This window comes from Capricornis sumatraensis, chromosome 2 (genome assembly GCF_032405125.1).
Source record: "Capricornis sumatraensis isolate serow.1 chromosome 2, serow.2, whole genome shotgun sequence".
Lineage (NCBI taxonomy): Eukaryota > Metazoa > Chordata > Mammalia > Artiodactyla > Bovidae > Capricornis > Capricornis sumatraensis.
The window spans coordinates 213938683-214225059 of NC_091070.1; the positions used below are offsets into that span (position 1 = coordinate 213938683).

General features: G+C 46.6%; 7 protein-coding genes and 7 pseudogenes across 9 annotated transcripts; 11 read left to right on the plus strand and 3 right to left on the minus strand.

Annotated features, from left to right (window-relative positions):
• The first annotated feature begins 718 nt into the window (after nucleotides 1-718).
• On the plus strand, nucleotides 719-142205 carry LOC138073027 (UDP-glucuronosyltransferase 1A1-like). Of its 3 annotated transcripts, none has more exons than XM_068964429.1 (5): nucleotides 719-1661; nucleotides 137330-137461; nucleotides 138305-138392; nucleotides 138682-138901; nucleotides 141174-142201. In XM_068964429.1, the coding sequence occupies exons 1-5, from the start codon at nucleotides 810-812 to the stop codon at nucleotides 141469-141471; spliced, it is 1590 nt and encodes a 529-aa protein (XP_068820530.1). In that variant the 5' UTR covers nucleotides 719-809; the 3' UTR covers nucleotides 141472-142201. The 3 variants fall into 3 exon arrangements, with proteins under 3 accessions (XP_068820530.1, XP_068820529.1, XP_068820528.1); XM_068964428.1 differs by lacking the exon at nucleotides 719-1661 and adding an exon at nucleotides 74046-74909 and having other exon boundaries at nucleotides 141174-142205; XM_068964427.1 differs by lacking the exon at nucleotides 719-1661 and adding an exon at nucleotides 128944-129855 and having other exon boundaries at nucleotides 141174-142202.
• On the plus strand, nucleotides 34960-36448 carry LOC138073652 (UDP-glucuronosyltransferase 1A3-like; annotated as a pseudogene).
• LOC138073655 (UDP-glucuronosyltransferase 1A3 pseudogene) lies at nucleotides 39634-40629 on the plus strand (annotated as a pseudogene).
• LOC138073662 (UDP-glucuronosyltransferase 1A3 pseudogene) lies at nucleotides 44145-45067 on the plus strand (annotated as a pseudogene).
• On the plus strand, nucleotides 47857-49577 carry LOC138073672 (UDP-glucuronosyltransferase 1A3 pseudogene; annotated as a pseudogene).
• On the plus strand, nucleotides 53111-64705 carry LOC138073678 (UDP-glucuronosyltransferase 1A3-like). The gene is made up of 3 exons (XM_068965527.1): nucleotides 53111-53974; nucleotides 55246-55331; nucleotides 64501-64705. The coding sequence occupies exons 1-3, from the start codon at nucleotides 53111-53113 to the stop codon at nucleotides 64703-64705; spliced, it is 1155 nt and encodes a 384-aa protein (XP_068821628.1).
• Nucleotides 79271-89087, plus strand: LOC138073680 (UDP-glucuronosyltransferase 1A3-like). Its single transcript, XM_068965529.1, has 3 exons — nucleotides 79271-80134; nucleotides 88450-88596; nucleotides 89073-89087. The coding sequence occupies exons 1-3, from the start codon at nucleotides 79271-79273 to the stop codon at nucleotides 89085-89087; spliced, it is 1026 nt and encodes a 341-aa protein (XP_068821630.1).
• On the plus strand, nucleotides 91761-93923 carry LOC138073685 (UDP-glucuronosyltransferase 1A3-like; annotated as a pseudogene).
• On the plus strand, nucleotides 97464-100753 carry LOC138073691 (UDP-glucuronosyltransferase 1A3-like; annotated as a pseudogene).
• Nucleotides 101954-104796, plus strand: LOC138073698 (UDP-glucuronosyltransferase 1-2-like). Its single transcript, XM_068965561.1, has 2 exons — nucleotides 101954-102817; nucleotides 104707-104796. The coding sequence occupies exons 1-2, from the start codon at nucleotides 101954-101956 to the stop codon at nucleotides 104794-104796; spliced, it is 954 nt and encodes a 317-aa protein (XP_068821662.1).
• Nucleotides 110315-113230, plus strand: LOC138073707 (UDP-glucuronosyltransferase 1A3-like; annotated as a pseudogene).
• LOC138074059 (dnaJ homolog subfamily B member 3-like) lies at nucleotides 123550-124290 on the minus strand. Its single transcript, XM_068966073.1, has one exon. The coding sequence runs from the start codon at nucleotides 124288-124290 to the stop codon at nucleotides 123550-123552; it is 741 nt and encodes a 246-aa protein (XP_068822174.1).
• A 7969-nt stretch (nucleotides 142206-150174) lies between the features above and the next one.
• MROH2A (maestro heat like repeat family member 2A) lies at nucleotides 150175-206917 on the minus strand. The gene is made up of 41 exons (XM_068961938.1): nucleotides 206791-206917; nucleotides 206383-206564; nucleotides 202318-202449; nucleotides 201964-202126; nucleotides 199076-199171; nucleotides 198315-198469; nucleotides 197616-197759; nucleotides 196213-196305; nucleotides 195198-195276; nucleotides 194946-195059; nucleotides 190309-190385; nucleotides 189210-189329; nucleotides 188824-188934; nucleotides 182873-183017; nucleotides 181370-181410; nucleotides 180668-180809; nucleotides 179901-179953; nucleotides 179469-179576; nucleotides 174831-174950; nucleotides 174543-174665; nucleotides 173307-173459; nucleotides 170735-170857; nucleotides 169470-169549; nucleotides 168097-168205; nucleotides 167231-167326; nucleotides 164970-165074; nucleotides 163303-163426; nucleotides 162628-162746; nucleotides 161776-161928; nucleotides 161210-161364; nucleotides 158789-158948; nucleotides 158524-158717; nucleotides 157650-157787; nucleotides 156919-157036; nucleotides 155245-155391; nucleotides 154968-155153; nucleotides 154281-154436; nucleotides 151933-152064; nucleotides 151081-151183; nucleotides 150761-150826; nucleotides 150175-150296 (listed from the first exon to the last, which is right to left on the minus strand). Exons 1-41 carry the CDS (start codon nucleotides 206915-206917, stop codon nucleotides 150175-150177), a joined length of 5064 nt encoding a protein of 1687 aa, XP_068818039.1.
• A 23475-nt stretch (nucleotides 206918-230392) lies between these two features.
• On the minus strand, nucleotides 230393-243964 carry HJURP (Holliday junction recognition protein). Its single transcript, XM_068961945.1, has 10 exons — nucleotides 243922-243964; nucleotides 242273-242465; nucleotides 241876-242005; nucleotides 241570-241636; nucleotides 238918-238973; nucleotides 234780-234872; nucleotides 234079-234148; nucleotides 231180-232421; nucleotides 230855-230961; nucleotides 230393-230428 (listed from the first exon to the last, which is right to left on the minus strand). The coding sequence occupies exons 1-10, from the start codon at nucleotides 243962-243964 to the stop codon at nucleotides 230393-230395; spliced, it is 2037 nt and encodes a 678-aa protein (XP_068818046.1).
• Nucleotides 243965-286377: the final 42413 nt, after the last annotated feature.

The window sequence follows — 286377 nt, forward strand, 5'->3', positions numbered from 1 at the left end:
TGTTCCACCAGCTTCTCATCATGGAGGTTTCTCTTATTGCAGAGTGTGTGCTCTGAAGGCTTCAGTAGTTGTGGGACGTGGGATCTTCCCGGGCTAGGGATCAAACCCCGGTCTCCTGCACGGGCAGGTGGACGCTTGACTCCGGAGCCACCGGGGAAGCTCCCTGTTGGGATTCCTTTTGTCTTCTGGTATAACAGAGAGCCCCCAGGCACAGTGGTGAGACCAGGAGAAGTGGGGTGGGAGGAAGGTCAGATTCCTCTCTGCCAGGGTAGCTTTCTTCATCCTCTCTTGAATCCAGCCGTCGCTGTGGTAACCAGGATTTGTTGTGTTGTTGTTCAGATGCCTGAACTTGCATCTGTTCCCCTTGCATTTGGGAATGAGAAAAGTTGACAAGTGGGGAAGCCCTGAGAGTTTTTTGTCCATGGACATGGTCACGGATGTTGCAGAATCCTGGGTGGGAACTGCTCAGGATGGAGGGCTGAAGCCAGCCCCCGGGACCCTCTGAGATGTCCCCCAGTGGGACTGGGACAGACCCATTGTTGGGGATGCAGAGAGAAACAAAAATAAATCGAGAGGTTCAGGTGAATGCCGGTAAGGGGCGTGGTTGTTGCAAGTTAGCCATGTGCTTGGAAGTGGTTAAACATTAATTTAGATTCCTTCATGTAATAGGGCAGTTCAGGGCAAGGAGAGGTAGGCTGGGTCTGTGAAGGGCAGGGATTCGTTGAGGGAAAAAAAAGAAATTCTCCCCGAGCTTGGCCATTTGGAGCCTGTAAATTATTCTTGCTGCTATCTGCCCATCCGCCTCCAGCATGGCTTGCCTTCTTCGCAGAGTTTCCGTGGCAGTTTTCTTCTTAGCACTTTGGGGCTTCGCCCTGGGGGACAGGCTGCTGGTGGTCCCTCAGGATGGAAGCCACTGGCTCAGCATGAAGGACATCGCTGAGCGTCTCAGTGAGAAAGGGCATGAGATCGTGGTGGTGGTGCCCGAAATCAACCTGCTCCTCCAAGAGTCCAGGCACTACACAAGGAGAATCCACCCAGTGCCCTACGACCAGGAGGAGCTGGAAGCCCGTTACCGTTCCTTCGGGAAACACCACTTTTCTCCACGCTGGTTGGTGACTGCCCCTGTGGTGGAGTATAGGAACAACATGATCGTCATCAATATGTACTTTCTCAACTGCCAGAGTCTCCTGAGGCACTCCGACACCCTGCGCTTCCTCCGGGAGAGCAAGTTCGACGCCCTGTTCACAGATCCGGCCTTACCTTGCGGGGTGATCCTGGCCGAGTACCTGAACCTGCCCTCTGTGTATCTCTTCAGGGGCTTCCCCTGTGCCCTGGAGAACACGTTCACCAGGACTCCAAGCCCCTTGTCCTATGTCCCCAGGTACTACACTCAGTTTTCAGACCAGATGACCTTCCTCCAAAGGGTGGCCAACTTCCTGGTGAGTTACCTGGAGAACATATTGCTCTACGCGCTGTATTCCAAGTACGAAGACCTGGCGGGGGAACTCCTTGGGAGACAGGTGCACTTGCCGGCCTTGTATCGGAAGGCCTCCATTTGGCTGTTAAGATACGACTTTGTGTTCGAGTATCCCAGACCAGTGATGCCCAACACGGTCTTCATCGGAGGGTCCAGCTGCAAGAAACAGGGCATCCTACCTCAGGTGAGTGGCTGGCTTTCTTTCGGGTGGCCCTGTGTCTTCCTGGGCAGATGTGGTTCTTTCCTGTTCTGTCTTCCCTGGAGCATGTGGCTCCGGGGAGGGCTGCCTGAGGAGGAGAGGAAAGGCTGAGGTTCTGAATGACGCTGTGGCCTGGAAGGAACGCAGAGGTGGCGCATGGCAACAGCGGGAGATAGCTTGAGTGAGGTTATCTGGGTGCTCTCAGAATCCTCAAATGAGCCTGAGAAATTTCCAGTCCAAATCCTCTGCTTGTCTATTGAGGAGACAGGTGAAGCTGAACCAAGAGGACACAGAGCTAAGAGGCTTGTTTGTTGCTATCGTTGTTTAGTTGGTAAGTCGTGTCTGACTCTTTGCCACCCTGTGGTCTGTAACCTGCCAGGCTCCTCTGTCCATGCTGGCCCAGGTCCAAATACCTTCTCCCTGTGGCTGAGTCCCTTTGCTGTCCACCTGAAACTGCCACAACATTATTAATTGGCTATACTGCAATTTAAAATAAAAAGTAAAAAAAAAAAAAAAAGTACATTCTCCCATCTCTGTGCACTGCCTTTTCCCTGGACCCTAAACCAGGAGTCAACACAAGATAGCTAGTGGACAGAATCTGCCCAGAGCTAAGAATGGTTTTACATTTTTTTTTGAAGGGATGTTATAAACCACAACAAAGACTGTGTGACAGCAATGTGTGGGGTGTGCTGAGCCTGCATATTTACTATCTGACTCTTTACAGAAAAGGTGTGCTGACCTAGGCAAGTATCGCTAGATGCCCTCTTGACATGTGTGGAAGAGGGCCCAGAGCTACTTTGGAAAATAAAAACTTGTGAGTTTCGTGAGATTGTTTGGTACTTTGAAAGACTTGTTCACACTGGAACTCTCTTTTAAAATGATTTTTTTTTCGTTAGAAAGAAACCCTGAAATAAATCCCAAAGGCCCTCACCACCCTTCTTGAACATCTGCTGATTACTTTAACACGCTAGACAGTTGGCAGCAGCTGTGGGAACAAGGCAGGGGCTGATGAGCTTAACTAGACTGGTTTCAGGAAGCACAGAGCAGGAACTAGAAATTCTGGGTTCTGAGAAATTTTAATTGACATTAATAAGCAAAAATGTACAAAGAAACATTTGGCATAAGAAGGGAAGAAAATAGTGTTTTTGTTACCTTGAGACCTATCATTTTATATTTGAAAAAAAAAAAGTTGTATTTAGTCATATTGAAAAACCAGATTATAGTGGCTGCACTGTCTGAGCCCCATGAATCTTTACCTGGTGCTTGACTTACATTTATGTGTGAATTGCAATCCCATTTAACAATAGAGAACATTCTGTACTACAATACATAATTATCAACTTACATTTGTAAATTATTAGGGTTCAGTTCAGTTCAGGTCAGTTCAGTCACTTAGTCGTGTCCAACTCTTTGGGACCCCATGGATTGCAGCACTCCAGGTCTCCCTGTCCATCACCAACTCCTGGAGTTTACTCAACTCATGTCCATTGAGTGGGTAATGCCATCCAACCATCTCATCCTCTGTTATCCCCTTCTCCTGCCTTCAATCTTTCCCAGCCAGAGTATTGGATTTTCAGCTTCAGCATCAGTGAAGCTGACTCATTCACCTTCCATGAATGAATCTATTCATTCATCTTCCAAGAATGAATCCATTCAGTCAACTTCCATGAATGATCCATTCATTCATTCACCTTCCAATGAATATTCAGGACTGATTTTCTTTAGGATGGACTGGTTGGATCTCCTTGTTGTCCAAGAGACTCTCAAGAGTCTTCTCCAACACCACAGTTCAAAAGCATCAATTCTTCCAAGCTCAGCTTTCTTTATAGTCCAACTCTCACATCCATACGTGACCACTGGAAAAACCATAGTTTTGACTAGACGGACCTTTGTTGGCAAAGTAGTGTCTCTGCTTTTTAATAAACTGTCTAGGTTGGTCATAACTTTTCTTCCAAGGGGCAAGTGTCTTTTCATTTCATGGCTGCAGTCACCATCTGCAATGATTTTGGAGCCAAAAAAAGTAAAGCCTGTCACTGTTTCCCCATCTTTTTGCCATGAAGTGATGGGACCAGATGCCATGATCTTCGTTTCCTGAATGTTGAGCTTTAAGCCAACATTTTCACTCTCCTCTTTCACTTTCATCAAGAGGCTCTTTAGTTCTTCTTTGCTTTCTGCCATAAGGGTAGTGTCATCTGCATATCTGAGGTTATTGATATTTCTCCCAGCAACCTTGATTCCAGCTTGTGCTTCCTCCAGCCCAGCGTTTCTCATGATGTACTCTGCATATAAATTAAATAAGCAGGGTGATGATATACAGCCTTGACGTATTCCTTGCCCTATTTGGAACCAGTCTGTTGTTCCATGTCCAGTTCTAACTATTGCTTCCTGACCTGCATACAGGTTTCTTAAGAGGCAGGTGAGATGGTCTGGTATTCCCATCTCCTACAGAATTTTCCACAGTTTGTTGTGGTCCACACAGTCAAAGATGTGAAGATGGGCTCAATAAAGGCCAGAAATGGTATGGACCTAACAGAGGCAGAACGTATTAAGAAGAGGTGGCAAGAATTCACAGAAGAACTGTACAAAAAAGATCTTTATGACCAAGATAATGACAATGGTGTGGTCACTCACCTAGAGCCAGACATTCTGGAATGTGAAGTCCAGTGGGCCTTGGGAAGCATCACTACGAACAAAGCTAGTGGAGGTGATGGAATTGCAGTTGAGCTATTTCAAATCACGAAAGATGATGCTGTGAAAGTGCTGCACTCAATATGCCAACAAATTTGGAAAACTCAGCAGTGGCCACAGGACTGGAAAAGGTCAGTTTTCATTCCAGTCCCAAAGAAAAGCAATGTCAAAAAATGCTCAAACTACCGCATAATTGCACTCATCTCACATGCTAGTAAAGTAATGCTCAAAATTCTCCAAGCCAGGCTTCAACATTATGTGAACTATGAATTTCCAGATGTTCAAGCTGGTTTTAGAAAAGACAGAGGAAACAGAGATCAAATTACCAACATCCGCAGGATAGTTGAAAAAGCAAGAGAGTTCCAGAAAAACATCTATTTCTGCTTTATTGACTATGCCAAAGCCTTTGACTGTGTGGGTCACAATAAACTGTGGAAAATTCTGAAAGAGGTAGGAATACCAGACCACCTGACCTGCCTCTTGAGAAACCTGTATGCAGGTCAGGAAGCAACAGTTAGAACTGGACATGGAACAACAGACTGGTTCCAAATAGGGAAAGGAGTACGTCAAGGCTGTATATCGTCACCCTGCTTATTTAACTTCTATGCAGAGTACATCATGAGAAACGCTGGGCTGGAAGAAGCACAAGCTGGAATCAAGATTGCCGGGAGAAATATCAGTAACCTCAGATATGCAGATGACACCACCCTTATGGCAGAAAGCGAAGAACTAAAGAGCCTTTTGATGAAAGTGAAAGAGGAGAGTGAAAAAGTTGGCTTAAAGCTCAACATTCAGAAAACGAAGATCATGGCATCTGGTCCCATCACTTCATGGGAAATAGATGGGGAAACAGTGGAAACAGTGGCTGACTTTATTTTTCTGGGCTCCAAAATCACTGCAGGTGGTGCTTGCAGCCATGAAATTAAAAGATGTTTACTCCTTGGAAGAAAAGTTATGACCAACCTAGACAGTTTATTAAAAAGCAGAGACACTACTTTGCCAACAAAGATCCATCTAGTCAAGGCTATGGTTTTTCCAGTGGTCACGTATGGATGTGAGAGTTGGACTATAAAGAAAGCTGAGCTTGGAAGAATTGATGCTTTTGAACTGTGGTGTTGGAGAAGACTCTTGAGAGTCCCTTGGTCCCATTCTAAAGAAGATCAGTCCCGGGTGTTCATTGGAAGGACTGATATTGAAGCTGAAACTCCAGTACTTTGGCCACCTGATGCGAAGAGCTGACTCATTGGAAAAGACCCTGATGCTGGGAAAGATTGAGGGCAGGAAGAGAAGGGGACAACAGAGGATGAGACGGTTGGATGGCATCACCGACTTGATGGACATGGGTTTGGGTGGACTCCGGGAGTTGGTGATGGACAGGGAGGCCTGCCGTGCTGCGGTTCACGGGGTCACAAATAGCTGGACGCGACTGAGCGACTGAACTGAACTGAACTGAACACAGTCAAAGGCTTTGGCATAGTCAATAAAGCAGAAGTAGATGTTTTTCTGGAACTCTCTTGCCTTTTGGATGATCCAACAGACGTTGGCAATTTAATCTCTGGTTCCTCTGCCTTTTCTAAAACCAGCTTGAATTATATTTGGAAGTTCAACATTCACGTACTGTTGAAGCCTGGCTCGGAGAATTTTGAGCATTACTTTACTAGTGTGTGAGATGAGTGCAATTGTGCAGCAGTTTAAACATTCTTTGACATTGCCTTTCTTTGGAACTGGAAAGAAAACTGACCTTTTCCAGTCCTGTGGCCACTGCTGAGTTTTCCAAATTTGCTGGCATACTGAGGGCAGCACTTTTGCAGCATCATCTTTCAGGATTTGAAATAGCTCAACTGGAATTCCATCACCTCCACTAGTTTTGTTTGTAGTGATGCTTCCTAAGGCCCACTGGACTTCACATTCCAGGATGTCTGGCTCCAGGTTGGTGATCACACTATTGTGATTATCTGGGTTGAGAAGATCTTTTTTGTACAATTCTTCAGTGTATTCCTGCCACTTCTTCTTAATATCTTCCGCTTCTGTTAGATCCATACCATTTCTGTCCTTTATTGTGCCCAGAAATAAAAATGGAGTTTCTTTTGACAAATAATCAAACCATTTCAACGCCATGGAAATATGTGCACTTTGGAGTGTTGTTTTGGAAGTCTGTAGCGCTAGTGGCCACACGACATTGTGAATGTACTTAATTGCAGAGAACTGTTTTCTTCAAATGCTTAGTTTTGTTAGGTGACTTCATGTAAATAAATTATTTTAAAAAGAAGGTACGTATAGACCAAAAAGAATAAAGGCCTGATTTATAGCTAGAAAGAAATTTAAAAACTCTAGGATTTTCCTGGTGGTCCTGTGGTTAAGAATCTGCCTTGCAATGCAGGGGACATGTGTTTGATCTCTGGTCAGGGAAGGTTCCAGATGCTGTGGGGCAACTAAGCCCGTGTGCCTCAACTATGGAACCAACCTACTGTACCCAGTGCCATGCACTGCAACAGGAGAGGTCATCGTGACAAGAAGCTCACGCATGGCAACTAACAAGTAGCCCCCAACTCTCCGCAACTAAAGAAAGCCTGCTCACAGAATTGAAGGCCCAGTACAGCCAGAAGTAATAAATAAATAAAAAAATATTAAAAACAAAAAAACCCAAGCTCTCCTTAGCAGGCGAGTAATGTGATCAGGCAATACAAAACTACCACACAAATGGCCAATAAAAGTTTGAGGACACACTTGACTTCAGAAATAATGCAAGAATTCAAATGAATAAATAACTACATTACACTTGCTTATCAAATCAGCAAGCATGTTTTATAGGTAACTGTTGGCCTAGCTGAAAATAAATACTCCCTGTACTGCTTTCAGAAATGGGCCAAGTCTTTTGCAAACCAGAGCCGGATGATCATTCCTTGCATAAAGCTATAATTCATGATCTAGGAAAGGGCTCAGGGTAACTGGGGGTCCCCAGCCTCGCCACATAGAGAGCAGGGGGTTCCCCTCCCCACTTGCCCACGTTGGTGTGACTCTGACCACCGCCCCTAGGGCCTCCTCTGCCCAAGGAGTGACTCAGGCACCTCCAAGGGCTTCCCTTTTTTTTCTGCCAAGATGCTTCAGAGAAGCCCGAGGTCATCTGGCAGGTGGTTCCCTTGGGGAAGCTCTCAGAGCCTGGGCCAGGGGGCAGCCCCACGTGTTGTGAAGCCATGTGTCCTGTCGCTGCCCAGGACAGCTCCACCCTCATGCACCTTGACACCTGGCCCCAGAGCAGTTCTGCTGCTGGAACGTTTCCTCGGGTGCCTTCCCCTCTGCCCGCAGGGGCTCTGATCCCAAGCACCTTCTGGAACACTCTCTCTGTTGTTCCTTCAGGCTTCTTAGCTGAGACCAGTCTATCCCATGGCTAACGTGTCTTCCTTTTGGGAGGCTCAGGTCAAATGTCTCCATCTTAGAGAAGACTTTAGCCTACATTTCATTATTAGAAGGGCCATGGGAGAGACTTCCCTTGGTGGTCCAGTAGGTAAGACTCTGCACTCCCGGTGTGATGCAGGGGTCATGGGTTCAATCCCTGGCCAGGGAACTAGATCCCACATGCATGCTGAAACTAAGATCCCGTGCAACCAAAATAAATAAAAGCCACTGACGTGTTTTCTTAGAACAAAGGAACCCGGAGAGCAATCCTAGTGTCTTCCACTTGCAATTCAGAGAGCTGCTGGGAGCTGGGAAAAGTGAAAGGTGCTCAGTCATGTCCGACTCTTTGCTACCTTATGGACTATACAGTCCATGGAATTCTCCAGGCCGGAATACTGGAGTGGGTAGCCTTTCCCTTCTCCAGGAAAGGACAGGAAAGGAGCTTGGAAAGGACAGGTTTCTATTCGTATTTGGTTGTACAGATCATGGAGGCAAGTCCTGGCCAGACCTCAGGCTCTGGGCCCAGCATGTTTTCTCTGCCCACCTTGGGGGAAGGAAGGAAGGAGTGCTTGGCCCTGGCCCATCATTAGGGAGGGGAGGGTCCAGTCTGCCCTGCTCCACTGGCGCCAAGCATTCCTCCCTAGTCCCCGTGACCTCAGTAGGGCAAGAGCTGTAAGGCTGGGATTTGAACAGGCTGTGTGGTAGAGGCAAATGGCTTATCTCTGGGTGTTCATTTCTCCATCTGTGAAATGGGAACAGTCAGGTAGCCATAGAGTTAAGTGGGTGAGACTCAGTTCATGGGACAATCTTGAAACCAGTCAGTGCAACTCAAATACGAGAGAGTGACTTTAGGCTGGGATAACAGGAAGGGGGCCAGAGACAGGAGGTCATCCAACTCGTAAAAAGGAAAATGGATGCTTCAAGAAGAGCTGAGGGAGCTGCCCGAGGCCATAGGCTGCAGCCGGAGGCAGAGGCGGGATGAAAACCCACTTCTTGGCTTCTCCCACCCTGAGGTCCAGCCCTCTTTTTTTCTAATTAGGCAAGAGTTGGAAAGGCTCAGCCTCATGGAGGAAAGAAAGGAACCAAAGGGCAAATCAGTGGATCTGGCCAGCTTTCTCCTGGTCTTGTGGCCATGAATTTTGGCTTCCCCAGCTGAAATGGGCCTGACCAGGCCTACCTCACCCCCTCACAGGGTTGTTTGAGGGTTGGTCGAATGGGCAGTACATTACAGCACTTTGTAGATCACCGAAGGAAACTATGGCCCCCATCCTTGCCTTCCCAGGACCTTAACTCAACGCAGGCTGAAAATTTCACTCTAACCAGGGACTGAACCTGTGCCTCCCTGGCAGTGAAAGTGCCAAGTCTTCATCACTGGACTGCCAGGGAAGTCCCTCTTGCCACATTCTTTGGAGAGCATTTCCCTCCCAAGAAAACCAGATTCCAATTTCTCCTGGACTAGCTTTTCTGTTTCCAAATTTTCTCCTCTTGTGTTCTGGAGTCATTTAGATAGTGGTTCTCAAACAGGGGTGATTTTGTCCCCAGGGAGCAATGTCTGCAGGCATTCTGTAGGCTCATAATTGGGGGATAATGTAGGCTTCCCTGATGGCTCAGTGGGTAAAGAATCCACCTATGGTGCCGGAGACACAGGAGATAGGGGTTCCATCCCTGGGTTGGGAAGATGCCCTGGAGAAGGAAATGGCAACCCGCTCCAGTATTCTTGCCTGAAGAATCCCAGGGACAGAGGAGCCTGCAGGCTACAGTCCATGGGGTCGCAGAGCTGGTCATGACTGAGTGACTAAACCACCGCCATTGTCATCTGCTAGGAAAAGGCCAGGGATGCTGTTAAAAATCCCACAAAGCACAAGAAGTATACCCATCCACCCTCTCCCAGCAAAGAATCACCTGACCCCAGAACAGTATAAGTGCTGAAGCTGAGAGACACTGATCTGAACAATTTCCAAGTGAGCATCAGTGACTTCTTCCCACAGGACCCCCAGCTAGGTGGTGAGGGGGTGGCAAAGGTGTTCTGCTCCCCTTCTGAACTCATCTTGTCTCCCGACAGTGGTCTCTACAAGCAATACTCACTCAGGCTTGCAGGTTGAACTGAGGATTAACTTTTAGGCAAGTCAAGGGAACAAAACCCCCAAAATGCCAAGTCATTCTTAACAGGCGATTTTAAAAATCTAAGACTTGAGCCAATGTCTACAGTGCTTTCAGCAGGTTGGTTCTCGTTCAAAATTCCATGTTTATCTTCATGACTAGTTGTCTTGGAGATTAACAGACATACAGTAATTTTGACATCACTGTTTATGTTAATAAGTAACTTCTAAGGAGTAGCTAAGTACTAGAATGAGTCGGGGTTAAAAAAGAAAGCATTCAATGGGAATGTCTGAAATATAAGCAACTTGGTTGGCTAGTAATTTAGATAATTCTAGGAGAAAGATAAAGTGGGTTTAAAAAAGAAATGTTACTGAGTTATAATTTATAAGCCATACAGTCACTCAGTTGTGTCCAACTCTTTGTGACCCCATGGACTATACAGTACTTGGAATTCTCCAGGCCAGATTACTGGGGTGGGTAGCCTTTCCCTTCTCCAGGGATCGAATCCAGGTCTCCCATATTATAGGTGGATTCTTTACCAGCTGAGCCACCAGGGAAGCCATAAGCCATACAAGTCCTCATTAAAATTTACAATTCGATGGATTTGGAGTACATTCATACATTTGTGCAACCATCAGCCCAACTAATCTTAGAATATTTTCAATCACCCTCAGAATAAAGTCTTATTGATTTTTTGGATGTGAGTCATTTTTAAAGTCTTTGTACAACTTGTTATGATGTTGTTTCTATCTTATGTTTGGGTTTTTTGGCTGCAAGACATATGGGATCTTAGCTTCTCAACCAGGAATGGAACCAGCTCCCCTCTGCATCGGAAGGTGAAGTCTTAACCAGTGGACCTCCAAGAAGTCCTCAGAATACTCTTTAGCATCAACAGCTATTCCTTAATCTCCCCTCTCCCTAGCCCCTGGCAACCCTCCTTTTCTGTCTCTATGGATTTGTTTATTCTGATCATTTAATACAAATGGAATATGTAATATGAATATGTGGTTGATTTTTTTTTCACACAGCACATCTTCCAGGTCCATCCATTCTTATTGCGGAATAATATTTTGTTCTGGGGCTTCTCTGATGGGTCAGATGGTAAAGAGTCTGTCTGCAATGCAGGAGGCTTGGGTTCAATCCTGATGTAGTATACTCTATGTGTGTACTTGTCAGACTTCTGCCTTATTTTACTTTTTGGCTCTTATGAATAATGTTGCAGTGAACATTTGATCACAAGCTTTGTGTGGACATATGCTTTCACCTCTCTTGGGTATATACGTAGGAGAAGAATTGCTGGGCTGTATGGTAACTATACGTTTCACCTTGCTTGTTCGCTGTTCCGTCTCTAAATAGCGTTTGACTCTGCGACTACATGGACTGTAGATCCCCAGGCTCCTCTGTCCATGGGATTCTCCAGATAAGAATACTGGAGTGGGTTGCCATGCCCTTCTCCAGGGAATCTTTCCCCCCAGGCATCAAATCCAGGTCTCTAGCACTGGCAGATGGATCCTTTACCACTGAGGCACATCTTTGCTGTGCTTAGTCACTCAGCTGCATCGACTCTTTGCAGCCCCATGGACTGTAGCCCTCCAGGCTCCTCTGTCCATGGGGATTCTCCAGGCAAGAATACTGGAGTGGGTTGCCATGCCCTTCTCCAGCGGATCTTCCCGACCCAGGCGTTGAACCCAGGTCTCCTGCATTGCAGGAGGATAATTTTACTGTCTGAGCCACCAAGGAAGCCCCAAAATACTGGAGTGGGTAGCCTATTCCTTCTGGTGAAATACACATATAGTAGAAACGACCATTTTAAAGGGTGTGGTTCAGCAGCACTTAGCACACCCTCAGTGTTGCACACCCTCAGTGTTGCACACCCTCACCACTATCTAGTTGCAGAATGTTGTCATCACCCCAAAGGGAAACCCTTTCCTCATTAAGCAGTCACTCCCCACACCCTCCTCCCCACAGCCTTTCAGTTCAGTCACTCAGTCATGTCCGATTCTTTGCCATCTCATGGACTGCAGCACGCCAGGCCTCCTTGTCCATCTCCAACTCCCAGAGTCTACCCAAACCCATGTCCTTTGAGTCGGTGATGCCATCAAACAATCTCATCCTCTGTCATTCCCTTCTCCTCCTGCCCTCAATCTTTCCCAGCATCAGGGTCTTTCCCAATGAGTCAGCTCTTCACATCAGGTGGCCAAAGTATTGGAGTTTCAGCTTCAATATCAGTCCTTCCAATGAATACTCAGGGCTGATCTTCTTTAGAATGGACTGGTTGGATCTCCTTGAAGTCCAAGGGACTCTCAAGAGTCTTCTCCAATACCACAGTTCAAAAGCATCAGTTCTTTGGTGCTCAGCTTTCTTTATAGTCCAACTCTCACATCCATATATGACTACTGGAAAAACCATAGCCTTGACTAGATGGACCTTTGTTGACAAAGTGATGTCTCTGCTTTTTAATATGCTGTCTAGGTTGGTCATAACTTTCCTTCCAAGGAGTAAGCGTCTTTTAATTTCTGGCTGAAACCACCACCTGCAGTGATTTTGGAGCCCATAAAAATAAAGTCAGCCACTGTTTCCACTGTTTTCCCAGCTATTTGCCATGAAGTGATGGGACCAGATGCCATGATCTTAGTTTCCTGAATGTTGAGCTTTAAGCCAACTTTTTCACTCTCCTCTTTCACTTTCATAAGAGGCTCTTTAGTTCTTCTTCGCTTTCTGCCATAAGGGTGGTGTCATCTGCATATCTGAGGTTATTGATATTTCTCCTGGCAATCTTGATTCCAGCTTGTGCTTCTTCCAGCCCAGCGTTTCTCATGATGTACTCTGCATATAAATTAAATAAGCAGGGTGACAACATACAGCCTTGACATACTCCTTTTCCTATTTGGAACCAGTTCCATGTCCAGATCTAACTGTTGGTTCCTGACCTGCATACAGGTTTCTCAAGAGGCAGGTCAGGTGGTCTGGAATTCCCAATCTCTTTCTTTGGGATTGGAATGAAAACTGACCTTTTCCAGTCCTGTGGCCACTGCTGAGTTTTCCAAATTTGCTGACATATTGAGTGCAGCACTTTCGCAACAACATCTTTCAGGATTTGAAATAGCTCAACAGGAATTCAGTCACCTCCACTAGCTTTGTTTGTAATGATGCTTCCTAAGGCCCACTTGACTTCACATTCCAGGATATCTGGCTCTAGGTTGGTGATCACACCATTGTGATTATCTGGGTCATGAAGATCTTTTTTGTATAGTTCTTCTATATATTCTTGCCACCTCTTCTTAATAGCTTCTGCTTCTTTTAGGTCCCCACCATTTCTGGTCTTTATTGAGCCCATCTTTGCATGAAATGTTCCCTTGGTATTTCTAATTTTCTTGAAGAGATCTCTAGTCTTTCCCATACTATTGTTTTCCTCTATTTCTTTGCATTGATCCCTGAGGAAGGCTTTCTTATCTCTTCTTGCTATTCTTTGAAACTCTGCATTCAGATGCTTATATCTTTCCTTTTCTCCTTTGCTTTTCGCCTCTCTTCTTTTCACGGCTATTTGTAAGGCCTCCCCAGACAGCCATTTTGCTTTTTTGCATTTCTTCTTCTTGGGGATGGTCTTGATCCCTGTCTCCTGTACAATGTCATGAACCTCCATCCATAGTTCATCAGGCACTCTGTCTATCAGATCTAGTCCCTTAAATCTATTTCTCACTTCCACTGTATAGTCATAAGGGATTTGCTTTAGGTCATACCTGAATGGTCTAGTGGTTTTCCCCACTTTCTTAAATTTAAGTCTGAATTTGACAATAAGGAGTTCATGATCTGAGCCACAGTCAGCTCCCGGTCTTGTTTTTTTCTGACTATATAGAACTTCTCCATCTTTGGCTGCAAAGAATATAATCAATCTGATTTCAGTATTGACCATCTGGTGATGTCCATGTGTCGAGTCTTCTCTGGTGTTGTTAGAAGAGGGTGTTTTCTATGACCACACCTTTGGCAACCACTAATCTACTATCTGTCTCTATGGATTTGCCTATTCTGAATATTTCATAGAAATGGAATTATGGAATAGGTGGCCTTTTTGTATCTGACTTCTTTACGTAGCTTAATGTTCCAAGGTTCATCCACATGAAATCAGTACATCTTTTTATGACTGAATCGCATTCCATTGTATGTGTGGACTACATTTTGCTTATCCATTCATCAGTTGATGGTTGCTTGGCTTTCCACGTTTCGCTATTGCAGACAGTGCTGCTATGAACATTTGTGTTCCAGTCTGAACATGCTATTTCAATTCTTTTGCGTATACACCCAGGAGTGTTGGATTAGACAGTAATTCTGTGTTTAACTTACTGAGAAACTGCCAAACTGTTTCCCACAGTGGAAGCACTATTTTATTTACCTCTAGCAATGTATGACTGTTCTGGAGATATACTAACTGTATAGCATGGTTAACTAGAGAGTTGATGACCCTGTATATATACTTGAAAGTTTCTGGGAATTCTTTGGTGGTCCAACGGTTAAAACTGTGCACTTCCACTGCAGGAGGCCTGGATTCAATCTCTGGTCAGGGAACTAAGATCCTAAAAGCTGTGCAGTGTGGCCAAAAAGAAAAGTTTCTAAGAGCATAGGCATTAAATATTCTCACCACCAAAAGAAATGGTAATTATGTGATGTGATGAAGGTGTCAGCTAACCCTACTGGGGTCACCATATTGTAATACGGACATCATGTATTAAATCATCATGTTGTATACCTTAAACTTACATATAAGTAGCTGAGATTTACCTGTTGAGTGCTCACTGCATGCCAAGAACAATCTGGTGCACTTTTCATGGATAGTCCTCGCTGCCTAGATCCTCCTGCTAGCAGTATTTTCCATTCACCACTTTGTGTAAGATCTCTCTCTGGTGGTTCACCTAGGTTTATTTCCCTCCTTATACCTGCACTGTGTGAGTAAGCTGCTGTTCACTTAGCCCTGTTCCTACTGATGAGCATTTAAGTTGTCCCTTTTCCTTTTCAAGATTAAAATATGTAGTTTAGAAATCTAATTAACTTATTTGACTGTGCTGGGTCTCTGTTGCTGTGTGGGCTTCCCCTAGTTGCAGTGCACAGGCTTTTCCTTGCAGCAGCTTCTCTCATCGCTGAGCACGGGCTCTGGAGCACTCAGGCTGCAGTAGTTGCCACACACAGATTCCTTAGTTGCGGCTCTGGGCTCTAGAGCAAGGCTCAGTAGTTGTGGCACATGAGCTTGTCCCGCGGCATGTGGGATCTTCCCGAACTAGGGACTGAATCCGTGTCTCCTGCCTTGACAGACAGATTCTTTACCACTGAGCCACCAGGGAAGCCCTAAAATGTGTTTTAAAGTTCCCCAAATCTGGGTCTCCCCCATAGTCTTGCCTTCTCTACCTCCCACAAATGTAATATGCAAGTTACTCCAAGATTCAGTCCACTCTTTCGGCTAGGAGATCTTGCCTCCCACGACAGACCCACGGAGAGGGCAGGACCCATGTTGCAGGACAGATGACCTGCCCATTCTCACTGGGCACGACCTCCCCAGGATAGTGACCCTGTCTTGGGCATCTTTGTACACTTAGTCAGTGCCTGGCATGGGGAAGGCAGTGAATACATTCTTGAGGCTAGAAAATAGAACACACAGAACAGTACATCAAATATATACGCACATGTTAGCAGAAAAATATAAAGTGAGTAGCCTGTAAGTTTCACTGCAGTCAAGAAATAGTAAAAGGAAGGCAGGGTAAAGAAACTGCTTGCCGTGCAGAAGACTCAGGTTGGACCCCTGGGTAGGGAAGATCCCCTGGAGGAGGAAATGGCAACCTACACTAGTATTCCTGCTGGAGAATCCCATGGAAAGAGGACCCTGGTGGGCTACAGTCCATGAGGTTGCAAGTCAGACATGACTCAGCAAGTAGACCACCACCACCAAGACATAGTGCCCTGCCGGTGTACAGACACCCACCCTGGGTACCTGCTCCCCATCATAGCTGTTCCATCCTTGTTCTGGCTTCTGTGACACTGATTTCTTTGCCTTTATTTATGGTTTTGTCATCCAACTGTGCATCACTAAGTAATATAGGTGAGTTTTACTTGCTTGAGTACTCTATACACACAGAAACATACTGGATTTTTTCTTGCTTCTTTTGCTCAACTTTATGTATGAGAGACTCATGTCACGTGTTCTTTCAAGCTGTAGTCTGTTCATCTTAAGTACTGAAGAGTGGTCCATTGTATGAACATACCACAATTCTGTTCTGATCCATTCTGCTGTTGGTGGACGTTGGGTTGTATCCAGCTTTTGACTATTGTGGACAGTGGTACAATGGACTTTCTTGAGCTCCAAAATCACTTTGGACAGTAACACAGGTTGTGTCTCAGAGCAGCTTGCAGAGCCTCTCCTGAAGTCCAGAGGAGTTTGCTGGGATGAGTCACTTCTTAATGACTTTCTACAGTGGACACAATGAAGATGTTTTCAGCTTGTTATAGATCTATTATCATGTAGAGATCTCTGTGCCCTAATCTGAGTTTCTTTCAAGAAAATATGAGTGAGCATTAAATAGGAATGTCCCCAGTTCAGTTCAGTTCAGTTGCTCAGTCCTGTCTGACTCTGCAACCCCATGGACTGCAGCATGCCAGGCCTCCCTGTCCATCACCAACTCCCAGAGTTTACTCAAACTCATGTCCATGGAGTCGGTAATGCCATCCCAACCATCTCATCCTCTGTCATCCCCTTCTCCTCCTGCCTTCAATCTTTCCCAGCATCAGGGTCTTTTCCAATGAGTCAGCTCTTCACATCAGGTGGCCAAAGTATTGGAGTTTCAGCTTCAACATCAGTCCTTCCAATCAATATTTAGGACTGATTTCCTTTAGGATGGATTGGTTGGATACCCTTGCAGTCCAAGGAATTCTCAAGAGTCTTCTCCAACACCACAGTTCAAAAGCATCAATTCTTTGGTGCTCAGCTTTCTTTATAGTCCAACTTTTACATCCATACACGACTACTGGAAAAACCATAGCTTTGACTAGACGGACCTTTGTTGGCAAAGTAATGTCTCTGCTTTATAATATGCTGTCTGGGTTGGTCATACTTTCCTTCCAAGGAGCAAGTGTCTTTTAATTTCTGGCTGCAATCACCATCTGCAAAGATTTTGGAGCCCAGAAAAATAAAGTCTGTCACTGTTTCCACTGTTTCCCCATCTATTTGCTATGAAGTGATGGGACCAGATGCCATGATCTTAGTTTTCTGAATATTGAGCTTTGATGCCGGGAGCCAGCGTGAGGAACTCCGCCCATGGCAAAAGTCATGAGGAAGGAGGCTTTAGCATACGCAAAGGCGGAATCAAGCCTCAGGAAACCCCTTGTTCCCGAGCATCTACCCCCAAAACCAGAGTCTGTTTTATGCTCTCACCTACACCTCTGACTTTCCTGGGGGCTGACCCCCCACCACCTCTCTCGGAGAAGGAGTTAAATTGCAGCTCCAGTTAATAAAAATTCCTGGGCGTGACAAGAGTGTTTCAACTTTCGAACTCCTCTGAAGTTTCTCTAGCCTGGCTGAACAGGTTCGTCCGGCCACATGTGATTGTTTACAGCCTCCCAACCGTGAGAGGCATGAGATGCTTTAAACTTTCCATATACAGATTCTTTTGAGAAGTTATAAAATTATTAGTATAGTATTAGTGGGTTGATTAGATTATATTGGTGAAGGGTTTTTCATTTGTTGAGCCAATATTTGCTGCTAAATCTCCATATTCCCTGCCCTTATAATGAATATAACTAGCATATAGGAGAAATAAGTATTAACCTTTAAGATTAATCATGTTAAACCTTAGGCTAAGAAAATTCCTTTCTTGATTGTAACCCACTACACCCTCACCCTATAGGAATGCAACTTTATTTGGAGGGTGGCACCTGGTTTAAGAAAAAATCACCCCTGGAAAAAACAAGTTTTCTGACTGACTGTTATCAGAAAGGGCCATAAAATGTCAGCAGGCCTCATGGCCAGAAGATGATGTAAAACCCATAATTTTATATGGGCTGGAGGAAGCACAAGCTGGAATCAAGATTGCCGGGAGAAATATAAATTTTATATGAAGCACCTGATAATTTTATATGAAGCACCTGATTTTGACAAGGGTCAGGTCTGCTGACCCTGAGTGACTGTATTCATCCCTATGTATAACAAAAAGTATATAAGCAAACCTGAAAATAAAGAAAACAGATCAGTTTCTGGAAAGACTGATTCCCCCATGTCGTTTCTTTCTTGTTCTCTGTTTTTCTGGCTGAATTCCCATCTGGAGTGTGGGTACTCACCAAGCCTGCTAATTTTGCCTGGGCTTCTAAGATTAGACCGGGGAGGCCTCAGTGCCTCCTCTCCTTCGGGAGAACGGAAAGACGCCTGTGGCCTATGTAGGTGGTGCAAGCTTCTTGTCTCGAAGCTTTATTGGTATCCCACATAAACCAAGTTATTCAGCCTCTTTTTCTCCACTAATTTTCCTACTACACTATCCTTTTCTAATCTCTCTTTATATCTGTAATTAAATAAGTTTTTTCCTAGGATGCCAATTCCGTCTCCCCTTCGAATTACCCTGGATCCACTGGGGCTGGACCCTGCACTTTAAGTCAACTTTTTTACTCTCCTCTTTCACTTTCATCAGGAGGCTTTTTAGTTCTTTTTCACTTTTTGCCATAAGGGTGGGGTCATCTGCATATCTGAGGTTCTTGATATTTCTCCCGGCAATCTTGATTCCAGCTTGTGCTTCCTCCAGCCCAGCATTTCTCATGATGTACTCTGCATAGAAATTAAATAAGCAGGGTGACAATATACAGCCTTGACATACTCCTTTTCTTATTTGGAACCAGTCTGTTGTTCCATGTCCAGTTCTAACTATTGCTTCCTGACGTGCATATAAGTTTCTCAAGAGGCAGGTCAGGTGGTTTGATATTTCCGTCTCCTTCAGAATTTTCCACGGTTTACTGTGATCCACAGAGTCAAAGGCTTTGGCATAGTCAATAAAGCAGAAATAGATGTTTTTCTGGAACTCTCTTGCTTTTTCAATGATCCAATGGTTGTTGGCAATTTGATCTCTGGCTCTTCTGCCTTTTCTAAATCCAGCTTGAACATCTGGAAGTTCACGGTTCATGTATTGTTGGAGCCTGGCTTGGAGAATTTTGAGCATTACTTTACTAGCGTGTGAGATGAGTGCAATTGTGCAGTACTTTAAACATTATTTAGCATTGCCTTTCTTTGGGATTGGAATGAAAACTGACCTTTTCCAGTCCTGTGGCCACCACTGAGTTTTCCAAATATGAATGTCCCCAGGAAAGGATAATCTGTCAGCTTTTAAGGTAATCATTTGGGGGCTTATAAGCATTTGGCTTTTAAAGTCTCTGACTTTCATTCTCCATTAGGGAATTTTTTTTCCCCCTCCTGTGATGCTCATAGATAGTTTTAAATTTAAACTTAAAATTAAAAATATTCACCAGCATCTGAAAGAAATACTATTAGCTATGGGGTCTTTTTCTGTTAATGTTTTCCATGGTAAATTTTGGTCTTCATCAGCTCAGGAAAGTTAAACACTTTTGCAATTGCATTATATCTTTTCAGTTTTTTAAAAACATTAATGCTCCTGAGGTATGATTGACATGCATCAGTGTAGCTTCGCGTGGAGTGGTGTGAGTGCTCAGTCTCTGCAACCCTGTGCAGAGACTGTCCTCTGCCCATGGGATTTTCCAGGCAAGAATACTAGAGTGGTTTGCCACTACTCCAGGGATTGAACCTGTGTCTCTTGCATCTCCTGCATTGGCAGGCGGATTCTTTACCACTGTGCCTCTTGGGAAGCCGTTGCTGTGGTAAAATGTACCATTTTACTTGTACATTTCTGAGTTATAATAATTGTGTATACCCATGTAGCTATCACCACAGTCAAGATACGGGACACTTTCATCATGAAAGAGTCAGTTCCTAGGTAGGTTGATAAGAAGTCCAGGGTCTCCGAGTTGGATAAAGGGGCCTGGAGTCCTTGAGAAGGAGAAAGGGGTCTGGGGCTCTCAAGGAGATAAGGACAAATGTTTTCCTCTACTTTGCTTTGGATTAGTCAACATAACAATGTATCTGGCTCCAGGACATGTTTCTCCTTAACAAGAACCTTCTGACTAATCCTGTCATCTTGAAATGTATATTATGGGAGTGGGTCTGGTTTCGTTCAGTTCAGTTCAGTCGCTCATGTCAGTCGTTCAGTCAGTTCATGTCCGACTCTTTGCGACCCCATGAATCACAGCATGCCAGGCCTCCCTGTCCATCACCAACTCCCAGAGTTCACTCAGACTCCCGGAGTTCACACAGACTCACGTCCATCGAGTCAGTGATGCCATCCAGCCATCTCATCCTCTGTCGTCCCCTTCTCCTCCTGCCCCCAATCCCTCCCGGCATCAGAGTCTTTTCCAATGAATCAACTCTTCGCATGAGGTGGCCAAAGTACTGGCGTTTCAGCTTTAGCATCATCCCTCCCAAAGAAATCCCAGGGCTGATCTCCTTCAGAATGGACTGGGTGGATCTCCTTGCAGTTCAAGGGACTCTCAAGAGTCTTCTCCAACACCACAGTTCAAAAGCATCAATTCTTCGGTGCTCAGCTTTCTTCACAGTTTAACTCTCACATCCATATATGACCACAGGAAAAACCATAGCCTTGACTAGATGGACCTTTTTTGGCAAAGTAATCTCTCCGCTTTTCAATATGCTATCTAGGTTGGTCATAATTTTTCTTCCAAGGAGTAAGCGTCTTTTAATTTCATGGCTGCAGTCACCATCTTCAGTGATTTTGGAGCCCAAAAAAGTCTGACACTGTTTCCACTGTTTCCCCATCTATTTGCCATGAAGTGATGGGACCAGAAGCCAAGATCTTCATTTTCTGAATGTTGAGTTTTAAGCCAACTTTTTCACTCTGCTCTTTCACTTTCATCAAGAGGCTTTTTAGTTCCTCTTCACTTTCTGCCATAAGGGTGGTGTCATCTGCATATCTGAGGTTATTGATATTTCTCCTGGCAATCTTGATTCCAGCTTGTGCTTCCTCCAGCCCAGCATTTCTCATGATGTACTCTGCATAGAAGTTAAATAAGCAGGGTGACAATATACAGCCTTGACGTACTCCTTTTCCTATTTGGAACCAGTCTGTTGTTCCATGTCCAGTTCTAACTGTTGCTTCCTGACCTGCATACAGGTTTCTGAAGAGGCAGGTCAGGTGGGTCTGGTAAGCACTTTCTATTGTTAGTTCTAATCTTGTTAATTTAAAATGTCTATTGTGGCAGTGGGCCTGAAAAAAGTATATAAGGCCTTGATAAGCCTAGCACTCTCTGTCCCCCTTCTGATGTCTATGTCAGAAGTTTTCTCTGTTCCATTTTATACTTTAATAAAACTCTGATACACAAAAGCTCTTGAGTGATCACGTCCCTGGTCCTGAAGCTAAATCTTCTTTGGAGCTCACAAATCCAATATTGTTCATTGAAAGCTATCAGTCACTTCAGTAACTGGCTTTGTCTTCTACCCCAGTCAACCGACATCTTCCCTAGGCCTTAGGCAACCACTGATCCTATATCTGTCACTGAGATTACAATGTACTTTCTAGAGTTTCATCTGAATGAAATTATACAAATATGAATGGAAAAAAGCTGCTGTGAATATTTGAGTATGTGTGTTTTTGTGAATAAATTGTATTGTGTTTCTTGGGTAAATACTTAGTAGGATTGCTAAGGCAATGGCACCCCACTCCAGTACTCTTGCCTGACGAATCCCATGGACTGAGGAGCCTGATAGGCTGCAGTCCATGGGGTCGCTAGGAGTTGGACACGACTGAGCGACTTCACTTTCACTCTTCCCTTTCATGCATTGGAGAAGGAAATGGCAACCCACTCCAGTGTTCTTGCCTGGAGAATCCCAGGGACGGCGGAGCCTGGTGGGCTGCCATCTCTGGGATCGCACAGAGTCGGACACGACTAAAGCGACTTAGCGGCAGCAGCAGCAGCATGTATAACTTTATGAGAAACAGCCAAACTATTTTGTAAAGCAGCTGTAAAATATAAAACTATTTTATATTCCTGCCCTCCACTCTTGGTGACACTTGCTATTGTCAGTTTTTTATATTTTAACCACTCTTGTGGGGATGTGGAATTTCATCCTGGTTTTAATTTGTATTTCCCTCTTTCCTTCTTTCCTTCCCCCCTCCCACCCTCTCTATTCCTTCCTGCTTGCCCTCCCTCCTTCATTCATTTCATCCTATTTTGGCCATGCTGCATGGGTTGTGGGATCTTAGTTCCCCAAACAGGGTTTGGATCTGGGCCACAGCGGTGAAGGCTACAATCCTAACAACTAGGCCGCCAGAGAACTCCTAATTTGCATTTCTTTATGACTGATAACATCTTTTCATGTGCTTTTTGATCACATGCGTACTTTTCTTCCACACAACTATCCCTTCACATTTGTGGGTCTGGACTCATCATCTGTGTTCTTCTGCTCACTTTTATTGGGGTGTTTGTCTTCTTCTTTCTGAGTTACAAGTGTTCTTTATCCGTTCTGTATACAAGTCCTTATCAGATACATATCTTGCTGATGCTTTCTCCTAGTGTCTGGTTTACACTTCTATATTTTTAAAAAGGTATCCTTCAAAGAGCAGAAGTTTTATGTTTTGATAAAGTCTGATGAGTCGAGTTTTAATAGTCTCTACTTTTGTGTCCTAAGAAATCTTTGCCTACTCTGAGGTGTGAAGATTTGGTCTTATGTTTCCTTCAAAAAAGTTGATGGTAAAGAATCCACCTGCAGTGCAGGAGACCTGGGTTTGATCCCTGTGTTGGGAAGAACCCCTAGAGGAGGGCATGGCAAGCCACTCCAGTGTTCTTGCCTGGAGAATCCCCATGGACAGAGGAGCCTGGTGGACTGTAGTCCTTGGGGCTGCAGAGAGTCAGACACAGCTGAGCGACTAAGCACAAGGTGTGAAGATTTGGTCCCATGTTTCCTTCAAAAAGTTTAATATGATAGTTTTAACTTTTATGTTTAGGTTTATGAGATTGGAAGTGGGGGAACACCCTCTCTCTCAGGGGTCATGCTCGAGAAATGTCCTTTTCTGTTTTTGGACTTTTTTGGAGTGACCTCACACACACCCCTGGCTTCAGTCTCCACCGTATACTGAGGGTTCCAAGTCCATCTGTGCAGTTCAGACCCTCCTCTGCTCCAGACCCAGGAAGCCAACCACCTTAGACATATCCTTCTGGTGTTTCATAGGCACCAGGAAGACATGCTCCTCCCTCCCCACAGCCCTGCTTTTGCCAAGCCCTGCCTCCATCTCTGGGAAGGTACCAGCATCCTCCATGGGTCCCGCTCTCCCCAGGGGCTCTGAGTTCAAGAAGTGCCAACAGAGATCAGATGACGCTAGTGTCTACACAAAAGGCCAGCGAGTTAATTTCGAATGGGGGTGGTGGTGGCAGCACTCAGCCGTGCCCTGCTCTTTTCAACTCCATGGACTGTAGTCCACCAGGCTCCTCTGGCCATGAGATTTCCCAGGCGAGAATACTGGAGTGGAGAGCCATTTCCTGCTCCAGGGAATCTTCCCAATCCAGGGATCAAAGCTGCAGTTTCTGCATTGGCAGCTGGGTTCTTTACCACTGCACCACCTAGAATGGGGGAGAGAGCCCTTAAATGGGACAAGACGTGCCTGCCCCCATCCTATACTCACAGTCCTTTTAATGGGTTTGGGGGACTAGTTCAGGGGCTGAAACATTTCACCCATAGCTAAGAAACCCCTTCTAGTGCCCTGTCTATGCACAGCTCCCAAATCCAAACCGTCCTTTTTTGGGCGATGCAGGATGCCCTCAGCAGCCCCGCCTCTGCCTTCTCTGGGCCCATCCTTTATGCACTGCATAGGAACCTGGAATGTTAGGTCCATGAATTAAGGTAAATTGGAAGAGGTCACACAGGAGATGGCAAGGGTCAACACTGACATTTTAGGAATCAGCGAACTAAAATGGACTGGAACGGGTGAATTTAACTCAGATGACCATTATATCTACTACTGTGGGCAAGAATCCCTTAGAAGAAATGGAGTAGCCATCATGGTCAACAAAAAAGTCTGAAATGCAGTACTTGGATGCGATCTCAAAAACGACAGAACGATCTCTGTTCGTTTCCAAGGCAAACTATTCAATATCACAGTAATCCAAGCCTATGCCCCGACCAGTACTGCTGAAGAAGCTGAAGTTGAATGGTTATACGAAGACCTACAAGACCTTCTAGAATGAACAGCCCCCAAAGATGTCCTTTACATTATAGGGGACTGGGATGCAAAACTAGGAAGTTAAGAAATACCTGGCGTAACAGGCAAATTTGGCCTTGGTGTACAGAATGAAATAGGGCAAAGGCTAATAGAATTTTGCCAAGAAAATGCATTGGTCATAGCAAACACCGTCTTCTAACAGCACAAGAGAAGACTCTACATATGGACATCATCAGATAGTCAATACTGAAATCAGATTGATTATATTCTTTGCAGTCAAAGATGGAGAAGCTCTATACAGTCAGAAAAAACAAGACCAGGAGCTGACTGTGGCTCAGATCATGAACTCCTTATTGCCAAATTCAGACTCAGATTGCAGGAAGTAGGGAAAACCACTAGACCATTCAAGTAAATTTGCTCAGTCGTGTCCGACTCTTTGTGACCCCATGGACTGTAGCCCACCAGGCTCCTCCATCCATGGAATTTTCTAGGCAAGAGCACTGGAGTGGGTTGCCATTTCCTTCTCCAGGGGATCTTCCCAACCCAGGGATTGAACCCAGGTCTCCTGCATTGTGGGCAGGTGCTTTACTGTCTGAGCCAACAGGGAATCCCTCTAGACCATTCAGGTATGACCTAAGTCAAATCCCTTATGATTGTACAGTGGAAGTGACAAATAGATCCAAGGGATTAGATCTGATAGAGTGCCTGAAGAACTACTGATGGAGGTTCGTGACATTGTACAAGAGGCAGGGGTCAAGACCATTCCCAAGAAAAATAAATGCAAAAGGCAAAATGGTTGTCTGAGGAGACCTTACAAATAGCTGAGAAAAGAAGAGAAGCAAAAAGCAAAGGAAAGATGTATCCATTTGAATCCAGCGTTCCAAAGAATAGCAAGGAGAGATAAGAAAGACTTCCTCAGTGATCAGTGCAAAGAAAGAGGAAAACAACAGAATGGGAAAGAACAGAGATCTCTTCAAGAAAATTAGAGATGTCAAGGGAACATTTCATGCAAAGATGGGCACAATAAAGGATAGAAATGGTATGGACCTAACAGAAATAGAAGATATTAAGAAGAGGTGGCAAGAATACACAGAACTATACAGAAAAGATCTTAATCACCCAGATGGCCACGATGGTGTGATCACCAGCCTAGAGCCAGACGTCCTGGAATGTGAAGTCAAGTGGGCCTTAGGAAGCATCACTACAAACAAAGCTAGTGGAAGCGATGGAATTCCAGTTGAGCTATTTCAAATCCTAAAAGTTGATGCTGTGAAAGTGCTGCACTCAATATGCCAGCAAATTTGGAAAACTCAGCAGTGGCCACAGGACTGGGAAAGGTGAGTTTTTATTCCAATCTCAAAGAAACGCAATGCCAAATAATCCTCAAACTACCACATAATTGCATTCATCTCACACGCTAGTAAAGTAATGCTCAAAATTTTCCAAGCCAGGCTTCAACAATACGTGAACCGTGAACTTCCAGATGTTCAAGCTGAATTTAGAAAAGTCAGAGGAACCAGAGTTTAAATTGCCAACATCTGTTGGATCATTGAAAAAGCAAGAGAGTTCCAGAAAAACATCTATTTCTGCTTTATTGACTATGCCAAAGCCTTTGAGTGTGTGGACCACAACAAACTGTCAGAAATTCTGAAAGAGATGGGAATACCAGACCACCTGACCTGCCTCTTGAGCAACCTGTATGCAGGTCAGGAAGCAACAGTTAGAACTGGACATGGAACAATGGACTGGTTCCAAATAGGGAAAGGAGTATGTCAAGGCTGTGTATTGTCACTCTGCTCATTTAACTTCTATGCAGAGTACATCATAGAAATGCTGGGCTGGAGGAAGTACAAGCTGGAATCAAGATTGCTGGGGATCTATCAATAACCTCAGATATGCAGATGACCCCACCCTTATGGCAGAAAGTGAAGAAGAACTAAAGAGCCTCTTGATGAAAGTAAAAGAGAAGAGTGAAAAAGTTGGCTTAAAACTCAACATTCAGAAAATGAAGATCATGGCATCTGGTCCTATCACTTCATGGCAAATAGATGGGAAATAGTGACAGGGTTTATTTTGGGGGGCTCCAAAATCACTGAACATGGTGACTGCAGCCATGAAATTAAAATATGCTTGCTCCTTGGAAGAAAAGCTATGACCAACCTAGAGAGCATAATAAAAAGCAGAGATATTACTTTGCCAAAAAAGTTCTGTCTAGTCAAAGCTATGGTTTTTTAAAGTAGTCATGTATGGTTGTAAGAGTTGGACTATAAAAAAAGCTGAGCGCCGAAGAATTGATGGTTTTAAACTGTGGTGTTGGAGAAGACTCTTGAGAGTCCCTTGGACTGCAAGGAGATCCAACCAGTCCATTCTAAGGGAGATCAATCCTGGTGTTCATTGGAAGGACTGATGTTGAAGCTGAGACTCCAATACTTTGGCCACCTGATGGGAAGAGCTGACACATTTGGAAAGACCCTGTTGCTGGGAAAGATTGCAGGCAGAAGGAGAAGGGGATGACAGAGGATGCGATGGCTGGATGGCATCACCGATTCAATGATGAGTTTCAGTAAACTCTGGGAGTCGGTGATGGACAGGGAGGCCTGGCATGCTGCAGTCCATGGGGTTGGAAAGAGTCAGAGAAGACTAAGCGACTGACCTGAACCGAACTGAACGTTTGCTGTGACCGCCCCCTGCTGGAAGAATTCCTGTACTGCCTCTCAATTGACTCAGTCCCCAATATGGTTTCAACTGGGATACAGGCCCTCACCTCACACAAACAGCCTGTGAGGAGGACCCCTGGGGTCCACGCTGACCCCTCTGAATTATTCCCCACTTGTCTGCAAAAGGCATTCTTAAAAAGCACATACTTGGCCACACCGACTTCAGTAGCTACCCCAGTCTTTGGATGAAGTTCAAGCCCCAGCCTGACTCACACGTCCCGTGGAGAGCTGGTGTTTGGTTATAGGTTGGATAGAGGCTACCTCAAAAAAGATATGTTGTGGGACTTCCCTGGCGGCGCCGTGGATAAGAGTCGGCCTGCCAATGCAGGGGACAAGGGTTTGATCCCTGGTCTGGGGAGATTCCGCATACTGTGGAGTCACTAAGTCCACGCGCCCCAACGGAACCTGTGCTGTCTTCTCGAGCCTCGGAACCACAGCCACTGACCCCATGGGCTGCAACAGCTGAAGCCCGTGAGCCTAGAGCTCCTGCTCCCGACGAGAGACGCCATCACGACGAGAGGCCCATGCGCCCGCAGTGAGGAGGAGGCCCCGCCCACCACAACTAGAGAAAGCCTGCACGTAGCAACTAAGACACAGGACAGTCAAAAATAAATAAATGAATAAGTTTTTACCCTTGGGTCAGGAAGATCCCCTGGAGAAGGAAATGGAACCCTCCCCAGTATTCTTGCCTGGGAAATCCCATGGATAGAGGAGTCTGGTGTGCTACAATCCAAAAATAAGTCCAGCATAGCCAAAAAAAAAAAAAAAAAAAAGATGATTCTAACACTCAACAGCTCTGCATGTGAGTATATTTGGACACTGTGTCTTGACAGAGATAGTCAAGTTAACTGGGCTATGACTTGCTGTTATTGTTGAGTCACTAAGTTGCGTCTGACTCATTTTTGACTCCATGGACTGAAGTCCCCCAGGCTCCTCTGTCCATGGAATGCTCCAGGCAGGAATACTGGAGTGAGTTGCCGTTTCATCCTCCAGGGGAATCTCCCCAGCTCAGCGATTGAACCCAGGTCTCCTGCATTGGCAGGCAGATTCTTTACCTCTGAGCCACCAGGAAAGTGCTCAGTGCAACTGGTGTCTTTATAAAAAGAGACTCAGTCACAGAAACAGGCATGCCCAGAAGGAAGACAGTGAAAAGACACACAGGGGGAAGAAGGGCACAGAGTGATGCATCTCCAGTCTACGGAGGACCAAAGTTGCAGGCGGACAGCGAAGTCGGAAGAGGCAAGGAGAGGGTCCCCTTCAGAGCCTTCGGACGGAGGGTGGCCCTGTGACACCTTGATTTGGACTGTGGGGCCGCCTCGATGGCTCAGCAGGTAAAGAATCTGCCTGCAATGCAGGAGCCACAGGAGACATGGGTTTGATCCCTCCAGAGGAAGAGCCTCTGGAGACAGAAAGGACAGCCCTCTCCAGTATCCTTGCCTGGGAAATCTTATGGACAGAGGAGCCTGGAGGCTACAGTTCATGGGGTCGAAAAGAGTCAAACATGACTGAGTGCAAACACCTCCAGAATCAGTTCAGCTCAGTCATTCAGTCATGTCCGACTCTTGTTGACCCCAAGAACTGCAGCATACCAGGCTTCCCTGTCCATCACCAACTCCCAGAGCTTGCTCAAACTCATGTCCATCGAGTCAGTGATGCCATCCAACCATCTCATTCTCTGCCATCCCCTTCTCCTCCTGTCTTCAATCTTTCCCAGCATCAGGGTCTTTTTCAATGAATCAGTTCTTCACATCAGGTGGCCAAAGTATTGGAGCTTCAACTTCAGCATCAGTCCTTCCAATGAATATTCAGGACTGATTTCCTTTAGGATGGACTGGTTGGATCTTCTTAATGTCCAAGGGACTCTTAAGAGTGTTCTCCAACACCACAGTTCAAAAGCATCAGTTCTTTGGTGCTCAGCTTTCTTTATTGTCCAGCTCTCACATCCGTACATGACTACTCAAAGAAACATAGCTTTGACTAGCTGGACCTTTGTCGGCAAAGTAATGTCTCTGCTTTTTAATATGCCGTCTAGGTTGGTCATGGCTTTCCTTCCAAGGAGCAAGCATCTTTTAATTTCATGGCTGCAGTCACCATCTGCAGTGATTTTGGAACCCAAGAAAATAAAGTCAGCCACTGTTTCCACTGTTTCTCCATCTATTTGCCATGAAGTGATGGGATCGGATGTCATGATCTTAGTTTTTTGAATGATGAGTTTTAAGCCAACCTTTTCACTCTCCTCTTTCATTTTCATCAAGAGGCTCTTTAGTTCCTCTTTGGTTTCTGCTGTAAGGGTGGTGTTATCTACAAACCTGAGGCTATTTGTATTTCTCCCGGCAATCTTGATTCCAGCTTGTGCTTCTTCCAGCCCAATGTTTCTCATGATGTACTCTGCATATAAGTTAAATAAGCATGGTGACAATATATAGCCTTGACGTACTCCTTTCCCTATTTGGAACCAGTCCATTGTTCCATGTCCAGTTCTAACTGTTGCTTCTTGACCTGCATACAGGTTTCTCAGGAGGCAGGTCAGGTCTGGTATTCCCATTTCTTTGAGAATTTTTGACAGTTTGTTGTCATCCACACACTCAAAGGCTTTGGCATAGTCAATAAAGCAGAAATACATGTTTTTCTGGAACTCTCTTGCTTTTTTGATGATCCAACAGATGTTGGGAATTTAATCTCTGGTTCCTCTGACTTTTCTAAATCCAGCTTGAACATCTGGAAGTTCTCAGTTGGCATATTGTTAAAGCCTGGCTTTGAGAATTTTGAGCATTTCTTTGCTAGTGTGTGAGATGAGTGCAATTGTGCGGTAGTTTGAGGATTATTTGGCATTTCCTTCTTTAGGGATTGGATTGAAAACTGACCTTTCCCAGTCCTGTGGCCACTGCTGAGTTTTCCAAATTTGCTGGCATATTGAGTGCAGCATTTTAACAGCATCAATTTTAGGATTTGAAATAGCTCACCTGGAATTCCATCACCTCCACTAGCTTTGTTTGTAGTGATGCTTCCTAAGGCCTACTTGACTTTGGACTCCATACAGTCTGGCTCTGGGTGAGTGATCATATCATTGTGGTTATCTGGGTCATGAAGATCCTTTTTGTATAGTTTTGTTTATGTTGCTACCTCTTCTTAATATCTTCTGCTTCTGTTAGGTCCATACCATTTCTGTCCTTTATTGTGCCCATCTTTGCATGAAGTGTTCCCTTGTTATCTCTAATTTTCTTGAAGAGATCTCTAGTCTTTCCCATTCTATTGTTTTCCTCTGTTTCTTTCCATTTATCACTGAGGAAGGCTTTTTTTTTTTTATCTCTCCTTGCTGTTCTTTGGAACTCTGCATTCACATGGGTATATCTTTCCTTTTCACCTTTGCCTTCCGCCTCTCTTCTTTTCTCAATTTAACTTGTAAGCCCTCTTCAGACAACCATTTTGCCTTTTTGCATTCCTTTTCCTTGGGTAGGTTTTGATCACTGCCTCCTGCACAATGTCACGAACCTCTGTCCATAGTTCTTCAGGCCCTCTGTCTATCAGATCTAATCCCTTGAATCTATTTGTCACTTCCACTGTATAATCGTAAGGGGTTTGATTTAAGTCATACCTGAGTAGTCTAGTGGTTTTCCCTACTTTCTTCAGTTTCAGTCTGAATTTGGCAGTAAGGAGTTCATGATCTGAGCCACAGTCAGCTCCCGGTCTTGTTTTTGCTGACTGTATAGAGCTTCTCCATCTTTGGCTGCCAAGAGTATAATCAACCTGATTTCAGTGTTGGCCAGCTGGTGATGTCCATGTGTGGAGTCTTCTCTGGTGTTGTTGGAAGAGGGTGTTTGCTATGACCAGTGCGTTCTATTGGCAAAACTCTGTTGGCCTTTCCCTCGCTTATTTTGTACTCCAAGGCCAAACTTGCCGGTTACTCCAGGTATCTCTTGACTTCCTACTTCTGCATTCCAGTCCCCTATAATGAAAAGGACATCTATTTTTGGTATTAGCTATAGAAGGTGTTGTAGGTCATCATAGAACCATTCAACTTCAGCTTCTTCAGCATTACTGGTCGGGGTATAGACTTGGATTACTGTAATATTGAATAGTTTGCCTTGGAAATGAACAGAGATAATTTTGTTGATTTTGAGATTTCATCAAAGTACTGCATTTCAGACTCTTTTGTTGATTATGAGGGCTACTCCATTTCTTCTAAGGGATTCTTGCCAACAATAGTAGATATAATGGTCATCTGAGTTAATTTCGCCCATTCCAGTCCATTTGAGTTCGCTGATTCCTAAAGTGTTGATGTTCACTCCTGCCATTTCCTGTTTGACCACTTCCAATTTATCTTAATTCATGGAGTTAACATTCCAGGTTCCTATGCAATGTTGCTGTTTTCAGCATTGAGCTTTGCTTCCATCACTAGTCACATACACAGCTGGGTGTTGTTTCACTTTGGCTCCATCTCTTCATTTTTCTGGAGTTATTTCTCTGATCTCTAGTAGCATATTGGGCACCTACAGACCTGGGGAGTTCATCTTTCGGTGTCCTACCTTTTTGCCTTTTCGTACTGTTCATGGGGTTCTGAAGGCAAGAATACTGAAGTGGTTTGTCATTCCCTTCTCCAGTGGACCGCATTCTGTCAGAACTCTCTACCATGACCTGTCCATCTTGGGTGGCTCTAGACGGCATGGCTCACAGTTTCATTGAGTTAGACAGGCTGTGGTCCATGTGATCAGTTTGGTTAGTTTTCTGTGAATGTGGTTTTCATTCTGTCTGCCCTCTGATGAATAAGGATGAGACTTATGGAAGCTTCCTAATGGGAGAGACTGATGGGGGAAACTGGGTCTTGTTCTGATGGGCAGGGCTAAGCTCAGTAAATCTTTAGTCAATATCTGTTGAAGGGTGGGGCTGTGTTCCCTCACTATTGTTTGGCCTGAGGCCAAACTGTCCACCCACGCCTCCACCGGACACTCCTGGAGACTCATAGGCAAGTCTGGCTCAGTTTCCCACTGGCCTCCAAAGTCAAATTCCCTGGAATTCTCAGTGCCTTTGCCAGATCCCCAGGTTGGGAATTCTGTTGTGGGTCCTAGAGCTTTCTCAACAGTGCGAGAATTTGTTTGATATCATTGTTCTGCAGCTCGTGGGTTGTCTGCTCGGTGGCTCTATGGTGGGGCTAATGGCAACTTCCTCCAAGAGGGCTGATGCCACACGCTGGGTGACCCAGGTTTGCTGCAGCCAGAGCCCCTGTCCCCATGGCAGGCCGCTGCTGGCTTGTGCCTCTGCACGAGATACTCAAACACTCAAAGGCAGGTCTGGCTCAGTCTCTGGGGGTCTCTGCACCCTGTTGCACACAAGATTTTGTTTGAGTCCACTGAGCATCTCTGGTGGGTATGGTGTTTGATTCTAAATGCGATTTCGCCCATCCTACATCTTATTGCAGCTTCCCATTTGCCCTTGGACATGGGGTATCCTTTTTTGGTGGGGTCCAACATTCTCCTGTCGATGGTTGTTCAGCAGTGAGTTGCAGTTTTGGAGTTGTCACAGGAGAAGATGAGCGCATGTCCTTTGACTCTGCTACCAGAGTGGGAGGCAACACATTTTTGTTGTTCCAAGTCACCCTGTTCCAGACACTTTGAGGTGAACACAGCCCTCTCCGTTTTCAGTCCCTTGCTACCTGCTCTTGCAAGTTCCATGAGATTCCCATGGTGTAGAGTTCTTTACTGTCAAGAACACTTCTTGCTTATTCATACCTCTGTTCAGGGGAAGGTGGGGCCCATCAAAGCACCAACTGTGGCTTGCCTTCATGTAAAAAATCATAAAACTTGGTGTGGGCAAGGCAGTCTCATGGAAGCAGTTTTATTTATTTATAAATTATTTAATTATTTATAAATACACAATAAAATATGTATTAAATTTATTTATTTATTTATTTTGGCTGTATCAGGTCTTAGCTGTGGCAGGCAGGATCTTCGCTGTGGCACACAAGGTTGGTTGCCCCATGGTACATGGATGTTAGTTTCTCAACCAGGGATTGAACCCATGTCCTTTGCATTAGAAGGCAGATTCTTAGCCACTGGACCACCAGGGAACTCCCATGCATGTAGTGTTTTGGCCCTCACTTGGCAGCATAAGAATGGGCCTTGGGCTTGGAACTCTTCCTCCATAGGAGCCACCCAGCCTGTGCTAGGCTTATCACCTAGTGTGAGAGTGTATTTACCTGTTTCATGCTCAGTGACTGCTCTTCTGTTTTTGAAGTGGCCAACCCTCCTGTTACACGGTCCTCCTCAGGGAGGGGGCAGGGTCTTTCTACTGGGCATAAGAGGGATGCATGTAGACAAATTGCTCTGTGTCAGCCATTAGGGGAGACTGGCTGATTGTGGGTACCAATGCCCACTGTTGGGGCTAATCATGCTCTGTGTGAGGAAAGTGTTCTTCCTTCCGGTGCTTGACTGTGCTCTTCCTGGTGATCCAGATACCAAGATGCAATGGGCAGACGTGTTTGGACTTCCACTCCTGGCGGCTGGCATAGTGATGACCTTGGCTATTCCCCATGGAGTTGGTGCCTGGCTCTGGTTTTGCTGACAAGTGCCTTGGAATCTGCTTGACAGATATGATAGGATTTAAGCTGGGAGTGGAGGTGAGAAAGTGAGCCTTGGGGAAAACATGCAGGAATATGGCTGGGACAGAAAGAGGATCCAGGAAAAGAGCTGAGATGCTGCTGTTGGAGATCCAGGATCTTGGACCACAGCCTCTAAGGATGGTTAAAGCAAACGCCCCCAGCACAGTGGCAGCCTATGTGATACAGGAGGCACACTGGCCTGCATGCATTTGCCCCGTGATGAAATCTGTTGTCAACGTGGTTCCCGAATGAGGGAAACCTTTCTCCCAAAGGAAAACGTCAGCCTGGCCGGACATGTGGATCATGGCAGGATGTCGCTATGGCAGAAGCCCTGGATGCAGAAGAGGGTGCTCAGTGAGAAAGCTGGGCAGCCCAGAAAGTCCTCCCGTCTTCCCCAGGGCAGATTAGACATGGAGAGGTCACATTCTGTTAAGCACACGTGGCCATCAGTCTCTGTAGTAGGGTCACCTCATGCATCTGAGACACAGTCATTGCACAGGCCCCACGTCAGAAGGGTCTCACAAATTCTGGAGCTACTCTGTTCTGAGGAATCTGTCCTTTTCAGAATTTGGTCTGTAACTGACCTTGGAGAAAAATCTGAACATAAACTATAAGATATAATAAAGGTCCAGATTAATTCACTTCAGTCCCTAACCAGAGTAGTGGAGGACTGGTACCTTCTGCATCAGAAGAGGATTCAGAGACCCTGCATGGAAGCATGGGGCCAGCTTCCTCCTGTCCAGGGTGACCAAGGTCTGGGACCTGGTGCCTTCTGAACCCCACTGTCATTACAAAGAGCTGCCTTGCCCACTGATGATTTAGATAACAGGAAGTTCTATTCCATGAGGTGACAAAGAATTCTCACGCAGCCCTTCTGCTGTTGTCCTCAAGGATCCTTCCAGATGTTTCCATATCAGGCAGCTGCTCCAACAGACTCTCTCCTGAGCAGTGCAAGAGGTGTCCAGCGTGGAACTGGAACAAACCAGAGAGCCACCATCCCCTTCCTGCTGAGAAACCAGCCCTGGCAATGTAATATGTTTCCCTGGATTGGCTCTGTTTTCACCTATGGATCAGGGTGAAAGAGTTTAAAGAGTTCTCAGATAAGGTCACATTCAGCAGAGGTTCTGGGTGGACTGGGGCAAAGGTGACTCCTCAGCGTTCAGTCCAGCCCCAGAGAACACAGTTAGCAGAGAGGTAGGAGGTGATCAAGGGAATGGGCAGGCACAGCCTTGCCTTGGGTCTTGGATGAAGAACAAGAGTGTGAACTAGAATATTCCCCAGAGGGAGCAGCAGAGTCAGAGGAGATTTTCCAAGGTAAGGGGGTGTGATCTTTCCCTGGGTGAAATCAGAGGTGATGAAACACAGGCATAGTCTTATCCTGTAATGATTAATGTTCGGAGGTCACGCTGCCTTTCAATAACATGCAATTTTGTTTAAGTGACTTAATGATAAGATAAGACAAGGGAACACATATAAGCGGCACAGCCCCACCAGGGAATCAGTTTCTTCTGGTTTGTGTGGAGATGGCCCTGGGACTGCAGCTTCGGCAGCAGGTGCTGGCTGGACTCCTGCTCTGTGTGTGTGTTGGGCGATGGGCTGAGGCTGGGAAGGTGCTGGTGGCTCCCATGGAGGGCAGCCACTGGCTCAGCATGCGGGAGGCCGTGCGGGAGCTCCACGCCAGAGGTCACCAAGCAGGGTTGTTGCTCTGAAGGTCAACGTGCGCGTCAAGGCAGAGGACTTTTTCACCGTTCCCCTACACATAGCTCACATTTGATTCCCTCATGAAGAGTCGTTTACCAGTGCTTTTTGAAAAAGTATAGTTTGTAACGATGTTTTTGGAAACTACGGCATCTTTGAAAAACGCATCTTTGCTCTTTGAAAGGTCTTGTGAGGGGCTGCTGTATAACAAGGATCTAATCAGGCACCTGAATGTCAGTTCCTTTAATGTGGTTTTAACAGACCCTGTTCACCCCTGCGGGGCAGTGCTGGCTAAATACCTGTCCATTCCTACTGTGTTTTTTTTTTGTTTTGTTTTGTTTTTGTTTTACGGCAAATTCCATGTGACTTAGATGCTGAGGCCACAGCATGCCCAAACCCTTTCTCATATGTTCCTAGGTTTTTAACAACAAATCCAGACCACATGACATTCTTCCAAAGGGTCAAGAACATGCTCTGCCCTCTGGCCCTGAAGTACATTTGCCTGGTTGCTTTCACTCCTTTTGCATGTATGGCCTCTGAGCTTCTTCAGAGAGAGGTGTCGCTGGTGGAGATTCTTGCCTCTGGATCCGTGTGGCTGTTCAGAGGAGACTTTGTGATGGACTACCCGCGGCTGATCATGCCCAACATGGTGTTCATTGGGGGCATCAACTGTGCCAACAGGAAACCGTTATCTCAGGTGTGTACTGCTGCTGTGGTTCAATCAGTGCTCCCAGTGGAGCACACTCTTTTAATTAAAAAATTTGTTAAAATGTTTTCATTTTTCATTTCATTCTTCAGTGAAATGATGGGTTCCAACCACTGGACAGACGGAATTCCCAAGTGGAACATATATTTAAAAGACAACCTAGTTCCACATGCTTACTAATCTACTGCTCTTTCTAAAGATTTCTACCTCGCATTCTCTTTTGAACAGTCTTTGGTGTGATACATTGTTAAAGTGCTCCAGGAGTGACCTGTAAGTTTCTGATGGACTGTGAGACGAATGAGAGGCAGGGGTGAAGGTCCACGTTAGGTGTGACAAAGAATGGGGTGATTTGACCGTGATTGCCCTTTCATACAACCTCTGTTGTAATGGTTGTGCAGTTTTCTGAATCTAGTAGGAGCCAAGAACTTGAGCTGTGAATCCATCCATCATGGGTTTTTTGCTTGAGGGTGTTCAACTGGAGGAGGAGAGAACTGGCAAATTGCATTTATTGCCCTGATACTTCTTTGTGGTTTTGTCTTGGAAAGGTATTGGGTGTGGTCACTGGAGAGCTCAACCCCAAAAGGAAGCAGAAGTTTCAGAGAGGCTGAATAAATAGAGTGAAAGGGAGAGAAAACTGGAGTGGAAGTTGGGCTCTCTGTGATCAGAGAGAGGAATAATTGAGCCAGGTTTCTTGAGATGGAGCTGCGCTGACCAGAAGCTGAGGCCTGGGATAAAATGGGGGGATGTACAGAGTTGAATGGCGTGTCAGGTCTTCAGCATGGGCCACTGAGGGCCTCAAAGGCTAGTGGTGGGGGCTGGAGAGGAGGTCAAAGTGAGCCATGAGCACAGTGAAGGTGGTGACAAGGATGCTGAGAACCGAGTCAAAGAGGAAGGGACTGAGCGCTTCATCACGCCTACCGCAGCCCAGTCACCAGCCCTGTGTTTCTATGGTGTGAGCTATGGCTTTCCTCATAGTTACAGAGTCTGCTTATATTAACCCTGAATTGTTGCTGTTGTTCAGTTGCCAAGTTGTGTCCAACTGTTTGTGGCCCCATGGACTGTGGCACACCAAGCTTCCCTGTCCTTCACTATCTCCTGGAGCTTGCGCAAACTCATGTCCATGGAGTCAGTGATGCCATTCAGGCAACTCATCCTCTGTCATCCCCTTCTCCTGCCCTCAATCTTTTCCAGCATCAGGGTCTTTTCCAACGAGTCAGTTCTTCTCATCAGGTGGCCAAAGTATTGGAGCTTCAGTTTTAGCATCAGTCTTTCCAGTGAATATTCAGGGTTGATTTCTTTTAAGATCAACTTGTTTCATTTCCTTGCTGTCCAGGGGACTCTCTGGACTCTTCTCCAGCACCTCAGTTTGAAAAGCATCAATTCTTCAGTGGTCAACCTTCTTTATGGTTCAACATTCACATCCATATATAACTACTGGAAAAACCATGGTTTTGATTATATCAACATTTGTTGACAAAGTGATATCTCTGCTTTTTAATACACTGTCTTGTTTTGTGATAGTTTTTCTTCCAAGGGGCGAGCATCTTTTAATTTTGTGGCTACAGTCACCATCCGCAGCGATTTTGGAGCCCAGGGAAATAAAATCTGCCAGTGTTTCCCCTTTTCCCCCATCTATTTGCCACGAAGTAATCTCACTGGATACCATGATCTTAATTTTTGAATGCTGAGTTTTAAGCCTGCTTTTTCACTCTCCTCTTTCACCCTCATTAAGAGACTCTTTCATTCTTCATTTTCTGCCATGAGAGTGGTATCATCTGCATATCTGAGGTTGTGGATATTTCCCCTGGCAATCTTGATTCCAGCTTGTGATTCATCCTGTGTGGCATTTCACATGATGTGTTCTGCATATAAATTAGGTAAGGAGGATGACAATCTACAGCTTTGACATAATCATTTCCCAATTTTGAACTAGTTTGTTGTTCCATGTCCAGTTGTGTTGCTTCTAGACCTGCTTACAGGTTTCTCAGGAGGCAGGTAAAGTGGTCTGGTATTCCCATCTCTTTAAGAATTTTCCACAATTAATTGTGATCCACACAATCGAAGGCTTTCAAGTAGTCATGAAGCAGAAGCAGATTTCTTCTGGAATTCACTTGCTTTTTCTATGATCCAGTAGATGTTGGCAATTTCATCTCTGGTTCCTCTGCCTTTTCTAAATCCAGCTGTACATCTGGAAGTTTTCGATTCACATATTGTTTGAAGGATTTTGAGTACTGCCTTGCTAACATGTGAAATAATGGAACCCCACTCCAGTACTCTTGCCTGGAGAATCCCAGGGATGGGGGAGCCTGGTGGGCTGCTGTCTATGGGGTCGCACAGACTTGGACATGACTGAAGTGACTTAGCAGCAGCAGCAACATGTGAAATGAGCACAGTTGTCCAGTAGTTTGAAGATTCTTTGGCATTGTCTTTCTTTGAGATTGGAATGTAAACTGAACTTTTCCAGTCCTGTGGCCCTTGCTGAGTTTTCCAAATTTGCTGGTCTATTGAGTGCAGCACTTTAGCAGCATCAGTTTTAGGATTTGCAATAGCTCACCTGGAATTCCATCACTTCCAATAGCTTTGTTTACAGTGATTCTTCTAAGGCCTGTTGGACTTCACACTGCAAGATATTTGGCTATAGATGAATGACCACAATTTTGTGGTTATCTGGTGATTAAGACCTTCTTTTTGTATAGTTTTGTGTAGGTTCCTCTGTGCATGGACTGTTCCAGGCAAGAAAACTAGAGTGGGTTACCATTTCCTACTCCAAGGGATCTTCCGACACCCATCCTAGGGATTGAATCCCTGTCTCTTGTGTCTCCTGCATTTGTAGGAGAATTCTTTACCACTGCACCATCTGGGAAGTCTTGAACATGAACTATAGATGTAATAAAGATCCAGAATAATGCGCACTTCAGTCCCCACACAGATCAGTGGAATTCTATGCGGTCTGCATCAGAAGAGGATTCAGAGAGCTTGCACGGAGGCATGGGGTCATCCTTCCTGTCCAAAGTGAAGCAGCCCTGGAGCCTGGCGTCCTCTGAACCCCACTGTCATTGCAAAGAGCTGCCTTGCCCACTGATGATTTAGATAACAGGAAGTTCTATTCCATGAGGCAGAGAAAGAATTCTAAGCAGCCCTTCTGAGGTTGTCCTCAAGGATCCTTCCAGATGTTTCCATATTGGGCAGCTGTTCAGACAGACTCTCCTGAGCAGTGCATGAGGTGTGCAGTGTGTAACAGGAACAAACCAGAAAGCCACCATCCCCTCCCTGCTGAGAGAGGGCTGTTCTCGTGATGTTATATGTTTCCCTGGATGTGCTCCGTGTTCACCCATGATGGGGGGAAATAGTTTGAAGAGTTCTCAGATAAGGTCACATGCAGCAGAGGTTCTGGATGGGGACTAGGGCAGAGGTGACTCCTCAGAGTTCAGTCCAGCCCCAGAGAACACGGTTAGCAGAGAGGTAGGAGGCAACCAAGGGAATGGACAGGCAAAGCCTTGCTTTGAGTCTTGGATGAAAAAGAAGAGAGTGAACTAGAATGCTCCCCAGAGGAAGCAGCAGGTCAGAAGAGTTTTTCCAAGATAAGGGGAGTGGGGTAACCATTCCCTGGGTGAAATCACAGGTGATGAAACCCAGGCATGGATTTATTCTGTAATGATTAATGTAAGGCGGCCACACTGCCTTCCAATGACATGCCATTTTGCTTAAGTGACTTGATGATAAAACAAAGATAAGGTAACAAATATAGGTGGCACAGCCCCACCAGAGACTCTAACTTCTGGTTTGTGCAGAGATGGCCCTGGGACTGCAGCTTCGGCGGCAGGTGTTAGCTGGACTCCTGCTCTGTCTTTGTGTCGGGCAATGGGCCGAGGCTGGGAAGGTGCTGGTGGTCCCCATGGAGGGCAGCCACTGGCTCAGCATGCGGGAGGTTGTGCAGGAGCTCCACACCAGGGGACACCAATCAGTGGTTATTGCTCCGGAGGTGAATATGCACATCAAGGCAGAGGACTTTTTCACCGTGAAAGCCTACGCCGTTCCCTACACACAGGACAAATTTGATTCCCTCGTTAAGACTCATGAACGATTGCTTTTTGAAAGAGTACATTTTATAACAATGTTTCTGAAAACTATGGCATCTTTGAAATCCGCGTCTTTGCTCTTTGCAAGATCTTGTGAAGCACTATTGCATAACAAGGACCTGATCAGAGACCTGAATGCCAGTTCCTTTGATGTGGTTTTAACGGACCCTGTTCACCCCTGCGGGGCAGTGCTGGCTAAGTACCTGTCCATTCCTGCTGTGTTTTTCTTACGTTTTATTCCCTGTGACTTAGATGTTGAGGCCACAGCATGCCCAAACCCTTTCTCATACATTCCTAGGTTATTAACAAAAAATCCAGACCGCATGACATTCTTCCAAAGGGTCAAGAACATGCTCTACCCTCTGGCCCTGAAGTACATTTGCCAGGTTGTTTTCACTCCTTATGCACATATGGCCTCTGAGCTTCTTCAGAGAGACATGTCGCTGGTGGAGATTCTTGCCTCTGGATCCGTGTGGCTGTTCAGAGGAGACTTTGTGATGGACTACCCACGGCCAATCATGCCCAACATGGTGTTCATTGGGGGCATCAACTGTGCCAACAGGAAACCGTTATCTCAGGTGTGTACTGCGGCTTTTATTCAGTCAGTGTTCCAAGTGGAACAAATTCTTTTAATTAAAGATATTTTAAAAACTTTTACACCACGCTGCAAATTAGGCCCTTGCAGTGAAATGGACGGTTCCAATCACTAGACCAACAGGGAATTACCAAGTGGAACATATTTTAAAACAACAGCCTACTTCCACATGCTTACTTATTTACTGCTCTTTCTAAAGATTTCTATCTCTCATTCTCCTTCACACACTCTTTGGCAAGATCCATAATTAAAGTGCTCCACGAGTGTAGGTTTGTGATGGACTTTGAGACAAATGAGAGGCAGGGGTGAAGGTCCATAGTAGGTTTGACAAGGAATGGGGTGATTTGCCCTTTCCAACAGCATCTGTTGTAATGGTTGTGCAGTTTTCTGAAGCTAGTAGGAGCCAAGAACTTGAGCTGTGAATGCATCCATCATGGGTTTTTTGCTTGAGGGTGTTCAATTGGAGGAGGAAAGAACTGGCAAACTGCATTTATTACCCTGATACTTCATTGAGGTTTTGTCTTGGAAAGGTATTAGGGGTGATCACTGGAGAGCTCAACCCCAAAAGGAAGCAGAAGTTTCAGAGAGGTTGAATAAATAGAGTGGAAGGGAGAGAAAACTGGAGTGAAAGTTGGGCTCTCTGTGATCAGAGAGAGGAATAATTGAGCCCAGGTTTCTTGAGATGGAGCTGCGCTGACCAGAAGCTGGGGCCTGGGGTAAAATGGGGGGATGTACAGAGTTGAATGGCATGTGAGATAGGTCTTCAGCATGGGCCACTGAGGGCCTCAAAGGCTAGTGGTTGGGGCTGGAGAGGAGGTCAAACTGAGCCATGAGCACAGTGAAGGTGGTGACAGTGATGCTGAGAACTGAGTCAAAGAGGAAGGGACTGAGCGCATCCCCACGCCTACCGCAGCCCAGTCACCAGCCCTGTGTTTCTATGGTGCGAGCTACAGCTTTCCTCATACTTTCAGAGTCTGATCCTATTAACCCTGAATTATTGTTGTTGTTGTTCATTTGCCAAGTTGTGTCCAACTGTTTGTGGCCCCATGGACTGTGGCACACCAAGCTTCCCTGTCCTTCACTATCTCCTGGAGCTTGCTCAAACTCACGTCCATGGAGTCAGTGATGTCATTCAACCATCTCATCCTCTGTATTCCCCTTCTCCTTCTTCCCTAAGTTTTCCCCAGCATCAGGTCCTTTTTCAATGAGTCAGTTCTTCTCATCAGGTGGCGAAAGTATTGGAGCTTCAGTTTTAGCATCAGTCTTTCCAGTGAATATTCAGGGTTGATTTCTCTTAGGATTGACTGGTTTGATTTCCCTGCTGTCCAGGGGACTCTGTGGAGTCTTCTCCAGCACCACAATTTGAAAAGCATCAGTTCTTCAGTGCTCAGCTATCTTTATGGTCCAACATTCACATCCAATATGGCTGCTTGAAAAACCATAGGTTTGACTATATCAACTTTTGTTGGCAAAGTGATGTCTCTGCTTTTTAATACACTGTCTAGTTTTGTGATAGCTTTTCTTCCAAGGAGCAAGCGTCTTTTAATTTTGTGGCTACAGTCACCATCCGCAGCGATTTCGGAGCCCAAGAAAATAAAATCTGCCAGTGTTTCCCCTTCTCCCCCATCTATTTGCCATGAAGTAATGGCACTGGATACCATGATCTTAATTTTTGAATGCTGAGTTTTAAGCCTGCTTTTTCACTCTCCTCTTTCACTCTCATTAAGAGACTCTTTCATTCTTCTTCATTTTCTGCCATGAGAGTGATATCGTCTGCATATCTGAGGTTGTTGATATTTCCCCTGGCAATCTTGATTCCAGCTTGTGATTCAAGCTGTGTGGCTTTTCAAATGATGTACTCTGTATATAAATTAAATAAGAAGGATGACAATCTACAGCTTTGACATAATTATTTCCCAATTTTGAACTAGTTTGTTGTTCCATGTTCAGTTCTAACTGTTGCTTCTAGACCCACATACAGGTTTCTCAGAAGGCAGGTAACGTGGTCTGGTATTCCCACCTCTTTAAGAATTTCCCACAGTTTGTTGTGATCAGCACAATCAAAGGCTTTCAAATAGTCATGAAGCAGAAGGATATTTTTTTTTCTGGAATTCCCTTGCTTTTTCTATGATGCAGTGGATGTTGGTAATTGATCTCTGGTTCCTCTGCCTTTTCTAACTCCAGCTTGTACATCTGGAAGTTTTTGATTCACATATTGTTTGAAGGATTTTGAGTATTGCCTTGCTAACATGTGAAATGAGCAAAGTTGTCCAGTAGTTTGAACATTCTTTGGCATTGTCTTTCTTTGAGTTTGGAGTGTAAACTGACCTTTTCCAATCCTGTGGCCCTTGGTGAGTTTTCCACATTTGCTGGTGTATTAGGTGTAGCACTTTGGCAGCATCAATTTTAGGATTTACAATAGCTCAGCTGGAATTCCGTCACCTCCAATAGCTTTGTTTACAGTGATTCTTCTAAGCCCTGCCTGACTTCACAGTGCAAGATGTTTTGCTCTCGCTGAGTGACCACACCATTGTGGTTATCTGATGATAAAGATTTTCTTGAATAGTTTTGTGTAGGCTCCTCTGTCTATGAGCTATACCAGCCAAGAAAATTGAGTGAGTTACCATTTCCTACTCCAAAGGATCTTCCGACATCCAACCTAGGGATTGAGCATTCGTAGGAGAATTCTTTAGCACTGCACCATCTGGGAAGTCCTTAACATAAACTATAGATGTAATAAAGATCCAGAATAATGTGCACTTCAGTCTCTACACAGATCAGTGGAAGCCTAGTGGGGTCTGCATCAGAGGAGGATTCAGAGAGCCTGCACGGAGGCATGGGGCCGACCCTCCTGTCCAAAGTGAAGCAGCCGTGGAGCCTGGCGTCCTCTGAACCCCACTGTCATTACAAAGAGCTGCCTTGCCCACTGATGATTTAGATGACAGGAAGTTCTATTCCACGAGGCAGATAAAGAATTCTCAAGCAGCCCTTCTGTGGTTGTCCTCAAGGATCCTTCCAGATGTTTCCATTTTGGGCAGCTGTTCAGACAGACTCTCTCTGGGGAGTGCAAGAGGTGTCCAGTGCGGAACAGGACCAAACCAGAGAGCCACCATCCCCTCCCTGCTGAGAGAAGGCTGTTCTCGTGATGTTATATGTTTCCCTGGATGTGCTTGGTATTCACCCATGATGAGGGGAAAGAGTTTGAAGAGTTCTCAGAGAAGGTCACATGCAGCAGAGGTTCTGGGTGGGGACTGGGGCAGAGGTGACTCCTAAGTGTTGAATCAAGCCCCAGAGAACATGGTTGGCAGAGAGTTAGGAGGTGACCAAGGGAATGGACAGGCACAGTCTTGCTTTGGCAATCAGATGAAGAACAAGAGAGTGAACTAGAATGCTCCCTAGAGGAAGCAGCTGGTCAGAGAGCTGTTCCAAGATAAGGGGGTAACCGTTCCCTGGGTGAAATCAGAGGTGATGAAACCCAGGCATGGACTTATCCTGTAATGATTAATATAAGGTGGGCACGCTGCCTTCCAATGACATGCCATTTTGCTTAAGTGACTTGATGATAAGATAAAGATATGGGAACAAATATAGGTGGCACAGCCCCACCAGAGACGGAGCACCTTCTGGTTTGTGTGGAGATGGCCCTGGGACTGCAGCTTCGGCGGCAGGTGCTGGCTGGACTCCTGCTCTGTGTGTGCGTTGGGCGATGGGCCGAGGCTGGGAAGGTGCTGGTGGTCCCCATGGAGGGCAGCCACTGGCTCAGCATGCGGGAGGCTGTGCGGGAGCTCCATGCCAGGGGTCACCAGGCAGTGGTCGTTGCTCCGGAGGTGAATATGCACATCAAGGCAGAGGACTTTTTCACCACGAAAACCTATGGTATTCCCTACACACAGGAGAAACTGGATTCCCTCATGAAGACTCATGTACATCTGCTCTTTGAAAAAGTACATTGGGTAACGCTGTTTTTGAAAAGTATGGCATCTTTGAAAAATGCGTCTTTGCTCTTTGAAAGGTCTTGTGAGGGGCTGCTGTATAACAAGGATCTTATCAGGCACCTGAATGCCACTTCCTTTGATGTGGTTTTAACAGACCCTGTTCACCCCTGCGGGGCAGTGCTGGCTAAGTACCTGTCCATCCCTGCTGTGTTTTTTTTGCGTTCTGTTCCCTGTGACTTAGATGTTGAGGGCACAGCATGCCCAAACCCTTTCTCATATGTTCCTCGGTTATTAACAATGAATCCAGATCACATGACATTCTTCCAAAGGGTCAAGAACATGCTCTACCCCCTGGCCCTGAAGTACATTTGCCAGGTTGTTTTCACTCCTTATGCACGTATGGCCTCTGAGCTTCTTCAGAGAGAGGTGTCACTGGTGGAGATTCTTGCCTCTGGATCCGTGTGGCTGTTCAGAGGAGACTTTGTGATGGACTACCCGCGGCCAATCATGCCCAACATGGTGTTCATTGGGGGCATCAACTGTGCCAACAGGAAACCATTATCTCAGGTCTGTACTGCTTTTGTTCAATCAGTGTTCCCAGTGGAGTACAATCTTTGAATTAAAAAATTAAAAAAATTTTTTCACCTCACTGCAACCTAAGACTCTTGCGAAAGGGACAGTTCCAATCATTAGACCATCAGGGAATTCCAAAGTGGAACATATTTAAAAAGAACAGCTTACTTCCACGTGCTTACTTATCTACTGATCTTTCTAAGATTTCTACCTCTCATTCTCCTTTGAACAGTCTTTGGTGAGATCCAGTATTAAAGTGCTCGAGAAGGGTAGTGTAGGTTTGTGATGGACCTTGGGACAAATGAGAGGCAGGGGTGAAGGTCCATATTAGGTTTGACAAGGAATGGGGTGATTTGACCATGACTGCCCTTTCCAACAGCATCTGTTATAATGGTCATGCAGTTTTCTGAATCTAGTAGGAGCCAAGAACTTGAGCTATGAATCCATCCATCATGGGTTTTTTGCTTGAGGGTGTTCAGTTGTGGAGGAGAGAACTGGCAAATTGCATTTATTGCCCTGATACTTCATCGAGGTTTTGTCTTGGAAAGGTATTGGGTGTGGTCACTGGAGACTTCAACCCCAAAAGGAAGTAGAAATTTCAGAGAGGTTGAATAAATAGAGTGGAAGGGAGACAAAACCAGAGATGGAAGTTGGGCTTTCTGTGATCAGAGAAAGGAACAACTGAGCCCAAGTTTCTTGAGATGGAGCTGTGCTGACCAGAAGCTGGGACCTGGGGTAAAATGGGGGGATATACAGAGTTGAATGGCATGTGAGATAGGTCATCAGCATGGGCCACTGAGGGCCTCAAAGGCTAGTGGTTGGGGCTGGAGAGGAGGTCAAACTGAGCCATGAGCACAGTGAAGGTGGCGACAGGGATGCTGAGAACTGAGTTAAAGAGGAAGGGACTGAGTGCATCACCATGCCTACAGCAGCCTAGTCACCACACCCTGCATTTCTATGGTGCGAGCTACGGCTTTCCTCATAGTTATAGAGTCTGCTTATATTAACCCTGAATTGTTGCTGTTGTTGTTCATTTTCCAAGTTGTGTCCAATTGTTTGTGGCCCCATGGACTGTGGCACACCAAGCTTCCCTGTCCTTCGCTATCTCCTGGAGTTTGCTCAGACTCACGTCCATGGAGTCAGTGATGCCATTCAACCATCTCATCCTCTGTCTTCCTCCTGCCCTCAGTCTTTCCCAGCATCAGGTCCTTTTCCAATGAGTCAGTTCTTCTCATCAGGTGGCGAAAGTATTGGAGCTTCAGTTTTAGCATCAGTCTTTCCAGTGAATATTCAGGGTTGATTTCTCTTAGGATTGACTGGTTTGATTTCCCTGCTGTCCAGGGGACTCTATGGAGTTCTCTCCAGCACCACAATTTGTAAGCATCACAATTTGAGGTTGGAGTGCTGAGCACCAAACAATTATGGTCCAACATTCATGTCCGTACATGGCTGCTGGAAAAAACGTAGCTTTGGTTATGTATACTTTTGTTGGCAAAGTGATGGCTCTGCTTTTTAATACGCTGTTTAGTTTTGAGATAGCTTTTCTTCCAAGGAGGAAGCGTCTTTTAATTTTGTGGCTACAGGCACCATCTGCAGTGATTTTGGAGCCCAAGAAAATAAAATCTGCCAGTGTTTCCCCATCTATTTGCCATGAATAATGGCACTGGATACCATGATCTTAATTTTTGAATGCTGATTTTTAAGCCTCCTTTTTCCCTCTTCTCTTTCACCCTCATTAAGCGCTTTCATTCTTCTTCATTTTCTTCCATGAGAGTGGTGTCATCTGGATATTTGAGGTTGTCCATTTTTCTCCGGGCAATCTTGCTTTCAGCTTGTGATTCAAGCTGTGTGGCATTGATGTACTCTGCATATAAATTAAGTAAGGAGGATGACAATATACAGATTTGACATAATCATTTCCCAATTTTGAACTAGTTTGTTGATCCTTGTCCAGTTCTAAGTGTTGCTTCTAGACCTGCATACAGGTTTCTCAGAAGGCAAGTAACGTGGTCTGGTATTCCCATCTCTTTAAGAATTTTCCACAATTTGTTCTTATCCACACAGTCAACGGCTTTAGAGTAATCATGTAGCAGAAGTCGTTTTTTTTTTTTTTCTGGAATTCCCTTGCTTTTTCTATGATCCACTGGATGTTGGTGATTTGATCTGGTTTCTGTGCCTTTTCTAAATCCAGCTTGTACATCTGGAAGTTTTTGATTCATATACTGTTCAAGCCTAGGTTGAAGGATATTGAGCATTACCCTGATCACATGTGAAATGAGCACAGTTGTCCAGTAGTTTGAACATTCTTTGGCATTGTCTTTCTTTGATGTTGGCGTGTAAACTGACCTTTTCTAGTCCCGTGGCCCTTGCTGAGTTTTCCAAATTTGCTGGTGCATTGAGTGCAGCACTTCAGTGGCATCAGTTTTAGGATTTGCAATAGCTCGGCTGGAATTCCATCACCTCCAATAGCTTTTTTACAGTGATTCTTCCTAAGGCCTGCTTGACTTCACAGTGCAAGATGTTTTGCTCTAGGTGAGTGACCACAGCTTTGTGGTTATCTGATGATTAAGACTTTTCTGGTATAGTTTTGTGTAGGCTCCTCTGTCTATGGACTATTCCAGGTAAGAAAAGTGGTGTGGGTTACCATTTCCTACTCCAGGGGATCTTCCGACACCCAACCTAGGGACTGAGTCCATGTCTCTTGTGTCCCCTGCATTCGTAGGAGAATTCTTTGCCCCTGCACCATCTGAGCAGTCCTGAACATGAACTATAAGATGTACTAAGGATCCAGAATAATGCGCACTTCAGTCCCCACACAGAGCCTGCACGGAGGCATGGGGCTGGTCTCTCCTGTCCAAAGTGAAGCGGGCCATGGAGCCTGGGGTCCTCTGAACCCCACTGTCATTACAAAGAGCTGCCTTGCCCACTGATGATTTAGATAACAGGAAGTTCTATTCCATGAGGCAGAGAAAGATTTCTCAAGCAGCCCTTCTGCAGTTGTCCGTAAGGATTCTTCCAGAAGTTTCCATATCAGGCAGCTGTTCGGACAGACTCTCTCCTGAGTAGTGCATGAGGCGTGCAGCGTGTAACAGGACCAAACCAGGGAGCCACCATCCCCTCCCTGCTGAGAGAAGGCTGTTCTCGTGATGTTATATGTTTCCCTGGATGTGCTTGGTATTCACCCATGATGAGGGGAAAGAGTTTGAAGAGTTCCCAGATAAGGTCACATGCAGCAGAGGTTCTGGCTGGGGACTGGGGCAGAGGTGACTCCTAAGTGTTGAATCAAGCCCCAGAGAACAGGGTTAGCAGAGAGGTAGGAGGTGACCAAGGGAATGGACAGGCACAGCCTTGCTTTGGCAAACGGATAAAGAACAAAAGAGTGAACTAGAATGCTCCCTATTGGGAGCAGCAGGTCAGAAGAGTTTTTCCAAGATAAGGGGTTAACCGTTCCCTGGGTGAGATCAGAGGTAATGAAACTGAGGCATGGACTTATCCTGTAATGATTAATGTAAGGCGGGCACGCTGCCTTCCAATGACATGCCATTTTGCTTAAGTGACTTGATGATGAGATAAAGCTATGGGAACAAATATAGGTGGCACAGTCTGACCAGAGACGGAGCACCTTTTGGTTTGTGCAGGGGTGGCCCCGGGACTGCAGCTTCGGCGGCAGGTGCTGGCTGGATTCCTGCTCTGTGTGTGTGTTGGGCGATGGGCCGAGGCTGGGAAGGTGCTGGTGGTCCCCATGGATGGCAGCCCCTGGCTCAGCATGCGGGAGGCCGTGCGGGAGCTCCACGCCAGGGGTCACCAAGCAGTGGTTGTTGCTCCGGAAGTGAATATGCACATCAAGGCAGAGGACTTTTTCACCATGAAAACCTATGGTATTCCCTACACACAGGAGAAACTGGATTCCCTCATGAAGACTCAAGTACATCTGGTTTTTGAAAAAGTACATTGGGTAACGATGTTTTTGAAAAGTATGGCATCTTTGAAAAATGCGTCTTTGCTCTTTGAAAGGTCTTGTGAGGGGCTGCTGTATAACAAGGATCTCATCAGGCACCTGAATGCCAGTTCCTTTGATGTGGTTTTAACAGACCCTGTTCACCCCTGCGGGGCAGTGCTGGCTAAGTACCTGTCCATTCCTGCTGTGTTTTTTTTGAGGCAATTTCCATGTGACTTAGATGTTGAGGGCACAGCATGCCCAAATCCTTTTTCTTATGTTCCTCGGTTATTAACAATGAATCCAGACCACATGACATTCTTCCAAAGGGTGAAGAACATGCTCTATGCTCCGGGCCTGAAGTACATTTGCCAGGTTGTTTTCACTCCTTATGCACGTATGGCCTCTGAGCTGCTTCAGAGAGAGGTGTCGCTGGGGGAGATTCTTGCCTCTGGATCCGTGTGGCTGTTCAGAGGAGACTTTGTGATGGACTACCCGCGGCCGATCATGCCCAACATGGTGTTCATTGGGGGCATCAACTGTGCCAACAGGAAACCGTTATCTCAGGTCTGTACTGCTTTTGTTCAATCAGTGCTCCCAGTGGAGCACAATCTTTGAATTAAAAAATTAAAAAAATTTTTTCACCTCACTGCAACCTAAGACTTGTGAAATGAATGGTTCCAGTCACTAGGCCATCAGGGAATTCCCAAGTGGAACATATTTAAAAAGGACAGCTTACTTCCACATGCTTACTTATCTACTGATCTTTCTAAGATTTCTACCTCTCATTCTCCTTTGAACAGTCTTTGGTGAGATCCAGTATTAAAGTGCTCGAGAAGGGTAGTGTAGGTTTGTGATGGACTTTGAGACAGATGAGAGGCAGGGGTGAAGGTCCATATTAGGTTTGACAAGGAATGGGGTGATTTGACCATGACTGCCCTTTCCATCAGCATCTGTTATAACGGTCGTGCAGTTTTCTGAATCTAGTAAGAGCCAAGAACTTGAGCTGTGAATGCATCCATCATGGGTTTTTTGCTTGAGGGTGTTCAATTGGCAGAGGCAAGAACTGGCAAATTGCATTTATTGCCCTGATACTTCATCGAGGTTTTGTCTTGGAAAGGTATTGGGTGTGGTCACTGGAGACTTCAACCCCAAAAGGAAGCAGAAGTTTCAGAGAGGTTGAATAAATAGAGTGGAAGGGAGAGAAAAGCAGAGATGGAAGTCGGGCTTTCTGTGATCAGAGAAAGGAACAATTGAGCCCAGGTTTCTTGAGATGGAGCTGTGCTGACCAGAAGCTGGCGCCTGGGGTAAAATGGGGGGATGTACAGAGTTGAATGGCATGTCAGATAGGTCTTCAGCATGGGCCACTGAGGGCCTCAAAGGCTAGTGGTTGGGGCTGGAGAGGAGGTCAAAGTGAGCCATGAGCACAGTGAAGGTGGTGTCAGGGATGCTGAGAACTGAGTCAAAGAGGAAGGGACTGAGCACATCACGACGCCTACCGCAGCCCAGTCACCAACCCTGCGTGTCTATGGTGTGAGCCATGGCTTTCCTCTTACTTTCAGTGTCTGCTAATATTAACCCTGAATTATTGTTGTTGTTGTTCATTTTCCAAGTTGTGTCCAATTGTTTGTGGCCCCATGGACTGTGGCACACCAAGCTTCCCTGTCCTTCGCTATCTCCTGGAGTTTGCTCAGACTCACGTCCATGGAGTCAGTGATGCCATTCAACCATCTCATCCTCTGTCTTCCTCCTGCCCTCAGTCTTTCCCAGCATCAGGTCCTTTTCCAATGAGTGGCGAAAGTATTGGAGCTTCAGTTTTAGCATCAGTCTTTCCAGTGAATATTCAGGGTTGATTTCTCTTAGGATTGACTGGTTTGATTTCCCTGCTGTCCAGGGGACTCTATGGAGTGTTCCCCAGCACCACAATTTAAAGCCTAAATTGTTTGGTGCTCAGCCTTCTTTATGGTCCAACAATCATGTCCGTACATGGCTGCTGGAAAAAACGTAGCTTTGGTTATGTATACTTTTGTTGGCAAAATGATATCTCTGCTTTTTTATATGCTGTCTAGTTTTGTGATAGCTTTTCTTCCAAGGAGGAAGCGTCTTTTAATTTTGTGGCTACAGGCACCATCTGCAGTGATTTTGGAGCCCAAGAAAATAAAATCTGCCAGTGTTTCCCCATCTATTTGCCATGAATAATGGCACTGGATACCATGATCTTAATTTTTGAATGCTGAGTTTTAAGCCTTTTTCCCTCTCCTCTTTCACCCTCATTAAGCGCTTTCATTCTTCTTCATTTTCTTCCATGAGAGTGGTGTCATCTGGATATTTGAGGTTGTCCATTTTTCTCTGGGCAATCTTGCTTTCACCTTGTGATTCAAGCTGTGTGGCATTGATGTACTCTGCATATAAATTAAGTAAGGAGGATGAGAATCTACAGCTTTGACATAATCATTTCCCAATTTTGAACTAGTTTGTTGATCCTTGTCCAGTTCTAAGTGTTGCTTCTAGGCCTGCATACAGGTTTCTCAGAAGGCAGGTAACGTGGTCTGGTATTCCCATCTCTTTAAGAATTTTCCACAATTTGTTCTTATCCACACAGTCAACGGCTTTAGAGTAATCATGTAGCAGAAGTCGTTTTTTTCTGGAATTCCCTTGCTTTTTCTATGATCCACTGGATGTTGGTGATTTGATCTGGTTTCTCTGCCTTTTCTAAATCCAGCTTGTACATCTGGAAGTTTTTGATTCATATACTGTTCAAGCCTAGGTTGAAGGATATTGAGCATTACCCTGATCACATGTGAAATGAGCACAGTTGTCCAGTAGTTTGAACATTCTTCGGCATTGTCTTTCTTTGAGGTTGGAGTGTAAACTGACTTTTTCTAGTCCCGTGGCCCTTGCTGAGTTTTCCAAATTTGCTGGTGCATTGAGTGCAGCACTTCAAGGCATCAGTTTTAGGATTTGCAATAGCTCGGCTGGAATTCCACCACCTCCAATAGCTTTGTTTACAGTGATTCTTCCTAAGGCCTGCTTGACTTCACAGTGCAAGATGTTTTGCTCTAGGTGAGTGACCACAGCTTTGTGGTTATCTGATGATTAAGACTTTTCTGGTATAGTTTTGTGTAGGCTCCTCTGTCTATGGGCTTCCAGGCAAGAAAAGTGGTGTGGGTTACCATTTCCCACTCCAGGGGATCTTCCGACACCCAACCTAGGGACTGAGTCCATGCCTCTTGTGTCTCCTGCATTCGTAGGAGAATTCTTTGCCCCTGCACCATCTGGGCAGTCCTGAACATGAACTATAAGATGTACTAAAGATCCAGAATAATGCTCACTTCAGTCCCCACACAGAGCCTGCACGGAGGCATGGGGCCGGTCTCCCTTTCCAAAGTGAAGCGGGCCATGGAGCCTGGGGTCCTCTGAACCCCACTGTCATTACAAAGAGCTGCCTTGCCCATTGATGATTTAGATAACAGGAAGTTCTATTCCATGAGGCAGAGAAAGATTTCTCAAGCAGCCCTTCTGCGGTTGTCCTTAAGGATTCTTCCAGAAGTTTCCATATCAGGCAGCTGTTCGGACAGACTCTCTCCTGAGCAGTGCATGAGGTGTCCAGTGTGGAACAGGACCAAACCAGGGAGCCACCATCCCCTCCCTGCTGAGAGAAGGCTGTTTTTGTGATGTTGTATGTTTCCCTGGATGTACTCCGTGTTTACCCATGATGGGGGAGAAGAGTTTGAAGAGTTCCCAGAGAAGGTCACATGCAGCAGCAGTTCTGGGTGGGGACTGGGGCAGAGGTGACTCCTCAGAGTTCAGTCCAGCCCCAGAGAACACGGTTAGCAGAGAGGTAGGTGGAGCCCAAGGGAATGGACAGGCACAGTCTTGCTTTGAGTCTTGGATGAACAAGAGAGTGAACTAGAATGGTCCCCAAACAGAGCAGTAAGTCTTACTTTTTCCCAGGAAAGGGGAGTGGTCTTCCTTGGGTGAATGCATGAATGATGAAACACAGGCACGGACTTATTCTATAAGGATTAAACAGGGCACATTGCCCTCCAATGACATGCCAGTGTTCGCAAGTGACTCGATGACAAGGCAAGGAAACAAATATAGGCCGCCCAGGCCCAGCAGAAAGTCAGTTGCTTCTGGTTTGTATGGAGATGGCCCTGGGACTGCAGCTTTGGTGGCAGGTGCTGGCTGGACTCCTGCTCTGTCTGTGCGTCGGGCGATGGGCTGAGGCTGGGAAGGTGCTGGTGGTCCCCATGGAGGGCAGCCACTGGCTCAGCATGCGGGAGGCCGTGCTGGAGCTCTATGCCAGGGGTCACCAAGCAGTGGTTGTTGCTCCGGAGGTGAACCTGCACATCAAGGCAGAGGACTTTTTTACCGTGAAAGTCTACGCTGTTCCCTACACACAGGATGAGTTTGATTCCATCATGAGGACTCATATTCATGTGTTTTTCCAAAGAGTACATTTTCTTACAATGTTTTGGGAAGCTATGGCAACTTTGAAAAATGTGTCTTTGCTCTTTGCAAGATCTTGTGAAGCACTATTGCATAACAAGGACTTGATCAGAGACCTGAATGCCAGTTCCTTTGATGTGGTTTTAACAGATCCTTTTAACCCCTGTGGGGCAGTGCTGGCTAAGTACCTGTCCATTCCTGCTGTGTTTTTTTTACGTTTTATTCCCTGTGACTTAGATGCTGAGGGCACAGCATGCCCGAACCCTTTCTCATATGTTCCTCGGTTGTTAACAGTTAATTCAGACCGCATGACATTCTTCCAAAGGGTCAAGAACATGTTCTACCTTCTGGGCCTGAAGCACATTTGCCAGGTTGCTTTCACTCCTTATGCACGTATGGCCTCCGAGCTTCTTCAGAGAGAGGTGTCATTGGGGGAGATTCTTTCCTCTGGATCCATGTGGCTGTTCAGAGGAGACTTTGTGATGGACTACCCGCGGCCGATCATGCCCAACATGGTGTTCATCGGGGGCATCAACTGTGCCAACAGGAAACCATTATCTCAGGTGTGTACTGCTGCTGTGGTTCAATCAGTGCTCCCAGGGGAGCACATGTTTTTTTAAAAAGCTTTATTCGATGTGCTTCTTTATATACTGATCTATCTAAAGATCTCCACCTCTCCTCCTCCCAGCAGTCTTTGGTGAGCTAAATTTGTTAAAGTGTACCAGTAGTGTAGTAAAGGTTTGTGATGACCTTTGAGAGGAGTGAAAGGTAAGGCTGAGGGTCTGTAATAGGATTGACAAGCCATGTGTGATTCAACTGTGACTGTCCTTTTGAAAAGCAACTGTTGTAAAGGTTGTTCAGTTTTCTTTTGCTGAGGGAGAACAGAGAACGTGAGCCCTGAATTCATCCATCAGGGGTTTTTGGTTGAGGGTGTTCAATAGGAGGAAGGAAGATCTGGCAGATTGCATTTGTTGCCCTGATAATACAGAGTAGTTTTATCCTGGAGGGGATTGATGTGTGGTCACAGACCTAAACCCCCCAAAATCAGAAGTTTTAGAGAAGTGGAATAAATTAATTGTACGTGAGACAATGCCAGGGAGTGAAGTTGGGTTTTCTGTGATTAGAGAGAGAAATAAGTGAGAACACTTCTTCAGAGATGGAGCTGTGCTGATCAGATGTCTTCTGGCCGGGAGTTGTGGTCTGGAGTAAAATGTAGGGCCATACAGAGTTGGATTCCCCAAAGAAAGGTCATCAAGGTGGGACATGGAGGTCATTAAAGGCTAGTTGTAGGGGCCGGGGAGGAGCTAAAACTGAGCCTATGAACATAGTGAAAGTCTGGACAGTGATGCTAAGAACTGAGTCTCAAAGAGGAAGCTTTTGTTATGAGGGCTGACCACACTCACAAAGCTCCCCCAGGTCACCACACCCCAAGTTTCCATGGTGGGAACTATTGCACTCCTAATGGTTTCAAAGTCTGTATATGTTAATCCTGAATATGTGACCTTAAGTGAAATAGGACTCTTGTGGGCGGGATTTGTTTTCTTATCCACTGAGTCAACCATCTTTTTTGCCTTCTTTTGTCACATGTACTGAATTTATATTAACTTCCCTGACTTTAGGCCTCTTATAGATTTTGTATTCTGATTTGTACATCTCTTTTCATTAATGTATTTATTTTTGCACAACTCTAACTTCATTTTTCTTTATTGCTCACACTGCAAAGTTTTATTCTACTTTATTTCCTCTTCAGGCAATGCATTTGTCCAATGATGAAACATGTATATATCTGTGAGATTTGTAAACAGTGAATGTGAGGAGGTGGTGTTCTTTTTAGTTTTTCTATGTGAGTGTATTTTCTAGAATTAACTGCATTGGTTCAAATCTTCACTCCCATTTTCCTAGCTGCATGACCTTGACTGGGTGAGTTAACCATGAAGAAAGGGAAAGTCGCTCAGTCATGTCCGACTCTTTCTAACCTCATGGACTGTACAGTCCATGGGATTCTCCAGGCCAGAGTACTGGTGAGTGGGTAGCTGTTCCCTTCTCCAGGGGATCTTCCCAACCCAGGGATTGTCTCCTGCATTGCAGGTGGATTCTTTACCAGCTGAGCCACAAAAGGGAAGCCCAGAGTTAACCATTCTGACCTTAATATTGTCACCGTGAGCACTCAAATATTGTCTATTATCATTATTTAAAATATGCTCAGCAGGAAAAGTTGTGTCATTTGGAGGCATTTAGGTATGTTTCTGCCAAATGAAAGATTACTTACCCTGAAATTCTCAAATGTTATACATGATAAGCACACTCTTACCATTTTTGTTCCAACTAAATTGATTTTACTTTGAGATTTCATCAGTCTTATTTATTTGGTATGTTTTATCCTTAGATGTGACTCCTTTAAATGTTTATGGAAATTTTTTCACAATAGGAAAAATAAAATTTGTAATATTTTTGTTCTTCTCCTTCATTAGTTTTATGATGGGTTGAAATATTTTATGGGTCCCCTCCAAGAAAGCACTTTTGGATTTGCTCATTCTTTTTACTATTTTTGTTTTCTATTACATTAATTGCAGCTTATTGTTTTTGTTGATGATATCATCTTGTTTCCTTTGTTTTACTTTATAGCTGTTTTTCTAATTTCTTATGTAAGCATTAAGTTCCTTTATGTTTTCTTAATAATGAAGAACTGAAGGTCATAGATAAAACATTCTCCCCATTCCTTAGATTTTGGTATAAATGGCTTTCATTTTCTTTTTTTTAACCTAAATGCATGTTTTTGATTTCTTTTTTAAGTCAGTGAGTTTTTTAAAAATGAGATTGTTTCCTAACTCCCATATTGTTAACATTTGTTGCAGCCATCTTTTTGTTATCTTTTGCAATTATTTTGAATTATAATCAGAGAATGTTTCTGTGGAGTTACTACTTTAAAAAAATGTTAATAGGTTCCTTTATAGTCTAGTACAGAATAGTCCAATAGAAATCTAATGCAAGTCCCACATGTAACTGAAAGCTTTTTAGTAGATATATTAAAAAAAAGCAAAAAGAGGGTTAAAATTAATTTTAATTATATATTTTCTGACTCAAATATATAAAAATACTAACCTTTAAACATATACTCAATATAAAAAATTTTCAGATACTCATTTGTTTTCGTTTCTTTCAGTTTTATTGAGATATAGTTGACAGGCTTCCCTGGAGGTTCAGATGGTAAAGACTCCTCCTGCCGTGCAGGAGACCCGAGTTCCCTCCGTGGGTCGGGAAAATGCCTTGGAGAAGGAAATGGCTACCCACTCCAGTATTCTTGCCTGGTGAATTCCATGCACAACGAACCCTGGTAGGCTACAGTCCATGGGGTTGCAAAGAGTCAGACATGACTGAACAACTCACAGTTTCGCTTGTCACTTTTCTGTAGAAGCTTATGGTGGACAGCAGAATGATTTGACTTACGTAGATCATGAGACATTTACTAAAACAAATTTAGTGATCACCCATTAGCTCACATAGACACAAAATTAAAGGAGTTAATGTTGTTAATGCTTTCTGGAGTTATTTCTCCACTGATCTCCAGTAACATATTGGGCACCTACCAACCTGGGGGGTTCATCTTTCAGTGTCCTATCTTTTTGCCTTTACTTACTGTTCATGGGGTTCTCAAGGCAAGAATTCTGAAGTGGTTTTCCATTCCCTTCTCCAGTGGACCACATTCTGTCAGACCTCTCCACCGTGACCTGTCCGTCTTGGGTGGCCCCATATGGCATGGCTTAGTTTCATTGAGTCAGACAAGGCTGTGGTCCACGTGATCCGATTGGCTAGTTGTCTGTGATTGTGGTTTCAGTCTGTCTGCCCTCTGATGCCGTCTCTCAGCGCCTACAGTCTTACTTGAGTTTCTCTTACCTTGGACTTGGGGTATCTCTTCATGGCTGCTCCAGCAAAGCACAGCTGCTGCCCCTGATTTGGATGCGGGGTAGCTCCTTGCAGCCGCTCCTGCGCCATTGCAGCCACCACTCCTGTGCTCAACATTCAGAAAACTAAGATCATGGCATCCTCCCATCACTTCATGGCAAACAGATGGGGAAACAGGGGAAACAGTGGCTTACTTTATTTTGGGGGGCTCCAAAATCACTGCAGATGGTGATTGCAGTCATGAAATTAAAAGACGCTTACTCCTTGGAAGGAAAGTTATGACCAACCTAGAGAGCATATTAAAAAGCAGAGACATTACTTTGTCAACAAAGGTCCATCTAGTCAAGGCTATGGTTTTTCCAGTAGTTACATATGGATGGGAGAGTTGGACTATAAAGAAAGCTGAGTGCCGAAGAATTGATGCTTTTGAACTGTGGTGTTGGAGAAGACTCTTGAGAGTCTCTTGGACTCCAAGGAGATCCAACCAGTCCATCCTAAAGGAGATGAGCCCTGGGTGTTCATTGGAAGGACTGATGTTGAAGCTGAAACTCTAATACTTTGGCCACCTGATGAGAACAGCTGACTCATTGGAAAAGACCCTGATTCTGGGAAAGATTGAAGGCAGGAGGAGAAGGGGACGACAGAGGATGAAATGGTTGGATGGCATCACCGACTCAATGGACATGGGCTTGGGTAGACTCCGGGAGTTGGTGATGGATAGGGAGGCCTGGCGTGCTGCGGTTCATGGGGTCACAAAGAGTCGGATACGACTGAGCGACTGAACTGATACTGAATGTTGTTAATTACATCCCTAATGTTTATTTCTCGTATAGCTCCACGTTTGTACCCTGAGACTGTCTGCACGCAATCCCCCTCCCTGCGTCTCCTGCTGCTGTAGCCACAAATCTGGTTTCTCTTTCTATGAGCTTGCTTGCTTGCTTTTGTAGCATGGTTGGCCTGCAGCACTGTGTTTCCTCCTGTTATGCAACTTAGTGTTTCAGTACTTTGATCCACTTCAAAATAATCACCACAATAAATCCAGCTGTGATATTCATCATAGAAATGTATTACATAACTATTGACTGTATTTCTCACACTCCCTTCATACCTGTGACATTTATTTTGCAGCTGAAAGTTTGTATTTTAATCCCCCTCAGCCTTTTCTCTCCTTCCCTCACTCTCCTGCTTTTTGTCAACTACCTGTTTGTTCTCTATGAGTCTGTTTCTGTTCATTTGCTTTGCCTTTTATTTTTCGTATATAAGTGAAATCATGCAGTATTTGTCTTTCCCTGACTTATTTCAGTAAGCCTGATACCCTCTGGGTCCATTCATGTTGTCACAAATGACAGGATTCCTTTCTTTCTTATGGCTGAGCAATACTCAGTAGCCAATATTCTCAACTGTAGTAAACAAGGCTGCAATGAACATAGGGGTGTATATATGTTTTCTAATTAATGTTTTTTTGGGGTACTGTTTTGAATAAATACCCAGGAGTAGAGTTGCTGGATGATATGACAGTTTTATTTTTAACTTTTTGAGAAACTCCATACTGTTTCTATAGTGACTGCAACAATTTACATTGTTCACAACAGTGCTCTAGAGTTCCCCTTTCTCTACATCCTCGCCAACCTTTGTTATTTACTGTCTTTTTGATAATAGCCATTCTGACAGGTGTGAGGTGATAGTTTCTTGTTTGATTTGCATTTCTCTGGTGATTAGTGATGTTGAGCATCTTTGCACGTGCCTATTGGCCTTTTGTATGTCTTCTCCGGAAAAATGTCTCTTTCAGTCTCAGTCCATTTTTAATGTTATTATTATTATTATTATTATTTTGGTTTATATTGGCTTGTATGATTTCTTTGTGTCTTTTGGATATTAACCTATTATCAGATATATTATTTGCAAATGTCTTCTTCCATTCCGAAAGTCACCTTTCCCTTTTGTTTGTAATTTTCTTTGCTGTTCAAAAGATTTTAGTTTGATAAAGTCCCATTTGTTTATTTTACTTTTCTCTCTCTTGTCTAAGGAATCATATCCCCCCAAAATGTAATAGTAATATTATTAATAATAATATTAAAAAAAGTTAAAAAGGTTACTGTCTTAGGTCTTCTACCCGAAGTTTTATGGCTTTAGGTATTTAATCTATTTTGAATTCATTTTTGTTCATAGTGTGAGAGAGCAATCCAGGTTGATTCTTTGGCGTGTGGCTGCCCAGTTTTCCCAATACCATTTACTGAAGAGGCTGTCTTTCTCCCATTGTATATTATCACCTCCTTTGTTGTAGACCAGCTGCAATATAGATCTGAAGTTACTTCTGCTCTATGTTCTGGTCCACTGATATATGTGTCTGTTTCTGTGTCAGTACCTCACTGCTTTGATCACTGTAGTTTTGTAGCATAGTTTTAAACCAGGAAGCATGATTCCTTCATTTTGACTCTTTTTAAAAAAACTGCAGTGTAATTAATTTACAAGGTTGTGTTACTTTCTGTCATACAGCAAAGTTGTTCATATATATATTCTTTTTCATTAGAGATTAATAGAAGGTATTGAATATAGGTCCCTTTGCTTTATGTAGGAACTTGCTATTTGTCTCTTGTATGTATAGTGATGTGTAGCTGTTAATCCCAAGCTCCTAATTTAACTCTCCCCTCTCCCTTTTGGTAACGAAGAATTTCTTTTCTATGTCAGTGAGTCTGTTTCTCTTGAACAATAAGTTCGTTTGTATCATTTTTTAGATTCCACGTATAAGTGATACCACGTGACATGTGTCTTTATCTGATTGTTTCACTTAGTATGATAATCTCTAAGCCCCATCCCTGTTGCTGCTCCGGTTCTGTTCTTTTTCCTCAAGATTATTTTGGTTACTCAGTCTTTTGTGCTTCCATAAAAATTTTAGAATTATTTTTTCTTGTTCTTTGAAAAATGCCATTGGTGTTTTGATAGATACTGTGCTGAATCTGTAGCTTGCCTTGGGTAGTATGGTCATTTTAATAATGTTAGTTCTTTCAATCCATGTATCCACAGTGTATCTTTCTATTTGTTTGTGTCAGCTTCAATTTCTTTCATCAGTGTCTTATAGTTTCTGGAGTATAGGTCTTTAACCTTCTTAGATTTATTCCTAGGTGTTACATTCTTTTTGATATGATTGAAAATAGGATGGTAATATTGTTAATAATTTCTTTTCCTGATGGCTCACTGTCAGTGTATAGAAATGCAGCAGATTTCTGTATAATAATTTTGTAGGCCTTAAGATTGCTGATTCACTGATGAGTTCAAGTAGTTTTTGTGGTGATTTTAGGATTTTCTATGCGTAGTAAGTATCGTGTAATCTGTGAAAAGTGACAATTTTATTTCGTCCTGTCAACACCAATCCCAAAGCTTGTGTCATCCTGCTGTGCCGGGGTCCAGCCCCGGTGGATCCAGGGTAATTTGAAGCGGGGATGGAGTCAGCGTCCTAGGAATTAATTGCTTAATTAAAGATATGGAGGGAGATTAGAAAGAAATAGTGTAGTAGGAAAATACTAGTGGAGAAAAAGAAGCTGAATAACTTGGTTTACGTGGAACACCAATAAAACTCCCAAGACAAGGAATTTGCACCATCTACATAGGCCACCAGCGCCCACTTGAATAGCGGAGGGTGCCCCGCCTTGGGCTCCCTCTCGCGTGGGTCTTAGAAGCCAGGGCAAGTAAGTAGACATGGCGAGCCTCCACACTCCAGATGGGGATTCAGCCAGAAAAAAGGAGAACGAGAAAAGACCACATGGGGGAAACCAGTCTTTCCAGGAACTGGTCCGTTGTCTTTATTTTTCAGGTTCACTTATATACTTTTTGTTATACATAGGGATGAATACAGAGTCACGTGGGGTCAGCAGACCTGATCTTTATCAAAATCAGGTGCTTCATATAAAAGTATACAAAGGTCTTAGGGGTTTTACATCATCTCCTGGCCATGAAGCCTGCTGACATTTTATGATCCTTTCTTTTCTGATAATGGTCAGTCAACCAGAAACTTATTTTCCAGGGGTGATTTTTCTTAAACCAGGCACCACCCTCTGAAGGTACCAGATAAAGTTGCATTCCTATAGGGTGAGGGTGTTGTGGGTTACAATTAAGAAAGGAATTTACTTAGCCTAAGGTTTAACATGATTAATCTTAAAGGTTAATACTTATTTCTCCTATATGCTAGTTATATTCATTATAAGGGCAGGGAATATGGAGATTTAGCAGCAAACATTGGCCCAATAAATGAAAAACCCTTCACCAACATGATTTTTATCTTTAAAAAAACCCAATGCTAACTAAGACTTTCAAAATACTCCAAACTCTCTGTGCTGTTTATAGTTGAGAGGTTATAAACAATCAAGTACATAGTAGCCAGAGTGTGGATAATCCTGTCACACAAGCTAGTCTGCCAGCAGAGAGGTTTGACCTGAGACACCATTGTCTCACCCAGGAATTTTTATTAACTGGAGCTGTAGGTTAACTCCTTCTCCGAGAGAGGTGGTGGGGGACGGCGCCCCGTAAAGTTGGAGGTGTAGGTGAGAGCATAAAGCAGTAAAGCAGGCAGACTCTGGTTTTGGGGGTAGATGCTCGGGAAGAGGGGGTTTCCTGAGGCTCGATCCCGCCTTTGCATATGCCGAAGCCTCCTTCCTCATGACCTTTGCCATGGGTGGAGTTCCTCACACTGGCTCCTGGCACTGCTGGAGGGTAGGTGAGGCTCAGGAGCACTGGTAGGCAATTCTAGGTCCCAGGAGGCTGAGAGCTCAGGGGATTCTAAGGTAGCTGGTCACTAGTGGATAGGTCTGCATCTCCACTCAACCAGCCCTTTTACATGAGGCATCCTTGTACTGGTGTTGACAGGGTGATGGGTAGGGCTGGGTCCTAATACTAATGATTTCAAAATGGCACTAGCCAGCACAGTGTCACTGTTAGAGCTGAGCTCCCCCAAAACAGTTGGTGCCCGTATTTATACCTCAGAATGATCTCCGTCTCCTGCCTCTCTGGGAGGCTGTTTAAGTTCAGTAGGTGGGTCTGACCAGGCTCCTTTCTGACTGCTGCTTCTTCCCTTGTCCCTAGAGTATGTGAGATTTTGTGTGCACACTTTGAGAGTGGAGTCTCTATATCCTACAGCCCCTGGCTCTCCTGAAATTAAGCCCCACTGGCCTTCCAAGCCCAACATTCTGGAAGCCCTTCTTCCCATTTCAGGATCCCCAGGCTAGGAAGCCCAATGTGGGCTCATATCCCTCACTCCTGAGGGAGAACCTCTGCAATAAAATTAACTCCCAATTGTGGATCATCCACCCTGGGGTGTGGGTCTTGATTATACCATGTCTTCAGTTCAGTTCAGTTGCTTAGTTGTGTCCGACTCTCTGTGACACCAGGGACTGCAGCACGCCAGGCCTCCCTGTCCATCACCAGCCCCTGGAGTTTACCCAAACTTGTGTCCATTGAGTCGGTGATGCCATTCAGCCATCTCATCCTCTGTCGTCCCCTTCTCCTCCTGCCTTCAATCTTGCCCAGAATCAGGGTCTTTTTCAATGAGTCAGCTCTTTGCATCAGGTGGCCAAAGTATTAGAGTTTCAGCTTCAACATCAGTCCTTCCAATGAATACCCAGGACTGATCTCCTTTAGGATGGATTGGTTGGATCTCCTTGCAGTCCAAGGGACTCTCAAGAGTCTTCTCCAACACCACAGTTCAAAAGCATCAATTCTTCGGCCCTCAGCTTTCTTTATAGTCCAACTCTTACCACCATACATGGCTACTGGAAAGACCATAGCCTTGACTAGATAGACCTTTGTTGACAAAGTAATGTTTCTGCTTTTTAATATGCTGTCTAGGTTGGTCATAACTTTCCTTCCGAGGAGTAAGCGTCTTTTAATTCCATGGCTGTAATCACCATCTGCAGTGATTTTGGAGCCCAGAAAAATAAAGTCAGCCACTGTTTCCCCATCTATTTGCCATGAAGTGAAAGTGAAAATCTCTCGGTTGTGTCCAACTCTTTGCATCCCCATGGACTCTACAGTCCATGGAATTCTCGAGCCCAGAATACTGAGTGGGTAGCCTTTCCCTTCTTCAGGGGATCTTCCCAACCCAGGGATCAAATCCAGGTCTCCTGCATTGCAGGCGGATTCTTTACCAGCTGAGCCACCAGGGAAGCCCAAGAATACTGGCGTGGGTAGCCTATCCCTTCTCCAGTGGATCTTCCGAACCCAGGAATCAAACCAGAGTCTCTACAAATCTTCTTGTGGTTCTTTCTTTATATAGTTAGTTGTGGAAGATCTTTTCAGCTAGTCTTTGGTGTTTCACATCAGTATTTGCTCTGTAAGTTGTAATATTGGTGAGCCTGTTAGAGCAAGTGAACCCAAGGTCTTCCCAGTCCAACATCTTGGCCAGTTTCCTCAATATAAAATTTTTCTGGGTGGGGACTGGGACAGAGGTGACGTCTGAGAGTTCAGTCCAGGCCTGTAGAGCGTGATTAGCAGAGAGGCAGAAGTTGATCAAAGGGAATGTGCCCACGCAGCCTTGCTTTGGGAATTGGATGACAAATATTTCAGTACCTAGAATGTTTCCTACCAGGAGCAGCAGAGTCAGAGGAGATTTTCCAAGATAAGGGAGGAAGGGACTTTCCCGGGGTGAAATCGGAGGTAATGAAACCCAGGCATGGACTTATCTTGTAATGATTAATGTAGAGATGGCAACTGCCCTCCAATGCCACGCCATTTTGCTTAAGTGACTTGATGATAAGATAAAGGAAACAAATATGGGTGGCATAGCTTGGCCAGAGACTCAGTAGGTTCTGGTTTGTGTGGAGGTGGCCCTGGGACTGCAGCTTCCGTGGCAGGTGCTGGCTGGACTCCTGCTCTGTCTGAGCATCAAGTGATGGACCGAGTCTGAGAATATGCTGGTGGTCCCCATGCAGGGCAGCCACTCGCTTAGCATGCAGGGAGGCCATTTAAGAGCTCCAGGCCCAAGGCCACCGAGCAGTGGCTGTTCCTCTGCAGGTGATATACGCACCCAGGCAGAGCGCTTTTTCACCAGGAAAATCTATGTGATTCCTGACACACAGGAAGAATATGATTCTATCATGAGGGGTCATATTCATCACATTTTTGAAAGGTGATGTTTGCTAGCACCGTTTCTGGGAGCTATGGTGTCTGTAACGACTGTTTGTTTCCTCTCTGTAAGGTCTTTTGAGGGACTGTTGTATTCCAAGGACCTGATCAGGCACGCGAATGCCAGGCTCTTTGATTCAGTTTTAAGGGACCTTACGTACCGCAGTGGGGCTGTCTTGCTGATCCAGTTCACAGCAACAACTGTTCCGCTGTATCCCACTTGCGCAATGTTTGTTGAACCCGTGGTAGGCAAGGCGCCAGCTAAGAGGCTGGAATAAGACTCAAGGAGCCGTGGAAACTGCAGACGCATTTCTTCTCTCCTGGCTGGCACAGCAGCCGTAGCAGCAGACACGCTATATTCTCTTCTCTCGTGGCTGACCCAACGGACACAGCCGTGAGGTAGTAGTAATGCCATAGCTCTTTAGGTGGAACTCAGTCAGGCACACTGCACAAAGTAGCCCGGGACCAAGCAAGTACCTCCTGAGGTGCATGAGCAGCGCTAGACAACGCGCTCAGCTGTTAGTTCAGTTCACTCGCTCAGCCATGTCTGACTCTTTGCGACCCCACAGACTGCAGCAGGCCAGGCCTCCCTGTCCATCACCAACTCCCGGAGCTTACTCAAACACCTGTCCATCAGGTCAGTGATGCCATCCAACCATCTCATCCTCTGTCACCCCCATCTCCTCCTGCCCTCAATCTTTCCCAGCATCAGGGTCTTTTTCAATGAATCAGTTCTTCACATCAGGTGGCCAAAGTATTGGAGTTTCAGCTTCAGTATCAGTCCTTCCTGCGCTGGTTGATTAGCTGTCTTCCTCACAGGGGCTGGCTAAGTACCCGTTGATTTCTGCTGTATTTATTTATTTATTGTGTTCCCTCTGTGTGACTTAGATTTTGAGGGCATGCTGCTCGGAGTTCCCAAGTGAAACCTACTTTTCATAAATGTCTTACTTCCAGGTGCTTAATATATATTGATCTTTCTAGAAGTTCCTACCTCGCATTCTCCTTCTAACAGCCTCTGTTGTGGTGGATCGTTTAAGTGCCTGCAGTAGTGTAGTAAAGGTCGTGATGGTCTTTGAGAGGAGTGACAGTCAGAGATGAGGGTCTGCAATAGGACTGATAAGCGATCCTGTTTGTTATTCAACTGTGATTGCCCTTTTGTGAAGGCACTGTTGTAACCATTGTCCGATTTTCTCCAGCTGAGTAGGAGCATGTTTGTTGAGCTGAGAATCCATCCATCAGGAGTGTTTGCCTGAGGGTGTTCCATAGAAGGAGGAAAGAATAGCAGATGGCATTTGTTGAACTGATAGTGGTTTTGTCTTGGAAAGGACTGTGGTTGCAGGAAACCTAAACACCATAAGGAATCTGAAATTTCAGAGAGGTAGAGTAAGTGGAAGTGAGATAATACCGGAGAGAGAAGTTGGGGTCTCCGTGACCAGAGAAAGAAATAATTGAGCCCAGCTTCTCAGAGATGGAGCTGTGCTGACCAGGACTTGGTGTCTGGAGTAAAATGGGGTGATGTACGGGGCTGGATTGGGTGTCATGTAGGTCTTCAAGGTGGGACACTGAGGTCATCAAAAGGTAGTGGTGGGGGCTGGAAGGAGGTAAACTGAGCCTATGAACGCAGTGAAGGTGGGAGCAGTGATGCTGAGAACTGAGTCTCAGAGTGGAAAGATTTGACCACATCACCAAATCTGCCCCAGCCCTGACCACTCCACCCCAAGTTTCCATGATGCGAACTATGGCTTTCCTCACAGTTTCACAGTGTTCTCATGCTAACTCTGGATATTTGGGTTTAATTGAAATAGGACTCTTGGGGTCAGGATTTGTTTCTTAATCCACGGAGTTAGCTGGGTTTTTTTTTTTTTTTGCTGACTTGCATCTCATGTACTTAATTTATATTAACTTCCATGATTTTAGGTCTTGTAGCTTTTGTATTCTTCAGTTGTGGGAGATCTTTCTATTGCTGATTCAATTTCATTACTGGTAATTTGTTGTTAATATTTTCTATTTCTTCCTGGTTCAGTCTTGGGATGTAGTCCTTTTCTAAGAATCTGTCCATGTCTTCTAATTGTTCATTTTATTGGCATATAACTGTTCACAGTAATCTCTTATGATCCTTTATATGTTTTGTGTGTTTGTTTGGACTTCATCTTTTTCATTTTGGCTTTTATTTACCTGGACTTCCTTTCTTCTTGATGACTCTGACTGAAAGTTTATCAATTTTATTTTTCTCAAAGAATTCTTTGTTTCATTGATCTTTTAAATTTCTGGCTTAAGCTTTATGACTTTTTTTCTTTATATTACTTCTGGATTTTGATTATTCTTTTTAGTTACTTTGGGTGTAATTTTAGGTTATTTCAGATTTTTCTTATTTCATGAGCTATGCTTGTATGGCTAAAAATGTTCCTTTTAGAACTACTTTTACTGTTTCCCATAGATTTTGGATTGTCATATTTTCATTTTTATTTGTCTTGAGGTATTTGTTTAATTTCTTCAATGACCCATTGACTGTAACACATTGTTTTGCCTCCATGTGTTTTTGCAGCTTTTTTTTGTAGTTCAGTTTTAGTCTCATAACATCATGGTTGGAAAATGTGTTTAATATGATTTCAGTATTCTTAAGTTTAGTAACACTTGATTTGTGTGATTTATCAAGACAGATATACCATGTACACTTGAAAAGAATGTGTATTTTGCTGCTTTTGGATGGAATGTTTTGTGTATATCTATTAAGCCTAGCTGGTCTAATGTGTTGTTTAGGACCAGTGTTTCCGTACTGGTTTTCTGTCTGAATGCTGTATCCATTGATGCATATGAGATTTTAAATCACCCCAATATTGCTGCTTACTGTCACCTTGTCTTTTTATGTCTGCGAATACTTGCTATTTGTATTTAAGTGCTCCTATGTTGGGGCCAGATATGTCTGCATATATATCTAATGGTGGTGCACTGGTAGGTTGATCTGGGTCCTGGAGTCCCTGTCTGTAGAGCCCAAGTTTCCTGGAGCCGGTGTCAGTCTGCTGGAGGGTGGGGTGAGGTCCAGAGGTGTCCTGGGCTCGTGCTGGTGCACTGGTAGGTAAGTCCAGCTCCTTGGCACTATGGTGCACAGGGCCTGGTCCTGGGCCTTCTGGTGGGTGGGGCCAGGTCCCAGGTGGGCTGTTCTCAGAGGGTTAAAGCAGCTGCCCTACTAGTGGATGACTCTGTGTCTCCACTCAACTAGGTACTTGACCTGGAGTATCCTAGTACTAGTGCTGACTAACTGATGGGTGAGGCTGCGTCCCAATGTTAATAATGTAGAGGGATGATCCAAACAGCACTTGCTGGCACAGTATCATTGTGGAAGAATGAAGCTCTCCAGAATTGCCGCTGCTCATGTTTATATCCCAAGATGATCTCTGTTTGTCTTTTGCCTTTCTGGAAGGTTCTTCAATATCAGCAGGTAGGTCTGACCCAGGTTCTTTTCAGATTACTTCTTCCCTACATCCTAAAGCGTGTGAGATTTTGTGTGCACCCTTTGAGAGTGGCGGAGAAAGAAATGGCAACCCACTCCAGTACTCTTGCCTGGAGAGTCCCATGGATGGAGGAGCCTGGTAGCCTGCAGTCCATGGGGTTGCAAAGGGTTGGACACAACTGAGCGACTTCACTTCACTCGCTTCACTCACTTCATATTTTATCACTGGAGAAGGAAATGGCAACCCACTCCAGTGTTCTTGCCTGGAGAGTCCCATGGAAGGAGGGGCCTGGCTGGCCGTGGTCCATGGGGTTGCAGAGAGTTGGACATGACTGAAGTGACTAAGCGTACATGCATTTGAGAGTGGAGACTCTATGCCCTATGGCTCCTGGCTCTCCTAAAAGGAAGCCCCGCTGACCTTCCCAACCCAACATTCTGGAAGCTCCTCTTCCTGGTTCTGGACCCCCATGCTGGGACCCCAATGTGGGGTCATATCCCTCACTTCTTAGGAAGAAGGTCTGCAGTTGTAATTATCCCACATTTGTGGACTGTTTGCCCAGGGGTATGGGTCTTGATTATACCATGTCTCCACCTCTCTTACACATCTTGTTGTCATTCCATCTTTACATATTTAGTTGTGAAAGATTCTTCAGCTAGTCGTCAGGTCTTTCTCATCAATGCTTATTCTGTAAATTGTAACATTGGTGTGCCTGAGGGAGGAAGTGATCTCAAGGTCTCCCCAGTCTGATATCTTGGCCACTTTTCTCAGTGTAAATTAATTAATGAGATACTTCACATTTTAAAATTTCATACAAAGTCTTCAGAATCTGGTGTATAGTTTAACTTACAGACATATCAATTTATACTCTACATATTTCAAGTGCTCAATAGTCACGTGTAGCTAGTGGCTACAATAATAGCATATGATCAACATTTGTAAACATTACGGAGATAAACCAAAAGATGTATATTTTCATTTTTTGTTAGAAAACCCAACATCCCTAATTCTGAAAATGATGTCTTAAAATATTTCTTAATTTAACTGAATTTTTTTCAATTTATGTTTAGAATTTTTTATAGTTTTTACTTTAAAAATATGGCTACTAGATTGGCACACAAAGTTTCGACTGTTGTGTTTTATTCATAAAGTTTGCCTGTCCAAAATGTTTAATTGTGGCACAATACCCCAGCATGATATACTATCTTGACCATTGTATGTGTACAGTTTAATAGTGTTACTTATACTCACATTACTGTGCAGCCAATTTCCAGAATGCTTCATTATGAACAACTGAAACTCTGTACCCCGTAAATATCTCCCCATTTCCCTCACTCTGTAGTTCTTGGGAACCACCATTTTACTTTCTGTTTCTATGAATTTGAGTACTCTAGGTTCCTCATATTAGTGGAATCATACACTATTCTTCTTTTCGATACTTAGGATTTCACTTAGCAGGCTGGCCTCTGGGTTTATTCATGTTGTGTATATGTTGTTCAAATTTCCTTTCTTTTTAAGATGGAATAATAATCCATAGTATAGACAGACCACAGTTTGCTTATCTGTTCATCTGCCAGTGAACATGGGTTGCTTTCATCTTCTGGGTATTGTGAATAATGCTGCTATGAACATGGCTGTACAAATACGTCTTTGAGACTCTGCTTTCATTCTTTTGGGTATATACCCACAAGTGCAATGGTTGGATCATCTGCTTTTTTTTTTTTTTTTTTTTCAATTTTTTGAGGAACTTTCATCCTGTTTTCCACAGCGGCTACACCATTTTATATTTTCAGCAACAGTACCTGAGGGGTTCAATTTCTTCACATCCTCTCCAAGGCTTGTTATCTTTCTTCTTTCTTTTATTTTTATGATAGCTATCCTAACGGGTGTGACCCGACATCTTGTTGAAGTTTTGATTTTCATTTCCCTAATGATTAATGCTATTGAGCATCTTTCATTGCTCATTGGTCATTTGCACATATGACCAATGTCTAAGTCCTTTGTCCATTTTTGAGTCAGGTCTTCTGTTGTTGAGTTATAGGCATTCTCTGTATGTTCTGGATATTAATCCCTTATCAGATATATTTTGTGTCCGACTCTTTGGGACCCCATAGACTATATAGTCCATGGAATTCTCCAGGCCAGAAGACTGGAGTGGGTAGTTTTTCCCTTCTCCAAGGGATCTTCCCAACCCAGGGATCAAACATAAATATTTCCTTCCATTCTATGGTTTGCCTTTTTACTCTGTTGATAATATCTTTTGATGCACACACTTAAAATTTTTTCATGAAGTCTAATTTGTTAATTTTTCATTAACTATGCTTTGGTGTAATTTTCAAGAAATCTTCGTGAAGTGCAAGAGGTTTATAGGTTTAGGTCTTACATTTATGTCTTTCATCCAAACTGAGCCGAACTTTTATATGGCATTTGTAAGAGTCCAAATTCATTGTCTACATTTGGACATTCAGTTTTCCCGGCACCATTTGCTGAAAGGACTGTCCCTTTTGAATATTCTTTGCACCCTTGCCAAAAATAACTTGACCATATATGTGAAGTCTATCTCTTTTAATTTGAAAAATTTATTTAAAAGTTGTGTGGCAAATATGTATGGGAATATTGATATGATAGGAGCTACTCCTATCAGAAACCAGAAATGCTTTTTGTTCTTGTTGTTTAGAGCTAAGTGTGTCTAAGTTGTGTCTACTCAAAGGACTGTAGCCCACCAGACTTCTCTGTCCATGGGATTTCCCAGGCAAGAATACTGGAGTGGGTAGCCATTCCCTTCTCCAGGGGATCTTCCTGACCCTAGGAACCTGAGTCTCTGCATTGCAGGTAGATTCTTTACCATTGGAGCTACCAGAGAAATGCTTTTAGGCGAATTAAAAATATATATATTTTTTTGTTCATAATACAAATCCTGGTGACATTTTGCTCGATCTGCCATTACATCTATAGCTTAATTTGGGGGCAAAATCAAGAATGTCAGAGTGTTAAATCTCCCTATGCATGAGGCTGTATGCATCTTCAGTTATTTTATTCTAGTCTAGATGTATATTTCTAACTGTAGCAGAGAAAACACCACACCCCTTGCCAATCCCGTAAGTGCACCGTGTACCCTCACTTGGTTCATAGTATCCATGTAGGTTGAGTGCCAAACAAGGGGCAGCTGATCACAGTGAGAGAAGCCAGAAAGTTGTCCCGTAACCTTTATGACATGCAGTTAAGAGCCAGACAATTAACAGGGGTCACTGAGTTCTTAGTGAGTCAGTTCTTATCAGGTGGCCAAAGTATTGGAGTTTCAGCTTCAACATCAGTCCTTCCAATGAACACCCAGGACTGATCTCCTTTAGGCTGGACTGGTTGGATCTCCTTGCAGACTCTCAAGAGTCTTCTCCAACATCAAGAGTTCAAAAGCATCAATTCTTCTGCGCTCAGCTTTCTTTATAGTCCAACTCTCACATCAATACGTGACAACTGGAAAAACCATAGCCTTGACTAGATGGACCTTGGTTGACAAAGTAATGTGTCTGCTTTTTAAAATGCTGTCTAGGTTGGTCATAATTTTCCTTCCTAGGAGTAAGTGTCTTTTAATTTCATGGCTGCAGTCACCATCTGCAGTGATTTTGGAGCCCCCCAAAATAAAGTCTCTCACTGTTTCCACTGTTTCCCCATCCATTTGCCATGAAGTGATGGGACCAGATGCCATGATCTTAGTTTTCTGAATGTTGAGCTTTAAAGCCAACTTTTTCACTCTCGTCTTTCACTTTCATCAACAGGCTCTTTAGTTCTTCACTTTCTGCTATAAGGGTGGTGTCATCTGCATATCTGAGGTTATTGATATTTCTCCCAGCAACCTAGATTCCAGCTTGTGCTTCCTCCAGTCCAGGTCTTGGTGGAGAGTTCTGACAAAATATCATCCACTGGAGAAGGGAATGCAAACCACTTCAGTATTCTTGCCTTGAGAACCCCATGAACAGTATGAAAAGGCAAAATGATAGGACGCTGAAATATGAACTCCACAGGTCAGTAGGCACCCAATATGCTACTGGAGATCAGTGGAGAAATAACTCCAGAAAGAATGAAGAGATGAAGCCAAAGCAAAAACAACACCCAGTTGTAGATGGGACTGGAGATAGAAACAAGGTCCAATGCTGTAAAGAGCAATATTGCATAGGAACCTGGAATGTTCAGTTCAGTTCAGTTCAGTTTAGTCACTCAGTCGTGTCCAAATCTTTGCAACCCCATGAAGTGCAGCACACCAGGCCTCCCTGTCCATCACCAACTCCCAGAGTCCACCCAAACCCATGTCCATTGAGTCAGTGATGCCATCCAACCATCTCATTCTCTGTCATCCCCTTCTCATCCTGCCTTCAAACTTTCCCAGCATCAGGGTTTTTTCCAGTGAGTCAGCTCTTCGCATCAGGTGGCCAAAGTATTGGAGTTTCAGCTTCAACATCAGTCCTTCAGTCCTACCAAAGAATACCCAGGACTGATCTCCTTTAGGATTGACTGGTTGGATCTCCTTGCAGTCCAAGGGACTCTCAAGAGTCTTCTCCAACACCACAGTTCAAAAGCATCAATTCAGGAAACCAGAATTGAAAGAGACACATGTACCCCAATGTTCATCGCAGCACTGTTTATAATAGCCAGGACATGGAAACAACCTAGATGTCCATCAGCAGATGAATGGATAAGAAAGCTGTGGTACATATACACAATGGAGTATTACTCAGCCATTAAAAAGAATACCTTTGAATCAGTTCTGTTGAGATGGATGAAACTGGAGCCGATTATACAGAGTGAAGTAAGCCAGAAAGAAAAACACCAATACGGTATACTAGCACATATATATGGAATTTAGAAAGATGGCAATGATGACCCTGTATGCAAGACAGCCAAAAAGACACAGATGTGTATAGTGGACTTTTGGACTCAGAGGGAGAGGGAGAGGGTGGGATGATTTGGGAGAATGGCATTGAAACATGTATACTATCATGTAAGAATTGATTCACCAGTCTATGTCTGATGCAGGATACAGCATGCTTGGGGCTGGTGCACGGGGATGACACAGAGGGATGTTGTGGAGAGGGAGGTTGGAGGGGGGTTCATGTTTGGGATATAAAGGGATGGTGTGTCCACCCACACACAAAAAAAAATAAATAAAGTGTAGTGTTGTGGAAAAAAAAAAGCATCAATTCTTGGGTGGCCTTACACGGCATAGCTTAGTTTTCATTGAGTTAGACAAGGCTGTGGTCCATGTGATTAGATTGGAGATAATCTCGAGAGGAGATTCTCCATGTCCCCCACCTCCAAGGTAAGGAGCAGCGGCTGGACTTTGCTGGAGCAGCCATGAAGAGACACCCCATGTCCAAGTTAAGAGATACCCCAATAAGATGGTAGGCACTGAGAGAGGGCATCAGCGGGCAGACAGACTGAAACCACAATCACAGGAACTAACCAATCTAATCACTGACACTTTAGATAACAGCAATTCTAATTCTATGAAGTGCAAATAAAATTAACCAACTCTTTAGCTCTCTTCCTCAAGGATCCCTCCAGATATTTGGATGTTTGACAGCTGTCCCAATAGACTTTTCCCTGAACATTGCAAGAGGTGTCTCAGTGTTGAACAGGAAAAAATGGACAGCGAGCGTCCCCTATCCACTAAGAGAAAGCTGTCATAGCAATGTCATGTTGGAGGTGCTCTGAGTTCACCCATGAATAGGGAGAACGAGTTTAAAGAGTTCTCAGATAAGGTCACATTCAGCAGAGGTTCTGGGTGGCGGCTGGGGCAGAGGTGACTCCTCAGCATTCAGTCCAGCCCCAGAGAACATGGTTAGCAGAGAAATAGGAGGTGATCAAGGGAATGCGCAGGCACAGCCTTTCTTTGGGTCTGGATGAAGAACAAGAGAGTGAACTAGAATGCTCCCCAGAGGAAGGAGCAGGTCAGAGGAGTTTTTCCAAGATAAGGGGGAGTGATCTTTCTTTGGGTGAAACCAGAGGTGATGAAACATGGGCATAGATTTATCTTGTAATGATTAATGTTCAGAGGGCTCAGCGCCTCCAATGACATGCTATTTTGCTCAAGTGACTTGATCATAAGGTAAACAAAACAAATATAGGAGGCAAAGCCTGATCAGAAAGTCAGTTTCTTCTGGTTTATGTAGAGATGGCCCTGGGACTGCAGCTTCGGCGGCAGGTGCTGGCTGGAGTCCTGCTCTGTCTGTGTGTCGGGCAATGGGCCGAGGCTGGGAAGGTGCTGGTGGTCCCAATGGAGGGCAGCCATTGGCTCAGCATGCGGGAGGCTGTGCAGGAGCTCCATGCCAGAGGTCACCAGGCAGTGGTCCTGTCTCCGGAGGTCAATGTTCACATCAAGGCAGAAGACTTTTTCACCATGAAAACCTATGCCATTCCATACACCCAGGATGATTTTAATTACTTCCTGATGGGCAGTTTTAATATGTTTTTTGAAAGAGTGCATTTTCTAACACTGTTTTGGAAAACTATGACAGCTACGAAAAATCTGTCTTTGGCTTTTGAAAGGTCTTGTGAGGCACTGTTGTATAACAAGGACCTGATTAGAGACCTGAATGCCAGTTCCTTCGATGTGGTTTTAACGGACCCTGTTTACCCATGTGGGGCAGTGCTGGCTAAGTACCTGTCCATTCCTGCTGTGTTTTTCTTGCGTTTCCTTCCCTGTGACTTAGATGCTGAGGGCACAGCGTGCCCAAACCCTTTCTCTTATGTTCCTACGTTGTTAACAAGGAATTCAGACCACATGACATTCTTCCAGAGGGTCAAGAACATGCTCTACCCTCTGGCCCTGAAGTACCTTTGCCATTTTTCTTTCACTCCTTATGCACGTATGGCCTCTGAGCTGCTTCAGAGAGACATGTCGCTGGGGGAGATTTTTGGCTCTGCATCTGTGTGGCTGTTCAGAGGAGACTTTGTGATGGACTACCCACGGCCGATCATGCCCAACATGGTATTCATTGGGGGTTTCAACTGTGGCAACAGGAAACCATTATCTCAGGTCTGTATTGCTGCTTTTGTTCAATCAGTGTTCCAAGTGGAACACATTATTTTCAACGAAAAAATTAAAGAAAATTGTATGCCATGCTTCACAGCTTATGGGATCCTAGTTCACCCACCAGAGATTTAACCAAGCCCTTGGCAGTAAACGCTTGGAGTCCTAACCACTGGACAACCAGGGAATTCCCAAGTGAAATATATTTTTAGGAAACAACTTACTTCCAGCTTCTTTCTTATCTACTGTTCTTTCTAAAGAGTCTAACCTTCAAATTCCTTCTAGTAGTCTTTGGTGACATAAATTGTTAAAATGCCTCCAGTAGTGTAGTAAAAGTTTGTGATGGTCTTTGAGAGGGTTTCCCTATTCAGCTGGTAAAGAATCCACCTGCAATGCAGGAGACTCCAGTTTGATTCCTGGGTCAGGAAGATCTGATGGAGAAGGGATAGGCTACCCACCCTAGTATTCTGGGGCTTCCCTGGTGGATCAGATGGTAAAGAATCTGCCTGCAATGTGGGAGACCTGGGTTTGATCCCTGGGTTGGGAATACCTTCTGGGGAAGGGAACAGCCACCCACTTCAGTATTCTGGCCTGGAGATGTCCAGGGACAGGCTACAGGCTACAGTCCTGACAGTCCTTGGGGTGCAAACAGTTGGACATGACCGAGCCAATTTCACTTTCCTCTCACTTTGAGAGGAATGAGCGGCAGAGATTATGTTCAGTAACAGGTTGACAAGAAATGGTGTGATTCAACCATAATTATCCCTTGTAAAGGTACTGTTGTAACTGTTGTGCAACTTTCTTCAGCTTAGTAGGAGCACAGAACTTGAGCTATGAATCCATCCATAAGGGATTTTACATTGAGGTGTTCAAATGAAGGATGAGAGAACTGGTGAAATATATTTACTGACCTGATAATTCTTAGTGGTTTGTCTTGGAAGGGATTGAAGTGTGATCACGGGAAACCTAACACCCAGAGGAAACAAGTTTCAGAGAGGTCAAATAAATTAAGTGGAAATGAAATAATACTGGACAGAGAAGTTGGGCTCTCTATGATCAGAGAAAGGAATAATAGATCCAGCTTTTCCGAGATGGAGCTGTGCTGACCGAAAGTCTTCTGACCAGGAGTTGGTGTCTGGAGAAAAATGTGGGGGTGTACAGAGCTAGATTGGGCTTTTTAGTGGCTCAGCTGGTAAAGAATCCACCTGCAATGTGGGAGACCTGGGTTTGATCCTAAGGTTGGGAAGATCCCTGGGAGAAGGGAAAGGCTACCCACTCCAGTTTTCTGGCCTGGGGAATTCCATGGACTGAGAAAAGAAGAGAAGCTAAAGGAAAAGGAGAAAAGGAAAGATATATCCATTTGAATGCAGAGTTTCAAAGAATAGCAAGGAGAGATAAGAAAGCCTTCCACAGTGATCAATGCAAAGAAATAGAGGAAAAGAATAGAATGGGAAAGACTAAAGATCTCTTCAAGAAAATTAGAGATACCAAGGGAACATTTCATGCAAAGATGGGCTCAATAAAGGACAGAAACGGTATGGACCTAACAGAAGCAGAAGATATTAAGAAAAGGTGGCAAGAATACACAGAAGAACTATACAAAAAAAGATCTTAATCACCCAGATAACCACGATGGTATGATCACTCACCTAGAGCCAGACATTCTGGAATGTGAAGTCAAGTGGGCCTTAGGAAGCATCACTACGAACAAAGCTAGTGGAAGCGATGGAATTCCAGTTGAGCTATTTCAAACCCTGAAAGATGATGCTGTGAAAGTGCTGCATTCAATATGACAACAAATTTGGAAAACTCAGCAGTGGCCACAGGACTGGAAAAGGTCAGTTTTCATTCCAATTCCAAAGAAAGGCAATGCCAAAGAATGCTCAAACTAACGCACAATTGCATTCATCTCACACGCTAGCAAAGTAATGCTTAAAATTCTCCAAGCCAGGCTTCAACATTACGTGAACCGTGAACTTCCAGATGTTCAAGCTGATTTTAGAAAAGGCAGAGGAACCAGAGATCAAATTGCCAACATCTGCTGGATCATTGAAAAAGCAAGAGAGTTCCAGAAAAACATCTATTTCTGCTTTATTGACTATGCCAAAGACTTTGACTGTGTGGATCACAATAAACTATGGAAAACTCTTCAAGAGATGGGAATACCAGACCACCTGACCTGCCTCTTGAGAAATCTGTATGCAGGTCAAGAAGCAATAGTTAGGACTGAACATGGGACAACAGACTGGTTCCAAATCGGGAAAGGAGTACGTCAAGGCTGTATATTGTCACCCTGCTCATTTAACTTAGGTGCAGAGTACATCATGAGAAATGCTGGGCTGGATGAAGCACAAGCTAGAATCAAGATTGCCGGGAGAAATATCAAGAACCTAAGATATGCAGATGACACCACCCTTATGATAGAAAACAGAGGAACTGAAGAGCCTCTTGATGAAAATGAAAGAAGAGAGTGAAAAAGTTGGCTTAAAGGTCAACATTCAGAAAACTAAGATCATGGCATCTAGCCCCATCACTTCATGGCAAATGGATGGGGAAACAGTGGAAACAGTGAGAAACTTTATTTTGGGGGGCTCCAAAATCACTGCAGACGGTGACTGCAGCCATGAAATTAAAAGACGCTTACTTCTTGGAAGAAAAGCTATGATCAACCTAGACAGCATATTAAAAAGCAGAGACATTACTTTGTCAACAAAGGTCTGTCTAGTCAAAGCTATGGTATTTGGACTAGTCATGTATGGATGAGAGAGTTGTACCATAAAGAAAACTGAGCACTGACGAATTGATGCTTCTCAACTGTGGTGTTGGAGAAGACTCTTGAGAGTCCCTTGGACAGCTAGGAGATCCAACCAGTCAATCCTAAAGAAAATCAGTCCTGAATATTCATTGGAAGGACTGATGCTGAATCTGAAACTCCAATACTTTGGCCACCTGATGCGAAGAGCTGACTCATTTGAAAAGACCCTGATGCTGGGAAAGACTGAAGGCACGAGAAGGTGATGACAGAGAATGAGATGGTTGGATGGCACCACCAACTCAATGGACATGGGTTTGGGTGGACTCCGGAGTTGGTAATGGACAGGGAGGCCTGGTGTGCTGTGGTTCATGGGGTCGCAAAGAGCTGGACACGACTGAGTGACTGAACTGATCTGAACTGACATATGCACAAGAGGGTGCTCAGTGAGAGAGAGCACTGGGCAGCGCAGGGAGCCCGCCCTGATCATCCCCAGGGTGGACAGGATAAGGAGATGTCCACGTGGGCATCAGTCTCTGTAGCAGGGCTACCTCATGGGCCCAAGATACAATCTGTTGCACAGGCCCCACCTGAGAAGGCTCCCACAAATTCAGGAGCCCCTCAGTGCTGAAGAATCTGTCCTTATTAGGACTTAGATCTGTAAATGACCTCGGAGGAAAATCTGAACTCAGAGTATACGGTGTACCAGGGGCCCAGATTCATGTACACTCCAGTTCCTAAGTAGAGTAGTGGAAGATTGGCACCATCCGCATCATAAGAGAAATCCAGAGAGCCTTCTTTGAGGCCAGGAGAGTGCTCGCTCCTGTCCTAGGGTGAGCTGACATTGGGGGCTGGCCCTCTCTGAATCCAGTGTGTCATTGCTAAGGGTTATTGTCATTGCTAAGCCCACTGATACTTTAGATTACAGTCACTCTTATTCCATGAAGTAGATACAGAATTGTCCAACAGCCATTCTACTGCAGATGTTTCTATATGTGACATCTGCTCCAATCAAAAGACTCTCCCCCGAACATTGCAGTAGGTGTCCCAGAGTGGACCAGGAGAAAAATTGACAGCCAGTGTCCCCTCCCTACTGAGAGAAAGCTGTCTTAGGAATATCATGTATTTCCCTGGATGTGCTCCAAATTCACCAGTGAATTGGGGTAAAAGAGTTTAAAGAGTTCTCAGATAAGGTCAAAATCAGCAGAGGATCTGGGTGGGGGTTGGGGCGCAGGTAACTGCTTAGAGTTCAGTCCAGCCCAACAGAACTTGATTAGCAGAGAGGTCGGAGGTGACCAAGGGATCCTGCTGACACAGCCTTGCTCTGGGTCTTGGATGAAGAGCGAGCGAGTGAACTAGAATGCCTCCCAGAGCAAGCAGCAGAGTCATCGGAGTTTTTCCAAGATAAGGCGGAGAGATCTTTCCCACAAGGTGTAAGCAGAGGTGATGAAAAAAAGGCATAGACTTACCTTATAATGATTAATGTATAGAGGGCACACTGCCTTCCAATGACATGGAATTTGCTTAAGTGACTTGATGATAAAATAAAGATAAGGGGACAAATATAGGCAGCACAGCCCTACCAGAGACTCAGTAGCTTCTGGTTTGTGCGGAGATGGCCCTGGGACTGCAGCTTTGGTGGCAGGTGCTGGCTGGACTCCTGCTCTGTGTGTGCGTCGGGCGATGGGCCGAGGCTGGGAAGGTGCTGGTGGCCCCCATGGAGGGCAGCCACTGGCTCAGCATGCGGGAGGCCGTGCGGGAGCTCCACGCCAGAGGTCATCAAGCAGTGGTCGTTGCTCCAGAGGTCAATGTGCGCGTCAAGGCAGAGGACTTTTTCATCAAGAAAACCTACGCCGTTCCTTACACCCAGGACGACTTTAATTACTTCATGATGGGCCGATTTACTCTGTTTTTTGAAAGAGTGAATTTTCTAACACTGTTTTGGAAAACTGCTGAAGCTACAAAAAATGCATCTGTGGTCTTTGCAAGGTCTTGTGAGGCACTGTTGCATAACAAGGACCTGATCAGAGACCTGAATGCCAGTTCCTTCGATGTGGTTTTAACGGACCCTGTTTACCCATGTGGGGCAGTGCTGGCTAAGTACCTGTCCATTCCTGCTGTGTTTTTCTTGCGTTTCCTTCCCTGTGACTTAGATACTGAGGGCACAGCGTGCCCAAACCCTTTCTCTTATGTTCCTACGTTGTTAACAAGGAATTCAGACCACATGACATTCTTCCAGAGGGTCAAGAACATGCTCTACCCTCTGGCCCTGAAGTACTTTTGCCATTTTTCTTTCACTCCTTATGCACGTATGGCCTCTGAGCTGCTTCAGAGAGACGTGTCACTGGGGGAGATTTTTGGCTCTGCATCCGTGTGGCTGTTCAGAGGAGACTTTGTGATGGACTACCCGCGGCCGATCATGCCCAACATGGTGTTCATTGGGGGCATCAACTGTGGCAACAGGAAACCGTTATCTCAGGTGTGTACTGCTGCCTTTATTCAATCAGTGTTTCAAGTGGAACATATTATTTTTAATGAAAGAATTAAGAAAAATTTTTATGCCTTGCCACGCATCTTGTGGGATTCTAGTTCACCCACCAGGGATTGAACTCAAGCCCTTGGCAGTGAATGCTTGGAATCCAAACCACTGGGCCACCAGAGAATTCCCTAGTGAAATATATATATTTTTAAAACAACTTACTTCCAGGTTCTTTCTTATCTACTGATCTTTCTAAAGATTTCTAACTTTCAAGCTCCTTCTAGCAGTCTTTGGTGAGAGAAGTTGTTAAAGTATGTCCAGTAGTGTAGTAAAAGTTTATAATAGTCTTTGAGAGGAATGAGAGGCAGAGGTAATGGCAATAATAGGTTGATAAGAAATGGTGTGGCTCAACCATGATTGTCCTTTGTAAAGGTACTGTTATAACTGTGTGAAATTTTATCCAGATGAGTAGAAGCAGAGAACTTGAGGTGTGAATCCACCCATCAGGGATTTTTCATTGAGGTGTTCAACTGAAGGGTGAGAGAACTGGCCACCTGCATTTATTGACTGATAATCCTTAGCAGTTTTGTCTTGGAAGAGATTGAGGTGTGATCACAGGAGACCTGACACCCAAAGGAAACAGAAGTTTCAGAGAGGTCAGATAAATTAAGTGGAAGTGGGACAATGCTAGATAGAGAATTTGGGCTCTCTGTGATCGGCGAAAGGAGTGATAGACTCAGCTTTTCAGAGATGGAGCTGTGCTGACCGGAAGTCTTCTGACTAGGTGTTGGTGTCTGGAGAAAAACGTGGTGTCATATAGTGTTGGATTGCATGTCATGTAGATCTTCAAATGGGACCCTGGGGTCCTCCAAGGCTAGTGGTGGGGGTGGAGGGGAGGTAAAGCTGAGCCTAAGAGCACAGTGATGGTGGCGACTTGATGCTGAGAACTGAGTCTCAAAGAGGAAGCATTCTGACCACATCATCAAACTTACCCCAGCCCAGTCCACCTGACCCCAAGCTTCCATTATGGGAATTACTGCTTTCCTCATAGTTTCAGAGTCTTCTTATGCTAACCCTGAATATTTGGGTTTAATTGAAATAAGACTCTTGGGGGCAGTTGCTTCTTAATCCACCGAGTTAATCATGATTTTGCTCATCTATGTCACATGCAGTGAATTTATATTAACTTTCACGACTTTTGGTCTCAATGTTTTTGTTGTTTTTCATTTTTTGTTGAATCTTTTTATACTAACTGAACTCCATTACAATAATTAGACTGTTGCTATTTTCTATTTCTTCCTGGTTCAGCTTTGGGAGATTGTGCATTTCTAGGAATCTGTCCATGTCTGCTACTTGTTCATTTTTTGGTTTATTGTTGTTCGCAATAAGATCTTATGATCCTTTACATTTTTGTGGTGTTGGTTGTGCCTTCTCTGTTTCATTTCTGATTTGATTTATTTTGACTGTCTCTCTTTTTCTCCAGATAAATCTGGATGAAGTTTCAGAAAATTTAGGTGTATCAATTTTCTCTATTTTTTTTTAAAAAAAAATAGTTCTTCATTTCATTTAGCTTTTATATTTCAGCTCTTATTTGTATTTTTTTCTGTATATTGTCTTGGATTTCATATATTCTTTTATTTACTTTTGGTATAAGGTTAGGTTATTTATTTGAGATTTCTCTTATTTCTGGATGTACACTTGTATTGCTATAACCCTCCATCTTAGAACTGCTTTTGTTGTTTCCCAGAGATTTTGGATTATTGAGTTTTCATTTTCATTTGTTTCCAAGTATTCTTAATTTCCTTTTTGATTTTTTCAGTGACCCATTGGTTGTTTGTTGTACATTGGTTAGCCTCCATGTGTTTGTGTTTTTGCAGTTTTTTCTTTGTAGTTAAATTTTGGTTTCATAACATCATGGCTGGAAAATGTGCTTGATATGATCTCAGTTTTCCTAAATTTGCTGTGACTTATTTTGTGGCCTTACATGCGATCTATCCTGGGGGACATTCCATGTTCCCTTGAAAAGAATGTGTATACTGCTGCTTTTGGATGGAATGGTCTATGTATATTGATTAAATCTAAGTGATCTAAAGTGTTGTTTAAGGCCAGTGTTCCCTTACTGATTTTCTATCTGAATGATGTGTCTATTTGGAGAAGGCAATGGCACCCCACTCCAGTACTCTTGCCTGGAAAATCCCATGGATGGAGGAGCCTGGTGGGCTGCAGTCCATGGGACCACAAAGAGTCGGACACGACTGAGCGACTTCACTTTCACTTTTCACTTTCATGCGTTGGAGAAGGAAATGGCAACCCACTCCAGTATTCTTGCCTGGAGAATCCCAGGGATGGGGGAGCCTGGTGGGCTGCTGCCTATGGGGTTGCACAGAGTCGGGCACGACTGAAGCGACTTAACAGCAGCAGCAGATGTGTCTATTAATGTATGTGGAATTTTAAAGTACACTAATGTGGTTGTTTTCTGTCAACTTCTCTTTTTATGTCTGTTAATACTTGCGTTTTGTATTCAGGTGCTCCTATGTTGTGGCTGTATCTGTCTATATATATATCTAATGGTGACACACTGGTTTCTGTGTCCCGGAGTGTCTTGCTATAGGCCTGGGGGCTGGACCCGGTATCAGCATGCTGGAGGGTGGACTGTGGCCCAGGGTTCCCTGGGCTGATGCTAGTGCACTAGTAGATGATTCCACACCCTGGGCCCCCTGGAGGACAGGGCCAGGTCCTGGGACTTCTGGTGATGAGTCCATGTCCCAGGTAGCTGGGATCTCAGCAAGTCTTAAGACAGTTATCCTGTTAGTGAATCAGTTTGTATCTCCACTCAACTATCTCCTATACTTGAGGCAACATAGTACTGGTATTGACAGGCTGATGGGTGGGGCTGGGTCCTAAGGCTAATATGCCATAGGTATGATTCAAAAGTGGCACTTGCCAGTGCAGTGTTTTGGGGTAAAATGTAGCTCCCCAAAAAGGCTGCAGTCAGTATCTATATCCCCAGGATGATCTCTATTTGCCTTCTGCCTCTCTGGGATGCTCTTCTAAATCAGCAGGTGGGTCTGATCCAGGCTCCTTTCAGAATATTGTTTATTCCCTGGGTCCTAGAGTGTGTGAGATTTTGTGTGCACCCTTTGAAAGTGGAGTCTCTGTATCTTATAGTTCCTTGGCTCTCCTGAAAGTAAAAGCAAGCCCCAGTGGCTTTCCACGCCCAGTGTTCTGGGCGCTCTTCTTCCTGGTTCTGGACCCCAAGCTGGGAGGCTCAGTGTGGGATCATAGGCTTCACTCCTCAGGGAGAGCCTCAGCAATTACAATTATCCTCTGTATGTGGATCATCTGCCCAGGTGTATTGGTTTTGATTATACTGTGCCTCCTCCACTCCCACACATCATGTTGTGGTTTCTTATTTATATATTTTGTTGTAGAAGACCTTTTCTGCCGGCCTTCAGGTCTTTCTTATCAAAATTTGCTCTATTAATTGTAATATTGGTGTGTCTATGGGAGGAAGTGAGTTCAAGGTCATCCCAGTCTGACATCTTAGACTCATTCTCCAAATAAAATTATTAATGAGGGATTTTACATTAAAAAAATCATAGTAACCTCTCAAAATTAATGTCTTTTATACATACAGTACCTATCACTTTGGACTATCCACATTTCAAGTGCTCAATAGTCAAGTGAAGTTAGTGGCTACTATGTCAGACAGCCTATGATCAACATTTGTAAATGTTCCATCCCTGGGAGGGAAGATGCTTTGGAGGAGGCCACAGCAACTCACCCCAGTATTCTTGCCTGAAGAATCCCGTGGACAGAGAAGCCTGGCAGGCTACAGTCTATGGGGTTGCAAAGAGTCAGACACAAGTGAAGCGACTTAGCGTGTGCATGCACACACACACACACACACACAGACACACACACAGACACACACAGATGTTTCATAGATAAGCCCAAAGATGTACATTTTCAATTTTTTTATTAAAGAAAGCTCAATGTACCCAATTTTGAAAATGATGTCTTAAAATACATCTTTATTTAACTGAATTTTGCTCTATTTGCTTTTGGAATTTTTAATAGTTTTTCCTTTAAACATATAGCTGCTAGATTGTTGCACAGAGGTTTATGACTGCTGTTTTCCTCATAAAATTTGCTTTTTAACAATGTTAAATTGTGATAAAATACCTCTAACATAAGATTTGCCATGTTAACCATTTCCAAGTGTACAGTTTAGTAGTATTAATTACAGTCATATTGTTGTACAACCAGTCTCCAGAACTCTTCATCTTGAAAAACTGGAACTGTATACCCCTTAAACAACATCTCTGCAGTTTCCCCCACTCCATAGTCCATAGTCCACCATTTTACTTCCTGTCCCTATAAATTTGACTACTCTAGGTACCTCATATTAGTGGAGTCATACAATATTTTCATTTTTGATACTGACATATTTCCGTTAGTATCTTGTCCTCTAGGTTCAATCATGCTGTCAGAATTTCCTTCCTTTTTAAGCCCAAATAATATTCCATTGTATAGCTAGACCAAATTTGTTATCCATTTATCTGCCAATGAAATGGGTTGCTTTCCCTTCTATAGTTGTGCATAATGCTGCTATGAATATGGATGTACAAATACCTTTTTGAGACTTTTTTCAATTTTTTTTTCTGTGTATACCTAGAAGTGGAATGGATGGATCACCTGGTATTTCTGTTTTTAATTTTTTGAGGAGCTGCCATACTATTTCCACAGTGGCTGCACCCTTTACATTCCCATCAACATTACACAGATGGGATGTACATTACATTGTGCATTACACATTGCATGTTACACTTGTACATCACACTGATGTACAAGTCCTACGCCATTTACATTCCCATCACCATAACTTTCCCAGTACATGAGGGTTATAATTTTTCCACATTTTCTTCAAGACCTGTTTTCTGTTTTTTTTTTAAATGATCTGTTTCCTAATGGTGTAAGGTGATATCTGATTTCCTTAATGATTAATGATATTGAGCATCTTTTCATTGCTCATTAGTCATTTGCACATATTCTCTCAAGAAATGTCTAAGTCCTTTGTCCATTTTTGAATCAAGTCTTTCTGTTATTGCTGAGTTATAGGAGTTCTCTATATATTTGGGATATATTAATCCCTTATCAGATATATGATTTGTAAATATTTTCTTCTATTCTATGGTTTGCCTTTGTACTCTGTTGATAATATCTTTTAATACATGCACTTAAAAATTTTCAAAGTCCAATGTGTTATTTTTTTATTAGCTATGCTTTGTTGTAATTTTAAAGAAAGCTTCACCAAATACAAGATGGTGAACTTTTGTCATATGTCTTTGTCTAAGAGTTTTATAGTGTTTGGTCTTACATTTATGTCTTTGATCCATTTTGAGTTCAACTTTTATATGTCATTTGTAAGTGTCCAAATTCATTGTTTACATTCAGACATCTAGTTTTCCAAGCACCATTTGTTGAAAAGACCTTCTCTATTGAATATTCTTTGCAATTTGCCAAAAATAACTTACCATATATATGAAGTCTATCTCTTTTAACTTGAAAAATTTATTCAAACATTGGATGACACATATGTTTGGTAGTATTGGTCTGATAGGAACTACTCCTATCAGAAGCCACACATGCTTCTAGGTGAGTTGAAAAAAAAATTTTTTTTTTAATATTACAAACCCCAGTGACATTGTACTTGGTCTGTCACTACATGTGTAGCTTAGTTCAGTTCAGTTCAGTCGGTCAGTCGTGTCCGACTCTTTGTGACCCCATGAATCACAGCACGCCAGGCTTCCCTGTCCATCACCACCTCCCGGAGTTCACTCAGACTCATGTCCATCGAGTCCGTGATGCCATCCAGCCATCTCATCCTCGGTCGTCCCCTTCTTCTCCTGCCCCCAATCCCTCCCAGCATCAGAGTCTTTTCCAATGAGTCAACTCTTCGCATGAGGTGGCCAAAGTACTGGAGCTTCAGCTTTAGCCTCATTCCTTCCAAAGAAATCCCAGGGTTGATCTCCTTCAGAATGGACTGGTTGGATCTCCTTGCAGTCCAAGGGACTCTCAAGAGCCTTCTCCAACACCACAGTTCAAAAGCATCAATTCTTCGGCACTCAGCCTTCTTCACAGTCCAGCTCTCACATCCATACATGACCACAGGAAAAACCATAGCCTTGACTAGACAGACCTTAGTTGGCAAAGTAATGTCTCTGCTTTTGAATATACTATCTAGGTTGGTCATAACTTTTCTTCCAAGGAGTAAGCGTCTTTTAATTTCATGGCTGCAATCACCATCTGCAGTGATTTTGGAGCCCCCGAAAATAAAGTCTGACACTGTTTCCACTGTTTTCCCATCTATTTCCCATGAAGTGATGGGACCGGATGCCATGGGGCAAAATCAAGAGTGTTAGAGTGTTAATCTTCCCATGCATGATGTTGCATACTTCTTCATTTATTTTATCCTAGTCTAGATTTATATCCCTACCTATAGCAGAGAAAACACCACCACCATTTCCAATCCCCTAAGTGAACTGTGGTATCTGTGTTAGGGCTTTCCTTGTGGCTGAGCTGGTAAAGAATCCACCTGCAATGCAGGAGACCTGGGTTCGATCCCTGGGTTGGGAAGATCCCCTGGAGAAGGGAAAGGCTAGCCACTCCAGTATTCTGGCCTAGAGAATTCCATGGATTGTATAGTCCATGGGGTCGCAAAGAGTCGGACACAACTGAGCGACTTTCACTCACTCACTCACTCATCCGTGTTAGGTTCAGTGGCAAACACAGGGCAGCTAATACAGTGAGGGAAGCCAGAACATTGATCAGATACTTGCAAACAGGTGTCCACTGCAATCAGAACCAGACGATTAACAGGGGCCAGTGAGTTCTTAGCAGAATGAAGGGGAACAGACTGGGCTATGCTGTTTCTGCTACCAGATAGGGAGCCACTAGATTCTCCGGTGAAAAGAAACTGAACCAGTAGCTTCTCTTGCTGATGACAGTGATAGTAGCTTCAGCAGCAACAAACGTGAAGTCCCACCTTTCCAGCTATCCTCCTTCCTTCTCTCACATGCCTTTCTACCTGAAGGTAGGACATGAGCAGCCTTGATCCTGCACTCTCAAGAAATGCTTCATGGCTGTTTATAGAAGTTAATGGGGGACAGAAATGATAGGAGTATACAGGGAATAGAGGACTGAAACTGAGCATAGTGTAAAACATACCATTATGTTACTGGGACAGAATGAAGATACAGAAAAAGAGAGCATAGATATTGATGTGGGAGATCCTGGAACCTGGACTCAAGGCCTCCAAAGATGGTTAAGGCAAACATCCCCGGCACAGTGGCAGCCTGTGTGATCCAGGAGGCATATTGGTGTGCATGCATTTTCTCAGTGGTGAAATGTGTTATCAACATGGATCCCAAGTGGGGGAAAACTTTCTTCCAAAAGAAAGTGTCAGCCTGGCAGGTCGTGTGGCTGAGGGCAGGATGTCACTTTTGCAGAAGCCATGGATACAGAAGAGGGTGCTCATTTCAAGGGAGAGCTGGGCAGCCCTGGAAGCCCTACCCCATCATCCCCAGGGTAGATGGGACACGGAGATGTCACATCCTGCTGAGTACACGTGGACATCTGTCTCCATAGCAGGGCAGGCCTCACTGGCCCAAGACATAAACAGTTCCACAGGCCCCACCTCAAACTGGTCCCGCAAATTCTGGAGAACCTCTGATCTGGGGGAATCTGTCCTTATCAGGACTTAGGTCTGTAACTGACCTTGGAGAAAAATCGGAACATAAACTATTAGTTCAGTTCAGTCACTCAGTCATGTCTGACTCTGCAACCCCATGGACTGCAGCATGCCAGGCTTCCCTGTCCATCACTCCCGGAGCTTACTCAAATTCATGTCCATCGTGTTGGTGGTGCCATCCAACCATCTCATCCTCTGTCATCCCCTTCTCCTCCCACCTTCAATCTTTCCCAGCATCAGGGTCTTTTCCAATGGGTCAGTTCTTCGCATCAGGTGGCCAAATGCAGTTTTAACGGACCCTGTTTACCCCTGCAGGGCAGTGCTGGCTAAGTACCTGTCCATTCCTGCTGTGTCCTTTTTGCGTTACATTCCCTGTGGCTTAGATGTTGAGGGCACAGCATGCCCAAACCCTTTCTCATATGTTCCCAGGTTGTTAACAAGGAATTCAGACCACATGACACTCTTCCAAAGAGTCAAGAACATGCTCTACCCTCTGGCCCAGAAGCACATTTGCCATGTTGCTTTCACTCCTTATGCACGTATGGCCTCTGAGCTTCTTCAGAGAGAGGTGTTGCTGGGGGAGGTTCTTGCCTCTGGAACCATGTGGCTGTTCAGAGGAGACTTTGTGGTGGACTACCCACGGCCAATCATGCCCAACACGGTGTTCACTGGGGGCATCAACTGTGCCAACAGGAAACCGTTATCTCAGGTGTGTACTGCTGCTTTTGTTCAATCAGTGTTCCCAGTGGAACACATGTTTTTAATTAAAAAAATAAAAAAATAATCTTTGGTCAAGTCACATTGTGTATTGGATCCTAGTTTCCTAACCAAGGATTGAACCTGGGCCCTTGGCAGTGATGGTGTGCAGTCCTGAATACCTGATTGCCAGAGTATTCCCAAGTAGAACATGTTTAAAAACAAACAAACTTATTTCTAGGTGCTTAATTACGTATTGACCTTTCTCAAGACTTCCACCTCTCATTCTCCTTCTAACAGTCTTTGGTGAGATAAATTGTTAAAGTACTTCCAGTCATGTAGAAAATGCTTGTAATGGTATTTGAGAGGCCTGAGAGGCAGAGGTAAGGGTCCGTAATAGGGTTGACAAGCAATGGTGTGATTCCACCATGGCTCTCCTCTTGCAAAGGTACTGTTGTAACAGTTGTATGACGCTCTCAATCTGAATAGGAACAGAGAACTTGAACTGTTCATCTGAGTGATTCAGGGAAGTGAGACCATGTCAGAGAGAGAAGTAAGGGTCTCTGATCAGAGAAAGAAGTAACTGCGTCCAAGTTTTCAAGATGGAGCTGTGCTGACAAGTCTTCTGACCGGGAGTTGGAGTCTGGAGAAAAATGTGGGGGCATACAGAATTGAATGGCATGTCAGACAGGTCCAGCTTGGGACACTGAGGTCATCAAAGGCTAGTGGTGGGAGCTGGAAGGAGGTAAAACTGAGCCTATGAATGCAGGGAAGGTGGGGGCAGTGATGCTGAGAACTGTGTCAAAGATGATGAATTTGACCACATCAACAAACACACATGTGTATATGTTCCATAGGTAGACCTTAAGATGTATATTTTCAATATTTATGTTAAAAAAAGCTCAGTGTGCCTAATTCTGAAAACGATTTCTGAAAATATTTTCCCATTTCACCAGATTTTTCTCAATTTGCATTTGGAATTTTTGTTTTCATTTTAGACATATACCTGCTAGATTGTTGCACACAGGTTTATGACTGCTGTGTTTTCTTCATAAAATTTACTTTTCAACATTGTTTAATTTTGGAAAAGTATCCCTAACATAGGATTTAACGTCTTAGCCACTTTAAGTATATAGTTTAATAGAGTGAATTACACTCACACTGTTAAGCAACCAGTCTCCTGAACTCTTCATCTTGAAAAACTGAAGCTATGTACCCCTTAAACAACATCTCCCCATTTTCCTCCATTCCATAGTGTCTAGCTGCCACCATTTTCCTTTTTGTTCTCTATGAGTTTGACTGCTCTGTGTACCTCGTATTAGTGAAGTCATACAGTTATTATCTTTTTGATATTGCCTTATTTCATTTAGCATCATACCATCTAGGTTCCCAGGTAGCTCAGCTGGTAAAGAATCTGCCTGCAGTGCAGGAGACTTCGGTTCGATTCCTGGGTAGGGAAGATCCCCTGGAGAAGGGATAGGCTACCCACTCCAGCACTCTTGGGCTTCCCTGGTGGCTCAGCTGGTAAAGAATCCACCTGCAATGCGGGAGACCTGGGTTTGATCCCTGGGTTGGGAAGATCCCCTGGAGAAGGGAAAGGCTACCCACTTCAGAATTCTGGCCTGGAGAATTCCATGGACTGTATAGTCCATGGGGTCCCAGAGAGTCAGACACTACTGAGCGACTTTTACTTTCCTTTCCTCTAGGTTCAACAAGGTAGTCAGAATTTCCTTCTTTTTAAAAACTGCATAGTATTCCATTTTACAGACAGAGCACATTTGGCTTGTCTATTCATCTGCCAATGAACATGGGTTGCTTTTACCTTCTGCTGTTGTGAATAATGCTGCTATGAACCTGGTTGTACAAATACCTCTTGAGACCATGCTTTCAATTCTTTTGGGTATATACCCAGAAGAGGAATGGCTGGATCATTTGGTATTTCTATTATTTATTTTTTGAGGGGCTGGATATATTTTCAACAGTGGCTGCACCATTTCACACTCCCACCAACAGTACGCCAGGGTTCCAATTTCTCCACATCCTCTTCAAGACTTGTTTTCTGGGTGTTGGCTTTTATTTTTATGATAGTCATCCTAATGGTGTGAGGTGACTTTTCACTGTAGTTTAAAAAATTTTTTATTTTATTTTTAATTGGAGGATAGTTGCTTTACAATATTGGGTGGTTTCTGCCATACCTCCACAGGAATCAGCCATTTGTTGCTCAGTTGTGACCAAATCTTTGGGACTCCATGGACAGCAGCACACCAGGCTCCCCTGTTCTTCACCACCTGCTGGAGTGTGCTCAAATTCATGTCCATTGAGGCGGTGATGCCATCCAACCATCTCATCCTCTGTCGCCCCCTTCTCCTCCTGCCCTCAACCTTTCCCAGCATCGGGGTCTTTTCCAATGAGTTGGCTTTTCAAGTGGACAAAGTATTGGAGCTTCAGCTTCAGCATTAGTCTTTCCAATGAACATTCAGAACTGATTTCCTCTAGGATTGACTGGTTTGATCTACTTGCAGTACAAGAAACTCTCACGAGCCTACTCCGACACCACTGTTGAAAAGCATCAATTCTCTGGTGCTCAGCCATCTTTATGGTCCAACTCTCACATCCATATATGACTACTGGAAAAACCATAGCTTTGACTAGATGGACCTTTGTCGACAAATTAATGCGTCTACTTTTGAATATGCTGTCTAGGTTTGTCATAACTTTTCTTCCAAGGACCAAGCGTCCTTAATTTCCTGGCTGCAGTCACCATCTGCAGTGATTTTGGAACACAAGAAAACAGGGCAGAGGTGACTGCTCAGCGTTCAGGCCAGTCCCAGGGAACGAGGTTAGCAGAGAGGTAGGAGGCAACCAAGGGAATGGGCAGGCGCAGTCTTGCTTTGGGTCTTCGATGAACAAGAGAGGGAACTAGAATGTTCTCCAGAGACAGCAACAGAGTCAGAGGAGATTTTCCAAGGTAAGGGGGTATAATCTTTCCCTGGGTGAAATCAGAGGTGATGAAACACAGGCATAGTCTTATCCTGTAATGATTAATGTTCAGAGGGCACACTGGCTTCCAATGACATGCCATTTTGCTTAAGTGATTTGATGATAAGATAAGATAAGGGAACAAATATAGGCTGCACAGCCCCACCAGAGACTCAGTAGCTTCTGGTTTGTGTGGAGATGGCCCTGGGACTGCAGCTTCGGCGGCAGGTGCTGGCTGGACTCCTGCTCTGTGTGTGCGTCGGGCGATGGGCCGAGGCTGGGAAGGTGCTGGTGGTCCCCAAAGAGGGCAGCCACTGGCTCAGCATGCGGGAGGCCGTGTGGGAGCTCCACGCCAGGGGTCACCAAGCAGTGGTCGTTGCTCCGGAGGTGAAATTGCACATCAAGGAAGAGGACATTTTCCACCACAAAAACCTACACCGTTCCCTACACACAGGACAAATTTGATTCCTTTGTGAAGACTCATGTGTGTCTACTTTTTAAAAAAGTACATTTTATAACAATGTTTCTGGAAACTATAGCATCTTTGAAAACTGTGTCTTTGCTCTTTGCAAGGTCTTGTGAGGCACTGTTGTATAACAAGGACCTGATCAGAGACCTGAATGCCAGTTCCTTTGATGTGGTTTTAACAGACCCTATTTACCCCTGTGGGGCAGTGCTGGCTAAGTACCTGTCCATTCTTGCGTTCTGTTCCCTGTGACTTAGATGCTGAAGGCACAGCATGCCCAAACCCTTTCTCATATGTTCCTTGGTTATTCACAGTGAATCCAGACCACATGACATTCTTCCAAAGGGTCAAGAACATGCTCTACCCTCTGGGCCTGAAGTACATTTGCCTGGTTTCTCTCACTCCTTATGAACGTATGGCCTCTGAGCTTCTTCAGAGAGAGGTGTCGCTGGGGGAGATTCTTGCCTCTGGATCCGTGTGGCTGTTCAGAGGATACTTTGTGATGGACTACCCGCGGCCGATCATGCCCAACATGGTGTTCATTGGGGGCATCAACTGTGCCAACAGGAAACCGTTATCTCAGGTGTGTACTGCTGCTGTGGTTCAATCAGTGCTCCCAGGGGAGCACAATCTTTTCACAAAAAAATTTAGAAAACTTTTTCACCATATTGCAACCTTAGGCCGTTGCAGTGAAATGGTGGGTCCTAATCACCAGACTGACATGGAATTGCCAAGTGGAACATACTTTTAAAAAACAGCCTACTTGCATGTGCTTACTTATCTACTGATCTTTCTAAAGATTTCTACCTCTCATTCTCCTTCAAACACTCTTTGGTGAGATAAATTGTTAAACTGCTCCAGGAGGGTAGTGTAAGTTTGTGATGATCTTTGAGAGGATTGAGAGGCAGGGTTGAGGGTCCATATTTGGCCTGAGAAAGAATTGTGTGGGTCAACTATGACTGCCTTTTTGTAAAGGCACTGTTGTGATGGTCATGCAGTTTTCTCAATCTAGTAGGAGCCAAGAGCTTGAGCTGTGAATCCATCCATCATGGGTTTTGCTTGAGGGTGTTCAATAGGAAAAGGAAAGAACTGGCAAACTGCATTTATTGTCCTGATAGTTTATCATGATTTTGTCTTGGAAAGATCTCAGGTGTGGTTGCTGGAAATCTAAACACTGAAAGGAAGCAGAAGTTTCAGAGAGGTTGAATAAATTAAGTGGAAGTGAGACAATACTGCAGACAGAAGTTGGGCTCTCTCTCATCAGAGAAAGAAATAATTGAGTCCAACTTTTCAGAGATGGAGCTGTGCTGACCAGAAATCTTCTGACCAGGAGTTGGGGTTTAGAGGGGAGGCGGGGAGGTACATAGTTAGATGCATGCCAGATGGATTATCAACTTGGGATACTGAGGTCATAAAAGGCTAGTGGTGGGAGCTGGAGAGGAGGAAAAACTGAGCCTATGAACACAGTGGCAGAGGGCACAGTAATGAAGAAAACTGAGTGTCAAAGAGGAAGGGTTTGACCTCATCACCACGCCTACCCCAGCCCAGTCATCACACCTCACATTTCCCTGGTGGGAGCTACTGCATTCCTTGTCGTTTCAGAGTCTTCTTATATTAATCCTGAATTGTTGCTATTGTTCCATTGCTAAGTTACTCCATGGACTTCAGCACAGCAGGCTTCCCTGCCCTTCACTATCCAATGGAGTTTGCTAAAATCATGTTCATTGACTTGGTGATGCCATCCAATCATCTTATCTTCTGTCGTCCCCTTCTCCTGCTTTCCATCTTGCCCAGCATCAGTAGTCTTTTCCGATGAGTCAGGTGTTCACCTCAGGTGGCTAAACTATTGGAGCTTCAGCTTCAGCTCAGTCCTTCCATTGAATTTTCAGGATTGATTTTCTTTAGGATCGATTGGTTTGATCTCCATGCAGTCCAATGGACTCTCAAGAGTCTTCTCCAGCACAATCAATTCTTCGGTGCTTAGTCTTCTTTATGCTCCAGCACTCACATCCGTACATGACTACTGGAAAAATTATAGCTTGACTCTGTTGAATTTTGTTGGCAAAGTAATGTCTCTGCTTTTTAATACTCTGTTTAGTTTTGTCATAGCTTTTCTTCCAGGGAACATGTGTCTTTTATTTTTGAAGCTGTAGTCAACGTCCACAATGGTTTTGGAATGCAAGAAAATAACACCTGTCACTGTTTCCAATTTTTCGCTGTTTATTTGCCATGAAGTGATGGGACTGGATGCCATGGTCTTAGTTGTATGAATGTTGAGTTTTAAGCCAGCTTTTTCATTGTCTTCTTTAACTCTCATCAAGAGGCTCTTTTGTATTCTTTGTTTTCTGCCATTAGAGTGGTATCATCTGCATATCTGAGGTTGTTGATATTGCTCCTGAAAATCTTGATTCTAGCTTGTGATTCATACAGCCTTTGCATTTTGCATGATGTGCTTTCATCTAAGTTAAATAAGCAGGGTGACATTATACTGCCTTGATGTATTCCTTTCCCAATTTGGAGCAGGTCTGTTGTTCCATGTCCAGTTCTAACTGTTGCTTCTTGAACTGCATACAGGTTTCTTGGGAGGCAGGTAACGTGGTTTAGTATTCCCATCTCTTTTAGAATTTTCCAGTTTGTTGTGATCCAGTCAAAGGCTTTCACATAGTCAATGAAGCAGAAATAGATGTTTTTCTGGAGTTCTCTTGCTTTCTCTATGATCCAACAGATGTTGGCAATTGGATTTCTTGTTCTTCTACCTTTTCTAAATTCAGCTTACACATCTGGAGTTTTTGGTTCACATAGTGTTGAAGCCTCAGTTCAGTTCAGTCGCTCAGTCATGTCCGACTCTTTGCGACCCCATGAACTGCAGCAAGCCAGACCTCCCTGTCCATCACCAACTCCTGGGGTTCACCCAAACTCATGTCCATTGAGTCGGTGATGCCATTCAACCATCTCATCCTCTCTTGTCCCCTTCTCCTGCCTTCAATCTTTCCCAGCATCAGGGTCTTTTCAAATGAGTCACCTCTTCGCATCAGGTGGCCAAAGTATTGGAATTTCAGCTTCAACATCAATCCTTCCAAAGAACACTCAGGGCTGATCTCCTTTAGGATGGACTGGTTGGATCTCCTTGCAGTCCAAGAGACTCTCAAGAGTCTTCTCCAGCATCACAGTTCAAAAGCATCAGTTCTTCAGTGCTCAGCTTTCTTTATAGTCCAACTCCCACATCCATACATGACCATTGGAAAAACCAGAGCCTTGACTAGATAGACCTTTGTTGGCAAAGTCTCTGCTTTTTAATATGCAGTCTAGGTTGGTCATAACTTTTCTCCCAAGGAGTAAGCATCTTTAATTTCATGGCTGCAGTCATCATCTGAAGTGATTTTGGAGCCCAAAAATAAAGTCTGCTACTATTTCCACTGTTTCTCCATCTATTTGCCATGAAGTGATGGGACCGGATGCCATGATCTTTGTTTTCTGAATGTTGAGTTTAAGTCAACTTTTTCACTCTCCTCTTTCACTTTCATCAAGAGTGTCTTTAGTTCTTCTTCACCTTCTGCCATAAGGGTGGTGTCATCTGCATATCTGAGGTTATTGATATTTCTCCCAGCAATTTTGATTCCAGCTTGTGCTTCTTCGAGTCCAGCATTTCTCATCATGTACTCTGCATATAAGTTAAATAAGCAGGGTGACAATATACAGCCTTGACATACTCCTTTTCCTATTTAGAACCAGTCTGTTGTTTCATGTCCAGTTCTAACTGCTGCTTCTTGAGCTACACACATTTCTCAGGAGGCAGGTCAGGTGATCTGGTATTCCCATCTCTTTCAGAATTTTCCACAGTTTATTGCGATCCACACAGTCAAAGGCTTTGGCATAGTCAATAAAGCAGAAATAGATGTTTTTCTGGAACTCTCTTGATTTTTTGATGATCCAGTGGATGTTGGAAACCTGATCTCTGGTTCCTCTGTCTTTTCTAAAACCAGTTTGAACATCTGGAAGTTCACGGTTCATGTATTGTTGAAACCTAGCTTGAAGAATTTTGAACATTACCTTGCTAGCACGTGAAGTGAGCCCAATTGTCCAGTAGTTGGAACATTCTTTGACATTGCCATTCTTTGAAATGAGAATGAAAACTGTCCTTTTCTAGTCCTGTTGCTACTGCTGAGTTTTCCAAATATGCTGGTGTATTGAGTACAGCACTTTAACAGCCTCAATTTTAGGATTTTAAATAGCTCAGCTGGAATTGTTTCACCTCCACTGGCTTTTTTTTTTTTTTTTTTTTGTAGTAATGCTTCCTAAGGCCCTCTTGACTTCACACTCAGTGATGTCTGGCTTTGGTGAGTGACCACACCTTCGTGGATATCTGGGTCATTAAGACCTTTATTGTACAGTTTGTGTAGACTCTTCTGTCTGTGGAATTTTCCAGGCAAGCATACTAGTATGGGTTACCATTTCCTACTCTAGGGGATCTTCCTATATCCAACCTAGGGATTGAATCCACATGTCTTGTGTTTCCTGCATTTGTAGGAGAATTCTTTACCACTGCACCATCTGGGAAGTCCTGAACATAAACTATAGATGTAATAAAGATCCAGAATAATGCTCACTTCATCCCTACACAGAGCAGCGGAAGCCTAGTGGGGTTTGCATCAGAGGAGGATTCAGAGAGCCTGCATGGAGGCATGGGTCTAGCCTGGCATCCTCTGAACCCCACTGTCATTACAAAGAGCTGCCTTGCCCACTGATGATTTAGATAACAGGAAGTTCTATTCCACGAGGCAGATAAAGAATTCTCAAGCAGCCCTTCTGCTGTTGTCCTCAAGGATCCTTCCAGATGTTTCCATATCAGGCAGCTGCTCCAACAGACCCTCTCTGGGGAGTGCAAGAGGTGTCCAGTATGGAACAGGAACAAACCAGGGAGCCACCATCCTGACTCAGCCTGTTGAGAGAGGGCTGTTCTTGTGATCTTATATGTTTCCCTGGATGTGCTCCGTATTCACCCATGATGGAGGGAAAGAGTTTAACGAGTTCTCAAATAAGGTCATATGCAGCAGAGGTTCTGGGTGGGAATGGGGCAGAGGTGACTCCTCAGAGTTCAGTCCAGCCCCAGAGAACAGGGTTAGCAGAGAGGTAGGAGGCAACCAAGGGAATGCGCAGGCAGTCTTGCTTTGGAAATTGGATGAAGAACAAGAGAGTGAACTAGAATGCTCCCCATTGGGAGCAGGTCAGAAGAGTTTTTCCAAGATAAGAAGGGTAACCATTCCCTGGGTGAAATCAGAGGTGATGAAACCCAGGCATGGACTTATCCTGTAATGATTAATGTAAGGAGGGCACACTGCCTTCCAATGACATGCCATTTTGCCTAAGTGACTTGGTGATAAGATAAAGGCAACAAATACAGATGGCACAGACCAGACAGTCTGGCTTGTGTGGAGATGGCCCTGGGACTGCAGCTTCAGCAGCAGGCACTGGCTGGACTCCTGCTCTGTCTGTGCGTTGGGTGATGGGCTGAGGCTGGGAAGGTGCTGGTGGTTCCCATGGAGGGCAGCCACTGGCTCAGCATGTGGGAGGCCATGTAAGAGCTCCATGCCAGAGGTCACCAAGCATTATCTCTGGAGGTCAATGTGCAAATCAAAGCAGAGGACTTTTTCATCACGAAAAGCTATACCATTCTGTATACCCAGAATGAATTTGATTTCCTCATGTAGGGCCATTTTATTCTGAGTTTTGAAGGAGTACATTTTGTAACGATGTTGTTGGAAACTATGGCAGCTTTGAAAATGTGTCTTTGCTCTTTTAAAGGTCTTGTAAAGGGCTGCTGTTTAACAAGGACCTGAATGCCAATTCCTTTCATGTGGTTTTAACAGACCCTATTTATCCCTGTTGGAGAAGGCAATGACAACCCACTCCAGTACTCTTGCCTGGCAAATCCCAAGGATGGAGGAGTCTGGTAGGCTGCAGTCATTGGGGTCGCTAGGAGTCAGACATGACTGAGCGACTTCACTTTCACTTTTCACTTTCATGCATTGGAGAAGGAAATGGCAACCCACTCCAGTGTTCTTGCCTGAAGAATCCCAGGGACGGCGGAGCCTATTCCTGTGGGGCAGTGCTGGCTAAGTACCTGTCCATTCCCGATGTGTATTTATTTTTGTGTCTGTTCCCTGCGGCTTAGATGTTGAGGGCACAGCATGCCCAAACCCTTTCTCATGTGTTGCTAGGATATTAACAACGAATCCAGACTGCATGACATTCTTCCAAGGGGTCAAGAACATGCTCTACCCTCTGGGCCTGAAGTATATCTGCCAGGTTGCTTTCACTCCTTATGCACGTATGGCCTCTGAGCTTCTTCAGAAAGAGGTGTTGCTAGGGGAGATTCTTGCCTCTGGATCCGTGTGGCTGCTCAGAGGAGACTTTGTGATGGATTATCCATGGCTGATCATGCCCAATATGGTGTTCACTGGGGACATCAACTGCGCTAACCGGAAGCCATTTTATCTGGTGTGTACTGCTGCCTTAAGCAATGTGTGTGCTAAGTCTCTTTGGTGTCCAACTCTGAGTGACCCTAAGGACTGTGGCCCCCACCAGGCTCCGTGGGATTCTCCAGGCAAGAATATTGGAGTGGGTCACCATGACCTCCTCCAGGTGATCTTCCCACCCCAGGGATGGAACCCCCATCTCTTTGGTCTCCGGCATTGTCAGGCGGGTTCTTTACCACTCATGCTACCCGGAACACATTAAAAAACAACAACAACAACTTAATTCCAGGTGCTTCAGGATGTACTGGTCTTTCTGATGATTTCCACCTCTCATTCTCCTCCTCACCGTCTGTGGTGAGACACATTGTTAAAGTGCCTCCAGGAGTGCAGTAAAGGCTTCCAGTGATCTCTGAGAGGAGTGAGAGGCAGGGTTGAGGGTGTGCAACAGGATTAACAGGCAGTGGTGGCCCTTTTGTAAGTCATCAGTGTAACTGTTGTGCAGTTTTCTCCAGCGGAGTAGGAGCAGGAACTTGAGCTGTGAATTTATCCTTCAGGGGTTTTGCCTGAGGGTGTTCACTAGAAGTGCAAGCAAAGTGGAGTCCGGTTGCTTGCAGCTCAAAAGACAATAAAGAAGCAAGACTGGTGGATGTGAAAGTTTGCTGGATGAATGTTCCCGGGATGGGGGTGCAGAGAGGTGAGTCCTGTCCAAACACTTCTTCCCTCCTTGGACAATCCGGGGCAAGAGCTTTTATTGACAGAGGGAAGGGCCTCTGTGTAGAAACAGCACAGTCAGCTCTGACAGTGGTCTTGAAGTTGGTCATCAGTGGTCTGACCACCATCATGTTGATTGTTTTGTGCTCAGTCGCTCAGTTGTGGCCAACTCTTTGTGACCCAATTGATGGTAGCCTGCCAGGTTCTTCTTTCCATGGTTGCTCATTTGCTTTGTCTTTTTTCCCACGTGTAAGTGAAATCATACAGTATTTGTCTTTCTCTGTTTTACTTCACTAGGTCCATCCATGGACCTAGACAAGATGACAAGATTTCTTTCTATCTTATGGCTGAGTAATATTCAATAGCCAATATGTCTTGGCTATTGTAAGCAGCAGTACAACAAACATATGGGTGTATATAGCTTTTCTAATTAGTGATTTCCATTTCTTTGTATGAATACCCAGCAGTAGAATTTCTGGATCATATGGTAGTCCTTTTTTCACCTTTTTGAGAATCTCTGTAGTGTTTTCCATAGTGGCTCTCCCAATTTACGTTGACACCAACAGTGCCCTAGCGTTCCCTGTTTTCTGCATCCTTGCCAGTACTTGTTATTGATCGTCTTTTTGATAATAGTCATTCTGACAGGTGTGAAGCAACAGTTCCTTATGATCTGATCTGCATCTCTCTGATGATTAGTGACGTGAAGCTTCTTTTTACGTACCTGTTTGCCTTCTGTATGTCTTCTCTGGAAAAATGTCTGTTTGAGTCTTCTGCCCATTTTTAATCATGTTTGTGGTGGTTGACTTGTATGAATTCTTCGTGTACTTTGGATATTAGCCTATTATTAGATATGTCATGTGCAAATATCTTCTTCCATTCGGTAAGTGGCTTTTCCCTTTTGCTTGTAATTTTCTTTGCTGATCAAAAGATTTTAGTTTGATAAAGTCCATTTGTTTATTTTACTTTTATTTCTCTTGTCTGAGGAGTCATATCCTCCCAAAATATGTATTACTAGTATCGAAGTTAAAGAGCATACTGCCTATGTTCTCTACTAGAAGTTTTATGGTTTTAGGTCTTACACTTAAGTCTTTACTCTATTTTGAATTTATTTTTGCTCATGGCATGAGAGATTAATCCAGCTCGATTCTTTTGCATGTAGCTGTCAATTATGCTTGAAGCATAATTAATTTGCAATCTTGTGTTAGTCTCTGTTGTAGAGTAAAGTGATTCAGATATATATTCTTTTTCAGATTCTTTTCCATTATAGATTCTTACAAGGCATTGAAACACTTCCCTGTGATATACAGTAGGAACTTGCTATTTTTCTATTTTATATATAGAGATGGACATCTGTTATCTACACATAAGCTATAAGATGTAATGAAGGCCCAGATTAATGTACACTTCAGTCCCTAAACAGTGTAGTGGAAGACTGGCACCTTCAGCATCAGAAGAGGAGTTCAGAGAGCCTGTTCTGAAGCCAGGGGAAACCCTCCTGGTCCCAGGGTGAGCAGACCTTGGGGGGCGGCGCCCTTTAACCCTGCTGTGTCGTTGCTAAGGTCTGCTTCCCCACTGATGCTTTGTTGCTGTTCTTCTTCTTCAGTCACCAAGTATTGTCCAACTCTTTGTGACCCCATGAACTGCAGCATGGCAGGCTTCTTTGTCCTTCACTATCTTCTGGAGTTTGCTCAAATGCATGTCCATTGAGTCAGTGAAGTCATCCAGCCATCTCATCCTTTGTCACCTCCTTCTCCTCTTGCCCTCAGTCCTTCCCAGAATCAGTGTCTTTTCCAGTGAGTCTGCTGTTCACATCAGCTGGCCAAAGTATTGGAGCTTCAGCTTCAGCATCAGTCCTTCCAACGAATATTCAGGGTTGATTTCCTTTAGGATGGACTGGTTTGATCTCCTTGCAGTCCAAGGGACCCTCCAGTTCTTCTCCAGCACCACAGTTAGAAAGCATCAACTCCTTGGTGCTCAGCCTTCTTTATGGTACACTCTCACATCTGAACATGACTACTGGAAAAACCAATGCTTTAGGTAACAGCAACATGTATTCCATGCAACAGATAAAGAATTCTTAACCAGTCCTTCTGCTGTCTCCATCAAGGATCTTTTCAGATGTTTCCATATCTGATGGCTGCTCCAATAAACTGTCTGCTGAACAGTACAAGAGGTGTCCATTGTGGAACAGGAACAAACCAGAGCGCCACCATCCCCTTTTCGCTGAGAGAAAGCTGTCTTAGCAATGTGATATGTTTCTCTGGATGTGTTCTGTGTTCACCCATGAATGGGGGGAAAGAGATTCAAGAGTTCTGAGATAAGGTCACATCCAGGAGAGGTTCTGGATGGGGACTGGGGCAGAGGTGACTCCTCAGTGTTCAGTCCAGCCCCAGAGAATACGGTTGGCAGAGAGTTAGGAGGTGACCAAGGAAATGGGCAGGCACAGTCTTGCTTTAGGTCTTGGATGAAGAACAAGAGAGTGAACTAGAATGCTCCCCAGAGGGAGCAGCAGAGTCAAAGGAGTTTTTCCAAGATAAGGGGGAGTGTTCTTTCCAGGTGAAAGCAGAGGTGATAAAACACAGGCATAGACGTATCCTGTAATATATGTGTAATCATCAATCTGCCTTCCAATGACATGCCATTTTGCTTAAGTGACTTGATGATAAAATAAAGATAAGGGAACACATATAGGTGGCACAGCCCGACCAGGGACTCAGTTCCTTCTGGGTTGTGCAGAGATGGCCCTGGGACTGCACCTTCGGCGGCAGGTGCTGGCTGGACTCCTACTCTGTCTGTGCGTTGTGAGATGGGCCGAGGCTGGGAAGGTGCTGGTGGCCCCCATGGAGGGCAGCCACTGGCTCAGCATGCGGCAGGCTGTGCAGGAGCTCCACGCCAGAGGTCACCAGGCAGTGGTCCTGTCTCCAGAGATGAATATCCACATCAAGGCAGAGGACTTTTTCACCACGAAAACCTACGCCATTCCGTACACCCGGGACCAGTTTGAGTCCATCATGAAGGGCCGTCCTGATCAGTTTTTTGAAAGAGTACATTTTCTAACACGGTTTTGGGAAACTATGGCAACATTGAAAAATGTGTCTTTGTTCTTTGCAAGGTCTTGTGAGGCACTGTTGTATAACAAGGACCTGATCAGAGACCTGAATGCCAGTTCCTTTGATGTGGTTTTAACGGACCCTGTTTACCCCTGTGGGGCAGTGCTGGCTAAATACCTGTCCATTCCTGCTGTGTTTTTCTTGCGGCAAATTCCATGTGACTTAGATGTTGAGGGCACAGCGTGCCCAAATCCTTTCTCTTATGTTCCTCGGTTATTAACAATGAATTCAGACCACATGACATTCTTCCAAAGGGTCAAGAACATGCTCTGCCCTCTGGGCCTGAAGTACCTTTGCCTGGTTTCTCTCACTCCTTATGAACGTATGGCCTCTGAGCTTCTTCAGAGAGAGGTGTCACTGGTGGAAATTCTTGCCTCTGGATCCGTGTGGCTGTTCAGAGGAGACTTTGTGATGGACTACCCGCGGCCGATCATGCCCAACATGGTGTTCATTGGGGGCATCAACTGTGCCAACAGGAAACCGTTATCTCAGGTGTGTACTGCTGCTGTGGTTCAATCAGTGCTCCCAGTGGAGCACGTTATATTTTTTATAAAAACAACAGTTCAGGGTGTTTTGTTATGTACTGGTCTTTCTGATGATTTCCGCCTCTCATTCTCCTCCTCACTGTCTGTGGTGAGACACATTGTTAAAGTGCCTCCAGGAGTGCAGTAAAGGCTTCCAGTGATTTCTGAGAGGAGTGAGAGGCAGGGTTGAGGGTATGTAATAGGATTGACAGGCAGTGGTGGCCCTTTTGTAAAGTCATTGGTGTAACTGTTGTGCGGTTTTCTCCAGCGGAGAAGGAGCAGGAACTTGAGCTGTGAATTTATCCTTCAGGGGTTTTGCCTGAGGGTGTTCAATAGAAGTGCAAGCAAAGTGGAGTCCGGTTGCTTGCAGCTCAAAAGACAATAAAGAAGCAAGACTGGTGGATGTGAAAGTTTGCTGGATGAATGTTCCCGGGATGGGGGTGCAGAGAGGCGAGTCCTGTCCAAACACTTCTTCCCTCCTTGGACAATCCAGGGCAAGAGCTTTTATTGACAGAGGGAAGGGGCCTCTGTGTAGAAACAGCACAGTCAGCTCTGACAGTCATCTCAAAATCAGTGGTCTGACCACCATCATGTTGATTGTTTTCAGTACAGTTAATCTTCTGTCCCAGGGCCGGTTTGCTCCCATTTCCTTGAGGCCAGTTCTCAGAACTGTGGCAGCTTCTATGTCATGGCTGCATCTGGTCACCATGTAGTGAACTCCTCCCACCTCATGGGGGTTTCAGTGTCTGTGGCAACTCACGGGATATGGCTCAGAGCATTAGCCATGGCCCCTGGGGAGGAACTAAAGTCCATGACTTTGCTTACTGACTATTTAGTTTCGTTGGACTGTTTTCCTTTGTTTTTGCATTTTCTCACTTCGTTGACTAAAGTCATTCTTGGGCTAACGGTTTTCCACTGACAGGAGGCAGGCAGAGGACATGGCCGGTAAGGACCATGGGGTCTGGCACCATCAAAACCAAGAAAGAACTGGCAGATTGCATTTGTTGATCTGATAGTTCTAAGTGGTTTTGTCTTGGAAGAAGAATGAGGTGTGGTTACAGGAGAATTAAATGCCAAATGGAAGGAGAATTTCAGAGAGGTTGAATAAATTAAGCGGAAGTGGGACAATAGTGGAGAGAAAGTCTGGGGCTCTGTAATTGGAGAAAGAAATAACGTGGTCCAACTTTTCAGAGATGAAGTTGTGCCTGCCATAAGTCTCTAAGCAGGAGTTGGGGTCTGGAGTAAAATGTGGGGATATACATAGCTGAATGGCATGTTAGATAGGTTGTTAAGGTGGGACGTCATCAAAGACTAGTGATGGGGCCTGGAGAGCAGATAAAACTGAGCAGTGATGTTGAGAAGTGGGTCTCAAAGAGGAAGTTTCTGACCACATCACCACACCTACCCCAGCCCAGGTCATTGCACCCCAAGTTTCCATGATGGAAACTACCACTTTCCTCATGGTTTCAGATTCTTCCCATGTTAACCCTGAATATTTGGGTTTAATTGAAATAGGACACATAGGGGTACGGTTTGTTTTTTAATCTACTTAGTTAGCCCTCTTTTTTTTGCCCACTTATATGACATGTGCTGAGTGTATATTAACTTCCATGACTTTAGATCTCTGATAGTTTTTGTATTCTTACCTTTATATCCCTTTATAGTCCTGTGTTTATTATGGCAAAGGACTCTATCTTCACATTTCACTTTTGCTCACACCACAGTCTCTTCTGCTTAGCTTTCGCCCTATATGCAGCGCATTTGTGCAACTATAAACCATGTATGTATCTACTAGATTTGTAAAATGTGGAAAGTGAGGAAGCATTTAAAGAGCATTTGCCACTGTGTTCTTTTTAGTTTTTCTGTGTGAATATATTCTCTAGAGGTAACTGTATTGGTTCAAATCCTGACTCCCATTTTTCTGGCGGAATTACCTTGGCCGTGTGACCTAACTATTTTGACTTTATACTGTCATTGTAAACACACAGATAGTATCTAATTATTATAAAGTGCCCAGCAGGACATGGTGTATCATCTGAAGGCATTTGGATATGCTTGTGCCAATTTATGTGGTACGTGAAAAATCATGTACACTGAAGTGCTCAAATGTTGCCATGGTAACCACACTAGTAATCACTTTTGCTCCACTCTACTGTTGTTTTTCCTTTGAGATTTTGTCACTCATTTATTTAGTGTGGTTTACACTTAGAGGTTTTCCTTTGGAGGTGGGCTTCCCTGGTAGCTCAGATGGTAAAGACTCCGCCTGCAATGCAGGAGACCCTGGTTTGATTCCTGGGTCTGAAAGGTCCCCTGGAGAAGGGAATGACTGCCCGCTCCAGTATTCTTGCCTGGATAATCCCGTGGACAGAGGAGCCTGGTGGGCTACAGTCCATGGGGTTACAAAGAGTCGGACATGACTGAAGGACTTTCACTTTACCCTTAGAGGTGATGTCTTTGATGTTAATGGACCATTTTTTCAAAATATGAAATATCAAAATCTAAATCTTTTGCATTTTTGTTTCTTCTCTTTCTTAAGGTTTGTGACATGTTGAATTATTTTACTGGTCTTCTCAAAGAAATAGCTTATGAGTTTGCTTGTTCTTTTTACTATTTTTGTTTTCTATTTCAATAGTTGACACTTGTTTTTTATTGATGTCATCCTAGCTTAGTTGATATTATTGCCGTTTTCCTGCTTTCCTTAGGTAAGCATTAATTTTCTTTTGCTTTCCTAATAATAAAGAATTGATGGTCATAAATAAAGCACTTCTTAGATCCCTTAGATTTTGAAGTAAATTGTTCTCATTTTCTTTCTATTTTTTAACTTAAACTTTGTTTTTGATTTCCTCTTTGAGTCAGTGACTATCTGTTTTTAAACATTACTTTATTGGTTATTTATTTATTTTTGGCTGTGCTGAGTCTCTGTTGCTGCTCAGGCTTTCCTCTAGTTGCTGCAAGCAGGGTCTACTCTTCCTTGCAAGGTACAGGCTTCTCGTTGTGGTGGCTTCTCTTGTTGGGGAGCACAGACTCTAGGGCGTGCCGGCGTCAGTAGTTGTGGAACGTGGGTTCAGTAGCTGTGGTGCCCAGGCTCTAGAGCACAAGCTCAATAGGTGCGGCCCTCAGGCTCTGTTGCTCTGAGGCTGGCGGGGTCTTCCCAGATCAGCGATTGCACCTGGGTGTCCTGCGATTGCCCGCGGATTCTTTTCCACTGATCCACCAGGGGAGCCCTGCCGTTCATTGTTGCTGGTGTTAACAAGGTTGCTTCTCAGTTCCCACGTGGTTAAGATTTATTGTGGCCACCTTTCTCCTATTTTTTCTATTTATTTTGGATTGTAATCAGAGAATGTTTCTTGTGAAGCCACTGCTATAAAAAATTTCTTAATAAGTCTTCTTTCTGGTCTATTACAGAATTACCGAATAGAAGTATAATGCATAGCACATGTGTAACTGAGAGCTTTTTGGTTGGCATACTTAGAAAAACAAAAAAAGGGTTATGTTAATTTTAATAGTATATTTTATTAAATCATATATATATATATAATATTATCCTTTAAAGATATACTCAGTGTAAAAAATGTAAAGGTGTTCATTTGCTATCATTTCTTTCAGTTTTATTGAGGTATAATTGACAGGCAGCCCTGAATAAGCTTATAGTGGATGGCAGAGTGATTTGACTTTTCTAGATCATGAGGTGATTGCTATAACAAGTTTAGTGATCAATCATCATCTTATATAGATACAAAATTAAAGGAGCAGAAAAGTTTTTTACCTTGTGATGAGAATTATTAGAATATACTCTCTTAACGATGTTCATATGTAACAAACGATAGTGTTAATTACATCTATCATGTTGTGCATTACACCCCTGTCCTTATTTCTCTCATAATTGAAGACTGCCTTCATCCATCTCCCCTTTGCCCCTGCTCTCTGCCTCTGGTAGCCACAAATCTGATTTCCATTTCTATTCATTTGTTGATTTTTGAAACGTAATTGACCACAGCACTATGTTAGTTCTGTTAGACAACATAGTGATTCAGTACTTCCATACCCTTCAAAAGAATCACCATGATAAATCCAGTTATGATATTCACAGTAGAAAGGTGTTACATAACTTTTGACTCTGTTTCTTGCACTCTTGTTTCATACCTGTGACATTTATTTTGCAACGGGAAGTTTGGATCTTTTAAAAAACTTTTTAATTTGAGGATAATTACTTTACAAAATTGTCTTGGTTTCTGCCATATGTCAACATGAATCAGACATAGGTATACGTATAACTCCTCTCTCTCCAACCCCTCCGCATCTCCGACTCCACCCCACCCCTCTAGGTTGTCACAAAGCGCCTGATTGGAGCGCCCTGCACCATAGAGCAAATTTCCCCTGCCTATGTGTTTCACATACGGTAATTTATATGTTTCCCTGCTATGCTCTCAATTTCGCCCCCACCTTCCCTCACTGTGTCCACAAGTCTGTTCTCCATGTCTGTGTCTCCATTGCTGCTCTGCAAATAGGTTCATTAGTACAATCTTTCTAGATTCCATATACATGCATTGAAAGAAAGTGCCAGTCAGTCATGTCTGACTCTTTGTGACCCCATGGACTGTAGCTCACCAGCTTCCTCTGTCACAGGAATTCTCTGGGCAAGAATACTGGAGTGGGTTACCATGTCCTTCTCCAACATAGGCATTAATATATATCTGTTTTGCTCTTTCTGACTTCTTCGCTCTGTGTAGCAGGCTCTGGGTTCATCTACCTCATTAGGGCTGACTCAAATGTGTTCTTTTATGTGGCTGTGTGATATTCCATTGTGCATATGCACAAGAAAGTCTGTATTCTCATCCCCTGTGTCCTTCTCTCTCCTTTCCACCCCCATCCCCTCTGCCAGCTGCTTGTTTGTCTGTCTCTATGAGTCTGTTTGTTTTTCCATGGTTGCTCATTTGCTTTGTCTTTTTTCCCACGTGTAAGTGAAATCATACAGTATTTGTCTTTCTCTGTCTTACTTCACTAAGCATAATACCCTCTAGGTCCATCCATGGGCCTAGACAAGGTGACAAGATTTCTTTCTATCTTATGGCTGAGTAATATTCAATAGCCAATATATCTTGGCTATTGTAAACAGCAGTACAACAAACATATGGGTGTATATAGCTTTTCTAATTAGTGATTTCCATTTCTTTGAATGAATACCCAGCAGTAGAATTTCTGGATCATATGGTAGTCCTTTTTTTTTTACCTTTTTGAGAATCTCTGTAGTGTTTTCCATAGTGGCTCTCCCAATTTACGTTGACACCAACAGTGCCCTAGCGTTCCCTGTTTTCTGCATCCTTGCCAGTACTTGTTATTGATCGTCTTTTTGATAATAGTCATTCTGACAGGTGTGAAGCAACAGTTCCTTATGATCTGATCTGCATCTCTCTGATGATTAGTGACGTGAAGCTTCTTTTTACGTACCTGTTTGCCTTCTGTATGTCTTCTCTGGAAAAATGTCTGTTTGAGTCTTCTGCCCATTTTTAATCATGTTTGTGGTGGTTGACTTGTATGAATTCTTCATGTACTTTGGATATTAGCCTATTATTAGATATGTCATGTGCAAATATCTTCTTCCATTCAGTAAGTGGCCTTTCCCTTTTGCTTGTAATTTTCTTTGCTGATCAAAAGATTTTAGTTTGATAAAGTCCATTTGTTTATTTTACTTTTATTTCTCTTGTCTGAGGAGTCATATCCTCCCAAAATATGTATTACTAGTATCGAAGTTAAAGAGTATACTGCCTATGTTCTCTACTAGAAGTTTTATGGTTTTAGGTCTTACACTTAAGTCTTTACTGTATTTTGAATTTATTTTCGCTCATGGCATGAGAGATTAATCCAGCTCGATTCTTTTGCATGTAGCTGTCAATTATGCTTGAAGCATAATTAATTTGCAATCTTGTGTTAGTCTCTGTAGTAAAGTGATTCAGATATATATTCTTTTTCAGATTCTTTTCCATTATAGATTCTTACAAGGCATTGAAACACTTCCCTGTGATGTACAGTAGGAACTTACTATTTTTCTATTTTATATATAGAGATGGACATCTGTTATCTACACATAAACTATAAGATGTAATGAAGGGCCAGATTAATGTACCCTTCAGTCCCTAAACAGTGTAGTGGAAGACTGGCACCTTCAGCATCAGAAGAGGAGTTCAGAGAGCCTGTTCTGAAGCCAGGGGAAACCCTCCTGTCCCAGGGTGAGCAGACCTTGGGGGGCGGTGCCCTTTAACCCTGCTGTGTCGTTGCTAAGGTCTGCTTCCCCACTGATGCTTTGTTGCTGTTCTTCTTCTTCAGTCGCCAAGTATTGTCCAACTCTTTGTGGCCCCATGAACTGCAGCATGGCAGGCTTCTTTGTCCTTCACTATCTTCTGGAGTTTGCTCAAACGCATGTCCATTGAGTCAGTGAAGTCATCCAGCCATCTCATCCTTTGTCACCTCCTTCTCCTCTTGCCCTCAGTCCTTCCCAGAAACAGTGTCTTTTCCAATGAGTCTGCTGTTCACATCAGCTGGCCAAAGTATTGGAGCTTCAGCTTCAGCTTCAGCATCAGTCCTTCCAATGAATATTCAGGGTTGATTTCCTTTAGGATGGACTGGTTTGATCTCCTTGCAGTCCAAGGGACCCTCCAGTTCTTCTCCAGCACCACAGTTAGAAAGCATCAACTCTTTGGTGCTCAGCCTTCTTTATGGTACACTCTCACATCTGAACATGACTACTGGGAAAACCAATGCTTTAGGTAACAGCAACATGTATTCCATGCAACAGATAAAGAATTCTTAACCAGTCCTTCTGCTGTCTCCATCAAGGATCTTTTCAGATGTTTTCATATCTGATGGCTGCTCCAATAAACTGTCTGCTGAACAGTACAAGAGGTGTCCATTGTGGAACAGGAACAAACCAGAGCTCCACCATCCCCTTTTCACTGAGAGAAAGCTGTCTTAGCAATGTGATATGTTTCTCTGAATGTGTTCTGTGTTCACCCATGAATGGGGGGAAAGAGATTCAAGAGTTCTGAGATAAGGTCACATCCAGGAGAGGTTCTGGATGGGGACTGGGGCAGAGGTGACTCCTCAGTGTTCAGTCCAGCCCCAGAGAATACGGTTGGCAGAGAGTTAGGAGGTGACCAAGGGAATGGGCAGGCACAGTCTTGCTTTAGGTCTTGGATGAAGAACAAGAGAGTGAACTAGAATGCTCCCCAGAGGGAGCAGCAGAGTCAAAGGAGTTTTTCCAAGATAAGGGGGAGTGTTCTTTCCAGGTGAAAGCAGAGGTGATAAAACACAGGCATAGACGTATCCTGTAATATATGTGTAATCATCAATCTGCCTTCCAATGACATGCCATTTTGCTTAAGTGACTTGATGATAAAATAAAGATAAGGGAACACATATAGGTGGCACAGCCCGACCAGGGACTCAGTTCCTTCTGGGTTGTGCAGAGATGGCCCTGGGACTGCACCTTTGGCGGCAGGTGCTGGCTGGACTCCTACTCTGTCTGTGCGTTGTGAGATGGGCCGAGGCTGGGAAGGTGCTGGTGGCCCCCATGGAGGGCAGCCATTGGCTCAGCATGCGGGAGGTTGTGCGAGAGCTCCACGCCAGAGGTCACCAGGCAGTGGTCCTGTCTCCAGAGATAAATATCCACATCAAGGCAGAGGACTTTTTCACCACGAAAACCTACGCCATTCCGTACACCCAGGACCAGTTTGATTCCATCATGAAAGGCCGTCCTGATGAGGTTTTTGAAAGAGTACATTTTCTAACACGGTTTTGGGAAACTATGGCAACATTGAAAAATGTGTCTTTGTTCTTTGCAAGGTCTTGTGAGGCACTGTTGTATAACAAGGACCTGATCAGAGACCTGAATGCCAGTTCCTTCGATGTGGTTTTAACGGACCCTGTTTATCCCTGTGGGGCAGTGCTGGCTAAATACCTGTCCATTCCTACTGTGTTTTTCTTGCGTTTCCTTCCCTGTGACTTAGATGCTGAGGGCACAGCGTGCCCAAATCCTTTCTCATATGTTCCTCGGTTATTAACAATGAATCCAGACCACATGACATTCTTCCAAAGGGTCAAGAACATGCTCTACCCTCTGGGCCTGAAGTACATTTGCCAGGTTTCTCTCACTCCTTATGAACGTATGGCCTCTGAGCTTCTTCAGAGAGAGGTGTCGCTGGTGGAGATTCTTGCCTCTGGATCCGTGTGGCTGTTCAGAGGAGACTTTGTGATGGACTACCTGCGGCCGATCATGCCCAACATGGTGTTCATTGGGGGCATCAACTGTGCCAACAGGAAACCGTTATCTCAGGTGTGTACTGCTGCTGTGGTTCAATCAGTGCTCCCAGTGGAGCACGTTATATTTTTTATAAAAACAACAGTTCAGGGTGTTTTGTTATGTACTGATCTTTCTGTTGATTTCCACCTCTCATTCTCTTCCTCACTGTCTGTGGTGAGACACATTGTTAAAGTGCCTCCAGGAGTGCAGTAAAGGCTTCCAGTGATCTCTGAGAGGAGTGAGAGGCAGGGTTGAGGGTGTGCAACAGGATTGACAGGCAGTGGTGGCCCTTTTGTAAGTCATCAGTGTAACTGTTGTGCAGTTTTCTCCAGCGGAGTAGGAGCAGGAACTTGAGCTGTGAATTTATCCTTCAGGGGTTTTGCCTGAGGGTGTTCACTAGAAGTGTAAGCAAAGTGGAGTCCGGTTGCTTGCAGCTCAAAAGACAATAAAGAAGCAAGACTGGTGGATGTGAAAGTTTGCTGGATGAATGTTCCCGGGATGGGGGTGCAGAGAGGCGAGTCCTGTCCAAACACTTCTTCCCTCCTTGGACAATCCGGGGCAAGAGCTTTTATTGACAGAGGGAAGGGCCTCTGTGTAGAAACAGCACAGTCAGCTCTGACAGTCATCTCAAAATCAGTGGTCTGACCACCATCATGTTGATTGTTTTCAGTACAGTTAATCTTCTGTCCCAGGGCCGGTTTGCTCCCATTTCCTTGAGGCCAGTTCTCAGAACTGTGGCAGCTTCTATGTCATGGCTGCATCTGGTCACCATGTAGTGAACTCCTCCCACCTCATGGGGGTTTCAGTGTCTGTGGCAGCTCACGGGATATGGCTCAGAGCATTAGCCATGGCTCCTGAGGAGGAACTAAAGATCCTTGACTTTGCTTACTGACTATTATTTTTGTTGGACTGTTTTCCTTTGTTCTTGCATTTTCTCATTTCCTTGACTATACTCATTCTTTGGCTAAAGGTTTTTCCACAGACTAAGGTAGACAGAGGACATGGCCAGTAAGAACCATGGGGTCTGACTCCATTTCAAAAGGAAGAACTGACAGATTGCATTGGTTGACCTGATCGTTTTAGTGGTTTTTGTCTTGGAAGCCGCTGAGGTGTGGTCACAGGAGACCTCGATCCCGAAAGGAAGCAGAAGTTCCAGAGGGATTGAATAAATCAAGTGGAAGTGAGACCATACCAGAGAGAGACGTTGGGGTCTCCGTGATTGGAGAAAGAAATAGCTGAGTCCAGCTCCTTAGAGACGGAGCTGTGCTGACCAGAACTCTTTTGACCAGGAGTTGGGGTCTGGAGTAAAATGTGGGGATGTACGCAGTTGGATTCTATGTCAGCTAGTTCTCCTTCACGGGACACTGAAGTCGTGAAAGGCTGGTGGTGGGGGCTGGAGAGGAGGTCAGTCTGAGCCTAAGAACACAGTGGATGGGAGGAAGGCAGTGAGGCTGAGAACTGAGTCTCAAAGAGGAAGGGTTTGACCACATCATCACACCTACCCCAGCCCAGGTCACTGCACCCCAAGTTTCCATGATGGAAACTACCACTTTCCTCATGGTTTCAGGGTCTTCCTATGTTAACCCTGAATATTTGGGTTTAATCAAAATAGGACTCTTGGAGCAGGATTTGTGTTTTAGTCTACTTAGTTAGCCCTCTTATTTTTGCCCACTTATATGACGTATACTGGATTTACATTAACTTCCGTGACTTTAGATCTCTTAGAGTTTTTGTAGTTCTATTTTTATATCTCTTTATATTATTGCATTCATTATTGCACAGGACTCTAACTTCAGTTTTCTCTTTTTGCCCACACTGCAAAAGATCTATTCTACTTTGTTTTCTTCTTTCTTCATGCAATGCATTTGTTCAATTATAAAATATGTATGTATCTATTAGATTTGTAAAGAGTGAAAATGAGGGAAGAATTTGAAAAGTAAATGCTGCTGTTTTCCTGTTAGTTTTTCTGTGTGAATAGATTCCCTAGAGTTAATAGCATTTGCTCACATCTTCACTCTCATTTTTGTGGTTGAATGTCCATGGGTGGCAGACCTAACCATTCTGACCTTAATATTGTCACTGTGAACAGGCAAATAGTATCTATTAGCATTATTAAAAGGTGCCCAGCATGACAAGTTATGTCTTCTGGAAGCATTTAGATAAGTTTGTGCCAATTTATTTGGTACATGTAAGAACATTTACCCTGTAATTCTCAAGTGTTATCATTTTTGTTCCACTAAATTTTTATTTTGAAATTTTTGTCATTCTCATTTATTTTATTTGGTTTACCCTTAGATGTGACTCCTTTAAATGTTTATGAAAATTTTCATCAAAATATGAAAGATTGAAGTTTAATTTTTTAATATTTTTGTTCCTTCTCCTTCTTATAATTTATGATATGGTGAATTACATTATTGGTCTTCTCAAAGGAATAGCTTTTGGATTTGCTTTTTCATTTTACTCTTTTTGTTTACTATTTCATTAATTGTAGCTTGTTGTTTTATTGTTTTTTTTAATGATACCATCCTTGCTTCCTTTGCTTTATTTTATAGCTGCATTTCTAATTTCCTTAGGTAAGATTAAGTTCCTTTATGTTTTCTTAATAATTAAGAATTGAAGTTTCTTTATTCATAAATAAAACATTTTTCTCAATCCCTTAGAGTTTTGCATAAATTGCTCTCATTTTTTGACTTAAATTTATGTTTTTGATTTGCTCTTTGTGTCAGTGGCTTCTATTTATTTTAAAGAAGGTTGTTTCTTAATTCCCATATAATTAAGATAATTGCAGTCATTTTTCTCTTAATTTTTCTAATTATTTTGAATTATAATCAGAGATGATTTTTTGTGAGTCACTACTTTTAAAAAATTTCTTAATATGTTTTCTTTATGGTCTAGAATTGTCCAATAGGAATCTAATGTAAGTCATATATGTAATTGAAGGCTTTTTGGTATGTATATTAAAAAAAGTAAAAAGAGGATTGCAGTTAATTTTAATAATATATTTTATTGAATCAAATATATTAAAACATTATCCTTTAAACATATACTCAATATAAAATTGTATTCAGGTGCTTGTTTGCCATTGTTTCTTCCAGTTTTATTGAGACATAACTGACAGGCAACCTTGGTTAAACTTAAGGTGGATAGCAGCGTGATCTAACTTTCTAGATCATGAGACTTTTACCACAAGTTTAGTGATCACGCATCATCTAAGTACAAAATTAAAGGAATTAATGTTGTTAACTACAGTGTTGGTATTCATTTCTCTTATAACTGGAAATTATGGACATGAGTTTGGACATGCTCTGGGAGCTGGTGATGGACAGGGAAGCCTGGCGTGCTGCAGTCCATGGGGTCACAAAGAGTTGGACATGACTGAGCAATGGAACTGATGACTGGAAATTAGTACATAGACTGCTTGTGTGCTCAGCTGCTTTAGTCATGTCTGATTCTCTGCAACGCTATGGATTGTAGCCTACCAGGCGCCTCTGTCCCTGGGATTTTCCTGGCAGGAATACTGGAGTGGGTTGCCTTGCCCTCTGCCAGGGGGTGGTCTTCCAGACCCAGAGATGGAACCTGCATCTCCTGCATTGCAGGCAGATTCTTTATCGCTCCTGCTCCTCCCATCCCCTGCCTCTGATAGCCACAAAGCTGGTTGCTATTTCTGTGAGTATGCCTCTTAGTTTTCAAAGTATGATTGGCCTGCAGCTCTATGTTTGTTCCTATTACACAACATGGTGATTCAGTCCTTCTGTACACTTCAAAATAATCACCACAATAAATCCAGCCATGATATTCGTCACAGAAATGTATTATATAACTATTGACTGTATTTCTCACACTCTTATTTCATGCCTATGACACTTACTTTGCAACTGGAAGCTTGGCTCTTAATCCCCCTCACCCTTTACTCTCCTTTCCCCACTCTGATCCCCTGTCGATGGCCTGTTTGTTCTCTGTATCTGTGAGTCTGTTTCTGTTTTGTTATGGTTGTTCATTTTCATTGCCTTTTATTTTCCACATGTAAGTGAAATCATACAGTATTTATCTTTATACGTCTTACTTCACTAAGTGTAATACCCACGAGGTCCATCCATGTTGTCGCAATGGCAAGATTTCATCCTTTTTTATGGCTCAGCAATGGGTGTTCTTTGAAAGGACTGATGCTAAAGCTGAAACTCCAGTACTTTGGCCACCTCATGTGAAGAGTTGACTCATTGGAAAAGACTCTGATGCTGGGAGGGATTGGGGGCAGGAGGAGAAGGGGACGACCAAGGATGAGATGGCTGGATGGCATCACCGACTCGATGGACATGGGTTTGGGTGGACTCTGGGAGTTGGTGATGGACAGGGAGGCCTGGCATGCTGCGATTCATGGGGTCACAAAGAGTCAGGCATGACTGAGTGACTGAACTGAACTGAATATTCAATAGCCAATATTTTTGGTTATTGTAAATGATGCTGCAATGAACCTTGGGGTGCATATCTATTTTCTAATTACTGTTTTTATTTTCTTTGTGTAAATACTCAGGAGTAGAATTGCTTCATCATATGACAGTTGTACTGTTTTCCATTGTGGATGCACCAATTTACATTGCCTCCAACAGTGCACTAGAGTTCCCTTTTCTTTACATTCTTACCAACTTGTGTGTTTTACATTTTTTTCACACCATCTTTTGTTATTTGCTTAATCACCATGTACATGTAACAGTTCCTTGAAAAATGCCATTTGTATTGTGATAAGTATTTTATTAAATCTGTAGATTGCCTTAAGTAGTACAGTTGTTTTAACAATATTAACTATTCCAATCCATGAATATGGTACATCTTTCCATCTGTTTGTGTTGTCTTCAATTACTTTTATCAGTGCCTTATAAATTTCTCAGTATAGGTCTTTTATCTTCTTATATTTGTTTCTAGGTATTTTATTATTTTGATGTTACTGGAAGTAGATTGTTTCCTTAATTTCTCTTTCTGATAGTTCATTGTCAGTATATAGAAATGCAACAGATTTCTGTTTTACTAAAGTCATTAATGAGTTCTAATAGTTTTCTTGGTGGCATCATTAGGGTTTTCTCTGTGTAGTGTCATATCCTCTGAAAACAGTGACAGTTTTACTTCTTTCTTTCTAATTTGGATTTTTTTGTATGTGTTATAGATGTTTGGTTGGTGGTTACCATGTTGTTTCCTTGGTAGCAATCTCTCTATATATGTGATTATTTTAAATTGTTAATATTTTAAGTTCAAAAGCATTTTAACAACTCTGTTTTCAAACTCTCTCCACATTTACTATTTCTGACATATTTCAGACCCTATTGTTTTGTGTATCCCTTAGCTACTCACTGTGGATGATTTCACTACTTTTGTCTTTTAACCTTCCTGCTAGCCTTCTATGTGGTTGATGTACTACCTTTGTTGTATATTTATCTTTACCAAAGAAATTGTTTTTCTTTTGTAATTTTCATATTTTAAATTGTGGCCTTTACTTTTCCACTTAGAGAACACTCTTTAAAAATTCTTGTAAACCTGGTTTCATGGTGCTAGACTGTGAGTTTTTCTTGTCCGTAAAACTTTTGATCTCTTTCTTTGAATCTGAATGAAAGCTTTGTCAAGTAGGGCACTTTTGGTTGTTTTTCATCACTTTAAATATATCATGCCATTTCCTTCCAGCCTGCAGAATTTCTGCTGCAAAGTTAGCTTATAATCTGATGGGTTGGCTGTGGGGTCTGGAGTGTCACAAAACTTCTTTTGGCCTGCTGGTACATGGAGCCAGGGCCCACAGAGTCCTGAGGCTTGTACCAGCCTGCTTGTGGGTGGGTTGAGTCTTGGGGCTAATGCTGGCCACTTGTAGGTGGAGCTGGGTCCTGGAGTCTCTGATTGAATGGCCCAGGGGTCCATGATCTGGTGTCAACTTGCTGGAGAATAGGGTCAGGGTCCAGGTAGTCCAAGGGTTAGTGCTGGCTCCTTGGTGGGTGGAGTTGTGACCCAGGGTCTCTGGCTGCAGGGCTTGGGGGTCCTGGATTTGGTGTTGTCCCACTGGAGGATGGGGCCTGGGCCCTAGGCATCCTTGGGCTAGTGCTGGTGCACTGGTAGGAGTCCAGGTCCTGGGCCCTCTGGTGAATGGGTCCAGGTGCTGGGTGGCTGAGAACTCAGGGGCTCTTAGGCAGCTGGCCTGTTAGCAAGAGGCCCTCTGTCCCCACTTGGCTAGCTGCTTGACCTGAAGCATCATAGTACTGGTGCCTACAAGCAGGGAGAGTGGGGCTGGGTTCTGATGCTAATAAGCTAGAGGGTTGATCCCAAAATGGCCCTTGCCAGCGCAGTGTCATCGTGATAGAATGGATCTCTCCAAAGAGCTGCTGTCAGTGTCCACATCCCCAGGATGATCTCTGTTGCCTCCTGCCTCTCTGGTAGGTTCTCTGAGCCTCATATCAGGTATCCCAGACAGCAAGAAGAACTTCCAGAATATCTGGATTTGAAGGTCAGTGGGGCTCACTTTTGGGAGAACCAGAGGGCTGTAGGAAATAGAGACTTTACTTTTCAAGGATGCACACAAAATCTCATACACTCTGGGGCCCAGATCAAAAGCAGGAACCCGCTAATCTTGGAGAACTGCCGGGAGCCAGCGTGGAGGATCCCGCCTATGGCAAAGGTCATGAGGAAGAGGCCTGATGGGCAAAGGTGAGATCAGAACTCAAGGGACCCCCTGGATCTGCTTGAGCATCTACCCCTCAACCAGAATCTGTCTGTCTTACTATTTTATGTCTTTCACCAACTCTTCTGACATTAACAGAGGGCTGTCCCTAACCACCTTTCTCTGGAAAGAGTTTAACTTAGGGCTCTAGTTGATAAATCTCCTGGGCATGAAAGGAATGTTTCAAACCCCCTGTTAGCATTCTAGCTTACTTGGCAGGTTTATCCAGACTCTTGCAACATTGTTGAGCCAATGCTTGCTGCCAAGTTCTCACATCCCTTATCCATTGTGTTCCTGGGGGTGCATCTAGTCAGGATGTAGAAATAACAAGCAGTAGCTTTAGCATTAGCAAGATTAGACTTTGAGTTAGTAAGTTCTTTCTTTGTCAATGGCAGAAAATATGATCTGTGTAGAAGGTGGAGACCCACCATCATCCACCGCCATAGCCTCTCCCATAGGCTATCTAACAGCCTCATGACGGGGGTCCAGAACATTTCCAATCATATTACACAGAGCAAAAGCATCTACAGGAAGCTTTTTTGGCCTATGCAAAGTATAATAAGTTTTTAACTGTTTCCCTACCCTTTTCAAGTATCTAAATCAACAGTGTCCTCTTCTGGAAACCAAGGACATTGTTCTTGTACAAATGTAAAAAAGGGTTAAACGCTAGCTTTTTTAACCTTAATTTCTCTTTTGTTTAACAGTTGCAAAATTACTCCTATAAAAACCTGTCGTTCTTTAGACTCACTGTTACCCATGTCAGAAATTTTATAGAGAAAGATTTAAGATTTCAGTACAGATTTCTTGTCTTATATTGCAAGAATCAACACTTCAGGTTTCTTTCAACCTATCAACTGGGTTTCTTCTCAACCCAAAACTTCCCACCCCTCTTTCCCTACCTATCTTATGCAGGGAGGTCTGCGGCACCCTGAGTGGGGTCCTAGCCATCTGAAAACTGGACAATGGGGGAGACCTACCTTCAGATGTCCCTGTTCCAGGTGCCACTTGCCGTGTTCCAGCCCTGGTTGGATCCAGGATATCTTCAGGGTGACGGCATCGGCGACTGAGATTTAGAGATATAGAGATAAGGAAAGAATGACACAGGGTGACCAAGCTTCAGTGAGCGAGGCCCACTTACTTTATTTCCAGAGAGGGCTTTTATACCTTGAGTTATACATACAGCAAGGTGAAAAATGCAGAGTCAACTCAACATTCCATCAGTATTAACTTTTATCTATATCAGGTTCCTTCCTGGAAGAGTCTTATTTTTTGTACATTATCTTCTGGCCTGGAGGCCTGTTGATATTTTATGACCTCTTTTTGATAAAGGTTGGTCAGCCAGAACAATAATTTTCCCTTAAAGTGTTTCTTCTTAAATTTCTAGCCTGTGTCACCCTTAAAGTACAGAGTTACATTTTTATGGAGCAAAGATTCAGCGGGTTACAGCAAAGAAATAACTTACTAACTCAAAGTCTAATGTTCAGTTCAGTTCAGTTCAATCTCTCAGTCATATCTGACTTTTTATGATCCCATGGATCACAGCACGCCAGGCCTCCCTGTCCATCACCAACTCCCGGAGTTCACTCAGACTCACGTCCATCGAGTCCATGATGCCATCCAGCCATCTCATCCTCGGTCGTCCCCTTCTCCTCCTGCCCCCAATCTCTCCCAGCATCAGAGTCTTTTCCAATGAGTCAACTCTTCGCATGAGGTGGCCAAAGTACTGGAGCTTCAGCTTTAGCATCATTCCTTCCAAAGATATCCCAGGGTTGATCTCCTTCAGAATGGACTGGTTGGAGCTCCTTGCAGTCCAAGGGACTCTCAAGAGTCTTTTCCAACACCACACTTCAAAAGTGTCAATTCTTCAGCGCTCAGCCTTCTTCACAGTCCAACTCTCCCATCCATACATGACCACAGGAAAAACCATAGCCTTGACTAGACGGACCTTAGTCAGCAAAGTAATGTCTCTGCTTTTGAATATACTATCTAGGTTGGTCATAAGTTTTCTCCAAGGAGTAAGCATCTTTTAATTTCATGGCTGCAATCACCATCTGCAGTGATTTTGGAGCCCCCAAAAATAAAGTCTGACACTGTTTCTACTGTTTCCCATCTATTTCCCATGAAGTGATGTTGCTAATGCTAAAGCTACTGCTTGTTATTTCTACATCCTGACTAGATGCACCCCCAGGAACACAATGGATAAGGGATGTGAGAACTTGGCAGCAAGCATTGGCTCAACAATGTTGCAAGAGTCTGGATAAACCTGCCAAGTAAGCTAGAATGCTAACAGGGGGTTTGAAACATTCCTTTCATGCCCAGGAGATTTATCAACTAGAGCCCTAAGTTAAACTCTTTCCAGAGAAAGGTGGTTAGGGACAGCCCCCTGTTAATGTCAAAAGAGTTGGTGAAAGACATAAAATAGTAAGACAGACAGATTCTGGTTGAGGGGTAGATGCTCAAGCAGATCCAGGGGGTCCCTTGAGTCCTGATCTCACCTTTGCCCATCAGGCCTCTTCTTCATGACCTTTGCCATAGGCGGGATTCTCCACGCCGGCTCCTGGCAGTTCTCCAAGATTAGCGGGTTCCTGCTTTTGATCTGGGCCCCAGAGTGTATGAGATTTTGTGTGCATCCTTGAAAAGTAAAGTCTCTATTTCCTACAGCCCTCTGGTTCTCCCAAAAGTGAGCCCCACTGACCTTCAAATCCAGATATTCTGGAAGTTCTTCTTGCTGTCTGGGATACCTGATATGGGGCTCAGATTCCTCACCACAGGGTTCCTTCACTGGAACCCTCATAGTGCTGTTGGTGGGAGTGTAAAATGGTACATTGTGGAAAATAGTATGTCAGCTCCTCACAAAATTAAAAATAGAATTACCAGATGATCCAGCAACTCCACTTCTGGGTATATACCCAAAATAATTGAAAGCAGCCTCTCAAAGAGATATTTGTATACCCATGTTCATAGCAGCATTATTCACAACAGCCAGAAAGTGAGAGAAACCCATGTCCAGTGGCAGATGAACAGATAAGCAAAATGTGGTCTATGTATACAATGGAATATTATTCAGCCTTAAAAATGAAGGAAATTTTGACAACGTATATGACAACATGAATGAACCTAGAGGACATGATGCTGAGTGAAATAAGTCAGTATCAAAAAGACACATACTATATGACTCCACTAACATGAGGAACCTAGAGTAGTCAAATTCATAGAGACAGAAAGTAAAATGGAGGTTGCTAGGGACTATGAAGTGGGGGAAACTGGGGAGATATTAAGGGGTATACAGTTTCAGCTTTTCAAGATGAACAGTTCTGGAGACTGGTTGCACAACAATATGACTGTAATTAACACTACCAAGCTGTACACTTAAAAGTGGTTAAGATGGTAAATCTTATGTTGGGGTATTTTATCATGATTAAACATTTTTAAAAGGCAAACTTTATGAGGAAACAGTCAAACCTATGTGAGCCAATTCAGCAGCTATATGTTTAAAGCAAAAACTATTAAATATTTCAAATGTAAATTGAGCAAAATTCAGTTAAATGGGGAAATATTTTAAGACATCACTTTCAGAATTAGGTGTGTTGAGCTTTTTAATTAGAATATTGAAAATATGCATTTTTAGATGGATTAATGGAACATTTACAAACATTGACCATATGTTATCTGATGAAGTTAGCCACTAACTACATATGACTACTGGGCACTTAAGATGTATAGTCCAAATTGACATAAGTGTAAGCATAAAATACACTGTAAGTGTAAAATACGTAGCATTATTTGAAGACTTAATGTGAAATATCTCATTAATTTTATGAGGGCAGTGGCCAATATGTTGAAGGAATAACTCGAATTCACACCCTCCCATGCTGTAGTTACTCAGTCGTGTCCAATTGTTTGTGATTCCACGGACTGTAGCCTGCCAGTCTCCTCTGTCCATGCGGATTCTCCAGGCAAAAATACTGGAGTGCGTTGCCATGCCCCCCTCCAGGGGATCTTCCCAACCCAGGGATCAAACAGGTCTCCCACATTGCAAGTGGATTCTTTACCATCTGAGCCACCAGGGAAGCCCAAGAATACTGGAGTGGGTAACTTATCCCTTCTCCAGGGGATCTTCCTGGCCCAGGAATGGAACTGGGGTCTCCTGCACTGCAGGCAGATTTTTTACCAGCTGAGATACCAGGGAACACCAGTATTACCATTTACAGAATACTGATGTGAAAGGCCTGAAAACTAGCAGAAAAGACAAGTTTATAATTAAAGATATAAAGAAAGAACCACAATGAGATGTGTAGGAGAAATGAAGATACAGTATAATCAAGACCCATACCCTAGGTGGTAGACTCACAAATAGAGTGATTATAATTTCAGATGAGAAAACAAGCTGCATTTTTAGCCTGTCCACTTCAGTTATCTTTTCACTCTCATGCCTTATGCTAACCTTTCTTTGGAGATGACCAACGGGTGGGGGTTGCACACTTTGTAATGGAATATCCTAAAGCAACTATGCCCAAAAAGATTTTGAGGGCATAAAATGTGCCAACAGAAAGCTACCTCTCAGATCTGTGTATGTTGCACCACTCAGTCAATATTCCAAACTTTCCACTATTCGAAGCTTTCCAAAATTTCTGGCTTTTGTCAACCTGAGATGAGATACATTGTACATGTGGCAATGGGAAAACTGTGTGTAGCCTTACGGAAATGCTTTTTACATTTCCAGCCGTCATAGTTGCAGAACCAATCAAAAGCTAGCAATGCGATTTTCATTGTTTTTGGTCATCACCACCGTTTTTTTTTTTTTTTTTGGTTTGGTTTTTCATTATTGCTTAAGTCAAGCTATCTGAATACTGTCCTGAGGCTGCTCATAATCAATTGTGTACTGTGAGGAATTCACTTAAGTGTTTTGCCCTAGCCTTTGGAGGGAGAATGAGTTGGGGGCGGGGAGAGAGAGAATGTGTATGTGTGTGTGTGTGTAGTCGCTCAGCTGTATTAGACTCTGCAACTATTTGGACTACAGCCCGCCCATCCCCGTTCCCTGTAGTGACTTCATTCCTATAAAACCAACTTCAGATTTCTGACCTCCAGAACTTTAAGAGAATAAATACACATTGTTCCAAGTCACCGAATTTGTGGTAAATTTTTAGTGCAGGCATGAGAAACTAAATACATTACCTTTACCAGGCTTACCTGTTTTTAAAAAGCCTAGGCTTTATTTAAATAGTTAACTCTCACTGTGTCACCAGCAATATGTGGAACTAAACGGCATCTTTAAACCAAAAGTATTATTAATATATTCATATCTCTTCTTTGTGCTAAAAAAATGGAACTAAACTGATTTATCTTGGCAACATTAACTTCAGAGCAAACCACTAAGTTCACATTGCAAATAAAGTAGAAAGGCCAGGTTGAAGGTGCCCTGGTGAACATTCTGTCTCAGAAACACGAAATAAGCAGCGTCTGCCCTGGGGTTATGTTTAATAAATAGCAAAGTGCATTACAGATATTTACAACAGTTTTAAAGAAAAACAGAGGTCCTATTTTGTGGTCCAATAGTAGCAACAAATTGGCGTTGGCACGAACTGTTCATAAATTCTTGAGTACAGTTGTTTTGCAAGTAGGGCTTGCTTACAATCTTCAAAAAAAAAAAAAAAAAAGAAGAAGAACGCCGTGCTATTCTCAAGTTGTGCTCTAAGTTCAACATGGACCAGGATCACTTGGTGTCAGTGCTTAACAACTGCTCTTTGCCATTTATTATCAGGGACTTCAGCTCCCCATCTTCTTCCACTTCTATCCTTTCTTGGCCATTCTCCACGATTCTCTTGGTGGTGATCATTTTGCCGTTCATGATTTCGGTGGAAGTCGACATAGATTTAAAGTTGCCCATCCCCCCACTACCACAGGACATGGAGACGGAAGAGAGGCCCCCATTCCCAATGGAACCAAATGAGGTAAACCCGGTATCAAAAGGAGAAAAACCACCTCCAAATGCTGGAAATTCACTGAAGGAGGAGAAGAGCGACGAGGACCCCCGGCATCGGCTTCCTCGGGATCTCCTCCGACCCCCCAAAAAGTTCTCCAGCGGGTCTCCAAAGAAGTCGAACGAAAACGGGTCCCGGCCACCGAAGAACTCTCTGAAGACGTCGGCCGGGTCCCGGAAGGTGAAGACGCACTCGAAGGGGTCCTCGAATGGCCTGCCGCCGCCGGCGCGGCCGCCGGCGCGGCCGCCGCCCTCCACTCCCGCCTCGCCATAGCGGTCGTACACGTCTCTTTTCTTGGCGTCGGACAACACCTCGTAGGCCTGGGCCACTTGTTTGAATCGCCTCTCCGCCTCCTCCTTGTTCTCGGGGTTTTTGTCCGGGTGCCACTTGAGCGCCAGTTTGCGGTACGCCTTCTTGATGGCTTCCGACGAGGCCTCGCGGGGCACGCCCAGCACCTCGTAGTAGTCTACCATATTGGAAGGCCGGGAATGGCCCCGCGGGCCAAGGACAGGGGCTGGCTGGCAGCCCCCGGGTCGCGGACCCGAGTGCCCACCAGGCCAGGCTGCCCGGAGTGGGCACCCCTTGTGATGATGCCGCGTCTCATTGGGCGAGCCCAGAATGCATTGCTCACACGGTGCTCTGTGACCGGTTTCACGCAGCTGCAGAGGCCCCGCCCACTCACTTGCTCCGCCCACCCGACCTCCTCTGAGCGGTTATCGCCAACCGGGAGATGTGCCTCTGACTACCTTAGCGGGTAGTTCTCACAGGTACCTCTCTGATGGTCCTGTGGTTATGACCCTGTGCTCTCAATGCAAGGAGCACTGGTTCCATCTCTGGTCAGGAAATCAAGGTCTTGGATCAAGAAAGTCATTTTCTTTAAGTAGGCTTGACATCAGGCTTCCTCTTGGCTTGAGGTGGGGGCTGTTGTCCCGTTGTTCAATCCGTCGCTTAGTCGTGTCCAACTCATTGCGACTCCATGGACTGCAGCCAGGCTTTCCTGTCCTTCACCATCTCCCAGAGTTTGCTCAGACTCATGTCCATTGAGTGGGTGATGCCATCCAACCATCTCATCCTCTGTCCTCTCCTTCTTCTGCCTGCTCTCTTTCCCAGCATCAGGGGCTTTTCCAATAAGTTTGCATCAGGTGGCCAACGTATTGGAGCTTCTGTTCAGCATCAGTCTTTCCAGTGAATATTCAGGACTGATTTCCTTTGGGATGGACTGGTTGCATCTCCTTGCATTCCAAAGGACTCTCAAGAGTCTTCTCCAACACCACAGTTCGAAAGCATCAATTCTTCAGCCCTCAGTTTTCTTGATAGTCCAGCTTTCACATCCATACGTGACTACTGGAAAAATCATAGCTTTGACTAGACGGACCTTTGTTGGCAAAGTAATGTCTCTGCTTTTTAATATGCTGTCTCTGTTGGTCATAATTTTTCTTCCAAGGAGCAAGCATCTTTTCATTTCATGGCTGCAGTCACCATCTGCAGTGATTTTGGAGCCCAAGAAAATAAAGTCTCTCACTGTTTCCATTGTTTCCCCATCTATTTGCCTTGAGGTGATGGGACCTCTGCCTTGATCTTTGTTTTTTGACTGTTGAGTTTTAAGTTACCTTTTTCACTCTTTCACTCACTTTCATCAAGAGGCTCTTTGGTCCTCTTCGCTTCCTGTGATAAGTGTGGTGTCATCTGCATGTCTGAGGTTATTGATATATCTAAGTTGGGGGCAGAGTAGAGTAATAGGAGTAAAGTTTAGTCTGATCCTTGTCTGAGAAACAAACACTCTTACCATTTGTCTAGGACAGCATTTCTCCAACGTTTTTTCCCCAGGACCCTTTTGCTTTTGTTCATGTGGGTTATATCTATTGGTACTTGCTCCAGCAAAAATTAAAACAAAGTCAATTTAATAACGATAAACCCATTACATGCTAATATAAATCATATATTTATGGAAAATAACTTTTTCAAAACAAATTAATAAGCAGTGCCATTATTTTCTATTTTTTTTAACATCTCTCTGGATTAACAGAAGAGCTTGATTTTTGTATCTGCTTCTGCATTCAATGTATTGCTATATCACGTGTCATGTAGCCACTGGGAGACTCCAGTGTATTCAAAAGTCAAATATTATCTTAGAAATAATTTTAACTTTGAAAAATTCTCTGAAGAGTTTTTGGGGATCCCCAGGGTGCTCTGGCCCATAGTCTGTTAACTCCTGACTCAGTATATCAAAATGAGGAAAACTGCTGGCCATGTTTAAGTGCTGCATGTAAACTTGGGATTCCGTGATTATTTCTGCTAAAACTGCTGCATCACCATGATTTTCTTTTTGGCATCTGACTCTTTTCCATTCCCTTCTTTTTCTTTCTATGACACTATATTCTTTGCCTTGATAAATGGTGAGGCAACACCAATAAAGTTCACTTAGTTCTAAGAAGAAATGATTAACCAATGAACTCAATATTTCATCATAAAAGATAATAGATCCAAAAGGGTTCACCTTTTCACCAGAATAAACTGCTGATTCCGTATCACCTTGAGAAACTCAAGCCAACTTGGCACTTGGGAAGCATGCAATAAACACTAGTAGAAAGTAGAGATTGGTAATAGAGTCCAGTGTGAACGAAGCAATATGGAAAAGCACAAGGTGTGTTTGGGGTAGGCTAAGTGATTCAGAATGGCAGGAGGGAAAGGGGCAGACAGAGCAGTTAAGCAGAAGGGCTAGAGAAGTGGAATGAAATGGAGTCCATTCCAGGGAGTTCTGAAGGCAAGGCTGAGGAGTCTGCATTCATTCTGAGCCCTAGGAGTGTGCTGACCAAGGTTTCAGGGGTGGTAGTGGCATGGGGATGTGCGATGGATGGCCGATGCAGGGAATCAAAAGGGAGAGGTAGGGACTAAGAGCCTTGGAGGCTGAGGCCTAGAAACAAGACCATGGCAGCTGGGTCTGAGAACTAGTGGTAGAATGATCCAGATTTGGCACTTGCTGGGTTGAATATAGGGCCTAGAGCAAAGGGAGAAGGGGCATCACACCTGTACAGAAACATGACTTCCCTGGTGGCTCAGAGGGTAAAGTGTCTGCCTACAGTGTGGGAGACCTGGGTTCCATCCCTGGGGTGGGAAGATCTCCCAGAGAAGGAAATGGCAACCCACTCCAGTGTTCTTGCCTGGAAAATTCTGTGGACGGAGGAGCCTGGCAGGCTACAGTCCATGGGGTCGCAAAGAGTCGGACATGACTGAGTGACTTCACTTTCACTTTCAATGTCTGCAAAGCCATGGATAGGTAGAGAGAGAGGCAGAGAGGGAGTCTAGTAGGGAACTCAGATAGGCCAATTGCTGAAGGATACAAGGCAGAATACAGGCTTCCCTGGAGGCTCGATGGTTAAAAAAAAAAAGTCCACCTGTCAACGCAGGAGACGTGGGTTTGATCCTTGGGTTGGGAAGCTCCCCTAGAGAAAGAAATGTCAACCCACTCTGGTTTTCTTGCCTGGGAAATCTCATGGGCAGAGGAATGTGGCAGGCTACAGTCCACGGGGTCGCAAAAGAATTGGACACGATTGAGCGAGTAAATGGTGATAGCGACAAGGCAGAATAAAGCAATATGCTATGGAGAGTCAAGGAAGATGACTTTGTTTTCCCTGGAGGGCCCCACAGATTATCCAGAGGGAGTGGACTTGTTTCAGTTCAGTTCAGTTCAGTCGCTCAGTCGTGTCCGACTCTTTGCGACCCCATGAATCACAGCACGCCAGGCCTCCCTGTCCATCACCAACTCCCGGAGTTCACTCAGACTCACGTCCATCGAGTCCGTGATGCCATCCAGCCATCTCATCCTTGGTCGTCCCCTTCTCCTGCCCCCAATCCCTGCCAGCATCAGAGTCTTTTCCAATGAGTCAACTCTTCGCATGAGGTGGCCAAAGTACTGGAGCTTCAGCTTTAGCATCATTCCTTTCAAAGAAATCCCAGGGTTGATCTCCTTCAGAATGGACTTGTTTATGTAGCCCTTTTCAGTTTAGTAACAAGCAGATCCAGTTTGATTCCATCAAAAGAGCTAGGAGTAGTTGGGAGGGTGAGTTTCTTCACTTCACTTCAGCATGGCTTCAGCTTTAAAAGAAATCACCTTCCAGTGGGTCTAGGAATGCTCTTGCAGACACCTCACTCTTCAGTAGATGCCAGAGCAAGACTACATCACTGCCCTGCTCGGTTTCTGTGGCCACCCATGCTCCCTGACCCCAGCACATCTCAGCCTGCCCTGTAATTGCCTTGTTATTTGTCTGCCAGAGCCCTCTTGACAGGCACAGACCATGTCTAACCTGGATTTCGGGCCCTGGCTCTTCACATCATGCTGAGAGGGCCAACACTTGCCATAAACCTTTGATGAGTGGGGGAATTCACAGTGGATTTTAAGTGTCAGGTCTCCACAGGTTTCAGGGCAGAGTTTTATTGGATTGCTTAGTCATGGTACTTGGTCATAATTTTTGAGAGTGGGTGTGGACTGCCTGCTATTCATTTTGGTAAAGAACAATTTCTGGTCTTGGACAGAGTCACACTCTTAAACCATTCAAGTGCACAGAGGCCTCAAAAAGTTCTGAGGCTCTGGCTGATGCAGTGAAGTCATAAAATCATTAACATGGTGACTATGTGTTTTTACAGCCCCTTTGCTCTGTGTAATCTACAGGTGAACACTCGTGACACTGAGGCTTTAGAAGGACGACTGCCCTTATTGTTTAAATTGGACTATGAATTTCAGAATGACAGATAAGCACACACCTATGAGCCAAACCCTTGCCACCTTTTTCCTTTTCACCTAGAATCTTGATCTTGGTGAACTCCTGGGCAGGGGAGGGAGGGGAAGGAGCTTAAGAGTGCAGAAGCATGAGCATGCATATGCCTGAATCACTTTGTTCTACACCTATAGTTCAATTGAAAAGATAAGAAAAGAATGTGATTCAAGTGGTGCTTAGGGGCTTCCAGCCAGTGAAACTGCTGCCTGTGGCGAGACCTGGAAAGCCCTGCCCTCTTTATCTCTAAAAGTAAACGCCCAGCAGTCTGTAGTTGACTGACAGCTATGGTCACGTGACACAGGCAAACATTAACTTGGTGCATAGTTTGGTTCCTGCGTTGTGTAAGTGAAAGAGGGCACTCCGGCAGGTGACCATCTTGGTAGCAACGGCAGAGCAAGCATGACAGCAGGGTCCCAGGGGGAACGCCCAGTCACCCTGCTCCTGCTGCTGTGCACGCTCGGCCCCTCTATGTCCCAGGCCGGGAAGCTGCTGGTGGTCCCGGTAGACGGCAGCCACTGGCTGAGTTTGGTCGGACCCCTCCAGCCCCTGCAGCAGAGGGGACATGACATAGTGGTCCTGGCACCTGACGCCTCTGTGTACATTAAAGAGGAAGCATTTTACACCTTGAAGAGGTACTCTGTGCCATTCCAAAGGGAGGACTTGGAAGAGACTTTTATCAGCCTCGGGCGTACTGTTTTTGAGGATGATCCTTTCTTGAAGCGCGTGATCAAAACATACCAGAAAATCAAAAAGGACTCGGCTCTGCTCTTATCCGCCTGCTCCCACTTACTGCACAACAAGGAGCTGATGGCCTCCCTGACGGCAAGTAGCTTCGATGCCGTTTTGACAGACCCTTTCCTTCCCTGCGGCCCCATCGTGGCCCAGTACCTGTCTGTGCCTGCTGTGTTCTTCTTGAATGGACTGCCATGTGGCCTGGACTTTCAGGGTACCCAGAGCCCCAGTCCACCATCCTACGTGCCCAGGTATCTGTCCTTTAACTCAGATCACATGACCTTCCTGCAGCGGGTGAAGAACATGTTCATCACCTTGTCAGAGAGTTTCCTGTGCGATGTGGTTTATTCCCCGTACAGGCTACTTGCCTCCGAATTCCTTCAGAAAGACATGACTGTTCAGGATCTCATGAGCTCTGGGTCTGTCTGGCTTCTCAGAAGTGACTTTGTGTTTAATTTCCCGAGGCCCATCATGCCCAACATAGTGTTTGTTGGTGGGATCAACTGCGCTAGCAAAAAGCCACTCTCTCAGGTGTGTATTGGAGTGGGAACTTTATATACCTGTATTCTAGCAAGAACTTTGAGTGAATGAACTTGTCATGGGTCTGCTGAGACAGCTTCAAATGCCTTCTCTTGTTCATTTCTATTTCACCAGTCTCTTAGGAGTGAGTTGTACTTTATAACTCTTTGGCATCTTCTTCTAGTTTTTTTTTTTTTTTTTAATCGGAGACTTTAGGAAAGTGTACTTTGGCCATTTTATTCTGTGTGCTCCAGTGGATAGTAATCGATTAGATGTGACATGGGTTAAATGCCATGAACACAGGGCCCTGGGTCCAGGGTTCCTCGCAGAGAACAAAATTGTGCAGCGTGCACTTTGCCCATGGTCAGGTCAGGCTCACAAAAGTCAAGATTGCTGAAATAATTCTTTGGCATCTATAGATCTTGCGTGGCAGGGAAAATTGCCTTTATCTTCCCAGTTAAAAGTCCAGTTTCTAGATAATAAGAAGCTGAATACGGCAGTTCCATTTCTTATAATAAAGCAAATCACTAGACAGCCAGGTTCTGATGTTGGATTCAAAGCTCATGCATCTCACTCTCTTAAATGCTTATGTATTAATGTTTTCACCCTCTGCAACTGGAAGTTTGCAGAAAAAAAAAAAAAAAAGTAGCATTCGCATTCTCTTCCAAATCTCTGCAGAGGGGATAGAGAATAGCAGGAGAGGTTCCTTCTAATGGGGGATTTGGGAAGGATTCTTCAAGTAGGTGACATTTCAGTGGGCATTCCTTCATTTATTCAAATATTGGTTGGGGATCTGCTGGTAGCCCAAGTACTTTCCAGATGCTGAGTCTGGCTCCTACTAGGGGCTACTATCACCTTCATAGAGTGATGAATCTTATTTTCAGTGAGCTTCTGACATTCATATTTTATATTATTTAAAAAATAATTATTTTTGACTTTGGGTCTTTGCTGCTGCCCAGGCTTTTCTCCAGTTGCAGCGAGAGGGACTTACGCCTCGTTGCGGTGCACAGGCTTCTCGTGACGGTGGCTTCTCAAATCCACTAATGGTTCTTAAAAGGGGTGAAATGTCATCAAACCAATGGCCATATCTCAGATCAAAGGAAAGAAAGTTAGCCAGCAGGTCCAAGCAAGATATTTTTGCATGTTTGCTGTTGCGTTTTGGCAAACAGCTTTTATTTATGTAAGTGATTTTCTTCTTTATTTAGGATGTTTCATGGGAGAGACTGCAGAACTTTATCAACTGTCTTTCTTGATATCACGTCTTTATATCATTTATTGACATATTTTCCCCCAAAGTGGTAAATTGTATTGAATGTGTGTTGGTTGCTGCCTTGTTTGGTGCAAGTGAGCTTAGATGTGAGAATATTTCTGTAAATTGTACCTGACAGTAGTTCCCAGTGTCTTACTGAAATTCTTTTAATTTGAAATTCCATTTTTAGATACTAATATCACCATTCCTGCACTGTTTTTGTTTACATTTCTCTCTAGTGCCTCCTTAGTACTCCAGAGCTTCAACCTTCTTCCTTCTCTTTAAACAACATGAAGCAAGGACTTCCCTGGCAGTCCATTGGTTAAGACTCTGTGCTACCAATGAAGAGGGTGTGGGTTTGATTCTTGGTCAGGGAACTAAGACCCCACATACTGTGCTGCAAAAGATAAACACAACAAAATAAAGCCAAAAAAATCTACAGAGCCAACATTCTTAACCGAGTCAGGCAGATTCCTTTAACAGTTGAATTTCTCCTGTTTGCACTTAACAATCAACAGATATGATTATAACTCTTGCAGTTTATTTTCATTTTGCCTTGTCATCTCCCTTTTGCTTGATTTATGCTGGTCTGTCACACTGCTGTTATCTTTTTTCCCCTTGGTTAATTAGTGTTGCTCTGCACTTCCTTCCCTCTACTGGGGATCATACTATTCCCAATGCTCTTGGTAAAAGTCCTGAACTTTTCAAGTATAAAGATGAAATCTTTGTTAATGAGAGTCCCTAGAGAAAGCACAGCTTGGTGTTGGGCATACCTTTGGGATGCCATCAAAGAATAAAGATGGTAGAACAATGCTGAGAGCAAAAGCATGACACTCAAGAATTCCAAGATGTCAGTTCCCTCTAAGGCTGAGAACATCTCTGAGAGTACACAGAGATCCAGAGATGGTGTCCACCCATCCACACTGGTTGTAAGGAGAACAGTCAAACAGGATCGGTAAGAACAGACTTGAAGATGATGAAGACAAGAAAGAGTGGTGACAAGGAAGCTTGCAGTGTTCCTAAGTGGCTCTGAATGTACAATGATAGAGCAACACATTTCCAACATAGTGTTTCATGAGTCTCCTTGCAAAACGAAAGGCATCTGGGAAGGAAAAATCTAATAAAAGCCTAGAACTCAAAATACTAAACTCGCAGCCAAAGTCAGGACTTCTAGTAAAAGCCTCCTGGGTTTCGAAGTCAGTACACTTGACAAACAGGAGATTAACAAGGCCTAGGATGCCTGATAACACTGCAACTGCTTCTGAACCTGGAAAGGTCAACAATACTCTGCTACATGCTACGGTTCTCAGTCACCCGAGACGCAGCGGTCACGGAGGCAGGGGTCCGTGTCCCATAGCAGTGGCACCTGGCATCCGGCTTTTTTACCTCTGGACACCAGCTCTCAGGGCCCCGGGCCACAGTGTGTGGACAGGGGCAGGAGGAGATAGGACGTTCGTCACCTGTGCAGTCTTACCTTTTGTTGTTGGCAAGCCACACGTTTGTTATGCAAAAAGCTGATTAATGAAATTGAAGAAAAAGGTTCTTTTTTCAATAAATGGTTTATTTTAGGTGGGGGGGAAAGCCTCCTGGGCGTGCAGGCATGTATTTTCCCTTTGAGGGGGCCTCATTTTTTCTGGAATGGGATAAAAGACAGGGGATTAAGGTTTATTGTGGTTAGCATGTTGCTTCACACTTTGGCCTGACTCCAGAGAGTGTGGAGTCAGGGCAAGGTTTAGCTGTTGTTGCTGCTATTGTTTAGTCACTAAGTCGTGTCTGACTGCGACCCCATGGACTGCAGCCCACCAGGCTCCTCTGTCCATGGGATTTCCTTAGCAAGAATGCTGGAGTGGGTTGCTATTTTCTTCTCCAAGGGATCTTCCTGACCCAGGGATCGAACCTGCATCTCCTGCATGGGCAAGCTGATTCTTTACTCTGAGCCACCAGGGAAGCCAGGGCAAGGTTTAAGGAAGTTTTGCCAAGTACGGGGTGGACCTCACCGTTATGGAATCCTGTACTGGCCCAGAATCAACACTGGCCTTAATAACATAACCTCTGCTGTTTGTCATTCTGTAATTTGTAGATGAACTTTCATGCCATTTAAACTCCAGCCAAGTGCTACTATTTAGCTTTCAATGTTTATGGCTCTGTGTGTTCTTTTTATGCTAATCACATCCTGCCCAAAACTGAGTGGGTGCAGCGGGGACATTAGACTTGGTCCTTTCTAGACAAGGCTAAAGCCCTAAGGGTGGGTTTCGTGAAGGAGAAGAGGTCTAGAAAATGGAGGAAATTTAGCGTGGGGGTAGGCAGGATGATATTGCCTCCCTGATCTTTCGAATAAGCCTGATAAGAAAGGCCAAGACAGCTGCCAGGAGCCAGGGACCTCAAAGAGGGCCTGAGGCTGGTGGGGGCAGACTAGACAGTGGGCTGGCCTGGGAGTAGGGCTGGCCAGTGTCTGGGTTTTATGGCCATGTTCAGACTCAAGGTTGGCAGCCATCTGTGAAAATCAGGTGTGCTGGGCCCTGTCTGAAGTCTTCTAGGTCACAGCCAGGGTAGACAGCATTGTGGTTTGTTTAGGACTGTTCTGATTTTAGGGTTTCCCAGGTGGTGCTAGTGGTAAAGACTCCACCCGCCAATGCAGACTTGAGAGATACAGGTTCGATCCCTGGGTTGGAAGATCCCTTGGAGGAGGGCATGGCAACCCGCTCTAGTATTCTTCCCTGGAGAATCCCATGGACAGGGCAGCCTGGCGGGCTACAGTCCATGGGGTTACAAAGAGTTAGACACAATTGAAGTGACTTAGCACGCACACACGTTCTGGTTTTAACACAGAGAGTCCCAAGAAACCCCTCAGTTCACACAGTCTCACTACTGGCCGTGGCATTCATTGCTGCGGCTAGGTTGCTTCAGTTGTGTCCGACTCTATGTGACCCCATAGATGGCAGCTCACCAGGCTCCCCTGTCCCTGGGATTCTCCAGGCAAGAACATTGGAGTGGGTTGCCATTTCCTTCTCCAATGCATGAAAGTGAAAAGTGAAAGTGAAGGCGCTCAGTCATGTCCGACTCTTTGTGACCCCATGGACTGCAGCCCACCAGGCTCCTCCACCCATGGGATTTTCCAGGCAAGAGTACTGGAGAGGAGTGCTATCGCCGTCTCCATGGCATTCTTTGGAGACATATAAAACCATCTGGAGACACTCAGGGAGTGAATTAGATCATCAATAACCGACAGTTCAGGGAAAATTGCCCTGCTTGTGCCTTGCTCTGTTTCCTTCAAGTAGATTCCCACTGCATGTGTGTGCATGCACGGGTAGTGTGTGTGTTTCGTGAAGCTTGGAGCACTCTGGAGTTGGCTCTGGAGTTTGGGAACAGATCACGCAATGCTAAGATTATTGCCCAAGGCTGACTCTAGGGTTTTCCTTCCTTTCTTTTCGAGATACACCCACCATTCATCTCCAGGTTCTAGTTTCAACATTGTGACTAATGCTGCTGTTCTTCTGATTGCACTATTCCTGTTGCTTCTTGCCGAAACAGTTTGGCGTCATTTCAGGAGGACTCCAAAGAGTTCTGGTACCATAGTTCTTTATGTATCAGTGTAGAGAAGAATTCGGTGAGAGGCAGAGTGATAAATAAGAAGTGATTTATTAGGGTAGGATGCTTGTGAGACTTACATGGGGCTTCCTGAGTGGCTCAGTGGTAAAGAAAAATATACCTGCAATGCAGAAGATGGAGGAGACACTGCAGGTTCGATCCCTGGGTCAGGAAGATCCCTTGGAGGAGGGCATGGCAACCCACTCCAGTATTCTTGCCTGGAGAATCCCATGGACGGGGGAGCCTGGCGGGCCACAGTCCATAGGGTCGCATGGAGCTGGACACGACTGAAGTGACTGAGCACACACCCTTGAGACTTCCAAGAGGGTGGATGAGAAATGCCACACCCGAGAACTTAAGTGTGCGACAGTTTTATGATCAAAGGAAAAGCAGGGAGGGGAAGAAGACCTTTGTCTTCCTTGAGTAGACTTCATGCTCCGTCATCTGCTCCTCCTCCAGGAGCGTTTCCCTGTCCCTATATGGTCAAGCTAGGTACACGATGATGTGTGCAGACAGCAAGTCCTAGGAATCATTAACTTACTGAACTCACTGGGCAGGATGTGGGTCACATGCTGCCATTGTTTTGCCGTTTGGGGGCACGCACCATGCTTTTGCTGCCTGGTTTTGTTGTTAAGCAAGCCTGCTTGGTTTTGTAGTTAAGGAAACCTGCTCTCTCAAGTAATCGTGAACTTACAAGGGTCTCCTGTTTTTCTACTTATAATTCCCTAGTGGGATTAATTATGTAATCATCTATTGTGTCCCTTCATTCTATCCCTATTATTTTCAGAGCTTTCATTTGACATTGATCTCTAAGTCTATCCCTTATTCCTTAAGGGATAGGCCTTTGCCAGGTCATAAACTCTAACCTGTACTTACTAGCTGGGATCCCTGCCATCTCTGATTTTCACCCTACACACACAGACATTTTCTAATATCCATCTTCCTGCTTCATTCCAGGAACCACAGGTTACTTGGGTTCTAGTAGTTGTAAGATTCATTGTTAACTGGCAAATCAATCCTAGTTGATAGCTCAAATACACCAAAACTCACTTGGGTTCAGTCCTTGGTCGGGGAACCCACAAGCTGCATGGCATGCCCCCCGCCAATTACTCCTTGTCTTAAAAAGTCGTCATGATGGCAATAGGATGCTGTTAGTAAAGGGAAGGACTTTGAATGCACTCAGGCCCTAGTTTTTGAATTATCTTGTCTCACATGCAGAGGAAAACAAGCTTGTGTAATCCACACAGGGGTCGGCACGCCACCCTCTTCTGTTCTCCATTCCTTATTCCTTGGGTCACCTGGCCCTGAAGTTTCTTCCGAAAGTCTCGTTGCCTTGTCTTGAACTTTGTCCTAAAGTAGCCAAGGCTGTGTGCCTGCAGGTGATCTTTGCTGGATGCTTTCTGAGACAATGGAGCAGCCTTATACGTGCAGGCTTCCTTGGATGACAGTGAGGGATGTAGTGAATTAAGAGCAGGAAGCGGGCACTAGGTGAGGGGTGTAAGCTGTGTGGGTGAAAACTGTGCCTGTTTCTCCTTCCTTCCAAGAGGCTTTGGTGGTCAAGGTCTACTCACATGCCCTTCACCTTCTCTAAACCCCACAGAAGGGGCTCAGTCTCTGGGACACACTTGGGAAGGGTTTCTGTCCCCTATTTGTGTTTTTCATACCTAGGGTGGAACAGTTTACGTTTTACAGTACATACGGAATCAGCAGAGAAAGATTCAAATAAGTTTCTGTATATTCTTTCTGCTAAAGCAGGCAAGTTGACTTAAACACCTTAGAAACTCTTATCCAGGAAAGGTTGGGAAAATGCATGGTTGACTGGTTACATTTTAGTACGGAGTTGACATGGATGTGAGATTTACTCGTTCAAGTGTATTGACTGCCATAGGGAAACTCTGCCACAGGCTGGAGGGAAGCAAGAGTTGTGGAAGGATTTTTTTGCTATTTGAAGTTTTTCCTTAATCATGAGTCTAATTCTTAATGCCCTCTGTAGCTTTGTGCTTTGACTTCATTCATTCTTTCAGCATAAAAAGAATATTCTAGAAGTCTTGAAAAGTAATATGGATCTTTACATAGATTTTCTCAGAGAGGAAGTGCCGGAGCTTTCGAGTCCGCAGAGAGTTTGCTGGAATTCTATTTGGACAGTGTTTCTCTCCACCCATGTTTCCTTTCACGGAATCTGCTGAAATCTCGCTCCTCTCTCCAGGAGGCTCCTTCCGCTTTCCTCCCTTCTTGCTGTTGCCTTCAGCTCACTTGTTCAGCCCTCCTCCCCAAAGCCTGCTTTCTTCCAAACTCTCCCAGCTGTGTGAAGCCCTGGAGCAAAGGATCTGGCTTTACCTCTGGTCACTTTTCTCTCAGAAACTTGACATATGACTTGGAGTCTACATTTCAGAGGAGAACCCAGGTGATAACTCTGTAAGCAGGAAGCCCTCCTCCTTTGGGATGGAAAGGACTTGGGGAGGGAGGGATGTTACAACACACATTAATACTTTGTGTCTCTATCACACACACACACACACACACACACACACAAATACACACTCCTGTAATCACTTTCTTAAGAGGAAGCTACCTTATTCAGAGCTGAATGCATATAGTCATCAAAGAATATGAGAAAAAATTAACTGGAAATTTCTCTTCTGCTTCTAGGAATTTGAAGCCTATGTAAATGCTTCTGGAGAACATGGAATTGTGATTTTCTCTTTGGGCTCAATGGTCTCAGAGATTCCGGAGCAGAAAGCTATGGAAATTGCTGATGCTTTGGGCAAAATACCTCAGACAGTAAGAAGATTCTATATGATTTTTTAAAATATCTATCTTCACAAGAGTTCTAACCCCAGACTTTCAATAACTAAATTAATTTATGAGTTGGGCTTTAAACTTGGATTTCCCTGCCACTTCCCAATTATTACTAATAATCCAAAGGTTTTTTTTTTTTTTTGCTATTTCATTCTCAACTACGCTGTTAAACCATTATCCACTGCATGAAGAGGACTCTTTCTCTCTTAACTGACTCAAAAGTATATTAAAGAGAATTTATTTTTTAAAATAAAATGAGCAGGATAGCGTTTCTTCATATTGCGTAAGAATATTTCTCCAGAAAGCAGTTGGTTAGGACACTGGATTCATTTCTTATATTTCTGCTTTTGTAGTTCCATGCCCACTCATGTTATTAAGTAATTTCCCTTGAAGTTCAGAAAAGTGCAAAAATCATAGATATACAACTTGCTGAATTTTCAGATTCACAAAGTGAACACACCCATGGAATCAAGCCTCAGAACAAGACACAGAATGTTACCTGTCCCCAAAAGCCTTCTTACCTACCTTTTCCAAGGTTATATTCATTCAGAGACTCCAATTTCTAGCTACTATAGCTGATGTCTTGTTTTTTTTTTTAATTTTTATTTTTACTTTATTTTACTTTACAATACTGTATTGGTTTTGCCATACATTGACATGAATCCACCACGGGTGTACATGCGTTCCCAAACATGAACCCCCCTCCCACCTCCCTCCCCATAACATCTCTCTGGGTCATCCCCGTGCACCAGCCCCAAGCATGTCTTGTTTTTAAAATTGTATGTGTACGTTCTTAAACTCGGGTTTTTTTTCTTCTTCTGCAAGGTCCTGTGGCGGTACACTGGGACTCCACCACCGAATCTTGCGAAGAATACGAAACTTGTCAAGTGGCTGCCCCAAAATGATCTGCTTGGTACGTGGGGAGGATTTAGCATGTAGGGTCTAACCAAGGTTAAATTAAGAAAGTGGCTCAGGCAGGGCTATTCTAAAGGATTATTTAGCCAGAAAGGATTATTGTCAGTGTATCCCACATTGCCTTTTATCCAGTAGGAAATCTCAACCCACATGCGCTTCTGCACATTTCTGCAAGGGCCATGTGTGGACCGCACTGGGCCCTGAGCATGCTTGGAGAACCCAGACGATGTCAGATGTTGAAACTCGGTGGCTTGACTGGTGGCGTCACCCCCTGCTTTTCTCCTCAGGTCACCCAAAGACTCGGGCCTTTATCACACATTCCGGCTCCCATGGTGTTTATGAAGGAATATGCAATGGCGTTCCCATGGTGATGATGCCCTTGTTTGGTGATCAGATGGACAATGCAAAGCGCATGGAGACCCGGGGAGCTGGAATAACCTTGAATGTCCTGGAAATGAGTTCGGAAGATTTAGAAAATGCCCTGAAAGCTGTCATCAATGAAAAAAGGTAAGAGAAAAACTACCTAGGAATACTTGCTACTTGTATTTTGGCCATCGCCTCATAATAACCATTCAGATGTGAAAACAAGTGCACCAAGATCTAGTTTATAGGTAAGATGACTTGGGGCTATTACCACTCATTTTATACAAAGGTGCTTTAATTTCTATAGAATTTGTCATAAAAATGATTTTAAATATTATTTCCCCTGGTGTACTTAAAATTTCAATTTATTTAAAAAATGTCAATATAATAAATGTCTGATCTCTAAGTTCCTGCAAAGAAAGAAATATTCCATTAGAAGAAGCATAGTGTCTAAGATAAAAACAAATCAGTTACTTAAGGTATGGTTTTTCCCAGCACTGAAACCTGTGAGAAATTTGGTCCATGGGGATTTAAAAATCTGTGTGTGTGTGTGTGTGTGTGTGTGTGTGAGATGTGCTGTGACAAAGGCTTGTGATAAAAGCAAAGTCAAGTTTGTTCAAATGTGGCTCTGAAAGCAAATCAATAGGCAAACGCCATTAGATCAGATTATCTCTGCGTGAACTTTATTGTATTGCTGTCAATTGCTACAAGTAATAGGCTGATCAGAACCTTCTAGGAAGAAGTTATGGACAGGAGTGGACTTCATCCAACAGTCAGCTCTGTATGTGCACATGCGTGCATGTGTGTGTATGTGTATGTATCTATGAGAGTATCAGGAACCTTTACCCATAGTTTCTTCATTTTGAAGGCGACATCAGTCAGGATGTAAAAAGACTGGAATGTTCACATAGGAAGAGACACTATACAGGGGAACTATGATGGTGCTCACATGCATGTGATGCTTCTGATTAAAAAAGAATTGTCTATATAACCCCAGGATAAAGTGCCCACAGTGTTAGTAACAACCTTCGCAGAGCAGTTGATGTGGTTCTTATCCACCATTTCAATTGGCTTCTGGCAGCCCAGCTTGTCAGCATTAGGTCATGCTGCTAATGCATCACTACAGGTAAAGCCTGATTTCTTTCCATACGCTGGTAACTCATTCTTGAGGTTTGTATTAGTAACATAACTTTGACCTTTTGTTCAATGGTATGGACAACTACTTATAATCTAAAAGTGACTTGGTAGAAGTTCTCTGGTACATTACTATCTAAAAAAAAAACACCGCTAGTCAGTCATTTCAAGTTACTAACTTTATTTCTTTCTGACCCATCACATGTGAATTTCCTTGTTCCCAAAACTCTTAACTGGGACTGCACCCAGCTTAGAGAAGTGGAAAGATAAAGAGATAAAGAGAAGATAAAGAGAAGTGGAAAAATTTCCAACATCGTGTTATAAAACCAGGCCCAGGTGCTTAATAAATTAATGAGTGAAAGTACAAGAAAATCTATTTTGTATGAGACAATTTATATAAAAAGAAGGTGTTTAACAGAATTTATGGCCAAATATTAGTAGTACATTATAATAATGTACCCATATGAAATGATGGACATGTTTAAGGTCCGATATGACCAGGAACAGGGGAGCCTGGTGGGCTGCCGTCTATGGGGTTGCACAGAGTCGGACACGACTGAAGTGACTTAGCAGCAGCAGCATGACCATAATCACTCCTGAATAAGTGTCTTGCTTTTCCCTTTCTTCTCTCTTTTCTTCCCCTTGCCACCTCCTCCTTCCCCTTCTCTTCCTTCTCTTTCTCTTTCTTCTTCTAGTGCATTCATACTAAGGGATGAAGTATCAAACCCATTTTGGATTTGGATATTGACTCAGCTGTTCACACAGTCCACAATAAACAGGAACCCATTTTTTCCTTAACAGGCTGCATAGACACTCCCTCATGCAAAATTTAGCACTTAGATGGTATGATGCCTCAGTAGTTGAAAGTATATCACTATCTTGGATATGGCACTTTAAAATGTCTTTTATGTTGGCTAGAAGTGATTATTTGCAATCTCATTGAATGGGAAATCATTAATAATTTCTGAGATGACCTGTTCCTTTATTTCTTTATCTTGTTACCAAAAAGTATGACTAATTTCCTATAAGGATATCACTAAAAAGAGAAGAAGAAGAATAGGAAGCAAGTTTCAAATAACTTAAAATTAAAATTTTGGTTTCCAGTTTTAAGAGATAAAGAATATTTAGTGTGTGAGTGTGTGTGTGTGTATTTCTGATTACAATAGAAACTCTACCACGTTTGGAAAATCTGGTAGCATTCCTAACTGGAAGCAAGGATAGAGGGAGGATGGCTCACTACTGATGGTGTTCCAGGCATTCACATAACTGTCTTTGTGTTCAGCTATAAGGAAAACATCATGCACCTCTCCAGACTTCACAAGGACCGCCCCATAGAGCCTCTGGACCTGGCTGTATTCTGGGTGGAGTTTGTGATGAGGCACAAGGGGGCATCCCACCTGCGCCCTGCAGCCCATGACCTCACCTGGTACCAGTACCACTCTCTGGATGTAATTGGCTTCCTCCTGGCGGTCACGCTGACAGTCATCTTCATCACCTTTAAGGCCTGTGCCTTCACCTTCCGGAAATGCTTTGGGAAGAAAGAGCGAGTGAAGAAATCTCATAAATCCAAGACACACTGAGAACTGGGTTGGAAACTTTAGAGAAAGGTTAAATTCATGTTATGACTACTCAAGAACTACTTTGCCAGAAAATGATGCCCCAGGGTGTGTTTTGAAAAATAAAAATGACCCAGTCCCTAGTCACACACAGGTAGAGATATGTGAGTCTCTTCGCTGCTCCCTCCAGTACTTTAATCCAGACTTCACTTGTCTTTCAAATGACTTAAGAGAACTGGTAGGTCCTTCCTTCAACCTACAGTACTGTTCCTAGCCAGAAACGGGACCTGTCTGGGGACCATGTCTTCCTCCCCCTCCCCCAGGAATGTGTCCAGCATCGGTAGATACATCCCTTCACCAGTTACGGCTGGTTCTCAATTATGCTCATGTTTCACAGATGCCTCTGTGCATCTAAAGAAGATGTCTCTTCCTTGTCCTTGATGTGATATGAATGAATGACATAGAGTTCTTCTGAGACAGTGTATGATTTCTGACTTTAGTGGGGAAAGAATGATGTATAAAATGGGTGGGTGATATGCCTGAGTAGATAATCATTGCTTGTACCAAACAGATCTGAATTTGACAGATGCCTAAATTATAGTGACTGGAAAGTATATTTTTTCTGATGTGATAACTAAAAATACATTAATAAATTTATGTTAATTATACTTGTTAGGTGTTCTGTCTATGGGTGTTGCATTTATTTATTATTAAACTACATGTTCTAATTACAAAAGTAATACATGATTCTGACAGAAAATTTGAAAAAGGTGTACACACACACGTGCAAGGAAATTAAAGTCACCATTACTCATGTTCCCTCATGTTTGCCAAAATAACCACACTTATTATTTTGGCAAATATGTGGAGTTATAAAATACTGCGAATATACCATGTCTGGTATATTGAAGGAATGCTACTGTATTTGGTATAAGCGAAGGAAGAAGTTAGAAAACACATTCTTCCTTCACTTTGCCCTATTGTGAATGCTCTCTCCAGGTCTTTGTATAACACTTAATTTGTTTTAAGTGGCCAAGGAATATTCTATTGCATAAATATACCAGGGTTTATATAACCACAACTTCCAGGTGTATTCACTTTTATTTTCCTTTGTTAAAAAGACATCACTAAATATTCCAGTAGCTGAGTCTTTGTACATACATATCCATGACTGTTTCCATGGGAAAGGGCCTTCCAACAGATCAATGGTTGGTTGTTTGGCTCCATTCGTGTGAGGACTCATGGGCAAGCAGTTTATTTGCAAAGGGAAGGAAATCCTGAAGAGGAGTGGGGAGGAGGGTGGGCAGTGATGACCACCAAGAAGGCAGCTCTCTGTGGGCAGCTGGAGCTCAATCCTGCTGCTTGCTGCTGGCAGCCAGCGCAGAAAACTTGGTGGATTTACCCCCCTGGAGGCAGAAGGCCCCTGGGGATCCCAGCACTTATCCCTGTTGGTGATTGGCTGCTCCCAGGTGGTATTCATTTCCCTGTACTTCTGGGGGTCCACAAGGGCAGGTAAGAGGGCTTTAAAATCCAGAGAGAACCCACGGGAGAGAAATGCAGATGCCGTGTTGGAGATCAGGCCCTGTGCACTAAGATATAAGGACACAGGGATCTGGGTGGGGCACCGATGCATGGTTTCTGCTGGTAAATGGTTTGAGATAGTCCCAAACTGTGTCCAGAGAGGTTCGGTTGGTGTTGAGAGAGCCAGGATCTCACCTTCTTCAGTCTAAAGTATAATCTTGGAAAAAAGACAGTATCAGTTTGATAGGCAAACGTGGAATTTTGTTTTACGTTTGCTTTTATTATTATTTTGATGGAGACAGGCTGGGCCCCGGGACCCTTGCTGCAGCATAGCAAGGCTTGCACTTGGACACACCTCTTCTCTGAGCAACCAAATGCAAAGAAATTGTACGGAACCAAAGATGACTGCCTGCATACAGCAGCTGTGGCAAATTCTGGCCCAAAAGATGAAAACAAAACAAAACAAAACCAAACCAAAACACCACCCTAACTGCCACTTTTGAGGAGCCTGGAACAAAAGCAGGGAAAGTGAAGTGGAAGTGTTGGTTGCTCAGTCATGTCTGAGCCAGACTCCTCTGTCTTTGGAATTCTTGGAACAAGAATACTGGAATGGGTAGCCATTCCCTTCTCCATGGGATCTTCCTGACCCAGGGATTGAACCTGAGTCTCCTGCATTGCAGGCAGATTCTTTACCATCTGAGCCACCATGCAAAGCAGCATTGGGAGTAAAAGTAGGTACTGCAAATGCCCCCTGCACACAGCACTGCCTAAAAGCTGGGCAGGACACCCCTACCCTTGCCCCATATAAGGGATAAGCTATCCCCGTAGCTGGGAGCCAGCAAGGCAAACAGTTGTCTGTTTTCACTCCCCACCCTGCAAGCCTTGCTTGAGTTTCTTCTCTGGCCTCTAGTCAGTTTCTCTTGATTGGGGAAGCAAAACCCTAGTCAGTAACATTATTATTAAAGGCTGCTTTTTTCCCAAGCCTATGAGCCATTTGTATTTCTGTTTTTGGAGAATATCTTCTGTCTGTTCTCATGTGGTATTTATTACCCTTGAACAGCAAGGAGATCCAACCAGTCCATCCTAAAGGAAATCAGTCCTGAATATTCATTGGAAAGACTGATGCTGAAGTTGAAACTCCAGTACTTAGCTTGCTTAAATTCGTGTCCATTGAGTCGGTGATGATGCCATCCATCCATCTCATCCTCTGTTGTCCCCTTCTCCTCCCACCTTCAATCTTTCCCAGCATCAGGTCTTTTCCAGTGAGTCGGCTCTTCGCATCGGGAGGTCAAAGGATTGGAGCTTCAGCTTCAGCATCAGTCCTTCCAATGAATATATAGGACTGATTTCCTTTAGAATGGACTGGTTGGGTCTCCTTGCAGTCTAGGGGACTCTCTACTTAATATTCTCCACTAAATATTATATATTTATTGAGGAAAAGGACCAAATCTTCCTGAGCTGTGAGCCCAACCTCCATGTGCCGGGCTGTGTTGACCCGTTTTCACACCTTCCTTCTTGAAGCCCCACTTGAACCCTTTGATTAGGTAGGTTCTGTCCAATGGGCGGTGCCAGTTCGTTTCATCCATGAGGCTGTCTCAGCAGACCCATGACAAGTTCATTCACTCTAAGTTCTTGCTAGAATACAGGTATATAAAGTTCCCACTCCAATACACATCTGAGAGAGTGGCTTTTTGCTAGCGCAGTTGATCCCACCAAAAAAAAACTATGTTGGGCATGATGGGCCTCAGGAAATTAAACACAAAGTCACTTCTGAGAAGCCAGACAGACCCAGAGCTCATGAGATCCTGGACAGTCAGCATGGGAGTTCTTAGTTGTGGCAGTGTGTGTGTGTGTGTGTGTGTGTGTGTGTGTTCCAGCTGTGCCAGGTCTTATTTGCAGCATGGGAGTTCTTGATTGAGGCACAGTTGTGTGTGTGTGTGTGTTCCAGCTGTGCCGGATCTTATTTCCAGCACGGGAGTTCTTAGTTGTGGCACATAGGGTCTAAGCTCTCCCACCAGGGATTGAACTGGGTCTCCAGCATTGGGAGTGTGGGGTCTTGGCCACTGGCCGCCAATGAAGTCCCCAAGGAAATGCAGCGTTAACTCCTGAGTCCATACAGGCATGCATGGCTGGGCCAGGATTTGAAAGCCCATGGTCTTAACCACCAGTTTGTGCTGCCTGCTTGAGGAACTGCTGTCAATATTGTTTCTTTACATTCCTTAGGGTATTTATAATGACTCAAATATTCATGTATATTCAATGGAGTAAATATATCTTCCCCTGGAAAAGAGAATAGCTACCCATTCCAGGATTCTTGTCTGGAGAATCCCATGGGCAAAGGAGCCTGGTGGGTTCCATGGTTTGCAAAGTTGGACACGACTGAATGACTAACACAAATAAATCACAGTTAAGCTTTGGGGGGCTGGCATGGGAATTCTAGCGAAATTGTACTGAATTTTCTTCCCCCCCAGAGGAAAGAATGACGCATCTTTCAGGATGGAAGAGACAAATGATTTCGTGTCAGAAAAACTCAAAGCTGAAAATCTATTGCCAAGTTATTTTGGAGTATTCCCTCTTTGCACTAACTGATTTTTGTGTATTTTTTAATTCTCAAGAAAGTCCAAGAACTTGCTTCACTTATCTGCCCTTCAAAGCAAATTTCAATGAAATTGGTTCCATTGATGTGACTATGGATTTTTGGAAATTATTTGAATAAAGTTGCTCAACTAAAATTTTTAATGTTGTCCTTTACAGGCCTATTTTTCTCATATTTTCTTTGTTAAATTTAGACATGACCAGAAATCCTCCTTTACGTTTCCTATTCATTTAGAGAAGTTGTTTGCTCTGAACCTAGTTTTAAGCCCTAGAGAGAAAGTCCAGCTGCTTAGCCTTTTAAATTCAGGCCAGCAGGACTTGGCATCTTCCATATTTGTTACTGTTATTCAGTCTCTAAGTCATGCCCAACTCTTTGCAACCCAATGGACTGCAGCACGGCAGCCTTCCCTGTCCTCCGCTGTCTCCCAGTGAACGTCACTCAGTCCAACTCTTTGTGACCCCATGGTCTATACAGTCCATAGAATTCTCCAGGCCAGAATACTGTCCCCCAGAGTTTGCTCAAATTCATATCCATTGAGTTGGTGATGCTATCTAACCATCTCATCCTCTGCCACCGTCTTCTCTTGCCTTCATCTTTCTCCAGTATGAAGGTCTTTTCCAATGAGTTGGCTCTTTGTATCAGGTGGCCAAAGTAACGGAGCTTCGGCCTCAGCATCAGACCTTCCAATATTAGGAGGTAGCAAATTGGATCACCGTTCAACTCACCCATAAAAGTAATTCCAAACAGCTTAATATTTTTAGATGAAAGCATAAACAGTCCTGTGATGGTCCCAAAACACCTGCAGCCACTTAACATCTGTGATATCTCATGAGTTTTATTGGAGCTGTTTATAATAGAGTATCACAGTGACTTTTTGGTCGGTGTTTTTTTTTTTTTTTTTACTTGTATACCCTTTAATTTTGTTTACTTTTTGGATGCACATAGCATTTTTTAAAAATTTAATAAATGTAAATATCCCTTTTTAAAGTATTTATGTATTTATTTGGCTGCACCTGTTCTTAGCTGCAGCATGCGGGGTCTTCAGTCTTCCTTGTGGTATGTAGGATCTAGTTCCCTGACCCCAGCCCCCTGCTTCAGGAGCACAGAGTTTTAGCCGCTGGACCACCAGAGACGTCTCAACATTTAAGTTTTAACTCTTGATTTGATTTTTTCAGCTGTAAAGACAGTTTCTCATCTAGATCATCATAAGATACAGACAGTTAAAATTTATTTTTAATTGGCGGATACTTGGTTTACAATACTGTGCTGTTTTCTGCCTTATATTAACATGAAATCAGCCATAGGAATATGTATGTCCCCTCCCTCTTGAACCTCCCTTCCACCACCTACCCCATCCCACCCCCTCTATGTTGTCACAGAATGTTGGATTTGAGCTATGTCACGCAGCACATTTTCACTGGCCACCTATGGTAATGTGTGGGTTTCAATGTTGCTCTCTCAGTTCACCCCGCCCACTCCTTCCCCTAAAAAGCCTCTTGATGAAAGTGAAAGAGGAGAGTGAAAAAGTTGGCTTAAAGCTCAACATTCAGAAAACGAAGATCATGGCATCTGGTCCCATCACTTCATGGGAAATAGATGGAGAAACAGTAGAAACAGTGTCAGACTTTATTTTTGGGGGCTCCAAAATCACTGCAGATGGTGACTGCAGCCATGAAATTAAAAGATGCTTACTCCTTGGAAGAAAAGTTATGACCAACCTAGATAGCATATTCAAAAGCAGAGACATTACTTTGCTGACTAAGGTCCGTCTAGTCAAGGCTATGGTTTTTCCTGTGGTCATGTATGGATGTGAGAGTTGGACTGTGAAGAAGGCTGAGGGCCGAAGAATTGATGCGTTTGAACTGTGGTGTTGGAGAAGACTCTTGAGAGTCCCTTGGACTGCAAGGAGATCCAACCAGTCCATTCTGAAGGAGATCAGTCCTGGGATTTCTTTGGAAGGAATGATGCTGAAGCTGAAACTCCAGTACTTTGGCCACCTCATGCGAAGAGTTGACTCATTGGAAAGGACTCTGATGCTGGGAGGGATTGGGGGCAGAAGGAGAAGGGGATGACAGAGGATGAGATGGCTGGATGGCATCACTGACTTGATGGATGTGAGTCTGAGTAAACTCCGGGAGTTAGTGATGGACAGGGAGGCCTGGCATGCTGCAATTCATGGGGTCGCAAAGAGTTGGACATGACTGAGTGACTGAGCTGAACTGAACTGATTGCGACCTGTGTGTGGTGATACCTCATTAGTTTTAATTTGCATTTCTCTAATAATGAGCTATGTTGAGCATCTTTTCACGTGTTTATTAGTCATTAATGGGTCTTCTTTGGAGAAATGTCTGTTTACGTCCTCTGCCCACTTTTTGATTGAGTTGTTTTCCTGGTATTGAGCTGAAGTAGCTGCTTGTATATTTTGGAGATTAATCCTTCGTCAGTTCTTTTGTTTGCTATTATTTTCTCCCATTCTGAAGGTTATTTTTTCCTCTTGTTTATAGTTTCCCTCGTTGTGCAAAAGCTTTTTAGTTTACTTAATGGACAGTAACTTTTAAATAAAATATTGCAAATATTCACAATGCAGTGACAAAGCCCATGTACCAACATCTGGAGTAAATGGTTGTTAATACGTTGCTGTGTGTAATGGTTTTTTAAGTTATTAAAGATTAAGTTGCACACCTTTCCTTCCCATCCCCCTACCTGAGGTGACACTCTCCCTGTATGGATGTGTCCTTTCCACCCACAGCTTTACACTGCAACGTCACCTGAGTGTTTTAGCCAGCTTTGCTGCCATAACAAAGCACCAGAGACCGGGTATTAAACAACAGAACTTTGCTTCTGGAGATGAAGGCTGAGATCCAGGAGCCAGCACAGTTGGGCTCTGGGAGGACCCACTTCCTGGCCTGCAGGTGGCTTCCTTCTCATGTCACGTGGAGAGAGGAGGAGCTACCTAGTGTCTTTTATAAAGGGGCCCCACCCTCATGACCTCATTCAAGCCCAGTTACTTCCCAAACCAGTCTCCTATTGGCTTTTCAAGCATCCTCTTGTGACACTGTTTTTTTAATTTGCATTATTACTGATTTGGGCATATTCTGTATGCCAATCTGCTTACCAAGCTAGTTTTATGTCAATTGCAAGTAACTTCTTCCATCTGTGACTTAACTTTACAATATTTTATTGTATAGAAGATAAATTTATTTTTAATTTTTATGTTTACATGTTGTATTTTCATTTTTATTCAATAAATTTTCTTTTTTTTTATTGCACTGCATGGCATAGGCTCTTAGTTCCCCAACCAGGGACAGAACCTAAGCTCCCTGCAGTGGAAGCATGGAATTTTAATCACTAGATTACCAGGGGGGTCCCAGAAGATATATTTCAACTTAGAAAAGTTAATCCTTTATTTTTAACTGGTTTCTCTTATTACTTTTATAGGACATCCAACCCTACTCTCAGGATCAAAATGACTATATTGTCTTAAATTTTTGCTTTCTGAGTTTAGGTCTATAAACCATCTGGAGATGTTTTGCACAGGCATGAATGGACTTGATCAGAGACCTGACTCTGCAATCGTACGGCTTCCCCTGGGCCTATAGTGAAGGGCACATCCTTTCCGGCTGTGTCACTGGGACTTGAGGCTTCCAGCAGCCACCATCTTCACCACTCGGCAGGAAGTAACTCCACTGTCTGTTCCGCGGGCACCACCAAGAGTGTGAGACCAGTCTCCCGGGAAGCCTCCGGTGCAGGTTGGTTTTCTGGACTGCTTTGCAATCCTCCCACCCATGGGCCCAGGGTGGTGACTGCCTTGGACTGTTACAGTGGGACTGGTTTGGAAATCCCACCTCCATCTGCTCTGGGGACAACCCGAGACTGTCCCGCTGGCAGCGTGAGTGTAGGAAGAGTTTCCCTGCCCTTCTCCCCCTGCCTGTTTCTTGGACTTGAAGATAACTCCTCCCTTTGGCCCTTCATGGGTTCTGCTCCAGGCCTCGCTGGGTCCCTTCCCATCCTGGCCCAGTGGACCCTGATATGAAAGAGACGAGGGTGGACGGTGTGGTGTCACTTCCTCCCTGAGGCCCCCCTGAGTTACACCCTGCAGACGGGCACCAGCACTGCCCCCACTGGTGGCCGCCCTTCCTCACCCTGGGTGCATCATGGGCGCTGGGAGATGTCTCCCTTCCCTTAAAGAGCGGGGCTCCTGGAAGCAGGGCTGGACAGCAGCTGGGCTCCCCTGGGGCCCCAGCACAGAGCCTGGCAGTGGACACACACCATCCACTTGGGAGGAACTGAAATGCAGTGAAGACGCAAAGGGGACCCCAGATCCTCTGGCCACACACACACACACACACTCTCAGGGGACACAGGAATCAAATCCCTGCTAGGACCGGAATTTCCCTTCACCCCACTGTCTCAGCTCTGGGGCGTCATCTCCTTGCAGTCAGGAATCTGCTCTCCAAATAGCAAGGGAGGTTTATTTCAAGGGGAGGAAAGAAAGGGGCACTGATTATTTAAGTACAATACTTTTTCTTACAAACAGAATTAAAAGTGGTTTGCGGTGGTGCAGTGGGGTTTGGCCCCCAGGAGAAAGGTATGTTTTACACTTGGACCACCTAGGAGATTCCTTCAGGTGAAGCCAAAAGCTGCTGCTGACTGCAGGTATCCAAGATGTTGAGCGTCTCCAGAGCTGCCCTCCAAACACCAGGATCCGAGTCCAGCTGTAGCTCCTGGAGAGCTGAGAGTGAGTGTACGAGGAGGATGAGGACACCTGCAGCCAGGCCCTCATCCTCCGCCCACCCTGGGTGGTGCATCCTGATGAGAGCTGACTGTGGGGCGAGGGGCTCATGGGGCTTAGAACTTCATCCCCGCCCCAGTGTGAATTAGGAAGATGACAGGTGCAGTCGTGTCTCCACACGCACCTCCCATTCCTGGGGTCTTCCATCACGTCAGCAGGGACAGGAAGATGACCCCCAGGCCCCAGCTGCTATGGGGAGCAGGCAGAAAGCACAGGGAACCATCAGAGCTGTCTTCCTAGAAAGCCCCCCGCAGGTTCATCCACTTCTGTGTGCCCTGGCCACCCCTGCCCCACACCCCAAATACAACCAGGGTCAGCTGACTCTCCCCTCCAGTGGTTTCACTAAACTCCCAAATGAGCAGGGTGGACTCATTTTGACTCACACTTGAATCTCCACTACTTACAATTCCGTAATACTGGGAAATCCAGCTTTCTCAAGTAATGTGCAGACATCTGCTTCATAATGATTCCTAAAATGACAGTCAGAAATGCCCATCACATGAATGTTAGGTCAGCGAGAGATGTGGTTTCTCCTGATGAGAGTTTCTATTAAGGGTTTAGTTCAGGACGTCTAGTTTAGCATCGGGCAGGTATGAAGCACCATGGGACACACACGGGGAACTTCTGCCCGAGCCTGACTCCCAACACCTGTCCCCACTCCAGACCTGGGTCTGACCAGATGGTCTTCAAGGTCCCTCCTGCATCAGGAGACCTGCCTGCTCACCTGCCAAGTTACATGCAGCGATTCTGATCCTTGGCAAGTTGCTTCTAACATAGCTCATTGTTTCTAGCAAGAAGTTGTAGAGAGCGGCAGGCTTCTTCTGAGTCTGCAAAACGCAAGAGACACCCAGTGCCATGGAAGAGGAGCTCCAGCAGGCTGGCTGCTCACAGACGCGGTCATCTGCTCACAGACGCCCATCCGTCTGATGCTACAGGCTCTGCCCAGAGAGGGCAAGTGCTCATCTCAAAGTCACACGGCAGAGTAGCAGGCAGGCAACCTCAGGACCTTCACGTTTCTGTTACTCTTCTCCGGCCCAGAGAGACCACACTCGCCCACAACCTGCACTGTCCGATAGGGTAGTGACTGGCCACACATGATCCCTGAGCACCTGAAATGTGGCTTGCTGTTGTTCAGTTGCTCAGTTGTGTCCGACTCCCTGGAACCCCATGGACTGCAGCGCGCCAGGCTTCCCTGTCCTTCACTATCTCCTGGAGTTTGCTCAGACTCATGTCCACGGATTCGATAATGCCATCCAACGTGGCTAGTCTGAATTAAGTGTAAAGTGCCTCCTGGATACTGAAGACATTATCCCAAAGAGGTAAACTATTACATTAATAATTGTCTATTGATTGCATGTTGAAATGGCAATGATTTGGAACTACTGGGTTAAATAAAATCTATGATTAAATTTGGTTTCACCTCTTTTCACTTTTTTTCAACAGAAATCTTAAAGATGGATGTGTGGTTTGCATTCCCTTTCTGTCAGACAGAGCTGGTCTCAACACCTCATGTCTAGCAGGATCACAGGATGAAGCCCCGAGCCCTTGGGGCTGTCCGCTGCCTCAGCTTCCTCACCAGGACGGAGCACAGGGTCATCTGGAAACCGGTCATCTCCTTGGGGGCAGCGGCATCACTGTGGTCCACGGACTTCTCCAGCGCTTTCCAGCCCCAGAAGTGCACACACTGGAACATGGTGGCCACGCAGGCCTGGAGGACACAGGACAGGATGGCAGGAGAGGCGTCAGGCGGCCCTGGGGCCATGTGAGGGGTGGGGCTGGCGGCTGGCACTCCATCAGTAAGCTAGGGGCAGCCCCCAAAGGCCTCAGGGAGCCAAAGAAGGGTGGGCTGATGAGCCTCAGGGGGCTGCCTGGGACCCAAGCCCTGCTGGCCCATGTGACACCTTGGGCATGTTTACTGAGAAGCCCCATGGGTGCAGATGCAGCCCCAGTGCCCCCTCAGCCATTAGCCAGCACTGGGTGCCCTCAGCAGCCCTGCTGGGACCTACCACCTCCAGGAGCCTGGAGTTTGGGGGCCTGGCTGCAACCCCCCCTAGATCCCCTCTTCCCAGACCTCCCTCACCCCATCCCCTGCAGTAACCAGGCCACTGGTCTCTGGCCTCTGCTGGGGTTGGGCCACAGGAAGGTACTGGATGGAGGGCAGGGAAGGAGCTTGAGGTGTCTGCTCCCCCAGGAGAAGGAGGGGCAACAGCCACCAAGGGGGCCCCGTGCCATGCTGGCCTCTCCTCTCTGTAGCTCCTTCATTAAGGCCTCTCATCCCCTTTTGGGGTAGGCAATCACTTTCTTCCCTGAAGCCCTGCCTCCAGGAGAGTTGCTGTTAAAACATGAAAGGACTGTGAACTTTTGATAGAAGGCAGTGAGGATAATGAAAGTGTTAATTGCTTCAGTCGTGTCAGACTCTTTGAGACCCCATGGACTGTAGCCCGCCAGGCTCCTCTGTCCAAGCAATGCTCCAGGCAAGAATTCTAGAGAGGGTAGCCATTCTCTTCTCCAGGGGATCTTCTCAATCCAGGGACTGTCATGAGTCTCCTGCATTGAAGGCAGGTTCTTTACTGTCTGAGCCACGTGGGAAGCCTTTGACTGTGTGGATCACAACAAACTGTGGAAAATTCTTAAAGAGATGGGAATACCAGACCATCTTACCTGTCTCCTGAGAAACCTGTATGCAGATCAAGAAGCAACAGAACCAGATATGGAACTACAGACTAGTTCAAAATTGGGAAAGGAGTGTGTCAAGGCTGTTCATTGTCACCCTGTTAAATTACTTATATGCAGAGTACATCATGTGGAATGCTGGGATGGATGAATCACAAACTGGAATCAAGATTGCTAGGAGAAATATCAACAACCTCAGATATGCAGATGATATAACTTTATTGGCAGAAAGTGAAGAGGAACTAAAGAGCCACTCAATGAGGGTGAGAGAGAAGAGTGAAAACTCTGTCTTAAAACTTAGCATTCAAAAAACTAAGATCATGGCATCTGTTCCCATCACTTCATGGCAAATAGATGTGGGAAAAGTAGAAACAGTGCCCGGTTTTATTTTCTTGAGTTCCAAAATCACTACAGATGATGACTGCAGCCATGAAATTAAAAGATGCCTACTCCTTGGAAGAAAAGCTATGACAAACCTAAACAGCATATTAAAAAGCAGAGACAAATCGCTTTGCCAACAAAGGTCTGTATAATCAAAACTATGGTTTTTCCAGCAGTCTTGTATGAATGGGAAAGTTGGACCATAAAGAAGGCTGAGTGAAGAAGAATTGATGCTTTCAAAGTGTGGTCCTGGGGAAGACCCTTGAAAGTCCCTTGGACTGCACAGAGATCAAAGCAGTCAATCCTAAAGGAGGAAATCAACCCTGAATATTCACTGGATAGACTGATGCTGAAGCTGAAGCTCCAATATTGTGGCCACCTGATGTGAAGACTGAAAAGACTCTGATGCCAGGAAAGACTGAGGGCAGGAGGAGAAGGGGGTGACAGAGGATGAAATGGTTGAATGGCAGCATCGACTGAGTGGATGTGAGTCTGAGCAAACTCCGGGAGACAGTGAAGGCTAGGAACGCCTGGCGTGCTGCAGTCTATGTGGTCACAGGATGGGACACCACATAGTGACTGAAAGACAGCAGAAAGGGTGGCTGGGGAAGGCATCTGGAGAAGAAGGAAAGTAGGCCATGTTTCCCTCACAGAGCTGAGACTCCTCAATCAGCCAGTTTGTGGGTTGTCTTGACTGGTCCCTTTCTCAGCCTGGTGGGAGGAACCAGCAGATGGTGGCCTCTGGGGTCCTGGGAAGACTGAGCAAGGTGGGGGACACCTCAGCTAGCCAGGGCGGCAGTCCCAAAGCACATGCTCCTTGTGGGGACAGCAGGGCCTGGGCATTGCCCACAGAGCCCAGGTGTGTCTCACCTGGGCCGCATCGGAGCAGGGGTCCTGGCAATGTAGCATGAGGGGGACCCAGGCTTTCTTTACTTCCTGCTTGAAGAAACGCTTCTTGGAAATTCTGACCACCTGTGCCAGCTTCCCGAAGAGGATGAAGGCTTTTAAACGGAGCAGCTCACTCTCCTGCAGCCAGAACACACAAGCTATTTCTGAAACGTGGGAAGCAAGAAGCCCAACAAAACCCCAGCCGTTTGCCGTGGACCTTCTTAAATGCCTTGGTGCCTGCAGAGCCTTCTGGTTCATTCCATCATAATGGAGTGTCTCCTGCAGGGCTCTGGGGACTGGGCAGTATTCTGGTGTTTGTGATCTTTTCTTGCCTAGACAGGGGCTGCGCTGGATCTGATCACCTACCACCCCAACCTAGCAGAGTCCCCACACCACACCTCACAGGTATCCAAAGAGCATTTTTGGCTGCGAGGAATTAAAGTCAGGGGAGGAGGGTCCCATGGGCCCTAGAACAAGATTTTTTTTTTTTAAACCAGCTCCCATGATCAGCCAATTGATACATCAGCACCCAAGTGCAAACTGCAGCCCTTTTCATTCCAGGGCACCTCTCTCTTTTAGGGGGTGAGCAGTGGCCACCTTCTACAAAGCAGCCATTTGTGGGGACCCCCACGAGGGCCAGGGCTGAGTAAGGCGCCAGTGTGGACTCACGTTGTCAAAGAAGGTTCTGCACTGCTCGGAGATGGTGTTGAAGGCGGACCCCAGGTCCCCTTCCCGCAGCTCAACCAAGACCTTAGCCAGGACCTCCAGGCCCTCAGAGGTCACGCTGGTGCTCACGCCCGGCACCCGCAGGGAACACAGGCATTTCTCCAGTAAGAGCTTCCGGTACTGCCTCACCTGGGGCACGGTGATGTCAGCCCCCGCCTGGCTGCCCGGGACAGGCCAGCATGGGCCCCCACCCCCCACCCCTGCCTTGGCCCCCGCGGACCTTCCTTGGGGCGCCGAGGGCCATGTTGCCGAGGGCGCGCAGGGAGAGCACCCACAGGACCTCATCCTCCTGCTCTGCGCCTTTCTCCAACATCAGCACTGCCCGCTTCAGCAGCTTCTCCTGGTGCAGGATCGGGTCACTCATGAACTGGAAAGGAGAACTGTTCACAGTAACCCCCGAGAGAGGCTCTTGTTCCTCAGCCTCAAAATGGGACAGGTGATGCTACTCGATGCCCAGAGTGGCGTCCCTGGGAACAGGAGAGGATTCGGAGCTCCACCTCCCAGGATCGCCTCTGGGCTCCTCCGCCGCCAGCTGTGGGGCCCTGGCAAGTCCCTGGACCCCTCGGAACCTCAGCTTCCTCACCTGTAAAAAGGGCAACAGCAGTACCTGCCTCATGGGGTTGCTGTGAGGCTCCGATGCTGAAATACGTGGGGAAATCCTAGCTGAGTGGTATCTAAAGGAACACACCTGTTCGTCATTTGTTCCTTCCCTTAACGTGATGGGAGCGGCCATGGTGTGCAAGAGCCACGCCCACTGAGTCAGAGCAGAAATGCCCAAAATGCATGGATTCCACTCCCCTGGGCCTCCGAGGGTCACTTCTAGGCTCGCACCCAAAACGCTGGGCCCTCGGGACCACGCGGAGGCCTGTGGCATGCCTGGGTGCACGTGTGTTTTATAAACCTTGGTGGTGGTGGTTTAGTCACAAAGTCGTGTCTGACTCTTGCAACCCCATGGATTGTAGCCCGCCAGGCTCCTCTGTCCATGGGATTCTCCAGGCAAGAATACTGGAGTGGGTTGCCATGCCCTCCTGCAGGGTATCTACCTGACCCAGGGATCGAACCTGGGTCTCCTGCAGTGCAGGTGGATTCTTTACTGACTGAGCTACAAGGGAAGCCCCATTATAAACCTTAGAAAGTGAAGTCGCTCAGTCGTGTCCGACTCTTTGTGACCCCATGGATTGTAGCCTACCAGGCTCCTCCATCCATGGGATTTTCCAGGCAAGAATACTGGGGTGGGTTACCATTTCCGTCTCCAGGAGATCTTCCTGACCCAGAAGAAAACTAAATACCAAATGGGTGACCCTGGAATGGAAAACTGATTCTTCAACCTTCTACAGAACAAGTCTGCCAGCCCCACCCTAGGGCGATGGTTGGTTCTGATGACACTCTGGGTGTCAGACAGCCATCAAGAGTTCCCCCCCACAGTTTCCTGGACAATTCCCTCAGGGCCCCATAAGGAAGGGTAGCTGGGCATCAGTGGCTCTGAACCCCCTTTTGGGCCTTCCTGCCTAGCTCAGCCTGGCCCGCCTCTCAGAGCCCTTTTCTGCCTGGCCTTCCCAGGAAAGCCCTCCTCTGGCCCCGTGATGCTGGTGCACACCACATTACGCAGCCCTTGGCAGCTGTACTACAGGGCACAGGACGGGGTCCTGTGCACAGAAAGGGGTCTCAACCCCTTTCCCCTCGGTGCCGGCCCTGAATCATGCGCTTGAGGAATGAATGAATGGAGGAGGGCATGAGGGACATTCGCCTGTCCCTCCAACCCCGGAGTCAGAGCCTGCGTGCCTGCCCTGAGATGAGCCCTCAGGACAGCCCGGGGGGTCGCCCAGCACCCACCCCACATCCCTGCCTGCCCCGCCCACTGCCCACCCCTGCCCAGCCCCTGCCGTGGCCTCACTTCCACGCAGACCGCCGTGCTGCTGATGCGGCAGCTCAGAGCTTCCGAGGCCATGCCCCTGAGCACCAGCTCCGACAGCCTCTGCCGGTAGTAGCCCTGTGGGCTCTGCACACACAGCCTGCAGGGACGGCACCACCGAAGGGGCTTCTCAGCTCCTGTCCAGCACAGCCGCTCTGCAGCAGGGTGCCTGGGGTGGGGCTCCCAGGTCAGGGGGTCACTGAAGTATGGACCCTCCACCTCCTCTTTATAAAAACTGAAAGTGCAAATCGTGTCCAACTCTGTGACACCATGGACGGTAGTCTGCCCGGCTTCTTTGTCCAAGGAATTCTCCAGGCAAGAAGACTGGGGTGGGGAGCCGCTCCCTTCTCCAGGGGAATCTTCCCAACCCAGGGATCGAACTCAGGTTGCCTTTTTATAAAAAGGGGACCAGATTGAGGGTCTAGACCCAGGAAGGAACTCCCGGTCCTGCCGTCCTGGCCTGGCTCAGAAGCCCTTTGTGACCCTGGGCACACTCCACCCACCTGGGACCTCGCTTTCTTGCCTTGGAGCAGGAAGGGCTGGAAGAAAAAATTTCCTTTGCCCTGCACCCTGCTGCCACTCAGAGTCTGGGATGCGGGTCAACATGGCAATCTGCACCCCCCCACCCCAAACACACCTGGGAGTGAGGCATTTAGCCACCAGGCCCAGACCTTCCAGCCAGACGATGGAGCCCTGGGGAGCCGGGCACCCACCTGGCCAGCTGGCTGACTCCCTGCAGGAACGTCGAGCTGCTCTCCAGAAGCGTCCACACGCCCTGCTCCTCCAGGGTGCAAAGCAGAGACTCACTGTTGAGTCTCCTGAACAAGAGCTGCATGGACCTGATCGTGACCCTGGAAGAAGGTGGGGCCGCATGAGGCTGAGGCTGCCCTACTGGGAGCACCTGCCCTGCCTTTGATAAGCTCTTGGGTAAGCTCCACAGCCAGGCCTGTGAAGGGGTACCCAACACAGGCGGGGAGACTTGCTCAGGGCCCAAGAGCAGCCGTGGGAGACGGTGGGTCTGCAAACTCTGAAAACCACACAGGGCTGGACCCACACGAGGGATAGTCGTAAGCTGAGCTTCCAGAAATTTCTCCTCCCCACCAGGAAGGGAAAACGAGGGCCTCTCAGTGGAGGTGACACTCGTAGTCCAGTGACTTCTTCTTCTTTTTTTTTAAGAACATTTATTTCTTTGGCTCTACAGGGTCTTATAGTAGAGAATCTGCCTGGAATGTGGGAGACCTGGGTTCAATCCCTGGGTCAGGAACATTCCCTGGAGAAGGGAATGGCTACCTACTCCAATATTCTTGCCTGGAGAAGCCCATGGACAGAGGCATCTGGTGGGCTACATTCAGTCTGTGGGGTTGCAAAGAGTTGGTCACTACTGAGCAATGAACACTTTCACTTTCAGAGGGTCTTAGTTTCAGCACATGGGATCTAGTTCCCTGACCAAGGATTGAACCTGGGCCCTCTACATTAGGACCTTGGAGTTTTAGCCACTGGACCACCAGGCAAGTCCCCAGTCGAGTGACTGCATCCAGCCCAGGCCCACAGCCTCACCACACCATGCCTTCCCACCCTCGAGCACACCTCTGCAGGTTGACCTCCTCAGGGAGAGTCCCCGTGTGGATGAGTCTCCATGTCTTTAGGACGGGCGACATGGCCTCTGGGCTCTGGCTGCTGCCCAGCTGCAGGAGGAGCGTGTAGACAAGGTCCAGGCAGGGCTCCAGGAGCCTGTCGTCCCAGTCCATCCTCTCAACGAGCAGGTGGATGGTGCACAGGGTCTGCAGAGAGGAGAGCCGGAGGTGGCAGGGGTCCCACTCAGCCCCCAAGGCGGGCCTTCCCCCTGCCTCACCATCAGAGGGTCCACCGCGGCCAGGCGCCAGATGTCGGCCTTGGAGGCGGCGTTGGCCCTGGGCATGAATCTCGCCTGCAGCCGGCCCATCAGTGCGTGGAGCATCGTCCGGGCAAAGGGCACGTTCTCGGCCACAGCCAGCCACACCTCTGTCAGGTGGCTAGCCAGAGACAGGGGACAAGGACTGTGGGTTTGGGGTCACATGCCCTGGCAGGTCAGAGCCCCCCGAGACCCTCAGGCAGCCCCTGGAGTAGGGGCTGGACCCTGGAGGCAGGGTCTCAGGGAGGTGGGCAAGGCACCAAGGCTGCACAGCCAGAGGCCAAGTCCCGCCCCGCACCTCTGCCTATGGTCCTCCTGGGAAGCCATGGCCCTCTCTCTTTCTCTCTCTTTCTCTCTCTCTCTCTCTCTCCCTCTCTCTCGGAAGGCCCAGCTCTGCTGCTAGGGGACCAGGGAATCCCCACCGGGCTGACTGTGTGATGACCTCATGGACACGTCAGGTCATAATCTCCCAGTGCTTGGTGTGTCAGGCCGGCACCAGGCAGCTTGCTGATACCTATCACTTCCTCCTCCCAACATGTCTATGTGGAAGGAGCCTTCGTCTCCATTTCCACAGAAGAGGAAATGCTGCCCGAGGAGGTCAGGGAAGCTGCCAGACTACAGCTTGGAGCAGCCTTCCTGACCCCAAGTCCAAGTCTGCAGCCCTGCTGAGAAGGGGAGGGACAGTGACTTAACGAGCCTCCACACACACAGGTACAGGCACATGGGGTCTGGTGGGCGCTAAAGGGCTAAAGCCATGAATCCAACAGGATCAGCCTGCCTATTCAAATCCACAAAACCAAACACGTAAGTACAGATAAGTGAGTTTTGTCAAGGATGGGAAAAATGTGGCAGGGGCCCAATGGCAGGAACTGAATAGAAGGGTGGGCACAGCATACTCATTAAAATCAACTCAGAAAGAAGCCACAGGAGTGCAAGGAAACCAGGACATGGGGACCTCAGCCCTATAACTCAAGAAACAACCACATGAGTTCGAAGGCAGCCCTGGGCTCCAGGAAACAACGCAGACTGGCTGACACCTTGACGAGTCTGAGACCCTGAGCCAAAGCCCTGGCTTGGCCACGCCCAGGCTCCTGACCACACAAACCAGATGATAACCGGTTGCTGTTCCAAGCTCCTGAGCTGGAAGCACTTTGTTATGCAGGAATAGCTAACTAATACAGCGAAAGCCAGCCTGCCAGAGGCCCCAGCCCAGCACTGCTCTGAGAGGGGCTGCTGCTGCTACTGCTGCTAAGTCACTTCAGTCATGTCCAACTCTGTGTGACCCTACAGATGGCAGCCCACCAGGCTCCGCTGTCCCTGGGATTCTCCAGGCAAAAACACTGGAGTGGGTTGCCATTTCCCTCTCCAATGCATGAAAGTGAAAAGTGAAAGTGAAGTCACACATTCGTGTCCGACTCTTCGTGACCCCATGGACTTCAGTCTACCAGGTTCCTCCGTCCATGGGATTTTCCAGGCAAGAGTACTGGAGTGGGTTGCCATTGCCTTCTCTGCTGAGAGGGGCTAACCCTTGTTAAAGCATGCCACCTGCATGGCACAGACCTACCTGGACCCAGGGAAGGGCTGCCCTTTGGAGGAGCAGCTCACGTGGGGCCAGGCCTGCATCTCACATGTTTGACATCTGTGCTTGAAACTCTCCTTTTGTCTGCTCCCAGCATCTGCCACGTCTCTCTCCACTAAGCCTCAAGGCTGCCCTTTGCTCCTTGGTCTCTGCTGCTCTGGGGACGCCTGCCCCCTCTTTCTGGGCCCTCCCCAGTATATACCAGTTCGATCCCAGCACACTCACTCCTCAAACTGGTGAGCTCCTACCAGCTGTCTGCACGATGCCGTGACACAGACAAGGGGGCTGGGCATAGTTCAAGATAACATGAAGAGGAAGGCTTGCCCTGCTTCCCTGTGAGGACACCTGAGAGCCTGGGGGATCTGTCATTTCACCCCTCGGGCACCTGGGTCACTTCCCTCTCGGGGCCCTGTTTGGAAAGGGGGAAGGGAGCTTCTCCAGAGGCCTGCTCAGGCTCTGGGGACCACGTCCTGTGGTTTGTCCGTCCTGGAGCTCCGTACTCAGCAGGGAGGAGAGGGCTGTCAAGAGGAAAGCCCAGAGGGGGAGGCCAGGACCCGTGAGACGTGGGATCCGGACTCCAGCTTGATAGGAGGGAGACGGAGCTTCAGGGCTCCAGGTCTGAGGTTCCCAGAGGCTGTACCAGCCACAGAGATGCAAGTGCGAGGGTCTGACCACTCCCTTCCCCTGCCACAGGTCAGACGAGGCACCACTCAAGGCCCCAGGCTCCTGGGACGTGTCCATGGTGGCGGGTCGGGCTGGTCTCGGGGGCACGGGAGGCAGAAGCCCCGCACCTGGGAACCCACCTTTCCATGGGCAGGGGCTGCCGCAGGAGTGCCGTGAGGACGGTCTCCTGGTGGTAGTGGGCCAGCAGGAGGATGCCCTCGATCAGGAGGCGCCGCACCTCCTGGTGGTCCACCATGGGTAGGTGCACCAGGATGGCGCCCAGGATCTCGGCCACCTGGGGGTATGGGGCAGGGCATCACCAGGCAGCCCGGCCCTCGAGGGGCTCCTGCCCTCCCCCCGCCACACACCCCTCCTCCTGCCAAGTGGACGCTGGGTGGACACAGCTCGGCCGCTTCCAGAGCATCCTCTGGTCTCTTCGGAGATTTTATCACATTTTCATGTGGGAGGTGCCGCGCTTCAGAAGGGCCAGCCTCAGGTCTCCAGCCCAGCGTCCACTCATCGACCAAGCCTCCTTCAACAGGTTCTTTCCCCTTCCAGAACCCGACTTCCTCCCCTTTTTATAATCATGGACTCGGGGATGGTGAGGAGCCCTTAGCAAGCGAGGCTGGGCCCCTCTGCCTGGCCCTCTAGGCTGGATCCACCAAGCAGCCCCAGGCCCCCGGCGGGCCGGGCCGCAGGCTGTCACCTTGTCCTCCAGCTCCTTGACCCGCATCTGGAGGAAGGTGCATATCCAGGTGACAGAGGCCTTGTCGTGCTGGAGGTCCATGGCCCCGAAGTTCTCGCAGAGCTTCTGGACCAGCGAGACCACCTCGTCGCAATTGAACTGCAAGCAGGCCACCTACAGCCAGAGCAGGCTGTTCCTGGGTCCGACACCAAGCCCAAGGGCTCCCCTGCCTGCCCTGCTCTGCTCAGTGTCGCAGCCCAGCCCAGCCCCCATCCTGAGCCTCCTTGCCTCTCCTTGCCCAGCCTCTGGCCCTGTCAATCACGGGCCAGCTTGGAGACCACTCAGTGTAAAAGCCTGGAGGATGTTTGCCAACCCCTCCTTCATCCCATCGCCTTCCGCCACCTCTCTGAACCCCGCACAGGGAGCTTCTCCCCAGACCCTCCCAGTCCTGCCTCTACAGCCCTGCAGCTTTCCCTGGGAGTGTCCTCTGGCCCCTGAGGCAGAAGAGGCCTCACCCTCTGCAGCCCCGAGGGTCTGGGCGGCCCTGGACACTTGCAGTCACCGGCTGCCGTCAGCCTGCCCGTGGGCTGACACCTGTGTGCAGGGCCACTTGTTCAGTTCTTTCCGGGACCCCCGCAGTGTAGCATATGATACAGACAAAGAGAAGACAGCTGGGGTCTGTGATGCACCTACTGTGTGCCAGGCACCAGAGTGGGGACTGTACATATCACAGGTCACTTTAATACACATAACTTGAGTTGGACCAAGGTCTATGGAAGACCCAGGGAAGACCACCAGGAGGAGCCTGGCCCCACCCGCAGAGATGGCCCAGGCACCCGGAGGCCACACCCACACAGCCTTCCTGCTCATCACCTTGGAGATTCTGGAGGATATGCTGAAAATCTTCTCCATGTCTGAGCCCTGCAGGTCCTCCTTACATTTCTCAAGCTCCAGCTCTTTGGAGGCGCCCCAGGAAGAGCAGGTCTGGCTTGCTGTTGGGATACAGTGTCAGGAACGATGGTCCACATCATGGTGGCCCCCTTTCCCGCCCCCACCCGTCTCTCCCACCTCCCTGCCCCTTGGGTTGCCTTGGTTCCCTGGGCCTGGATGCTCTCCAACATCTACATTCCCACCTCTCTTGCTTGGCCCCTGGAACCATCTCTGTGCACAGCTCAGATGGGTATTCTGCCAGCTGCCAGGCCAGAGGCAACCCACCCTAAAGGTCCCCCAACTGCCTCCCCCTCTGAGCTTGTTTCTGGCCAGTTCCGCCACATCCTTAGTATCTGTGAGGCAACCCTGTCCAGTGGGGCCCCTCATGTGCCCTCAGCTAGTCATGCTGACACAATGAGCCTCTCCTTCTAGAAGCTTCCGTGACCTCTCAGTGAACTCTGCAACCCCCCGCTCCCTCTGGTCACCCTTGTTTGTCTACAGAGAGATCACAATCCCCGCCAACCCCCAGGACAGCCCCACAGCCAACTCCCTGATATTGGGCCTCCCTCTCCACCTGCAGAGCCCCAGTTCTGCCCACCCGCACCACCCCTCCCATACCGTGAAGATCCAGCAGGCTGGCCAGGACATCCATGGAGGCCAGGCGGGTTTTTCTGTGTGAGTCACAGGTGCCTGGTGCAATGAGTCCCACCAGGCTGCCAAACTGCCCCAGCTTCAGCGGGATCTGAGGGAAGGGAGACCTCAGAGTTCACACCCTCTGTCCAGCCGAGCTCACCTGGTGATGCCCGAGGGCAGTGCAACCAGGGGCCAAAGAGAGTGAACCCTGCTCTGAAAGCACCTCTGTTTGGGAAGGGAGAGGATGCCACCATCTGCCTGAGCCCGAGCTTCCGTCCCCAGGCCACCCCCGCCCCCCCACCCCTTGGGCCCAGGAGGCTGAGCAGCTAAGATGTCGCCCTGTGACCCTGGCCCAGGTGCTAGGTCTAGGTGCCTGCATTGTTTCTATAACTGAGCCCTGCCTTCAAATCTGGGCTTCCCCACTCCCTAGCTGTGACCTGGGGAGGCACTTAGGCCCTCTTGTTCCTGTCTGCTACTCAGAGATGACAACTGTTGAGTCCTGCTCCAAAGCCACAAGTGCAAGCCTTGTACCAAGGCCACAGAAGCAGAGCTCAGAACCAAGGTCACCTCTGAAACTGACTGAGCTCCTTTGCAATCACTGCCAAAGTTCCCATGACCACCACGAGCAGGCTTCCTGAACCCAAATTAGGCAAAGATGCCTACCCTGGTAGTCATTCTATGGCCCCCTAATGCCAACCTTCCCGCAGGAATTTTCTTTGTCTTGAGGCTATAAAAATTGACTACTAACCCAGGACAACTGTTGAGTCTTCCCGGTCTGTCAGGACGTCAGCCCACTGCACTTGCAGGGCCCACCTAATCTCTGCTTTTCATTCTTAATAAACGCATTCCCTTCTGAAATGCTGCATGTCTGGAAAATCTTTCCTAACCACACTTGCACTGCCTCAACAGTAATGGTGTCCCTTCTTCCAGCGAGTGTTGTGAGACTCATGCCGGAGAGTCCTGGAAGCACTCTGTGCAGCACCTGGTTACTTAGCGCTAGTCTTGGCCATGGGTTCACTTGGCTGGGCTTGGGTCACACCTGGACGGTGCTCCAGGACTGGGGTCCTGCCCCACCTTGTCCTCACCGTGCACCGGCCCCAAAACCCCACTGTCATCCTCCCAAGGCCATTCCTGAAGACCAGACAGTGGAAGAGTAGGAGGCCAACAAAGGAAGGAAGAGAGGTCTTGTGGAGCCGTGTCAGAGGCTCCATCACCAAAAACCCTCATTGCTTTTCTAGATTTTGCAATGTGGATGGTATTTGTTAAGCTTTGTAAAATTTGTCATTTTGTAGTGATTCATTTTCTCATTCTAAGTAAATACTTTCCTAATCAATGTGGTATTCATAATCATGTGCCTCGTTCTCTTAAAGAGGGCCCTCACCCTGTGTGAACCTCAGGCCCCTCAAAACCTGGACCCACACCACGCCCTGCCCATCCTCCCTCAACACCCCAGAGGCCCAGGGCCAGCTCCCCGTGGGTCTCCTTTGACATTCCCCAGTGACTCAGCCTCTTCCCAAGGGTCTCTCCAGGGGCAGAACTGGATTACAGAGGTGTTTCCTCTCCTGGGATAGAGACTGGCATTTCCCTGTGGGTGTCAGCAGGGCAGGCTGGGTGGGGTGGGGCGGGAGGAGGGGCGGGTCTCCGGGACTCACGCAGACGCTGACGCTTTGGACATAGATTTTCATGAGATGGAGATAGAGGTTCACCGCTTTCTCCCGCTCCCATTCTTTCTCTGACAAGATCCACTTCTCCAGGAGCTGTGGGGAGAGCCCAGAACACAGAGGAGACTTCAAAATCCCGAGGCCAGCCTTTCCTAGCCAGCTGCTGCTCTCCTCCTCTCTCCCACTCAGAGCCTGATTTTCAAAGTTCTGGGAGGTTCCCAGGTCCCCCCGCCCACCCCGGAACACTAGGAAGGTGAAGGCCATGAGCAAGCAGAGAACAAGGCCAACATCCTCACTAAGCTGGTGCTTGGCTGATGAGTTTGGCTTTGTTGCAAGTGTTGGCCTGTAGGTGAAAATGCCACTAGCACCTGCATGCTCCTGCACCTAACTACACAGCTTAGCAAAACAGGGAGCAAAAACTGATAGAACTGAAAGGAGAAACAGGCAAATCCACAGTGACAGAGATTTCAGTACCTCTATCTCAATAACTGATGACAGAGAAAACAAAATCAGGATGGATATAGAAAACTTGGACAACGCTTCCAACAGTACCTGGCTTAAGTGATATTTAGGAACATATCATTCAGGGCAGCAGAATACTTTCCGAGCACACACAGAACGTTCACCAAGATAGATCACACATGGGCAACAAATTAAGTCTCGATGGATTTAAAAGGCTTTGAGTTGTACAAAGTATGTCCTCAGACTACAATGGAGTTAAACTAGAATCAAAACCAAAAAGGTCTCTGGAAAACTCTCAAATATTTGGAAATTTCTTGATGACCCATGGGTCAAAGGAGAAGTCAAAAGAGAAATGAAAATGCATCTTGGAACTAAAATTAGAACACAACATACTGATATTTGTGGGGTATAGCCTCAAAGAACAAAGTCAGTGGGCTTACACTATCTGGTCCTGATTTCAAGACTTACTATAATGTTGACAGGATTATGATGAAGGCAGGAGAACACTGGTGTAAAGAAGGACAGAAACATCAGTAGAGCAGAACAGGCATCTAGAAATAGACCCACACATACGTGGCCAATTGATTTTTGATAAAGAGGCAAAGGTAAGTCAGTGGAGGAAAGATAGTCTTTCCATCAAATGGTGCTGAAACATTTGGTTATCCATGTACAAAAAAATTAAAATAAATTAAACTTTGATCCATATTTGAAAACTGAGCTCAAAATACATCATAGACTTCCATGTAAAACCTGAAACTGTCAAGTTCTAGGAGAAAATCTAGAAGAAAACCTTTGTGACCTTGGTTAGGAAAGATTTCTTAGTCATGATACCAAAAACGTGATACATAAAAGAAAAAACAATAAATTAGACTTCATCAAGATTAAAAACTTTTTCTCTTCAAAAAGAACCTGTGAAATTAATGAAAAGGCAAGTCACAGACCAGGAGAAAACATTTGCAAATCATATATCTGATAAAGGATTTGCTTCTAGAATATATACCACCTCTGAAAAATCAATAATAAGAAAGCAAACAATCCAAGTTTTAAAAAAGCCCTAGCAATACTATATTCAAAAATACCAAGATTATGAAAGACAAAGACTGATAAATTGTTCCAAATTGAAGAAGAGAGACAAAAGAGATAAGACAATTAAATGCAATTCATAGTCCAGATTAGATCCTTGTTCTGGGAGGAAATAACTATGAAGGTCATTATTGGACAATTTGTGAAATATGAATATGAAAAATTGATTAGACTACAGCTTGGTATCAGTGTTAAATTCCATGATTTTGAACAGTATATTGTTATATAAGAGAACCTTCTTGTTGTTCATGTATAGACCTAATTCTCCGTGATTCAAAAGGGGTGTGTGTGTGTGTGTGTGTGTGTGTGTGTGTGTGTGTGTGTGTATGTAATGTAAAGAGGAAAAAAAAAAGAAAGGGAAAAAGAACATGTTACAAAATATTAAGAATTGTGGATCTGGGTGAAAGGCATGCAGGAGTTCTTCATACTGTTCTTGCAACTTTTCAGCTTTTAAGAATTTAACTTCAACTTTTGAGAACATTTTGTGATATTGAAATGTCACAAAATATTAAGAATCGTGGATCTGGGTGAAAGGCATACAGGAGTTCTTTGTACTGTTCTTGCAACTTTTCAGCCAGCTTGAAGCTTTGTCTAAAGAAAATTACCAAATCAATTCTTAATGCACGCCTGTTTCCCACTGAGAGTCTGGCCCTCGGACCAGCATTCTGGGCCACCACCAGCTCCTGGCCCTCCTCCAGGCAACTCACATGCACCATCTCCTGAAGCCCCTTGGGGTCTAGGTGTCTCTGCATGAGGCCCTCCATCAGCTGCTCCAGGGCACGCAGGGCGTTCGTATACAGGGTCTGTGGCCAAGAGAAGGGAGAGCTTGGCAGCAGTGAGGGAACAGCCACCTGCCAGGACTCTGGGTGGCCCATGCCAGGGTCAAATATTGTGAGATAGTCTGATAACTTCCTTTTGACTTCTGCTCAGACTGAGTTTTTTATGCTCCTTATGTGACATATAAGACGTTCTCAAGAGGAACCCCTTTTGCAAAGGAGGAAACTGGACTCCTAAGCCTAGCTCTCCTGACCCCTCGCATCCAGGGCCAGGACCTGGAGGCACAGATGGCTCCCTGTCCACAAGAGATTTGTCCTCCTCTTCCACAACCTTTTGGGAAACAGTCATCAAGTTGGGGACTACATTTCCCAGGATCCCTTGCAGCTACATTTCCCAGGAGCCATGTGACCAAGTTCTGGCCAATAAGGAGGGCCAAGCGGCTCATAAATCCTCCAGACTCCCTCTGGAGCTGGGTATCACTGCCCACCTGAGGAGCTATGGGGCCTCTGCCAATCCACATCCCTGAACAACTGCAGGAAGCAGCCCCCTCTCCACCTCTGCTGCCAACTGGACATCATTTGAGTGAGAAAAACAATCATCTTGTTAAACCATGAAGATTTCAGAGCGTATATGTTACAGCAGCTAGCATCACCTTACACTGACTGACAGAGGCGGCTGTACTTTGCTCCCCTAACCACTCCCAGATGGTCCAGGATGGTGGGCTCCCAGCACTGCCCATGTTAACATCAACTTCCAAGTCCTGACCCAGAAAATGAGGTGGCCTAGAGGGACCTACCTTAATGGACTCATTGCTCTCTGCTGGGGGTTGGAGAGAAATTACAGAGTGTATACTAATATCCATCAGCTCACTGCTTTCCTCTGTGGAGTAGAAAGGCTTCAGTTTGCTAGAGAAAGAAGTGATAAGAGGAGTGATCAGTGGGGAACTGAGACCCTGCTCTGCCCAGTCTGGGGAGTGGTGGGAGGTGCCATGTCACAGAATGAAGGAGGGGCCAGCTTCTCTGTTTGGGGGTTCAGGTGTCTGTCCCCCCTCAAGGGCCCTGGCTCCACCCACCGGTGTCCACTGTCTGTCTGTGACTGAAGTGGAGACTCAGGCATCCACAGCCTCCTCTCCTATCACTGTCTGCTCTGAGTCTCTCTCTCCTGTTCAGAAACATTCCATTGGTCCTCCCTGACTGCAACCACAGACTTTGCTTCTGGTTGGTCCTGGCCCAGGAGTTGTCAACTGTAATACCTGGACCAGGAGCAGCAGCAGCATCACCTTGGAGTTTATTAGAAAATGCAAATTCTACATCTCCACCTCAGAGCTGCTGAATCAAATGCTCTGGAGTGGAGGATTTCCCTAGCAGTCCAGTTGTTAAGGCTTTGCCATACAGTGCCAGAGGTGCAGGTTCAATCCTACATATCTCATGGCCCAAAAGCCAAAACATAAAACAGAAGCAGTACTGTAAAAAATTCAATAAAACTTTAAAAAAATGGTCCACATTAAAAAAAATCTTAAAAGAAAAAAACAAAAAACTTCTGGAATGGAGGCCATCTGTGTTTTAACAAACCTTTGGTGGTAGTAGCTAGCTGTGTGATGCATGCCAGCTGACTCTCTTTCTGTCCCCTTCATAGGTGATTCTCAAGCCTAGTTGCATATTAGAATCACAGGAGAGCTTTCTAAGGGCCCCATGGGCCATGCCCAGCTCCAGGGATCCTTATTTAAGTCTTTGGTGGGGCAGGGTATCAGAACTGTTACAAGTTCTTCATTGGCTCTGTTTTGCCTTCAGAAGGGAGAACCACCCCCCACTTAAACTTCAAACTCCTGCCTTCCAAAAGGGTCCTGTATTTCACCTTTCTAGGACCCTCCTGCTCCTACTCAAATCCAGTAATTTTGTTTAAAGTGAAAGTGTTCGTATCTGACTCTTTTTGACCCATGGACTATAGCCCGTCCATGGGGTTCTGCAGGCAAGAATCTGGAGTGGGTTGCCATTCCCATCTCCAGGGTGTCTTCCCCACACAGGGATAGAACACGAGTCTTCTGATTGCAGGCAGATTCTTTACCGTCCGGGCCACCAGGGAAGCCCCAAAGGAGGTGCAACCTCCCCCAGAAGCACTGAGAGGTGGCCTCAGACCTCGTCTCCAGCCCAGGGAAGGTGCCCGGCTCACCTCAAGTACGAGAGGGCATCCATGGCCATGGTCCGCACGGGAGAAACCAGGCTGTCAGTCGGTTCTGCCTTGATGATCGCCTGCCGGGGCGGCAGGGCAGTGAGCTGCCAGGCCACCCGGAGTCCCGCGATGGCCAGGGAGGGGCTTGGGCGGACAGTGACTACGCTGGCAGGGGCGCTCCCTGGTTACAGCCAGGAGGGCCTGGCGTCATACGACGGGCTCCAACACCGCATGCACTTTCATTCTTTTCATGATCAGTTGGCCTTTGACATTTTAGGTGAAGTTGCTCCAACTTGTGACCCAATGACTATACAGTCCCTGGAGTTCTCCAGGCCAGAATACTGGAGTGGGTAGCTTTTCCCTTTACCAGGGGATCTTCCCAACCCAGGGATCGACTCAGGTCTCATTGCAGGCAGATTCTTTACCAGCTGAGCTATGAGGGAAGCCCAGGGGAAGCAGCAAAATCTCATGGGAGGAGTGGAGCTAAGATGGGCTGGTGCTTCTTGCTCATTTCTGCCACTTACTGGCTGTGTGTCCTTGCGCAAATCACTTCCTCAGCCTGAGCCCTTGCTCAGGTGTGACATGAGGACTCGGGGCCTGGTCCACAGGGCTGTACCAGGCTGGTGTGAAATGACATGCGTGTTGCTCTCGACCCCGAGTGGGAGCCTAATCAATGTCTGATTCTTTCTCAGGGCCTCCTGTTCCATCCATATCTCCCTTCCCTCCAGGCTGCTGCCAGTGCAACAAGAGGGTGTTCAGGGGCCAGTGTTTCCATCGCAGGGAGTGGAGAGGTCTGGGGACGAGGGTCAGGGGCTGACCACAGCCTCAGCAGCCCCTGTCACCGCCTCTTGCCTTTGGACAGCTGGTACTTTCTACATCTTAAGAAAGTTCTGGGCAAAAGTAGCTGTAAGTCCTGCCCACAGCAGAGCCCAACCTCCTGGTCCTGCCTATGGAGAAATGCTGGGGCTAGCTAGGGCTGACCCATGGGGCTCTGTCTCCCACCCCTAAACCAGACACCTCAGGGGCATCACTGAGCTCGAGGGCAGGGGTCTTCAGCCCCGGCTTCTGGAATGTTCCTGGCCATGAAAAGCTTTTATCAGATATAAGAATGTCACACGCAGAACGCCTATAGTCGGGTCAAAGCCAAACTGAGACAGGTGGTGCCTCGGAGACTCCTGCCACCCCTTGGGCCTCAGATGGCCTCAGGTCAGCAGAGTGAAACCCCCAAACTGCCCAGGATGGAGGAAAACCCCCAGATGGCTTACCATGATAATGCCAGTCAGGGTTGCCTTTTGGGCAAATTGGAAGTCTTCCAGGTCCTTGATGTTCTTGATGGCATCTGTGACCTGCACCACACTCTTCATGAAGGCCAGTTTGAGGCAGATGTCCTGTGACCATGACGAGGGGCAGGGAGGACCTTTTTGTGGGTGAGCCACAAAGACCCCAAGACCGGGCCCCTGCTTCCAGACCCTGGGGCCACATAGAACACCCTCTCCTCTGCTGAGAAAGTATCAGTGTCAGGGGCACGCTGAGAGACGGTCACCCCATTCTGCCCTTCAGCAACCTGGCGGGGACATGGGCCAGGCGCTGGACAGGGCACAGCGCCCCCATGGTCCCCCCAGAAGGTGCTGAATCTCCAAACCCCTCCATTCTGAGCCCGAGTACAGCAATGCCAGTCAGGGGGACCTTCACTGACCAGAGGATCTGAGCCCTGTGCATCACCGTAGGGGCGAAGTAAGTTACGGAGGTCAAATCAGTTTTGCTTTTAAGGCATGCACTTACCTTCAAGACATCATGTGAAATGAGATCAGCCAGTCTCAAAAGGACAAACACTGTGATTTCAGATCATATGAGATGCCTGGAGTGTCACCATCTTACAGATAGGAAGTAGAAGGGTGGATGCCAGGAGCTAGGGCAGGGGGCCTGGGGAGCTGATGCTAGTGGGGACAGAGTTTCAGTTTAGGAAGATGAAGGTCTGGAGATGAATGATGGCGATGGCTGCTCAACAGTTTGAACGCACTTAATGTCACACTAGTAATGCTCAAAATTCTCCAAGCCAGGCTTCAACAGTATGTGAACCGTGAACTTTCAGATGTTCAAGCTGGACTTAGAAAAGGCAGAGGAGTCAGAGATCAAGTTGCCAACATCCGTTTGATCATCTAAAAGCAAGAGAGTTCCAGGAAAATATCTACTTCTGCTTTATTGACTATGCCAAAGCCTTTGACTGTGGATCACAACAAACTCTGGAAGATTCTGAAAGAGATCGGAATCCCAGACCACCTGACCTGCCTCTTAGAAATCTGTATGCAGGTCAGGAATCAACAGTTAGAACTGGACATGGAACAACAGACTGGTTCCAAATAGGAAAAGGAGTACGTCAAGGCTGGATATTGTCACCCTGCTTATTTAACTTATATGCAGAGTATATCATGAGAAACGCTGGACTGGATGAAGCACAAGCTAGAATCAAGATTGCTGGGAGAAATATCAATAACCTCAGAAAAGCAGATGACACCACCCTTATGGCAGAAAGTGAAGAAGATTTGAAGAGCCTCTTGATGAAAGTGAAAGAGGAGAGTGAAAAAGTAGGTTAAAGCTCAACATTCAGAAAACTAAGATCATGGCATCTGGTCCCATCACTTTATGGCAAATAGACGGGGAAACAGTGGAAATAGTGACAGACTTTATTTTTGGGGGCTCCAAAATCACTGCAGATGGTGACTGCAGCCATGAAATTAAAAGACACTTGTTTCTTGGAAGAAAAGTTATGACCAACCTAGACAGCATATTGAAAAGCAGAGACATTACTTTGCCAACAAAAGTCTGTCTAGTCAAAGCTATGGTTTTTCCAGTAGCCATGAATGGATATGAGAGTTGGACTCTAAAGAAAACTGAGTGCCAAAAAACTGATGCTTTTGGAGAAGAACTCTTGAGAGTCCCTTGGACTTCAAGGAGATCCAATCAGTCCATCTTAAAGGAAATCAGTCCTGAATATTCATTGGGAGGACTGATGCTGAAGCTAAAACTCTAATACTTTGGCCACATGAAGCGAAGCACTGACTCATTGGAAAAGACCCTGATGCTGGGAAAGATTGAAGGTGGGGGGAAAGATTGAAGGTGGGGGGAAAGATTGAAGGTGGGGGGAAAGGGGACGACAAAGGATGAGATGGCTGGATGGTAGCACCAACTCAACGGACATGAGTTTGTGTAAACTTCGGAAGTTGGTGATGGACAGGGAGGCCTGGCGTGCTGCAGTCCATGGGGTCGCAAAGAGTCGGACATGACTGAGTGATTGAACTGAACTGAATGCCAATGAAATGCATGCTTAAAAGTGGTTATGATGACAAATTTCACGTCATGTACTTCACCATAGTTTTCAAAACAGTAGTAATAAAGTCATTTCTCCTTTATTCCCTGAGTTTTCTCCTCCTGGCTTTTCCAAGAAAGAAGCCAATCCCTTTGCCTCTCTGAAGACAGCCCCTTTCTTGACCCTTATGAAAGGTCCTGGGGTCAGGTGTCAGGTAGGGGCAGAGGTGAGAGAAGGCATGCGCAAAGGGCTGGGCAAAGGCTTGTCCTATGACTTCAGCAACCCACAATCACCCCTACTCAGTAATGGGGGAAGGGGCTGCTCCCCATCGCTGACCCCCCCTGCAGCAGAGAGATTGGGGCGATGATCTTCCCCAATGCTGAGTGACAGACAGGACTCCAGGGCTCGAACCTCCTGCGTGGGGCTGGCAGTGCCCAGATAATGATGCAGGGGGGCTCTCCCCCCGCCCCAGTCCGGGGCTCAGGAGGGCATCATCGGGGCATGGCATGTCTGTGGGACCCCGGGGTTACCTGGCAGCTGCTGGAGTAGTGGTGGATGATCTTGGCGGTGATGGGGTTGCCCACGTGGATGAGAAGCATCCGCGGGTGGCAGTAGGCAGCCACGCAGCTGTACATCACCATGAGCGCACCCTTCACCGTCTCCCGCCTCCAGGGATGGTCCTTCTGCGAGGCCAACGAGAAGGGGAAGAAACCACTGTGGCCATCGGGGAGAGGGTCTGTTCCTTCAGGTGTTTCCTGGGCACCGGAAGTGCTCAGTCGTGTACTCGTCCATTGGGCACACCTTTACTGAGCTCCTGCTGTACGCTGTGCCCTGGCTGTAGCATGTGAGCAGGTCAGACATGGCCATGACTGCTGGTCGCAGGGGCTTTGTGCAGACACCCCGACCAGAGGCGGCTGTGCACGCCTTCATGCCTTCACCTACTGAGCACCTGCTCTGGGCCAGGGGCTCCCGACATGCTGGTGATTCACTGGAAACAGAGAGCCTCAGCCCAGCTCTTCCGGGAGAAGGTGTTGGAGGCCACCCAACCCACCATGGAAGGAGGAGCATGGGAGCCCACATTCTCCAGGCTTTGACTAGAAATCCAGGTCTCAGTCTCCACTTTGTGGAGAAGCCCAGAGAGAAGCCGGGACACTCCCAATTCTCTATATTCAAACTACCAGACCCACAGGGGAAGGGTCCAATCCAAGGCCAAAACCTGAAGCATCAGTGACTCAGCTGGTGGCCCATTGGGGGCTCAGCCAGCCCCGGGCACTGTGCCCTGAGGACAGAACGGACAGCCTCCAGGCCCGGCCCTTTGTCTCCTTGATCTGATTCCCCATTCCACTTTGGCGAAGGAGACACAGAGTGGAGTTTCTTATTGAGATCCAGTAAGACTGCAAGGAGAGCCATCCGGTGCATCTTAAAGGAGATCAGTCCTGAATATTCATCGGAAGGACTGATGTTGAAGCTGAAACTCCAATACTTTGGCCACCTGATGCAAAGAGCTGACTCATCTGAAAAGACCCTGATGCTGGGAAAGATTGAGGGTGGGAGGAGAAGGAGATGACAGAGGATGAGATGGTTGGATGGATCACCAACTCAATGGACATGAGTTTGAGTGAACTCTGGGAGTTGGTGATGGACAGGGAGGCCTGGCGTGCTGCAGTCCATGGGGTCGCAAAGAGTCGGACGTGACTGAGTGACTGATCTGAACTGAACTTCTAAGAGGCCTCCAGAGAGCTGACGATGGAGCAAGGGCGCCTCACCCGCCAGGCGCCAATCTGCCAGGACTGCTCCGACTCCTGGATCCTCTCTTCAAAGTCACGGAGCACGCCCAGCACCGTCTTCACCTGGCCCCGGGCACACAGGCCAAAGCACAGGATCACGCCCTGCGGGAGGACCCAGCGGGCAGGCTGAGGGCGGGGGTGCTGGGGAGCACCCCGTCTGCTGCCGCCCCCCCCATACACAGATAAACACACAGGCACGCGCACACGCACAGGCATGCACACACCACATCCTCCCAAGGCCCGGAGGGGACCACGGGGCACCCTCACCTCCCGGTCGAAGTCGTTGCTGTAGTCCGTCTTGTACAGCAGCTCCAGCAGCAGCACTTCCACCTTGTCGGCCTCCAGGCCTGTGGCCAGGGTGAAGCCCAAGGCCCGGTACAGAAAGCCCTGGTGACGCGGAAGGGACACAGGGAGCTTCAAGCCTCCAACCCGGCCCTCTGGGGTCACTGCCAAGGGGAGGTCTCTACTCGTCCCTCCAGATTTAAAAATAATGCCTTTTGTATATTTTTATAAACAAGTATCCAGGCTAATCTAAGAGGTTAGGCTGTAGCAGGGCAGGCATGTTACCAAGAGTCGGGGCCAAGTTTCTCTCCTATATAAACTGCATCAATCTACACTCCCACCAACAGACCTAGGAGCACTTATCCTCCTGCCTTCTCTCTGCCTTAGGATGTTATCCACGAGAGGTGGAATGTTTGCATCTTGGTTAGTCATCTTTGCATCTTCTCATGGTCCAATCTTGGAATTTCTGCCTGTATTCTTTCCCCATTGTTGGATTATTTCTCTTATTTTTTGTTTACGAGAACGTTGTGCATACATTTGGGGAAAAAAAAAAAATGAGAACAGACATATATTATCTCACTTAATCTGCACAACAACTCTGAAAGGCAAAAGGTATTTTGAGATGATAAAATTAGCAGGAAGCAGTAGAACCAGGGTTAAAAATCAAGCAGTCAAAAAGCCAAAACATAATATAAAAATAATACCATCACAAATCAAAAAACGACTTCTAAAAAATGGTCCACATTAAAAAAAATCTTAAAGGAAAGAATAAAACCCAGCATAGCCTCAGGCTCACTTCTTAAGTGATCACTCCTGTGGTCCATTTCCCCAGTGTCCCATTTCACTTTTGATTTTATTCATACTGATTTCTTTTGGTCATGCAGACAATTTTCATTTTCACAGAGTACAGTCCCTTTCTTTTCCTTTGTCTTTCTAAAAGATTCTTTTCATGCATATAAAGGTCTGTTCTATTCCATGTTAAGACTATAAAAATATTCATCAGTATATTCTTCCTGTCACTCCATGGTTGTATTTCATTTCATTCACTTACATCTTTGTTCTGGGAGAACGAATCCTTCTCTAATGAGCTTTTTTATTAATATGTTTTTAGCTATTATTCTCTTACATTTATTTCATTAGGGCGAACATGGAAATAATCTTGTCAAATAAAACTGTCAGATTTCCACAAATTTCCCTTTTCGGAAATTAGAAGTAAATTGCATTGCAGATTTTTTGTTTCTTTTTCCGGCAGCATCACTTGCTGTGCAGGATCTTAGTTCCCTGACGAGGGATCAAACCCTTCCCCGCTGCAGTGGAAGCACAGAGTCCTAACCAGGGGACCCCCAGGGACGTCCCTGTACTGCAGATTAACTTGAGAAAAAAAGGACACCTGAGCAATGGAGACTTCCTATCCAAGAAGCAGAGGCTGTGTATGTTTGGTCAGGCTTTCTTTCAGCCTTTCTGCCCCTTCTTGTAATTTGGGGTTCTTCACCTTGGTTCCACATATTTCACATATTCCCTATTTTTACTTGGTTGCAAATTTTACATTGTGTTGCTGCTTTGAATAGGGTCTCTTTTCATTATGTTGTATTTTTGCTTTGTTTGTTTATAGGAAACATGATTGGTTTGCCTGTTATTTGGGGGGAAAGAATGACTCTCTCGACGGGAATTACAAATCTGGAGGCTTCAGCAGCCTTGCTCCCCCCTACCCCCAGAAGATGCCTTTCTGAGTGATGAAGAGTCTGGGAGAGTCCTGATGAAATTCCTTAAGGCACTGTATCCAGTCATGACTTTTTAAGCTATCTGAGCCAATGAAACCCTATTTATTTGTTTACTTTGCTTTAAGCTAGGTGAGTTATTGTAATAAGGTTGAATTGTATGCATTGGCTTACTAAATACTACATACAAGTTTCTTTCAAATGGGCATCTGGTCCTGAACTGACATCTGATAAGATCTTACACCCACAGATCTATAGCATTTAGCTACAGAAGACAGACATGCTGTGTCTATTTTACATATGCTATTATGAAAGGTGCATATTTGAACAAATGAAAACTTTAGTTGACTTCTCTAAAAATTCTTTTTAAACATCTTTCAGTTCATTTCAGTCACTCAGTCGTGTCTGACTCTTTGCGACCCCATGAATCGCAGCATGCCAGGTCCCCCTGTCCATCACCAACTCCTGGAGTTCACCCAAACTCATGGCCATCGAGTCAGTGATGCCATCCAGCCATCTCATCCTTTGTTGTCCCCTTCTCCTTCTGCCCCCAATCCTTCCCAGCATCAGAGCCTTTTCCAATGAGTCAACTCTTTGCATGAGGTGGCCAAAGCATTGGAGTTTCAGCTTCAGCATCAGTGCTTCCAAAGAAATCCCAGGGCTGATCTCCTTCAGAATGGACTGGTTGGATCTCCTTGCAGTCCCAGGGACTTTCAAGAGTCTTCTCCAACACCACAGTTCAAAAGTATCAATTCTTCGGTGCTCGGCCTTCTTCACAGTCCAACTCTAACATCCATACATGACCACTGGAAAAACCATAGCCTGTATACATTAGCAGTCACCCCACATTCCCCTCGTCCGTGACAACCACCTGTCTAATTTTCTGTCTCGTTAGATTTGCCTGTTCTGGATATTTCAAATAAGTAGAGCCATATCATTCGTGGGCCTTCGCATCTGGCTTCTTGCACTTAGTGTAATGCTTTCAAGGATCATCCTTTCTGTAGCAGATGTAAGTACTTCACTCCTTTTCATGGCTGAATAACACTCTGTCGTATGGATATCGCACAGTTTGTTTACTCATTTATCCACTGATGAACACTTGAGTTTTTTCCACTTTTTGGCTATCTGAATGATGTTGCTCTGAATATTTACGTACAAGCTCTTGTGTGGACATATGTTTTCATTTCTTCTGGGCATATATAATTAGCACATAATTGCTAAGTCATAGGTAGCTCCATATTTAACATTTCAAGGAAATGCCAAACTACTTCTCAATTTGTACCATTTTGTATTTATACCAGCAATATATCAAGAGTCCCAATTTCTCTATCTTCTTGTCAATATTTGTTATTATCTGTCTTTTTGATTACAGCCATCCTTGTGAGTGTGGAGTGATGCCTTGCAGTTTTGATTTGCATTTCCTTAATGGCAATGATCTTGAAAATTTTTTCATGTGATTACTTGCCATTTGTGTATCTTTCCTTCACCCATTTTTAAATTGGCTTATTTGTCATTGTATTATTCAGTATAAGAGTTCTTTATATATTCTGGATACAATTCCCTTCTCAGAGACTAGATTTGCAAATATTGTCTCTCATTTGGTGGGTTGATTTTTCACTTTCTTGACGGTACCATTTTCAGCACAAAACTGTTAGCTCTGATGATGTCCCATTTACCAATTTTCTCTTTCATCACTTGTGTTTTGGGTGTTATTTCTCAGAAGACTTTGCTCAAGCCAAGATCATGAAGATTTATATTTCTGTTTCACTCTAAGAATTTTATATTTTCACCTTTTATATTTACATATATGGTCCATTTTGAGTTAATTTTTCTGCATGGTATGAGGAAGGGGCCCAACTGCATTCTTTTGTAAGTGGCTATGCACGTCTTCCCAGCATCATTTGTTGAAAAGACGACTCCTTCCCCACTGAATTGTCTTGGCACTCTTGTTGAAAATCAATTGACAGTAAATGTGAGGTCTATTTCCAGACCCTCAATTTGATTCCATCAATCCATTACCTGTCCTGATGCCAGTATCACCCTGTCTTGTTTACTGTAACTATGCAAGAAGTCTTGAAATCGCAAAATCTGAGTCTTCCAATTTTGTTCGTTTTTAAAACATAACTGTGTTGGCTATTCCGGGCCCCTTATATTTCCACAGGAATTTTAGGATCACCTTGTCAGTCTCTGGGGGTGGGGGCAGGAAGCCAGCTGGAATTATAGTGGGGGTCGTGTTGAATCTATAGATAAATCGGCAAGTGTCACCATCTGAAATATATTGTCCTCCAATCTGTGAAATGCTTTCCATTGGTCAAGACCTTCTCTGATTGTCAACGATGTTTATAGTTTTGCAAAGACCCCTTAACGATGATATACAAACATGCGGTGGTCATGAGCCAGTAGCTGGAGGAGGCGGGGAGGAGACACTAGTGTGGGGAGGGATGGGGGTGGGTGTGCGGCAGGGTCCGAGAGAAGGTGTGCAGTTGTTCTACCCCGCCTGCCAAAGGTGGAGCCCCCCACCCAGCCCCAGCTCTGGCTCCCCTCCAGGCCTCATCTTCCCGCTTTGGCATCCTGGGGTTCGGTGTCACCTTCACCCTTTGCACTATTTACCGGAACACGTTCAGACATCTCACTCCTTGCCAGGGACTCTGCAGGGTGACGCTGCAGGTGGGGGGCGAGGTGAGAGGAATGGGGAAGCGGGTCACTGGGGGGAAATGCCCCCAGCTGCAACAAAGCAGGCTCTTGAGGGAAAACAAGACAGAGCAAAACACTACAGCCCTCGGGCCTAGAGCAGGCGGCCGCCTCCCCTCCCGGGGCGCTGGGGACAGCCTCAGGCACCTGCTCTCCCACGCGCTGTCCCCAGAGTCCCCTCCCTGTCTGAACAGCCCTGCCTCTGGGAACCTACCTTCTCCAGGGAGGGGCTGTCGAAGCTCTCAATCTGGTTGTTCAGCTCTTTGCTCAGACGCAGGCTCCAGTTGGAACCCCGAGTCTTCTTGAGGGAGTTTCTCAGAAACTGGGGGTGGGGAGAAGGCAGAGGTGCGCAGTGCTCAGAGGGCTGTGTGCCTTGAGCAGTGACTGTCCCTCTCTAGCGCCTTCCCCGGCCTCTGGAGGGCTTTGCTCTCTCAGCCCTGACCCAGAGCCAGTGCTGTGTGGGCTGGGGGCTGCCAGGAGGGCTCCCCTGGGCCGCCTCCGGGGCTCCTGGTTTCCAGGCTGGGGTGTCGTGCTGTGGCTGCTCGTGCTCCCCAAGCCTTCTGACAGGAGGGGGACGTGTTCCCTAGGGGCTCCTCAACTCCCCACCGCCCCCCACCCTGGCCTCAGGCTGCGGGATCGCCTCTACCTGAATCAGCTTGTCCTCCCACGTCTCCTGGTTCCACGTAAACTCGGTGTGTTCTGCAGAGAGAAGGCCACCCGCATTCCTGCCTCCTGCCGCTCCTCCATGCCGCCTCCCAAATGCAGCAGCTGGGGTCCTCTGTGGACAGGCTCCCCACACGCCGCACTTCCCTCCCCACCCTCCCAGGGACCAGAGTAGGCTGTGCTGGCCACCGGGAGCCTGGGCGCCCTGGCTCAGGCCACATGACTTGTACACGGCAGGTACACAGATGGAGGGTGGCTCACACGCCCCAGCCTCCTTTGCTCAGATCAGGTGGTTAGTACATTGCATGTACACTAGGAGTATGTGTGAGGAGATCACAAATGCACTCTGAGCTTCTTTGCTCAGGCCACATGACTGGCACCCAGCGGGTACGCGTTGGGGGGTGGGGAGTGATTCACACAAGCACCGCAGGCTCCTTTGCTCAGGCCACATGTTTAGTACCCAGCGAGTACACCAATGTGGTGCGGGATGCTGGCTTGTGAACGCAACTTGGGCTCCTTTGCTCAGAGCCAGGTGATTAGTACACAGCATGTACACTAGGGGTGTGTGTGGGGTATCGCACATGCACTCTGGGCTCCTTTGCTCAGGCTACAAGACTAGCACCCAGTGGGTACACTGCAAGGCGGGGGTGACTCACACAAGCACCACAGGCTCCTTTGCTCAGGCCACACGTCTAGTACCCGGCATGTGCACTTAGGGGGTGGCTTGCACACGCACCCGGGACATCTCACCTTCCAGGTACTTCACCAGCAGCGGGATCTCCAGTTCCCACATGTCAGCCATGGAGGGGGCGATGCTCTGGCTCAGGGTCTTCAGAAGGTTGAGCATGGCGATCCCGCGGCCCTCGCCCTTGTAGGGGGATGACATCAGTACCTGGGGAACACCGAGACTCCAGTGGGGCCCCTCCTGGGCTGGGCAGCCCCAGGCCCCGTGCACCCTAACCTGAGGCCTCGCTGTCTGAGCCCATAAAGGGAGAGTTGGATAGGATGGGGCCTTTCAAGCAGAGCTCCAAGGACTCCCAGGATCAGAGCATCCCTGCAGAGGATGCTGAAGAGAGGAAAAGAGAAACGAGAGCGCAGACTCCCTCCCCACCCAGGGTTCCATGGAGCTTGAAGCAGGGTCAACAGAAGGACAGAGATGCATGGGTGCAGGGCAGAGCTGACCCCCAGGGAAGGGCAGGCTGCTGACAATGTCCTGCAGATGCTTGGGGCCATTCAAAGGCCCAGCAGAGAAATCTGGGAGCCTGTTGCCCTTGCCACATCTCCCCAGAGGGACGACGGGGGGGGGGGGGGGGGGGTGCTGGAAAGCTCTGTCCTGCCAAGCATCCAGCTCCATGCTCCCCCTGGAGGCCCTGGGGATTAGGAGCTCATGGGAGGGGCAACGCAGGACACAGACGGGGCGAGGCCAGCGCACAGACCCCGTGAGCCACTCACCAGGAGACGGGCCAGCAGTTTCTGTGGCGCAGGCAGGTCCACTGGGGAGATAAAGATACAGGATACTGAGGCTGCCCCGCTCCTGTGCCCTGGGGAGCTTTTCCCTGCAAGGTGCTGCCCCAACAGCATCCCACCGCCCCCCAGAATGCAGAAGGGGTCAGGACAGGGGATTTTCCATAGAGAACATCATTACAACTGGCCATCCCAGGAAGAAGGCGCCTGGTGCTACAGGCTGGGTTTGAGAAGATGCCCCCCCCTTGTTTTTTTCAGTTTAACAATTTATTTTAATTGGAGGCTAATTACTTTACAATATTGTGGTGGGTTTTGCCATACATTGACATGAATCAGCCATGGGTGGACATGTGCTCCCCATCCAGACTCTCCCTCCCACCTCCCTCCCACCTCCCTCCCCATCCCATCCCTCAGGGTCATCCCAGTGCACTGGCCCTGAGCAACCTGTCTCATGCATCAAACCTGGACTGGAGATCTGTTTCACATATGGTAATAGACATGTTTCAAATCTATTCTCTCAAATCATCCCACCCTCGCCTTCTCCCACAAAGTCCAAGAGTCTGTTCTTTACATCTCTGTGCCTTTTGGTGTCTCGCATATAGAGTCATCGTTACCTTCTTTCTAAATTCCGTATATATGCATTAACATACTGTGCTCTTTTCAGGATGTGCCCACTTGGGAGTACACACCAGTCTGGCTGTGAGAGTGTTTCTTTCCTACTGTGAGTCTTGGCCTTGTTGAGCCAACAGTAACGAGACACCTGCCCATTCCCCTCCCCTCCCTCTGCAGGCTCTGGGAGGCTGGGAGCCCAGGAGTAGCAGGAACTCACAGCATTTGGACCAGCGGCCGAGGGAGGGGCAGGCCTGCTGAGAAGCTGCAGGGAGGGGCGGCATCCAGGAGGGAGCCAGCCCCAGACTCAGGGTTGGGGCAGGAGGTAGACCAGGGGGTGATCTAGCCAGATGCTCAGAGCTGGCTCTGCCCTTCACCACCGCTGTGTCCTGTGAGGCTCCCTGTCACCTCCTGAAAGTGGATACATCCATCCTCAAAGCCCCAGGACCATGACAGCAGCCCCCTTGGATGGCAGGGTCCCCCATAAGTAGGTTGATCTAGTCCCTTTCTTGAGGGTCTGATGCTAACAAGTGCATCATCAGGGGCGAGTAGGAGGGCCTGGTGGGGGTAGTTCCAGAGGACTTGGATGGGATATACAGTCCTTCCAGAGGGCTCATGGGGGGCAGAGAGCTCACACTTGGGGGAAGACTGAGCCAGGACCTGAGGTCTGGGCCAGGTTGGGGGGGAGGTGGGGACGAGAGGAGTGGGCTGCCAGAGGAAGAGTGTACGAGTGTAACCTCCTGTGATTTTGGTAAGGGCAGCCTCTTCGGCAAGGCCTGGCTCTCTGGGCTCCGGGCTGCTTCCTGGAGAAGGGGGAACCGTCCCAGCCACGAGGCAGCCCACCTGCCCAGTCCCTCCAGCTGGCACAGGGGGGCTGCCCACCGTGCCTGCTCTTGCTTGCGTTGGCCTCCTCGTCCTTGGCGTGCAGCTGGCGTTCGGCCAGGTTGGTGAGGCTGACGCAGATGGGGGTCAAGGCCTCCGTGTAGTCCGTCTCCATGATGTAGCACAGGAGCCTCACCCAGAACTCCTGGGGGAGGGCAGGGAGGGGGCTCGGGGTCAGCCTGCGATGCCGAGCCCGCAGGCCTCACTCCACCCGCATCCAGCACATCCTCTGACCAGCCCTCCCTCTAACCCCCAATCCCCTAGAGAGGCACACTGGGCCGACAACCCAGCTGCGCTTGCCAACTGTGATGATCAGTTTCTGTGTCAGCTTGGCGAGTGAACACAGTTATTCAATCAGGCACTAATCTAGGTGTGGCAGTGAAGGTATTTTGATGCAATCTGATGAAAGTCCAAAATCTGTATAGGTTACTCTGCATAATGTGAGTTGACTTCATCAGTTCAGTTCAGTTCAGTTCAGTCACAGTGGTGTCCGACTCTGTGACCCCATGAATTGCAGCACACCAGGCCTCCCTGTCCATCACCATCTCCCGTAATTCACTCGGACTCACGTCCATCGAATCAGTCATGCCATCCAGCCATCTCATCCTCTGTCGTCCCCTTCTCCTCCTGCCCCCAATCCCTCCCAGCATCAAAGTCTTTTCCAATGAGTCACCTCTTCGCATGAGGTGGCCAAAGTACTGGAGTTTCAGCTCTAGCATCGTTCCTTCCAAAGAAATCCCAGGGCTGATCTCCTTCAGAATGGACGGGTTGGATCTCCCTGCAGTCCAAGGAACTCTCAAGAGTCTTCTCCAACACCACACTTCAAAAGCATCAATTCTTCAGCGCTCAGCTTTCTTCACAGTCCAACTCTCACATCCATACATGACCACTGGAAAAACCATAGCCTTGACTAGATGGACCTTAGTCAGCAAAGTAATGTCTCTGCTTTTGAATATGCTATCTAGGTTGGTCATAACTTTTCTTCCAAGAAACAAGTGTCTTTTAATTTCATGGCTGCAGTCACCATCTGCAGTGATTTTGGAGCCCCCCAAAATAAAGTCTGACACTGTTTCTACTGTTTCCCCATTTATTTCCCATGAAGTGATGGGACCAGATGCCATGATCTTTGTTTTCTGAATGTTGAGCTTTAAGCCAACTTTTTCACTCTCCTCTTTCACTTTCACCAAGAGGCTTTTTAGTTCCTCTTCACTTTCTGCCGTAAGGGTGGTGTCATCTGCATATCTGAGGTTATTGATATTTCTCCCAGCAATCTTGATTCCAGCTTGTGTTTCTTCCAGCCCAGCGTTTCTCATGATGTACTCTGCATATAAGTTAAATACGCAGGGTGACAATATACAGCCTTGACGTACTCCTTTTCCTAATTGGAACCAGTCTGTTGTTCCATGTCCAGTTCTAACTGTTGCTTCCTGACCTGCATACAGATTTCTCAAGAGGCAGGTCAGGTGGTCTGGTATTCCCATCTCTTTCAGAATTTTCCAGTTTCTTGTGATCCACACAGTCAAAGACTTTGGCATAGTCGATAAAGCAGAAATAGATATTTTCCTGGAACTCTCTTGCTTTTTCCGTGATCCAGTGGATGTTGGCAATTTGATCTCTGGTTCATCTGCCTTTTCTAAAACCAGCTTGAACATCAGGGAGTTCACGGTTCACGTATTGCTGAAGCCTGGCTTGGAGAATTTTGAGCATTACTTTACTAGCATGTGAGATGAGTGCAATTGTGCGGTAGTTTGAGGATTCTTTGGCATTGCCTTTCTTTGGGATTGGAATGAAAACTGATCTTTTCCAGTCCTGTGGCCACGGCTGAGTTTTCCAAATTTTTTTGGCATATTGAGTGCAGCACTTTCACAGCATCATCTTTCAGGATTTGAAATAGCTCAGCTAGAATCCCATCATCTCCACTAGCTTTGTTCATAGTGATGCTTTCTAAGGCCCACTTGACTTCACATTCCAGGATGTCTGGCTCTAGATGAGTGATCACACCATTGTGATTATCCAGGTCGTGAAGATCTTTTTTGTACAGTTCTTCCGTGTATTCTTGCCACCTCTTCTTAATATCTTCTGCTTCTGTGAGGTCCAGACCATTTCTGTCAGGTCCAGACCATTTCTGTCCTTTATCGAGCCCATCTTTGCATGATATGTTCACTTGGTATCTCTAATTTTCTTGAAGAGATCTCTAGTCTTTCCCATTCTGTTGTTTTCTTCTATTTCTTTGCATTGATCACTGAAGAAGGCTTTCTTATCTCTTCTTGCTATTCTTTGGAACTCTGCATTCAGATGCTTATATCTTTCCTTTTCTCCTTTGCTTTTTGCCTCTCTTCTTTTCATAGCTATTTGTAAGGCCTCCCCAGACAGCCATTTTGCTTTTTTGCATTCCTTTTCCATGGGGATGGTCTTGATCCCTGTCTCCTGTACAATGTCACGAACCTCGTTCCATAGTTCATCAGGCACTCTATCTATCAGATCTAGGCCCTTAAATCAATTTCTCACTTCCACTGTATAATCATAAGGGATTTGATTTAGGTCATACCTGAATGATCTAGCGGTTTTCCCTGCTTTCTTCAATTTAAGTCTGAATTTGGTAATAAGGAGTTCATGATCTGAGCCACAGTCAGCTCCCGGTCTTGTTTTTGTTGACTGTATAGAGCTTCTCCATCTTTGGCTGCAAAGAATATAATCAATCTGATTTCGGTGTTGACCATCTGGTGATGTCCATGTGTAGAGTCTTCTCTTGTGTTATTGGAAGAGGATGTTTGCTATGACCAGTGCATTTTCTTGGCAAAACTCTATTAGTCTTTGCCCTGCTTCATTCTGCATTCCAAACCCAAATTTGCCTGTTACTCCAGGTGTTTCTTGACTTCCTACTTTTGCATTCCAGTCCCCTATAATGAAAAGGACATCTTTTCTGGGTGTTAGTTCTAAAAGGTCTTGTAGGTCTTCATAGAACCGTTCAACTTCAGTTTCTTCAGCGTTACTGGTTGGGGCATAGACTTGGATAACTGTGATATTGAATGGTTTGTCTTGGAGACAAACAGAGATGATTCTGTCATTTTTGAGATTGCATCCAAGTACTGCACTTCGGACTCTTTTTGTTGACCATGATGGCTACTCCATTTCTTCTGAGGGATTCCTGCCCTCAGTAGTAGATATAATGGTCATCTGAGTTAAATTCACCCATTTCAGTCCATTTTAGTTCACTGATTCCTAAAATGTTGACATTCACTCTCGCCATCTCTTGTTTGACCACTTCCAATTTGCCTTGATTCATGGACCTGATATTCCAGGTTCCTATGCAATATTGCTCTTTACAGCATCGGACCTTGCTTCTATCACCAGTCACATCCACAACTGGGTATTGTTTTTGCTTTGGCTCTATCCCTTCATTCTTTCTGGAGTTATTTCTCCACTGATCTCCAGTAGCATATTGGGCACCTACTGATCTGGGGAGTTCCTCTTTCAGTATCCTATCATTTTGTCTTTTCATACTGTTCATGGGATTCTCAAGGCAAGAATACTGAAGTGGCTTGCCATTCCCTTCTCCAGTAGACCACATTCTGTCATCAAATCAGTTGAGGGTAAGAACAGTTTTCCCTGAGGAAGGAGAGAGGTTGCTTGCCTCAAGGTTGCAGCCTCAGCATGAGGAGCAAGCATGAGTCTTCAGCCTGCCGGCCTACCCCCTAAATTTCAGACTTGCCAGCCTTCACAACTGCACAATATATATGTTGTTCAGTTGCTCAGTCATATCTGACTCTTTGTGACCCCATGGACTGCAGCACGGCAGGCCTCCTTGTCCTTCACCATCTCCCAGAGTTTGCCCAAACTCATGTCCATTGAGTCAGTGATGCCATCCAACCATCTCATCCTCTGTTGTCCCCTTCTCCTGCCTTCAATCTTTCCCAGCACCAGGGTCTTTTCCAATGAGTCGGCTCTTCTCATCACATGGCCAAAGTATTGGAGCTTCAATTTCACCATCAGTCCTTCCAGTGAATATTCAGAGTTGATTTCCTTTTGCATTGACTGTTTGGACCTTCTTGCTGTCCAAGGGACTCTCAAGAGTCTTCTCCATCACCACAATTCTAAAGCATCAGTTCTCTGGCACTCCCCCTTTTTTATGGTCCAACTATCTCATCTGTACATGACTCCTGGAAAAACCATAGCTTTGACTATAAAGATCTTTGTCTGCAAAGTAATGTCTCAGCTTTTTAATATGCTGTCTAGGTCTGTCATAGCTTTTCTTCCAAGGAGCAAGAATCTTTTAATTTCATGGCTGGATTCACCATCTGTAGTGATTTTGGAGCCCAAGAAAATAAAGTCTGTTACTGTGTTCATTGTTTCCCCATCTACTTGCTGTGAAGTGATCGGACTGGATGCCATGATCTTTGTTTTCTAAATGCTCAGTTTTAAGGCAGCCTTTTCACTCTCTTCTTGCACCTTCATCAAGAGGCTCTTTAGTTCCTCTTTGCTTTCTGCCATAAGGGTGGCGTCATCCGCATATCTGAATTTATTGATATTTTTGAGATACACACACACACACACACACACACACACACACACACACATCTCCTACTAGTTCTATTTCTCTACAGATTCTTACAGCCGTGACTCTAGCCTTCCAGCTTCACCTTGCCATCTCCCATCTCACCAGATGATCACTGAACACCCCCAGTGACCCTGATTCCCTTTAGCCCCACTCCCACCCCTAGGAGTTTGGGGTGAGCTCCTGTGCTACTAACAAGCGCAGTTGCTTGATATGTTCTAGTGATCAGGACTAGAACCCCTGGCTACTGGGTTCCCCCAGGAATGTAGCATAATGAACAGGAAAGAGCATTTTTATCCTGGCTCCACTCTTTATCAGCTCAGAATCCTTGAGCAACTTAATGAGTCCCTCTGAGCCTCAGTTTCCTCATTTATAAAAGCTAGGTAATAATAACAACAGACATTACCTTACAGGGTGGTTGGGATAATTAAGTAAGACTCTAGTTGCTACACATCTGGTACAGTACCTGCCGCGTGTGATTAATGAATTGTTACCATTATTATTATTATTACTATAACTATTATTTCTGTAATTAAGAGAAGCTGCCACTGGATGGGGAGCATCTGGCCCATGGTCTCGATTAATAGACAATGATTCCCTCCATACGCAGTCATGGTAAACTTTCCCTATCTTATTGCTATGTCACATTGCAATGCAATTAAAAATGGACACGTTTGTTTCCCCTAAAGCCTGTGAACAACTTGGGGGGTCATCCTGAGCCTTCCTGTGTATGCCCTGATGACTTACACACAGTTGGAACTCATGAATGTTTGTGAAATGCAATCCCTAGAATCATTTATTTGCACATTCACACATATACACACATGCATGCATAAGCATGGGCTTCCCAAGTGGCCCTAGTGGTGAAGAATCTGCCTGCCAGTACAGAAGACACAGGTTTGATCCTTGGGTCAGAAAGATCTTCTGGAGTAGGAAATGGCACCCCACTCCAGTATTCTTGCCTGGAAAATTCTATGGGCAGAGGAGCCCGGTGGGCTACAGTCCATGGGGCCACAATTAATCAGACACATACTGAGCGACTGAATATACACACACACGTGCACACACACACACACACACACACATACACACACGCCTGGACTGAGGGGTTTTAAGTTAATGGATGCATTTCAAGCAATAAGTCAAGTGATACGTATTAGGCCTACTGTGTGCCAAGCACTGCCCTGGTGAAGATAATAAGGGCCCACCAAGGAACTGAATCTTGAAAACAAGCTCAGGTAATTGGCAGATCTGGGGCCCCCCATCCTCCCAGGTAGTGGCAATGGGAGAAGCAATAGTGCAGAATTCTGGGCCTGTGCTATCGTCCCCTCACAGCCTAGCACAGCACAGACATGAGCCATCAGCCCCAGTGGGCCAGCCCAGTGGGCCAACTCACATTAGTCGTCCCACTGACAGAAGAGGTTATGATCTTCACGGTGTCCATGGTGACCTTGTGGACCATCTTCTCCTCTAGGTCCCTCTGATAAAAGTTGTCCCTGCGGTTGGTCTGGAAGAGAGAACCAAGGAGTGCCTGCTTGTGGGCCAGCAGGAGCTTGCCATGGGCTCAGCTGTGGTTTCCTCTCCCGCAAGAGGCTTGACACCCAGACACTGAGTCTCCCAGATGCCCAGAGCTGTGCACATGTTTCACTGTTTTCTAGACCCCTGGCAAGCTTCCTGTGTGTGTCTGTGCGCATGTACACGCATGCAGGTTCATCGAGCAGTGCTCTTTCCTCAATGCAGTGGAAACCATTTCCAAAGCCCAGCTGCTCCATCATCACTCACCAGTTTGTAGGTAGACAAGGTCAGCTGCACAGACACATACTTCAGGCCCCAACCTTTGATCCTGTCCTGGAAGCCGGACAGGGCCAGCTGCCCGATGATGCGGAGAATGGCCATCCTCACCTGAGAGGCAAGAGCACAGACATGCTGGGCACTAGAGGTTCCGCCTCCTGCACCCAACCCTATGACACGAGACAGCTAGGGTCTGAGGGTGCTGTGGTCTGGAAGGGGTCTCCGGGGCTACCTGGCTGCTGCCCACTCTGTCCACCACCTCATCCAGGTGACTCTGCCTGCCTTATCCAGGGGACCCTGCTCAGCAGCAGGCCTACCCAGGAGCCTCATCTAAGCCCTTCAGAGACATGAGCACAGTGCTTTCTCTGTAGAGTTGCTCCATCTTCAGGAAGCCCTAGCGAGAACCACCTGATTCTTCTCCCGGGCTCCCCAGAGCTCATACATGAGGATGACACAGAACAAGCCTATTCCCTCTACCCCTGACATCCTCCAGGTATTAAAGACAGCTCTGCCTCAGGCTCAAGACCAAGTGCCCCTGTTCCCTCCCTGGTTTGTGCAAACCCTCACCGTCATGAACTGCACCCCCAGGACATGAGGGGTCAGTCGCAGGGGCTGTGTCCAGAAGCCAAGCTATTCTCCAGGGGGCCGAGGCTGGAGTGGCCAAGATGGTGGGTTTTTTTAACCTTTATTTGCAAAGTTGCTTTTCTCAAATGTGGTAATGACCTTACAAAACACCTAGCTAGCCAAGCAGCTTGGGCTGACGCTTGGTGTGTTCGGCCCCTCCTCTGTCCAGGGTGGTGTCGGAGACCCTTTACAGGAAAAACTCCAGATTCTTGGTAACAGGGAGGGTCTTGGGGGAGGGGCCACAGCTTCAAGGAGCCTTATTCTTCTCTACCCCCACTCAGGACTGGCTGGGAAGGTAGGTTTTCCATCAAAGGGCCTTCCTTGAGAAGGCAGCCCCACCTCCATGCACAGAGGGGAGGGGTGGGCAAGCAGGCTGCAGCTGATGAAGAAGGCGCTCTGACTTCCCTCCATTTGCCCTGCAGAGGCCCAGCACACACCCCCTTTCTAGGTCTCTCCACCCTGTTACCTTGGACCGGGTGTCGGAGAGAGTGTTCTTGACCACCCGGATGGCCAGGAAGATGGTCCTGATGTTCATTTTGGGCTCTGAAAGAGGAAAACCTGCCTGGAGGTCCACTGGCCTCAGGGCTGGGCTCTGAGGAGATGCCCAGAAGTGGTGAGGCCTCGCCTGCCCCCTTCCATGGGAGACAGGGGTTCGGGGACTCATCCATGCCATGCCTCCTGAGAACCTCTGTCTCCCCCCACAAGCTCCAGGCTGCTGCCCTCAGAAGCCACCCGGTGCTCTCAGTGCCCGCCCACCCAGCCCAGGGGTCGTCGTCTTCATGCCTCACTCCCTTGGCCTTTGCATCGCATGGTTTTCTTTGGAAACTAGTGGACTCTCCTTGAGGGCAGGGTCTCCTCCTAAGAGCTCGGTGGTTCCCTCAGTGGGACACACAGGGCCAGACACACAGTGGACACATGGAGACCGCGGCACCCAGCTGCGGAGGCTGGGGCTCCAGGGCCAGGCTGCTGCGCTCAGGCTCTGGCTCCACCACAGCCCGGCTGTGTGACCTCGGGGACTTACTCAGCCCCTCTGAGCCTCAGCTTCCTCCCCTGTAAAAGGTGGACACTGAGAGCATGTCCTCACTAAATCTCTGAGCAGTGACACAAGTTAAAACACACAGGGGCTGGTGTGCAAGAGTGCTGTGTGTGTGCTGGAGGGAGGGCTGATGGGGAAGATTAGGGAGGTGAGAAAGCCTGGAGAAGGCTCTCGAGAGGTTGGCTTGGACAGAACCACAGTCAGGCACTCAGGGTGTTGCTACACTCAAGTCTAGGTGTTACTAGACGTCACTGCAGGAGGAGGAATAAGAGGAAAGGAGGTCGGGGTGGAAGACGGCGGGAATTCAGGCACCAAGGGATAATGTTACACTTAAGAGTTTTTCATCTCTAAAATGGAAACCTTTTTTTCTGATTATAAAAATAGTCTGTGTTCACTGAGAAATTAAAAGACAAGCAGTCTTCACAGTTTAGGTGTATCCTCCTAAACTCATTTATGCATAAATGAGCACCTAGATTACTTTCACATAACCGAGGTCATGGAGGTGGAGACGATGGAATTCCAGTTGAGCTGTTTCAAATCCTAAAAGATGATGCTGTAAAAGTGCTGCACTCAATATGTCAGCAAATTTGGAGAACTCAGCAGTGGCCACAGGACTGGAAAAGGTCAGTTTTCATTCCAATCCCAAAGAAAGACAATGCCAAAGAATGCTCAAACTACCACACAATTGCACTCATCTCACATGCTAGTAAAGTAATGCTCAAAATTCTCCAAGCCAGGCTTCAGAAATACATGAACAGTGAACTTCCAGATGTTGAAGCTGGTTTTAGAAAAGGCAGAGTAACCAGAGATCAAATTGCCAACATGTGATGGGTCATCAAAAAAACAAGAAAGTTCCAGAAAAACATCTATTTCTGCTTTATTGACTATGCCAAAGCCTTTGACTGTGTGGAACACAATAAACTGTGGTAAATTCTGAAAGAGATGGGAATACCAGACCACCTGACCTGCCTTTTGAGAAACCTGTATGCAGGTCAGGAAGCAATAGTTATAATTCGACATGGAACAACAGACTGGTTCCAATTAGGAAAAGGAGTACGTTAAGGATATATATTGTCACCCTGCTTATTTAACTTATATGCAGAGTATATTATGAGAAACACTGGGCTGGAAGAAGCACAAGCTGGAATCAAGATTGTCAGGAGAAATATCAATAACCTCAGATATGCAGATGACACCACCCTTATGGCAGAAAGTGAAGAGGAACTAAAATGCCTCTTGATCAAAGTGAAAGAGGAGAGTGAAAAAGTTGGCTTAAAGCTCAACATTCAGAAAAAAAGATCATGACATCTGGTCCCAAAACTTCATGGCAAATAGATGGGAAAACAGTGGTTGACTTTATTTTTTTGGGCTCCAAAATCACTTCAGATGGTGACTGCAGCCATGAAATTAAAAGACGCTTACTCCTTGGAAGGGAAGTTATGACAAACCTAGACAGCATATTAAAAAGCAGAGATATTACTTTGTCAACAAAGGTCCGTCTAGTCAAGGCTATGGTTTTTCCAGTAGTCATGTGTGGATGTGAGAGTTGGACTATAAAGGAAGCTGAGCGCTGAAGAATTGATACTTTTGATGCTTCTCCAACTGCGGTGTTGGAGAAGACTCTTGAGAGCCCCTTGGACTGCAAGCAGATCCAACCAGTCCATTCTAAAGGCGATCAGTCCTGGGTGTTCATTGGAAGGACTGATGTTGAAGCTAAAATTCCAGTACTTTGGCCACCTGATTTGAAGAGCTGACTCACCTGAAAAGACCCTGATGCTGGGAAAGATTGAGGGCAGAAGGAGAAGGGGATGACAGAGGATGAGATGGTTGGATGGCATCACCAACTCAATGGACATGAGTTTGGGTAACCTCCGGGAGTTGGTAATGGACAGGTAGGCCTGGCGTGCTGCAGTTCATGGGGTCACAAAGAGTTGGACATGACTGAGACTGAACGGAACCGAAACGAACCGAGGTCATGATATATATAACTGTCCCACGCTGTACTGCTATACTTAATATACAAAGAGCGGCTTTTCCATGAAAAAGATGATATAATATTCCATATGTGGCTATGTGTGCTTGTATGTGAAGTTGCGTCAGTCATTTCCAACTCTCTGTGACCCAATGGACTGTAGCCCTCCAGGCTTATCTGTCCATGGGGATTCTCCAGGCAAGAATAGTGGAGTGGGTTGCCATGTCCTCATCCAGGGAACCTTCCCAACCCAGGGACTGGACTTGCGTCTCTTATGTCTCCTGCATTAGCAGGTGGGCTCTTTACCACTAGTGCCACCTAGAAAGCCCATATAAGGCTATGAAGTGAAGTGAAGTGAAGTGAAGTCACTCAGTCATGCCCGACTCTTTGCGACCCCGTGGACTGTAGCCTGGCAGGCTCCTCTGTCCATGGGATTTTCCAGGCAAGAATACTGGAGTGGGTTGCCATTTCCTTCTCCATATAAGGCTATACTATTATTAATTCCACAAATTTCTTGTAGAAAAACATGTAGATTGTTTTTGATGTTTTGCTTCTATGCACAGTGTTATAAGGAACATCTTTATCCAATTGCCTTTGGGCAATTAATTCCTTCAGACAGCTGATAAAATGTTAGATTTTGAGCCCAAGTTTTGGGCCTTATCCAAGTGAGCATCCAGAATGGTTTATCAGTTTACACCCTTGACAAGGAAGTATCGGCGGGTTGTTTCTTGTATTCTAGATCAGGGATTAGCAAAGTCTAGCCCTAAGTCTAATTCCAGCCCAAAGTCTGTGTCTGTAGATACAGCTTTATTGGAACACAACCGTGCTCTGAATTTATAACTTCTTCTGCTCTACAATGGCAAATTTGCGTAACTGTCACAGACTGTGAGGTCTGCAAAGCTGAAAATATTTTTGCTATCTGCCCTTCTGTAGAAAAATGGGTAGGCCAACTCTAGTCATTATCATCTCTGCCCATCAGATAGGTAAAAAGGAGTCTCACTGTGGCACTCCAGTATTTGGGCCTGGAGAATTCCAGGGACTGTATAGTTAGTTCGTGGGGTCACAGTCAGACGTGACTGAGCAACTTTCACTTTCACTGTTGCTTAAGTTTTCATTTCTGTAAGAGATGGGTTGACTGTCAGGAGAAGGTCTTTCACATACAGTTGCTCAGTTTGTGTACTGCACAAGGATATGCAGCTGAAGGGCTGAACTGAAGCCAGCCATGCACTTCTCAGGGCTTTCAAGGTTGCGCTAGCGGAAAAGAACTCGCCTGCCAATGCAGGAGACATGAGAGATGTGAGTTTGATCCCTGGGTCAGGAAGATTCCCTGGAGGAGGAAATGGCAACCCACTCCAGTATTCTTGCCTGGAGAATCCCGTGGACAGAGGAGCCTGGCGGGCAAACAATGGGACATGACTGAAGCAACTGAGCACAGCCCGTGTGGTTCTCAAATCATGCAAAAACAAATGCTGCCAGTAGAGGGCACCTTGTTCAAATTCAAGCGGATGCTCTGAGCCGGTGCTCTTAGGAACCGCGATTTCCTATGGATAGCAAGGCCAGGTTTAGGGTTTGGGCTTAGGGATTCGGAAGCAGGGTTTCAGACTTAAGTTTTGGCACTGGGTCAATGGGGCTTTAGGGCTACATCTACACTGTGGATCTAGGCTTTATATTTAGACTTTCATTTGGCTTTGGGAGTTATACTAGGATTTGGGCAAATGGTTTGAAATTCAGGCTCAGGTAGGAGCTGGGATTCAGGGTTGAAGAAGAGGGGCGAGGGTGTGCAGGGTGGGACCCAAGGCCGGTGTAGGTTCAAGGATAGGAAACACGAAGCTACGGAGAGCCCTGACTCCGTGACCCACCCAGCAGGGTCTAAAAGAGAGAAAATGGTCCAGGGACTTCCCTGGAAGTCCAGTGCTTAAGATTCTGTGCTTCCAACGCAGGGGGCAAGGGTTCGATCTCCGGTCAGGGCACTAAGATCCCACATGCCACCGCAGGGTGCGGCCAAAAATTTAAGGGAAAAAAAAAAAAAGGCCAGATATGAGTGAAACCTGCCACCCTAGCTCCCGCCCGGTCTTCTTGCGGGGTGAGTGCTCACCATCTGCGCTCACCACTGCCCTGATCAGAGCCAGGGTCCCCACGCGGACGGCCTCCTTGCTCATCTCCATCTGGCTGAGGAAGAACTTCATCAGCTCCTTGGGGTAGGAGCGGGCTGCAGGGGGTGGGGGGGAAGGACGTCTTTAGTCGTGCCCCGAGACAAGAGTAGCAGAGCGACAAGGCAGCCCCGGGGCCCGACGCTCAGAGGGAGCCGGCACTCCCGAGGGCTCCCGGGGGCCCCGGGGCGCCTCACCAAGGGCTATGAAGCAGTGCACGATCTCTGTCAGGTTCTGGCTGCTGTACTGCTGCTGGGCGGGGGCCCTGGAGCACACCTGGGGCAGGGGAGGCAGGGGGTGGAGAGGTCAGCTCCACAGAAGGGCACACGAGCAGGAGCCCCACCTGTGCCTCGCCCGCGGCAGGAGGCCTGTGGCATCGGGACGGGGGGCCCCACCGCCACCCTGCCACCTGGAGCCCTGGTCCACACACCGCCCGCCCCCAGCCCGCCTCCCCTGACCCGCCCCCGGCGCGCCTCCCCTGACCTGCCCTCAGCCCGCCTCCCTGACCCGCCCTCAGCCCGCCTCCCTGACCCGCCCCCACCCCGCCTCCCTGACCCGCCCTCAGCCCGCCTCCCTGACCCGCCCCCAGCCCGCCTCCCTGACCCGCCCCCAGCCCGCCTCCCTGACCCGCCCCCACCCCGCCTCCCTGACCCGCCCCCAGCCCGCCTCCCTGACCCGCCCCCAGCCCGCCTCCCTGACCCGCCCCCAGCCCGCCTCCCTGACCCGCCCTCAGCCCGCCTCCCCTGACCCGCCCTCAGCCCGCCTCCGTGACCCGCCCTCAGCCTGCCCCCAGCCCGCCTCCCCTGACCCGCCCCCAGCCCGCCTCCCTGACCCGCCCTCAGCCCGCCTCCCCTGACCCGCCCCCAGCCCTCCTCCCCTGACCCGCCCCCAGCCCGCCTCCCCTGACCCGCCCCCAGCCCGCCTCCCTGACCCGCCCTCAGCCCGCCTCCCCTGACCCGCCCCCAGCCCTCCTCCCCTGACCCGCCCCCAGCCCGCCTCCCCTGACCCGCCCCCAGCCCGCCTCCCTGACCCGCCCTCAGCCCGCCTCCCCTGACCCGCCCCCAGCCCGCCTCCCTGACCCGCCCCCAGCCCGCCTCCCTGACCCGCCCCCAGAGCCCCTCCCCTGACCCGCCCCCAGCCCGCCTCCCCTGACCCGCTCCGGAGAAGGCCCGGCCAGGAGAAGGCCCCGCCCCGCGCGACCCTGGCGCTCACCTGGACGTGCAGCTCCGTGAAGATGGTATGCAGCTGCATCTGCGGGACGGGGCTGTTGGTGATGACGGACATCTCCAGGATCTGCCTCAAGACCTGCCGCGGGTGGGAAACGGTGGCAGGTGACCTTCGACCGACTCAGGTCACACGCTAGACCTTTGCTCCTTGACGTGCTCCCTTGCTCTGGAGGTATCAGTATCCCTTGGGAGTTGGGCAGAGAGGCCACCTCTCAAGCTCCGCCCAGACCCCTGAGTCCAACTCTGTTTCTAGCCGCCTTTGAGGATTGCCGTGGACACTACAGCTCGGCAGGGCTGCACTAGGGCCACTGAGCGTGGCGTTCAAGGCCTTCTTCCCCTCTCTCTTCTAGTCACCGGGAGGTGCATTCCAACTTTTAGACAGAAGATCTGCATGCGGCTCCCCAGATATGGCAGGTTCATTTCTGTTCCCAGCTTTCACGAGGCGAAGGGTCTCGCCTCGTCTGTAAATGAGTGACCCCCTTCACAGTATACACCAGCCCAGGTCACAGCTCAGCTCAGAATCTTGCAAAAACTCCATCTCACACACGTTCAAGGCTGGTAAGAGGTTGAATGGTGCTCCCCCCCACCCAGAATCCATGTCCACCCAGAACCTCAAAATGTGACCTCACTTGGAAATAGAGTCTTTGCAGACGTAATTAGTTACGGCTCTCAAGATGAGATCACCCTGACAACACCTTAGATCCAAGCACCGCTGTCCTTACGAGAAGAGAAGACACAGAGAGAGAGACCCGGAGACGGCCATGTGATGAAGGAGGAGGACACTGGAGTGACGCAGCGCCTGGGCCACCAGAAGCTGGAAGGGCAAGATTCTCCCCCAGAGCCTGCAGAAGGAGCACAGCCTGCCAACACCTTGACTTCAGAGTGCCGGCCTCCAGGACCACGATGGAACACATTTCTGTTGTTTTAAGCTACCTGCCTCCTGGTTCTTTGTTACAACAGCCTTAGGAAACCGATATGAAAGTTGTGGCCTCACTGTGGGCCCCAGAACCCTTTGAGGTATCATCGTTTCTGCCTGGCTTCCCTGGTGGCTCAGAGAGTAAAGAATCTGCCTGCAACATGAGAGACCTGGCTTCGATTTCTGGGCCGGGAAGATCCCCTTGAGAAGGAACAGGCAACCACTCTAGTATTCTTGCCTGGGAAACCCCACAGACAGAGAATCCTGGTGGGATACAGTCCATGGGGTTGCGAAGAGTCAGACATGACAGTCAGTCTGACTGTTAGTCAGACTAACATACGTGGAACAGCAGCATCTATCTCTTGGCAATCGGGCAAGTGCTAGGTCCCGTGGCTCCATCTCCCACCCAGACAACACCCCACAGGACACTCAGGAGCCCGAAATACCCTGAGCCCCCAGCCCAGGCCCCTCACCTGTGTGATGAAGAGCGCCTCCAGGCTGCCCTGGTACTCTGCCAGCAGCAGGGGGATGTAGTCGTACACCTGCTCCCGCAGGTCATCATTGGGCAGGAGGAGGCTCAGCATGGGCTTCAGGGACTTGATGACCCCCAGCTTCACCTAGCACAGGAGCCGGGTCTCTAGACCCTCCTCGGCCAGGACCCCCTGTGCCATCGGCCCCAGCCTCGGAATCAAGGACAGGTGACAGAGGGGACCTTGGAGTAGGGTCCAGGCCTCCCCCAGGCCCCACAGGTGTGAAGCCTGTCCCCCGAGTCCTGATCTGTCACTCAGGGGACCTTGGACAGGTACTCAACCTCTCTGTGTCTCCGTTTCCTCATTTGTAAAACAGTCCGGTGGCCCAGAGTTGGCACGGAAGTGGCTCCCACAAGTGAACCGCTCGGAGAGGGCCCGGCACACGTGTAACAGGGACCCTGGTTCAGCAACTCCAGGGGCCTTTATCAAGACATCTCTCCAGGGCCCCTGTGGCTCTGCCATTAATCAGGTCTCCACCTCCTTGGACCCCATGGTGTCTCAGCTCCGCCAGCTGCACAGGCTGGAGAGCGATGCCCCGAGGACCACGGGCCCCCACCCCCACCCAGCAGGGCCTGCACAGGCTGGAGAGCGATGCCCCGAGGACCACAGGCTCCCACCCCCACCCAGCAGGGCCTGTCTCACCTCTGGGTTGTTGTTCCGCAGCCACACCGTCACGAAGTAGCGATACATGGGGAACAGCTTCACCGCAAACTGGTCCTCAGTCATCACGGGGTACACGCTGTCCTCCAGGTGCCTCAGGTAAAACTGCACTGTCTCGCAGAAGGTCTCCATGGCTGCTCCAGGGGATGTGCAGTGAGCCCCAGGGGGCAGGACGCAGAACAAAGCCTTCCAGGGCTGCCTCCTCAGGAGGAGCCCTCACACTTCCCTAACCAGCAGGTTACTGAGACGGCCAAAGATGCTGCTAGAAAAATCGCCTGTGATCCTCTCTGTCTGCCTTTCCAACCCCCCTCCCAGCTCCCTAAGTTTTGTCCTGCATGAAGCCCCTCCCTGTCTGAGGGTGAAAGACTCCCCCCGAGGGGCGGAGCACACAGGTGTGACTGGGCCCCCGGCCTTGAGGTTCATGTGGCAAGGTCAAGGGTGAGACCTGGAAGAAGACTTTTTCACTCAGATCCTGGGGACTCCAAAGCAAAGAGTGGCAAATACATTTTGTCTTACTTTTCTCAGGTATTGGGGATTTGGGCTCACAAAAACATGGCATAATTAAAACCTGGGGCAAGGTGATCAGACATAAATGACCCACGTCAAGCCCAAGCTGGGACCGTTGGCCTGGTCTCCTTCTCCTGTGATTCCCACTGCCCTTTCGTCTCTACCTGTCTACCCTCCGCCTCCCTTCCGCACCCTGATCGGGCCAGACCTGCAGGCCCAGGTGGGACACTTACCACCACAGATCACCTGGCGCATCTTGGCTTCATTGGCGAGCCTCAGCATGGTGAACATGGTGGCCAGGGTGATGCCCATGTATGGCATGAACTCAAACACTGCAGGGTGTGGGCAGAGGTCTCAGGGAGTCAGAGGAGGAGGGTCAGCAGACAGGACAACACCACCGCCCACACCTCCAGTGCCCAGAACAGGGCCAGGGTACCCCTTTGCATGGGCTGGGCCACAGGAGAGGGTAGGAGGCAGGGGAGGTAAGAAGTGTGAGCTGGGAGCAGGTGAAGGGGAGGGGAGATGGGAGGGGGGAGGGGAGAGGGGGGAGGGGGGAGACCTCACCACCCCCCAACCCTCTCCCCGTCTCCCCTCCAGTCTCCCCATCTTCCCTCCCTTCTCCCCTCCCCTCCCCACCCCTCCCTAGCGTCTGCCTCCCTTCCCCCCCGCCCCTCCCCCGCCCATGTCTCCCCTTCCCTCTCCCCTCCCCTCCCCTCTCCCTGTCCACCCTGCCCTCCCTCCAGAGAAAGGGAAACTGGGAAACTGGAGGAGAGGAGAGGGGAGGAGAGATGGGGGTGTGGGGGAGAGGGGAGGCATAAGGGAGAGGGGAGAGGGAAGGAGAGGGGAGATGGGGGAAGGGGAGATGGAGGAGGGGAGGGGAGATGGGGGAGGGGAAGGTAGACCTCCCCCAGTCTCCATCCCTCTCCCCATCTCCCCCCTCCTCTCCCCCTTCTCCCCTTCCCCCTCCCCCAACCCTTTCCCTTTCCCTGTCTCTCTCTCCTCTTCCCTCCATCTCCCAGGACAGGGAAGGAGACTAGGGGAGGGGGGAAGGGAAGGAAGAGGAGGGGGGAAAGGGAAGGGGAGAGGGGGGAAGAGGAGGAGGAGGGGGAGAGGGAGGGGGAAGTGGGGGGAGGGTGGATGGGGGAGGGGAGACGGAGACTGAGGAGGGGAGACGAGGGGAGACAGGGGGAGACAGGGAGAGGGGTGGGGGATGAGAGGACGGGGTGGGGAGAGTGGAGGGAAGGGAGGGTAGGGGCGGAGGAAAAGAAGGAAGAGCAGGGGGTGGGCCTCCCAAGCCGCCACTCAGTTTGTTGTCTCATAAACAGTTTTCATTTCAATCTCAAAGAAAGGCAATGCCAAAGAATGCTCAAACTACCACACAATTGCACTCATCTCACACACTAGTAAAGGAATGCTAAAAAGTCTTCAAGCCCGGCTTCAGCAACATGTGAACTGTGAACTTTCAGATGTTCAAGCTGATTTTAGAAAAGGCAGAGGAACCAGAGATCAAATTGCCAACATCCACTGGATTATCAAAAAAGCAAGAGAGTTCCAGAAAAACATCTATTTCTGCTTTATTGACTATGCCAAAGCCTTTGACTGTGTGGATCACAAGAAACTGTGGACAATTCTGGAAGAGATGGGAATACCAGACCACCTGACCTGCCTCTTGAGAAACTTATATGCAGGTCAGGAAGCAACAGTTAGAACTGGACATGGAACAACAGACTGGTTCCAAATAGGAAAAGGAGTATGTCAAGGCTGTATATTGTCACCCTGTTTATTTAACTTATATGCAGAGTACATCATGAGAAACCCTGGGCTGGAAGAATCACAAGCTGGAATCAAGATTACCAGGAGAAATATCAATAACCTCAGAAATGCAGATGACACCACTCTTATAGCAGAAAGTGAAGAGGAACTAAAAAGCCTCTTGATGAAAGTGAAAGAGGAGAGTGAAAAAGTTGGCTTAAAGCTCACATTCAGAAAACAAAGATCATGGCATCTGGTCCCATCACTTCATGGGAAATAGATGGGGAAACAGTGGAAAGAGTGTCAGACTTTACTTTTTGGGGCTCCAAAATCACTGCAGATGGTGACTGCAGCCATGAAATTAAAAGATGCTTCCTCCTTGGAAGGAAAGTTATGACCAACCTAGATAGCACATTAAAAAGCAGAGACGTAACTTTTCCAACAAAGATCCATCTAGCCAAGTGGTCACATATGGATGTGAGAGTTGGACTGTGAAGAAAGCTGAGCACCGAAGAATTGATGCTTTTGAACTGTGGTGTTGGAGAAGACTCTTGAGAGTCCTTTGGACTGCAAGGAGATCCAACCAGTCCATTCTAAAGGAGATCAGCCCTGGGTGTTCTTTGGAAGGACTGATGCTGAAGCTGCAACTCCAATACTCTGGGCACCTCGTGTGAAGAGTTGACTCATTGGAAAAGACTCTGATGCTGGGAGGGATTGGGGGCAGGAGGAGAAGGGGACAACTGAGTATGAGATGGCTGGATGGCATCACCGACTTGATGGATGTGAGTTTGGGTGAACTCCGGGAGTTGGTGATGGACAGGGAGGCCTGGTGTGCTGTGATTCATGGGGTCGCAAAGAGTTGGACACGACTGAGCAACTGAACTGAACTGAACTAAACTGAAACATTCTAAAATGACGACCCAGAGACTGAGTGTGATGGCGGTTAGGAGGAGGACAGTCGCATACCCTCTCCCATTGTGACACTCTGTTTTCTCGAGTACTGGTTCCCAGTGCCTCACTCACCCACGGTCCACTGCCCACCGTGAGGCCTGCGCAGAGCAGACGCTCAGCATGTGTGCACGGACTGAAACGGAAGAAGGGAGGGAACGAGGGAGAGAATGGGGCCAGAGGTGGGGCGAGGAAAGAGAGGTGTGCAAGAGAAGGGCCGGCAGGAGAAAAGACTCAGGTTGGGAGGCACAGGGAGGGGATCTCAGCAGCTGAGAGGGACAGAGAGACACCAGAAGTGAAACAGAGGCACGCCAGAGGAAGGCACGAAGAGGGAGAAATGGGAGGGGGAGGGGCAGGAACCAGGGCAGAGGCACAGGAGTGGCCAGATGGGCAGACACTGGGGCCCCGTCCCCACGAGCCCTACCGTTGCCATTGGCCAGCTTGGCCAGGGTGACGATGACAAACTCTTCCGTGAGGTTGAGGGGTTTGAGATGGTGCTGCAGCTCGTACATGACCAAGCTGAAGTGGTTTCGGGACAGGGCCACCAGGGTGTCGCTGGCCACCTCTGCCCTCATGTAGCCCTCCATCTGCAGGGCATGGGAGGACACGTGGCCTTGCCAGCAGTTCCTGCCCCTCACCTGCTCCAGCCCTGCTGGGGTCCCTTGGGCCCCCTCAGCCTACTGTTGTTCCCATGAGATAACCGGACAAAGGCCTCGGGCCTCCCAGGCCTCGCCCACCAGAGCCCAGCCCCCTGGGGCGGCGGCCGGACATCCGCTACCTCCAGCATGTCCCTCATCTCCTTGGAGGCGATGGCGACCAGCCTCTGGACGCAGCGCTCCTCCAGCTCTCCCTCCTGCTGGATGATCTCCTGGAGGATGTTGTAGATGTTGACTTTGCGCTGAGCGGAAATCTGGGGAGCAAGTGTGGCGGCTGGGGAGGTCCGGGGCCAGGCGGTGGGGCCTGGGAGCCCACAGATCCACCGCGGTCTCCCTCCTGCTGGCCCTCCCCCCAATACCCAGGAGGTTGTGATTTATAATAAGACTTGTGTTTGGTCTTCACCCAAGGACAGAAGCCTGAAATCCTTGGAATTTCCTAAGTAATGAGAGTGACAAAGATGTCTCTTTTTATTGTATTAATGAGATGATTTTTGGTCCACACCTAAGAACGGGGAGGGTTTCCCTGGTGGCTCAACTGGTAAAGAATCCGCCTGCCATGTGGAAGACCTGGGCTCGATCCTTGGACTGGGAGGATCCCCTGGAGAAGTGAATGGCTACCCACTTCGGTATTCTGGCTTGGTGAATTCCGTGGACTGTAGTCCGTGGGGTTGCAAAGAGGGGGACAAGACTGAGCGACTTTCCCTTTCACTTGAAGGATGGGGAATGGCTGGCAGGAGAACCCATCATCCGATTAGAGGGCTAGCACTTTCAGTCCCAACCACTCGGACCCCCAGGGAGGAGAGTGGGGCTGGAAGTTGAATCAATCGCCAATGGCTAGTGATTTAATCAACCATGCCTAGATAGAGAAGCCTCCATAAAACTCCAAAGGGGCAGGGTTCAGAGAGCTTTAGACTGGTGAACACATGGAGATTTAGAGGGGATGGGAGGCCCAGAGAGGACATAGAAACTTCACGCCCTTTCCCATACCCTTGCCCTATGCATCTCTTCCATCTGTCTGGTCCTGAGTTATAAGAAACTGGTAAGTAAAAGTTTTCTCTGGATTTTGTGAGCCCCTCTAGCAAATTCATTAAACTCGAGGAGGGGGTCATGGGAACCTCCGGTCTATAGGCAATTGGCCAAACTTACCACTGGCATCTGAAGCACAGGCCTGGCTGGGGTCGTCTTATGGGTGCACGTGTACATGTGAGTCACTTCAGTGGTGTCCACTTTTTGTGACCCTGTGGACTATACAGCCCGCCAGGCTCCTCTGTCCCTGGGATTCTCCAAGCAAGAATACTGGAGTGGGTCGCCGTACCCTCCTCCAGGGGATCTTCCCAACCCAGGGATTGAACCCACGTCTCTTATGGTCTTCTGCATTGGTGGGCAGGATCTTTACCACTGATGCCACCTTAATGGGACTGAGCCCTTAACCCATGGAATCTGACATTATCTCCAGGAAGACAGTGTCAGAATTGAGTTAAATTGTAGGACCCCCACCCCCAGCTGGTGTCAGCAGATTGGCTTGAGGTGGGGAATCCATACACTGGAATTGGATGCCGTATGATTAACACTCCAGCAGGTTGATGAACCCACAATCCTCAAACCGCCCCAAGTCTGCCCCCAACTCCAGCCTGTCTCACACCCACCTCCCCTCCACCATCAGACTCATCCAACTGGCCCTGCCCCCATGGCCTGCATCTGTCCTTGCTACAGGGTCTTCCACAGACTTGGCACTGACCCTCTTGCAAAGTTCAAGACAACATGCTCTATTTTGCTTCCTACATAGCTCTGGTCACCACTTTAAGTGATCCGAATGAGGATGGGATTGGACAAATACGTTTTGCAACCTGACCTCTCCTGGAGAGTCAGATTTGACAATGACTCTCATTCAATCAGGGATGGTACATCACCAAGAAAGAAAGAAGGTGGACTCCTCTCTCCATGGAGCCTCATCTGCAAAGCCCTCTGGGAAGATGGCCCCTCCCTCAGCTGGTAAAGAGGTCACTTCTCAACAGTCAGGACCGTAGCAAATTTAGGGACCTCATGAGGAGAGGAAGTCACCGAAATGTATACTTTTATCCAGTAGAGAGTCTTGGTATAGAAAGTAATGCTGTTTTTCAGTCGCTCAGCCATGTCCGATTCTTTTGTGACCCCATGGACTTCAGCCTGCCAGGCTCCTCTGTCCAGGGAATTTCACAGGCAAGAATACTGGAGTGGGTTGCCATTTCCTTCTCTAGGGGATCATCCTGATCCAGGGATCAAACCTGGGTCTCCTGCGTTGCAGGCAGAGTCTTTACAGTCTGAGCCACCAGGGAAGCCTACAAGCCTCTAATACAGGAAGTAATAGAAGCTTACAGCTCAGCTGGTAAAGAGTCCACCTGCAGTGTAGGTAGACCCCAGTTCGATTCCTGGGTGGGGAAGATCCCCCCGGGAGAAGGGAACGGCTGCCCACTCCAGTATTCTGGCCTGGAGAATTCCATGGACAGAGGAGCCTGGCAGGCTATGTCTATGGGGTCACAAGGAGTTGGACGTGACTGAGCAACTTTCACTTACACTTTTCAGAGGCTTAAAAACTCTGCCCATGGGATTCTCCAGGCAAAAATACGAGGGCAGGTGGCCCTTCCCTCCTCCAGGGGGTCTTCTCCACGCAGGAACTGAACTCGTGTCTACTGCATTGGCAGGCGGATTCTTGACCGCTGAGCCACCTGGGAAGCTCTGGACCACTGTACACCTGCTCTAATCACCCTGGGGCCAGGGACCAGGCCGCTCAGTGAGTCCCAGCACCCCGGAGCTGACTAGCTAATCTAGCGCTTCTCCCCTAGAGAAGCCACACCTGCACACACTTCCCCCTTGGTCCCTCTGCCTCCTGCCCAAGCTGGTGCTTTCCTGTGGGACTGCATGGCATGGCATGCCCCTGTCTCTGTGCGTAACAGACTAGTTTCTCAAGGCGATCCTCTCCTGAGCTGTTGGGCTCACTATGAAAGTGAAAGTGAAAGTCGCTTAGTCCTGTCTGACTCTTTGTCACCCTGCCAGTCTCCTCTGTCCATGGAATTCTCCAGGCCAGGATACTGGAGTGGGTAGCTGTTCCCTTCTCCAGGGAATCTTTGATCCAGGAATTGAACCGGGGTCTCCTATGCCTGAGTAATAATAAAACCTAGATTTTAAAATCTGTTTTGCAAACCTCTTTCCTGTGCTCCTGGACCTTGGCATGCCTTCCTCACGGCTGCCACGTGTCTTTCCGTAAAATAAACTTGCTATGAAGAACTCCTAGGGACTTCCCTGGCTGTCCAGTGATTAAGACTCTGAGCTTCCGATGGAAGGATCCAGGTTCAATCCTTGGCTGAGGAACTAAGCTCCCACTTGCTGTTCAGAGTGGCCAAAAAAAAAAATAAAAAGAGGAGGAGGCAGGAACTCCTAAAAGAAATTCCCTGGTGGCCTAGTGGCCTCACTACAGAGGCCCAGGTTCAGTTCCTGGTCAGGGAAACTTCCTGCACGACAGTGACATGATGGGGCTGAAATACACACACACACACACACACACACACACACACACACGAACTCCTATAAGGAACAGCTCCTTTGCTACCCATCCTCAAAAGCTCAAGGATAGTCTAAAATCCAACAACTCTCTAAGTGTGCTCTGCAGACCAGTAGACACATCACTTGAGAACTTGCTAAAAATGCTGAGTCTTGGGTTCCACCCCATACGTCGACTGAATCAGAAGCTCTCACGACGGGCCCCAGAAATCTGAGTTGTATCAAGCACTCAGAGGATGCTGATGCTCTGATGCTGATGCTCCTGTTGTACAAGGCCCAGAGTGATCTTGGCCACATTCTCCATTACTCCTGTCAACACCCTCTGCCCCACGAAACAACCTCTCCACTGGCAAGCACCCGTGTGCCCTGCGTCTGCCACGTCTCTGCTCCCCCACACCTACCTGCTTCACTGCTACTCAATATCTTTGTTACTTGGCTCACCTGCTCTAAGACGACGAATCCCAAACCCACCGAATCAGAATACAGAGGAGCTTTGAAAAATTGTGAGCACCCCACAGCCCAGTTGGTCCTCAGGGGCCCCAGCACCTAGCCCCACTCTGACAGCAATCAGTAAATGTGTGCTGAGCCGTGGATGGACGTGCAAGCAGGTGACCAAGCTCAGAGAAGCACCTAGGGGGAGGAGGCCCTACCTCCGGCACCTGCAGGCAGCGGATAAGAGCATTCATCACCACGGAAGGCTCGGTGGTGGCCTTCTCCGTGATGATCACCGAGGCCAGCCTCTTCCTCATGTCAAAACCTGCCTCTGCAGCGTCCGTTTTGGTTGACTCGCTCTCCATGATGTTGAGGAGGTTCGTGACTTGCTGGAAGGTACCTGAGACAAAGGTGGTCGATGTGATGGCAAGATGACTGTTACAGGGGGTGCCCCTGGTGCCCCAGTCTCCCTGACACCAGTTCAGCCCTAGCTCCATCTGGGGCATGGGTGGGACCTTCCTGCCCACTGTACCAATGGGAAAACTGAGACCTTGGTTGGGGCTTACCCTCAAGGAGTTAGTAGAGAAAACGAGGCAGGAATGCAGGGAGGGGGTTGGTTTTCTTACCACTGTCATCTGGTTCCAGAGGCCCCAGGTCCTCTGTTTCCTCTGATGGGTCCTCATGTGATTCTGTTGCTGCTTCTGCCATCTCTTCTTCAAGTTCTTTCGAGGTAAGATTGATAATACTTGGCATGTCACCCATTCTAGGATGACCCCCCAGTGAGTCCCACCCTGCATAACCCCCTTCCCTAGAGTGTGGGAGAAACCTGTAACTTGGTTAGACCCATATTCTAGTGATGGCTCAGTGGGTAAAGAATCTGCCAGCAAGTCAAGAGATGCAGGAAACTTGTGTTCGATCCCTGGTTCAGGAAGATCCCCTGGAAGGGGAAATGGCAACCCACTCCAGTGTTCTTGCCTGAAAAATCCTAGGGACAAGGGAGCCTAGTGGGCTACAGTTCAAAGGGTTGCAAAGAGTCAGACATGATTGAACATATGCGTGCGTGCGCGCACACACACATACACACACGCTAACCAATAGTACATGGCAAAGGTGAGGGGAACCTCCTGTGATGGTCTCACTCCCGTGATTACATTATGTCTCACACAACTCCATCTTAGCAGACTGGAAATTCTCGTGCTGTCTTTGAAAAGTAAACAGCAGTGATGTAAACTGCCTGCGTCACAAGGAACCAAGGGCCTCAGTCCTACAACCGAAAGGAACTGGATTCTGGCAACAACCACATGAGCCTGGAAGGACTGGGCTTCAGAAAGGTTGTAGCCCAGGTGACATCTTGAGTGCAGCCTGTGAGACCCCAGGCAAACGACCCTGCTGAGCCATGGACTCCCAACTAGAGACACTGTGAGATAATAGACAGTGTCATTTTAAGCCATTACATTTAGGTGGTTAGTCACGCAGTGACGGGCCACCACCCCTGCTTAGGAAGGGCCTTTGCTCCCTCTCTTCTGGACACAAAAAACAAATGATTAGTGAGGAATCCCCCTGAGGTGCCCTCATTGCCCTTCTCAAGGGGCTCCCTCCACACCAGCAGCTTCTGAATTGCTGACAAACACCAACGCAGATGTCAACACGGAGGATGAAGACCTCCCTGGTCCTTTTTCTTCCTGTCCCAAGTTTCTCAAACTCCGTCCCAGCGTCTTTCACTATCCTGTGCTCCCTTCCTCTTGGGAGTCCTTTAAGGAGTAAGCCTGGGACCTATATACTGACCTTTTCTCTGAGTTCTTTCCTGGACAGAACAAAAATACACCACAAGAAAAGGCTCTGTTCTCGGCCCAATACACATCAACAGTAGTGTGGATGACGGCAGGATGGGCTGACAAAGGAGGAGCCCTTCGGGGTCCTCAGGCGTGACTCAATGGGGAGCAGGTCCCCTGGCACGGTGGGGGGTGGGTTTCACTGGACTCATCACCGTTGGGTCCCAGACCCTTGGAACTCTCAGATCCAACTGCCTCTCTGAGCTCTGTGAACCCACTCTTGGAGGAGTGCCCAGGTCCCGATGATTAAAAACTCACATTGCTTTGTCACTCAACGTTTCTGTCACCCACATGTGTGGTGAGGTATGGTGGCCTTTTTGGGGAAAGGAAAATTGGCAGGGGTGGGGATTCACAGCCAAGACCCCTGAGGATATAGGCATAGGAGCCCAGGGTGGGGAGGTGTGGTCTGGGCAGTTGGAGGAGATGGGTGGACAGAGGGGTCCTGAGAAGAAGAGTCCTCTTCCCCAAGGACTGGACAGCTTGCAGGATGGGGCAAAGTGGTCCCACTGATAGAATAAGTAGAATATAAAGAATTCCAAAGACAAGTGAAAGGACCCTGTTTCCCTGAACCAAAAGTCAGGCTCGAAGAATGTCCTTGTCATTTTTAGCTGAGAGAGAGCCCTGATCAGCAGTTTGAGCAATAAAATAATGAATTTCTATGCATTACAGATCAAACCAGTCAATCCTAAAGGAAATCAACCTTGAATCTTCATTGGAAGGACTGATGTTGAAGCTAAAATTCCAATACTTTGGCCACCTAATGTAAAGAGCTGACTCATTGGAAAAGACCCTGATGCTGGGAATGATTGAAGGCAAAAGGAGAAGGGGACGACAGAGGATGAGATGGTTGGATGGTATCACCAACTCAATGGACATGAGGTTGGGTAAACTCCAGGAGTTGGTGATGGACAGGGAGGCTTGACATGCTGCAGTCCATGGGGTCGCAAAGAGTTGGACACGACTGAGTGACTGAACTGAATTATTGTCGCTGAAAATACCCTTCTATCCACGTGCATCTTTTTCTTCACTTGTTCTTTAATTTTGTCCACACCTTTGTTGGCTTGTTTTCTTCTTTGTGTTACACATAGAAGTTTCAAATATATGGGTTTCCATTTGGAGCTGGGGTCATACTAGCTAGGATTTCTCCTGACCTCAGCCTGCTTTAATCCTTCCCTAGGTGGCTTTGGGAACACAAGCTGTTCACACCAGTTATGTTCTCAAAATCTTGGCTCCTGCTCCACAGAGCCAAATAGAAATACGTAGACAGAGTTTGGAAGAAATAGAAAAGAGTATATTATTTTTTCCAAGTGAAAGGGAAACAGCAGGCTAACGCCTCGAGAGTTGTGCCCCTCCCTTGGGGATAGAAGGAAGTTTTATATCCTCTAGAAGGTCATGCTTTTTTTTCTTCCTCAGAGTTTCAGAATGGCCACAGCTGGTATCAGGCAACTCAGCCACTGGGTCTGGTGTCCCTAAAGTTATTGACCTGTGACCTTTCTGAAATACACAATGCTACAAGAGAGTGTGGGCTTCCAAGGTGGAGCAAGTGGTAAAGAACCTGCCTGCTAACGCAGGAGACATAAGAGATGTAGCTTTGATCCCTGGGTTGGGAAGATCCCCTGGAGAAGAAAATGGTAACTCACACCAGTATTTTTGCCTGGGGAATCCCATGGACAGAGGAGCCTGGCGGGCTCCCGTTGGGTTACAGTCAGACACAACTGAACAACAACCACCCATCTCTGTATCTACCACATGGAGAGCCATAGTTTCACACAGCAGGCGCACAGTCAGGGTCTTTGGGATGGAATTGCAATCATGTCACTTGAATAATCTTTGAAAGAAAAACACAGAGGAGAGTGGAAGGTACAGCAAATGTGGGCTGTGAAGGAAGGGGCGTGTGGTAAGTGCCTTCTGGGGTCTGCTCCATACTGGTTAACAGGTCCGCAGAAGGCAGACTGAGGAACGATGAGAGAATTTTGTGAGGGTGAGTGTTGGGCACTAAGTGGAGGATACTTTTGTTCTGACCACCTGGATTCAGTGAAGTAGAAATGGACTGCTGAGGGTCATGGGCTCCCTGGTGCGAGAGGCAGCATGCAGAGGCTGAGGCAGTGTGGACAGACATTGGGTGGGAATTTTAATCAAAAAGCCTTGGACCTAGGTGCCTTTGGGTCTTGCTCTGTTGACCTGTAATGCATTTGTTATTGTTTCGGTAGCCAAGTTGTGTCCAGATCTTTGAGACTCCATGGACTGCAGCCTGCCAGGCTCCTCTGTCCATCGGATTCTTCAAGCAAAACTATTGGAGTGGGTTGCCATTCGAGGGAGGGCTGGTCAAAGAAGATGTGCTGGGTGCGGGGTAGGAGTGAGGCCAGCGGGCACAGCGTTCAAGGGCCCAGGACTAGCTGACTCCCTCGGCCATGTCAGGTGGCTGCGGCTTAGATGGCCTTGGCAGAGATCCAGGCTGGCCAGCGGGCCGGGCAAGGCTGAGGTGGTCAGTCAGCAGGTCGGAGTGTGGTTTTGGAGTAGGTAGGCTGAGACAATGCTGTCTGGGCAGTCGGGAGGGTGGGGACCGACCATCTCATCACAAGGCTGTGCACTGCCCAGGATGGCTGATCCCCGCGCCCCCTTCGTCCTCGCCCCCCAGGGATTTTGGGTGAGGCTCCTGTCCTACATCATGGAGACGGATGCCTTGACCCCCATCTGCGCCAGCCTCACCAACCTGGCCGAACGCCAGCTGCACGCCAAGGACAAGGAGGCCAACGCAAGCAAGAGCAGGCTTCCTTCTCCAGGAAGCAGCCCGGAGCCCAGAGAGCCAGGCCTTGCCAAAGATGCTGCCCTTGCCAAAATCCGAGGAGGTTAAAATCGTACACTCTTCCTCTGGCAGCCCACTTCTCTCCTCCCCACCTCCCCGCCCAACCTGGCCCAGACCTCAGAGCAGGGGTCCTCGCTCAGGCTTCCCCCAAATGTGAGCTCTCTGGCCCCCAAGAGCCCGCTGGAAGGACTGTATATCCCATCTGAGTCCTCTGGAGCCAACCCCACCAGGCCCTCCCACTCGCCTCTGATGACGCACTTGTTAGCATCAGACCCTCAAGAAAGGGACTAGACCGACCTACTTACGGGGGACCCTGCCATTCAAGGGGGCTACTGTCATGGTCCTGGGGCTTTGAGGATGAATGTGTCCACTTTCAGGAGGTGACAGGGAGCCTCACAGGACCCAGCGATGGTGAAGGGCAGAGCCAGCTCTGAGCATCTGGCTAGATCACCCCCTGGTCTACCTCCTGCCCCAACCCTGAGTCTGGGGCTGGCTCCCTCCTGGGTGCTGCCCCTCCCTGCAGCTTCTCAGCAGGCCTGCCCCTCCCTCGGCCGCTGGTCCAGATGCTATGAGTTCCTGCTACTCCTGGGCTCCCAGCCTCCCAGAGCCTGCAGAGGGAGGGGAGGGGAACGGGCAGGTGTCTAGTTACTGTTGGCTCAACAAGGCCAAGACTCACAGTAGGAGAGAAACACTCTCACGGCCAGCCTGGTGTGCACGCCCAGGAGGGCACATCCTGAAAAGAGCACAGTATATTAACGCATATATATGGAATTTAGAAAGAAGGTAACATGACCCTATGTGCGAGACAGCAAAAGAGACACAAATGTAAAGAACAGACTTTTGGACTCTGTGGGAGAAGGCGAGGGTGGGATGATTTGAGAGAATAGATCTGAAACATGTATATTACCATATGTGAAATAGATTGCCAGTCCAGATTCGATGCATGAGACAGGTTGCTCAGGGCTGGTGCACTGGATGACCTTGAGGGATGGGATGGGGAGGGAGGTGGGAGGGAGGGTCAGGATGGGGAACGCACGTATACCCATGGCTGATTCATGTCAATGTGTGGCAAAAACCACAACAATGTTGTGAAGGCTCCAATTAAAATAAATAAATTAATTTAAAAAGAAAGAGCATCTTCTCAGCCCTAGCCAGTAGCACCAGGCTCCTTCTTCCCAGGATGGCCAGTTGTATTGATTTTCTTTGTGGAAAATCCCCTGTCCTGACCCCTCCTGCATTCTGGGGGGTGCTGCGATGCTGTTGGGGCAGCACCTTGCAGGGAGAAGCTCCCCTGGGGCATAGGAGAGGGGCAGCCTCAGTATCCTGTATCTTTCTCTCCCCAGTGGACCTGCCTGTGCCTGAGAAGCTGCTGGCCCCTCTCCTGGTGGGAGGCTCATGGGGTCTGTGTCCTGAGTTGCCCCTCCCATGAGCTCCTAATCCCCAGGGCCTCCAGGGGGAGCATGGAGCTGGATGCTTGGCAGGAAGAGCTTACCAGCCCCCCGTCGTCCCTTTGGGGAGATGCGGCAAGGGCAGCAGCCTCCCAGATTTCTCTGCTGGGCCTTTGAATGGCCCCAAGCATCTGCAGGACATTGTCAGCAGCCTGCCCTTCCCTGGGGGTCAGCTCTGCCCTGCACTCATGCATCTTCCTCCTTGTGTTGACCCTGCTCCAAGCTCCATGGAACCCTGGGTGGGGAGGGAGTCTGCGCTCTCGTTTCTCTTTTCCTCTCTTCAGCATCCTCTGCAGGGATGCTCTGATCCTGGGAGTCCTTGGAGCTCTGCTTGAAAGGCCCCATCCTATCCAACTCTCCCTTTATGGGCTCAGACAGCGAGGCCTCAGGTTAGGGTGCACGGGGCCTGGGGCTGCCCAGCCCAGGAGGGGCCCCACTGGAGTCTCGGTGTTCCCCAGGTACTGATGTCATCCCCCTACAAGGGGGAGGGCCGCGGGATCGCCATGCTCAACCTTCTGAAGACCCTGAGCCAGAGCATCGCCCCCTCCATGGCTGACATGTGGGAACTGGAGATCCCGCTGCTGGTGAAGTACCTGGAAGGTGAGATGTCCCGGGTGCGTGTGCAAGACATCTGCTAAGTGCTCATGCCGGGTACTAGAAGTGTGGCCTGAGCAAAGGAGCCTGTGGTGCTTGTGTGATCCCTCCCCCACACCCCTACTGAACATGCCGTGTACTAACCACCTGATCCGAGCAAAGGAGCCTGGGGCGTGTGAGCCACCTCCATCTGTGTACCTGCCGTGTACAAGTCACGTGGCCTGAGCCAGGGCGCCCAGGCTCCCGGTGGCCAGCACAGCCTACTCTGGTCCCTGGGAGGGTGGGGAGGGAAGTGCGGCATGTGGGGAGCCCGTCCACGGAGGACCCCAGCTGCTGCATTTGGGAGGCGGCATGGAGGAGCGGCAGGAGGCAGGAGCTCGGGTGGCCTTCTCTCTGCAGAACACACCGAGTTTACGTGGAACCAGGAGACGTGGGAGGACAAGCTGATTCAGGTAGAGGTGACCCCGCAGTCTGAGGCCGGGGTGGGGGGCGGTGGGGAGTTGAGGAGCCCCTAGGGAACACGTCCCCCTCCTGTCAGAAGGCTTGGGGAGCACGAGCAGCCACAGCACGACACCCCAGCCTGGAAACCAGGAGCCCCGAAGGCGGCCCAGGGGAGCCCTCCCAGCAGCCCCCAGCCCACACAGCACTGGCTCTGGGTCGGGGCTGAGAGAGCAAAGCCCTCCAGAGGCCGGGGAAGGCGCTAGAGAGGGACAGTCACTGCTCAAGGCACACAGCCCTCTGAGCACTGCGCACCTCTGCCTTCTCCCCCACCCCCAGTTTCTGAGAAACTCCCTCAAGAAGACTCGGGGTTCCAACTGGAGCCTGCGTCTGAGCAAAGAGCTGAACGACCAGATTGAGAGCTTCGACAGCCCCTCCCTGGAGAAGGTAGGTTCCCAGAGGCAGGGCTGTTCAGACAGGGAGGGGACGCCGGGGACAGCGCGTGGGAGAGCAGGTGCCTGAGGCTGTCCCCAGCACCCCGGGAGGGGAGGCGGCCGCCTGCTCTAGGCCCGAGGGCTGTAGTGTTTTGCTCTGTCTTGTTTTCCCTCAAGAGCCTGCTTTGTTGCAGCTGGGGGCATTTCCCCCCAGTGACCCGCTTCCCCATTCCTCTCACCTCGCCCCCCACCTGCAGCGTCACCCTGCAGAGTCCCTGGCAAGGAGTGAGATGTCTGAACGTGTTCCGGTAAATAGTGCAAAGGGTGAAGGTGACACCGAACCCCAGGATGCCAAAGCGGGAAGATGAGGCCTGGAGGGGAGCCAGAGCTGGGGCTGGGTGGGGGGCTCCACCTTGGCAGGCGGGGTAGAACAACTGCACACCTTCTCTCGGACCCTGCCGCACACCCACCCCCATCCCTCCCCACACTAGTGTCTCCTCCCCGCCTCCTCCAGCTACTGGCTCATGACCACCGCATGTTTGTATATCATCGTTAAGGGGTCTTTGCAAAACTATAAACATCGTTGACAATCAGAGAAGGTCTTGACCAATGGAAAGCATTTCACAGATTGGAGGACAATATATTTCAGATGGTGACACTTGCCGATTTATCTATAGATTCAACACGACCCCCACTATAATTCCAGCTGGCTTCCTGCCCCCACCCCCAGAGACTGACAAGGTGATCCTAAAATTCCTGTGGAAATATAAGGGGCCCGGAATAGCCAACACAGTTATGTTTTAAAAACGAGCAAAACTGGAAGACTCAGATTTTGCGATTTCAAGACTTCTTACATAATTACAGTAAACAACACAAGGTGATACTGGCATCAGGACAGGTAATGGATTGATGGAATCGAATTGAGGGTCTGGAAATAGACCTCACATTTACTGTCAATTGATTTTCAACAAGAGTGCCAAGACAATTCAGTGGGGAAGGAGTCGTCTTTTCAACAAATGATGCTGGGAAGACGTGCATAGCCACTTACAAAAGAATGCAGTTGGGCCCCTTCCTCATACCATGCAGAAAAATTAACTCAAAATGGACCATATATGTAAACATAAAAGGTGACAATATAAAATTCTTAGAGTGAAACAGAAATATAAATCTTCATGATCTTGGCTTGAGCAAAGTCTTCTGAGAAATAACACCCAAAACACAAGTGATGAAAGAGAAAATTGGTAAATGGGACATCATCAGAGCTAAAAAGTTTTGTGCTGAAAATGGTACCGTCAAGAAAGTGAAAAATCAACCCACCAAATGAGAGACAATATTTGCAAATCTAGTCCCTGAGAAGGGAATTGTATCCAGAATATATAAAGAACTCTTATACTGAATAATACAATGACAAATAAGCCAATTTAAAAATGGGTGAAGGAAAGATATACAAATGGCAAGTAATCACATGAAAAATTTTCAAGATCATTGCCATTAAGGAAATGCAAATCAAAACTGCAAGGCATCACTCCACACTCACAAGGATGGCTGTAATCAAAAAGACAGATAATAACAAATATTGACAAGAAGATAGAGAAATTGGGACTCTTGATATATTGCTGGTATAAATACAAAATGGTACAGTTTGAAAAGTAGTTTGGCATTTCCTTGAAATGTTAAATATGGAGCTACCTATGAGCTAGCAATTATGCACTTAATTATATATGCCCAGAAGAAATGAAAACATATGTCCACACAAGAGGTTGTACATAAATATTCAGAGCAACATCATTCAGATAGCCAAAAAGTGGAAAAAACTCAAGTGTTCATCAGTGGATGAATGAGTAAACAAACTGTGCTATATCCATACAACAGAATATTATTCAGCCATGAAAAGGAGTGAAGTACTTACATCTGCTACAGAAAGGATGATCCTTGAAAGCATTACACTAAGTGCAAGAAGCCAGATGTGAAGGCCCATGAATAATATGGCTCTACTTATTTGAAATATGCAGAACAGGCACATCTAACGAGACAGAAAATTAGACGGGTGGTTGTCACGGACGAGGGGAATGTGGGGTGACTGCCAATGTGTACAGGCTATGGTTTTTCCAGTGGTCATGTATGGATGTTAGAGTTGGATTGTGAAGAAGGCTGAGCGCCGAAGAATTGATGCTTTTGAACTGTGGTGTTGGAGAAGACTCTTGAAAGTCCCTGGGACTGCAAGGAGATCCAACCAGTCCATTCTGAAGGAGATCAGCCCTGGGATTTCTTTGGAAGCACTGATGCTGAAGCTGAAACTCCAATCCTTTGGCCACCTCATGCAAAGAGTTGACTCATTGGAAAAGGCTCTGATGCTGGGAGGGATTGGGGGCAGGAGGAGAAGGGGACGACAGAGGATGAGATGGCTGGATGGCATCACTGACTTGATGGCCATGAATTTGGGTGAACTCCAGGAGTTGGTGATGGACAGGGGGACCTGGCATGCTGCGATTCATGGGGTCGCAAAGAGTCAGACACGACTGAGTGACTGAACTGAACTGAAAGATGTTTAAAAAGAATTTTTAGAGAAGTCAACTAAAGTTTTCATTTGTTCAAATATGCACCCTTCATAATAGCATATGTAAAATAGACACAGCATGTCTGTCTTCTGTAGCTAAATGTTGTATATTTGTGGGTGTAAGATCTTATCAGATGTCAGTTCAGGGCCAGATGCCCATTTGAAAGAAACTTGTATGTAGTATTTAGTAAGCCAGTGCATATAATTCAACCTTATTACAATAACTCACCTAGCTTAAAGCAAAGTAAACAAATAAATAGGGTTTCATTGGCTCAGATAGCTTAAAAAGTCATGACTGGATACAGTGCCTTAAGGAATTTCATCAGGACTCTCCCAGACTCTTCATCACTCAGAAAGGCATCTTCTGGGGGTAGGGGGGAGCAAGGCTGCTGAAGCCTCCAGATTTGTAATTCCAGTAGATAGAGTCGTTCTTTCCCCCAAATAACGGGCAAAACGATCATGTTTCCTATAAACAAACAAAACAAAAATACGACATGATGAAAAGAGACCCTATTCAAAGCAGCAACACAATGTAAAATTTGCAACCAAATAAAAATAGGGAATATGTGAAATATGTGGAACCAAGGTGAAGAACCCCAAATTACAAGAAGGGGCAGAAAGGCTGAAAGAAAGCCTGACCAAACATACACAGCCTCTGCTTCTTGGATAGGAAGTCTCCGTTGCTCAGGTGTCCTTTTTGTCTCAAGTTAATCTGCAGTACAGGGACGTCCCTGGGGGTCCCCTGGTTAGGACTCCGTGCTTCCACTGCAGCGGGGAAGGGTTTGATCCCTCGTCAGGGAACTAAGATCCTGCACAGCAAGTGATGCGGCCAAAAAAAAAAAAAAAAATCTGCAATGCAATTTACTTCTAATTTCCCAAAAGGGAAATTTGTGGAAATCTGACAGTTTTATTTGACAAGATTATTTCCATGTTCGCCCTAATGAAATAAATGTAAGAGAATAATAGCTAAAAACATATTAATAAAAAAGCTCATTAGAGAAGGATTCGTTCTCCCAGAACAAAGATGTAAGTGAATGAAATGAAATACAACCATGGAGTGACAGGAAGAATATACTGATGAATATTTTTATAGTCTTAACATGGAATAGAACAGACATTCATATGCATGAAGAGAATCTTTTAGAAAGACAAAGGAAAAAAAAGGGACTGTACTCTGTGAAAATGAAAATTGTCTGCATGACCAAAAGAAATCAGTATAAATAAAATCAAAAGTGAAATGAGACACTGGGGAAATGGACCACAGGAGTGATCACTTAAGAAGTGAGCCTGAGGCTATGCTGGGTTTTATTCTTTCCTTTAAGATTTATTTTTTTTTAATGTGAACCACTTTTTAGAAGTCTCTTTTGAACTTGTGATGGTATTGTTTCTGTATTATGATTTGGCTTTTTGACTGCTTGATTTTAAACCCCAGTTCTACAACTTCCTTCTAATTTGCTCGTCTCAGAATACCTATTTGCATTTAAAGTTGATGTGCGGGTGAAATGAGATAATATTGAAGAACTAAAGTGCCTACTGATGAATGTGAAAGAGGAGAGTGAAAAAGTAGGCCTAAAACTGAACATTCAGAAAACTAAGATCATGGCCTCTGCCCATCATTTCATGGCAAATAGATGGGGAAACAGTGGAAACAGTGGCTGACTTTGTTTTTCTGAGCTCCGATATCACTGCAGATGGTGATTGCAGTCATGAAATTAAAAGATCCTTACTCCTTGGAAGGAAAGCTATGACCAACTTAGACAGCATATCAAAAAGCAGAGACATTCCTTTTGTCTAGTCAAGGCTATGGTTTTTCCAGTAGTCATGTATGGATGTGAGAGCTGGGCTATAAAGAAAGCTGAGCACCAAAGAACTGATGCTTTTGAACTGTGGTGTTGGAGAAGACTCTTGAATGTCCCTTGGATTGCAGGAGATCCAACCAGTCAATCCTAAAGGAAATTAGTCCTGAATAGTCATTGGAAGGACTGATGTTGAAGCTGAAACTCCAATACTTTGGCCACCTGATGCGAAAAGATGACTCATTTGAAAAGACCCTGATGCTGGGAAAGATTGAGGGCAGAAGGAGAAGGGAATGACGGAGGATGAGATGGTTGGATGGCATCACTGACTCAATGGACATGGGATTGGGTGAACTCTGGGAGTTGGTGATGGACAGGGAGGCCTGGCATGCTGTGGTTCATGGAGTCACAGAGTCGGACATGACTGAGTGACTGAATTGAACTGATGTCTGTTCTCGCTAATTTTTCCCAAATGTACACACAACGCTTTGTAAACAAAAAATAAGAGAAATAATCCAACAATGGGGAAAGAATACAGGCAGAAATTCCAAGATTGGACCATGAGAAGATGCAAAGATGACTAACCAAATGCAAACATTCCACCTCTCGTGGATAACATCCTAAGGCAGAGAGAAGGCAGGAGGATAAGTGCTCCTGGGTCTGTTGGTGGGAGTGTAGATTGATGCAGTTTATATAGGAGAGAAACTTGGCCCCCACTCTTGGTAACATGCCTGCCCTGCTACAGCCTAACCTCTCAGATTAGCCTGGATACTTGTTTTTAAAAATATACAAAAGGCATATTTTTAAATCTGGAGGGACGAGTAGAGACCTCCCCTTGGCAGTGACCTCAGAGGGCCGGGTTGGAGGCTTGAAGCTCCCTCTGTCCCTTCCGCGTCGCCAGGGCTTTCTGTACCGGGCCTTGGGCTTCACCCTGGCCACGGGCCTGGAGGCTGACAAGGTGGAAGTGCTGCTGCTGGAGCTGCTGTACAAGACGGACTACAGCAACGACTTCGACCGGGAGGTGAGGGTGCCCCGTGGTCCCCTCCGGGCCTTGGGAGGATGTGGTGTGTGCATGCCTGTGCGTGTGCGCGTGCCTGTGTTTTTATCTGTGTATGGGGGGGGTGGCAGCAGACGGGGTGCTCCCCAGCACCCCCGCCCTCAGCCTGCCCCTGGGTCCTCCCGCAGGGCGTGATCCTGTGCTTTGGCCTGTGTGCCCGGGGCCAGGTGAAGACAGTGCTGGGCGTGCTCCGTGACTTTGAAGAGAGGATCCAGGAGTCGGAGCAGTCCTGGCAGATTGGCGCCTGGCGGGTGAGGCGCCCTTGCTCCATCGTCAGCTCTCTGGAGGCCTCTTAGAATGGTTCAGTTCAGATCAGTCACTCAGTCACATCCGACTCTTTGCGACCCCATGGACTGCAGCACGCCAGGCCTCCCTGTCCATCACCAACTCCCAGAGTTCACTCAAACTCATGTCCATTGAGTGGGTGATGCCATCCAACCATCTCATCCTCTGTCATCTCCTTCTCCTCCCACCCTCAATCTTTCCCAGCATCAGGGTCTTTTCAGATGAGTCCGCTCTTCGCATCAGGTGGCCAAAGTATTGGAGTTTCAGCTTCAACATCAGTCCTTCCGATGAATATTCAGGACTGATTTCCTTTAGGATGCACTGGGTGGCTCTCCTTGCAGTCTTACTGGAGCTCAATAAGAAACTCCACTCTGTGTCTCCTTCGCCAAAGTGGAATGGGGAATCAGATCAAGGAGGCCAAGGGCCGGGTCTGGAGGCTGTCCGTTCCATCCTCAGGGCACAGTGCCCGGGGCTGCCTGAGCCCCCAAGGGGCCACCAGCTGAGACACCACTGATGCCTCAGGTTTTGGCCTTGAATTGGACCTTGCCCTGGGGGTCTGGTAGTTTGAATGTAGAGAATTGGGAGTGTCCCGGCTTCTCTCCGGGCTTCTCCACAAAGTGGAGACTGAGACCTGGATTTCTAGTCAAAGCCTGGAGAATGTGGGCTCCCCTGCTCCTCCTTCCATGGTGGGTTGGGTGGCCTCCAACACCTCCTGCTGGAAGAGCTGGGCTGAGGCTCTCTGTTCCCAGTGAATCACCAGCATGTCGGGAGCCCCTGGCCCAGAGCAGGTGCTCAGTAGGTGAAGGCATGAGGGCGTGCACAGCCGACTCTTGTCGGGGTGTCTGCACAAAGCCCCTGCGACCAGCAGTCATGGCCATGTCTGACCTGCTCACACGCTACAGCCAGGGCACAGCGTAGAGCAGGAGCTCAGTAAAGGTGTGCCCAATGGACGAGTACACGACTGAGCACTTCCGGTGCCCAGGAAACACCTGGAGGAACAGACCCTCTCCCCGATGGCCACAGTGGTTTCTTCCCCTTCTCGTTGGCCTCGCAGAAGGACCATCCCTGGAGGCGGGAGACGGTGAAGGGTGCGCTCATGGTGATGTACAGCTGCGTGGCCACCTACTGCCACCCGCGGATGCTTCTCATCCACGTGGGCAACCCCATCACCGCCAAGATCATCCACCACTACTCCAGCAGCTGCCAGGTAACCCCGGGGCCCCACAGACATGCCATGCCCCGATGACGCCCTCCTGAGCCCCGGACTGGGGCGGGGGGAGAGCCCCCCTGCATCATTATCTGGGCACTGCCAGCCCCACACAGGAGGTTCGAGCCCTGGAGTCCTGTCTGTCACTCAGCATTGGGGAAGATCATCGCCCCAATCTCTCTGCTGCAGGGGGGGTCAGCGGTGGGGAGCAGCCCTTCCCTCATTACTGAGTAGGGGTGATTGTGGGTTGCTGAAGTCATAGGACAAGCCTTTGCCCAGCCCTTTGCACATGCCTTCTCTCACCTCTGCCCCTACCTGACACCTGACCCCAGGACCTTTCATAAGGGTCAAGAAAGGGGCTGTCTTCAGAGAGGCAAAGGGATTGGCTTCTTTCTTGGAAAAGCCAGGAGGAGAAAACTCAGGGAATAAAGGAGAAATGACTTTATTATTACTGTTTTGAAAACTGTGGTGAAGTAAACATGACGTAAAATTTGTCATCATAACCACTTTTAAGCGTGCAGTTCATTGGCCCTCAGTTCAGTTCAGTTCAGTTCAGTTGCTCAGTCATGTCTGACTCTTTGCGACCCCATGGACTGCAGGACGCCAGGCCTCCCTGTCCATCACCAACTTCTGGAGTTTACCCAATCATGTCCATTGAGTTGGTGTTGCCATCCACCCATCTCATCCTCTGTCATCCTCTTCTCCTCCTGCCCTCAATCTTTCCCAGGATCAGGGTGTTTTCAAATGAGTCTGTCCTTCACACCAGGTGGCCAAAGTATTGGAGTTTCAGCTTCAGCATCAGTCCTTCCAATGAACACCCAGAACTGATCTCCTTTAGGATGGACTGGTTGGATCTCCTTGCAGTCCAAGGGACTCTCAAGAGTCTTCTCCAACACCACAGTTCAAAAGCATCCATTCTTCAGCGCTCAGCTTTCTGCACAGTCCAACTCTCACATCCATAAATGACCACTGGAAAAACCATAGCCTTGGCTACACCGACCTTTATTGACAACGGAATGTGTCTGCTTTTTATATGCTGTCTAAGTTGGTCACAACTTTTCTTCCAAGGAGTAAGCGTCTTAATTTCATGGCTGCAATCACCTTCTGCAGTTATTTTGGAGCCCAAAAAAATAATCTGCCTTCAATTCAGGAGACTCATGTTCGATCCCTGGATTGAGAAGATCCCCTAGAGAAGGGAATGGGTACCCACTCTAGAATTCTTGCCTGGAGCATTCCATGGACAGAGGAGCCTGGCAGGTTACAGTCCATGGAGTCTCAAAGAGTTGGATACAACTGAAGCAATTAACACTTTCATTATCCTCACTACCTCTATCAAAAAGTTCACAGTCCTTTCATGTTTTAACAGCAACTGACCTGGAGGCAGGGCTTCAGGGAAGAAAGTGACTGCCTACCCCCAAAGGGGATGAGAGGCCTTAATGAAGGAGCCACAAAGAGGAGAGGCCAGCATGGCACGGGGCCCCCTTGGTGGCTGTTGCCCCTCCTTCTCCTGGGGGAGGAGACACCCCAAGCTCCTTCCCTGCCCTCCATTCCAGCACCTTCCTGTGGCCCGACCCCAGCAGAGGCCAGAGACCAGTGGCCTGGTTACTGCAGGGGATGGGGCGAGGGAGGTCTGGGGAGAGGGGATCTGGGGGGGTTGCAGCCAGGTCCCCAAACTCCAGGCTCCTGGAGGTGGTAGGTCCCAGCAGGGCTGCTGAGGGCACCCAGTGCTGGCTAATGGCTGAGGGGGCACTGGGGCTGCATCTGCACCCATGGGGCTTCTCAGTAAATGTGCCCAAGGTGTCACATGGGCCAGGAGGGCTTGGGTCCCAGGCAGCCCCCTGGGGCTCATCAGCCCACCCTTCTTTGGCTCCCTGAGGCCTTTGGGGGCTGCCCCCTAGCTTACTGATGGAGTGCCAGCCACCAGCCCCGCCCCTCGCATGGCACCCGGGGCCGCCTGACGCCTCTCCTGCCGTCCTGTCCTGTGTCCTCCAGGCCTGCATGGCCACCATGTAAGTGTGTGCACTTCTGGGGCTGGAAGGCGCTGGAGAGCTCCGTGGACCACAGTGATGCCGCTGCCCCCAAGGAGATGACCAGTTTCCAGATGACCCTGTGCTCCGTCCTGGTGAGGAAGCTGAGGCAGCGGACAGCCCCAGGGGCTCGGGGCTTCATCCTGTGAGCCTGCTAGACATGAGGTGTTGAGACCAGCTCTGTCTGACAGAAAGGGAATGCAAACCACACACCCATCTTTAAGATTTCTGTTGAAAAAAAGTGAAAAGAGGTGAAACCAAATTTAATCATAGATTTTATTTAACCCAGTAGTTCCAAATCATTGCCATTTCAACATGCAATCAATAGACAATTATTAATGTAATAGTCTACCTCTTTGGGATAATGTCTTCAGTATCCAGGAGGCACTTTACACTTAATTCAGACTAGCCACGTTGGATGGCATTATCAAATCCGTGGACATGAGTCTGAGCAAACTCCGGGAGATAGTGAAGGACAGGGAAGCCTGGCGTGCTGCAGTCCATGGGGTTCCAGGGAGTCAGACACAACTGAGCGACTGAACAATAACAAGCCACATTTCAGGTACTCAGGGACCATGTGTGGCCAGTGACTACCCTATCGGACAGTGCAGGTTGTGGGCGATGTGGTCTCTCTGGGCCGGAGAAGAGTAACAGAAACCTGAAGGTCCTGAGGTTGCCTGCCTGCTACTCTGCTGTGTGACTTTGAGATGAGCACTTGCCCTCTCTGGGCAGAGCCTGTAGCATCAGACGGATGGGCCTCTGTGAGCAGATGGCCGCGTCTGTGAGCAGCCAGCCTGCTGGAGCTCCTCTTCCATGGCACTGGGTGTCTCTTGTGTTTTGCAGACTCAGAAGAAGCCTGCCGCTCTCTACAACTTCTTGCTAGAAACAATGAGCTATGTTAGAAGCAACTTGCCAAGGATCAGAATCGCTGCATGTAACTTGGCAGGTGAGCAGGCAGGTCTCCTGATGCAGGAGGGACCCTGAAGACCATCTGGTCAGACCCAGGTCTGGAGTGGGGACAGGTGTTGGGAGTCAGGCTCGGGCAGAAGTTCCCCGTGTGTGTCCCATGGTGCTTCATACCTGCCCGATGCTAAACTAGACGTCTCGAACTAAACCCTTAACAGAAACTGTCATCAGGAGAAACCACATCTCTCGCTGACCTAATATTCATGTGATGGGCATTTCTGACTGTCATTTTAGGAATCATTATGAAGTAGATGTCTGCACATTACTTGAAAAAGCTGGATTTTCCAGCATTACGGAATTGTAAGTAGTGGAGATTCAAGTGTAAGTAAAAATGAGTCCACCCTGCTCATTTGGGAGTTTAGTGAAACCACCCAAGGGGAGAGTCAGCTGACCCTGGTTATATTTGGGGTGTGGGGCAGGGGTGGCCAGGGCACAGAGAGGTGGATGAACCTGTGGGGGGCTTTCTAGGAAGACAGCTGTGATGGTTCCCTGTGCTTTCTGCCTGCTCCCCATCATACACATTGATGCCTCTGGCCAGTCGACACAGCAGCTGGGGCCTGGGGGTCATCTTCCTGTCCCTGTTGACGTGATGGAAGACCCCAGGAATGGGAGGTGCGTGTGGAGACACGACTGCACCTGCCATCTTCCGAATTCACACTCAGGGTGGGGATGAAGTTCAAAGCTCCGTTAGCCCCTCACCCCGCAGTCAGCTCTCATCAGGATGCACCACCCAGGGTGGGCGGAGGATGAGGGCCTGGCTGCAGGTGTCCTCATCCTCCTCGTACACTCACTCTCAGCTCTCCAGGAGCTACAGCTGGACTCAGATCCTGGTGTTTGGAGGGCAGCTCTGGAGATGCTCAACATCTTGGATACCTGCAGTCAGTAGCGGCTTTTGGCTTCACCTGAAGGAATCTCCTAGGTGGTCCAAGTGCAAAACATACCTGCCTTTCTCCTGGGAGCCAAACCCCACTGCACCGCCGTGAACCACTTTTAATTCCGTCTGTAAGAAAAAGTATTGTACTTAAATAATCAGTGCCCCTTTCTTTCCTCCCCTTGAAATAAACCTCCCTTGCTATTTGGAGAGTAGATTCCTGACTGCAAGGAGATGACGCCCCAGAGCTCAGACAGTGGGGTGAAGGGAAATTCCGGTCCTAGCAGGGATTTGATTCCTGTGTCCCCTGAGTGTGTGTGTGTGTGTGTGTGTGTGTGTGTGTGTGAGGCCAGAGGATCTGGGGTCCCCTTTGCGTCTTCACTGCATTTCAGTTCCTCCAGAGTAGATGGTGTGTGTCCACTGCCAGGCTCTGTGCTGGGGCCCCAGGGGAGCCCAGCTGCTGTCCAGCCCTGCTTCCAGGAGCCCCGCTCTTAAAGGGAAGGGAGACATCTCCCAGCGCCCATGATGCACCCAGGGTGAGGGAGGGCGGCCACCAGTGGGGGCAGTGCTGGTGCCCGTCTGCAGGGTGTAACTCAGGGGGGCCTCAGGGAGGAAGTGACACCACACTGTCCACCCTCGTCTCTTTCATATCAGGGTCCACTGGGTCAGGATGGGAAGGGACCCAGCGAGGCCTGGAGCAGAACCCATGAAGGGCCAAAGGGAGGAGTTATCTTCAAGTCCAAGAAACAGGCAGGGGGAGAAGGGCAGGGAAACTCTTCCTACACTCACGCTGCCAGCGGGACAGTCTCGGGTTGTCCCCAGAGCAGATGGAGGTGGGATTTCCAAACCAGTCCCACTGTAACAGTCCAAGGCAGTCACCACCCTGGGCCCATGCGTGGGAGGATTGCAAAGCAGTCCAGAAAACCAACCTGCACCGGAGGCTTCCCGGGAGACTGGTCTCACACTCTTGGTGGTGCCCGCGGAACAGACAGTGGAGTTACTTCCTGCCGAGTGGTGAAGATGGTGGCTGCTGGAAGCCTCAAGTCCCAGTGACACAGCCGGAAAGGATGTGCCCTTCACTATAGGCCCGGGGGAAGCCGTACGATTGCAGAGTCAGGTCTCTGATCAATTCCATTCATGCCTGTGCAAAACATCTCCAGATGGTTTATAGACCTAAACTCAGAAAGCAAAAATTTAAGACTATATAGTCATTTTGATCCTGAGAGTAGGGTCGGATGTCCTATAAAAGTAATAAGAGAAACCAGTTAAAAATAAAGGATTAACTTTTCTAAGTTGAAATATATCTTCTGGGACCCCCCTGGTAATCTAGTGATTAAAATTCCATGCTTCCACTGCAGGGAGCTTAGGTTCTGTCCCTGATTGGGGAACCAAGAGCCTCATGCCATGCAGTGCAATTAAAAAAAAAAAAAAGAAAATTTCTTGAATAAAAGTGAAAATACCACTTATCAACATAAAAGTTAAAAATAAATTTATCTTCTGTACAATAAAATATTGTAAAGTTAAGTAAGTCACAGATGGAAGAAGTTATTTGCAATTTATAGAAAACTAGGTTGGTTCATATAAGCAGATTAGCAAACAGAATATGCCCAAATCAGTAATAATGCAAATTAAAAAAACAGTGTCACAAGAGGATGCTTGTAAAGCCAGTAGGAGGCTGGTTTGGGAGGTGACTGGGCTTGAATGAGGTCATGAGGGTGGGGCCCCTTTATAAAAGACACTAGGTAGCTCCTCCTCTCTCCACATGACATGAGAAGGAAGCCACCTGCAGGCCAGGAAGTGGGTCCTCCCAGAGCCCAACTGTGCTGGCTCCTGGATCTCAGCCTTCATCTCCAGAAGCAAAGTTCTGTTGTTTAATACCCGGTCTCTGGTGCTTTGTTATGGCAGCAAAGCTGGCTAAAACACTCAGGTGACGTTGCAGTGTAAAGCTGTGGGTGGAAAGGGAACATCCATACAGGGAGAGTGTCACCTCAGGTAGGGGGATGGGAAAGAAAGGTGTGCAACTTAATCTTTAATAACTTAAAAAACCATTACACACAGCAACGTATTAACAACCATTTACTCCAGATGTTGGTACATGGGTTTTGTCACTGCATTGTGAATATTTGCAATATTTTATTTAAAAGTTATTGTCCATTAAGTAAACTAAAAAGCTTTTGCACAATGAAGGAAATGATAAACAAGAGGAAAAAATAACCTTCAGAATGGGAGAAAATAATAGCAAACAAAAGAACTGATGAAGGATTAATCTCCAAAATATACAAGCAGTTACTTCAGCTCAATACCAGGAAAGAACTCATCAAAAAGTGGGCAGAGGACCTAAACAGACATTTCTCCAAAGAAGACTCATTAATGACTAATAAACACATGAAAAGATGCTCAACATAGCTCATTATTAGGGAAAAGCAAATCAAAACTACAATGAGGTATCACCACACTCAGGTCAGAATGGCCATCATCAAAAAAATCCACAATTAATGCTGGACAGGGTGTGGAAAAAAGGGAACCCTTCTGCACTGTTAGTGGAAATGCAACTTGATATAGTCACTGTGGAGAACAGAATGGAGACTGCTTAAAATACTAGGAATAAAACTACCACATGACCCAACAATCCCACTCCTGTGCATATACCCTGAGGAAACCTTACCCGAAAAGGACACGTGTACTCCAGTGTTCACAGCAGCGCTACTTACAATAGTGAGTACACGGAAGCAATGTCCGTTGACAGATGAATGGATAAAGAAGCTGTGGTACATACACACAATGGAATATTACTCAACTATAAAAAGGAATGCATTTGAGTCTGTTCTAATGAGGTGGATGAACCTAGAGCCTGTTACACAGTGTGAAGTCAGTCAAAAAGAGAAAGACAAATATCACGTATTAACACATATATATAGAACCTAGGAAGATGGTACTTCTGAAATTATCTGCAGGGCAGCAACGGAGATGCAAACATAGAGGACAAGCTTGTGGACCCAGAGGGAAGGAGTGGGCGGGGTGAACTGAGAGAGCAGCGTTGAAACCCACACATTACCATAGGTGGCCAGTGAAAATGTGCTGCGTGACATAGCTCAAATCCAACATTCTGCGACAACACAGAGCGGGTGGGACGGGGTAGGTAGTGGAAGGGAGGTTCAAGAGGGAGGGGACATACATATTCTTATGGCTGATTTCATGTTAATATAAGGCAGAAAACAGCACAGTATTTTAAAGCAATTATCCTCCAATTAAAAATAAATTTTAACTGTCTGTATCTTATGATGACCTAGATGAGAAACTGTCTTTACAACTGAAAAAGATCGAAACAAGAATTAAAACTTAAATGTTGGGACGTCTCTGGTGGTCCAGTGGCTAAGACTCTGTGCTCCTGACGCAGGAGGCTGGGGTCAGTGAACTAGATCCTACATACCACAAGGAAGACTGAAGACCCCGCATGCTGCAGCTAAGAACAGGTGCAGCCAAATAAATACATAAATATTTTAAAAGGGATATTTGCATTTATTAAATTTTAAAAAAATGCTATGTGTATCCAAAAAGTAAACAAAATTAAAGGGTATACAAGTAAAAAAAAAACCAACCAAAAAGTCACTGTGATACTCTATTATAAACAGCTCCAATAAAAATCATGAGATGTCACAGGTGTTAAGTGGCTGCAGGTGTTTTGGGACCATCACAGAACTGTTTCCATTTTCATCTAAAAATATCAAGCTGTTTGGAATTGCTTTTATGGGTGAGTTGAACAGTGATTCAGTTTGCTAACTTCTAATATTGGAAGGTCTGATGCTGAAGCTAAAGCTGTTACTTTGGCCACCTGATACAAAGAGTGGACTCATTGGAAAAGACCTTGATGCTGGAGAAAGATTGAAGGCAAGAGAACACGGTGGCAGAAGATGAGATGGTTAGATGGCATCACCGACTCAATGGATATGAATTTGAGATGAGATGGTTAGATGGCATCACCGACTCAATGGATATGAATTTGAGCAAACTCTGGGGGACAGTATTCTGGCCTGGAGAATTCTATGGACTGTATAGACCATGGGGTCGCAAAGAGTTGGACTGAGTGACGTTCACTGGGAGACAGCGGAGGACAGGGAAGGGTGCCGTGCTGCAGTCCATTGGGTTGCAAAGAGTTGGGCATGACTTAGAGACTGAATAACAGTAACAAATATGGAAGATGCCAAGTCCTGCTGGCCTGAATTTAAAAGGCTAAGCAGCTGGACTTTCTCTCTAGGGCTTAAAACTAGGTTCAGAGCAAACAACTTCTCTAAATGAATAGGAAACGTAAAGGAGGATTTCTGGTCATGTCCAAATTTAACAAAGAAAATATGAGAAAAATAGGCCTGTAAAGGACAACATTAAAAATTTTAGTTGAGCAACTTTATTCAAATAATTTCCAAAAATCCATAGTCACGTCAATGGAACCAATTTCATTGAAATTTGCTTTGAAGGACAGGTAAGTGAAGCAAGTTCTCGGACTTTCTTGAGAATTAAAAAATACACAAAAATCAGTGCAAAGAGGGAATACTCCAAAATAACTTGGCAATAGATTTTCAGCTTTGAGTTTTTCTGACTCGAAATCATTTCTCTTCCATCCTGAAAGATGCATCATTCTTTCCTCTGGGGGGGGGAAAAAAATTCAGTACAATTTTGCTAGAATTCCCATGCCAGCCCCCCAAAGCTTAACTGTGATTTATTTGTGTTAGTCATTCAGTTGTGTCCAACTTTGCAAACCATGGAACCCACCAGGCTCCTTTGCCCATGGGATTCTCTGGACAAGAATCCTGGAATGGGTAGCTATTCTCTTTTCCAGGGGAAGAGAATATACATGAATGCTTGAGTCATTATAAATACCCTAACGAATGTAAAGAAACAATAGTGACAGCAGTTCCTCAAGCAGGCAGCGCAAACTGGTGGTTAAGACCACGGGCTTTCAAATCCTGGCCCAGCCATGCATGCCTGTATGGACTCAGGAGTTAACGCTGCATTTCCTTGGGAACTTCCTTGGCGGCCAATGGCCAAGACCCCACACTCCCAATGCTGGCGACCCAGACCCAGCACAGCTGGAACACACACACACATACACTGAGCCACAACTAAGAACTCCCATGCTGCAAATAAACCTGGCACAGCTGGAACACACACACACACACACACACACACACACATTTCCTATAAAAAAACGAACTAGCACCGCCCATTGGACAGAACCTATCTAAACAAAGGGTTCAAGTGGGGCTTCAAGAAGGAAGGTGTGAAAAGGGGTCAACACAGCCTGGTACATGGAGTTTGGGTTCACGGCTCAGGAAGATTTGGTCCTTTTCCTCAATAAATAAATAATATTTAGCGGAGAATATTAAGTAGAGAGTCCCCTGGACTGCAAGGAGATCCAACCAGTCAATCGAAATCAGTCCTAAATATTCATTGGAAGGACTGATGCTGAAGTTGAAGCTAGAAGACTCTGGCCACCTGATGTGAAGAGCTGACTCATTGGAAAAGACCCTGATGCTGCGAAAGATTGAAGGTGGGAGGAGAAGGGGATAACAGAGAATGAGATGATTGGATGGCATCACTGAGTCAATTGACATGAGTTTAAGCACGCTCCAGGAGTTGGTGATAGACAGGGAAACCTGGCGTGCTGAAGTCCATGGGGGTCACAGAGTTGGACACGACTGACCAACTGAATTGAAATGAAAGAAGAAAAAAAATACAGAAAACAGTTAAGCATGTTTGTATCGTAGTTCTGGAAGGAGCTGCCAAACCAAACCCAGTCGGATCCCATCAGCCTGCAGAGCGACAGGGACGCAGATCCATTGTCAGGAGCCCCACATGTGGCCCGCTGAAATGCTCGCTGGGAAAGGTGGCGCCCACCTGAGGAAGTTTAGGAACTCACAGCAGCCTGTCCACCCCCTCCTCAGCTTGTCTCTGGAGAAAATGGTGCAGACAGCGTAAAGCTTCAGCTTAAGGGACCCGCACAAGCTAAACCGAGGCCGAGGTGGGGGCTCGGATGGGCTTTGATGTGGAGGGCAGGAGGCTATGGGCTCTCTCCGGGCTGGCTCCTACTCTGTTCCCAAGAAGCAGTGAGAAGTGAGCAGAGAGGAGTCAACTCCCAGATCAGTTTCACGCCCAACAGCAATTTTCTGAGTGTGAGATAAAGAAGCTGGAAACGACAGTTTGCCGAGGACAGATAGTGTCTTAAGGGACGCTTGTTAGAAACACCCCCAAAGTGCATTCCAGTGGGAAATGTGTAAAAATGCTGATGTTAGAGGAAGGAAAAGAATTTGGGAGAACATTTGGAAAATTAACACCTAAGAAGTGACAAACACCCACATTCAGCAAACGGAAACGCACCTTCTTCTCTTCCCATTTGAACTTTAAGAGTCGACCTCCTCCCCGGGCCTTGGCACGGCTCTGCCCACAGGTGAGAAACCCCAGGGTCCGGCCCCCTCTCCGCACACCTGAGGGTCTGATAATCGGCATCGCTTTGTGGGGACCTGATGGCCCGTCCCAGCAGCAAGAGCAACGTCTATAGATGGAGGGGCCCCAACTGTGTTGGAAGCCAGGGGGCTTTTTACGCTCTGCTGGGGTGAGAATGACAGGCTTGGGGGACCCCGACAGCCAGAGTCTGGGTTGAACTTTACTGAGAAGCTTTCTTTTTGATATCGAACTCTCTCACGTGCTTTATCTGAAGGTGCCTGTGTCTGCTGAGGCGACTTTTGGCAATACTGCTGATGAAGCTTGTTAAATTTTTCTTTAATATCATCGTAGCGATCCCTGCCAAAGCCTAGAGGTTGTACCCTGGGTACTGAAATGGCTTTGCTGAGTGATACCGATTTCTGAAACTTTCCCGAATCACTTCCTGGACAAACAAGGTCAATAGTCTGCTCTGGGTGGCCCACGCTGCAGGTGGGGTCGGTCTTTGAAAGTGAGGGGAAGGACCCACTCTTCGGCAGGCAGCTACCCACTCTGATGGATCTTCTGCCCAGGCCTTCAAAGGCCTCACTCAACCTCTTAGCTTTTGATTTGCAGAGAGGGCTGCTCAGCCTGTGGGCTTCTAAGCCCTGGGGGCTACCAGGGCTCGTGGGACCACCTCGGTACACATCCACGGCCAAGCTGGGCGGGTAAGTCAGGCTGGGCCATTTCCTAGGACTCAAGCAATACTCTTGATATAGCTTGTCAAATTTGATCTCAATTTCCTTAAAACGACTCCCTGCCTGGCCCTGCAGGATTCCGGGTCTGGAAGCTATTTTTACAGGAGAAATCAACCACTTTAAGGTCACGAATCTGTTTTCCTGATCAAGAGGAGACACCGCTTTGGAGTCTAAGTAAGTAAATGATGAATGCTTCCGGGGCATTCCCTGAAGCTCCTTCCAAGGTGGACTGAATGTATGGATCTGGGGTTTGTTTACTTTGAGAAGAGGCCTTTCTGATTTTAAACCTGTCTTAGGGGCAGAAACATCAGGCAAGTTCCCACGATCTCTTAAGGTCCCTGCATCCTCCAGGGGCTTGGAGCAGGGTGGACGTCTCTCCCGGGGGCTCCGCCGAGAGCGCCCCCCTCCCTGGCAGCTCGTTCTGTTCATTCTGCCCTTATACCGGTGCCTCCGCCTGGAGCTCCAGTTCTGGCCGATGAGTGTCTTGGTGGAGATGATGCAGGAGGGCCTGGCGCCCAGCAGCCGGCTCATGGAGTGCAGCATGCCCGCGTACAGGTCGCTGAGTGTCGCGTTGCACACATCCTCCGCCTCGGAGCAGGGGCTGCTTGAGAAGCTGCCGCCACTGGTCCCTTGTAAGGGGATGCCGTCACCCCTCAGCACCACGGCCTGGCCTGCTGAGCAGGAGTGAGAGGCGTCACCCTCCCTGGGTGATGGAGGTGGCTGGAGTGGACCACCAGGGCTGTCTTCAGAGACGTCCTCGCAGTATCCTGGAGAAATACACAAAGGCAAAGCTGCGTGACCATTTACAGCCGTCCACACGCAGAGATCAGTTTCCTTGGTGGCTCCCGTGACAAAGAACCTGCCTGCAATGCTGGAGACCCAGGGTTTGAGCCTGGGGTCAGCAAGATCCTGTGGAGGAGGGCATGGCAACCCACTCTGGTATTCTTGCCTGGAGAATCTCATGGACAGAGGAGCCTGGCGGGCTACAGTCCATGGGGTCACAGAGAGCCGGCCACGACTGAGCGACTGACACTTTCACACACAGAGATCAGGGAAATGAAGGCTGGATCATGACCAGCATGGGTTTTTTAAGAAAGTTATCAGTTTTAACTGAGATATAATTCACATATAACATTATGTTAGTTTCAGGAGTATAACATTGTGTGTTTTATTTTAAAAGCAATACAAAAAACAAAAGCAACAAAATTTCACACATATTTGGGAATAGACTCTTCTCAGAGATTTTTTTCTAGCTATCAAAACAATTCACTGTCCACTGACCTTCCTAAAAGGAGCCTTTCTTCCCTGTATGATGGTTTAGAAACGGTTACCTTGTCAAAGACTAATTAGAAACCAGATAATAATGACCCTGCCTGCCGACAGGAGTGTGTGGGGCAGGGATCTGTTGTTGCTTAGTCGCTCAGTTATGCCTGACTCTTTGTGGCCCCATGGACTGTAACCTACCAAACTCCTCTGTCCATGGGATTTTCCAGGCAAGAATACTGGCATGGGTAGCCATTTCCTTCTCCAGGCATCTTCCCGACCCAGGGACTGAACCCATATCTCCTGCATCGGCAGGCAGATTCTTTACAGCTGAGTCAGTGGGGAAGCTGGAGGAGACACAGGACTCCTGAATACAGCTCTCTGCATACCTTTGACTTCTGCATCATGTTAAATGTTTTATATATTAAAAAAGTGAAATCAAACCAACAAAGATGAGGATAACTCTAAAGATGAATATAGGAAGGAAAAATTACCCCATCTGTATGTCAAACTGACAACAATCAGAAGAGAAAATAGAATCCAAATAACGCTGAACATGGTCCCCCTGTGGGACAAGGTCTGAGGATAAAACTGCTGCTTGGAGATCCAGAACCTTCTTCGGCTCACTGTCGAGCAGAGTCGACACCAGGTGCTGTGATTCTGAAGCTACTTGGTGCTTTGTGACCAACCAAATAAGCATCACCATCAAGGAGGAGGGAGGCCACTCTGGAGTCAGGGTAGGGGGTGAAGGGCTCAGAAACCCCTGGGGACAGGTCAGAGGATCCAAAGCCAGAGTGGAAGGGGCTCCTCCAGGCTGAACGTGGGTTGAAAATGGACAACAGATTCCAATATGTGAGTTAAAAAAAAGTTCATGAGTTCTTACTGATTCTGGAAAAGGTAGAAGAAAAAGCATGTTGGGAAGGATAAAGTAAGAGGAAAAAAGGAAATGGAAGGGACAGAGTTCAGCCTGTTTTATAGAAGAATGCCAACAAAGGGGACTTCCTTTCTTAGTAATAATGCACCTATGATGCGCACATGTCTCTAACAGTTCATGGTGATGAAACATGCCCAGTGAACACGGGGGTGGGGTGGGGGACGGTGCCCAGCTAAGGTGCCATCAAGCTACTGAAAGTGAACGGTCTGCTTCCATGTCACACTTACCCCAGGCAGGTCTGGCGGGCGAGGCCAATGATGGGGCCAGGGTGTCCTTTCCGTCTCTGTAACCAGCATGCTGAAACCAAAGCAAATGACTTTAACAAAAAGAAAGGAGAAAAGTCGCTCAGTCATATCTGATTCTTTGCAACTCCACAGACTGTAGCCTACCAGGCTCCTCTGTCCATGGGATTTTTCCAGGACAAGAGTACTGGAGTGGGGTGCCATTTCCTCCTCCAGGGGATCTTCCTGACCCAGGGATCGAACCCAGGTCTCCCGTACTGGAGGCATACGCTCTACCGTCTGAGCCACCAGGGAAGCCAAAGCAAATGACTTTACCAAAGGTGTTGCTAAGTGTCAGCTCTGGCCACCCCATCCCCCAGTATCAAGCCCACAGGAACTGTTCCCCAACCACAGATAGAGCATGACTGAACCGGGATGAATTGTGCAGCTTCAAAACCCTCTGCCCAAGGGCTGGGGCCCTAGTGGACCCTGTGAGCAGCCCAGAACGTGGTGGGCAGCCGATTCCACTGCCTGAGGGGACTCAAGAGTGTCTGCTCAGGAAAAGCAGGCGTCGGGGAGGCTGTGAGCCAGAGTTTGGAAACTGAGATGGGTCTTTACAGGCTCTAGAGGGAACCAGACATAATCACACCTCACTGGGTCTCTGGCCTATGGTTTGCTCTGAGGACATACTCAGGGACACAGATTACCTCCAGATACCCTTCATCCTGCAGTACGATATCCACTTGCATCAAGTACTTCCTTCTCAGCTCATTTTTCGAAGGGCTCCAGGGCACTGCAGGCTGACATCAAGACAGAAGTCAGTATTTGTGAGCACTGTTGGGCACGGCTGAGCTCTGGGATTCGGGAACACACTGGCATAGTCATCAACGTATATGTGTTTACATGGAGTTCCTCAAAGTTACTTCTGCACTTCCTGCTGTTAGCAGTACAGAGTGTTCCAGCCCCTCTGAAAATCTACCTGACCTGCGATCCAACTTTAGGGAATTTACCCAGTGGGACCAATTCAAAAGGAAATAGAAAGACAAAAGTTTATGACAATATGACTAGCATCAGGAAAAAAAAAAGAATCGATAATCTTAGGTGAGTTTAGGACGCAACCACTAGGACCGATCCCAGTTGCTCTGTCCGCGAGACAAGGAGTTCAGCAGCTTCCCCAGCAGTCCGGGGGTTAAGACTTTGTGCTTCCACTGCAGGGGTATGGGTTCGATCCCTGGTCGGGGACTAAGATCCCATGTGCCACATCCAAAATATAAAATCAGAAAAGAAAAAAACAACAACGAAAAAAGAAGTTCACTGTCCATCTCAAGGGACAGGGACAGGCCTCTCCTGCCCCTCGCCTGCTGTGCGTTGGAAATAGGCCTTGGTCTCTGCTTTGCACCGGGCAGAGGGGCGGGAGTCAGGGCCGGGGCTGCAGCCGGCATGGGGGTAACATGAACACCCCAGGGAAAGGCTGGCACCTCGACTGCCTACTCCCCTTCACTCCCACTCCCACGAAATACCTCCAAAAGCAGCCCTCTCCTCGCCCAGGGCCACCCCCCGATTCTAGTTAGACACGACAGGCCACACCTGGGTGCATGGGAAACCTCTGTGCGAAAGAAGTGAGTTTAGAGGAAAATCACAGGCCAGCTCTTCTAGCGTCTGACCCAGGAGGGCAGGCTAGAGACTCAGGTGGATTCTGTCCCCTGCGTTCTTGTCCATCCCGAGGGCTGACATGGAAACACTCCCCAGAGCACCGCCCCTGTGACAGCGTCTCTACGGGGTACGACTGACTTAGAACCCAACTCTCCACCCGGCAAGGTTTGTCCAGGCCAAAGGTGCCCTGGGAACCACAGCTGGGGTTGCCCTGTGTGCGGAGGCAGCAGCACCCAACGCTGACAAAAGTTCGGTAAGACAGGCTCGACCCTGGGCCTAAGTGCTAACCTGAGAAGGGGCCACTTGCTGCCTTGGGGGATCTGAACGGGGGGCGCTGAGACTTGAGGGGCGGCGTTAGCAAAGAGTGAGCCTCAGAAGCGGGCCTGGAGGAACATGCCGGTCACGAGAATGTTCACCTGTCCCCAAGCCCCAACTAAGTCCCTTTGTTATGAAAGACGGGGCTCACCATTAAGTTCCCAGCAATCACTTCTTCCTGGAAGAAAGCTGTATCAGCATCACTGCTTTTTGAATCTAAAAGCAGAAGAGGAAATTTCCATCAGAATGTCTTAAGAAAGCATGTATATTTTCTCCCAAGGATAGTTTTGGCATTACTTGAGTATATACTGCAGTGAAAACTCCTGTCGCTTCAAGAGGTCTCTTGCAACAGGGATGCAGTCATCTGTGGCCATGCAGAGAAGCCATCAGAACAGGATTATGCCCCAAGTCAGGGACACTAGGGAAAGCAGCTTTTTGTAAAACCTCTACCCTTTTGATGGCCTCTCATTCTGAAAGCTGAGTGCCTATAGCCCAGCACTGTCTAATAGAACTTTCTGCAATGATGGAAAAGTCCCCCCTCCGCTGTCCAGTATGCCAGCCATGAGCCACACGCGGCGGCTGAACACTTGGAATATGGCTAGTGAGGCTGGGAACTACATTTTAAATTTGACTTCATTTTAAATGAATTCAAATAGTCATGGGTGGCTAGTGGTTACCACACTGGACAGTTCATTCAGCTCAAGAACCACTTTTAATTATTTTAAGGAGCCCAGGGAATTCATGGACCTAAGGCTTGACAGAGTTGAAATCTGGATTAATACTGGTAAACCAATGACACCCATGAGCAAACATCTCTGGGGTCTTTCCGTGTCCAGCAGCATGATGTAACTGTGAGTGAGATGGCTCTCTAGATGAGTTGAGAAGGAACCACCAAGGGACTGTTCAAAGGTTTTAGTTTTTCAAACATACTTGGAGAAAGTCATAGTGAGGAGCCTAGACTTAGAGTGTGGAGGCAGACAGAGACTCATCCCCCCATCAGCCCCTCCACCCCAACACAGCTTTCTAGCACCAGGACCACTCACCGTCGGCTGATGTGTTGGAAGGGGGAAGCTCGAGATCTCCGGCTGGGACTTGCACGGGCCCATCTGTCCTGCCATCTGTCTTTACCGGAGAGCCCTTGATAAGAAAAGCTTGGTTCAGACATAAAGTATTTCAAAGCAACTGTCAAGTAAAACACCTCTGATCCCCACCTTTAGTGTATGAGAGAAAACGCAGGTTTCTGGGGGCTTCTCTTCTAGAACATTCCAGCATCAAAGGCCTCAGGACTCCTAGCAGATAGTTGAGCTTCTCCTTGGAGAAGGAACAGAGCTGTCTTCCTCTGGTGGTGCCCAGGGCTGCTGTTTCAGAAACCACTTGGGTGGTGACTGATGGGAGCAGGAAAGTGAGAGTGACCAGGTCCAGCTCGGCCCTGGCATGGCGCTGAGCTCAGGGCCAAAACCAAACAGGACAGCACGGTCCCCAGATCCTCAGGTAGAAGCTGGAAATTCCAGAGGCCCCTGGGGGACTTTCTGTGACTTTTTATCTTAACAGTGGCTTGATCTCCATGTCGTGAGACCTACAATTCATTTAAAAGCTTTATTGTGTGGCGGGACTCTTGGCATGAGGAGCCGCCTTCCAGCTGAACTCCGGCTACAGGGCAGTCAGCTGTCCTGACCAGGACTCAGCCTGCGGGGTGGTCAGCGGGCCAGCCCCAAGGAGGTGGTACACTTCCCACCCGGCCCCGAGAGCCTGATCTGCCCACCAGCCTTGGTAGCTGTATTGCGTTGCATTATCTGCTCAGTCGTGTCCAACTCTTTGCGAGCCCATGGACTGTAGCCTGCCAGACTTCTCTGTCCATGGGATTCTCCAGGCAAGAATACTGGAGTGGATTGCCATTCCCTTCTCCAAGCCTTGCTAGTAACCATAACTAATGCCATGGATGGGCTCTTGTTAGGGAAATTTGAGAATTCAAGATGCCAGATTGGCTAAAATCTTTTAGGCCCACCTAGCCTTGCAAGGGGAGAAGGCAATGGCAACCCATTCCATTACTCTTGCCTGGAAAATCCTAAGGATGGAGGAGCCTGGTGGGCTGCAGTCCATGGGGTCGCTAAGAGTCGGACACAACTGAGTGACTTCACTTTCACTTTTCACTTTCATGCATTGGAGAAGGAAATGGCAACCCACTCCAGTGTTCTTGCCTGGAGAAGCCCAGGGACAGGGGAGCCTGGTGGGCTGCCGTCTATGGGGTCGCACAGAGTCGGACACGACTGAAGCAACTTAGCAGCAGCAGCAGCAGCCTTGCAAGGACAGGAGTGAGAACATGGCGAGGCCTGTCCCTTTAAGGGTGGCCCTGGGGCATCACCTCCTAGATGTCTGTGAACCCTGCCTGGGGATGTCACTGCCTTTGCCTCAGGAGAGGTGGGACCTGATGAAATTTCTGGAGCTATCCTGTGTCTGGAAGTGTCACAGTTGCAGCAGAAGACACGCGTCTCAGTAAATCCTTACACACAAGAAATCAGGGCGGTTAACGCGAGAAAGGGGCTTCTGTGGTGGTTCAGACCCTAAAAGAATCCGCCAGCAATGCAGGACACTCCAGTTTAGTTCCTGGGTTGGGAAGTTCCCCTGGAGAAGGGATAGGCTACCCACTCCAGTATTCTTGCCTGGAGAATCCCCATGGATGGAGGAGCCTGGTGGGCTACAGTCCACAGGGTTGCAAAGAGTCGGACACAACTGAGCGACTAAAAACACAAGGTGGGGAGACCATGGAAGAACGCACCCCAGCGGCCCCTGGTGCAGCTTCAGCTCATCTCCACCTTTCTTGACATCAACGTTCCTCTCCAGCAAGGCATGCTGGCAATAAAACGTGACATTAAATACCTGCGTGTGTCCTGTGCTTCTTCTCTTCACTAGTCCTCCACCCCAAATTCGCAGTCCTTAAAAAAACAAATAGTAATTACCATTTAAGTCATCATGAACACTGAGCTTCAGCTTAATTTGCACTCAAAGAAAACCTAAGGGACAGGCAAAAGAAAGATCTAATAAGACCAAGATCTAACCAAGCCACATTAGTGACATCCTCTTGTTTCTCATCTTCGTGAGGTTGAAAGTCTCAAAGAGGAAAACCTCATCTCTGTGAGATTTCAAAAATCCACACCAGGCAAATTTATCACAAACAAAAATCTCTCCTGCCTGTAGGGAGCAGCTTGTTGAACCCAGGATTAAGCCAGAAATGAAACAAGGAACACACGCATGCCAGGCGCTGTCCTCAGAACACATATGTTGAGAGCAATCTATAGACTACAGAGAGAGAGATACTGAAGGCACTTTTCAAGAGCAAACTTTCTACTCCATGGATAGAATAAGTGCTTTCTTGGGGCAACCTACACATTGTAGAATAAGTCATAGGCACAGGAGTAAATGCTGAGTTTTGGAGCCCTGCACTCACTAGCCAGCAGAATCTGGGCAAGATACTCCCCAAACCTCCACCGGCTCCTAGGTAAATTCAAATTAATAAAGAATGGATCATTTAGTTGCGAGGCTTCAGATGGTTGTTGATAATAGCAGCAAAAATTCACTTGGTGTTTACTGTTCCAGGCTCTAGTCTAAATCTTCTCCAAGTACACCCCATTAAGCATTCACAACTCACAGACACATGCCTTGTATGCTACTCCTAATTCCTTTGGATAGACACTCATCAAGTTCACTGTATAGATGGAGACAGAGGCAAGGAGAAAGTGAAATAACCAGCCCAGGCTATTTGCCCGCATGGTGTGGCCAGGCTGGGAACCCGGGGGGAGTGACTCTCTACTATGCTTTTTGGCCTTTCCAGAACAGAGTGACCCCTGACAGAGATGCTTGGATTCAAATCAAATCTTTGCTACTTTGGCTGAGTGACACGGGCTGGTTCCTTGACCTCTCTAGTGGACTCTCTTCTATGAAACAACGATTCTAATAGTGCCTACCTTGCAGGGTTGTTGAGAATCAAGAACGTGTGACTGTTAGAAGCCTACCCTACTGTGTAGATTGGAACTTGCTTTAAATTACAGGAATTCACCCTGTGAGGGCGGTCAGCTAGCATGTAATCAGGAAGACCACTTCCTGAGTACCTCTCCAGGGAAAGCTACAGGTCAGGGGACCTGTGCTCCCATCAGCAAGAAGGTTGTAGGAACACAGAACCACTGAATCCACATTTAGCATCGCTGTCAGTGAATCTGTGTGTACAAGCTCTCCAGGAGGTCTTCCACATGCTAAAGTGCTTCCTGCTTTGGCTACCGTTCTTGTTCTTATCTAACTGGAGTCTGAAATGAGTTTTCACTGGTGAAATTAGTGATGTTCAAGATAAGTGGATTGACCAAAATATTCCAGACACTGCCCATCCTTCCATAAACAGGTCAAGAGAACACACTAAAGCCTACTGATAGCGCACTTAGGGATGATTTCTACTCACTCCTGTGTCCAGCCTTCAGGTTAGACACAGGCTAGATGCACACAACTCACCGTTGGAATACAGTAGCTTCTGTCTATGAAAACTTTTCACTTAGGGTGCGGCTGGTCCAGCTAAGAAAGCAGAAGCTAGGATTCCATTTCATTAGGAACTGATTTGTGTCTGTCTGCCCAGTGTACAACAGAACTAGCTCTCAGATTTGCTTTCATTAGTAGATAAAATTGAGTCAGTAACAAGGCTGAAGGGCTTCCTGGGTGGCTCAGCAGTAATGAATCTGCCTGCAATGCAGGGGACACAGGAGACGTGGGTTCAGTCCCTGGGTCGGGAAGATCCCCTGGAGGAGGGCATGGCAACCCACTCCAGTATTCTTGCCTGGAGAATCCTATGCACAGAGAAGGACAGAGAAGTCTGGCGGGCTACAGGGTTGCAAAGAGTCGGACATGGCTGAAGCCACTCAGCACACACACACAAGGCTGAATGATAGACACTGACCTCACCCAGTGCAAACTTTTCCCAGGTATTTACCCAAGAGAATCCATGATTTAAGTCTGTTTGCAACATCAAGCATTAAACAGGATGGCTCCTTCTCCTTAGATGCAGGTCAAATTCCAAAGTACTCAGAACCTCAAGTCAAACAGGTCAAATAACAGTCAATAGAGTGTTCACTAGTGCCAGGCTCCATCTCCTGTAAATGTCACAATATCTAGCCAAGCAGCTGTTACTGTCACTATCTTTCCACTTTACAGATGAAGAAACCAACTCACAACTTGGCTAAAGCAATAAACTCAAGCTGAGATGGCTATTAAATGACCAGCCAGGATGTTAAACCCAGACAAGGGCATTTTTAATCAGGATGCATCTACGTGTCATTGGAATTCTGTCTTCATAAATAACTGTTGGAAATAAGTAATTTAAGTGATTGATAGGTTCAAGGGAACTAGTGATGTATTAATGCTTATTAGGTGAACAGGTTTATTTTCAAAAGAGCAGGGACAGCATTTCAAACTCTATTAAGACAGTATTCCAGTTACACTCTTAACCATAAATTATTCAGAAAGGCGGGGGGTGGGGGTGCTGATTCGTACCCTCGGGCGTCTTGTAGGTCAGCGTGGACATCTGAACCACCGGGCCGTCCTCGAAGGGCTGGTTGTACTGCGGGAGAGGAAAAAGGGGGATCCCATCAGATCGGAGGGCGGAGAGGAACCCCTGACCCAGGCTGAAAAGGCGCCAGTGCGAGGCTGTAAATCTACGGAGCCCCGAAGCACCTCCCCCGCCCCCCACCCCAACCCCTCGGTCCCCCACCCCGACCAGTCCTTCTGCCCCACGGTCCCTGCCTCCTCCTCCCGCCCCTCCTCCTTCCCTCTCCATCCCGCCAGCGGGAGGGGCCGCACCTTTTCTATCAGCTGCTGCATGCGCCTCTGGAAGCGGTAGCGGCTGTCCCTGAGATTCCGCAGCAGCTCGTCCTCCGCCAGGACCTCGTCCTCCATGGCGCGCAGACCAGAGCCCCACTCCGGCAGGAAGCTGAACAGGGAACATGGGACCGAGTAGCGATTCAAATAGCCCTTCTGACACGCCCCTCCAGTCTCCCATTGGCTGTCTCTTGAAAGGCCGACCGCTGATTGGGCCTTTCAAACAGGTGGCGTCGCTCACTCCTGGCCAATCCGTGCCCTCGTTTCCGACCCCGCCCCACCCGGGGAGTGCCCCGGGAGCGGTTAGGTGAGGAGGAGGGGTGGGGGTGTGGGAAGCGGTCTGCAGCTGCGCGCTGGGAGTTTGGTGGCTTGGTGTTACCTGGGCGAGTCGTCTGCCTGTTCATCAGTATAGAGCCAGACGAGTAAGATGTCTGCCGTCGTGCACCGGCCATGTCCAAGCGACTTGCCCTGGGACTCGCCGCCTGTTGCGGGGGGCCAGCCCTTCACCTGAACGTGGCCGTGGACCCTGCCCGGTGAGCCGGCTTCCTCGCCCCGCCCCCCCGCCTCGAGTCCTCGTTAACAAGGGCTGAAAAAAACATCACGGGATTACGAACACGCAAGGAGGCAGGAGAGTGAACATGCCTTTAGAAAATAAACGTCCCACGATCCAGGAAACTCTCATACGGAATTTTTATTAAGCCCTGGTACATAGTTTTCGTACATGGTTTTTATTGCATACGCGACTCCATTAATTTTGTAGTGTTTTCTCTAGAGAATGGATAATTCAGCGCTATCATAGAGCTCGTATTTGTGTGTTTGTGCTGATGTGATTATACCATGCTGCTGCTACTGCTAAGTCACTTCAGTCGTGTCTGACTTTGTGCGACCCCATAGACGGCAGCCCACCAGGCTCCCCCGTCCCTGGGATTCTCCAGGCAAGAACACTGGAGTGGGTTACCATCTCCTTCTCCAGTGCATGAAATTGAAAAGTGAAAGTGAAGTCGCTCAGTCGTGTCCGACTGCTAGCGACCCCATGGACTGCAGCCTACCAGGCTCCTCTGTCCATGGGATCTTCCAGGTGAGAGTACTGGAGTGGGTTGCCATTGCCTTCTCCGTGATTATACCATAATATGGGATAAAAATGTGTATAACTTGGAGCACAATCAGGACTCTTAGGTGGAGCTCTTCACCTCCTCTCAGCCTGCACCCCCATGCTATCATGCGATCCAGCAGGTATTAGGGGAGAAGGGGGAGTGAGAACATCCGGGGCTCATGTAGGAAATATATTGGGATGGGCACAGAGATATGCTGCCTAATTCCCTCTGCCCCCTTCCGCGCCAGCCCTCAGCGGCCAGGAGGGTTTTCCTGGGCACCTGCTGCTGTCTTCATAGATTGTCTCAGTTGTAGAGAGCCCTTCACCCACGATCCTGCAACTCCAAGGCGGCTTAAATCCAATAAAGGCTCCAGGTGGGAACCTAAAGGGCTCCAGGTTGGTCTTTTCAGCCAACGAAGAGCGATCTTATGGGCCATCCTGATTAGTTCGCCTGAGGCAATCAGCCTGATCGTCCCATTCCTTCCACCGCAGCAATCTGGAGGATACTCCCTAGCAAACATCCTTCACCGTAACTCCTTCTCCCCGTCTGCTCCCAGGAGATTCCCACCTGTAACAAGCACTTTGCTGCACGTGGCCACTGAATCTATGCATTCCGTTTGTAGCTTTCCCAATTTCCACAAATAGGATCAGTTTTCTGTCCCCTCCTCCCTTGGGAGTGCTCATAAATTTAGCGTGCTGTGTTTCCACTCAGTGTTTCCACGTAAATTCGTTTGGGACATTTAACTTACCACATTTAGAGACTTGAGAGGTCCAAACTGACCTCTCCTAGGACTTGGTCCTCACTCCTAGGAAACCACTCCCAGGGTACTGGGCTTCCCTCCCTCACTTCACGCACTTATACAAGGATCTGCTTCTACCCCAGGGGCTCCTGGACAGCGTCTCAATCTCAAATTGGTACCTTTAATGGAACATACCCACTTTGGCCACACCCCTCTGAACCAGCTGAAGCACGTGCATTGACCCCGCTGGTCTCTGTCCTCTATGACAGCTTCCCACGTTCCACAATCCAAAATAGTGGCTCAGCTAAGGAAGATGGACCCTCCCCCCACCACCCGCACCCCCACGATGCTCCTAATTTGACACCATTCCTCCAGACACCAGGGCTTTCCTGGTAGCTCAGCTGGTAAAGAATCTGCCTGCAATTCAGGAGACCTGGGTTCGATCCCTGGGTTGGGAAGATCCGCTGGAGAAGGGAATGGCAACCCACTCCAGTATTCTGGCCCGGAGAATTGCATGGACTGTATAGTCCATGGGGTCACAAAGAGTCGGACGCGACTGAGTGACTTTCACTTTCTCCGAACACCAGTACCACCCTAATAACCTAAACGCGTGGCCTCAGGAAACAGACTGGTATGCAAACTCTTTCCCCACACTCTCCAACGCGCAGGACGGATAACAAGTCAGGCAGCTGAAGTGGCTGGTTGCCACACCTCCGCGTCTCCCCGGGGTTTTTTTGGTAGGTGGCAAAGAAGTCAGCGGTGCTCAGCTTTGCCGCCGCATCTCCGCCTCAGGTTGCACTTGCACAGCGCCCTCTGCTGGTCTAGCCAGAATTTTCACCCTCGAGGTGCTGTTAAAATGACATTTAGACAAAGGAAACAATTCTCATTTGAATGGTTGCACGTCAGCTTTCATAAAATGTGCCACAATTAAAAAAAATGTATATAATAAACGGAAATTTATTCTTCTCAGAGCTGCCATGTTTTATGTTGGAAAGGGATGGAAGTGTCACCACCTCTGTTCTTTCTGTGGTTGAGAGGTGCAGCTTTTGGCTGGTCCCTTTGTTGACACAGAAACTGCTATCTAACAGTGAAAACGTCGCCGGAGATAAATTTACCAACCATAGCATCAAGCTGATGCCCTCGGCTGCCAAGAAAAGGGTATACTTTCCTTTGTTGTTATCAGAGCTGTTGGAAGCAAAGAGACTGTAAATAGTCAACAGCAAACTGATTTTCCAAAAGGTGTCAGTCGAAGTTCACAAGGGTGGTTTATTCTTTGATTTAATGAGCCTATTTTTGTCCCTTCTTTTTAATTTTTGTAAAATTATGACTGTATAATAACACATTTACAGAAGACTTGGAAATTATGGAACAAAATTACATATAGTTCCACCATATATTACAATTATTTTTAAAGTAGATAAATTAAGATTTTTAGTTGGAATTTCAATATCAAACACTCAAAAATTAATAGAATGAATAGACAGGAAAGCAGAAGGATAGAGTAGACCTGAAAAGCACTCTGAACTAATTCAACATAAACAGTTCAGTTCAGTTCAGTTCAGTTCAGTGCTCAGTCATGTCTGACTGTTTGCAGCCACATGAATTGCAGAACGCCAGGCCTCCCTGTCCATCACCAACTCCCGGAGTTCACTCAGACTCAGGTCCATCGAGTCCGTGATGCCATCCAGCCATCTCATCCTCTGTCATCCCCATTCTCCTCCTGCCCCCAATCCCTCCCAGCATCAGAGTCTTTTCCAATGAGTCAACTCTGCACATGAGGTGGCCAAAGTACTGGAGCTTCAGCTTTAGCATCATTCCTTCCAAAGAAATCCCACAGTTGATCTCCTTCAGAATGGACTGGTTGGATCTCCTTGCAGTCCAAGGGACTCTCAAGAGTCTTCTCCAACACCATAGCTCAAAAGCATCAATTCTTCGGCGCTCAGCTTTCCTCACAGTCCAACTCTCACATCCATACATGACCACTGGAAAAACCATAGTTTTGACTAGACGGACCTTTGTTGGCAAAGTAATGTCATGCTTTATAGTATGCTATCTAGGTTGGTCATAACTTTTCTTCCAAGGAGTAAGCGTCTTTTAATTTCATGGCTGCAGTCACCATCTGCAGTGATTTTGGAGCCCCCCAAAATAAAGTCTGACACTGTTTCTACTGTTTCCCCATCTATTTCCCATGAAGTGATGGGACCAGATGACATGATCTTCGTTTCCTAAATGTTGAGCTTTAGGCCAACTTTTTGACTCTCTTCTTTCACTTTCATCAAGAGGTTCCTTATTTCCTCTTCACTTTCTGCCGTAAGGGTGGTGTCATCTGCATATCTGAGGTTATTGATATTTCTCCCGGCAATCTTGAGTCCAGCTTGTGATTCTTCCAGCTCAGCGTTTCTCATGATGTACTCTGCATATAAGTTAAATACACAGGCTGACAATATACAGCCTTGACATACTCCTTTTCCTATTTGGAACCAGTCTGTTGTTCCATGTCCAGTCCTAATTGTTGCTTCCTGACCTGCATACAGGTTTCTCAAGAGGCAGGTCAGGTGGTCTGGTATTCCCATCTCTTTCAGAATTTTCTACAGTTTATTGTGATCCACACAGTCAAAGGCTTTGGCATAGTCAATAAAGCAGAAATAGATGTTTTTCTGGAACACTTTTGCTTTTTCCATGATCCAGCAGATGTTGGCAATTTGATCTCTGGTTCCTCTGCCTTTTCTAAAACCAGCTTGAACATCAGGGAGTTCACGGTTCACGTATTGCTGAAGCCTGGCTTGGAGAATTGTGAGCATTACTTTACTAGCATGTCAGATGAGTGCAATTGTGTGGTAGTTTGAGCATTCTTTGGCATTGCCTGTCTTTGGGATTGGAATGAAAACTGATCTTTTCCAGTCCTGTGGCCACTGCTGAGTTTTCCAAATTTTGCTGGCATATTGAGTGCAGCACTTTCACAGCATCATCTTTCAGGATTTGAAAGAGCTCAACTGGAATTCCATCACCTCCACTAGCTTTGTTCATAGTGATGCTTCCTAAGGGCCACTTGACTTCACATTCCAGGATGTCTGGCCCTAGATGAGTGATCACACCATCGTGGTTATCTGGGTAGTGAAGTTCTTCTGTGTATTCTTGCCACCTCTTCTTAATATCTTCTGCTTCTGTTAGGTCCAGACCATTTCTGTCCTTTATTGAGCCCATCTTTGCATGAAATGTTCCCTTGGTATCTCTAATTTTCTTGAAGAGATCTCTAGTCTTTCCCATTCTGTTGTTTTCCTTTATTTCTTTGCATTGATCGCCGAGGAAGGCTTTCTTATCTCTCCTTGCTATTCGTTGGAACTCTGCATTCAGATGCTTATATCTTTCCTTTTCTCCTTTGCTTTTTGCCTCTCTTCTTTTCATAGCTATTTGTAAGGCCTCCTCAGACAGCCATTTTGCTTTTTTGCATTTCTTTTTCTTAGGAATGGTCTTGATCCCTGTCTCCTGTACAATGTCACGAACCTCAGTCCATAGTTCATCAGGCACTCTATCTATCAGATCTAGGCCCTTAAATCTATTTCTCTCTTCCACTATATAATCATAAGGGATTTGATTTAGGTCATACCTGAATGGTCTAGCGGTTTTCCCCACTTTCTTCAATTTAAGTCTGCATTTGGTAATAAGGAGTTCATGATCTGAGCCACAGTCAGCTCCTGGTCTTATTTTTGTAAACTGTATAGAGTTTCTCCATCTTTGGCTGCAAAGAATATAATCAATATGATTTTGACATTGACCATCTGGTGATGTCCATATGTAGAGTCTTCTCTTGTGTTGTTGGAAGAGGGTGTTTGCTATGACCAGTGTGTTCTCTTGGCAAAACTCTATTAGCCTTTGCCCTGTTTCATTCCGTATTCCAAGGCCAAATTTGCCTGTTACTCCAGATGTTTCTTGACTTCCTACTTTTGCATTCCGGTCCCCTATAGTGAATTGCAGCCATGAAATTACAAAAGACGCTTACTCCTTGGAAGAAAAGTTATAGCCAACCTAGATAGCATATTCAAAAGCAGAGACATTACTTTGCCAACTAAGCTCCATCTAGTCAAGGCTATGGTTTTTCCAGTGGTCATGTATGGATGTGAGAGTTGGACTGTGAAGAAGGCTGAGCACCGAAGAATTGATGTCTTTGAACTGTGGTGTTGGAGAAGACTCTTAAAAGTCCCCTGGACTGCAAGGAGATCCAACCAGTCCATTCTGAAGGAGATCAGCCCTGGGATTTCTTTGGAAGAAATGATGCTAAAGCTGCAACTCCAGTACTTTGGCCACCTCATGCGAAGAGTTGACTCTTTGGAAAAGACTCTGATGCTGGAAGGGATTGGGGGCTGGAGGAGAAGGGGACGACAGAGGATGAGATGGCTGGATGGCATCACCGACTAGATGGATGTGAGTTTGAGTGAACTCCGGGAGTTGGTGATGGACAGGGAGGCCTGGCGTGTTGTGATTCATGTGGTCGCAAGGAGTCGGACACGACTGAGTGACTGAGCTGAACTGAACTGAACTGAACTCAGGTGTTCCTTGACTTCCTACTTTTGCATTCCAGTCCCCTATAAAGAGAAGGACATCTTTTTGGGTTTTAGTTCTAGAAGGTATTGTAGGTCTTCATAGAACTGTTCAACTTCAGCTTCTTCAGCGTTACTGGTTGGGGCATAGACTTGGATTACCATGATATTGAATGGTTTGCCCTGGAAACAAACAGAGATCATTCTGTCATTTTTGAGATTGCATCCAAGTACTGCATTTTGGACTCTTTTGTTGACCATGATGGCTACTCCATTTCTTCTGAGGGATTCCTGCCCACAGTAGTAGATATAATGGTCATCTGAGTTAAATTCACCCGTTCCAGTCCATTTTAGTTCGCTGATTCCTAAGGTTTTTACAATTTTCACACAACAGCAGGGACAAATTCTATTCAAGTTTCCATAGATTATGAGCCAGGAGACACTGGAATATATCCAGGAACATAAAACAAGGTGCAAAAATTTCATGGTCTAAAGGTATTGAGATCATACAGAGTCTGTTCTCTTTTCACTGTGGCATGATGTTAGAAATCAAAATCAAAAGATATTTGAAAATAACCCACATATTTTCAAGTCATAAGCCTACTTTTTGAGACCTAGTCTAAGTAATCCAAGGTTGTTGGCAAGGATTTAGCTGTAGGATCTTTAGTGAAGCACTGTTTATCAAGTCCAGTAACAGAAGGATAGTTGAGTGATGGATGGTGATATTTACAGATACGTGACTATGCACCGTTTAACAATTTTGAAGAACTGTGTTTATTGGCACCTAAAATGTTACCTTTTGAACATTACAAACGTATGTACTATATACTTGCATTCAAAAATATATATTAGGAGTTTGTGATTAACATATACACATTGGACTGTGCTTAGTGGCTCAGTTGTGTGTGACTCTTTGCGACCGTAGACTGTAGCCTGCCAGGCGCCTCTGTCCATGTGGACTCTCCAGGCAAGAATACTGGAGTGGGCTGCCGAGTCCTTCTCCAGGGGATCTTCCCAACCCAGGGATCAAACCCAGGTCTCCCACATTGCAGGTGGATTCTTTACTACATATAAAATAACCAACAAGGACCTACTGTATAGTGTGGGGAACTATATTTAATGTTAAAGAGTTGGACATGACTGAGCGACTGAACTGAACTGAACTGAATAATTTATAAGAGAAAAGAATCTGAAAAGAATATATTATATATACACACACATATATATATAATTGAGTCACCTGAAACTAACACATTATAAATCAATTATACCTCAATAAAAATGGAAACATGAACACTGAAAGTTCAAAAAATATTTCAAAAAGATAATTTTGTACTTCAAAAAAATTAAAAAATATACATGACATATTATAAAAAATTTGAGCATGAGTATATCAAAATGTTTCTAGTGTTATTTCTGGATGATGGTATTACAGATTCTTTTGAATACTGCTTTTCCTTAGCTGCATTTTCTCTATTGAACATTGCTTCTGCTATTATGAACATGATTACTCATGTGATTAAAAAAACCCACAGCAGAACCATTGTATGTTTCTCTTGATTCTACAAAATTATTCACCCAGGTAAGACTTCAAACATTGTAAAACTGCTGTCCTGCAGCTGATACAATGCAGGGCTCACAGCAACACACTCCCCTTGGTTCAGCTGTTGAGGGTGGTCCTGTTCTATGACACCTCTGGAGTTTCTACTGAGATGGTTCCAAGTTTCCAATGTTTCCTCACTTGGAAACATTCTAGGGCATCCTTGGACCAATGTGGACACTCACTGGACCCCATGAGCCCAAACTCCATTTGTTCTTCATCCCTGCGGGCAGGTGATGCTCCTCAGCAGTGATCTGAGTTCTAATTTCCTTGAGCTCTTGTTCCTGAATTTATCCTAGGTTGTTTGTTGTTCAGTCGCTATGTCGTGTCCAACTCTTTGCGACCCCGTGAACTGCTGCATGCCAGACTTCCTTGTCCTTCACTATCTCCTGGAGTTTGCTCAAACTCATGTCCTTTGAGTTAGTGATGCCATCCAACCATCTCATCCTTTGTTGCCCCTTCTCCTCTTGACTTCACTCTTTCCCAACATCAAGGTCTTTTCCAATCAGTCAGCTTTTCACATCAGGAGGCCAAAGTATTTTTAGATTTAGCACCAGCCCTTTTAATGAATACCCTAGGGCTTCCCTGGGGGCTCAGATGGTAAAGCGTCTGTCTGCAATGCAGGAGACCTGGGTTCGATCCCTGGTTTGGGAAGATCCCCTGGAAAAGGAAATGGCAGCTGAATCCAGTATTCTTGCCTGGAAAAATCCCATGGACGGCAGAGCCTGGTGGACTACCGTCCATGGGGTTGCAAAGAGTCGGACACGACTGAGTGACTTCACTTTCAGTTTCTTTCACTTTCACTAAGGTTTTTAACCAAATAAGTCTTCGTTTAAAGTAATTAGATCTAGGTCTTTGTATAAGATCTTTGGACCTTTTGGACCTTGGCTCTGTCTCTTTGTTTTGCATCCGTATTGAGTGGTGGTCTCACATTCCTTTCAAAGTACTGACATTTTCCTATTTTACCATGCTGAAGCCATAATGGGAACTTTTGTCTCTAGTGTTCTTTCTGTTAAGATAGTTCAGTTCAGTTCAGTTCAGTTGCTCAGTCATGTCTGACTCTTTGTGACCCCATGGACTGCAGCACACCAGGCTTCCCTGTCCATCACCAACTCCCAGAGCTTGCGCATACTCATGTCTATGGAGTCAGTGAGGCCATCCAACCATCTCATCCTCTGTCGCCCCCTTTCCTCCAGCCTTCAATCTTTCCCAGCATCAGGGTCTCTTCCAACGAGTCAGTTCTTCACATCAGGTGGCCAAAGAATTGGAGTTTCAGCTTCAGCATCAATGAATATCCAGTACTTATTTCCTTTAGGGTTGACTGGTTTGATCTCCTGGCAGCCCAAGGGACCCTCAAGAGTCTTCTCCAACACCACAGTTCAAAAGCATCGATTCTTTGGTGCTCAGCTTTCTTTATAGTCCTATAAACTATAGGACTGCAGTTAAGATAGTTTCTTTATAGTTAAGATAGTAGAAAAGTCTGTGTCTTTTGTGTTTTCTCTTATTGTAGCAGAGACTAAATAAGACTAAAGTCTATACGGTTTAAAATATGCCTAAAATATATCAATATATGATGTACAATGAATTTATAAGCTAGTTCTAACTATCATCCTTGGAATTATCAGTTGCACAATCAGGAATACACACTTTTGGGGAGGAACCAGTTTGTAGAATAGATATTTTTCTAAGTAATCATCCATGTTTTTGCAAATGAAAGATGTTTTTATTTTTTATATTATTTTAATTTAAATTTAAAAATTTACAGTGTTCTGTTGGTTCTGCTGTACAACAGTGCAAATCAACCATAATCACAGAACTAGAACAAAAAATTTCACAATTTGTGTGAAAACACAAAAGACTCCAAATAGCCAAAGCAATCTTGACAAGGAAAAACAGAGTTGGAGGGATCAACCTTCCTGACTGCAGGCTATACAATCAAGCTATAGTCATCAAAACAGTATGGTACTGGCAAAAACAGAAATATAGAAAAATGGAACAAGATAGAAAGCCCAGAAGTAAAATTATGCACCTGTGGACACCTTATTTTTGGCAAAGAAGGCAAGAATATACAATGGAGAAAAGATAGCCCCTTCAATAAGTTGTGCTAGGAAAACTGGACAGCTACATGCAAAACAATGAAACTAGAACACTTTCTAACACCATACACAAAAATAAACTCACAATGGATTAAAGACTTAGATGTAAGTTCAGAAACTATAAAGGTCTTACAGGAAAATATAGACTGTGTACTCTTTGACATACATCACAGCAAGATCCTCTGTGACCTACCTCCTGTTAACTGCTGCTAAGTCGCTTCAGTCATGTCCGACTCTGTGCGACCCCATAGATGGCAGCCCACCAGGCTCCCCTGTCCCTGGGCTTCTCCAGGCAAGAACACTGGAGTGGGTTGCCATTTCCTTCTCCAAGGCATGAAAGTGAAAAGTGAAAGTGAAGTCACTCAGTTGTGTCCGACTCTTAGCGACCCCATGGACTGCAGCCCACCGGGCTCCTCCATCCATGGGGTTTTCCAGGCAAGAGTACTGGAGTGGGGTGCCATTGCCTTCTCCGGACCTACCTCCTAGAGTAACAGAAATTAAAAAAAGTGATCATCCATTTTGACAAGTTTATTGGTTGAAATGAGTACATAGCATTCTCTAGTTTTCTAATCTTTGAAACCCAGTCCTCCTAAAATCGAGTACCCCTGCTGAGTTTATGATGAAACTCTTTATACAATCCTTTATTCCCCTTCTTGTCCTTCTCCTGTTCCCCTCTGGATTGAGGAGGATCAAAGAGGATGAAAGAAAAATCCCCACTGAGAAGGACCCTGTGGGTCCCTCCTAGGTACAAAAGCCCCTCTGTGTACCCTGTATCTTGTTTGTAAGAAAAGAAGTCTCCTAGGCCTTCCCTGATTTCCAAAGAACAGATTCAATCAGTTACTAATTAGGGAAATGAGGGTATGTGGAAACAAAGGAAAAGAAGTCAAGAAAAAAATAGTTCAGCATACAACAGAGGAATATTTTCTTATATTCTGAGAGAACATTAATTTGTACTGTATCTCACAAAGGCAGTTTGGTGGCATGTTTTTATGCCACTAGAAGGACAGTTTTTAGTAAATGGTGATCCTATGCTATGCTAAGTCACTTCAGTCATGTCCGACTCTGTGCGACCCCATAGATGGCAGCCCACCAGGCTCCCCCGTCCCTGGGGTTCTCCAGGCAAGAACACTGGAGTGGGTTGCCATTTCCTTCTCCAGTGCATGAAAGTGAAAAGTAAAAGTGAAGTCGCTCGGTCGTGTCCTACTCTTAGCGACCCCATGGACTGCAGCCTACCAGGTTCCTCTGTCCATGGGATTTTCCAGGCAAAAGAGTACTGGAGTGGGGTGCCATTGCCTTCTCTGAGTAAATGGTGATACACACACACATATCTATGTTCCATGAACTATAATTTTGGAGAAATGTTTTTATTGGCATCTAAAATGTATATGACTTTTAGTACAAAAGTCTACAAGCATGGATCATATATCTGCATCTAAAATATATGCATTGTAGATTTTAAAATTTTAAGTGTGTCAGTGTCAAAATGTTCCCAGTGTTATCTCAGGATGATGGGATTGTGGATTATTTTAAGTATTCATTTTCCTTAGCTGCATTCTCTAGGCTAAACCTGTATTCTGTGACTGTGAGCATGCATTGCTTATATAATAAAATCCCAGCAGAACTGATCATGTGTTTTCACCTTGGCTCTACAAAATGAGAGACCATTTATCCAAAGAAGACACACTTGGCTCCAGATCTTCTAAACCTGCTCTGGTACAGCTGGACAGTGTTTTATCATGATCATACCTCATGTCCCCAGAAATGATTTTCCTGGGAAAAGTAGGGCTCCAAGTCCTGTTTTGTGCTGGTCCTGCCTCAGTTTCATGTGGTGGGAAATTGCTTTTTATTCTTCACCTTAGGCTTTTTGAAGTACAAATACATTCTTAAGGTCATGATTAATGTGTTTTAATGGGCTATCCATTTTAAAAATCAATGAAAAGAACTTGCATTAAAAATAGAAGGCAATTAGATTGATTTGGATGACCTATTTTTAATCAACCTCATTATTTATGAAAACTCTCAGGACATCTTTCTCTGGAACATTCAAGGATCAGCTCCTTCTCTGTTCCTCTGTGTGAATAACTTTAAAATGGGAGGCACCAGGATGGTTGACAATTTGCTAAATACTGTAGAAAGGTTACATTTTAGAAATGTGGAGGAACCTAGAGGCTGTCACCCAGAGTAAAGTAAGTCAGAAAGAGAAAAACAAATATCGTCTATTAAAGCATTTGTGTGCGATCTAGAAAAATGGTATGTTGTTTCGTTGCTTAGTCCCTGAGTCATGTCTGGCAAATGGTATAGACAATCTTATTTGCAAAACAAAATAGAGACACAGCAGTAGAGATCAAATATATAGACCCTAAGAGGGGGAAGGAAGGGTGGGATATACTGGAGTCAGGATTGACATACATACACTATTGATACTATGTATAAAATAGATAACTGACGAGAACTTGCTGAATGGCACAGGGAACTCTAGCCAGTGCTCTGTGGTGACTCTTAAATGGGAAGGAAATCCAAAAAGGAGGGGACATATGTATATGTGTAGCTGATTCATTTTGCTGTACACTATGCCAAAGCCTTTGACTGTGTGGATCACAATCAACTGTGGAAAATTCTGAAAGAGGTGGGAATACTAGACCACCTGACCTGCCTCTTGAGAAACCTATATGCAGGTCAGCAAGCAACAGTTAGAACTGGACATGGAACAACAGACTGGTTCCAAATAGGAAAAGGAGTACGTCAAGGCTGTATATCGTCACCCTGCTTATTCAACTTATATGCAGAGTATATCATGAGAAACGCTGGGCTGGAAGAAGTACAAGCTGGAATCAAGATTGCCGGGAGAAATATCAATAACCTCAGATATGCAGATGACACCACTCTTATGGCAGAAAGTGAAGAGGAACTGAAAAACCTCTTGATGAAAGTGAAAGTGGAGAGTGAAGAAGTTGGCTTAAAGCTCAACATTCAGAAAATGAAGATCATGGCATCTGGTCCAATCACTTCATGGGAAATAGATGGGGAAACAGTAGAAACAGTGTCAGACTTTATTTTGGGGGGCTCCAAAATCACTGCAGATGGTGACTGCAGCCATGAAATTAAAAGACGCTTGCTTACTCCTTGGAAGGAAAGTTATGACCAACCTAGATAGCATAATCAAAAGCAGAGACATTACTTTGCCGACTAAAGTCTGTCTAGTCAAGGCTATGGTTTTTCCAGTGGTCATGTATGGATGTGAGAGTTGGACTGTGAAGAAAGCTGAGTGCCGAAGAATTGATGCTTTTGAAGTGTGGTGTTGGAGAAGACTCTTGAGAGTCCCTTGGACTGCAAGGAGATCCAACCAGTCCATTCTGAAGGAGATCAGCCCTGGGATTTCTTTGGAAGGAGTGATGCTGAAGCTGCAACTCCAGTACTTTGGCCACCTCATGCGAAGAGTTGACTCATTGGAAAAGACTTTGATGCTGGGAGGGATTGGGGGCAGGAGGAGAAGGGGACTACCAAGGATGCAATGGCTGGATGGCATCACTGACTCGATGGACGTGAGTCTGAGTGGACTCCAGGAGCTGGTGATGGACAGGGAGGCCTGGCATGCTGCGATTCCTGCGGTCGCAAAGAGTCGAACACGACTGAGGGACTGAACTGAACTGAACAGTGGAAACTAACACACCATTGTAAAGCAACTATGTTCCAGCAAAAATTAATTTTAGAAAAAGCAGGGGTTCCCCACCAAAAAAAAAAAAAAACCACCCAGAACAACAACAACAAAAAAACCCACAAAAGCTTACCTACCATAGAAATGTCCCAGGACCGCCTCTCCTTTTGCTATTGTGTCACGCTGTCAGTCCATCGCAGATGCTTCTTCCCGCCCGTGGTTTACTGGAGGGTGTCTGAAAGGCACAGGAGATGCTCTGTTCTGTTTTCCGAAAAGTTTTATAGCATCCAGTCCTTACTCGAAATGCCCTTTTTGATAATAGTGTTATCTCTTCTCTCAACCTTCTTTATCTTTTCCTATTCAACCATGGGCACCATTGCTTCTAAAGTTATTTCTTGCAATAACTTATTATCACAATTATTTAACGTCATTGTAAAATGCACAGAACTTAGATTTTTGAAAAGAAGTTATCTCATTTTATATCCTGCAAATTTTCTATATTCATTGATTAGCCCTAGTAATTTCCTGGTGGTGTCTTTAGGGTTTTCTATGTTCAGAATGGGGGACAGATGTACACCCATGGCTGATTCATGTTGATACAAAACCCACAATATTGTAAAGTAATTAACCTCCAATTAAAATAAATAAATTAATTTTTAAAAAGAAGGGTTAAGAAGCATTGCTCTGCTTTAAAATATTAAAAAATATGGAAAGAAAAGAAATTCTCCCTTGTTTTCTCATCTTCTGTGTTTTACATCTTTCTTATATCCCGTTTTTTTTCCTATTGCTGAATGAATTTCCTTAAGTCTATAATTTTGAAAGTGTTCGACAAGGAAATATGACAACTTCCATTTCAATACCTATTCCTTTCTATAGTCTCTGAGTAGTATTTTTTATTAAATTTATTATGAAAATGTTATGTGTTTTTATTTGAAGTGTTTTTCTGAAATTAGTAATATAATTTGTTAGTGTCAGAGGAGAAGAAACTACAGAAACCAATGTCTCCTTTATCTGGAATATCCTGTAATCATTTGAAATAAGTGCTATTGAACCTAATTGTTCACAAAGGAGCTGCTTGAATTCCTTGAACGCTGAAGGGTCCTCAGTTTAAGTTAGTATGCTAAACAATATGGGCATCCAGGGATTTCTCTGGAGGTTCAGAGGTTAAGATTCCGTGCTCCCAATGCAGGGCCACCAAGTTCAATCCCTGGTCAGGGCACTAGATCCCACATGCTGCAACTGGGAGTTCCCACCCTACAACGAAGATCAGAGATCATGTGTGCCACAGCTGAGACCTGGTGCAGATGAATAAATAATAAACATTAAAAAAAGAATATGGACGTCCAGATACAACTGAGATGATGTCATTATCAAGGCAGTGATGGCAAAAGCTTTCTCCTCCCATGTGGTCCCTGCTTATGTTTACTGTGCATTTTTTAAAAGCTATTTTATTTTTTAATTTTTTGGCTACACATTGTGGCCTGTGGGATCTTAGTTCTGTGACCAGGGTTCAAACCCTTGCAATGGATGCTCAGAGTCCTAACCACTGGATGGCCAGGAATTCCCTATGGTGCATTTTTGACTCACCAGACTATGACCTTGTAATGGTTAATTCTACGTGTCAGCTTGACTAGGCCACTGGATAGCCAGATACCTGGTTAAGCATTGTTTCTGTGTCTGTGAAGGTGTTTGCGGAAGAGATTAGTATCTGAACTGATAGAATAAAGGACCCAAATATGAGTAGGCCCAGGACCTCCCCCATGGCTCAGTGGTAAAGAATCCACCTGCCAATGCAGGAGATGCATTTTCGATCCCTGGGTTGGGAAGATCCCCTGGAGGAGGGCATGGCAACCCACTCCAGTATTCTTGCCTGGAGAATCCCATGGACAGAGGAGCCTGACTGGCTACAGTCCACAGCGTCAAAAAGAGTTGAACACGACTGAAGTGACTGAGCATGAAGGCCTGTTATAAAGTATCATGGTTACTTATAATGTCGTCTCCTAACAGTGCTGGTGTGGGGCTGGAGAACAGGCAGGAGAGAGAGGCAGGCTGCTTCCAAGTCACATCACAATGCCGGGATCCGCAGTGAGAGGAGTGGGAATCCAAGGCACATAGTTAAAAACCAAAGCTGGTGGAGGTGCGGTTCTCCAGTTAACACCCTAAACCTCACTGTTTTACTGAACCCCAGAAAGAACTACCAACTTAGAGAATTACTCTTGGATCTAGCTTCACAGTTTTAAAAAGCCTGCTGGAAACCAAAGAAGTATTAGTGCAGGTAAGAGGGCAGAAGTTTCTAAATGGCTCCAGAACAGAGACTTTAGCTAAATGACTTTCCTTCTTTTTTTGAAGGGCAACACTTTTGTGTTTTACAGGTGTCTGCTTTGTGCTTTCTTTCTTGGCTTTTACTGGACATGTACTGTATTGCAGATGAAGCCTAATGGACCATTTTGCCCCAGAGTGGTCTGAAATGATCACACTTCTTTGCCACAATTTTGAAAAGACTTTGAGCAGGGAATGTTGCCTCTCAGGCTGTGGCTTTCCTCCTTACCTGAGTGGAAGGCTTTTTACTAACCTTTCTGATGGCTTTGGGGTTTATGGTGAAGACATCTCTAGAAATGACACCATGTGGCCTCAGGTTGCGTTCCATCCAGCAGCTTTTCTGTTGGAGAGGTGAGTTTCAGCTCCCACCCATTGGCTGGAGATTGTTATATCCGTCTTGATGTCCACTTGTTCTCTGATTGAATAAAGTCTCAGGAAGGGAAGAGTGTCCTTTAATGTCATGGAAAGGGTCATTTGATGTGAACCTGACTTCCAGGAAGTCAGGGCAAGCATCCCATTGCTGGGAAGAGCAGGTCACAGGGGACCGACTTCATCATTCACAGAAGCACTTAGACCTGCTGCAGGTCAAGAGAAGGGTCACTCCGCCAGAGCACCCGAGAAGCCCTCATCGCTACCTACCTACACTGGCCTTACCTGCAATTCCATCCATCAGGAAAGGTGGGTGAGAATAGCTGGGGACACAGGTGCAAGGAAAACCATTCCTTCGTCCTGGTTATTGGAGAGGACAGAATAGTGCACAGCGCTGCCGCTGAGATAATGATAGCGACAGTAGCAGTGACACTAAGGACTTTTTTCTCAGCGAAATCTTTTCTATTTGAATGTGAGGTTTATTATCATAGAGGGCTGCATACAACATCCATGTACAGTTGAAAGAATGTTCACGAGCAAACACCCCTGCAACTCCACAAAGATCAAGAAGAGGGACGTTGCCAGCACTCCACTGTGTGCCCCTGCCCACTTAAGTGACCTCTGTTCTGGCTTTAAGATAATAACATCCTAACTCTCTAGTTTTGCAACACGTGAATGCATCAGTTCAGTTCCTCAGTCGTGTCCAACTCTTTGCAACCCCATGAACTGCAGCACGCCAGGCCTCCCTGTCCATTATCAATTCCCGGAGTTCACCCAAACCCATGTCCATTGAGTCTGTGATGCCATCCAACCATCTCATTCTGTCGTCCCCTTCTCAACCTACCCTCAATCTTTCCCAGCATCAGGGTCTTTTCAAATGAATCAGCTTTTCGCATCAGGTGGCCAAAGTATTGGAGTTTCAGTTTCAGCATCAGTCCTTCCAATGAACACCCAGGACTGATCTCCTTTAAGATGGACTGGTTGGGTCTCCTTTCAGTCCAAGGGACTCTCAAGAGTCTTCTGCAACACCACAGTTCAAAAGCATCAATTCTTCAGCGAGTGTATCACTAAATGATAAATTTGTTTTGGCCCATTTTTTGAGTTGCATATAAATGGCAACCCACTCCAGTATTCTTGCCTAGGAAATTCCATGTACAGAGGAGTCTGGAAGGCTACAGTCCACAGGGTCACAAAGAGTCAGCCGTGACTGAGCCAAGTAAACAGTAACAACAACGGACATGGATATGTGCTATTTGGTTTCCTTTGTAAAGTGCTGTCATCTCAGGTTGGTTTTCCAGGAAGAGGGCTCTGAGATTCAGTTCAGTTCACTTGCTCAGTCATGTCCAGCTCTTAGCAATCCTGTGGACTGCCGCGTGCTGGCTTCCCTGTCCCTCACCATCTCGCAGAGTTTGCCCAAGTTTGTGTCTACTGGATTGGTGAGGCCACCCAATCATCTCATCCTCTGTCGCCCTCTTCTTCTGCTTTCAACCTTCCCCAGCATCAAGGTCTTTTCCACTGAGTCAGCTATTGTTATGGATTATCTTCATTAATTTCTCAGTGTTAAATAGTCCCAGATTATGCCCTATTTGGTCAAAGAGTTTTGTCCCTTCTGCTCCTGGATTTCACCTCCATTGATTTTGTAAGTGAGCCTGATCCATAGCATTGTTTCTCTTCCTGTGTCGTTCAGATTTTTGGTTGTCTTAGCATTTCTTGCTTGGTAGAGTAAATTGGGACATTTTCCATCACATGTGCTTTGTGTGTATGTGTGCATATTTTGAAACTGTTAATAACATGAGAACTATTTATTTAGCAAATTGGTAAAACCTTCTGATAAATCTTCTGTGATATTTGAAACACTTTTAATAAGTAGCAAATGTCCTCTGCTTAGTTCTTTAAAGTTACACATTTACATTAGCATTTCCCAAACTGTGTTTCATGGGAAACTTATTTTGCAAGATCTTATAAAGAAAAGCTTCCTGGTTGGAACTCCAGGTTAAACTAAGTTAAACCACTTTTTTTGGGGGGAGGGGGTACAAAATTCTCAGAACATTTGTATGCTAATTGCATCTTCAAGAGGGACTTACTTATCACTTCTCAAAATTGTAAGACCCTTGGGTTCTGCAGAACACAATCTAAGTAATATTTAAATTTTTTTAATTTAAATATTAAAAATTTTTTGGTCTCTTCCAAGATATTTTAATTTTTGCTTCTTGCTGTTAGCAAGTCAACTTCCATCTCACATTCTTAATATACAACTTTCATTTTGTTTTTTGATGGACTGGAAACCATATAACTCTGGACCACCAGGGAAGTCCCAGTCTGTAGCATATTTTAAAGAGATTTCCCACATGAGTAACTAAGATAAAAGGGAAATCAGTAAAATGGAAATCAAGCATCATCCAGAAGCCCCCTCCCATAAAGCTGCAGGTAAACCAGCTGGAAATCACACACAAAATAACAAGAATGGCCCTATCTTCTGAACAATATGTTATGTGTGTGCCTGGCCCTGTGATTTCCATCACTTAGCTTGGCAAGTCTCCATGCTGCCTGCCCATTAGAATCACTTGGGGAGCTTTTAAAATAGTGATGTCTGGATGGCCAGTTGCCACCCAGATACTCACGATCATTGGTCTGGAGTGGCCTGGGCATTAGTGTTTTTAAAAAGCCTCCCTGAGAGCTCCAATATGCAGCCCTGGTTGAGAATCACAGCGTGGCTCATTTTATATCTCACGATGACTCTAGAAAATTCAATCATCACTTTCATTGAACAGAGAGTCTATGAAACTGGGGTCACACAGCTAGTCTGTGATGAATGTGATTGGAACAAGGCAGTCTGGGTTTAAAGCAGACCCTCTTCAACAAAATCTATATGATCTATATATTATACTGACATGCTGGATACCTAAGCTTAATGTGATATAGTCTAGCATTTAACTGAAATATGGGTAACTAAAAAGACATGGTATAATTCTACTTTATAACTGATAAGGAACTATTTAAATATGAGAAGTTATTTCTGGTTGTATTAGTTCCCATTTACAGTCTTATTCTTTTACTGAATCAATTCTATGATCTAATCAATACCAGCCTCTTCATCTTTTGCTATGAATAAGGTCTACAAAGCCACTCTTCCTTCAGTGGGTTTTTTTTTTAAACAGACTCTCTAAATCTGAAATGAAATTGTAATTTAAAATGTTTGTAGAAGGCATCTAGTGTGTGAATCGTTCAGAAGAAAAGAATTCAAACCTTGGGGTTTGAAACTGATGAAGCATTTCTGAGCTTGTCAACAAGGAACACATCCTCCTAGGGAGGCTCTAGGGTTGGTCGGTTTGCCAGTTTTTTATGAAGTTCATGAACTACACAGCACATACCATGCACTCTCTTCTTGACTGCTCTGAGAATACAAGAATGTCCTGAGATTACCAGGATGCAAAAGGCACCATCTCCACCCTCTTAGAAGTCACCACACAGAGGCGTGCATACTAAGTTGCTTCAGGCGTGTCTGACTCTTTGTGACCCCATGGACTGTAATCCACCTTTGTCCTCTGTCCATGGGATTCTCCAGGCAAGAAAACTGGAGTGGGTTGCCATGCCCTCCTCCAGGGGATCTTCTCGATCCAGAGATCAAATCCACGTCTTTTAGTATCCTGCATTGGTAGGGGGGTTCTTTACCACTAGTGCCACCTGGGGAGCCCCATGACACAGAAGGAAGCCTGACAAATGAAGTGGCAATTATGGTCTCATGATGTAGGACTGGAGAAGGCACTGGTGACCCACACCAGTACTCTTGCCTGGAAAGTCCCAAGGACGGAGGAGCCTGGTGGGCTGCAGTCCATGGGGTCGCTAGGAGTCAGACACGACTGAGCGACTTCACTTTTACTTTTCACTTTCCTGCATTGGAGAAGGAAACGGCAACCCACTCCAGTGTTCTTGCCTGGAGAGTCCCAGGGACAGGGGAGCCTGGTGGGCTGCCGTCTATGGGGTCGCACAGAGTCGGACACGACTGAAGCGACTCAGCAGCAGCAGATGTAAGACTTGGGGAAGCAAAAGACAGAAAGTGGCTGGTGCCACCTGAGAAAGTTCTTGAGACAGGAAGCGCTTGAGTTGGACCTTTGATGCTGAGCATAGGAGTGAAACAGGAAGTGCTTGAGTTGAAAACAGGAAGTGCTTGAATTGGACCTTCGATGCTGAGCATAGGAGTTAGCCAGGCAAGGAAGGTGGAAGAAAAAACGTCTGGGTGCTAGAACAAAACAACAGGCAAAGCATGGAGGAGAGAAAGCATGTGAGGCAATGGGGCGCTGATGGCTGCCAGGAGCGGAGCATGAAACCACAGGCAGTTGTAGTGAGAAGAGAGGCATCCCCAGCTCCCCGTCACGGTGACAACCGCCAGGAGGCTGGCGGGAGTTTGTGAGCTGGGTTGGAATTCATTTATGTTAGGTGATGGCATCACTGACTCGATGGATGTGAGTCTGAGTGAACTCCGGGAGTTGGTGATGGACAGGGAGGCCTGGCGTGCTGTGATTCATGGGGTCGCAAAGAGTTGGACACGACTGAGTGACTGAACTGAACTGAAATGGAATAGTCTGAGTCAATGGAGTGACTCCTTGCAATCGAGCTCATCTTACAGTTAACGCAATCTTCCCTAATGTCACCAATGGTACTGCTTCTATCTTGGAGCCGTCTTCACCATTTTTTTTCCTAATTCGTCTTCCCTGATACTCAGAAAGTGTCTGTTCTGTATAGAGGAGGCACCTTTGTTATCATTAGAGACCCAGGAACCAGAAACAGCAGAAAAGCAAAAAGAAAAGAGAATAAAACAGCTGTATGTGAAATATTATCAGCTGGACCTAAGTTTTGAGTTTTCATGCTGCCTAGGGCGTATTGGCTCAGATGTGATAAAGTCTACCTGCAATACAGAAGACCCGGGTTTGATCCCTGAGTTGGGAAGATCCTCTGGAGAAGGGAATGGGTACCCACTCCAGTATTCTTGTCTGGAAAATTCCATGGACAGGGGAACCTGGTGGGCTACAGTCCATAGCATAGCAAAGAGTCGGACCCAACTGAGTGACTATCCCTTTCACACTTTCAGAGGGTTGACCAGATGTCGTATAGAAACCTGGAATAGTTCTGATCTTGTAATTACGTGCGTGGCCACAACACCAAACAAGCCATCTAATCAGGAACATATCTATGCAAGGACAATTCCTAAGATGCCTGTCGTGTTGGACCACCAAGGATATTCTTAACAATAGCACTGTCTCTGTAATCAGAGAAGCTAATGGCAAAAAAAAAAAAAAAAAAAAAAAAAAAAGTTGTAGAATTCTCACCTTAGTTGTAGGGGCAGTGGGTGCTTCATTGCAAGGACTCCCTTAATTTTGATCCTAACAGTGTACTTTTCCTTTCCATGTCAGTCATAGGGAAAAAAAAGAAACCTTGAAGTGAAATCTATAATCTGTCCCTTTAAAGAACACATTAAAGTAGCCAGTCCTAAGTGGTTTTCGGCACACAGCATCACAGGACTTGATAAATAATTGATTTAAATTAATGGCCAATGAAAGAAACATATCCGCACTGATCTATAATTACTGGAAGCAACCTCATATATTTTTCATGAAAGTGTCATTTCATTGCAGTTTTTTTCTCTGAAATCCCATGTATTTAGAATTTAAATTGCTTTCAATAATTGCTTTCAACTGTTTCCAGTGGCGGGGTTTCTCTGTCAGTATGGGCATCAGAGAAGCCTGTGACTTGGGTGTTCCTTTCTTACCTTCTGATTCTGTCTGACTCTCTGACCAGGAGTGGTGACACCAAAGAGGGAGATTGGGAGGGTTGGGAACACCTGTGGACACCCTTAAGCACTGGTTGCTCTGAGGGTGGCTCTTCCAGAGCCTCAGGGGGAAAGCCATTGCTTCAGAAGTTGGTGGGAGCAGAAGCCAGGTCCACAGTTGGCCTGAGAGCGAGTTTACAGCCCAGACAATTGAGGGTTCCATAGAGTCTGGTGTAGACATAAGATTCCACAATGAAGTGAACCTTTTAGGCAGTGATTGAGATTCCAGCTAGGGTTCTCAATTATCTTTGCCAAAGCAATCATTCAGACAAAACAACAACAATAAAAACCGTTCTGATTTGGTAACTGACTTTTGTTAGTGAGTCATTGGTGAAAGGGAGAAGGTGATGGCACCCCACTCCAGTACTCTTGCCTGGAAAATCCCATGGACAGAAGAGTCTGGTAGGCTGCAGTCCATGGGGTTGCTAAGAGTCGGACATGACTGAGCGACTTCACTTTCACTTTTCCTTTCATGCATTGGAGAAGGAAATGGCAACCCACTCCAGTGTTCTTGCCTGGAGAATCCCAGGGACGGGGGAGCCTGGTGGGCTGCCGTCTCTGGGGTTGCACAGAGTTGGACACGACTGAAGTGACTTGGTGAAAGCAGCAGCAGCATTGGTGAAAGAGAAAGTATAAAAGAAAGATGAGGAAAGACAGAGAAGGAAAGACAGAGGCAGACAGAGATACAGACAGGGAAAGAAGGAAATATTCTTCAAGGAAAAAGAATCATGCTGAAACTCCAATACTTTGGCCACCTGATGCGAAGAACTGACTCATTGGAAACGACCCTGATGCTGGGGAAGATTGAAAGTGGGAGGAGAAGGGGACGACAGAGGATGAGATGGTTGGATGGAATCACCAATGCAATGGACATGAGTCTGAGTAAGCTCTGGGAGTTGGTGATGAACAGGGAAGCCTGGCGTGCTGCAGTCCATGCTAAGAGTTGGACATGACTAACAGACTGAACTGAGCTGTGAAGATAAGTACTCATGTGCATTTCCATTCCACGTGCCTGCTGCCGTCTACCTTTGATGACTTTTTGTCACTTGACCCTGGAAAAAGAGTTGTTTGCAGACAGGAGTCTCCTGATAAAGGAGACGTCTTACCTTCAAGGGAAGGTAGAAAAGGGACTCAAATTCAACCGGAGGTGCTGTGTTCTCAGTGTCACGTCACAGCGTACGGCATGGCCATCTGAAGGGACTGTGGTCGCATGCAGGCGACTCGGTCCATCCATCAGTCGATGAGCATTTCTCGGGCGCCGGCAGTGCCAGGAGCCACAGGGGACACAGTTATTGTGCTGCCACCTCTCCAAGGCCTAAGGGGGTTGACGCCTGAGATATCACATCACCCAGGAACTAATTTTCCATGTGTTTGTGGTTTATGGGAAAATAAACAAGCAGACATTGAATGTATTTATGTCTGGATTATTTATCCCATTCCAGCATTAGGAAAAAGTTAGTCAGGGGTCAGAAAAGTTCAAAAACTCACACACCAGTGCACCGATAGTTCCTAGGACACCACATCTATGTGTGCTGAGTCTTGCTTGTAGTCAGAGCTGGAAGTTTTTAGGTAAAGGCTGAAGAGGTACACATTAGATCCTCAACCCACATTCGCCAATTAATCAAAGATGATATACTCCAAAGACAGTACAAAGCCTTCTTCTTCTGTGTTTTGTGGCTCTAGGCTTCTCCATCCTGAGGGGCCTACGTACAGTGCAGATAATACCAGGCCCTTGCTCGGATCCTTTGATGCTTGCTGGGATAGCTGGCTGCTATGGCTTTAGCTGAGCCTAATTGAGCATCACCAGGAGCTGGGTGCTTTGTTACGTGAACCCAGGCAACAGCATGACAACCTCAGGGAACAAAGAGAAACCAGGTGCAAATTGAGCTTTTCTGCATATGAAAACTTGCCTTCTGAGGCAGCCACATCCAGGCAGGGAGGTGTTGCTCTGATGAGCAGAGCAGTGCGGTGACTTCCAGGGCGAGTGCCGAAGCTAGCGCTCAGGCACAGGCTTGTGGCTCTTGTTCACTGGCGTTTCTAACACAGCCTGACCATTGCCGCAAAACATGGTCCTGTTTGCCTGGACTTCTACCTTTTCCATCTTTCCTGTGTTATTGTGTGTGCTGTGTGTGTGGTGCTCAGCTGTGTCTGATTCTTTGAGACCCTACAGCCTGGAGCCTGCCAGGATCCTCTGGCCATGGAGTTTTCCAGGCAGGCATACTAGAGTGGGTTGCCATTTCCTCCTCCAGGGGATCTTCCCCACCCAGGGATCGAACCTGTGTCTGTTGCCTCTTCTGCATTGGCAGGCAGATTCTTTACTGCTGTGCCACCTGGGAAGCCTACTCTATTATTGTAATTAATGTAATAAAGGCCAATAAAAGTAATAATAGCAATCAACAAATAGTACCAAGGAAGTGTTCTTAATTGGTCTCTGCTTAGCTGAGTCCTGAGTTGAAATTGCAACCCACTCCAGTATTCTTGTCTGGAGACTTCCATGGATATTCCATGGGGTAGCAAAAAGTCAGACACGACTGAGGGACTAACACTCTCACCTTTTTTCCACTTAGCTGAGTCACCAGATGTTAATGGTGCTGTTAATCTGCTCTGTAGAATCTTCTGGATTTGGTCCAGGTCACGTCAAATCCTTGCTGCTACTCAGTCACTTTTTAGAAGGACTTGGAACCTCTCCTTCTACCACTGATGGAGAAGGAATAGCAACCCACTCCAGTAGTCTTGTCTGGAGAATTCCGTGGACAGAGGAGCCTGATGGGCTGCAGACAATGAGTTGCAAAGAGCTGGACATGGCTAAGCAACTAACACACAGTTTCCACCAATAAAGGAAGCTGGTAAAACCAGCCTTGGTCCTTATAGCTCGTAACTAGGATCATGTCACTTGAGTTCTGTTCAGTCACTCAGTCGTATCCGACTCTTTGCGACCCCATGGACTGCAGCATGCTAAGCCTCCCTGTCTGCCCATCGCCAGCTCCTGCAGTTTACTCAGACTCACGTCCACTGAGTCGGTGATGCCATCCAACCATCTCATCCTCTGTCGTATCACTTAGGTTTGTGTTATTCTCCTCCAGTCTGCCTAGCAACAGGCTCAGGGAGTTGAAAGAAGAAAATCCTAAGAGCACATGAATTATGTGCTCTTGTAAAGAAGTGCTGGAGCCAGGAAGCAGCCAGAGGACTTCCAAGAAAGGGATTCTGACCCTGACTCCCTAGCTGGACATGTGCTTAGGCAACAGACTGGTTGACCTGCCCTGCATTTCAGGTGGTAGGATAAAGATAAGTCTACTACAGGGCAGTTAGGATTCCCAAGGTTTAGCAGGACAAAGATGACAAGTGTCCCATGGGCAATGTGAACACCTCAGATGGAAGTTAACCTGGGCACTCTTCATAATTCACCCAAGAGGGTTGGTCATGTGCAAAGAAATCCCATCAAAAAAGTATAAAATAACTAATGAGAACCTATTGTATAGCACAGGGAACTCTACTCGATGATCTGTGGTGACCTAAATGGGAAGGAAATCTAAAAATGCGCATATATGTATATGTTGGTGTTGTTGTTTAGCTGCTCAATTGTGCCCAACTCCTTGTGACCCCATGGACCCCAGCAAGCCAGGCGCCTTGTCCTTCACCATCTCCCAAAGTTGGCTCAAACTCCTGCCCATTGAGTATATGAGGCCATCCAACCATCTCATCCTCTGTCGTCCCTTCTCCTCCTGCCTTCAATCTTCCCCAGCAAAAGGGTCTTTTCCAATGACTGGGCTCTTTGCATCAGGTGGCCAAAGTATTGGAGTTTCCAGCTTCAGCATCAGTCCTTCCAATGAATATTCAGGACTGATTTCCTTTAGGAATGACTGGTTTGATCTCCTTGTAGTCCAAGGAACTCTCAAGAGTCTTCTCTAATATGACAGTTCAAAAGCATCAATTCTTCTGTGCTCAGCCTTCTTTATGGTCCAACTTTCACATCCATATATGACTACTGGGAAAACCATACCTTTGACTCGGCAGATCTTTGTCAGAAAACTAATGTCTCTGCTTTTTAATATGTTGAGACCCTGATGCTGGGAAAGACTGAACGCAGGAGGAGAAGGGGATTCTTATAATTACCTTGGCCCCATTGGAGAATCCAGGAAAATCTTCTTCCTTAATTCCTCTTGGCCACGTGATCTAACATGTTAGTAGGTTCTGTGGAAAATTCTTAAAGAGATGGGAATACCAGACCACCTTACCTGCCTCCTGAGAAATCTGTATGCAGGTCAGGAAGCAACAGTTAGAACCGGACATGGACTGGTTCCAAATTGGGAAAGAAGCATGTCAAGGCTGTATATTGTCACCCTGCTTATTTAACTTATATGCAGAGTACATCATGTGAAATGCCAGGCTGGATGAAGCACAAGCTGGAATCAAGATTGCCAGGAGAAATATCAATAACCTCAGACATGTAGATGACACCACCCTTATGGAAGAAAGCAAAGAGGAATGAAAGAGCCTTTTGATGAAAGTGAAAGAAGAGAGTGAAAAACCTGGCTTAAAACTCAATATTCAGAAAACTAAGATCATGGCATCCAGTCCCATCACTTTATGGCAAATAGAAGGAGAAAAAATGGAAATAGTGAGAGACTTTATTTTCTTAGGCTCCAAAATCACTGCAAATAGTGACTGCAGCCATAAAATTAAGACTCTTGCTCCTTGGAAAAAAGCAGTGACCAACCTAGACAGCATATTAAAAAGCACAGACATTACTTTGCCAACAAAGGTCTGTCTAGTGAAAGCTATGGGTTTTTCCAGTAGTCATCTATGGATGGGAGACTGGACCATAAAGAAGGTAGAGTACTGAAGAATTGAGGCTTTTGAACTGTGGTGTTGGAAAAGACTCTTGAGAGTTCCTTGGACTGCAAGGAGATCCAATAGTCAATCATAAAGGAAACCAGTCCTGAGTATTCATTGGAGGGACTGATGGTGAAGCTGAAACTCCAATACTTTGGCCACCTGATGCGAAGAACTGAGTGTTTAGAAAATACCTGATGCTGGGAAAGGTTGAAGGCAGGAGGAGAAGGGGACAACAGAGGATGAGATGGTTGGATGGCATCACCGACTTGACGGACAAGAGTTTGAGAAAGCTCCTGGAGTTGGTGATGGACAGGGAAGCCTGGAGTGCTGCAGTCCATGGGGTTGCAGAGTCAGATATGACTGAGTGACTGAACTGAACTGAGGTTCTTGGCTTTGGGCCATGGCCATCTTTGGGGGCTATGATTCAATTTACCATAGCATTTTCAATTGAATGCATCTCAGGAGTCTTTAAATTTTTGCTGCTCTTTAAAGAAACTACATCCTACCACTAGCTCTGATGCTGCTTGCAAGAGGGTTTCTACTGCAGTTGCAAGGAGCACAGTGCAAGTGAATTAGAATCAATTGTGTATAAGCCTCCAAGCATGATCTGGACAGCTTGGTTGATCCCCCTTCTTTCTCATATCCTATATTCTAGAACTTTTATGATAATAAAAACCATCCCTCCTCTTCATCATCACTATCACTCTCCTCTTCTCTTATTGAGACAAAATTGTTTCTTCATTTTCCTTCTTAACTTGACCACTGGGAGGACTCAAGGATGATCTTCCTAAAACACAGCTCTAGAGATGACCCTGTGATAACGCTCTTCAGTGCCTATGTGCTCCCAAGATACATTCCAAAATCCTCTCCCAGGTTCACACAAAGCCCCCTCCCACCTGCTCAATCTCCTGTCCCTCACTCCAGCTTCCACCCTTAAACTCTAGCCACACCCATCTATTTGCTGACAGGCATTCCATGTTTGGGCTTCACAGGTGGCTCAGACACTAAAGAATCTGCTTGATGTTGGGGAGACTCGGGTTGGATCCCTGGGTTGGGAAGATCCCCTGGTGAAAAGGAATGGCACCTACTCCAGTATTCTTGCTTGGAGAATCCGATGGACAGAGGAGCCTGGAGGGCTGCAGTTCATAAGGTTGCAAAGAGTCAGACACGACTGAGCAACTAACACACACACACAAATCCCGTGTTTGGTTCTTGGTCCTGTAGGAACATGATGGACGGGTAGTTTTTCTCATCCTCCTATTCTATGATGCGGCATCTGCATCCTCTGCTATGCTGCGAAGCTTAAAGCAGGTACCAGGTCTTACCAGCCTTGGAGACTTGGGTGCCCAGCGTCAGATCAGTTTGTGGTTGGTGCTCAGTTAGTGGCGGGTTGATGTATGAAACACAGGATGGGTAAAGAAATAAATCAGTGAGTAAAGAGAGAGGGGAGAGAGGGAAATACCAGAAGGTGTGTCTGCACTTGGGCGCCAGGGTAGACTTGCTGTTGAACCACGGAGAGCATAGATTGGATGGCAGCACGTGAGAACCGCAGAACATACAACATGATGTCAAGACCTCCCGTTAAGGTTTGAGGTGCAGCAATGACTGGACAGGAACTCGGGCAGCAGAGTAACAACCCCAGGGAACAAAGGGCATTTCCATATGTGGAAAATTGAGTTCTGTGACTTATTTTGTTCATTTGGCTTTTACTAATCCCTGACAGCTCAAAATAGTAAAGAATCTGCCTACAATGGGGGAGACCTGGGTTTAATCCCTGGGTTGGGAAGATCCCCTGGAAAAGGAAATAGCTACCTGCTCCAGTATTCTTGCCTGGAGAATTCCATGGACAGAGGAGCCTGCGGGCTACAGGCTCCACACAAAGTCTGAAATGACTGAGGAACTAATATAGCACCATGTGCCAAGCACTGTTCCAGGCCCTGGGGAAATGCTTGTCAAGAAGACAAGGCTGCTGTCTCCCTGGTGAAGCTGAGTAAAGGTTGGAGGGAGAGAGAGGTGGTCAGTAACATGGAGCAGCAGAATTGAACAGCTGGTGGTGATCGATGCAGGGATGGAAAGCAGGACAAGGAGCCAGAACACAGAGCGATTGACTTGGGGGGTTGGGGAGGACTTCCTGAATGAGGGGATGGTTGAACAGAGACCTGGAGGAGAAGGCTATTAAGAATACAACAATGATGACAGTGAGCATTTCTGAATGCTTCCTAGGTGCCAAGGACTATCTTTAGTGTGTGGCACAGATTAACTAATAAAATCCTCACAAAATATCTGTGAGGATGGTGTAATTATTATCTGCATGTGCAAACGAGAAAACTGACCCCAGAGAAGTCAAGGAGCTTGTCCAAGGTCACAGAGCCAGCAGTGAGTGGTGGTCTGACTCACAATTGATTTGATGATGATAGTAATAACTAACCACAGTGTCTGGGGAGGCCTTAACAATAGCTGTGAAAAGAAGAGAGGCGAAAAGCAAAGGAGAAAAGGAAAGATATAAGCATCTGAATGCAGAGTTCCAAAGAATAGCAAGAAGAGATAAGAAAGCCTTCTTCAGCAATCGACGCAAAGAAATAGAGGAAAGCAACAGAATGGGAAAGACTAGAGATCTCTTCAAGAAAGTTAGAGATACCGAGGGAACATTTCATGCAAAGATGGGCTCAATAAAGGGCAGAAATGGTATGGACCTAACAGAAGCAGAAGATATTAAGAAGAGGTGGCAAGAATACACAGAAGAACTGTACAAAAAGACCTTCATGACCCAGGTAATCATGATGATGTGATCACGAATCTAGAGCCAGACATCCTGGAATGTGAAGTCAACTGGGCCTTAGAAAGCATCACTACGAACAAAGCTAGTGGAAGTGATGGAATTCCAGTGGAGCTGTTTCAAATCCTGGAAGATGATGCTGTGAAAGTGCTGCACTCAAGATGCCAGCAAGTTTGGAAAACTCAGCCGTGGCCACAGGACTGGAAAAGATCACTTTTCATTCCAATCCCAAAGAAAGGCAATGCCAAAGAATGCTCAAACTACCACACAATTGCACTCATCTCACATGCTAGTAAAGTAATTCTCAAAATTCTCCAAGCCAGGTTTCAGCAATACGTGAACCGTGAACTCCCTGATGTTCAAGCTGGTTTTAGAAAAGGCAGAGGAACCAGAGATCAAATTGCCAACATCCACTGGATCATGGAAAAAGCAAGAGAGTTCCAGAAAAACATCTATTTCTGTTTTATTGACTATGCCAAAGCCTTTGACTGTGTGGATCACAATCAACTGTGGAAAATTCTGAAAGAGATGGGAATATCAGACCACCTGACCTGCCTCTTGAGAAATCTGTATGCAGGTCAGGAAGCAACAGTTAGAACTGGACATGGAACAACAGACTGGTTCCAAATAGGAAAAGGAGTACGTCAAGGCTGTATATCGTCACCCTGCTTATTTAACTTCTATGCAGAGTACATCATGAGAAACGCTGGGCTGGAAGAAGCACAAGCTGGAATCAAGATTGCTGGGAGAAATATCAATAACCTCAGATATACAGATGACACCACCCTTATGGCAGAAAGTGAAGAGGAGCTACAAAGTCTCTTGAAAGTGTAAGAGGAGAGCGAAAAAGTTGGCTTAAAGCTCAACATTTAGAAAACGAAGATCATGGCATCCGGTCCCATCACTTCATGGGAAATAGATGGGGAAACAGTAGAAACAGTGTCAGACTTTATTTGGGGCTCCAAAATCACTGCAGATGGTGACTGCAGCCGTGAAATTAAAAGACGCTTGCTTACTCCTTGGAAGGAAAGTTATGACCAACCTAGATAGTATATTCAAGAGCAGAGACATTACTTTGCCGACTAAGGTCCGTCTAGTCAAGGCTATGGTTTTTCCCGTGGTCATGTATGGATGTGAGAGTTGGACTGTGAAGAAGGCTGAGTGCCTAAGAATTGATGGTTTTGAACTGTGGTGTTGGAGAAGACTCTTGAGAGTCCCTTGGACTGTAAGGAGATCCAACCAGTCCATTCTGAAGGAGATCAGCCCTGGGATTTCTTTGGACGGAATGATGCTGAAGCTGAAGCTCCAGTACTTTGGCCACCTCATGCGAAGAGTTGACTCACTGGAAAAGACTCTGATGCTGGGAGGGATTGGGGGCAGGAGGAGAAGGGGACGACCGAGAATGAGATGGCTGGATGGCATCCCGGGCTCGATGGACGTGAGTCTGAGTGAACTCCGGGAGATGGTGATGGACAGGGAGGCCTGGCATGCTGCGATTCATGGAGTCACAAAGAGTCGGACACGACTCAGCGACTGAACTGAACTGAAGTGAACCCCAGTGCACATTGCGTAGGAGAGGTAGTGCTCTAAGTGCTTCACGTGGCTTAACTTATTAGTTCTCACAGGAGCCCTGGGCAGATACTATGATTATCTTCACTGTTTTCTAGGTGAAGAACAGGCACAAAAGAGGTTAAGAAACCTGCCCAAGATCAGCCAGGGGCAGTGGAGGCAGTGCCCTCCTGGAGCCTGAGTTCTTAACCTCTACCCTCCGCATCCTCAAAGCAGCCACGTGCTGGAAGATCTGGGGAAGATGGGAAACACCAGGAGCTGGATGAGGACAAGAGGGGCAGGTTTTATCCTGACTTCAGTGGGAGGCCACCCGAAGAGTGTAAAGAGCAGGCTGATACAGTCTGATGAGGGCTTTGACTAGATGGTTTGGGAGAAGTGGGAGAGTGGATCGTGGGAGCAAAACTGGCAGATCAGCTTCCAGGAGAGGTGGCGGAGCCTGAGCTGGAGGAGGGAACGGCAGGTATCAGAGAGGTGGCGGGCTTGGGGTTTGCAGGATTGGAATTGGAGGCAGAGAAAACAGGGATTACGGGTGGGTTGGGTCACAGGGGAAAGAGAGGAACCAGGAATGGCTCCAGGGTGGAGGATGATTCCAGGGGCCTGTGAACTGCCCTGGAGAGGGTGCAGGTTAAGGGAGGGAGGAGATGGCTGGGACTCAGACACCGTGGATGGGACCTACTAAGTCTGGGATGTGCATATTGGACACATCAGTGAAGACGTCAAGGGCAGTCCTTGGAAATCCCTGAAAACATAACTTGTCTCAAAATAGGAAGGCTGGAAAGGATAGCTGAAACAGCCCTGACCTTTCTTTGCTTTTGATTTGGGCCACCTTGCCTCCCCGTGCCTCTGAGCTGAGTAACTCTGAGTGTGTGTGTGTGGGTATGTGTTTGTGTGTGTGCATGTATCTATGTGTGTGTGGATGTGTGTCTGTGTCTGTGCAGGTATCTATGATGAGTGTGTAGGTACATATTTGTGTGCATGCATGTATCTATGAGTGTGTAGGCATGTGTTTGTGTGTGTGCATGAGTAGAGTAACTCTGAGTGTATGTGTTGGTACATATTTGTGTGTGTGCATGTATCCATGTGTGTGTAGGCATGTATTTGTGCATGTATCTGTGTGTGGGCACGTGTTTGCATGTATCTGTGTCTAAACATGTATGTGTGTACGTGTATCTATGTGTGTGTAGGCATGTGTTTGTGCATGTATCTCTGTGTGTGGGCACGTGTTTGTATGTATCTGTGTCTAAGCATGTATGTGTGTGTACGTGTATCCATGTGTGTGTAGGCACGTGTTTGTGCATGTATCTGTGTGTGTGGGCACGTGTTTGTATGTATCTGTGTCTAAGCATGTATTTGTGTGCATGCACGTATCTATGTGTGTGTAGGCATGTGTGTGTGCGTGTATCCGTGTGTGTAGGCACGTGTTTGTGCATGTATCTCTGTGTGTGGGCACGTGTTTGTATGTATCTGTGTCTAAGCATGTATTTGTGTGTGCATGCATGTATCTATGTGTGTGTAGGCATGTGTTTGTGTGTGCGCATCTGCACATGTGCCTGTATCAGAGAGGTCAGACAGAAGGGCTCCGGAACCACACAGTTTGGATTGCAAAGCTGGTTCCGGCACTTGTTCACGATGTCACTTTTGGCAGGTCGTCTAAGCCGTCTGTGCCTCAGTTGCATTCTCTGTAAAGTGGGGTTGCTGGCAGTGGTGGCGCCCGCCTCCAGGTTTTCTGGGAGGTTCCATGACTCGGCACACGTCAAGAACCAAGAAGTGTGCCTGACGCAGAACAGGCCCTCCATAAATATTAGCTGTTGTCACAGGTGTACACATGCACAAAGTTGTAGAGTGAGTTTGTGACGGTAAATTTTAGAATTTAAATTTCTGGTAAAATCAGAAATTCATTATTGAGTGAATGGTCCAATGCTTTCCTACCTGAGATGTCGTTGTTACAGAATGGGTATAAGGAGGAAAGCCTAACAGAAAGACCATCCTCGGCTGTTGGATGGACTGCCTCACCGAAGCTGACAGAATCCCGATTCAGACGCCAGTTTCTCCTGCAAGATTCTTCTTACTGGACTGAATTCATCGTGTCCAGTCTTTTCCTTCTGTGTGTTTGAATTTGCAGCCCCTAGCGAATTCAGGGATCCTGGGCTTTCCTGTGGCTCAGCTGGTAAAGAATCCGCCTGCAATGTGGGAGACCTGGGCTCCATCACTGGGATGGGAAGATCCTCTGGAGAAAGGAAAACTCCACTCCAGTATTCTGGCCTGGAGAATTCCATGGACTGTATAGTCCATTGTGTCGCAAAGAGTTGGACACGACTGAGTGATTTTTACTTTCACTTTTCAGCCCGGATCCTGGCAGCCAGCCAATGTTGGTTGGATGGATGGGACTTCCAGGGGTCAGCAAGCTGTAGTGGTTACTCTCATGTTGGAAAATGTCTTTCCCATCAGGTTACTTTGGGGATAAATATTTAGTTATCATTTGGGGTCGCTCGGCTATTTTTGATTCTGACACTTGAACCCTTTTCCACTTAGGGACCACTCTGTGGGATGGTAATACTTCTAATAATCCTAATTGTCCACTGCTTGCATGCTCTTTTTTCCATTATACCTCATCACCCATAGCCATCACGCTTTTAAATAGGATTCAAGCATCCTTTCTGTCTTTGGATGGGTTTCCCCTCCCCCAAAGGAGAAAGAAGACGAAGCAGTTCCGCTAATCCAAGTGGGCCTGGAATGCGTTTTTCTTCTCACACCATTACCACATAAAAGTGGTCAGAAATCACTCAGAGCGTCTTTTGTCTTCTCGAGCAAAGTTTCAGTAATTTGGGTAAAAGGGAAGAAATGGGTTCTTATTGCCCGAAGCTCTAAAATGGGATGGAGAAAGGTCATATAGGCCAAATGGACCACTGTGCGTATTTTCAATATCCAAAGAGTTTCATTTCTTCTCATACTCAGGAGCTGGAGCACACTGAGGCTGGAGGCAGGCCAAAAGCATTTCCTCAAAAGACCCTCTTCCATCTCACCACCCCATTTGCTTCGTCTATCGGAACTGCTGATTTCAAAGTGCACTTTCCTCCGTGGCTCTTTGAAAGGATCTACTTGAAGTCTCATACCCCACTTTCTGAGTTCCGACCATCAGCGTCACGGACAAGCATGTCTGCCCGTCACGGAGTGTTTGTGTGTTGTTGTCAGCTCACTGCGATGTGTAAGGAGCGTAATTCTCAGCAGTGCTGGGTGTTCCCTGATTCTTCACCCTGTATCATGACCCCTGAGCTGAGAGCTTTACAGGGGGTGCTGGAGGGGAAGACACTGAGTCGGGGAAGTCAGGGGCCTTGTCCAAGGTTGCCCTGGAGCCTGGGCTTGAATCCAGACCTGTCTTCCAGAGGTGGAGTGCTTGGTGCTACAGTATTCTGTCTTATTCTGAGCGTTCTTATAAAAGCCTCAGGAACATTATCACAGTTTACATTCATGTTAGTGAATATCAAATGCTTGCTCTCTGAGTCTGAATTATTCTTGGTCTGTTTCACCTTGGTACCGCTCTCATCTTCATCTCCATCTCTATCATCTCTGTCTCTCTTCATCTTCATCCACACCTCCATCCTCATCTTCTCCATCTCTTTACCTGTCCCTGTCTCTATTTTTACCTCCATTTCCATTTCTATAAAAACTCCTGTTCATTCTTGCATCTGGTCCCAGGGTTGCTTCTCACATGAAAAGTGACTTGGCTGACATAGCAAAACCATTGAAGAGCTTCATCGAGTCTCTTAGGTCTGGCGTAACAGAGGAGGGCTAGCCATGAGTGTGAGAGAGTTTCGAGCCCCTGCTTCTTATCAAATCACTCAGGAAAACTCTGATCTCTAAAGAGGTGTCAAGCCACACTGTTCCCTTGTCAGGTCACCTACAATGGAAGTGGGATGCAGTGAAATTTAAGTGGCACAGGGCAAGTCAGGCTGAGGCCGCCCAGTGCTCAGACACTTGAACTCATGGCTAGAACAGGAGCCTCTCACTGGAGACCAGAGGAGAGACTGGTGCCTTAGTGAGCCGGCTACTTCTGATTCTGCCAGGGGAGCAGAATCTGGGGGGCTGGGGATGACTGAGGAGCACAAAATCCAGAGGGGACCCCTTCTCCCCTAGGCAGAGATGGTTCCTGGGTTCACCTGAAGGACCATTTTCAGGCGGGCGGCACTTTATCCTGACCACTTTTCTGGTTCCTATCTTTCTCATGGCTGCTGGTCTTGGAGCTGACTGTGGTCCTGGCAGAAATCTGGTTCATCCTGTTAAAGACGTAGCATCCTTGATCCTGACTTCTATCTGCTGAACCAGGATCTGCCGTTAACAAGATCCTCAGGTGGTTCACGTGCACATGAAAATTTGAGGCAGGGCCAGGCCCAAGTTTAGGCAGATGGTCAGGGAAGGATGGTCTCATGAACTCATGGGAAGTTGCAAGTGCAGCCTTTCCCTGAAGGCTGGGCTCTTCATGTAATGCTCGCATGGGCCCTTCCACCCTGGGGCAGAGGCTGTGCCCTTGCAACCAGCTCCAGTGGAGCAGACTCAGTCAGAGGGCGAGGCTGCCACGCACAGCTGTGCCTAGACTTTGTGGGGAAGTATGTGGGAGAGCTGGCCCAAGTGGCTGGAGAAGAGGCGGCCCCAGTGGATCTGGACGTTGGGAGTTTAGAGAGGGAGCAACTTGGGGAGATGGACGGGAGCCAGGGCAGGGCCCTTGCACACCTGCTGGCATCTGGGCTCTGTTGCGTGGCCTCTGTACATCTCCTATAGGAAGCCTCTGTACCAGGGGTGGGGACTGGGGAGGAGGGCAGGACAGCCCTGCTTTGAAGATGGGTTCTTCTGGGGACACAACTGGCCAAGACATCTCTCCCATGACCCATGGGGTCTGCAGTAGCAGAGTCAGTATATAGTACATATTATATATATACTGCACATAGTACAGTCGGGCTATTTACTATACTAGACTGTATATATGGCACACACTCCAGTACTCTTGCCTGGAGAATCCCACGGACAGAGGAGCCTGGTAGGCTACAGTCCATGGGGTCGCAAAGAGTCGGACACGACTGAGCGACTTCACTTCACTTCACTTCACTGTATATATGGGTTTCCCTGAGAGCTCAGTTGGTAAAGAATCTGCCTGCAATGCAGAAGACCCCAGTTTGATTCCTGGTTCAGGAAGATCCCCTGGAAAAGGGATAGGCTACCCACTCCAGCATTTTTGGGCTTTCCTCGTGGCTCAGCTGGTAAGGAATCCACCCACAATGTGGGAGACCTGGGTTTGATCCCTGGGTTGGGAAGATCCCCTGGAGAAGGGAAAGGCTACCCACTCCAGTATTCTGGCCTAGAGAATTCCATGGACTAGTTCATGGGGTCACAAAGAGTTGGACACAACAGAGTGACTTTCACTCACTCATTCACTCACTCATACTGTGTATATAGTATTTACGTATGGTAGATACACACATATATATATATAGTATAGTGTAGCATATAATAAGGAGACAGCCGGTATAGCAGAAAGAATCCTAGCTGTGGGTGAAAAGTGGGTATGTTGACCTTTTTCTACCCTTGCAGACAAGGAGCCTTGGGGGTGATGTCGGGGGTCCCCCAGGGAGTGTGACCACTCCTCTGTGTGGTGGCCCAGCTCCCTGTCCCCGGACAGCACATTCACCGACACCCACTGGCCGTGCTCGGCCTTGTTCAGCTGACTGCATTTCAACTGCTGGCGCTTGTTTCTTCAGAGCTGCGGTGGTCGAACTCCGTCACACCTGAGAAACATCAGATTCCTGGCTCAGCAGGTCTCAGGGAGAGGGGTGGGGCATGGATGTCATTTCCAAGCTGAGCCCCTGAAAGGCTGATGCAGGAGGTCATGGGTCACAAAGGGGAACATGGGCGGAAACACGCTGGGGCTCGCCTTCCTGCCTCCGTGGGCGCTGGGAGATAGAAAAAGGCGCCTGCCCGTTCTGCAAAGAGGAGCCCCAGACACAGGGCTGCCGAGCTGAGCGGACAAAAGAAGTCAGAGGAGGAAGGATGCTAACACGGTTGGTGCCTCCATCGCAGCCGTCCTCCCAGAATTCCCCCCAAATCCCGGCACAGCCTGAGATGCAAGTGCTAGAATCCCCCATGGCGGAGAAGGAGCTGGGAGTCAGGGGTTAAGCTGTTTTCTCAAGCTCCCACAGTTAGCGAAAGCTCAGAGCCAATTTCATTTAATATTGTGTGTGTGTGTGTGTGTGTGTGTGTGTGTGTGTGTGTTCACCTGAATAGTCAGGGAACTTTCACCTATTTTATTAGGTTTTCATTTATTGAAATTCCAACCAGAAGCTAAATACAATTGGAAATGGGTAAGCACTAAGTTTTACTCCAAAGGAGGATCATTCAGATTTACTCCAATTAAAGTAGGCAACCCTTAAGCAAAGCTTTCCCTCATTTAAAAGAAAAATAAAACAAATAAAAAAGAAAACAAAAATTATACACTAGTCTTTCCATGTGTTCATTGCACAAAATGAGTTCTGCTTTTAGAACTTTGACACTCAATGGTGTTTTTTTTTTTTCCCCTCCCTGCACAATTTAAGATCCCAACTTAATAAGTTTTCTACATAAAAAAAAAAAAAAACCCTAAGTTTTCTTTTAGGATTGTGTAAAAACTAGTATTTCTGTACATTTCACTGGAATTGTTTTTCTTTATAATAAAAATCTCTTCTTTTCAAAACCAAAAAACAAAAACAAAAAGGAAAGTCCTCTGCCTATTATGGTTCCTGCAGCTATGAATATATTTCTCAGTTTCATAGCTACTTAGCTACTTGAGACTCCAGGTGTGTTTTAACATGTGTAATTGTATCCACACTTGGCAGAGTACTCTTTTGTAACAGCAACTTAGAGGAAAAGATCTGGAAATAAAATACATACATTTATGAGCAGCAGGAAACAAACATGACCCAGTAAGTAATATATGAAGCAAGACTGCCTACAATGAGATACTTTTTCATTCAACATTTTTAAACATTATTTTTCATTGACATATTAAATCATTTCATTGACTGACATGAAATCTGCCATCTTCCCCATTTTTAAGTGTCTAGTTCAGTGGGATTCATCACATGCGTCCACACTATATCACTCAACTTCACCAGCTAGTGGTAAAGAACCTGTCTGCCAATGCTGGAGACATAAGACACAGGTTCAGCCCTTGGCTTGAGAAGATCCCCTGAAGGATCTTCATGGCAACCCACTCCAGTATTGTTGTCTGGAGGAGTCTGGCAGGCTACAGTCCATAGAGTCACAAAGCGTGGGACACGACTGAAGCGACTTGGCACACACCACCATCAGCTTCGAGTTTATTCAATTTTGACTTGTTTTCTCACAGTATAGAAAACAGGGAAGCGAGAGTGAGAATCTGGTCCACTCACTGAGCTGATGGACTCTGCTCACTGTTGTGGGACGAAGAAGGCTCTGAGGGATTCATCAGGCCGATGCCATTTTTCACCTGTTTTGGGGATAAAGGTGATTGAAAATGTCTCTCCTGCTAGCCACTGAATTTGCTCAGAGAAGCCACCTGCTGGTACCGGAAGAGAGCGCAACCTTGTACAGTATTTTAAAATTCTCTAAAAAATCACGGTTGTCTCCGTAGAGGAATCTGGGCATTTCATTAAGTCTTGGATAAAATGACAAAGTTGTAGGCTATATGCCTATACCTCTACAGCTATGCATACAAATCTGTGCCTGTACTTCCATATCTACAGCTATATACACAGATATATACACACGTATATACCTATACACTTCTGGGCTTCCCTGGTAGCTCAGATGGTAAAGAATCTGCCCACAATGCAAGAGGTCTGGGTTCTATCCCTGGGTCAGGAAGATCCCCTAGAGAAGGGAATGGCTACCCACTCTAATATTCTTGCTTGGAGAACCCCATGGACAGACCACAGGATCACTAAGAGTTGGACACGACTGAGCAACTAATACACACACACACACACACACACACACACACACGCACACACAGCTCTATCTCCATTTCCACCTCATCCCCATCTCCACCTCATCTCCATCTTCACCTCCATCTTCATTTTCATCTCCATCCCTCCCGCTGAATGACAGTGTTTACTTATGTCAAGGATCCATTCACTTAAGAATTTCAGGACGTACTGAAAACATTTGAAAAGAACTTGTTTAGGCCAAGTGATACTTTATTTGCTGTGGATATAAGTTTGGAATTGTGATGAAAATTGGGATAGAGCCAAGAACTTGATGGTTTAATAATCAGAAAATAAAGGAGAAAAGTCCTTTGTTGCTTCATTAATCTCACTCTCAGACCAAGACAGGGTTACCTGGGCCCCAGTATTTCTATCAGTTTCAATAAAAGCCCATTTGACCTCTCCTCAGAAGGACACGCTTGCTGTACAATGCTGAAGATGGAGGCTGGAGGTGGGGGTGCCCCAGAGTCTCCCCTGGGAATTCTCTGGTCTTTCTATGGGTATCTGTGGTGGTCCTGGCTTTCCCCAGGGAAAGACTGACGAGTCCTCCTACATCTGGCCTGCATGAGTTTGCTGGGGCTGCCTGAACGAAATGCTACAGGCTGGGGGGCTTAAATAACATTTATTTCTTGAACTGTGAAGGCTGGAAGCCCAGGGTTAAGTCTGCAGGTCTGATTTCCTCTGAGGTCTCTCTTAGCATGTTTTTTTTTTTTTTTCCCCTGAGTCTTCACATGGCTTTCCCTCTGTGTCTGTGTCCCCATCTCACCTTCTTATAAGGACACCAGTTGATTAGGGTCCATCTTAACAACTTCATTTTAAACTGATTAATTCTGCAGAGATCCTATATCCAAATCAGTCACATTCTGAGGTCCTGGAGATGCTCAGTCATGTCCGACTCTTTGTGACCCCATGGACTATACAGTCCATGAAATTCTCCAGGCCAGCATACTGGAGTGGGTAGCCTTTCCCTTCTCCAGGGGAATCTTCCTGACCCAGGAACTGAACTGGGGTCTCCTGCATTGCAGGTGGATTCTTGACCTGCTGAGCTATCAGGGAAGCCCCAAGGTCCTGGGAGATAGGAGTTTAACATAGATTTGGAGGGAGACACGATTCAGCCCATAACAGGGGTAGGCAGGGTCCAGGCCTGTCTTGCCCTCTTCATGCTCAGAGAGCCCGGCTTGCCCAAGACCTCGGAGGGCCTGCATTTATTTGCCTGGGGACTCTTGTCTCCTCTGGTCTCGACCCCTCCAGCTCCTGCAGCTGTGACTCTTGCTGTCACTGTCGAGGACCACAGGAGATGGCCCTGCAAACCCGGAAAACCCAAGTCTAGGCCGTGCAGCCTGGCACTCAAAGCCGGGTCATTCTTTGATTCCTCAGGACCATGACATGCCTACAGTGTCAGCCCGGTTGGTTCTCCACAACACAGTCCCCCTCCTTCCAGCATCAGGCAGCCTCCTTCTCCTTTGGTTCTTTCTCCCTCAGTTCAGTTCAGTTGCTCAGTCATGTCCAAATCTTTGCGACCAGACTGCAGCACGCCAGGCCTCCCTGTCCATCACCAACTCCCTGAGCTTACTCAAACTCATGTGCATCAAGTCAGTGATGCCATTCAACCGTCTTATCCTCTGTCATCCCCTTCTCCTCCTGCCTTCAATCTTTCTCCCTAGGTATATTTTAACCCCAGATGTAATTGTACACCCTGTTTTGTAACTCACACCAATTACGTGGCAGCATGTATGTGTATATATATATATATTTAGAGTTTTTTCATGTGGACCATTTGAAAAGTCTTTATTGAATTTGCTACAATATTGCTTTGTTATATGTTTTGGTTTTTTAATCTCAAGGCATGTGGGATCTTAGCTCTCCAACAAGGGATCCAACCAGCACTCCCTGTGTTGGAGGTGAAGTCTTAACTGGACCATCACGGAAGTGCTGGCAACACATAGTTTGAACCTTTCCCTGCAAACAGAGCTCTACACCCCCACGTGCAGCGGCTCTAGACGGTTCAGCTGAGTTGCGCTTCCTCCTGCCCCCCGTCTCTCTCACCTCCCCCCACGCTGCGCTCATCCCCCTCTGCTCTCAGCCTTCCTTCCGCCGGCCGGGGGTCTCTGCTCCTCCACCTTTGACAAGGATTATTCCTCCACAGCAGAGCAGTCTGCAGTTGGTACTTCAGTCTCTGTAATTTCCTAGCTTTGTGGCCTTTTTCAGTTCATAGCTTGGTTTTCAAACTAAACGTTAGGCTCTGCTTTCCAGTTCCTTTGCATCTCTAAAAACACCCGGAAGGATGCTGTGCAGATTGCAGTCTGAGGGCAGAGAGGAACAGATCCACGGCCTCGTCTGTATGTGTGTGTGCATGTGTGTGCATGTGTGTGTACATGTGTGTGTGCATGGGCTGTGTGTCGGGAAGGAAATTGTAGGGTTAAGGGTGTAAGAGTTCTTAGTCCTAGGGCCCACACTTGTGGCGATTCTGAGATTTCTCTGATTCTCTCTCTGCTTCTGGCTAGATCTCTTCTTACGTAGGTCCTCATTCAGATGCGACCCCCATGTTTCCAGTTTTCCGCAGTCCTCACCTCTCCCTATTGCTTCACACTAGGTCACATTATTCATTACCTGTCTGACCCTTGGAGTATCTGTGGCCTTATCTTAAGCTTTTTCTTTAAGATTTCCTTTGTCAACAGGATTTCCTCCCCGAACTGAATAAGCTTTTTCTAGGAGTTACCACTATAATTAATTATGTCATAGCCCTCCTTTCACACCTTGATCAAACCCCTCTGTCTTTACAAAATTGCCCCTTGACTTCCATTATATTTAATCTCTAGCCTCTTGGCATTCGTTTGACCCCTTAATCAAATTTTAAATTATACCATCCTATTTCTACTTACCTGAAATGTATACTTCATATATGACTACATAACAGAATCTCTCAGTTGATAAAGAATCCACCTGCAATGCAGGAGACCCCACAATGCAGGAGATTCCTGAGTCGGGAAGATCCGCTGGAGAAGGGATAGGCTACCCACTCCAGTATCCTCGGGCTTCCCTTGTGGCTCAGCTGGTAAAGAATCCGCCTGTATTCGGAAGACCTGGGTTCGATCCCTTGGTTGGGAATATCCCCTGGAGAATGGAAAAGTAACCCACTCCAGTATTCTGGCCTAGAGAATTCCACGGACTGTACCCTATGGGGTTGCAAAGAGTTGGACATGACTGAGCGGCTTTCACTTCACTTCTCAAGGAACATTAACTATAACAAACCTGTTTAAATTATGCTTGTGGTACATCACTTAAATAAAATGGCTGAAAATTGTCCCCATTGATTATTATTTCATTTCTCCCAGTGGAGTTGTCACAAAGACAAAGTGTAGTTTAAAGGAGACATGGAAACAACTATGGATTAATAAAGCCAGCCTTGCTGAGTTTTTAAAAAATATTTATTTATTTATTTGACTGTTGCAGCATGCAAGTGTGGCATATGGGATCTAGTTCTGTGACCAGAGACTGAGCCCAGGCCCCCTGCATTGAGAGCAGGGAGTCTTAACCACGGGGCTGGCTGGGAAGCCCCCGGCCTTGCTGAGATCTCTTGTGACTTGCACCTCAGCCCTGCCAGCCATCCCAATACTGAATATATGTCAGTGTGGAGAAAGTAAACAAAACCGACGAAAATACATGTGTTAAATTTCCTCTACTTAAGAAATTTTCTTAATCTTAATCATTAGCTTTTAATCTATTAATTAATCTTGTCATGACTTTCCATAATGAGCATTTCCTGTTTCATCTGTGGTTTTTAAAATGTGCCATAATTGTAGAAATTCAGCTTTAGTGTGTTTAATACTATGATACAATTGGCAAGCCAAGAGAGGGGATTTGGTATTCTGCTTTGTGAGCATTTAAAATACTCTGTTCTGTGAATATCCGTTCTTTACTCAAAGTCAATGACTGCACTTCCATTGTATTTGGTGCCTGGAGTTTTGTGTGTGTGTGTGTGTGTGTGTGTGTGTGTGTTTTTTTTTTTGGTTCCTCCTCTTAAAAGAACTTCGGAGAAGAGGGCGGGGCTGAGAAGGCTCAAGTTATAAAAAGCCTCTTCCTTTTGCAAGTGTATCAGAGGAGCAGGATCCTTGGAGTAAAGCAGATCCTGTCTGATAAACTTCCACTCCTGTCTGATAAACTTCCACGGGTAAGTTACCAACTTTTGCTTTTCATCTTTCCCTAAGTGTTGCAATTGTGTAACTTGTAGAATTGATGTGAGTTTAGTGTCTCTGAGGAGGATACCCTTTGTTTTTTCTATGAAGGTAAGAAATTAAAGGAAGATGAAATTGGAAATTTCTCAAAGATCTGTATGGATAAGCAAAATGCTAGGGAACAGGTGTCTTTAGTCTCATTCGGATTTATTTAGAAATGTAGAAATCTGTGCTGGATTTTTGAGTGATTTAAAATAAATCTGCAGTTTTTTCCCCTCTGATTGGCAGAGTCAGAAATGTCCTCAGATGAGTTTTACTAAAAAGTTGCCAGCTTCTTATGTCTGCAACTGACTACGTTAAACAATCCTATGTTTCCAAACCTATTGGGAGCTAAACAGCTTGTTCTTATTTTTTTTTTTTTTTAATTTTTATGACTTCAATTTTTAAAAAACTTTTTATTTTGTATCGGAGTATAGCTTATTAACAATGTTGTGATAGTTTCAGGTGAACAGGGGAGGGACTCAGCCATACATATACCTGTATCCATTCTCCCCCAGACTCCCTTCCCATCCATCCTGGCTTATAACATTGAGCAGAATTCTCTGTGATATACAGTAGGTCCTTAAAACAGGTTGTTCTTAAATCTAGACTTGGTGACATATAAATGAACATTCAGAAAGTATGCATTCAGATGGTCAATGGTCTTGATAATAACAGGAGAAAGGTATATTTGACTTACTTTTACACACTGTGGTTCCTTTAGTTTGTTTTTTTTTTTAGCTTCTGAAATATGCTCATTGCTTCTATCATTTAGAAGCAAGCAAGAAACTCTGACGAGTTGGATGAATAATTAAAGGTTTTATTTCTGTTTAATTTTGAAGCCATTATTGCTAGTGCTGACTT

Coding starts and splice junctions, on each gene's coding strand:
- LOC138073027 (XM_068964428.1), top strand. CDS start 74,046: ATGGCCCTGGGACTGCAGCTTCGGCGGCAGGTGCTGGCTGGAGTCCTG. Junction 74,910..137,329: donor ACAGGAAACCATTATCTCAG/GTCTGTATTGCT, acceptor TTCTGCTTCTAG/GAATTTGAAGCCTATGTAAA. Junction 138,902..141,173: donor GCTGTCATCAATGAAAAAAG/GTAAGAGAAAAA, acceptor CTTTGTGTTCAG/CTATAAGGAAAACATCATGC.
- LOC138073678 (XM_068965527.1), top strand. CDS start 53,111: ATGGCCCTGGGACTGCAGCTTTGGTGGCAGGTGCTGGCTGGACTCCTG. Junction 53,975..55,245: donor ACAGGAAACCATTATCTCAG/GTGTGTACTGCT, acceptor TGTTCTTTTTAG/TTTTTCTATGTGAGTGTATT. Junction 55,332..64,500: donor AGCTGCATGACCTTGACTGG/GTGAGTTAACCA, acceptor CCTCTCTGTAAG/GTCTTTTGAGGGACTGTTGT.
- HJURP (XM_068961945.1), bottom strand. CDS start 243,964: ATGCACGTGCTTCAGCTGGTTCAGAGGGGTGTGGCCAAAGTGG. Junction 242,466..243,921: donor GAGGGGTGTGGCCAAAGTGG/GTATGTTCCATT, acceptor CTTGTTAACGAG/GACTCGAGGCGGGGGGGCGG. Junction 234,149..234,779: donor AGGATGAAGGGTATCTGGAG/GTAATCTGTGTC, acceptor CTTTGGTTTCAG/CATGCTGGTTACAGAGACGG.
- LOC138073680 (XM_068965529.1), top strand. CDS start 79,271: ATGGCCCTGGGACTGCAGCTTTGGTGGCAGGTGCTGGCTGGACTCCTG. Junction 80,135..88,449: donor ACAGGAAACCGTTATCTCAG/GTGTGTACTGCT, acceptor GAGCTTCTTCAG/AGAGAGGTGTTGCTGGGGGA.
- LOC138074059 (XM_068966073.1), bottom strand. CDS start 124,290: ATGGTAGACTACTACGAGGTGCTGGGCGTGCCCCGCGAGGCCTCGTCG.
- MROH2A (XM_068961938.1), bottom strand. CDS start 206,917: ATGCCAAGTATTATCAATCTTACCTCGAAAGAACTTGAAGAAGAGATG. Junction 202,450..206,382: donor GCTGCCTGCAGGTGCCGGAG/GTAGGGCCTCCT, acceptor CTTGCTCCCCAG/ATTTCCGCTCAGCGCAAAGT. Junction 161,365..161,775: donor TCAAGGAGCTGGAGGACAAG/GTGACAGCCTGC, acceptor CCATACCCCCAG/GTGGCCGAGATCCTGGGCGC.
- LOC138073698 (XM_068965561.1), top strand. CDS start 101,954: ATGGCCCTGGGACTGCACCTTCGGCGGCAGGTGCTGGCTGGACTCCTA. Junction 102,818..104,706: donor ACAGGAAACCGTTATCTCAG/GTGTGTACTGCT, acceptor TGTTCTTTTTAG/TTTTTCTGTGTGAATATATT.